The sequence below is a fragment of the Rousettus aegyptiacus genome, unplaced genomic scaffold, assembly GCF_014176215.1.
Source record: "Rousettus aegyptiacus isolate mRouAeg1 unplaced genomic scaffold, mRouAeg1.p scaffold_m13_p_9, whole genome shotgun sequence".
Lineage (NCBI taxonomy): Eukaryota > Metazoa > Chordata > Mammalia > Chiroptera > Pteropodidae > Rousettus > Rousettus aegyptiacus.
The window spans coordinates 102,549,013-102,837,370 of NW_023416312.1; the positions used below are offsets into that span (position 1 = coordinate 102,549,013).

General features: G+C 43.6%; 1 protein-coding gene, 2 non-coding genes and 3 pseudogenes across 4 annotated transcripts; 5 read left to right on the forward strand and 1 right to left on the reverse strand.

The window, feature by feature from the left end:
- Positions 1-573: 573 nt before the first annotated feature.
- Positions 574-692, reverse strand: LOC118608100. The gene has a single exon (XR_004952911.1). It is a non-coding gene; the product is annotated as a 5S ribosomal RNA (ribosomal RNA).
- Positions 693-12,658: 11,966 nt separating this feature from the next.
- On the forward strand, positions 12,659-12,776 carry LOC118608372 (annotated as a pseudogene).
- A 78,342-nt stretch (positions 12,777-91,118) lies between these two features.
- Positions 91,119-233,390, forward strand: AR (androgen receptor). 2 transcript variants are annotated; one of them, XM_016158199.2, is made up of 10 exons: positions 91,119-91,374; positions 91,731-92,014; positions 92,583-94,420; positions 181,543-181,694; positions 208,868-208,984; positions 224,079-224,366; positions 228,487-228,631; positions 231,623-231,753; positions 232,469-232,626; positions 233,150-233,390. In XM_016158199.2, the coding sequence occupies exons 3-10, from the start codon at positions 92,859-92,861 to the stop codon at positions 233,303-233,305; spliced, it is 2,709 nt and encodes a 902-aa protein (XP_016013685.2). In that variant the 5' UTR covers positions 91,119-91,374; positions 91,731-92,014; positions 92,583-92,858; the 3' UTR covers positions 233,306-233,390. The 2 variants fall into 2 exon arrangements, with proteins under 2 accessions (XP_016013685.2, XP_036082471.1); XM_036226578.1 differs by lacking the exons at positions 91,119-91,374; positions 91,731-92,014 and having other exon boundaries at positions 92,204-94,420.
- LOC107517464 lies at positions 138,134-165,372 on the forward strand (annotated as a pseudogene).
- Positions 233,391-269,099: 35,709 nt separating the features above from the next.
- Positions 269,100-269,218, forward strand: LOC118608329. The gene has a single exon (XR_004952988.1). It is a non-coding gene; the product is annotated as a 5S ribosomal RNA (ribosomal RNA).
- Positions 269,219-269,623: 405 nt separating this feature from the next.
- On the forward strand, positions 269,624-269,741 carry LOC118607985 (annotated as a pseudogene).
- Positions 269,742-288,358: the final 18,617 nt, after the last annotated feature.

A 288,358-nucleotide genomic window follows, 5' to 3' on the forward strand; every position in this document is an offset into this window, starting at 1 on the left:
TAGACCCCAAACCTTAAATTCAAGTCCCGCTCCTTCCATTTACTATTACCGAACACTCACAGTATGATTGCCCCACTTCCTAGCTGGGTGGGCTCATGCAGACTGTGTAATGCTCTGAGCCAGGTTTCTCACCTGCACTGTGAGGAATAATGGCGCAGGCCGTGTCTTACAGGAGGGTTTAAGATCCATAAGTTCCTTTTTACACTGTAATGTGCTTTAGACTCTCAAAACCTATTCATGATTGGAACTGCGTCAACCAGTCTGAAAATAATGTCTCGTGTTTGGTTCGTGCCGGCAATCTTGACAGAAATCCCATGAAATAAGCCGAAATGAATATTCCCATTTTATACATGAGAAGACTGAGGCTCATAGAGATAACTTACTTAGAATCATATGATTCCAGAGCTGGTAATGCCCACAAGAGCAATCTAGTCCTACATTTTTTATATTTTTTATATATTTTTTATTTTTATTTATTATTTTATTTTTTAGATGAAGCAACCCTTGGTTCACCTCGCAGATTGCAAGGACCTTGTCAGCTTACAATCCCTTAATTTTTTTTTTAATTTTTTATGCCTACAGCACCTGGTCTTCCTAGGTGGTCTCCCATCTAAGTACTAACCAGGCCCGACCCTGCTTAGATTCCAAGATCAGATGGGATCAGGCTTGTTCAGGATGGTGTGGCCGTAGACTCCTGCAGTTTTGAAATTGGGTTCCTGTTGCCCAGAGCTGCTTCCTCAAAATTTGGTTGACATTTGAAAATTATATTTCAAATACTTTGTGAAAAAAAATACGCAAACTCAAATGTGCTCTAGGCCAAGTTTTAACATATTTCAGATGCTAACACATGAGCCTGGGCTTATGGGTAACCAACCTCTTCTTTGTCCAGATCTCCTAAGAAAAGCTTCTATGTGTTTAAAACTCCTTGCAAGTATGGCATCGATTCGGAGAGCTGGAGCTCAACACTCGGCTCTTTCTGAATTCAGGCCTGTGCACGTCCACTCATATCAGATCCCAGCAAACAAGTCATCCACTACTTATCAGTGCAAATAAGGATTTTCATAAAATTGTGCAACCGAAGTTGGATGCCGAAACTGTTATCACGAAGCTTCTTTTTAAAATGTCTGTGCTTGTTCAAATGGCTTTATTGTTTACTTTGATTGACTTTATGCTAAGTAAATTATAGCCATTGAAACGGGATTCCTTTCAGACATGAGTCAGATTGTGTCAGTCCTCCATTCAAAACTGTCCAAAGACTTCCCATGTTCCTTGGAGCGATGGCAGTCTCGACTACGACCTGCACACTCGCCCCTCTGGTAACCTCGCCCACCTCCTCTCCTGCCTCTGTCCTCCTCCAGCCCTGGCAGCCTCCTCGAGATGAGATTCGTAGAGAACAGGAGACATGGTCCCTCCTCAGGGCCTCTGCACTGCATGCCCTTCCCCCGGGAATACTCTTTCTCTAGAACCCAGCATTTGACCTCTTTCAAGTTTTTGCTTAAAAAAAAATCTCATCAATTAGGCCTTCCTTGATGACCTGATTAAAAATTATACCACTCTCCAAGGACTCTCCATTCTTCTTCCCTTGTTAATTTTTTCCGTCGCATTTGTCACAATTTGAAAATTATACATTTTCCTGTTTCCCCCTACTTTAGTGTAATTTCCATCAGGGCATGGGATGTCTGTCTTCTTTATCTCTGTAAGCCCCAATACCTGGAACAATGTCAGGCACACAGCGGGAGCTCAATATGTATTTGTAAAATAAATGAATCAATAAATTTATAAAATCCATTTCAAACTAATAAAGTATTGCTTTTATCAATATATGGTAAGATTCCATGTAAAATTTCATGTAAACATAAAAAAATAGACCTGTTGAAAATAATTTTAAGGCTATTGATTAAGTCCAACATTTTCATATCACAGAGGGGGAGAAGAGGACCCAAAAGGGAGGCGTCACAAAGGACCTGTATTCAGTGAACAAGCTTCATCTTCTGTCTTTTCCAAGGTCAACTCGTTTTATTTATGCCAGGTTACTTCCAATATCCTCCCTTAAGAGGAAAGCAGGAGTCCAGGGCCTTTGGAAGACAAGGTGATGCAGAGCATGGACCACGAAGTCAGGTCAGATGCCCCAGAGAACTGGGCAGAATCAATAGCAGGGTCTCCAGGAAAGTTCTGGGTTTAAAGCTGTAGGGTGAGAAGTCAAGATTTCGGCGGAATAATGATGCAGTGAGTTGGTAGCCAATGGGAATCCAAGAGATACTGGGTAGATGCTCTAATTTGGTTCTCACAGCAGCAGCTATACATGGCCACCTTTGGGGCAGCTGCCACTGGGACTTGCCTCCAAATCTTTTCTGATAATGTGCTGGCTTCTGTGGTTTCTAGACCACTTCCAAACTGCCTTGATATAATCAATGAACCTCAGGCCTAAAGATCTGGAAAGGACCCACTAAGACAATCTAGCCTAGTAACCTAATTTTATGAAGGATGCACTGAGGCACAGCAAGGAAAAGGGGTTTGGCTCAAAGTCGTTCCACTAGAAAAATCAGTGCTGTGACTATAGTCATTGTGTCTGTTCCCCCACCTACCCAAATGCCCTTTCCCCGTAGGATCACAGAAAAACTCAGCGCCGGTAATCACATTCGGCCTCACCATGCTCATTTGCTATTTGAATCACCTTGAGGAGAGGGTCCCACCTCTCTGCGGCTGTCTCCCATAACCGATCCCATCGCAACCCAGTACAGCCTACCCTTCCCTGCACAGCCGGGAGAGTTAGAAGAGGTTCTTATCTTCCCTTATAATAAAATACGTCTGTTAGTTGTACCCAGTAGTGCCCTTTATATCCCTGGGGGGCACACAAACACCCCATTCGCTCCTTTTGACCTAGGAAGGCCCTTCAGGAATCTACGAACAGCACTCACACCCTACTGAGCCTTTTGCGCTTCAGGCTAAGCATGTGTAGCTTTCTAGCAATTTCCCTGAGCCGTGGGTTTGCCATCCCTCCCCAGTCTGCTCCATCGCCTCTGGACATAATCCTATATTTCTGTTGTCGCCCTGGAGATGGAGGGCAATCCTGAAGCTGGCCCAGTCTTCTGAGGGAGTTTGGCCAGGGCAGAGGACTTCCATCTGCATGTGGGTCCTGCTCATCCACCACTGCATTGTGAGAGCCCCTCGGCTTCGGAGGCAAGCACAGCTCACTGTCTGGACCTGACCAACTAGGTCCCCTATGTCTCCTTCACAAGGAGTTGTCTGGCTTCTGGTTTCCAGTCGGGCAAATCAGGAGCACAGAAGTTGTCACTCCCACTTGCACAAGAATTAAAAAGTTGGAAAACATCTTCTTTAAGTCACTGAGAAATTGCATTTACAGGGAAAGCCCTAATAATTGCAGGCATGGGCAGAGGGATACAGGGAATTGCAGCTTATCAGGGCAGAAGCCCAGGAGCAGAAATATCCATGGAACCAGTACCTGGGTGGGAAAACCCAGTCTGTAATTGACGAACTGCAGGAAGCTTAGGACACGCCTGAGCCTTACAACCTCCTGGAGGACCAAGTCTTATGGGGACTCCTACACTTGTATAAGTTTTTCCCCCAGGAGGCCTACCACGTTCTCACATTTAAGTTCAGAGGAAATCTTGTGCTTCCGGCAGGAGAGGGGAGAGTAGCCATTTGGAAAAGAATCCTAGAGCATTCTGTTCTTAAACAGGTCTGACCTTAGGGGAACGTATTTTACCAGAGCCTACCTGACCCAGAAGATGAAAAGTACCCAGCTTCAGCCCACTCTAGCCTGTGTTTTGGGAAAGAAAAAAACGCAAGCCCAGCCCTGTTTAGCTTTGCAAATGAATGAAAGGAAATGCCCCACTCCGGCCCTGTCCAGCCTTTCTGCCTCACCTAAGGGAGGAGGACCAGGAAGCTCTTTTGAAAGTCACAGCTCAGGGGACAGGTTCAATAAAATGCCGAAACCTAGTCATGGGACTAGAGTGTGTTTTCCTTCTCCCCACGCCACCCACCACATGGATAGGGCTCCCGTATAATAATTGACTTAAAACGAAAAGAGCGGCATTTCTTATACCTTATTTAAGAAGTCTCTAGGGAAATCTAAAGGCAACAGAGGAGACCAAAAACAAGGAAACCAGAGGAAATTTTAGCCTCTGACAATTATAGCAAAATAGTAAATATAGCCTCACTCCTATCCAGATAAACATAAAACCTGAAAAAAGGCCTATTTATCCCAGTTTCTTTTACTCAGTGTATCATGTCGGGCTTTTCAGCAAAAAAAAAATTACAGGACATATTAAAAGACAACACATTTGAAAAGACAAATCAAGCATCAGAAGCGGACTCAGATATGACAGAAACATTGGCATTATCCAACTTAAAATCCAAATTAACAATGATTAATATGCCAAAGGTTCTAGTAGGAAAAGTAGGCAACATGCAACAACAGTTGGGTTATGCAGGCAAAGAGATAAAAGTACTAAGAATAAATAGAAAATGTTAAGAATAAAAAAATCCTGTTACAAAACTGAGGATTGTCTTTAGTGGGCTCATTAATAAACTAGACACGGCTGAGGAATGAATCAGTGAGCCTGAAGAAATGTAAATAAAAATTCCCAAGGCTAAAATGCAAAGAGAAAAAAGAATAAAAGAGATAGAATACAATAGAAAAGAATTGTGCGACACTTATAAAAGATGTAAATATATGTAGTGGAAACGGCCGGAGGAGGAAAAAAATAAAGGAACAGAGGAGATGCTTGAGGTAATAATGGCTGAGAATCTTCCCAAGTTAATAGTAGGCACAAAACCATAGTTTCAAGAAGCTCAGAGAACTTCAGGTGAGATAATTAACAACGACAACAACAAAAATCTACACCAAAGCATATCATATTAAACCTGCAGAAAATCGAAGACAAAGTCTTCAGTGAAAAAGGGAAAACAATCACCTTACATATTAACATGAATGAGAATTAGATCAGACTTCTCAGAAACCGTACAAGTAAGAGGAGAGTAAACTGAAATATTTAAAGAGTTGAAAGACAAAATCCCTTAGGAATTTGTATGCAATGAAATTATCCTTCCAGAATAAAGGGTAAAAAAGATTTTTTAAGACCAAAAAAATGAGGACATTGTTGCCAGTAGACCTGCCTTTCAAGAAATGTTAAAAGAAGTTCTCGAATGAGAAGGAAAATGGTATAGTCAAAAATTCAAACATACATAAAGAAAGAGAATTTGAAAAGGAATAAATGAAGCTAAAATGAAATATTTTATTTTTCTACATTTAATCAATCTAACGGATAATGCTATGTTCAAAATGGCAATAGTGAAAGGTATCCAGTAATTACAGCCTATGAAAAAGTGAAATAAGTGACAGCACTATTATAAGGGACATGAGGGAGGAATTGGAAATACCTCGTTATAAGTTACTTGCAATACTTGTGAGACAGTATAGTTTTATTTGAAAGTGGCCTTGAATTAGTTGTAAATTTATAGTCCAAACACTAAGGCAACCACCCAAAAAAAAAAGCAAAAAAAAAAAAAAGAGAGAGAGAGAGAGAGAAGGTATTTAATATGCTAAGAGAGAAAATGAATGAAATCATATAAAATACTATGTTCATTGCAGCATTATTTGCAATAGCCAAGGCCTGGAACATGTAAGTGTCCTTTGATGGATGATTAGATAAAGAAGTTGTGGTACATACGTACAATGGAAAACTACTCAGCCATTAAAAAGATAAAATAGTGCCACTTGTGACAATACGGATGTATCTTGAGAATATTATGCTCAGTGAAATAAGTCAGATGGAAAAGGACAAGCACCATATGATTTTACTCACATGTGGGATATAAAACAAAGGCTACAAATGAACAAACAAAACAGCAATAATCAAAAACAAACTCATAGATATAGACAACAGAATGATGTAACCAGAGGGTAAGTGGGGGTGGGTTAGGATGAAGAGGGTAAAAGGTTCAAATACATCGGGACAGGAGGAGACTAGGATTCGGATGGTGAGCACACAATAGAGTATACGGATGTTGTATCATAAAGTTGTACATCTGAAATTTATAATGTTATTAACCAATGTTACCCCCACTAAATTTAATTTAAAAAATAAATAAAATGCTTAAGTACAATCAAAGAAAGTTGAAAAAGAGTGAAAGACAAAACAAGGAAAAGAGGATAGTAAATAGAAAAATAGCAATACTAAAGGTAGATATTAATCCAATAATCACAACAATCACTTTAAATGTCAGTTGCCTAAATTCACCAATTTAAAGACAAAGACTGTAAGAATGAGAAAAAACAAGACCCAACTATACGTTGCTAGGAGAAACCCACTTTAAATATAAAGACACAGTTATATTAATTAAAAAATAAAGGGATGCAGAAAGATATATTATATTCTAATACTAACCCAAAGAAAGCTGGAATAGCTATATTAATTTCAGATAAGCCAGACTTCAGAACAAGAGAAATTATCAGAGATAAGAAGAGGCACTACATGATGATTAAGGGGTCAATTCTCCAAGAAGTCATAAAATTCCTTAGTTTGTATGTGCCTAACCATAGAGCATCAAAATGCATGAGGCAAAAGCAGATAAAGCTACGAAGAAGATGAGTTTACTATTATAGCTGGATACTTTATTTATTTTTTAACATTTGTTTATTTATTTATTAGCATTTTCTTTATTTTTCCCCTCCCCACTGTAGCTGGATACTTTAAAAGCCCTCTGTAGACAGATCTGGCAGACAGAAATCAGTTAAGGACACAAGTGAACTGAATAGCACCATTAGTCAACTATATCTAATTGAAAGTTACAGACTACTTCATCCAACGACAGTAGAATATACATTATTCTCCAACTCACATGGAACATTCCCAGGATATACCATATCCCAGGCCTTAAAACATACCTTGACAATTTAAAAAGAATAAAAATCACACAAAGTCTGCTCTCAGATGACAATGGAGTTAAACTAGAAATCAGTAACAGATAGCTGGAAAACCCCAAAATACTTCAAAATTAAATAGCACACTTCTAAATAACATATGGATCAAAGAAAAGGTCTCAAGGGATATTTAAAAATATTTTTAACTAAATGAAAATTAAAATAGAACATATAAAAGTGTGTGGGATGAGGCAAAAGCAGTGTCTAGAAGGAAAGTTATGGCATAAATTCATATATAAAAGATGAGAAAAATAGTACGTGAGCTATTAAACAAAGCAACAAATGAACAAGACAAACAAAAACTCATAGATATTGACAGCACTTTAGCGGTTACCAGAGGAAGAGGGACGAGGAGGAAGGTAGATAAGGGTAAAGATAACCAATGTCACCCAAATAATTGTAACTTAAAAACCACTAACATCTTTTAACCTGACACATAGACAATCTCTGGATTTTGGCTATCTTGGTATAGGAAAAAATGAGAAAGATATATTACAAATAGCCTAAGTCTCCTCAAGAAACTAGGAAAAAGAGAGCAAATTAAATCCAAAGTAAGCAGAAAAAGATAAATAATAAATATTGGAACAAATTAAAGAAACTGAAAACTGAAATCAATATAGAAAATCAAGGAAATCAAAGCTGGTTCTTTGAAACAATCTATAAAATCCATAAAACTCTATCCAGGTTAACTAAGAAAAAAATGACATGAATTACTAATATCAGAAATTAAATTAGGGCCATCACTACTGATCTAATGGACATTAAAAACAGAAGTGAATAATATCAACAACACTATGCTCACAAATTTGATAACTTAGATGAAATGAAATGATTTTTTAAAAGATACAATCTACCGAAACTCACACAAGAAGAAATATATAACCCGAATAGACATAAAACTATTAAATAAATTGAATCGATTATTAATAACCATTCAGGGAGAAAGCAGTAACCCCAGATGGGTTCATTCATGAATTCTACTAAACATTTAAAAAAGAAATTATACCAATTCTCAACAATCTCTTCAAGAAAATAGAAGAGGAAGAAATACTTCCTAATATTCTATGAGGATGGCATTATCCTAATACCAAAAGCAAACAAAACATAACAAATGAAAACTATAGACCAGTATGTCTTGTAACATAAATACAAAAATCCTTAACAAAATATTAACTTTTTGAATTGAACGATATGTAGAAAGGCTCATACACAACAACCAAGCAGAGTTTAATAGCTATGGATGGTTCAGCATTCAATAATTGATTACTGTTATCTGTCACATAAATCGACTAAAGAAGAAAAATTAGAAGATCATATCAATAGATGCAGAAAAAGCATTTGGCAAAATTCGACTTTTTGTGATAAAACCTTTTAGCAGACTACGAATAGAGAGGGACTTCCTCATCTTGATAAAGAATAACTACAAAAAAACCCTACAGCTGACATCACGCTGGATGGGAAGAAACTAGCTGCTTTCCCACTAAGATCAGGAACAAATGAATAAAGGATGTCACCTCTCACCACCCCTAGTCCACATCATACCTGGAGTCCTAACTAATACAGTAAGACAAGAAAAGGAAATAAGAGGTGTACCGATTGGGAAAGAAGTACTAATCCTGTCTTTAATGGCAAATGACGTGATTTTCTATGTAAAAAATCCCAAAGGATCAACAACAACAACAACAATAAAAAACTGTCCTGGAATTAATAAGTGACAACAGCGAGATTGCAAAAGTAAAAGTCAATGTGCAAAAGAATATTCCTGTCTCATATACCAGCAATGAACAATTGAAATTTGAAAATAAAACTGAGAATCTGGCTGAGCCCTGCCTCTCTAGCTTTCAGAGTTTGGTTTTGAGTCCTGGCGGCAAGACTTTGCACTTGTTCCGGGTAAATGGTACATTGGTACTTTCAGTCCTCTGACATTGCGCCCCCACAATTCTCAGCCTTGCGCTTCACCACAGTAGTTCCAGGGTTAACACGAGGCCGAATCTCACAAGCCTAGTACAGGAAAATAGGCATCTGATCCGTTCCAGAATATCCCCCAAGAAACAGGGACCCCTCCCACTTCTCCGAAATGCCTGCTCGATTCATCGCTTTTTATAGCATGCGCCCTCAGGACACGGAGTGTGCTGGACCCCTCCTTAGCCCCCTCTGGCCAAGCTTCACAGGCAGTTCCTTATTCTCCCGTAAGTCTGAGCTTTGTGGCACAGTTCCGTGGTTTCAGGCCGGAAGTCTTTCTTAAGCACTTAGTATTTGCTGACTAGAAAGAGTCCCTCCTTTGGAGTCACACATGCTTAGGTAAGAATCCACACTTGACTACTTATTACTCGTGTGGCCTTGGGCACTTTATTTCACTTCTCCAACCTTCGATTTTCTTGTCTGTATAGTGGAGCCTATAACCTCTACCTCAGAGCAGAAATAAGGAGTCAGTGATATAACAGGGCCAACAGGTATGAAAATGGCCACCGTTTTGTACAACACATCTTGGTGTTCTTCTCACCGATTGAAACGTGTCTGGAAAACTGTGTGGAATGCCAAGAGCCCAGGCCACTTGGCGCCTGGCTGTTCTCCCCGTTTCATCACATCTCAGAAAGGCTAGAACCCGGGACAGCACCCCCAGGAACTATTACAATATGGGGTTGGCTGCAGGAGGCCCAGTCGGGCAGATGGATAAGTTACAAGACTGGGGGTCGGTACACAGCTGAAGGTGGAGCTGGGTAGAGATGCGCACACTCGGTTCTCGCTCTCACTGCCGTGGTAAGCTAGCTCTAGCATACTGAAAAGTGAGGCAAGGAATTTCGAGAAGCAGAATAGAGACAGGGACCTGACGTGAGGTCTTAGGCCACCATGGCACGGCTTGGCATTAACGTGCGGACTTAAGTCGGCATTGATGCTTGTTACTGGGGCCATGGCTGGCTCTGCCACTGGGGATTGAGGAGCTGTAGCTATGGTACAAAGAGACACCCCAGCTGAACACAGAGTCCTCTAACACAGTGGTTCTCAAAGCGCGGTCCCAGGTCACAGCATCGGCATCACCTGGGGAAGGTGTGAGACATGTAAACCCTTAGGTGGGGGGCCCAGACATTTATAGTTTAATAGCCCTCTGGATAATTCCGATCCCCACCCACGAAAGTTGGAGAACCAGTGCAATAAATGCAGGCCCATTTTTCCTGTGACCAAACCAGGCCAAGTCACGTCCTAGGCCTTTCTGGGAAATATCCCCAACATGCAAAAATGACCAGGGACTTTTGCTACAAGAGGCACTGGCTGCAGTTCTGGGGAGGGCAGGTGAGTAGCTGAGGACAGGGAGGTATAAGGACACAGAGAAACAGCTTCTTGCCATCTCCATTATTGTCATAGCCAAGTCGTTGGTTATGACAATGTTCAAGTTAATTATTTATCCAGGTTGTCTTTAAACAAGGCTATGGCATTTTTCAGAACTAGAAACTCAAGCCTCAGTTTTCAACTTGGCAGCTGGGTTCCTTTTCTCGAGCCCAACATATCACTCTGCCACCTTATGTATTCTGAAGGGATTAAAAAGAACATGTAATCTTAAGGTAGAACAATAGCCGCGAGCGGGAGGCACTGGGCCTTTCTCAAAGCCTCAGTTGGTTTTGTCATACAGTGAATGAATGTGGAGCCATGTTTCCCCAAACCTAAAGATTGCTGTACTTGAAATTCAATCAGCTTTCCAAATTTATAGAGCCTTTTTCAGTTTTCTAAGAACTTTGCTTATTGTTTTACTAGTGGTCAAAGACACATAACACCAGATTTACCACCTTAACCATTTTAAGTCTGAACTTCAATGTTATTAAGTATAATCACACTGTTGCGCAACCATCACCACTGTTCATCTCCAGAATTCTTTTCATCTAGCAAAACCAAAACCGTAGCCATAAGTGCTGCCTCCCTATTCCCTCCTCTCCAACTCCCGGTGACCTCTCTTCTACTTTCTGGCTCCGTGAGTTTGACAGCTCTAGGTATCTTCTATGAATGGAATCAAAGTATTTTTTTTTGTGACCGACTTATTTTACTGAGTGTAACGTCCTCAAGGTTCATGCATGCTGCAGCATGTGTCTGAATTTCCTTCCTTTTTAAGAATGAAGAACGTTTCATTGCGATTGTACGCCACATTTCGTCTGCACATTCATTCATTCCTCTATCTATGCACACTCGTTTCACTTCCACTTTTTGTCTGCTATAAATAACAGCATTATGAACACGGGTGTCCCAATATTTCTTTGACACCCTGCTTTTAATTCCTTAGGATATATATTCAGAAGCTGAATTGCTTTATCATGTGGGAATTCTATTTCTTATTTTTTGAGAAACTTCTATGCTGTTTTCTATAGCGGCTGCAACATTTTACAATTCCACCAACAGAGCACAAGGGTTCTAGTTTCTCCACATCCTCTCCAACCTCATTATTATCTGATTTTTTGAAAGTCTAGATGCGAGGCGGTATCTCACTATGGTTTCGATTGGCATTTTCCTAATGATTAATGATATTAAGCATCTTTTCATATGCATATTGGCCAATTACCTATCTTTGGAGAAATATCCACTCAAATCCTTTGCCTATCTTAATCAGTTGATTTGTCACTGGCTTGCAGGAGTACTTTATATTTTGGATATTAATCACTTATCAAATAGTCAAATAAATTTTGAGTGCTATACATCTGATCCTTGATATAAACATTGGAAGGGGGTTAGAGCATGGTTTCTAATTATTTGCAAGGCAATAGATGAGGAAAGTAAAGGCCAGAAATGAGTCATAGTGTCCCAACATCACATTGTGAGACTAGACATTTAGGCAAGACTGGGAGCAAGTCTGCTGTTTTGAGGATCCTAGAATTCGGATCTTGAGCTGCCCTTCAGAACTAGTGAATGTGAGAACCTGTTGATACAGACGAAACACTGAGCCCTAGAGAGAAGGAGGCATTTATCCAAGGTTACACAGTGAGTCACTTGGAGAACATGGTGAATGACCCAGCCTCCCTGGCTCCAAGATCGGTGGCCCGTCCATTCCGCCCTCTATAGAGAACAACTCCGCACAGTTTGAAAAGCTGTATCTGCTGCCTACTGCTTAGGGAGGTGCTAGTTTCCTTTAAGATCCCGATTTTCAAAAGATGATTCGATAGTGAGAATTGCAGGCCCATCTGCATTTCTCAGGCTCTGAGAATGACAGTAGCTTGCTTGTTGGAGGAATTGGATTCAAAGGTGCTAGTGCTAAGAACTTGGGGACTTGAATTTCAGCCAGTGTCAACAGGTGTTAATAAACACCTGCAGAGTCCAGGTTGGCTCTTCCATAGCCATGTGCAGATCGGCCCGCCTGCCATATTTTGCAACAAAACACCAGGCGCCCGAGGGATTTTAAAATGCCAACAGGGAGAGGCAATCCAGAAGAACTTCGCTACTCTTTTTAGAAATGTTTTTTCACCTCGTTAAGGCCTCCGTATAAACATTTAAGATTCTGTCATGCAAATACTAAGATCTACTTGTCTTATGACCCTCTATGGCATACCTCAGTTGTTAGTTCCCTTGCTTATTTAACCTGCCACCTACCGATTTGGAAAAAAAGTTTTTTTTTCCCCACTGATGCAAAGCCTTCCAGTCTACAAAGGGTTGTGGCATGTGTTGACTTATGTAAGCTTCACACATACCTATGAAGCTGCTTCAGCACCCCATTTTAAAAGTGAAGAAACTATGGTCTACGGCATGCCACCCTGAGCAAGCCCGATCCCGTCCGATCTCGGAAGCTAAGCAGGATCAGGCCTGGTTAGTACTTGGATGGGAGACCACTTAGGAAGACCAGGTGCTGTACACATACATAATACTAATAAAGAATTAAAAAATAAAATAAATAGAAATGACGAAACTGAGGCTCAGAGAGGCCAGTTGACTTTCTTGAGGTCACGTAGCTTGGAATCTGTACCCAATCAGTCTGACTCTGAGGTCCTTGCCATCGTCACGGGGAGGAGATGAAGGTAGTGTGTAGCGTCAGCCAACTTTCTCACTGACTACGCAGGGCCTCACGTATCCAGGTTTCTTGTAACTATTGCAGCCTAGTGGCCTGACATCTCCATGCCAGGAGCCAACACTTTGTTTATAACAGTTGGTTCTCAAAAGTGTGGCCTCGTGAACCAACAACATTTCCTGGGAACTTGTTGAAAAAGCAGATTTCCTACCCCCGCCCCAGACCCACGGCATGAATGTCTGGGAGTCCAGCCCAGCAGTGCGTGTTTACCAAGCCATCCGGGGGATTCCAGCGCGTCTTAGGCTAAATCTCCTGAAAGTGGGAACTTCGCCCGAATTTTCCTGAAGGAGTACTCAATTTTCTGCCTCAGTTTGTGAGTGCAGACTTAGTCGACGTGGCCTGTTATGCCCCAGTTTCTCCGTCTGCAACATGGGAAGTGGCGCACTTCATTGTACCTTCTCAGGTTTATCATGAGGAAAGCCAAAGCGTGAGTATAATGCTGAGCGTATGAAGCACAGAGGCTTGTTTTCTTACCTCACTTTTCTTCACCTGCAAAGGGAAGGATTCATTCCTCTCACAGAGCTGTTTGGAAGCAGAAAGAAGATAATGGAAGTGAATCGTCTTAAATGTTGTGAGTCATCATGCAGTGCATTCAGGAAATCGAATTCTATTACGCCGATCTTCTTTCTGTCATTATTGCCACTGGTTGAGCCCCAAAGCCCAGAGAATGTGTGATGATACCATGTACAGGAAATAGGTCATCTTTCTACTTCTGGTAGGATGGTTACTTACCCTGCCGTCCAAAGCAGAGGCGCCATGACATTGCCTAAACGATCTGTACACGTCCACTGCCATGTCCCTGCCAATCTCTGCTCAGTTGTTGAATCCCAGAGCACTGTCCCATGTTACAGCTTATGCCTAAACCATGTCTTCTTCCAAGATAAACTTCCTAAAGCATGGGCTGCCAAGTTTTCTACCAAATGACCCACCTTGGCCCAAGGGCAACCAACCTTTAATCTGGCCTGGAACCTATGACCTGTTGGGCCTGTCAGAAAAAAAAATGAACTAGGCCAGAGTCTCTCTGTGACTCTCCTACTTGAACTAGAAGACACGAAAAGGAAATGACCAAACGCGTAGTACGAGTAATAACTGAAAGTTACCAGGGTGAGTTGAAACAAGAAAGCTTGCCGCATGCTGTGCTCAAGCTGCAGCTGTGAGGGAGCCGGGTGGTGAGGGACCGGATGGATAGAGGCCGTAGCCAATCTCACGACTTAAGGTCCATTCATAAACTCCAGGTGATGAAGTCTCTAACTTTGTCGGTTCACTTTTTCTCTCGCGGTCCCTTGTAGCTTTGCAATAAACTCTCCTGAAAGGTCTACCCTTCTGACTAAAACAATCACAGAGCAGTTATTAAGCCGCTCCTTTATTTACAGCTCTCCCTGCTCTCACATAGCCCTGCTCACCACGCATAATGAGTTAAACGGGTAGAGCCCATGCCATCTAGGAGCTTACAAAGAGCCAGGCCAAAGATACAAACAAAAAATCATTTTGAGTGTCTACACCTGTGATGAACTATGTGGCTACATTTCCCACATTGTCTTCTTTTTTTTTTTCTTTTTCTATTTTTTAAGTTAAATTTACTTGGGTGCCAATTATACAGGTTTCAAGTGTACAAGTCAATAGTACATCATCTCTATATTGCACTGCGCGTTCACTTACCAAAGTCAGATGCCCGTTCATCATATATTTGACCCCCTTTACCTTTACCTACCTCCCCCCTTTCCCGCTGGTAACCGTTAAACTGTTGGCTATCTCTATGAGTCTCTGTCCTGTTCATGTGTTGCTTGAAGTTTTATATCCCACATATGAGTGAGATCATATGGTTCTCAACTTTTCTTATCTGACTTATTTTGCTTAGCATGACACTCTCAAGATCTATCCGCGTTGTCGCAAATGGCGGTATTTCACCTCTTCTTATGGCTGAGTCATATTCCATTGTATGTATGGACCACAGCTCCTTTAGCCAGTTGTCTGTTGCAGGACACTTAGGTTGTTTCCATGTCTTAGTCGCCATGAATAATAATGCTGCAGTGAACTATGGGGTGCATATATCTTTACAGATAAATGTTTTCAAATTTTGGAGGTGGATACCCAGAAGAGGAATTGCTGTATCATACAATAATTCTATTCTTAATTTTTTGAGGAACCTCCATGCTGTTTTCCATAGTGGCTGTGCCAATCTGCCCTCCCACCAGCAGAGTATGAGGGCTCTCTTTTCCCCACAACCTATCAACACTTGTTATTACTTATCCTGTTGTTAACAGCTATTCTAATAGGTGTGAGATGGTATCTCATTGTGATTTTGATTTGCATTTCCCTAATAGCTAGTGAAGTAGAGCATCTGCTCATGTCTGTTGGGTATTTGTATGTCTTCTTGGGAGAACTGTCTGTTTAGGTCCTCTGCCCATTTTTTAATCGGATTGTTTGTTTTGTTGTTGTTATTGTTGTTGTTTTTGTTGAGTTGTATAAGTTCTTTGTATATTTTGGAAATTAACCCCATACCAGAGGTGTCATTTGCAAATATATTTTCCCATTCAGAAGATTGTCTCTTTACCTTGTTGACGATTTCTTTTTTTGAGCAGAAGCTTTATAGTTTGATGCAGTCCCATTCATTTATTTTTGCTTTTACTTCCCTTGCCTTTGAGGTCATTTTCATAAAATCCTCTCTAAATCCAAAGTGCACGAGTATAGTATCTATGTTTTCTTCTTTGGAATTTTTTTATTTCAGGTCTTATATTTAGGTCTTTGATTCATTTTCAGTTGATTTTGGTGTATGGCGAAAGATAGAAGTTTAATTTCATTCTTTCGCACATGGCTTTCCAAGTTTCCCAGCACCATTTATTGAAGAGGCTTTCTCTTCTCCATTGTATGATTTTGGCTCCTTCGTTGAAAATTATTTGCCCCTATACACAGGGGTTTGTTTCTGGGCTCTCAGTTCTGTTTCACTGGTCTGTCTGTGTGTCTGTTTTTCTGCCAATAACATGCCTTTTTGATTATTGTCACCTTGTGGTATAATTTGAAGTCAGGCAGTGTGATACCTCCAGCCTCGTTCTTTCTCAGGATGGCTTTAGCTATTCAGAGCCTTTAATGATTCCATAGATGATTTTTAATTCTATTTCTTTTAAAAAATACCACTGGTATTGTGATGGGGATTGCATTAAGTCTGCATATTGCTTTGAGTGATATGGCCATTTTAACTATGTTGAATCTTTTGATCCATGAACATGAAATATCTTTCCATTTTTTCATGTCTTCAATTTCTTTTAATAATGTCTTGTAGTTTTCAGTGTACAGGTCCTTCATATCCTTTGTTAAATTTATTCCTAGGTATTTTATTCTTTTTATTGCAATTGAAAAAGCAATTGGCCTTTTTTTAATTTTCTTTTTCTGCAATTTCATTGTTAATATATAAAGATACAATAAATTTTTGTACATGGACTTTGTATCCTGCAGCTTTACTGTATTTGTTCATTGCATGTAATAGATTTTTTTGGTGGAATCTGTAGGGTTTTCTATATAAAGGAATGTGTCATCTGCCCAAAGTGACAATTTTACTTTCTTCTTAATTAGAAGCTTTTCATTTTTCTCTCTTGTCTGATTGCTCCAGGTAGGACTTCCAATACTATTCCTTTTCCCATTTGCCTCAAGATAACTCGTGGATCACAGTCCCAACCTTATCTTCAAAGTTTGCCATCAAATATCTCACTTTTGTTAATGTTGTCGCATCTCTCTAATACGTGGATAGTCTTTGGAAACAAATGACATCACTCTATTTATAGCATTCTCTTTTTAGTAGTTCACTCACTGAAAATGTCAAGTCCTAGAAAACATAGCATTCCTACATGAGCTGCATTTTTTTTTTCTAAACAGGAAAAGGGCTATATTGTATTAGAGTGGTGAGAGTGGGCATTTTTCCCTTGTTCCTGACCTTAGAAGAAAAGCTTTCAGGTTTGCACCATCGTGTATGATATTAGCTGAGGCTTAGTCGTATGTGGCCTTTATTATGTTGAAGTACTTTCCTTCTGTACCCATTTTATTAAGCTACATCACCTCCAAGTATCTTCAAAAGATAGATATCTCTATTATACAGATGAGAAAATGAAGGCTCTGAAAAGAAGTGATTTGTTCTAGGACAGTACTTGAAATTGGTCTGTCTGGAGCCAGAGTCTGGGCTTTATGTACCATACCTCACAGTCTTGATCAGTCTACTAGGTCAGTAGATTCTAAACTTGGTTGATTATAAGACTGTCTAGGATTCTTTTTTAAAAATACAAATTTTCTGCTTAATACTTCCCCCTCTCTTCAATGCTAGCTTCACATCCAAGGTGGAGTGCAAGCATCTGGATTTTCTTAAATATTTATACATATATGTGTGTGTGTGTGTGTGTGTGTATACACACACACACACACATATATGTAAATATATAAATATATATTTTTTATTTTTTAATTAGAGTTAACATATGATATATTAATTTCAAGTGTACAACATAGTGATTCGACATTTGTATACCTTACGAAGTGGTCACCCTGATAACTCTAGTACCACCTGGCACCATACATAGTTATTACAGCGTTATGGACTATATTCCCCATGCTGTACTTTACATCCCCGTGACTATTTTGTAACCACCAATCTGTACTTCTTGATCGCTTCGCCTCTTTCACTCATTCCCCTCAACACCCCTCCCATCTGGCAACCCTCAAGATGTTCTCTATATTATGAGTTTCTTTCTGTTTCGTTTGTTCATTTATTTTGTTCTTTAGATTCCAAGGTAAGTAAAATTATATGGCATTTGTCTTCATCTTTCTAACTTACTCCATTCAGCATGATATTCTCTAGGTTCATCCATGTTGTTGCAGATGGCAAGATTTGATTATTTTTATGGCTGAGTAGTATTCCATTGTGTATATATGTCACCTCTTCTTTAAACACTGATGAACATTTAGGTTGCTTCCATATCTTGGCTATTGTACATAATGGTGCAATGAACATAGGGTTGCATATATCTTTTCAAATTAGTGTTCTGGGTTTCTTTAGATAAATACCCACAAGTGGAATGCTGGGTCCTACTTTGTCTCTTGTTATAGCCTTTGTTTTCAAGTCTGTGTTGTCTGGTGTAAGTATCGCTACCCCACCTTTTTTGTTTGTTTATTTCCATTTTCATGAACTACCTTTTTCCATCCCTTTACTTTCAGTCTGTGTGTGATTTCTAATCTGAAGCGAGTCTCTTGTAGGAAGTATATGGGAGGACCTTGTTTTCTTATCCATTGAGTCATCACATCTTTTAATTCGAGCATTTAATCCTTTTACATCTAAAGTAATTATTGATAGATATGTAGCTACTGCCATTTTATTATTGATATTTTTGATCTTCTAAGAAATCCCTTTAACATTTTGTGTAATACAGGTTTGGTGGCGATGAGCTCCTCTAGTGTTTTGTCATCTGGGAGCATCTGGATTCAAAATAACACTTCTGTGATGCTTCTCATCAGCCAATCTGAAGAGCAGTGTGTTTGAAAACCAGGGCTTCAGACTACATTTAAGTTTACAGGAAGCCTACAGCCACTCTTTAACCATTTCACGCTTTCTTACATTTATCTGAATAAAAGCAGTAATACCTTCTATTGGAGTTCATTGATGCAAAGGATTGGAAAGAGCCAGGTGTCACAGAGAGCTTTTGTGTAATACTCTCATTTTCAGTTTTCACAGTTCCATTAAGATAGTTGAACCTGATCTAATTAGCCCCATTTTACAAGTAAGAAACCAAGGTCAGAGAGATCATGTGACTTGAGTAAGGATAATCTACAAAGACAAAGCCGAAGTTAGGAATGCGGGTCCTGGAAGTCCAGTGCTCTTCTTAAGTAAGTGCTCTGAAGTTCTTTTCTTATCTGTAATTACAATTCTTTTTGCCCCACAGTCTAGTTTCTACTCAGCCTACCCTCAGTTTTTCCCAGGTCAGGGCATTCGAGTCCTAGCTACTCTGCATAGTTTCGCTAACATGTACTTAGCCTATGGCCTCTGTTCCTACAGAACGCATGGGGGAGGATGCTGTGCAAACATGCGCCAGCACCCCTGGCTCAGCTTTGTAGGTCTGAGAAACGTGTTAAAGTTTCTGGCCCTTCCGCGGGAGCACGCTGGCAGCACGTGCTGGGCCTAAATGAAGCTCCAGCTTTCTGTCGATGCAGCGTTCACAAGTAGCCGAGGCCTGGTTTTTTCCCTGTCCACATGGTATTTCCAGTCCAGGGAAGTGCATCGTACAGCCATACAGCACTGGCGGGAGGAGTCCTCAGGAGGACTGATGAGCCCTGGAACACCAAGAAGTAGTGCGATATCATGTGGAGGGCACTATCCCGGAAATCCAGCACCTTCAACTCTTTGGGTGTCAGTTTATCTACCTATATGAGGAAGAGGTTGGGCTCTGTCACTTATAAAGTCCTTTTCCGCTTTGACCCTCTATCATTCCGTTCAGCCAGCTCTCTCCAGAATGCCTGGGGTGCCTGCAGGACATGGGCAGAGGGAGAGGAGACTCCAAGCACGGGTCGTTAGGCTTTGGGTGGCAGTGTGGGGAGTGCCATCTCTTTTGGCAGAATTTGAAGACTGGTTTGTTTCCGTGGGTATTTTCCTCCTGTTTAATGTTTTAGGAAAGAACGAAGTAGCAATTAAATTAGAAATGCTAGGACTTTTTGTTACCAGCAGGAAATTTGGACTTTGCAAATGATCAACTTCACTATCAAAATTTTTCTGAGTTGAACTGTACTGTAGCCCAGCTAAGTCTTCCTCCATCCCTATCCATGAGTCCTCTCTTCTTTGGGGTAAATGAGAAGGTTTTAGTACATGAGAGATTGAGGTGAAAGGTAGAAAGTTACTCTACGAAGATATTAGTATTTTGTCCTTGGCAGGGGCAGCACTGAGAAGTATTTAAGCATTTATTTACTCAATCAACATTTCTTGAGCACCTACTGTCTGCCAGGGACTGTTCTGGGTATACGGAATGCAGAGGTAAATGAGGCACATAATGATTCAGAGCGATCTTGTGAGCTTCCTGTTCTGCTGTCCTGGGTTACACGACTTAAACCTGGCATGGCCAAAATCCTGATGTTGCCCAGGATTCTGACCTTGAAGATGGGAAGAGAGATGTGGTGAGGACAGAATTTTTAGTCACTTATTGTGTGCCACTAACTGGCTCACAAAGCCTAGAGCCCAAGGAGACTAGCTGGGACGATCCACCAGTTTGGCATGAGGGACATCTTCTATCTCCATGACCTTAAATGCCTTAGTCTAAAAAGCCGAAGGCATGCATTCCCAGCTCTTGATAGCATTCACTGCTGCTACTTGTACTGGACTCATTTTCCCTGATAAAAAGAAAGCTATCTTTCTAAAGGATAAAAACCCGAGTGGCTCTCAGGTTTAAGCTGAGAAGAGGTCTGGGTAAATAACAAAAGAAAGAGCCATCTCCCCAGAAGGCAGTGTTTGAGATGCTCCCGTCCCTCCCCACCTAAAGACACCCCCTCCACCACCTTTCCTTCCTGCTCCTGAAGCTGTAGAGGCATGTCCATGGCCAGAAGCAAAGTGAACTGCCAAGAGAGAATCCCCTGGACCACTCCGAAGTATCCTAGGAAGTAGAAGGTGGGCTGTACAAAACTGAGATTGTACCAGAGAAAGCGTTTCCCAATGTGCCATTCTTCTTTTTGCCTGACCTGTTAGAGAAAGGACTCAGCTGATAGAGGGTGTCAAGCAGAGGGTGGGAGAAGGAAGATGTGACTTGTTCCTGCTCTGGTCTCTCCATCTACAAGATACAGAGAGGCTTCCTCTTTTCCTTGATCTGCCTAAGTACCACGATTGTGTGGAGACATCAGCCCAGCCCCCATAGTTTTTCTACGTCAGGACACCTGAGACTGCAGTATCAATACAATGCATTTTAGGAGAATGATAGAGAGCTGGATAAAATATGAGGTTGGTGAATGTACAGCTGGGGAATCAGTGGCTGAGAGAGGGGACGAGGCTTTCACTGTCCACAACCAAAGATATCAAACATTCATCAAGAATTTCTTCCAAGGTCAGGGGATCTGCTGTAGCCTCCCTGAGACTTGGCCTGTTTCAGAGCCTAGATCATCTAATAAGCAGAGCCGCATCCCACATCCCACACTTCTCTTGTCACCCCTAATCCCTCTCCCCTTCATAAAATAGAAATGAAAGGAAATAACATTTTTGGTTTGATTCGGGTCTAGACAGCAGAGTTCAAGCCTTCCTTGCTCCCAAGTCTAGACCAGGTTTCCGATTTCTCTCTTTCAAGGCCCACTCACCTGTACACGCACACGTTACCTGGCCCACCTGACAGGATAAAGGGCCAGAAAGAAGCCTTCGTTTATAGCTAGGGGACTGAGACACGGTCCTGCAGGGGACAGAACTCTAAACTGAAATAAGAAGATCTGAGTTTGAGTTACCTCTGCTCCTAACATGCTGTGCGACCTTGGCAAATAGCTCTACTTCTCTGAGCTTCAATTTTTGATTTGTAAAATAAGGGTACCTCGTTCTGACCAGGCCCAGTGCCCAGTTTTTCAAAGCCAGATGAGATAATGGAGATGAAAGGTATTTGTAAAGAGTGTAAGACTTGGAAATAGGAGTTAATGGGGGTTTAGACCTAATAGGTAGAGTGGGAACCCCACTTGTTGGATCTTCTCAAAATAAGACCATTGCAAAAATCATCTAGCCAAATACTAAGAAGAGCCTCTCCCACCCACATCAGCTGGGAGACGCATTGCCAGGGCGGAATCGTGGATGTGTGCCCTGGAGTATTTTTCAGGATAAATATCTTAGTACCAGGATTTAAAAGGCATGTGTTTGAGAATCAACTCTGTGGCCAAGTCACTAGTATACCCTTGGGCACAATATGAATCCAAAAAATAATAGCAGCTACCATTTCCGAAGCACCTCTGAAATGGCAGGCGTAAGCCGAGTGCTGTACTATGTGCGTTCTATCACGTCATCCTCACGACACCCTAGGAGAGGGACTGTTTGTATCCATATTTTATAAATGAGAAAAACAAAGCACAGAGAGGTCACACAGCACGTAGAACAGCTAGAATATGAACCGTGGACATTTTAACACAAAGTGCATTGTCTAAAGCTTACATAATACCACCTCTTCAGAACAAAGGAGATTCGAGGGGTCTTAAGGGCCCCTCCAGCTTCAGTCCCCCGAGGTTCTGTGCCTCTGTGTTTAAAGCAGAGGGGCAATCGAAGCAGAGTCATTGGAAAAGGGATTTCCCTCCAAACCCCTCCCCCATGGAAGCAGTAGTGAAAAGGCAAAATGTATTGATTTATCAGATATTTGCATAGCACGTCTTGTATGTCAGGCACTTTTCTAAACACCTTACAGATATTAAATAGCGTAATCTTCATGACAACCTTCAAAGCTGCGGTGCAGCAAGTGCCCAGGATTGTGTGAATAGGAAGTAGCAGAGCCAGGATTCAAAGCCAGACAGTTCAGCTTTGGGATCTGTGCTCTTAGCCGCTGCGCCGCACCACCTGTGTGCGCAGTAGCTGCCCAATGTGCCAAGCGCTCCGCTAGATGATTTCCATAAGTAAACGACGTCAGGCTTCCCACAGCCTGTGCGTTTATGGACTCTCCACGCCTCGCAGCATGTTCAGAGTGCTGGGGTTCCCCTGTCAGCTCCGCTTCACAGTAGCAATTCCCTGGCCCCTCTCTGGGCCGGATTTTTTTTTTCACCTGCCAAATGAAGAGGCTAGCCTGGACGGAGTCTGCCTTTCTAGGCTTTTTAGCCTGATGGCAGAGTTCATACTCACTCGGTTTGGAAATTCGAGTTCTCTTCCTCATGGCCTCTCTTAGGATTCCACCTTTCAGCTAAAGGTGTAATCCGATCGAAGAGACAGTTACAACCTGGGTGGCCCGCTGAAAATAACCATTCTCCTTACTCACCAGGTCACTTGGGCCTGGTCACTATCATCGAGAGTGAACTACGCCCACTCTCAGCTCAGCAATTCTGCTCCCACCATTTCTTCCAGTTATTTCCCCAAATCTCTAAACACTAACTCATCCTTCGAGACTCAGCTCAAAAACCACATCTGTTAGGAAGCCAGCCTTAGCCAGGAGCTGACTCTGTTACCTGTTTGCTGGTATGATCCCCCTGAGGGACACTCGCTTTTTCATCCTTAATTCCCCACCACAGTGATGAGCACAATGCCTGGCAGATGCCTAGTCCATCCAATAGGGATTTCTCAAACAGGACCTCAGACGGGCCTTCCAGATGCCATCACGCCCCTACCTCATGGCCTGGGAGGGTCTCACTGAGGCAGGCATCATCACCCCGCCCTCCAGCTAAAGAGCGCCTCAAGACCCCATTCTTCATTCCTCTGGTCCTCTGAGGCAAGAGACCTATCCCCATGACTTCCGCTGCTGAGAATATTTGCACGGTCCAGGCTCAAGCAGGTGAGCTCATTCATACATGCATTAGCCTCTTTTTCTGCAGGGGAAGTTGGTTTGGTCTGAGCTTGGAGTAAGGTTTGTGCCTAGAGCATCTGCCAGGCACTCTGGGCTGGTTTGGAAGCTTCATTCTAGCGGGGGCGATTTCCTGTGGCTCTGCACTCCATGTTCAGAGTGCCAAAGCTAGATACACAGTTTTTCTACAGCCATTATAGTGCAAGGTGCTAAGCCTTCAAAGGCACTGTACTACTGGTTCAATCAATTATGGTATGTCTGTAACAATAAAATACCATGCAGCCATGAAAACAAAGGAAATAATTTTGTATGCACTAATTTGGAACACTCTTCAAGGCACAGTAAGTAAAATAATAATCATCATCATATTGACGTAAGTAACATCCAAACCTGTAGAGAATTTTAATGAGTCTGTGTCAAACTTAGTTTGTTGGGAAGCAAAATCTCAACAGATTAAGAAAATGCTCTGGAGAATGGCAGTTTCACACTTTCTTTTATTCATTAGAATCAAAGGGGGAAACTGAAGGAAGATTCTTTGGTGGCAGGTTAAGGGGGCGGAGGAAGTAAAGCGGGGACATCTCTAGGATTGGATATAAAGTAAAATGGAGAGACACATGCTTTCGCATTGGTGGGTGCAGGACAGGTAACAATTAGCATTTACAGCACATAGAGATAGTTTGCTCCTCCACCACCACCACCACCACCACCACCACCACCACCACCATCATCATCATCATCATCATCATCATCATCATCATCATCTATATGATATAAGGTAGACTATACAACCATTTAGAAAAACAAGAAGCCAGAGAACAAAACCGTTAATCATATCTGAGTGCACAGCAAAGGGTAAGCAGCATCTATGAGTCAGGAACTTTGTGGCTTTCCTCTTGCCCTTGAGGTCTAGAAGGCGTGGCTTGAATCGCCAGCGGCTCCGTGTTCTGGGTATAATCCAATGCCCACCTCAAGGTTTCTGTGATTTTTCTGGGGAATTTAAATTCTCACGTTCGCTGCTGGTCCAGATTCGTGATTCTGCCGAATTTCTTTTCTCTATTCCACATCTTGCAGCATTCTCTTACCTTCCTTTAGGGCACTTGCCCTTCCTCTCGATTTTCACAAAACAGAAAATATGCAAAGTTTTTCATATGTGACACACTTTGATGAAGGTTTGGGGAAACGATAGGGGTTTATATCACAGAAAGTCACACTTTAAAGGAGATTTGAGTTTGGGTGGTGAGCACACAATACAATATATAGATGATGTATTATTGAACTGTATGCTTCAAACCTATGTAATTTTATTAACTAATGTCACTCCAGTAAATTTGATTTAAAAATAAGTAAAATAAATTGAATATTGATCATCGCTTTTCTTAAAAAGTCCCTAGGTTATTTCAACTAAGTCAGGAGTATCTTCCATCTAATTCATTCCCCTTTTCCTTTCCTTTCCCCTCCCACCGTGCCCAGCAGTTCAGTTCAAAATAATTCTTCCCATTTGTTTTGTCCAGCAATTCAACTCTTGTAGCAGGGACTCCCAACCTATGTTTAAATACTCTTTGCACATACAAAGACTCTTTAAAGTGATCTGCTTAACAGTGGGTCACCTACCCAGGATCTGCCCTTTCTTCCTCCCCCATGGCTGGATAGAAATTTAATTCCAAACCAATACGACTTATATCAACCAAGTCTCAAACCCAGTCTCACTCCAATCTCTATCGGTTAACCATGGCTGCGTAACAGATGAACACACAGCAGCTTAAAGCAACGAACATTTATTACCTCACACAGTTCCTAAAGGTCAGAAACCCAGGATCTTCTGAGGTCACAGTCCAGACGTCAGTGGGAGGCATCTAGAGCTGGGGCGAGTGCTTGTCAGCAGGCTTCGATTCTGTGCCCACGGCTGTTGGTGGGAGGCCTCAGTTCCTCCCCGCGTAGGCCTCTCCACAGGCTCTCGCGACATGGTAGCTGGCTCTCCCCAGGGCAAGTCACATGCAGGAGGGAGGGAGGTGGGTAAGCATAAAGGGCGTCAAATACATGATGATGAAAGAAAGTTTAACTTTGGGTGCTGAACACAGTGCAATATACAATGCAATGTGTTGTTGACTTGTACACTTGAAACCTATATAATTTTGTTAACCGATGTCACTCCAATATACTTAGTAAAAAAAAAAAACCAGAAGAAAATAAAATAGAGCAAGTCAGCAGGCTTTGGCATGTTTTACAGCCTAATCTTAGAAGTGACATAACATCACTTCTACCCACCATTGACTGTGTAGTTACATAATTTCATAGAATAAAAAGATGGGGGTCTCTCGTTCAAGAAGTAGGGGGAACGTTTTGGTGAAAATACTAAAATATAAATCGTGTTCATTTCTTCCATGATCTCTCTCTCTTGACTTCTCATGGTATTTATTTGCTATTTAATGTTCTAAATAAAAAACTGATTTTTAAAATATTAGCCTGAATTTTATTATTTGTCCTTATATTGTACAATACTAGTATTAAATGCGAATATCAGAGCATTTAACTCATGTGGGAGAGGAAGAAAATTTCCTGGGTCATTCTAGGTTGTTCTGCCTGGTGTAATAATTAAATCCAAATGAAGCAGATTAACAAGAGAAAAGAACCAAATTTAATTATATACATATATACATGCCAGACTCAGGGACCACACACCCATGAGAGGTTCAGACACAGAAAGGTAAAATGAGGTAGAGATGGCACCCTGAGCCAAGAAATGAGGTAAGATGCCGAGGGGCTTCAGATGAGAGGAAGCTCATTTACAGGATGGTGAGAACAGCAGACGTTTGGTGATTAGAGCTTCACTTTGCCCTACACACAGGTCCTAAAAAGTTATTTCCAGTAATAACTCTTCCTACGGGCAAGGCTCCCAATTAAGATCCTTCCAGGTAGTTAAGGGAGGGGCAGAGTTTCTACGTTCCTATTGCCAGCATCATACCTAGTACTGTGTGGAAGCTCAGTGAATGTTGTTGAATAGGTCACATCTAAAGCCAAAATTTTTCTCACCTTCATTGAGGTATGATTGACAGATTAAAAACGATCTATTTAAGGTGCACAATATATGTACACATTGCGAATATTGCCACCATTAAGCTGAAAACATATAACTAAAAGTTTGCATCCTTAAAAAGCGTCTCTCCCGCCCCCAGCCCCTGGTGACCACCATTCTCTTCTCTTCTACTATGAGTTTGAGTTTTCTAGATTCCAGGTCAGAGAAGATGACAGTGGCAGGTGTGGTTCAACATATGGAATCTTACATTGCATTTAGGTATCGAATGTTCTGGTCATTTTCCAAATATGAATAAACAGGTTCTTTCGTGACTTTCTAGATGCCAGGACATTATTTTTTATTTGGATGACATTTTATTTATTTTCTAGACAGAACCATTGTTTTTTCCCCTCAGCTTCTTTGAGATATAATCGATATGTAAGATTGTGTAGATTTGAAGTATATAGTCTGATGATTCGATAAATATATATATTGAGAAACGATTACCACAATAGTTAACAATATTTATCACCTCGCGTAAGCTACCTTTGTGTGTGTGTGTGCTGAAAAATTGAAGTTGCTATTATCTTAGCAACTTTCAAGTATATAATACATTGCTATTACCTATTGTTATGTCTCCAGAATTATTCATGTTATAAGTAAAAGTGTATACCTTTGAAAAACATCTCATTCCCCCCCACCCTGGCCTTGAACCCTGGTAACCACCATTCTAAACTGTTTCTATGAGTTCAGTTTTGTTTTTAGATTCCACATCTAAGTAAGATTATATATACAGTATTTTTCTTTCTGTGTCCGGCTTACTTAACATTCATTGTCTTCTAGATTCATCAATGTCAAAAAATGGCAGACTTTCCTTTTTCAGGCTAATTAATATTCCATTGAACACACATGCACACACACATCACATCACATTCATCAGAGGACAGTGTAGTTGTTTCCTTATCTTGGCCACTATGATGAATACTGCAGTAAACGTAAGGGTGCATATCTCTTTCATATAGGGATTTTATTTGAACATATATCCAGCAGAGGGGTATGGTAGTTTTATTTACAGTTTTTTGTGTAACATCCACACCGTTTTGCATAATGGCTGTGCCAATTTACAATCTCCCCAACAGTATACGAGGGTTCCCTTTTCTTCACATAATTGCCAACACTTGTCATTTGAATTTTTGATGATAACTATCCTAACAAGTGTGATTTAATATCTTATTATGGTTTTAATTTGCATATCCCTGACGGTTAGTGATGTTGAGCATCTTTTCATATACCTGCTGCCCATTCGTGTTTCTTGTTTGGGCAAATGTCTACTCAGGTCTTTTACCCATTTTTTAATTGGGTTATGTATTTTATTGGTATTGATTTGTGTGAGTTCCTCATATAATTTGGATACGATTGCCTCATCAGATATGCAGTTTGTAAATATTTTCTCCCTTCCAAAGGCTGCCTTTAATTTAGTTGATTTTTTTGTTTCCTGTGAAGAAACTTGTTAGTTTGATGTAGTTCCATCCCACTTGTTTATTTTAACTTTTGTTGCCCATGGTTTTGGTGTCAAATGCGAAAAGTATTGCCAAGATCAATACAAGAAGCTCTCCCCCTATGTTTTCTTCCAGGGCCTCTATGTTTTAAGAACTTATGCATAAAGCTTTAATCCATTTCGAGTTGATGTTCGTGAATATTGTAAGGTAAGGGTCCAGTTTCATTCTTCTGTATGTGGATATCCAGTTTTCCCGTCACCATTTATTGAAGAGACTATCCATTGATATTTTTGGCACCTCTGTTGAAGTTCAGTTGATCATATATGCACGGGTTTATTTCTGGGCTCTCTAGTTTGTTCCACGGGACATGTGTCAGTTTTTATGCTAATACCATACTGTTTTGACTACTATGGTCTTGTAATATAGTTTGAAATCAAGGAACATGATGCCTCCTGCTTTGTTATTCTTTCTTAAGGTTGCTTTGGCTATTCAGGGTTTTTTGTGGTTTCCTATAAATGTTAGGATTGCTTTTTTTTTAATTTATGTGACAAATTCCATTGGAATTTGGATAAGGATTGCATTGAATCTGCAGATCACTTTAATTAATATGGATATTTTAACAGTATTAATTCTTCCCATTTATGAAAAGGGGGTATCTTTCTAATACTGTATCTTCTTCAATTTATTTCACCTTTTTGCTTAAATTTATTTCACCTTTTTGCTTAAATTTATTTCTAAGTATTTTATCCTTTTTGATGCTTTTCTAAATGGGATTGTTTTATTTATTTATTTTTCAGGTACTTCATTTTCAGTAAGCAAAAATGCAACTGATTTTTGTATGTTGATTTTATATCCTGCAACTTTATTGAATTCGTTTATTAGTTTTAACAATTTTGTGGTGGAGTCTTCAGGATTTTCTGTGTAAAAGATCGTGTCATCTGTAAACATTTTTACTTCTTCATTTCTGATTTTGATGCCTTTTATAGCATTTTTTCCTTAATTACTCTAGCAAGAAATTTTAGTGTAATGTTGAATGAAAGTGTCAAGAGTGGGCATCCTTCTCTTGTTCCTTTTCTTAGAGGAAAAACTTTCAACTTTTCAGGATTGAATATGATGTTAGCTGAGAGCTCGTCATATATGGCCTTTTATATTGAAGTACATTCCTTTTGTAACTTATTTGTTGAAAGTTTTTATCATGAAAGGATGTTGAATTTTATGCAGTTCTCTTTCTGCATCTGTTAATATGGTATATCACATTTATTAATTTGCATATGTCAACCAATCCCTGGGATAAATCTCGCTTGATCATTGTATATAATCTTAATGTAATGTTGAAATTTGGTTTGTCAGTATTTGAGGGTTTTTGCCTCTGTGTATCAGGGATATTGGCCTGCAATTACCTTTACTATGAATGACTTCATATGACTTTGCTATGAGGGTAATGTTAGACTTGTAAAATGAGTTTGGAAAGTCTTTTCTTCAGTTTTTGAGAGGATTTGGGGAAGTATTGATATTCTTTAAATGTTCGGTAGAAGTCACTAGTGAAACCATCTGGTCCTGGGATTTTCTTTTGGGGAGCTTTTTGATTACTGACTTAATCTATTTGTTATTGCTCTGTTCAGATTTTCTATTTTTTTAAATGTTTTGTATATTGTACATTTCTAGGAATTTATATGTTTCTTCTAGGTTGTCCAGTTTGTGATTGTATGATTGTTCATAGTAGTCTCTTATAATCTTTTGTATTCCCATTGAGTCAGTTGTAATGTCTTATCTTATATTTCACAACTTTATTGAAGTTTTCTGTCCTTTTTCCTGAATTTAGCTAATGGTTTGTCAATTTAGTTTATCTTTGAAAAAGCCTACTCTCAGTTCAGGTTATATTTCCTATCCTTTTTTTTTCCTAGTCTCCATGTCATTTATTTCTGCTCTGATATTTTTTATTTAATTTCTTCTAATAACTTTAGGCTTAGTTCATTCTCCATTTTATGATTTCTTGAGGTATGTAAAGTAAGGTTATTTGAATATTTTTCTCAATAAACACATCCATCAGTATAAAATTCCCTATCAGAACTGATTTGGCTGCATTCCATCTCATAAGTTTTGGTATGTTATGTATCCAATTTTGTTTGTCTCAAAATATTTTTTATTTAATTTTTAAATTTTTTTCTTCGACCTACTGGTTGTTTAGGAGTGTGTTAAGTTTCAAATATTTGTGAATGTTTCCATTTTCCTTGCATTACTCATTTCTACTTTCATACTGCTGCAGTAAGAAAAAATTCTTGCGAAAATTTTAGTCTTATTAAATTAGCTAATATGTGTTTTGAAATCTAACGTATAATCTTTCCTGGAGAATATTCCATGTGCACTTGAGGAGAATGTGTATTCTGTTACTATTGGATGGAATGTTTTGTATATTTCTATATAACCCACTTGGTCTAAATTGCAGTTTAGGTTGAATGTTTCCTTATTGATCTTCTCTCTGAATAATCTACTATTATTTTGTTGTTATCCATTTTTTTCCTTCATTTCTGTTAATATTTGCTTTACATACTTAGGTGCTCTGATATTGAGTGCATCGATTATATCCTCTCGACAAAGGACATAATTATCCGTTTGTAATCACTTTTTTGGCTCTTGTGACAATTTCTGTCTTAAAGCTTGTTCGTTTATTTCGTATGATGTAAGTATTGCTACTCTTGCTCTCTTTTAGTTCCCTTTGCATTGAGCATCTTTTCCCATCCCTTCACTTTCAACCTGTGTGTGTCCTTACATCTGAACAGAGTCTCCTGTAAGCATCATATAGTTGGATCTTATTTTTTTTATCCATTCAGGTATTCTATGTCTTTTGATTAGATAATGTAATCCATATACTTTAAAATAATTTTTGATAGTAAGGACTTATTATTGCTGTTAATTTTTTTGGTTATATGACTTTTGTTCCTTTCTCTCTTATTGTCTTTTTTTTCTGATTTGATTTTTTTCCATAACAGTATGCTTTTGTTTCCTTCTCTTTATCTTTTGTGTATCTACTAAAGGTTTTTGCTTTGTGATCACCACAAAGCTTAAATAAAACACCTTATACTTACGACAGCCCAGTTTAAGTTGATATTGACTTAACTTTGACCGTATATAGAAACTACTTTTTTTTATTCACCTACGTTTTATTTTCGATGTCACAATTTCTATATTTTTATAATGTGTGTCCAATTAACAAATTATTGGAGCTAGTTATTTTAATACTTTTGTGTTTTAACCTTTATACTAGAATTAAAAGTGATTTTACACACCACCATTACAGTATGACAGTCCTCTGAATTTTACTAGATCCTTACCTTTATCAGTGAGTTTTCTACTGCTGTATGTTTTCGTGTAACTAACTAGAAAGTTTTCATTTCTCCTTCATTTCTGACAGGCAGTTTTCACAGTTAAAATATTGTTTTGCGTTTTTTTCTTTCAGCATTTAAATACATTATCCCACTCTCTCGGTCTGCAAGGTTTTCACTGAGAAATGCACATAGCCTCATGAGATTTTCCTTGTATATGAAAAGCCTCTTTTTTCTTGATAATTTAAAAATTATCTGGGAATTTTGACAATTTGATTATAATATGCCTCAGAGAAGTCATCTGGGTTAAACCTGTTTGGATATCATTGAGCTTTATATAACTAGACAACCATATTGCTCCTCAGATTTGGGAAGTTGTCAGCCATTATTTCTTTAAACAAGCTTTATGCTTTTTCTTTCTCTCTTCTCCTTCTGGGAGTCCCATAATGCCTATATTATTTATTTTGATGATTTCCCATAAATTCCATAAGCTTTCTTCATTCTTTTCAATTCTTTTTTTTTCTCTTACTAAATAATTTCAAATGAACTCTGCTAGACTTCAGATTTTTTGTTTTTCTTGGTCAGGTCTGCTATTGAGGGTGTCTATTGCTTTTTTAAAAAAATTCAGTCATTGTATTTTTCATGTCTAGAATTTCAATCTGGTTCTTTCTTATGATGTCTGTTTGCTGAATTTATCATATTGTTCATCCATTGTCTAACTGTCCTGTTTTAGCTTTACGAGCTTCCTTATTTTGAACTCCTTGTCAGGCAGTTTGTAGATCTCCATTTCTTTGGGGTTAATTACTGGAAATTTTTAATGTTCCTTTGGTGGAGTCTTGTTTCCTTGATATTTATGTTTCTTAAAGTCTCGCATTGTTCTCTTTGCATTTGTATAATCATTCACCTCCTCCAGTTTTTAATCACTGGTCTCAGGGAAGTAATAGCTTCACTAGTCTGTCTGGCTAGAGAATCTGAGATGTATTCTCTCAGAGACATATTCTATGGGTGTGCCTACTGCATACCTCTTGTTTCCTCTTGGGAAGGAATTCTTAAAATTATGTCCTGATTCTGTAAAGCCAGGCTGGAGACTGTGAGTCTCCTGTTTGTTTTCCCTAGGGCAATATTTTGAAATGTTCAAGTTTCTGTTCCTTATCTTAATCCCACAGAGTCAGGCTGGCTTTCCGTGCATGCTTGCAAGTTATCTGCAAAGGCTTGCACTTGATGTATGTAGGGTTGCACACAGGGAGCCAGCCATAGAGGGTAGATGAGATGAACAGAGCATTTATTGGGTCTTCCCATGAGCTAGCTGGAGGTATTCACAGGTGAGCTGTCTAAAACTGCTCATAGGTGGGCTTCCTAATGGAGTTCATGAAGCAGTTAGTAGGGTTTCCAGACCTTTGATGAGTCCTGAGCCCTGGTAGCTGTGCTTCTGTTATCTCTGAACCCCTTAGCCATGCCAGTCACCTCAGCATTCTGCATGAGATGAGAAAGAAGTGGTCTCTCTGGCAGCACTCCACATGGCAGGGGCAGACAAGCACTCACTCACCATGGTCTACTTGCCCCCGTGGGAGAAATTATGAGCCAAAGGGGTCTATCTTGGTGCTGAGCTGTGTCACCTTGAAGGAAGGGTAATGTGGGTAAAGGAAAACTGTTCTTCTGACCCTCTTCAATTAATTTCTTTTTGTATTTTTTGCTCCGATGGTGTGCTGGAATGTCTCCAGTGAACCCCCGGACTCCTACACAGGTACTCTCACCTGTGAAAGGTCATCGAAATCAGTGTTCTGTGGGTGGAGAATGGTAGAATACTATTCTGTCACTTGGATCCCTGCCTAATATTTTCATGGTAATGTAGTCTAAGGCACGAGATAATATACCAGGAGAATTCTGTGAAACTTGAGATCTGAAAAAGTTTTGACATTTAAACACGCATTTCAGACATATGTGGCTCTTATTCCTTATTTAAGAAGCTGAATTGAACTCCCAGCAATCGCCCCTTCTATTCAAACTGGCCTGAGACAAGGGCCCTTCTTAGGATCCATAGCAGAACGGGCTGATGTGCAGCTCAAGGACTTGTTAAGAGTACTGAGGCAGGAAACAAGAAGCAAACTGAACATAGTCAAAAAGCAGGAGATGACAGATGGGGCACCAAATTCACGATACAGTGAACCTATCACTTGACATTCAAAATACATTAATTCCACAAATATTTGTTGAGTGTCTACTATATGTATACATTACGGACACAGCAGTCAATAAGACAGACTTGATCTCTTTCCTGGTGGACAACATAACCTGGCCAGAGAAGAAAAACACTGAATAAGTCATTCCAAGTACAATCACTGTTAAGTGCAATCACATTAAGTGTCATATAACCAAATAACTGGAAGAATATGACTTTGTCTTGGAGGATGGGTCACAAGGAAACATTTCCAGAGGATTATTTTTCTGAAGGAATTGTACCTTGATATTGTGAAAACTTTTAATCATGCTGAGATGGTCATACTAGAAGAAAGGATTGCCATTAGCAAACCTTAGAAACAGTAATATATTTAGAAAGTTTCAAGGATAATATAAATTTAGTTTTGTTTTCGGAGACAATGGCCTCCGTAAGGCAGTAAAACCAAATAATGTAGTTAAAGTCCCTGTGACCTTGGCTAAGTTATGTAAGTCTGAGCCTCATTTCTTTTGTCTGTAAAATAGGAATCATTTGTGTATTGTGAAGGCTAAAATTAAATTGAATAATTCACATAAAGTAGCTAGCACAGGTATACACAGTAAACGTTAAAGATGCTCATGATGATAAAAATCATTATTATGATGGCTAACAGCATGAGATGATATTTGGGATTATAGTTCAGTCTGTGAAAGCTGAATTGAGAGTTTACGACACTGTCCTGTCAGCACTCGGGATCCACTGGGGAGTTTAAATCAGTGCAATCTGATGACAGTTTCTAAACTAGCAGTGCCTTTGAGAATAGGTTGGGGATAAGAAGAGTTTTCAGACTGCCAACCTGGAGTACAAAAAAAATCCTCTCTCCTCTCCTCTCCTCTCCTCTCCTCTCCTCTCTTCTCCTCTCCTCTCCCTCTCTCTCTCTCTCTCTCTCACGCACACACACACACACAACTGACTAGATCAAAGGGCCTGTAGCAAATGGGCTGGTAACCTTTCTAGCATCTTTTCTCTCCTTTCCACACCCCTGATTTTAAGTATGTATCTGTCCCCTCAAGCATTAACGTGCATCAGAGGAAGCCAACCCAACGACAGCTCCCACCCCAACCTCAACCTCAGAACCAGGGCTGGGATAGACTATTCCATGGATTGTTATCCCCCTTGGCATAGTAGGGGTCCAAGATGTCCAGCTGGTGCGGCGGGCAAGATGGGAAGACGTGGGAGCGGGCAGATTTGGGTGAGAGATGGTTAATAGAATTTGGAGTGTGTTGAATGTAAATCAGTAATCATGATCAAAATGAATTAATTTGTTTAACATCCGTACCTAAGAACGAATAAAGAACACTCTGGAGCCCACCCTAATGTCTGTCTACTTAAGTTGTGCAAGCCAATAGAGGCCCTTAACTTAGCCTCTGAGTCTGTTTTCGACTTCTTACAGCCAAAGCATCTTAACCGTTACATGGCCCCACAAGCCAGTTCATTTCTTTGGGTTCCTACTTGGCCCCCAGGCATTTAGGTGTCCAACAGCGTGTTGCATTGCTATCGTTGACAACTTGGCACAAACTGTAGTACCTAAAGAAGCCACCTAATATGGCGAGATGTTCTTTCTGTGTCTACTTCATGGGCCTTCCTTTCCACTCCGATAGCCCCGGAGCTGAAACTGGAGAGGAGAAATACCCTTTCTTACACGCTGAAAATTCGATATCTGGCCACAGAACCGTGATTTATGTTTTTTGCTCTTGTCAGTGTCTTCATTCCTGAGGGAACTAACCGGTGCTGGTTCAAAGAGAACAGTTTACCATAAAACAGTTCATAGGACCCCCTGACATTATATCGTCTTCCCATCCCCCAGCTTGTGCACTTGACTTTCTCAAAAAGGTAAATTAATTTCCTGCCCATGTCTCTGCTGATGGGCGATGGTAGGGACCATGGAGAAATGAAAGGAGTGACCCCTAAGCCTAATGTTGGAGATTTTTCAGTCATGGGGTTTGACTGTCAGCCCCAGAAGTATTCATCATTTTTTCCCTTTCCATAAAGCTCCCGGCTTTGTCATGGAATGAGACCCTTATAAGGCCACACCATCAGCACTCTGGATATGCCAAAATATATATGAATATGTTGAGTATGACCAGACAGTCTCTGGGTGTATAGATGTGTATTACATGGCTCTAGATCTCAGGAGGCTCCCAGTCAAGTGAGAGTGATATGAAATAAACAGGCAACGCCAGATGTATCTATTAAAATACTCTTGGCTTAAAGTGATGGGTCAGCCCAAAGAGAAGGCCAAGAACGAGATGGCCAAATATAAGATTCTACAGGTAGAAGGGAGAATGGCCAAGACTTAAAAACTGACCACATATATACAATGAAAGCCATGGATTCCCAAAGTCCTCAAAGATGCCCAGCCTAAACGACAGAGTGACTTGTGCCACTACTGGCAAAAATGAGGGGCATGGGAAGGGGGACAGATTGGGGAGAAAGCCGATGAATATGGTATGGAGAATGCTACATTGTAAGCAAATAACCAAAATGATCAACCTCAGAAGCAGAGAGTAGAATGGTGTTGGCCAGGGAGGCGGGAGGAGAAAATGGCGAAGCGAAGGTTAGAGGGTGCAGAGTTCCAGCTGCGGATAGTGGTGCTGTGTTGTGTACTTAAAATGTGCTAAGACAGTAGATCTTGTGTTAAGTGTTCCTAATACCGTAAATAAATAATAATAATAATAATAATAATAATAAAGAGAGCCGGAAGATACTTTGGGAGGCGATCGACATGTCTGTGATGCTGATGGTGGTAAAGGTTTCGCAGGCGCGTGTCTATCTCCGAACTGATGGAGATGTATGTTAAATATGTCTAGCTCTTTCCATGTCAATCATGCTTCAATAAAATAGTTTAAAACTAAAATTCACTATCATTGGCAAAAGAAGGAAATCCGCATATTCACGTTAGCTACCGTTTACTGAATATCTACAGCAGGCCAGGCAGTACCATTTAAGCACTGAGCCTCGTTCTAGCCCTCCTCCAGCCCACAAGGCCAGCAAGACGTGCTCGCCAAGGGCCTGCACCTCCTTTTCTACTGACGTTTGACTGACATACAACATCCTGTTAGCTTCAGGTGTACGTCATAGTGGTTTAATACTTACAAATATTTGCCATAACGCAGAACTTTGTTCCTCAATGCCAATTGTTAATATTAAGATTATATCAACTTTCATTTACTGAGTGTTTACTAAAGACATGTGTTCTAGTTCTGACTGACATTAGGGATATTCATAAGCCACCAGCGAGGTGACTGTGTAATTCCTTCCCTCTCTTTACGTCAGTTACCTCATGTCCAAAATAACCAAAGAGATTGTAGTCACTGATTTCAAAGGGCCTCGCCATGTCTGAAACCATGATTGTGTGTTCTCCATCTGCCCTCAGTTCACTTGCCAGCCTGGGTGAAATAGAATGGCAAGTTTTAGTGGCACCTCTTCTGTACACTCAACGTTTGACTTGGGCCACTCAGTTCAGCCATTCCTTCCTGCTGCGTGTGGGCATACGAGGCCTGGTATTGAGGACTGCCCCCAGAGGAGTCCCCAGGGCAAGGAGGGGCGAGTCCCCGAGTGTTTGTCACGCACCTACGACGTACAAAGTACTTCACATGTGCTCTCTTCATTGGAGACCCAAAGCCCGAATCCTAAAAAAGTAGGACTACCAGATGGCATGACACAAACTACACTCGCGCTGCGGAAGGTGTTCCTAGGTGCCTACTTTGTACCAAACACTCGCCTGGGCAGTACGGGCTAATGCAGAGAAAAACGACACACAAATCCTAATCTCGAAGGAGTTTAGAGTCTGCTCATCTCTTTCTTTTCCTATCCCTTCTCCCACTCCCTAGATTTTGCATACGCACCATTTTTTGCCCAGTCAGCCCCCCACTTTTCACTGGCCGACGCATCTTTAGAACGGGTCTTTGAATTCCAAAGTCTGAACAACCGGCCCCTAATCTGTTCCTCAGGCTCCTATCAGAACACTGATCACCCTTCATTCTGACCATCTTTGTACTTGTTCGTCTCTTCCAGTGCACAAACCACTCCTTGAGGGCAGGAATAACGACATTTTTGTCACTGTATCCTAATCCTTTGCATGGCACTTCATAGAATAGGTTCCACTTTTAAAACGAAGATCATATTTTATTTTAAAATGAAATAAACCTAGCCCTATATGTAGATATATCCCCAAGGAGGTCGGAAAAGGACTGACCCAGGGGAAGAAGGAAGGGATAATAGATTGCACAGTGGCCAAGGAAACTAACACGTGGCAGGACAAAATCTGTGCTGACAACGCTGTCAGTGGCAGACACCCTTGTTCACAGATTCCCAGTTCACCCCTATCTCCTTGGAAATATTTCCCATCATTCAAGGCCAATATGAAAGGAAGCCACGTCCATGAAGCATTTCCTAGGCGGCTTTGGTAGACAGACGCTTCAAGCTCTAGAATTGTACACAGACCTCTCTGTGATCACAGTCAGATTCCTGTACTTCTCAGAGCGCGTTTCCTCATCAGTCAAACAAGGACCATAATATCTACACAGAGGTTCATTGGAGAGACTCGATACATTCATGCATAGGAGAAACCAGGCACGATGTGCACTCCCCAAACAATAGTCAGGGCCCCCGAAATCATCATTTCCCGATCTCCAGCCCAGCACAAATTTCCCATTGGCAGTTTTCTCTTTTACCTTTGACTTCAAATAACACTGGGTCTTAGTAGGCTCTTTTCCAATTTCTTGATATCAAAGAACAATATATTCGTTCCATTGATTTTTATCTGTTTGCTTTCAAGTTCATTGATTTCTACTGTGATCTTTATTATTTCCTTTTTCTGCTGGCTTTTCCCCCTAGTTTCTTGAGATGGAAGCTCGGCTTATAGACTGAAACTTTTCTCTTTTCCAATGTAAGCATTTAGGACTATAAATTTCTCTCTTGGCTCTATTTTACATACATCCCACAAATTTTGGTAATTTTGTACTTTCATTTTCATTCAGGTCAGTATATATTTTAGATCCTTCGAGACTTTCTCTTTGACCCATGGATTGTTTAGAAGTGTGTGGTTCGGTTTCTAAATTTTTAAAGGTCTTCAAGTTGTCTTTCTGTTATTTTCTCTAGTTTGATTCCATTGCGCTCAAATAACATACTCTATATGATTTTTATTCTTTAAATTTTTTGAGGTTTGTTAGGGAGGCCAGACTGTCTCGGTAAATGGTCTATCTCTGGTGAATGTTCCATGAGTGCTTTAAAAGATTGCACATTCTGCTGTCGTTGGGAGGATGCTGGGTGGAGTTTTCTATAAAAATGAATTAGTTCCTTTTGGGCAGTGGTGTCATTAAGTCCTTCCACATCCTTTCTGATGTTCCCTTTTGTAGTTGTCAACTTTTGAAACTGTGCTGTTGAGATTTCCCATCAGTTTTGCGTCATTTATTTTTCAGCTCTGTTGTTTGTTGTACACATATCGAGGATTACTGTGTCCTCTTAGAAGACTGATCCTTTTATCATTATATAACATCCTTCTCTGTCCTTTGTAATTTTCTTTGCTCTGACGTCAACTTTAGCTGATATTAACATGCTTTCTTTTGATTACTGTTCACATGGCATATAGTTTTCTATATTTTTATTTTCAAACCATGTGCATCATGATATTTCAAGTAAGTTTCTTTTACAGAGCATGTACTTGAATCGAACCATGTTTTTAAACTTTTAATTAATGTATTAAGACTGTTTACATTTAATGTCATTATTGATCCACAAAGGCTTGAGTCTGGCTTTTTCTAAAACCATGGGTTCCATGATAGCAAGAAATGTGTATTTCTCATCTTCGAGATAGTAACTGACCGGTGGCAACTGGGAAACACTGTAAAAGCCATAAGGGGTGCGAGAGGGTGGGCGGGAGCAGGTGTGCTCTTGCATAGGGGAAAAACCTCGAGAACTATATGTAATTGATTTGAATGGAATATATTACAAGTATATAGGAGACTGCCAAATCGAGTACCTACTTATCTCTTTAGATCTCTTAACTCATCTTTTATCATAATCTCCCCTTCAGCTACACCTGCAGTTCCCCAAACCTGACACACTCCTTGCAGTTTTTAAACTACTGACAGCTCTATTCTATCACCATACCTTCATCCGCTGCTTGCTAAAGAATCCCCATTCCTTGCTAATAGAATCCCCATTTATTTCACATATCTGGGGAGCCATTAAGTTGGGGAATAAGGAGCCCTCTCTCTGGCTTGAAAGGATGAATTCCGATTAGTCTGGGACAATCAACGTAATACCATTACAGTAGCCAATGATTGGTCTAAGAATGGGTATTCATTGCAGTTTGGCGAGTGAGATGTGAGGGAGTCCACTATTGTGTTGGTGGAGGTGGAGGGATTCTGGGAAAACTTTTTCATTCTTAAGAATCAGGTGCAAAAAAAGGGATGTTTTTTCTTCTTGATTTTTGTTGTTGTCATGTGAGGACATGATGCTTGGATTTATTGCAGCCATCTTATTGTTATAGAGGGACAACCTTAAGGACAAAAAGAAACTCAAGATGGCAGAACAGAAAGCATCTTGGACATTTATGCCAAATTGTTCAATGATGCACTGTTTATGAAACAAAAAAAAACTGGAAAACTTTCTGAAAACCTAAATGCAGTAGAGGAATGGCAGAGTGAAGATGCCCCAAAGCTAATCCTCTATAAATGCAATGAGAACACTGGCAACATTTTTTTAAATTAAACTTTAATAAGGTAACCATGAGAAGCAGCAGCCTGGTAGTCATTGAATAGGGGAGATTAAGTTTGGAGCTTGTCAGAAAAATCCATCTCAACAAATCATCACTGTTTGACTTGTCTGGAAGCTTCCTAGAGAATCCCTTTTAGCAAGAATCATTATTTCACCTGACTTAAAACTTACTCAGTGGGAAAAGACCTACCCATGGAACTTGCTGAAAATGATTACTGGCAATTTAACATTGCAACTGCGTGAAGCGGTGAGGCCAGTTTGGGCAATGAACAGGGTGCCCAAAAAACTTATAATAAAGATATGGGGAATGAGATGTACACGGAGGGGTGTAGAAACACTCTTTGGGATCTAGAAGGTCATGCACATGTACAGAGCTGTGCATCTGCCCAAGAGAGACATTAACAAGCCTCAGTCTCCTAACTCCAGGTGAACCTGAGACTTTGCACAAGTAGTAAATTAAGTCTATGGCAAAGTTTTAAATTGTCATAGCATCGAAAAGAATGCCACAACATGCACACACGTGTGTACACACACACAGAGACACACAGCCCTTTAGCAGAGAGTCGAAGACTTATTGGTTTAGGGTGGGTGATAACATCTCTGTTCCATCTTTAGCTGACAACTAAGCTAGTAGAGCAGAGAGTTCAGTGGACCTACATGGTGGAAAACAAAGTTTAGAATTAGTTCAGGAAAGTCACTAACAAAATAAACAGCAATAACAACAGCAAACAGCAACAACAACAAAAAATGCTGAGGAAGGAGAATCTGATTTCCAGAGTTTCTATTTATATACTATTTAAAATGTCTTAGTGTTCGAGGATGAAAAATATATACAAAGAAAAAAAATCATGGCCCAAACACAGGGAGAAAAAGGCAGTCAATAAAAACTGTCTGGGAGAAAGCCTAGATGTAGAACTTAATATATAAGGACTTTATATCAAGTATTATAATTTTTAAAACTAAAGTCGTGTCTTTAAAAATTAAAAGAAATTATAAGAACGATGTTTACAAAATAGAGATTACCAAAAAAGATAAATAACAACAAAAAAGAAAGCCCGTAATTAAAATACATAATAACCTAAATGAAAAATTCACAAGGTGAGCCGAATAAGATTTTGAGTTGGAACAAGAATCAGAATATGTCAAGTGAGATTATCTAGCCTAAGAAACATTAAGAAAAGAATGAAGAAAACTGAGCAAGTCTTCAGAAACCTGTGGGATACCATTTATCTCATTAATACAAGCTTAAAGGAAGGCCCAGAAGAGAATATAAGACGGGTGCCCAGAAGATACTTGAAGAAATAAAGGCTAAAAACATTAATCTAGACATCTGAGAAACTCAATGATCTTCAACAGAAAAAAATCAAAGACATCCACACCTAGAAACATATTAGTAACTAAATGAAAGGACACTAAATGCTAAGAAAGCCACACAAATCCACAAGAAAAGATAAAGAGCATTGGTAAAGGTAACTACATTGGTAAATATAAAAAGCTGTATGAATGTGCTTTTGCTGGTTACTCTTTTCTTCTCTGATCTCATTTAAAAGAAACTGCAAAAAATCAATAATTATAATGCTGCAGTGAGAAAGTCTTAATATTGGCAATAATAGCATAAAGGAGGACTGAATCCATAGAACAAAGTTTCTTTATGTTATTTAAATTAATTTAGTATCAATCTGCACTAGAATCTTTTAACATGTTATTTATTACCACTAATAAATTAATTCAAAATAAAATAAACACATAAAAATAATAAAGTAAAATAATTTAAAAATAAGAAATAACAAGAGACTCTCTATTTATCACAAGGCAGTAATGGAAGAATAGAGGGGGAAAAACATAAGTCATGTTAAAATCAAATAGCAAACCGGCAAAGTAAATCCTGCCTTACCAGTAATAAATTAAATGTATATGAATTAAACACTCCAATTCAAAGGTAGAGAATGACAGAAGGAATTAAAAAGTACATACAGTTATATTCTAACATACACACACTTAAAACTCTAAGACACAAAGTTTGAAAGTAAATGTAAAAAAATATAAAATGAGTAACAAAGAGTGCTGGAGTGCCTATCATAGTACCAGACAAAATAGACATCAAAAAAATTGTTACTGGAGACATATAAGAATGAAACAGTCACTTGATCAGGAAGACATAACAGTTATAAACATATATGCATCTAATAACGGAACCTCAAAATATACGAGGCAAAACTGACAGAATTTAAGAGAGAAAGAAACAAGTAAACAATAATAATTGGAGATTTTAATACTGTTATTTGATAAAGGAAAGAACAATTAAGAAGATGATCGCAAAGAAAGAAGACCTGAACAATAATATAAACCAATTAGAGTTCAAAAAGGTTGCAGGATATTAATTAGGTCAATATACAAAAATACATATATACACACGCACATACATATACACATAAGCAATAAAAACTCAAAAGTGAAATTAAAATTACATTTACAAAACATCAAAACAAATAAAACAGGAATAAGTATTTTAAAGTGGTGTAAGACGTGTACACTGAAACTATAAGATAGTGTTGCAAGGATGAAAGAACTTATAAATGGAAAGACAATCCCATATTTATGTCTTGGAAGACAATATTTTAAGATGGCAATAAATCCCAAATGGATCTAAAGATTCAAAGTGATTTTCATTAAATCCCAGATTCTCATTCTGTAGAAATCAGAAAACAAACTGTAAAATTCATATGGCATTTAAAGGTAACTGTAACAACCAAATCTGTCTTTAAAAAGGAAAATGTCGAAGGACTCAAACTGCCCAATTTAAAAACTTGCTATAATAAGTACAGAACTGAGCTACAGTCTCAGTCAAAACACCAACAATTTATTTTGTAGATGTGAACAAATTGATACTAAAGGTAAAAGTTCAAGAATAATCAACACAGTACTGAAGGAGAAAAACACTACTCAATATCGAGTTTAACTATAAAGCTACAGTGATATAAGAATGGATATGTAAGGTCAATAGAATAGAGGTGAGTCCATACATAATAAACTCTAAAATTTTCGACAAACATACTAAAAGAATTTAGTAGGTATGAATAATCTATCCAATAAGACTGTGTAAAAAATAATGTAGTAAGACTCCTTGCTCTTATCATATTCAAAAATTAACTCAAAATGGTCCAGAGGCCTAATGAAAGAGCTAAAAATATTTTTTAAAAAATTATTAAAATATATAGGAGTAAATTTTAGTACATTTGCATTAGGCAGTAGTTTCTTACATATGAAAATAAATCACAAGTGACAAAAGAAAAAATAGATAATGGGACTTAGAAACTTTGTCTTTCAAAGAATACCAGCAAGAAAGTGAGAAAGACAGCCCACAGAATGGGGGGGAATACTTGCATATCATTTATGTGATAAAGAATTGATATTCAGTATACATGAAGAAGTCTTACAGCTCTATACAATACCCCATTCAATATTAGGCAAAGCTTCTGAATAAACATTTTGCCAATGTAGATATATACATGCCAAAAATCTTTCATTAGTAAAATGAAAATCATAACTACTTTTGAGAGTTCCACTTCTGAGATGACAGTCTGAGGCACTCCATGGACCCCAACAGAACAAGGAAAGGTAACGAAATTTTTTTTAAATGAAAAAAAATATTTAGTCTATGAAGATTGCCTTTTGGGCAAACAGCAAATGGGAAACGTCTATTCAAGAAAATCTAAAAGTAATAACAGGCAATGTCTCTAGCATTGGAGCCCCAACTTAACCACTCCCTCTTCTCAGCAGCTCATGTTTATGGAGCCTCCTCTGGGTAAGTGTGGCCAAGAAGACAATCCTTTCTCCCCTTAGCAACCAATCAGTGTTTACCATATTTCACCAAGAAGGACAGGCTGCCAGAATTTCTCATTCCCTCCAATCCAAGTGGAAGAAGTTAAATTGCTGGTGAGTGTGGCCAAAAGGTTGGAGGTTCCCTTTCTTCACCCAATACCTACCTATAGGATGGAGGCTCAATCAGAGGCATGGAAGACCAAGAATACTGGGGTCTAATTGCCCTCGCCCAAGCTTATTGGCTTATGGAAACTGAGATAATAAAAGACTACCAAGTCATCCAGCACTCAGAAAGTTTGCCCTGGGGAAGAAGTTCATAAGAAAAAAGATCTAAGCTCTCTCCAAAGGAACTGACTTTGTTTGAAACAGAATGTGAGGAACTTTAAGACTAAAGACGCTCTTGAAAAATGAAATAGCTCTCTTAATTTAGAACAACAAGCAAAACTGGCTAGCAAGTTCACCAGAAAAAAAAAAACATAAAGAGACAACAAAGAGCCAAGTATCAGAATAAATATCAAAGACTAGACCCTCAAAACTACCCTCACCTTAACATAATTGGATCAGACTGCTGAGTAATTATGCTTCAAGGCATTGTCAGAAACAATATAGCAATCAACTGGTTAATGAAAGGAGCCTAATGGGCAGAGTGTAATAGCAAATGAAAAAAATAGCTTAAAGGAGATATCCTGTAAAGAGAGACAGTCCAAGAAAAGCGTCTTAAAAATTACTGTCATTCCATAATATAAAAAGTCTTTACATTATGGTGAAAATAGATTTTACAAAAATATACTAGTAAAGTCATCAGAATAAATAAACAAGCAAAAAGCAACAGAATAAACCCCAGAGAAAGAGGAAAGAGAATTAGTATCAGGAGTTGCTATATTGCCTACTATGTCCAGGATTTTTTTTTAAATTATGAGACTAGCAAAGAAACAGGAACATGTGACCAATACAAAGGGAGAAAATGAGTCAATAGAAACTGACTTTAAGAAGAAACAGATGTCATATTTGACAGAGACTTGAAAGTAGTCATTTTAAGTATGTTTAAAAAAACAGGAAACAATATTTGAAACAAATGAAGGTATAAATACAGTGTCTCATAAAATAGAGAATTCAAATAAAGAAATAGAAATCGTGAAAAAAAAACAAATGGAAATTCTCGAGTTCTAAATTAGAGTAACTGAAATTAAAATTGTGTTAGACATGATTTTAACAGGCAGAGGAATGAGAAAACTTGACAATAGATCAGTAGAATTATGCAATCAAAATACTAGGGGGAAAACAGAATAAAAAATATAAATAGAGCCTTAGGGAAATGTGGGATATACTTCAGCGCACCACAGTACATGTAAGGGGAGCACAAGACAGTGAGGTGAAAGAGAAAGGGGCACAATAAATGTTTGAAGAAATAATGGTTACAAATTTCTCAAGTTTGCTGAAACATACTCTATTCGTTCAGTTCACTGAACTCCAATGATAATAAATACAAAGACTTCCATGCCAAGATGCATCAAAGTAAAAATCCTGAAAATCAAAGACAGAAGATCCTGAAAGCAGCAAGAGAAAAATATGTATAAAGAAACCCAAATTAGGAGACTAACAGCTAATTTATGAGAAATAATGGAGGCGTGAATGTATTCAGATGACATATTAAAAATGCTGAAACAAAATAGACTATCAACCAAGAATCTTATAGCCAGCAAAACTGCAACAGGTCCTTGGATACTGCTGGCTCGTTCAAAGTCATTTCATTGTAGCATTAATGAGATACTATAGAAACTTAACTCTTTTTATATTAATAAGCTTATGGTAAAATTGGTTTTGTTAAACATTCCACCACAGTTCCAATAACCTTTCAGTGATGTTAAATGAGGACTTTTTCAATGACAAAGTCAAAATAAAGACATTCCTGGATAAGTAAAAATTGACTGTATTTGTTGCTATCAGGCCCATCTTTTAAGAAATATAAAGAGTAGTTCTTTAGCCTGAAATCAATTAAACTCTGATGAAAATTCGAATCTACATTTAAAAAGTAGTACAACTAAAGGTAATAATACATTATAAAAGATAGTATAAATACATATTTTTCCTCTCAACTTATTTCAGAAGCAATTAATAAAACAATATGTATTTAATTGCATTTGTGGGCCTCTAGCATACAGAAATGCAATATATTAAATGAGAGCATCATGAAGAGGTGAGTGAGAACAGAGTTGTATTAGAGTAAGGAAATAACAGCAGATGGTAACTCAAACCCACAGAAACAAATAAAGAAAACCAAAAATAGTAAACAGGATGATAAATATACCAAAACCTATAAATGTATATTTGTCTTTTTATTTGCTTCTTTAATAGACATAAAATTATATAAAGTAATAATTATGATAATTTAAATGTAAATGGACTAAATGCTCCAGTGTAGATCCAAAAGGGGCTCTGTAAGAAATCTGACCGAATGTAACCCCACAGGGAAATCTGATCATAAATTCCTAACTGGGCAGGTCACAGTGGGTAGTCACGCCCCAGACCTATAAAAAGATTTATTTTTGCCTTAAACAAGCCCTATTCATTGTTCCTGTGCGTCTAGGCTAACACACCTTTGAAATGCCAGAGCAATCCTTTTTTTAGACCCCTCTGAGGTGCTACCACAAGAGAGTCCATAAGTATGTTAAGTCTCCTGTACCTGGTTTTCCCCTACCTTCACATCATCTGCATTACATTCCCTCCTTACTTCTAAATGGATAAAGAAACTGAAAACTGTCATTCTCAGGAGCATTCCAGAGCTTCCTTCCTAGCATGTTATCAGTTTGGCTCAGATACACTCATAAACATTCTTTACAAGTTTAGATGTTTCTTACATCAACACCGGTCAAAAGACAAAGAATAGATGAATAGTTAAAAGAACAAAACTCATCTATATGCTGCTTACAATAGACTCACCTCAGATGTAAATACACACGCAAACTAAGAGTTTAGGAATAGAACAAGGTGTTTCACTCAAATGGAAACCAAGAGAAAACTGCAGTAGCTATACTTTTATCAGATGAAATAGATCTTAAAAGAAAGACTAATAAAAAATAAAGATGGACACTACATAATGATGAAGTAGTCAATCCAATAAGAAGATATAAGATTTGTAAATATTTATGCACCAACATAGAAGTGTCAAAGCAATTATGAACGAGAGTCACACTGAGACACATTATAATCAAACTGACAAAAGGCAAAAAGAAAGAATATTGAAAGTATCAAAAGAACAATGATTCATTCTGTATAAGGGATCCTCAATAATATTATCATCCAGTTTCTCCTTAAAACATTGGCATTCAGAAGCCAGTAGAAAAAAAAAAACCCTTTCAACTAAGAAATTTGTGCACAAAACTACTTTTCTCCAGAAATGAGGGGAAAAATATGACAATTTCAAATAACAAGATCTGATGAAGTTCAATCCAATTAAACCTACCCTACGTGAAATGCTAAAGGGAATATTTTAGGTAAATGTAAATATATGGGCAAATATAAAAGACAGTATTAATGTAATTTTGCTTTGTAATTCCACTTTTTATTTTCTACATGGTTTTAAAGATAGAGGCATTAATTATAAATATGTTATTATTCATACAACCTAAAAGAAGGATAGAGATGTGTAGGAGTATATATTTTTTAAATAACCAAAGTTAAGTTAGTATCAATTCAAATTAAATTGTTGGAACTCCAGCAGGTTATATATAATCTCAGATGGAACCACAAAGAGCATATCTATATAATAAACACAAAATAAATGAGAAGGCGATCTATATGTGTCACTATAAAATCATCAAATAACAAAAGAAAACAATAATGGGAAAATCGGGGACATAAAAAGCTGTAAAACACAGAGAAACAATTTGTAAAATGGCAGTATTAGGCAGTATAGGATAGGTAGTATTTCTATCTTATCAGTAATTCCTTAAATGTAAATGAAATAAAATTTCAATTAAAAGCCATAGGTTGGCAGAAAGAATGAAAAAAAATATTTTACTATATGCTGTATATGGGGAATTTTTCAAGTTGAAATGAAAGAACATTAAATAGTAACATAAAACGCCTGTTAAGGTAAATATATAGACAGAATACTTCAATATTGTAATGGTGATGCACAAATCACTTTTAACTCTAACTTAAAAGGTAAAAGATAAAAATATTAAGAATAACCAGAACTACAATAATTAGTTAATAGATATACAATCTAAAAATACACAAAATATAACATCAATAACAAAGTGTGGGAAGAGTAAAAGTATAGTTTTTGTGTGTGAGCGATATTAAGCTGACATCATCTTAAACTAGAATATTTATAATTATCAGATGATTTTTTTTGCCCTATGTAATCAGAAAGAAAAAAAACTTATAGTAGATATATAAATACAAAGGGAAGGAAAGAAAAGAATATCACTACAAAAATAATCAAATTACAAAGGAAAACAGCAGGAGAGAAAGAACCAAAAGAACTACAAAACCAACAGAATAAAAGTCAACAATATGGCAACAGGAAGTGCTTTCCTATTAAAAATTACCTAAAACACTTTCTTGCATAAATTTTATTTTGCTTCCACAACATAAATGATCCACTTAAGAGAAACGCAATATTTGTTATTTTTTTTTCTAACCCGTTCTCCATTTGCCCGGAGAATGCTCGCTGGCAGCACGTGCACCTGCAGCAATTATCCTGCGATAACTTGCAGGTCAGAGTCTTAACCTGACCCCAAAGTTTGCCACAAAATATCTCGCTTTGACGATTTTTACATTACTCTAGCATGTGGATAGTCTTTGGAAACAGATGACATCATCCTATTTATAGCGCTCTGTTGTTATTAGTGACATTTCCATTTACAAATACAGTAATTCTCAATTGCTGAAAATGTCAGGTCCTAGAAAACATGGCGTTCCTACGTGTGTAATATAATTTTGCTTTGTAACACCATTCTCGAACAGTCATTAGCTGAAGATTCATCTGATGCACCTGATTTATGCATACATTTCTGGTACCATCAGATTAGAGATAAGTTCTGTTTAGAAATAACTCCAAGAACAGCTTTTCTATTTTATTTTCACATTGAAAACCAGTCAGGTTTGCTTCAGCTTCAAAGAACATGTTTATGGAAAATTAAGTGAATGCTGGCAGTGAGATACAATTTTTTTTTCTAAATGAGAAATGGATTAAAAAGAGTGGTTTGTGACAAATTATAAATGTGCCCTGATAAGGGACTTCTCGTATTCCATGCTCCTACAATTTGATTTTACTTAAGTGTGGTTTCAACCTTTTTCCGGTGGAAGAATAAATCAACAATTTTCCACTCTTAAAAGTGTTTTACTTATTTGTGTTTTTATTTGTTTGTTTTTGAGGTACCTTTGGTTTAGAACATGATAAAAGTTTCAGGTGTACAAAGTTATAATTTGACATAATTTTATGTAATTGTGCTTATTTTTGAGATTGGGCATTTGACTATTCTAATGTGGTAACAATGGAAACCAGTTTTTCATGCTTCCCCAGTGTTTCTTTTTTTCCAATTGTTAAAAGGTGTAGTGGTCCCCTTGTTTTAATATTTTTCCAAACAGTGTTTGCAAAGTTTACTCATGGAAACCAGTTTTTCGTGAAACCAATATTTGCTGTTTTTTTTAATTGTTAAAAGCAGTGTTAGTCAACTTTTTTTGACATTTTTCCAAACTATGTTTACCAGGATTATTCCTTGTCATGTGCGATGGCTGAAGTCTCTCTTCCTTTAGTTCATTCAGACACTATTTTAACAGCAATTTACTTGAAATCCAGAGAAATGAAACAAAAAGAAAATGGAGAACAACTACCTCTCCCAGACTTTACAGATTGGCTCTCTATAGGCATGCTTCTTCACCATGTAATGGGGCTTCCTCTAGGCCTCGATGGCAGCCCAAGGTGAAAGTTTGTGGTCTTCCAAGGTCATTTTTAAGCATGCAAGTTGTCTGCACATGTTTATGGTTTTCTAAATTACCCCACATATCCAGCTGCTTTGAAATATTGTAATGACCCAAAGAGTTTAATTCCAGCTTTTCCTTCAGGTTTTAAGTGGTCCATTGTATGTCTCCAATCATAATCTCTTGCCTGGAGAGCGCCTGTGAGTTTGCAGTCTGATTTGTGTCTTTTATGATCATTCCCTGCAATTTTTCCTAATAATTGTCTAAGTTATGCAAACAGAGATAAACACCCTGCATTATTCCTTTCATTATACAGATTAAAACAGATTAAAGTTGACTCTGTGCCCTCTGGTTTCACCTGCTCAAGACCAAGATCGCTGCATTGGAGAAGGAGTGCAGAAGGGGTAAGTATAGACATCACAAAGCCTTCCTGTCATATTGAATATGACTTTTTCTTAACTGCATGTTTGCTTGGTTGATTCAAACAGCTCTGGGGTTTTTTGTTGTTGTTGTTGTTTCAATTTTTATATGGGCAGACAAGAACTTAGAGCTTCCTTGTTTCCCATTTTGCCAACATCATTCTACAGACTCTCTCCTTAATGTTTTCCAGATATTAAGTCATTTAATCTGGACAAAGCTCTCAAGAAGAAGGATATTATCATTATTTCATTTAAAGATGATAGGTTGTGGCAATAAGAGGAAATGATATATGTAAAGTTGCAAGCATTTCATGCATGAAGTAAAGTTTGCCTCTTTCTTGGCTACCTACTTACCCTGCTTAAATCCATCAAGAGTAGACCTATGACGCAATGTAAAAAGCACCAGACCAGGATTCGAGACACTGAATTGTATTTCTAGCTCATTCTGTGATGTCAGACAAGTGATTTCTCTGTCTTTTCCTCACTCTCCCCACATGTAACATGAAGGGTAAAAACTAGATGTTTTTGGAGCGCCTGTAGGCACTGATGTTTTATGGTTCCCAGCAGAAAGAACACTATTTGTTTCCTATTTACCCTAGGCTGGGAACACTTTACTATTGGCTGGTCAAAGAACAAGGAGTTATTTGCAAAGCTGTATTATATTTGCCTAAAATGAAGCAGGAGATAGTAGACCCAAGATTTTTTTTCTCTGCCTGATTCCCACTGCCCCTGAGAAAAGAGAAGTGACTTGTCCCAGATCGCTCTTTGAACAAACACTCCACTTCTTCTGAATGGGTTCTACCCAGGAAGTCAGATTCAGAGTCTGTTGATTGCTAGTACTTTCCTGATCATCCCCACCCTTAGAATCCTAGGGCCCTGCTCCCCTCAAATTCTATTTATTCTCGAATATCAGCAACCCTTTATGAAATTTAGTGGACAGGCCTGGCTGATACAGCCAACGAGGTTTAGTGGGACTGAGGGAGGACTGAGTCAGGATGAGAATATAACCATCTTTTCATAAAATAGGCTAAACAGAAGTGTCCTTGGTACATAAATTGGATTTAATGCTGTTTTTCAAACCATGGCTATCACACCGGAAGATAAATGGAATGAACTAAAGGGAAATGTTTTGGCATGTTAAGGAGGATGCAGGCTTCTTCTTTAAATGAAAATCCAGAACCTTTAGTCTGACAGGTACCTTGTGTGTTGTTCTGTCCCCAACCTCTCCCTTTGCCAGCTGTCCTCTGTCCTGTATAGGATGCCATGCAGATTTTTTGACACTTTCTAATCCCTTGATTTTGTGTGAAACAGAGGCAGAGAGGCCTAGTGGAAAGAACACAGTATTTGAAACAAATGTCTGGCTTTGTGTTGAGACTTTGTCACTGCGTGACCCCCGGTGTGCTGCTTGACCTTTCCGAGCCTCATTATCCTCATCTGTCCAGCAAGTGAGGCTAATAAAACAATAGGGAAACAGGTTTAAAAATTCTACTACACTCTTTTGTTGAAATGTTCCTCAGATATTAATATATGGCTATGAAAACTAAGTATCAAAATGGAAAAATACAGTGTTGAATTTACTAAAAGTAGAACACAAAATATTATCTATGATTGAAACTATGTGAATACATTCAGAGATAAAAAGATTTGGAGAAAATATATCTCTAAGATAACAGTAGCCATAACAAGATGATGGAATTGGGGTGATTTGACTCCTGTTTTCTCTTCTTTCTGGGATGTTCTTTTCAAAGAATATTTGTTTTGAGAGAGGGTATTTTTTATCTTTTATTAAATTTATTGGGGGTCAGTTAATAAGATTATATAAATTTCAAGTGTATGATTCTATAATACATCATCTGTATATTGCATTGTGTGCTCAGTATCCAAAGCCTAGTCTCCTTCTATCACCACGTATTTGACGCCCTTTACCCTCTTCATCCTTTCCCCACCCACCTTCCCCTCTGCTAATCATCACTTCGTTGTCTGTGTCTGAGTCTGTTTGTTGCTTTCTGTTTTACACCCCACATATGAGTGAAATCATGTGGTTCTTGTCCTTTTCCATCTGACATATTTCACTTAGCATGGTACTCTCATGATCCATCCATGTTGTCTCAAATGGCAGTATTTCATCCTGTCTTATGGCTGAGTAATATTCCATTGTATATATGTGCTGCATCTTTATCCAGTCATCTATCGAAGGGCACTTTGGTTGTTTCCATGTTTTGGCCACCGTATGTAATGCTGCAATGAACATAGGGGTACATATGTCTTTACAAATTAAAGTTTTCAAATTTTGGTGGTAGATATCCCATAGATGGTCAAATGATTTTTGACAAGGATACCAAAACTGTCCAATGGGGAAAGGAAAGTATTTTCTGCAAATACAGTTGGACAAATTGGATTCTACATGCAAAAAAAAAAAGAAATTAAACTTATGCCTTACTTCCTATACAAAAGTCAACTCAAAGCAGATCAAAGATCTAAACATAAAACTACAGAACTCCTAGAAGAAATATAAAGGAGACGTCTCTATGACATTGGATTGTTCAATGATTTCATGGCTATGACACCAAAAGTAGAGGAAACAAAACTGAAAACATAAAATAAATTACATTTAAAAAATCCTGTGCATCAAAACACAGAATCAACAAATAAAAAGACAGCCTAAAAAATGAGAGAAAACATTTATAAATCATATATCTGACATGAGTTTAATGTCCAGTATATAAAAAAAAAACTTTACAACTCAAGGACAATATCACAAATAACCTGATTAACAGATATGCAAATGGTTTGAATAGACGTTTCTCCAAAGAAGATATAGAAATGACCATTAAATATATAAAAATACCTCAACATCACTAATTATTGGGGAAATGCAAATCTATGCCACAACGAGACATCACTTCATGCCTCTTAGGATGGCTCCTATCAAAAAGAACTCCCCACCCAAGAAAAGGACAGAAAACAAAGTGGTAGTGAGGATGAAGAGAGATTGGAACCCTTGTACACTGTTGGTGGAAATGTAAAATTGTGCAGCCATTATGGAAAATAGTATGGCAGTTCCTCAAAATGTATAAAAATATAGTTACCATATGAACCGAGAAACACTACTTCCGGGTATATAACCAAAAGTATTGATTGCAGAATCTCAAAGAGATATTTGATACACCCCTGTTCGTAACAGCATTATCCACAGTAGCCTGAAGGTCTAAGTAACTCAAAGTCCATTGACAGATAAATTGATAAACAAAATTTGATATTACAAACAATGTAGTGTTAAATTTAAAATATAAATTAAAAAGAGAGGACATTCTGACACGTGCTACAATACGAACATTGAAAACATTATCCTAAGTGACATAAGCCAGTCACCAAAATCCAAATTCTATGTGATTTCATTTGTATAAGTTATCAATTGTTAAACTCATAGAAACAGAAAGTAGAATGATTGTCGGGGGCTAAGAGAAGTGGGAACATGAGTGTTGATGCTTAATGGATATAGAGATTTGGTTTTGAAAGGTGAAAAAATGGATTGATTACACAACGGTATAAATTTACTTAACTCTTCTAAACAGTACACTTAAGAAATTGTTAAGATGGTAAATTTATACGTTATAAGTGTTTTCCTTCAATTAAAAAAAATTGTAGTAAAACAACAACCTAACTTTATGTAAATAGAAAAGGAAGAGCAAACAAAATGCAGATCTGCCAGAAATGAGAAATAACAAATATCACATTAGAAATGAAAAAGAAAATAGAAAAATAATAGAGAAAATCGATTAAACCAAAATTTAGTTTTCATAAAAGATCCACAAAATTGACAGATCTTTAGCTAAATTGACTATAAGATTCATAGTTCTGCTTTTAGTTAATTATGTCTTCTCTCTTTATTTCTTAGTCATTTTAGCTAAATGCTCATCAATTTTTTTGATCTTTTCAAGGAATTATTGTTTGGTTTCATCGGTTCTTTGCAACTCATATTATGAGACAGTATTACCTTGATACCAAAACCAGGCAAAGACAACACAAGTAAACTACAGATCAATATTCTATGAATATAGATATAGTAATCCTCAACAAAATGCTAACAAATTGAATCCAACAGAATATTAAAAGGATCATAAACCACGACTGAGAGGAATTTATCTCAGGATTGTTAGGGTGTTTGAAATTATTAAAATCAATCAATGTAATACATGACATTAATAAAAGGAAGGAAAAAACCCATTATCATCTCAATTGACACAGAAAACACATTTGAAAAAATCCAATACCCACTCCTGATAAAAACTCTCAGAAAACTGGGAATACAAAAGAACTTTCTCATCATGATAAAGAACATTTATGAAAAACACATAGTAACATCACATTCAGTGGTGAAAGACTAGAAGCTCTTTCCCCTAAAATCAGGAGCTATACAACAACCCCCACTTTTTCCACTGCCACTCAACATTGCACAGGAATTCTAACCAGAGAAGTTAGGCAAGAAAAAGAAATAAAATACATCCAAACTTGAAAGGAAGAAGTAACACTATCTCTATTCACAGCTGACATGGTTCTATATATAGAAAATCCTAATGAATCCACACACACACACACACACACACACACGCACACACGCACAAAACCTATTAGTGTTAATGAATGAATTAAGCAAAAGTTTCAGGGTACAAGATAAACATGCAAAAATCAATTGTATTTCCATAAACTGGCAATGAAAAATCTGAAAAAAAAAAGATTAAGAAAACAAATCTACTTAAAATAACATCAAAAAAGAATAAAATACTTAGGAATAAATTTAACAAATGAGGTGCAAGACTGAAAATTGTAAATCATTGCTGAAAGAATTTAAAGAAGGCCTACATAAATGAATTGAAAGACAATATTTTTAAGACATCAGTAGTCCCCCAAATCAATCTACCAATTCAATGTAATCCCTATCAAAATCCTAACAATATGTTTTGCAGAAATGAAAAGCTGATTCTAACATTTATATGGAATTGTAAATGATTCTAGGTAGTCAAAAATCTTGAAAAGGAAGAACAAAGTGGGGGACTCATACTTAAAGATTTCAAATGTTACTACAAAGCTACAATAATCAAAACAATGTGGTACTGGCATATAGATCTATGGATAGAATTGTGAGCCCAGAAATAAACTTATACATTGATGGTCAATTGGTTTCTGACAGTGGTGTTGAGACTATTCAATGGGGAAGGAATAGCCTCTTCATAAAATGGTGTTGGGTCAAATAGATATTCACATTGAAAAGAACGATGTTAGACCATCAACTTATACCACATAAAATTAAATCAAAGTAGATCAAATGTGTAATATAACATCTAAAAGCATAAAACTCTTAGAAGAATAATAGTATTGGGACAAATGGATGTTAACAAGCAAAACAATGATGTTTTACTCTGACCTTACATTTAATACAGAAAAAAAACCCTCAAAGCAGATTAAAGTTCTAAACATAAGACTGAAACTATCAAACTTTTAAAAGAAAACATAGGAGTATGTTTCACGAATTTGGATTTGGCAGTAGTTTCTTAGATATGACATTAAATGAACAAGCAACAAAGGAAAAAAATGTATAAATTGGGCTTACTCAAAATTAAAAAAAAAACTTTTGTACAATAGAAGGCACTACCAAGAAAGGTAGAAGACAAGTCATAAAATGGGAGAAAAAATATTTTCAAATTATGTATTTGAAGGTTGTAGTATACAGCTTATATAAACAACTCTTACGACTCAACAACAAAAAAGATCAATCCAATTTAAAAATAAGCAAAGGATTTGAACTGACATTTCTCTAATAAAGGATACAAATGGCCAACAAGCACATGATAAACTGTTCAACATCATTAGTCAAGAGGGAAATGTAAATAAAAACCACAGTGAGATATCACTTTGCATGTACTAGGGTGGCTGTAATTTTTTAGAATTGAAAATAGCAAGTGTTGGCAAGGATGGGAAGAAATTGGAACCCCATTCATTGCTGGTGGGAATAGAAAATGGGACAGCTGCTGTAGAAAACTGTTCGGTGGTTCTTCAAAGTGATATACTCAGCATATAACTTAGCAATTTTACTCTTATGAATGTATGCAAAAGAATCAAAACAGACATTCAAGCAGAAAGTTATCCACAAATGTTCATAGTAACATTATTCACAATCACCATAAGATATAAACAATCCAAATGTTTGCCATGGATGAATGGACAATCAAAATGTGCTATACCTACAGAATGTAATAATATTTGATAATAACAAGGAATGAAGTAATGATACATGCTCCAACATAAATATAGCTTGATAACATTATGCTAAGTGAAAGAGACCAGACACAAAAGGCCACATATCGTATGACTCCATTTATATGAAATATTCATAATGGGCAAATCCATAGAGATAGAAAGTACATTAATTGTTTTCAGAGGCCAGGCTGAGGGGAGAATGGGAAGAGAAAAGGAGACTCCTTTTGGGGTGATGGAAATGTTCTGGAGCTCGACAGTTATGATGGTTGCACGATATTTCCAATGAACTAAATGTCATTGAATTGTATACTTTAAAATGGTTAAAATGGTAAATTTTATGTTGCGAGTATACAGCCATAATAAAAATAAAAGGTAAGGGGTGCAAGAAGATACACCATGCTAACACTAATGAAAGGAAAGCTATGTTAGTTCCAGGCAAAGCTGACTTCAGAGCAAGGAAAATTATCAGGGATTGAGAAAAATATTATATAATGCTAAAGGGGTCAATTCTCCAAAAACAAAGCAGAACAACAACAACAGCAACAATAACAGTAAAACTGTAGCATTCCTTCAGGTGTGTACACCTCTCGAAAAAGCATCAAAATACTTGAGGCAAAAACTGATAGAACTGCAGGGAGCAATATACAAAGCCACTATTATAATTCAAGACTTCAACAATCCTTTTTCAGTAATTGATAAATCAAATGAGCAAAGAATTCAGTTAGAACATCATTAAGCTCAACAATCCCATCAATCAACTGGATCTCATTGACATACGTAAAGTACTTCATCCAACAACAGCAGAATACACATTTTTCTGAAACTCACATGGAACATTCACCAAAATAGATCATATTTTGAGCCATAAGATATACCTTTACAAATATTAAAGAATAGAAATCATATGAATTATGTTCTCAAACCGCAAAGGAATGAGGGATGAAGCTACAAATCAATAACAGAAAAAGAGCTGAAAAACCCCAAAATATTTGTAGGTGAAACAACATACTTCCAAATAATGTTTGGGTCAAAAAAGAAGTCCCCAAAGAATTTTAAAATATTTTAAACTAAATAAAGGTGGAAATACAACTTATGAAAATCCATGTGATGCTATCAGAAATAGTGTTTAGATGAAAATTTATAGTAGTAAAGTCATGTGTTAGGAAAGAAAAAAGATCTAAAATCAATAATCTAAGTTTTCACCTATGAAACTAGAGACAGAAGAGCAATTTAAGTATAACATAAGCAGAAGAAAAATGTGTAAGCAGGAAGGGGATCTCTGGTGTCCAGATAGTGTCAGGGTGATCACAAAGAAGAGAGCATTTAGGAAAGGGAGTCCATAAATTTGTTTATGTATTTGTGGGATTACCCTCAAGCTGCATATTTGAAGAATCAGACTCTAAAAAGCACAAGAAAAGCATTGAGAACTGAACTACTGAGCAGTCTACTACTTGGGTCTCAGACTGGCCTCTGGGCCTGGGCCTGAATGGAAATAGGTGGTGTATACATGGGACAGACCTGAGTAGCATTTCAAAGGCTTTGAGAATTGAATCGATATTCCAACCACAGTTCACAGGAGGTAGATTAGAATTTGAGAACTGAAGTCTTCTAAAACAAACAAAAAATATGAATATACTTGATAGAATGAGACATAGAGTCTCATACATAATATTTTAAATGTCCAGCCTACAATAAAAATCACTCAACATAGAAAGAACTAGGAACAGATCAGCATCTCCTAAGAGGAAGAAATCAATCAAAATATGCAAATCCTGAAATGGCCTACATGTTACAATTATCAGAAAGACACTTTAAAATAGTTATTAGAACCAAAGACTAGAGAATAACACCCTGAAAATGAATGGAAAGATAGAAAGTTTTAGCAGAGACATAGAAGCTATAAAAAAGAATGAAATGGAAATTTTAGAAATGAAAAAATAAAATAATTAAAATCATTCACTGAAAGCATTCAATTACGCATTTGAGATAAGAGAGGAAAGAGTTAGTGAACCTGAATACAAGGCAATACAAGTTATCTACTCTGAAAAAAAGGAGAGAGAAAAGAAAAAAGAGTTTAGGTATCAGAGTCCCAAAATGGAAAGAGAAATAGTGCTATGTAGGAAAAAATGTTTGAAGTAGTAATAGCTGAAAACATCCAAAAAATTGGTGAACGAAATAAACTTACAGATTCAAGACATTTAGCCAACTTTCAGATGGATTAAATTCAAATAAATCCACATCCAGATACATCATAATCAAAGTGCTGAAAACCAAAGGTAATGAAAAAACCTTGAAATCAGAGAAAACCGATGCATTTCAGATGGAGAAACAAAGATTCAGATGACTGCAGATGTCTCAACTTAAGTCATGAAGGCAAGAATAGTGCTCAAGGACTGCCAAACTGAATTCTATGTACAGTAAAAAAACCCCTCAAATAAAGACATTTTCAGCTAAACAAAAAATAAAAGCATTCATCATTAGCAGACATGCCCTAGAAGAAACAGTAAATGAAGTTCTTCAGATTTAAAAGAAACAATCCTAGGGACTAACTTGGAACATCAGGAATGACAAAAGAGCAACAAAAAGATAACTATCTGTATAAATAGACTATATTTTTATTTTTCTAAGTTATTGAAAGTATACACGGTGGTTGAAAGCAAAAATAATGACACTCTCTGGTGGAGTTTCCGAGGTATGTAGATGTAATATATTTGATAACTAAAACATAGGAAGAATGGGTAAAGGGAGCTAAAAGCTGGTAGGGTCTCTACATTACACTCCACATGATAAAACATTAATTCTGAACAGACCGGAGTAGTTTAGTATGCATATTGTCCTTCAGTGCATGAGAATATAAAAAACCGTACCACATCCATACAGTGGACTAACACACAGCAATGAAAAATAATGAACTATTGAGTCACACAAAACTTAGACGAGTCTCACAGTCATTATGCTCAGTGAAAGAAGGCTGTTTCACGTGGTTACTGTATTACCATTTATATAACATGTTGAAATAAGAAAACTGTAGGGATGGGGAAAAGATCAATGACCATCGAGGGTCAGGGACGATGAAGTGTGAGGGAAGGGCCAGGTATAACGACGAGGGAACAGCACAAAGGAGATCTCTGGGGTAATGAAATAGTTCTGTGTCCTGACTGCAGTGATGGTTCCACAAATCCACACATGCAATAAAATGGCACAGACCTACATACACAAGTCTACCAATGTAAAAACCTTGATCTCGATGTCAAGACTATAGTTATGTAATATGTAGGCATTTGAAGAAATCAAATGAAGGGCACCGTCTTTCCTGAAAGAAGCATACCTTAGAAAGCGAACATCTTTCATAGTTTAACCACTTTGAGGTAACGGCTATTAATGATACAGCATGCATTTCTCTAAATCGGGTGTCAGAAACTCTATTTCTATAAAGAATCAAATACTAAATACTTTAGGCTTTATGTACCATAGCGTGAAAGCTGTCACAGACAGCAAACAAATGGTCATGGCTGTGTACCGGGAAAACTTCATTAACAAAAACAGGTGCAGGGGCTAAATTTCGCTCAAGACTGTTATTTGATGAGTCATACTCTAGATTAAATATATATCATAATTATATGGACAAATAGCATAGGTTCTTATAATCTGTCTGTTATATGGGTGATATTTTATCTATAATATATATACCTACACATATTATTTTGTATATGTGATCACACATAATGTTTTACAATTTGCTTTTTGCACTTTATAATACATCTTGGATATCTTTCCTTGTCGACATATATAGATCGATCTTATTCTATTTCAGTAACTGCAGAATATCTCTTTGTGGAGAAATATGTATTTAATCCATCTCTTATGAATGAATATTTATGAGAATTTTAATTTTTCACACATATAATGAGTGGTACATTAAACACCTTTATATGTGTATATTTATTCATACATACATATATATAAGTTTTTCACTGGTAGAAATGTTTGTAGAGATTAATTCCTTTTAACTAATATTTTTAGAATGATATAATATTTTTAAACAAATGTTATGGTTTTTTGAGTCCTGATTGCACTTTTCTGTAAAAAAAATCTCATTTGAGCTTTACAGGAATGTTAGTAGCCAAAGAGAATAAAGTAGGCATTATTACTCCATTCTGGAGTCGAGAAAAATGAGGAACAGAGAAGTTAACTGACTTGTCCAAGGTTGCACAGCACGTTAGTGTCCAAAACCCAAGCTTTTTGATTCTCTTTCTGGGAGACTTTTCTGTCTCATTTTGGTCTTAGCATGTTTATCATCTATATAACAAATATGGTTGTTACTCTTAAAGGTAAATAGACACATTCTAAGGTATAAAAATGTGAAATCACTGTATTGTAAACCTGAAAGTAATATAACTAATGTAATATTGTATTCCAACTATACTTACTTTTTTGCACTTAAAAAATTTATTGAGATATAATTAAACCGAACCCACTTAAAATGTAAATTGGATGGGTTTTTCTTTAATATTTTTTTGTTTTTCAATTACAGTTGGCATACAATATTTAGTTTCATGTGTACAACATAGTGATTAAACGTTTATCTAACTTATGAAGTGATCACTCCGATAAATCTAGTACCCATATAACCCACACATAGTTAGAATATCCTTGACTATCTTTCCATCCCCATGATTATTTCGTAACTACCAATTTGTTCTTCTTAATCCTTTCCCCTATATCACCCAACTCCCCAACCCCCCTCCCGACTGGCAACTATCAAAATGTTCTCTGTATCTCAGTTCGTTTCTGCTTTGTTTGTTCATTCATTTTGCTCGTTAGATTCCACGTAAAAGTGAAATAATATAGCATTTGTCTTTCACTGTGTGACTTATTTGACTTAGCATTAATACCCTCTAGGTCCATCCACTTTGTTGCAAATGTCAGGATTTTATTCTTTTTTATGGCTGAATAATATCTCATTGTATACATGTACCACCTCTTCTTTATCTAATCATCTATTGACGGACACTTAGGTTGCCGCCGTATGTTGACTATTATAAATGATGCTGCAATGAACATATGTATGCATATGTCTTTTTGAATTAGTGTTTTGGATTTCTTCAGATAAATACCCAGAAATGGAATTACTGGGTCCTTCCTTGTCTCTTCTTATAGTCTTTGTTTTAATGTCTATTTTGTCTGATATAAATTTTGCTACCCCAGCTTTTTTTTCCATTTCTATTTTCATGAAATATCTTTTCCCATCCCTTTACTTTCAGTCTCTGTGTGTCTTTCAATCTGAAGTAAGTCTCTCATAGGCAGTATACATGAGGGTCTTGTTTTCTTATCCATTCAGCCACCCTATCTTATGATTGGAGCATTTAATCCATTTACCTATAAAGTAATATATATATATATATATATATATATATATATATATATATATATATGTATGTATTCTTAAAGAATTTCCGCCAACATTTCCTATATTACTGGCTTCATGGTGACAAACTCCTTTAGCTTTTTCTTGTCTAGGAAGCTCTTTATCTGTCCTTCGATTCTAAATGATAGCTTTGCTAATTCACTTGAAGTTGCAGCATGAACCAGCAGCTGCCTTGCCGATGAAGCATTATAGACAATTGTCAGAGCCCTTATAGCCTTGTCACACTGTGTCACCATTCAGGGCACTGCTCTCTTCTGAGAGACAGGTAGGTAATCTGAGGAATCGGCTGCTCCTACCAGTGAGTGTTAAGTCAAGTGACAAAGGAAATGGCTCTCAGGCCTAAACGCAGCGAATGGGACTTGGTTAGAAGTGCTGGAAATATAAATAACTTGAGGAGACTGTAAAAGAGGATGTATTTGCTTTAACTGAGTTCGAGGGTCCTGAATCAGTAAAACCACACACCAAGAAATTGTGAGTAAAGATCAGGTCACTGGGTGTTAAGGAGCCCTGGAGGATGGTAGAGAAGCTTGAGGCTGAAGATAGCTCAACAGAGTAAGCATTGGGCAGGAAGGGGAAGAGGGAGCTTTTGATAAACTACAAATGAACATCTTGATTTCAAGTGAGATTCAAAGAATGACTTGTTCAAGGAATGACCCTTGAGGATGCAGGGGAAAAAGTGTGTCCTCGAAGCCAACATGCATTCACTAAACTGGTGATGGCAAACCAACCAAGTTTGTTTTTGTTTGTGTTTTTAACCAGGTACCTATGCAGGAGACTAGAGTATGGGACTTTGGCAAGACATTTGGCAGGCTCTCTCATGCTAATCTTTTTAGATAGAGGCTACAGGGAAATACCGTTAGGGTTCACAGCTCACTGAAGGCCAAGCCTGAAAGATGATGAAAAATTAAATAACACACTGACATGAACCTGGCTAAAAAGACTCAGCCTTCTTCCACTCACTGGTTTATTAAATATCTGCCTGAATATTGAGAAGATATACTGGTTTAAGTTTTAGTTCATGGATCTGGGGAGGAAAAGCAAATGATCTGGATTTTTTTTAGGACAGCCATGATTTCGGATATTTTATCCTCAGACACCACCAACATGGTCAGAATGTCCCAGAAATTCCAAATTTTTGGGACCCAGAATATATCCACCAGACTTCCTTTTACAGCCGGACACAGCACGAAACCCCTTTGCCAGACTGTGCGTGTCGGTTTGGGATTAGGAAGAGAGCATCATTCGAGAGAAACCTGACTGCACCAGCAGGTGCATGGAAGGATGAAAACAGAAGAGCAGTGGCACCAGCGAGAATACTGACCCTGCTAACAGGGCCGGAGCAATGTCGGGGGCAAGGAATGCTATTTGTATTGAGTTCTCTGCTTAGAGAGGATATCGCTTTGGTTTCTCCAGTTTTCCAATCTTTCTACATTCTAAAATCAGAGCCGACTTCATAACCTTGGACAGTTTATTTACATCTAGGGTCTATCTTTTAGTCACTGAGGCAGATGTTGAAGAATGAGATGGGCAGAGGCCAGTCATCTTGTGCTGGTTGGAGTTAAGTAAGCTGATGCAAGTCATTCTCTGAGGCCGTGGGGAAGTGTGTAAAGAACATGAGCTTTGGGGTCAGACAGACTTCGGTTCACATCCCAATTCTGCCATTTGCTGAACTGTGTGATCTTGAGCAAGTTATTTATTCTCTCTAAACCTTGATCTCCTAATCCGAAAAACGTTAACGTCAAATGAAAATGCTCATTTCCCAGGGCTGCCAAATACTGAAAAAGATAATGTATGTCAAGTGTGTGACATGATATCTGGCTCATAATAAGAAGTCAACAAGCAGAACTCCTCCTTTCTTTTCCTTGTGAATTTGCTTCTCCATCATAGTTCTCTTTCCTCAGTAAACAGCCTCACCATTCGCCCAGTTATTCAAAGCAAAAAAAGACCTTGGACATGATCTTTAATTTCTTCTTCTCTCTTATCACTGCCTTGATCACTGGTAAACACTCACACGCACACAATTACTTAGTTCTTAAGTTATTTCCACCATTTCTACCTTGTAAATATCACTCAGATCTGTCCTCGTCGCTTTTTCCCTACTGGTATGTACTTAGTCCCACTCACCATCAGCTTTCAACTGGATCTTTCCACTGCCTCCTAACTGGGCTCTCTACCTCTAGTTTTCTCCTACTCTAATCTAGTTTTATTTCACACAGGGAAAGTGATTTTTCCAACACCTGAAGTTCATCATATCACTCAAAAACTGTCAATGGCTATCCATTTTCCTTATGACCAAGACCAGTGTTTTAAGTGAGCTCTCAAGGACCTATTCTTTTCCTTGTGTCAACCTTGATGTCACTTCTTCTGAGAAGCTTTCCCTGATCCAGTTCTCAGCTTAACTATCACTTCCTCAGGAAGCCTCTTCCTTTGTTACATGCTGCATGCTTCCAAGGTCTTCGGTATCGCTTTTCTGCTGTACTCTGTGCACTCATAATAATAATGACAGACATCTACATGGCAGCTGCTGTGTGCCAAGGACTATTCTGAGCACTTCAGGTTACTGTCCAGTGTAATCCTCATGACAATCTTATGAAGTGGGTCCTCTTTTTATTCCCATTTTTTCAGATGAGGAAACCGAAGCACAGAGATTAAGTTATGTACACAAGGGCATACATCTAGTAAGCAGTAGAGTCAGGAATTTGACCCCAGGCAGTCTGGCCCCAGAATCCATGTTTTTAAAGCACCGTAATGTGTTGCCCCTCACTGTTCATAAATTACTTCATAGCTTACAATTATGTAATTATACTAGATTATAAGCTCCGGGTCTGTGTGATTTTACCACTGTATCTCTCGACACCCGCAATGGTGCCGGCAGCATAGTTAATATTCGGTAATTGAATTATTAGATGATCTCAATAGTTATTGAATGAATATTAGATGAATAAATAGTACTTAGGATTATCATTCTCAAATCCCACTGCAAACATCATCAATTTTACGAAGACCCCTCTGAGGTCACTCTGGACAGATTTATTGGTTCCTACCTCTGTGCTCTCAAATTTATCTATCATGTATAAGGAGTCTTGCCCAAGAGCATGAAAAATCTTTGAGAGCAGTAGATGTTTAATTCACTTTCGGATCTCTAATGTCCATATCGAGAATGTCCGGCACATAGTAGGTGCTTGATTAATGTTCATGAAGGGGAAGAAGAAAGGAATATAGAGATCTGAGTAGATGGCAGGTAACAGACAGACGACTAGATAATAGAAAGATACTATATCACCAAAAGAGAATCCAAACATAAGCCTAATTCCAATGAGATACAGCTTAGTTTGAATAACTGTTTAGCTCTGTCGAGAATTCCAAATAACTGATCGCGTGAGACGGCAGGGAGCCCATGCCTTACTGTAACCTTGTTAAAAGACCTGGTGGTTTTAGTCGACAATGGTAAAATCCTAGTTAATCAATAACGTGCTGTTGTCAGCAAACATGACGTGATGTTAGGCCATTTCGACAGAAATGGCGTGTTCAGATGGAGGGAGCTGGCAGCCACACCTCGGCCTTAATCTGCTGATGGCACGCTGCGCTCAGCTCGGGGCCCCGCGCTCTGTGAAGGGAATTGGGAGATGGTGGGGGTGGTCATGGCTACGGTTCTTCATAAAGATAGGCTTATTTTGGGAAAGCAGATAGTCACTCCCTAATGTGTTACTTTGACAAGATCTTCATATTCCTTTTCTGTACCACAGCAACGCTGATGGCGCTCCCTCGTACAGTTGCTCTGAGTATTAAATGAAATAATACATGCCAAACACTTCCCCAGTGCCTTGCTCACTGTACAGTTATTCGCTACTACCCTGTGTAGTACACACACGTCATAGTACCTACTCGTCACCTCACATTCAGTTGTCACAGCACATCCATGGAATGCATCTTATCACTGTCATTTTACCTATGATAAAGCTTCAGATCAAAAAAGCACAAGGCCTCTCTGCTAAGTGACAGTAAGTGACAACTCCGGGATTCAACCCCAACTCCAGAGCCCATGGCCTTTCCACTAAACCACACTATCCCCCAGGAAGATATAAAAATAGTCATTTAGAAATCGGTAAATAATAAAGGGAGAGTAAACACATTCACCTGTCCTTCATCCTTGAAATGAAAAAAAAAAGTGACAGCACTCTCAAGAATCACCTTCTTTCATGAGTGAACAAAATGTCTGTTGAGCAACTAGGAAGTCTCTTGTCTTTTGAGCATGTGGAAAGTCTACCTTTTGGTCTCTAGCCACAGGTACTCACAGAGCACATTTTCAACTGTTGGACTGCTGCAAGCCTTGGCCGCGAGAACCATACACACGTGCACACGCACGTGCGCGCGCGCACACACACACATACACACACCACACTGTCACTTTCCCCTCGTTTGCTCTGCTGTTCCTCAACAGGCCACAGCTCAGGTTTTGGAAATATAAGTCAGTCTTGAGGAGCCCTTGGGCTAAAGGGTCTTTCTCATTGGTTAATTGAAATGTTATTCAAGTCCACACCCTTTAACATGTAACGAATCTCTACAGGGTTAAGTGCATAAGTATTAGAGACTTTGTTTAGCTCCCTTTAGTTACGTAACATGGATTAACGAGAGTAGCTGACACATATAGCATATATCATGTTCCAGGCACCAGTCTATGGATTTCACACATTAACTCATTCATTTCTTACAACAACCCTATACGCTTGGTGCTATTATCATCCCCCTTTTAAAGATAAGAAAACTTAAGCACACGGGAGGTGATATGACTTGTGTAAGGTCACGCAGCTAGGAAATGACAAAGTTGGCTTTCGTGTCTAACTACTGTCCACCTACCGCCTCTCTAAACTTCCCCGGCTATGTATCAGGCACTGGAACAGTTTGGGTGTTCAATAAACTCCGAAATAAACACTGAGCATCCACTATGTGCTTTGCACAGTTCTAATCACTGCGTTAAGGATAAGAAGCATCAGACACCATTTTTACCTTCCAAGATCCTGTTAGAGGAGAAGAGAAACTCATAGGAAACAACACATGAAGACAGTGTCACTAGGTTACTGGGATCAAGATCCTTATAGCAAATAGTCTGTCCCTGACACTTCTGTAAACCCTAGAAATGTGACAGAAATTCAAACATTTTGTCATCTCAGTCATATCTCCCAAACCACATATCAACTCACACAGAACTTTGGCGACACATATGTGCTGAAATATATTGATAGTCCTTTTTGACTACTTTTGAGATAAGTTCACAAGTCACTTCTTGGGTTGATGCAGGTGAGTCTTTAATCAGGAAATATAAAGTATTGCTATTTTTCCTGCATGGGCACCAGGAAATGTCAAGGGCTTTTTTTTAAAAAATGATTTTTTCTTCTACTTGCACTTTGCATTCTGTGTAACTCACGTGTGCCAGAGCCTGCAATAGCCGAAGATCACGATGCACCAAGCAAGACCAGGTATGGTATGGGTCTGCAAACTTTACTACGAATTATACCCTGTAGCCATTGGGAAACCATGTCAGCAGAGAACTTGAATACAATGTGGCATTGTCTACAAAAGTATACATTTAGAATATTTTCTCTTTTACACATTTAAAACTCAAAGATATTGATGGTATTTATCAATATTTAAAATTTTGCTAATTATTCTATATTTTTGGATTTTATTATCACCTATTTCAGGGATTAGCAACCCACAGTCACTGTCCATTTTGGTGCGTGAAGTTTCATTGGAACACCGCTGCTCTCGTTCCTTTACATATTGTCTCTGGCTGCCTTTGAGCTTCCTTGGCAGAATGGAATCATTGAAACAGAGGCTGAATAGCCCACAAAGCCTAAAATAATTATTGGTGAGCCCTTTACAGAAAAAAAGTTTGCCAACCACTGTACTGTTTTATTAAAAGTTTTGTTATAAATCTAACAGTAAAAGGGGCTCAAGGTAGAAAAGGCATTTAACATTATATTAATGTATTAACCAATGTTACCCTGATAAAGTTAATTAAATATATATATATAATGTAAATATTTTTTATATATAAAATATAAAATATATAGATAAACTTATCAAGGTAGCTGTACACTTGAAACTAATATAAAATAATATTGGATGTCAACTCCAATTGAAAAATTAAAATGTAACAACACTTATCACAAGATTTTCATACTGACAAGTTATTATTATGATGATGATTTTTGTTTTACCAAAGGAATATAAGATTAGGTCCTAGAATATCAGAACTGGGCAAACGTTTAGAAATTGTTCATGGATATTCAATTTTGTTATTTTGAAATATTGTACACTTAGTAGGAAAAGCATATTAAATATTTTTAATCCTTTAATTTAAATCAATCTGGGTTCTCTTCTGATTCTAGATAGTGCCCACACACACCTTTACAGAGTGATCAATGTACATACATTTTATAATCTGCTTTCTTCATGTGACATGATTGTACTAATTCATAGGCTGTCAGTGTTTAGAGGCACTTAGAGAATCTCTAGTTCAACCTCATCCCACCTCCACTCCAATATTACGATGGGGATAAGGAAGGGCACAGAGGGTAAGGGACTTGCCCAAGACTCAACAGACCCAACAATAACAGACTAAACTGATAATCCTCAGATCGAGATGTCTATGGAATGCCTTGCTTAACCATTCCCTCACCTTTATAACACTCTTGGTTTCCAAATGAGACAAAGAAAAGAGCTAAAAAGGTGAAGTACCCTGCGTAAGACCTCATGATGAATTAGAGGCAGAGACTCTAACTGTACAGTGCTAACATACAAAGAATGATGCCAAGAGAGTGCATCTGGTCCAGGCCTGCTGAGAAGAGACCAGTGGCTCTCTGGGACCCCTCATGTCTCTCTGGGACCCCTCATGTTTGCAAGCGAATGTCCGTTTTTCACTTGATGTTAACAAACTACAGATCTTACTACCCAACCTGTCTTCTTGCCTCCTTGGGTCTAGTAGCCAGAACAGGTGGTTCCCTGGCAGCTTCTCTAGCCAGGCCCGAGTACAACAGACAAGGGAATGCCTGGCGATGATAGGAATTATGGGATGCTACCAGATTACTGCTGCCTCATGTTTTCCCTAAAGCCAAGGATCTGGACAGCAGCACAGGAAAACACTGGGGTCTTGCACGGTCTCTGACATATTTGCTTTGGGGCTTTGAGCAGCTCTGACCCTTTACTTTCTGTTCTTTCTCATTTGCACATTCTCTCTCTCTCTCTCTCTCTCTCACACACACACACACACACACACACACACACACACACACACACACACACACGATCTGTGCTGTCCTGAAGGCTTTGCCTTTACTGATGCTAGGCTTGCTCTTCTCATAGTCCCCGCTTGTCCCCATCTCATCCTGGGTATATTTGAGCATATTTCAATGTCAGCTTACCTGCTCCTGCTCATAGCTCTTTGTATAATTCTTTAGCCTAAGCCACGTATTTCTACGCTAGTGTCTTGTCCAACCAGGTACAAATATTTATTGAAAAAAATTAATGGAAGTATTCGAGTTGCACAGCAACTGATGTGGACGGTAGAACAAAGACCATCATTCCCATTTGAGAAATAATAAAGTTGAGGTTTTAAGAGGTGAAGGGTCACATGTTCACTACGGGTTATTAATTTTGGTCTGAAGAGATCGTGGACTTTGTCAGGGAAAGTCAATGAGGGCCACAGAAATAGAATCCTTTGAAAAGTCTATTTCTCTGTCTTTAGGAAATTGTCACCGAAACCAGTGAAGTCTTAGCATCATTAGGAGACTTATTTTCTCTTCCTTTCTTTCTGCAGTCTTCCACAACGTAATCATCATGAAGGAGATTATACTTTAATCCTATCAGGTTTTCCATCAAGGGACAGAGCCCCTTCATTAGTAGGACCTGGGCTCGGTTTAATGATCTGCTATGCCCATCATGACATTTTAATAATTTTAACAAGGCGTCCCACGTTTTAGTTTTGTGCTGGGCTCTGCAAATGACATAGCCAGTCCTGGAAGCTTGACATCCTGCCTGACCCCTCGATCGTCTGCATTTCTGAAAATGTACAGTGCCAATTCTAAGGCCATCTAGCACGGGAAATACAGGAAGTGGTATTATGAAACTTCAAAGGCAGTGTCTGAGGACATTACAAAACTGCAACTGCTCTCCCAGATTGCAGGCTGCAGAGCGAACAGGTGGTGGGGATTTCAATTTAGATACAATGGAGGAAAGTTATGGCCATAATTGAGGATCTGTAAAAAAACCAAACCAAACAAAGAAACAAAAACCTACCTCAGTGCCTCGTAGCTAACCTCTAGCCTTTCCTGATGCGAATCTACTCAGGGTACAGTGTTGAAACAAGGAGAGGTCCCTAACTGCCAAGCTTCCGGGCTCTGTCAGGCTTGTGAAAAGCACACAAGGGACTGTTTTCTTTTTTGTACTTTCATTGATGGGAAAGGTTCTAGAAACTGGTGCTGGCAGAGCTTTGCAGTGGTACAAGGGGCAGAACCCAATCCAACTCACTTTTCCCAGCTGTCTTGGCTCCTGACAACTGCAAAAATGACTTTGTCAAGTATGCAGCTCCGACTCCAAACTAGCCTCAGAAGAGGCAGGGCCCTGGGAAGCCCAGTGCAGAGTGTTTAGTTCCCAACCACGAGGCTCCTTGCTGGTCCCCAGTTCTTCAGGGAATGTTCTCCTACAACTTGACAAGCAAAGCAATGCTGCTTCACTTGTTCCCACAGTCACGAAGCAGCGGCAGGAGAGAAGGGGCAGCGCGCATCGAGCTCCATGGGGTTTCGAAGGCGTTTCCGCCTTGGAGTGGACTGCACAGGCCGTGTGCAGGGGAGTGGAAGAAACTCAACCAGCACATTCCAAACTTTCCATTTTATCTGGCCCAATTTACAGCTTTTCTGTTTACAAACTTGGCCTGGATAACCTTGAAAGTCCTCTCTCGCCAGGCATCCTTGGTAGGAGATCTGCTGTGTGTTCAGGGCTTTGGGATAATCTTGACAACGGTTATTTTGAAGAGAGAAGCCTTATTTCTTTTCATCTTCCAGATAGAGTGAAAGGGAAAAACAGAAGACCGGCCTCGGGTTGGATCAAAGTCTAATCTCCTATGTGATGATTACATTGTGGAATGCTGTGGGAAGAGAAAATAAAAGTCTCCTAATGATACTAAAGAACCATTTGAAGAATTTCCTAGTTTAGACGACTTCCCAGAGACAGAGGAATTGATTTAATGAACTTTGATCTATCTCTTGAAAGGATACTCTTTCTGTCACCCTCATTCACCTTCCCGGACGAAGTCCAGGATCTCTTTGGACCAAAACTAACAACCCATCTTGGCTTCTTGCCACTTCACATGTATTCACTGGACCAGTGCACGACCGCGGCTTCTCAGCCCACACTGTTGTGTCAGAGCCTTCACTGGTTAATATTTATTAAAAATACTTTAAAGATGAAAACTCTGGTGGGTTTTCCTGGACTCGGATAAAACAGGCAGCTGTGGGGTCTGGGCCCCTCTCAGAACTGCCGCTGCCACACAGTGTGACAGATTTGTGGTAGCCGAGTGGCTGCACTTCCCTCTCGGTGATGTAGAAAAAGCCAAATAAAGAGGTTATAACATCTGAGAGATTTTGCCTGGCCCCAGCAGTAAGTGCCTGGGTTGTTTAGAAGACGAGGGTTCATGGTCTTACCTCCCTGGCCCTCAGCACCTTCTCCCTGCTTGCTATACACATATCACCCTGTGAAGATGGCTCTCAGCAGGGAAGGGCTTCCTATCAGCGAGGGAAGTACACTCAGTGATACCTCGTCTGTGGGCTGGCATTTAGACTTTGTCTGCACACCAAAACCGGTTTGAGTGAAATCTGGAAAGAAAAAAAAAACAGATGCAGGTGGAAAATAATGATCGTAGTGGTTTTATGCATACATTTCGTTTCTAGGGCTAAATAACCGATTTTACTGATTTTGTTGTCATTTTCTATCCTGTTACTCTGGTGCCGTGGAGGCCCTAGCTAGAATGGCTGGACTTGTGGCAAAATAAAGACGTTCACCCCAAGCTTATTTTCCCTGGGGCTTCTGAGGGGACTCCACCCCGTTCCCCAAAACAGAGTTGGAAGGGGTCTGTGCTTTAAACTCTGCATGAGTCATCACAGTGAACTGCTCCAAGCGTCCATCTCTGCAGCTGTCTTTGGAGTCACTTGGGGTTGGCTTGGGTGAACTGTAGGCCAGACTAAACCAGGCCGCCATGTCAGGGGGCAAAGGTGATGAAAGGAGGGTGTGTCTTCAGCTCCTGGACTTGATTTCACTTTTTTAAGTGGTAGAATTGGGACAGTTCCTGGCTCTTAACTATGTCTGACTGCCTGCACACTGTTAAAATTCAGCTGCCAGACTTACCTGACCCCAAACCAGTGGACTCTCTTAAAATACTCTGAATTCAGAGGCCTCTCGGGCATGGACTAATATTGATATTGGCCCTTGGCTTTGGAATATTGAGAACTAAATTGATTTTAAAGTCATGGAAACCTAGATAGGCTACCAGGGTTTTCTGATTAGCCAACTCTCAGTCCAGTTCAAAACGTACTCATGGAGCCAATGGCTCCATGATAGGCCAGTACCAGGAACTAGGGGTTACAAAGTGGACCAAGGCCTCATGCCTGCTCTTCAGTTCACAGCCTGTTTACAAAGCCAGGGGAGCAAACAGGTGATTTCCACGTAATGTGATTAATGATAGGCAAGAGATGAGAAGTCGATGTCTTGAAAATACTGAAGAGGGCCACCCAACCCAGGTTAGGGGCATCAGGGAAGACTTCCTGGATGAGGGGTCACTGGGTAGGGTGCAAAGGAATCTCTCAGGGGGGGAAAAACGGTGAGAAAAAAATGTCAAAGAATGAACAACAAGAGGAAAGGCAAAGGAATGTGCAATGGCACTCTTTCCTCAGCGAACTATAAAGAGTCAGAAAAAATCAATTTAGAGAACAGATGTCGAAGTGCTGAGAAATGAGAGTGGAAAAGGAGGTAGATTGGGAAGCCCTCATGGGACCTCGGATGTCACATAGACAAGCTTAGTTCATATCCTAAAGACAGTGGGGAGGCAGTTAAGAGTTTTCAGCAGGGAAGATTTGTCAATAGAAAGGCCACGTGGAGTGTGGTGAATGTTTGCATGAACAAACACATTTATGTCACACCTTTAAATTGCGCAATATTTTCCCAAGAGTTGCTTTAACCTAAATTTCTATTCTCAACTCACTCTGTCTTCCAACCACATAAAAGTCACCCCTCCGCTCATTTAAAGCCTGTGCTATGGCCTATTCCTAACTGGTTCCTTCCACCTTCTCTTCTTTGGGGAATTCATAAGAGTTCTCTGACAGCAAGGTCAATTATTATTTTCTCTCAGAAACCTTCCCCGACCTTTAGCTACTCTAGCCCTCCCTGGTCTTCCTGTGACACACGGCGTCGCAGCGCCTTGGTTCCCCTGCGTGTTTCTCACTTGGCATGAGCTGCTACTCGAAAGCAAACAAGATGCCTTATTTATTTCTACATTCCCAGCATTTCAGACAGTCGGAACTCAGTATATGTTGGTTGAAAGAACCTTGGAAGCAACTGGTTGGACTAAAACAGTCTTGTGGGCACTGGAAGAGTTTAATGGTAAAATGTAGCAAAAAGGGCAGCCGTCGAGGGAGAGTGAGACAGGGCTTGAGGTTCCAGTCCACGCCCTGCCATTTCCCGACCAGTCGCCTTATTCTATCTCTGTGCCTCGGTATCCCTAGCTCTGTATTAGTCCAACTGATCTCCTAAAACATTGTCTCCCTCCCTTCCCAGATCTGATTGTCTAGGAGTTTACTATTCATATAGCCCACATGTCTATCCCCTAGAGGTGTGCAGAGACTACTGCCAGGGGATAATAAAACACGTGGGTGTAGAAGGGAAAAAACGCTAAGGCCCTGTGATAGATGAATACTGGGAGTAGGACCTGAGACATACTTCTGAGCTCTTCACTCTGAATGAAAGCATCTCAAGCTCTCTCCCCCCACCCCTCTGTGTCTCCCCCTCTTTGTATCTCTCTACCCCTTTTCTATCTCTCCCCCTTTTTCTGTCTCTGTCTCTCTCTATCTCTCTGTCTCTGTCTCTGTGTCTCGCTGTCTCTATATCTCTGTCTCTGTCTCTCCTTCTGTCTCTCATTATCCTATCTAAAAAATGGCATTTAGAGTTGTAGTTGTTTGGCCTTAACTTTGCCTGGCCCCAGTAGCCCATGAAAAGCCATAGAAAAGATTCCACAAAGTGAACCTTGTAAGCCAAATTCCATGGGGCACATGCTCATTCATTTGCAGCTTTCACACCCCCAAGAGATCTGCAATCTGATATTCTCCAGTCTAAAAATAGTAGGTGTTTTCCTGGATCTTGCTGTGAAACCAAAGCCACCATAGTATAAGCCAGGTAGGGGCAAAACAAACAAACAAACAAACAAAAAAAAAAAACAAAAAAAAAACGGATTACACATATTAATAGGAAGTTTTCTGGCTGCCTGGCAGAAAAGGGGAATAGCTTAACAACATCTGCAAAATGATGGCCAGTAGACTATGGCAGCGAGTATTTAATTTGCCCGTTTTTCATTTAATGTGAAAACAGCACAGGATCCCTTCTGGCCCATTTACCACTGGGTTAGGTTGGGTTGGCTGAGCCCAGAGGCTTGAATGTCACGTTTCTAGGACAGACTGTGACATAAATAACAATGATAGTTTAAAATCATGGTATTTGCATAGTGCTTTACTGCTGAAATCCTCTTTTGTAGAAATCATCTCAATCGAGTCTTCTGATAATCATGCTTTAGTGAGCCCAGGGCCTTTGCACATGCTTTCCTTGCTGTTTGGACAGCAATGTTCCCAGCTATGTTTGCCTAGTTCTACTAATGCTTCAGGTCTCAGCTCGATGATCACTTTATCAATGTAACCTTCCCTGACTTCACTGCCCGTGCCACGTCTCTCGAAACACACTCATGGCACTCAGACCTTTCTTTGTTGTTCTTATCATAATCGCAATTTTACATGAGTGGGCATGAATACTTGATTAGGATAGCTCTGTAACATAAAGTTGTCCCTGACAAGTGGCTGTCCAGTTTTCTCATCTCCCCTAACATCGCAGGGAACGGAAAGGTAATAATACGACCACTTCTTACTAATGCAATATGAACAGAAGTAATGTGTTCGTCATCCTCTCTCTGTACTTCTGTCTGGGTGCAGAGGTTTCTGATGCCCTAGAGCAGTGGTTCTCATACTTGACTGGCTATAAGAATTAGCTGGGAACTTAAACAATTCAGATACATCTACTGCGTGCCCGGCCAATTAAATATCTACACGGACAGCCAGGCATCCGTATATTTTAAGCTCCTTAAGGGAGCCTAATGCGTAGCCAAAGTTGAGAACCACTGCCTAGGGATGGCTTCTGGATCTCTGAAATGCTGTGTGGAGAGATGCTGTGTTTTGGGCTGCACCCAGCACAGGGCCAGACACATATTAGGTGCATAAGTACTATTTATGGAAGAAAAATGCTATCATCTTCATCTTTATGTAGGAAATTCAAAGTAGTTAAATCATTTACCTAAGGTTGCACAGCTAGAAGGCAGAAGTCTGACTCTGAATCTGATTCTCCTTGATTACAAAGTGGTTATTCTGCCTACTGTACTATGATGTCCCATTCTGCCGCTCGGGGAACCACAGGACTTCAGAAACACAGGTACTCACTCTCACATTTCTTAGAGATGACAGTTAGCAGAGTGCAATGGCCTCCGTATTCTAGCAGCTGCTGGTGGGGCTATTAGCATCTAATTATTAGTAAATGAATGAATGAATGAATGAAAAGCCACTAATAGGAGTTGGTGGACGTCAGTGGGTGACAATGCACTTTATCTGGGTCTTAGGTCGCTTGTTTCAGGACCAAGCCCAATACCTCAAACTTTTGGCAACGAAGATCCTTTTCTCATGATGCTAGAAAGTTCACAATTAGGATATAGTGTTTTATGGTAGAAACACAAAGACTTTATTCCTGGACCAAATCGAAGTCTCTCTAAATGGTCTCATTGACTCTAGTTTTCCTGCATCCTCCGATGGTGTCTAACATATCACCCTGAAAATAGGTACCACTTTCCTGTCCTTTCCTGTATGGATTTCACTGACAGACCCTCCATACCCAGCCAGCTTCTTCTCTCAGCCTCCTTTACACACCTTTAACCAGGGCGCCCGCTTCACACTCGGTAACCCATCCACATTATCTTCGACACCTCTTCAAGCCTTTCTTTATACTGAGGCCTGCTCTCCACCCCACTCTGCTCATGTCACATAAAATCATCAATTATTGCCATACTCCTCCAACCCATCTAATGTTTTTCTAAGTGGTTTGCTCTTCCTGGAGAAGCCTGAAAGCAACTCAGTTGGCAGGCCCCCACATAAAGCCTTCTTTACTTGCATAATGGTCATCCCTGATTATTTTCTCTACAGAAGTAGTTGGCAAAGCACTCCTGAATACACGGTTCCACTGACACTCATGCTCACTGTGGGAAATAAATATTGATTCCTTGTTTCTCAAACTATTTATTAAGACTTGATACCGCCCAGGCACTGTGCAGGGAAGGTACTTCTAGCCTCTTTTTACAGATGAGGAAACTGAAAACATTTTGAGGTAAAGGGAATTATTCAAGTTCAAACAGGTGAAACAGACGGATCTAGAGCTCCAGCCTAGGGTTATCATCCTATATCCAAGGTTCTCTCTATTATATGCTATGTCTTTCTTCAAGGAAGCACTTGCTATTTCTTAATTGAAATAAAAATTTTTTTATACGTTCGGGAGAATTTATGATATGTTAATGAGAACATTAACAATAAGATCAAGAAACATTTATTGGGTGCCAACTGTTTGCTGAGTACACATGCAACATACATAATTTTGATGTATACACAAAAATCAGTAACATTAGACATGCCGTGTTAAGTGTCAACTGAAGGGCACAAGTGTCCCAGGCCTTCTGAGAAAGACAGGAGCACTGTGAGCTGGGGTGGACCTGGAAGGTTCGAAGGGAAGGTGAGCTTTGAGCTGAACCTTGGAACATAAGTACGATTTGGATAAAGAGGGAGAGGAAGAAGGACATTTTAAGGAGAGGAAGTAATATGAGCCAAAGCTTCCCAGGTGTTGCAAGACCAGGCTGGGCATCACTGGTTTGTTCCAACCATTAAGAAACAAACTGTTAAGCAAAATGTGGTAAGTGAAAACCCAGCTGGTTTCGAGGATTGAAAGAAGATGGTGAGGAGACATGAGAGCAGGAGACCAAAGCCCTGACACGAGTTACTGGAAGTGACAATTGTAAATTACGGTGCACATGGAAATGATTACAAGTATTGTCATTACTACTATTGTTATTTTACCACACAATAAGTGGTTTAATTACCACCGAGTTTCATCACTGAGAGGTGGCCATTTCCGTAGACCAGTCAAAGAAATAACCATTGCCAAGAAAGACAAGGAAAGAAAATATATACATTGGAAACTTTCTTCTCACTTTGTTATGAGCTTATTAGAAGTTCAGAAGGACCTGAGGTAGCAGGGAGGTGGCTTCAGGCACCCTCAGCCCTTCACACTTCAAGTGAGCTTCCTGGAGGAAATGAGTTTGGAGAAAGTGAATTTTTATTAGGGAAAAATACAGTTCGACAGAATGAGACAGCAACACTAATTACCATCTCTCACTTTGTCCACGCTTTGATCCCTTCCGTGACTTACATGGATTCATATTGCTCTCGTTCTGACTCTGAGAAATGAGGAGAACTGATATTATAATTCTATACAGAGGCAGTCTTGATGGCTGTGGTGCCAAGAGGCTTGGGTTAAAATCTCAGCTCTGTCGCTTCGTGGTTGTGACAATCTATACACGTCTGAAGGTCAGAAAGAAAGAGAAATCCCTACTTTGCAGAAGTCTCATGAAGATCAAATAAAATATACAGGCCCTGGAATGTTCTTCCAATACCAGTTCCTATTTGGGTCCCTGGCATTGTAGAGCGTAGGTTTGACAGTCAGAGAAGATATGGACCCAAGTGAAGGAAATTCATTTAACAAATTGCAGTTGAGTTCCTCTTAAGCATCGAGCTCAGAGGTAGGGGCCTGAGAAAGAACGGACAATGAAGCAAACAAGACCTTTGCTTTTGTGGAGTGTACAGGCCAGGGGTTTTAATGTGTATTGACTGTGTGCCTCAGTTTGCAAGACGAAGTGATCACCATCACCTGGCACACTTCTCAGGGAGTTGCGAGAATCAGGTTAGACGATGCACATGGAAACATTTTTGTCAACTGTAAATTATCGAACTGAGAAAATTATTAATAGTTGTGATTCTACTTGATAGCAAGAGAGGCTAAAAAGCATGAGTTGCTAACTTTAAGTCCCAGAGAGCATGTTGTCACAGATTCTGTTGACTATGAGAGTGTCATTCGCATCATGGCCCAGCTGCTGGAGGTACCCGGGTACTTTGCACAGGGAAGTCTGGCTCTCTAAGCAGTGAGGGAGAAATGCATTGTCTTTGGGCCTCTCTTCACTCCTTCCCCGCCCATCTTCCCTTTGTCTTCCCACCTTTTTTCCTTCTCCCTCCTCTAAGTGAATCTTCTCTGAGGAAATGATATGGTCCACTAATTCATATTGATGTGCCGATGACTGACAAGACATCATGAATAACCACTTCCAAGGAAGGGATGCTGAATTGCGGCTTAGCCTTAAGGCAAAAAAAAAAGGCCACGAATAGTAGAATTCCAGGGAATAGCAGTAAGACTCAAGCCCCTCTGAAGTCATACCAGGTGGTCGAAGACTGGTCAAGCTGCAGGAGACATGACAATAATAGAGCCATCAAATGTCAGAGCTAAAAGGCTTCTCAAAGTGTGTTCACCAGAACGCTAGTCAATCATCTGTTCTAGCATGGAAGAGGATGGCAAAGTGATGACTAATATCCCCGGAAGTTCTTTTAAGCAGTCTCAAAGCATAGATCTCTTATGAAGCATCACCAGGACTGCAGAAGGACGCGGATCCATTTGGATATGCAGAGAAACTCATCTCCAGCTCTCAATAGCAAGGCCCTTAGGTTGCACTGGTTCACAAACACATCTGCTCTTTGTCTCTGTAGAGGAAACTGAGTGATCCAGCTGTCTTTCCAGAAGTCCCTCAGAGGGGTACTGTTCTTCACTTTTTCCAGAAGAAATCCCCCCACCACATGGTTACTGAGCATCACTGTATTCCTGCAATGTGATCCCGCTCCCTGGTGCCAAAATATGGGCAGGTGACCCAAACTTGTACCTTGACAATTCTCATCTATGCTTTTGAACCAAGAGATTCCAGCCCTGTTTGGCTCCTAACGTGAACTGTAGAAGTGTTATTAGTGGCCATGTTCTCTTGTGGGGACTTAGAATGGAGAAAGTGGTCTGCAGAGAGAGGAGAAAAAGAAGATGTGCAAAGAGAAGCAGAGACGACAGAGAGAGGGTGTGTGTGTGTGTGTGTGTGTGTGTGTGTGTGTGTGTGTGAGTCCTGAGAGCACTGAGTCCCTTCTATTATTTCTGAGGCCCAGCAGAATTATTGTTGTGTGAGACACCCTTCCAGACTTAATATTATAAATAGCTCTGTAATAAATTACTCAATTTCCGTTTTTGCCTTAGTAAACTCCACTGAGTTCCAAGCTCAACTCGCAACCATAACTGACTACTAGTAAAGCCCAGTATTTATCAAAACCAAAGAGAAGTCATTGGTGAGCTTGTATATGCACAGAATCCTGCCATTGGACAAGTACTTTCTGCTTTTACTTACTTATCACTTGATCACATATGGTTTTTTAGTGACAGAACTTGTAGGCCAGGTGCTATTTGCACGATTAAGAGACCTGTAGAAATTTAGGCACAAAGCAAAGCAGAGACTCATCAAGGGTCCACATCACAGTCAGAACACATATCAAGCTATTACGATTTGGGATTAGAGTCAGAAGATGTTTGAGTCTTTGAATCTTGTGGCTGTAACTTTCAAACTGTGTGGCCTTGAGCAAGTGCCTTAAGCTCTGTGAGCTTCAGTTTTCTCATCTGTGAAATGACAATAAAAATACCTTCCTAGCTGAACTCATAGAGTAGTTGCTATTAGATAGGATGAAAAAAGGCTTTGGAAACTCTTAAATGCTCAACATATCCTAACTGTTCTGATTTTTTTTAACAAAATAAAAGTTCATTCTACTAACATTGAAAACAATGGGCTTGGTTCTTTCTTCTGCTTTGCACTAGCATGTTGCTGGGAAAAGGTCAGTTATTCCTTGAGACTTTCTGGCATTCTACCAATGAGAAAAGGACCATGCATGTGATATGCAAATATTATTTATTAATCAGGGTAGAAAAGCTATAGAGCCAGGATTCAGGAGTTCCAAACGTAGCTATCACTTACTTGCTGCATGACTTTGGACAAGTTGCTCTATTTTACTCCTTGTCTTTACTCCTCTGTAAAATGACAGTTGTAATAGTACTTTTCTCATAAGATTGCTGTGAGGATTATGTGAGTTAATTTACATAAAGCTGCTAGAAGAATAACTGCACACAGAGTATGTACTCTTACTATTAATAGAGTTAGTTCATGTAAAGGTCTTAAAAGGACGGCTAACACATCATAAGCGTGTAATAAATATTAGCTGTCATTGTAGTCCAGCGCGTAGACTCTGGTGATGAGAGACCCTCGAACAAGTTATTTCTGCATGGGACACTTTCATTTCTATCTGATTGCACTACCCAGATGCTCTTGCAATATCGTATTCCTTTTGTGTCCATGTCACCGTCCTGTTTTGCTCTCTGTGACAGGGGCAGCCTTCAGTAGCCTTGCAGACAAGGTTTCCGGACGCTGCCACGGCATGTGCACTTGCGTTTTGGCTGCGGTCGGAAAGCAGGTGAGTAAGGACTGGCGATGCCGGATGAAAGACAAAGGGGTGTTTGCCAATGAGCTGGCATTTGATCATTGTATTTGAATCCACTTTAGTCCCAGGTTTGCGTTGCTTCAGAAAGCAGAACAACCGGGACTGGCGGCCTTTGCGATTCTATGAGGATGTAATCAGTTTGGGTCTGATGGGAAATACCATTTGCTTTTCTCTATGGCTTTGATCATAATAATTCTTAATTCCAGTTTGCACAACCTGGAATCATCCATCTAAATGAAGTAACAGATTTTCAACTAATAAATATCAGAGCACTATTTGTGATTTATTAGTAAAGTATAAGAATTCCTACTAATAAATATCAGAGCACTATTTGTGATTTCTTAGTAAAGTATAAGAATTCCTACTACTGGCCTTCCTCTTTCAAAGGTATGAGAGAATGATTTCCCTTCTTTACACTGATTTTCATTTCAACTCAGCCAAAAATTAATTAACTTTTGATGTTCACAGATTGACTCATAATATTCTAAGGAGTTAGTTGTTCTGGGTAAGAATGAAACATAAGAAGTAGAGGCGTTTTCTCAGGGGCATGTGAGATAGGTCACACTTCTCAGGAAAGTGGGAGCAAGGAATTGTGGGACTGCACCTATAATACCTCGATACCCTTGTGACCTCACTATCACCCATGTCCAGAAGCTACTCCAGAGAATTCGTCCCAGTTTCAAGATAGAGTGAGTCCAAGCTTAACCAAAGATTTCAATTAGCTGCAAATAATGTGTGTCCCTGGGGACAGAGGATCACTTGTTGAGGGGGACTAATCACTGAAAATTCTGCTGTGCAAAAAAGAACTCTGACAGAGGAGAATTCTGGCCCCGTATTTCTCTGACCTGAATAGCTGAATGACCTTGAGCAAGTCACTTTAGCTTCAAAGGTCAGGTTCCTCTTTTGCATAACAGAGCTAATTGCATAACAACCTGAAGTTGCTAAGACAACTGACTGAAGTATTGTATGCAAATATTCTTTGTGAACCATGTTGTCATATGCAAAGGTCACTGTTTTCAGGGCCTAAAGTCACAGACAAACCAAGCAGATAGGGTGACGACACCCCCCTGTTTGTTAACCTGGAGAAATGACAGGGATGTCATGACAGTCAGTGGAACCACTAGCTTTGAACTCTACAGGGAGGCTCTGCTACTATGAAACATAGCCGTGATCTCAGGTGCATCTTTTGGCCGCACCGACTTCCCCAGAACACTCCATTCTTAAAGATCCATAGGTTACATATGTCCTCTGATTGATGGTCCTTTTCCATTTTGGCAGCTGTTGATTCCCTCCTCAGTACCTGGTACAGCGAAAAAAAAATATGAGCCAAGATTCCCTGTGTGTTTTCACCTAGAAACCTGTTTTTCAACAACAGATTTTGGTAAGGTCATTTCTAGAATCTCATGAGATAGGGCCATTTTGATGGGGAAGGGTGAGATGCAGGTCAGGAGAAAGAAAGAGAGATCTTGCTGAAATGCTTTCCAACTGTTGACCTCTGCTTCACATGTGTTGAAACCTTTTAAATGTGGAGTTTAAACTTTGAATCCCAAATGTTATCCCTGGCACTTGAACTTAGGGTCAAATATCCTTAGGTATTTTGTAAAGTAAATAGCACTATACCGATGATACCAGCAATTAACTGTTGCCTAATGCCTGAGAGGCAATACGACATTCTGTTTTGTTTCAAACAGAGCAGGCTTCAAGTTCTAGTTCTGCCTCAATACTGTCATCTTTGAAATGAAAATAATAATGATAATAACTCCCTTGGAGAGTTGTCGAAGCATTACAAATACATACTATACATTTTGGCACATAATGGACAAACTTTTATGATAATCTTTATGATGCAACATGGAGCAAATTCCCTGAGTGAGAAGCCCCACACCGAGAGAGAACAGGGTTCTTTGCTGAGCACAAGAAAGGGTTCAAACGCCGGCTAAAGTCAGAATCAAAAGGAAAACTTATTAGAGACGTGGTGATGCTCCCCAGACAGAGTGTGGTCTCCTCGCAGAGGCAGGGAGAGCGCCCGAGAGAGAGACTCAGGGACAGAGAAAGAGAGACACAGGGACAGTGAGAGAGACCCCAGGGTATTAAGTTTAAAGACTTCGTTTACTCATTTTCGAAGCATGGCATCGGCATAAAGTGAGGGAGGGGAAAGTATGTAGCTGACAAGGCAGGAATATATAGCGTGAAAGGCTGGCAGTTGCCAGCCGCGGATCCACAGGTTCCCCGTGGTCTCAGCCACAGGGAGTGGACGATCTTATTTTGTGCAGGGCGCCTCTTAACGACTGTTTCCCCTTCACTGTGGGAATGGGTTGTCAGCCGTCCCAGCAGAAACCTTCCTTTGTTTAGTTCTCTTGCCTCTTCCCTACATTACTTATTACACATTTTATTTGCATTTCTTTTATTTCACAACAAATTGTCAAGGAGGTAATTATTATCATCTCTAGTTTACAAAAAAGAAAAATAAATAAAAGGAGCCCTGATGCGACAGATTAGCTAGAGGTCACACAGCACATAAATAGAAGTAGGGAGTATTTTCTTTTATTTTTCATCAAATATAACAGCAGAACCTGTAACAAGATGCCGTGTTGTACCGTAGCTACAATATTGCCCCCACTCGTCTAATGTTTGATCTGCACAATATAGACAGGGCACCCCTCACCGGAGCACCAGCGAGGCAGCTGAGGTACAGGGATGAGTCAGCTGTTAAGGGATATAACATCTAGGTCCATAGTCCCGGCCCGGCCTTCTGTCATCTGTCTGACTTTGGATAAACTGATGAATAGTTCAGAGTTTCAGTTTCCTCCTTATAGAGCTAACCCCTACTCACCTGGTTTCTTGTAGAAAAGTAAGTAGTCATCACTGTCCCATAGTTCAAATACCAGAGCATCACAGTGGGGCCCCAGGGAGTCATTGTCATTGTTGGCAGTCAAAAAGCAGACATGGAGACAGTGCCCTATGTAGTTAGCTAGTGTTTAACATTGTATACCTGCATTTTGGTTAAAAGGAGCATTTAGAGCTCTCAGTCCAAGCACCTATCAGAGTGTCTGACAGGTAGTAGGAGTGCCACACTTTTGTTGAATAAAGAAATGAATGAATGGCTATGCATAAGTGGGGGGTTCTGCCTGGGGGAGGAGGACTTTATACGTTATATATCTACATGTGAATATATGGATATGTAATGAACATACATAGTATGTATATGTATATGTATATGTGTACGTATATATACTACATATACTATATACTATATATATATATATATATATATATATATATCAGGTTGTGATAAGTGTTTTAAAAGAGATAACAACAAGGGTTATATAATAATGATTAATAAATCCAGAAACACTTCTCAGATACTTCAGTATTTGACCTATGTTTGAAAGATAAGTTGAATTCAGTCATGAGGGGAGAGAGGGAATAACATTTCAGTAAAAGCAAACAGCATGACCAAAGGGTAGGCAGGCCTGAGAGTGTAGGGCAAGTTCAGAGGGGGCCCAGGAAGTCCGACAGAGCTAAAGGGCTGGGCGGTTGGCAGGAGAAAGAGATGGGAGAACGAGCTGCAGGGGGGCAGTAGGGCCTAATGGTGAGAGGCTTCGAAGGCCAGGCTATGGAGCACCGACTTGAACCTGAAGGTCAGAGGTGGCAGACTGGCATCGCACGAACTGATTCCTGTCCATAGACGTGTTTTGGTTTGGGTTTGAGTTTTTGTTTTTTGCCTGGAAAAAGTTGTCCTGCGTGATGTTTTCAAAGCAGTTGAATCTGTTGTCAACTTTTAAAAAAATGTAGGAGATTTCACATTAAAGTCTGGAATGCTCTTCTTAAAGATAACGGAACATCTGGAGTACTGAGTGTGCGTATCTGCCTGGCAACAGCCCGGTGGAGTTCGGTGGTGGCGCCTCCTTTAGATGGACCATCTGTTCTCTTCTTGGCCTCAGCCTCTACCGCACACCCTTTGTTTCTCTAACACCAGGACCTCTTCACTCATGTTTGTTACTTAGGAGGCATTTGGGTTTGAGACACCTGATGTAGGCAATTGAAAGTTATAGAGCAAAGGAGCGATGACGTTGGAGCCATCTTTTTAGAAACAACCCGATGAGTTTGATTCTGTCAATGATAGCCTGGAAGAGGGCGGTCGGGGGAGAAATTAGGGCTGGAGCTGTGGGAAAGGATAAGATGAGAGGGAGGCTCCAACATTAAGTGGCACGAGGAAAACATGAGATGAGAAAATAGTCCTTCATAATCCTCAAAGTGGAGGAAATAGCAAACAATCACAAATCGGCAGACGGAAGAACCCTGAGGATTGATTCATAAGCCTCACTCATCATTTCCAGCCCAACTGAGATGCAGTTATTTATAGGATTCCTCACTCTCCTTCCTAGACTGTGAATGAGCTCCTGAGAGATACAGACCTCGGTGTTCTGTACATCCGGGAATCCCCAGTGCCTAGCACAGAGCCTGGCCAATAGTCCATGCTTAATAAAAACTCATTCACTGCATAATCGGAGGGATTCTCTGTTTGTATGTGAAGAGAAGGTTTATTACATTTCTAACCATGCTGAAACCAAAGGAGTTTTTGCAAACTTCCAAAGCCAGTCTCCCAGATTGGAAATAGAATTTTAATTCTGTGAAAATGGAATGCATCTGTTTATTCAGCAGATATTTATTGAGCACTTGACCATGTGCCACACCAGTCTGAGTTCTAAGGGTTTGATAATGAACTAAACCAACATGGTCCCTGCTCTCAGAAAAAAAAAACTTATAGTCCTGTGAGGAAAATAGATATTAAACAACTAAATGAACAATTAATATTCATCATATTTGGGAGAAGTCCTCCAAAGGAAAAATATTGGGTACCGTTAAAACATAAAGGTAGGTTTGGAGGAGACCTGTAGCTAGCCTAGGGGGGCCGAGACGTCATTCTGGAAGTGCCAAATACATAGGTTAACTAAATTACCCAAGAGAAGGACAAACCAGCATTTCAGGTACAGGGAATAGCTTATCCAAAGGAAGGAAGGAGGGACTTTGGGCATTTGAGGAACTTTGAGTAAAGGCCAGTGTGAGCAGAGCTCAGGAGGCAGAAGGAAAAGCGGTATGAGATGAAATCAGAGAGGTGGACCGATGCCAGGTCATGCAGTGCCTGGTCAAAGGTTTGCACGTTTATATACCAAGAGTAGTGGGAAGCCAGCAATAAGACGGGATTCAACTTTAAAAAGAGCCTTCTATACAAGCGTATGCTGACAAGTGATTATTAACAAAGGTCTAAAGGCATGTAAGAGGAGAAAGGATTTTCTTTTCAACAAATGGTACTGAAACAAACCAACATCTGTATATGAAAGAACTGATATCCATATTCAAAAAGTAAAGTGGATCATAGACCTCAACATAAAACTGAAGCTGCACAACTTTTAGGAAAAAGACACAGGGTTTTAAAGCACAGTTTGCAATCTTGGGTTAGAAAAATATATATATATATTTATGTTTGACACCAAAAGCACACTACGTAAATGAACAAATTGCTAAGTTGGACTTCAATCAGAATTAAGATTTTCTGCTCTTAAAAAGATACCGGTAAGCAAAGTCTTTGTCAAAGGAAATATACAAATGACATATAATCACATGAGACATGTTCTACATTATTATTCATTGGATACATGTGAGTTAAATGAGAAATGCCTACACATCAAATCAGAATACTAAATTTCAGAAGACTGACCATACCCGTGTCATAGGGGATGTACAGAAACTGCCGATGGGAATGCAAATAGTACAGCCGCTTTGGAAGACAACTTTGCAGTTTCTTAAAAAGATAAATATACACTTACTCTGTGACCCACCCATTCTACTGCTAAATATACAGTCAAGAAAATAAAAGCACAGGCCTATATAAGGACATAAGCATAAACATTCATAGAAACTTTATTTGTAATAGTCCAAAATTGTAAACAACCCAAATGCCATCAACAAGCAAATGGATAAACAAATCGTGATACATCCACACAGTGGAATACTGCTTAGCATTAAAGAAGAGCAAACTACTGATAACACATAAGAGCTTACATGGATATCAACGGTATTATGCTGAGTGAAAGATGCCAGACAAACAAATGATGATGGTCTCATCGTCGATAAAAACTTTGGAAAACGAAAACTAATCTACAGTGACAAAGCATAGGTCATTGATGGCCAGAAGGGGAATATACGAGTGGTGGAGAGAGGAAGTAAAAGGGAGCACAAAAGAAATGTTGGGGTTCAGGGATATTTACACTATGTTGATTGGCTGATGGTTTTATGTAAAAAGTTATCAGTTTGTACTAAGAATATATATCTCAATAATACCTTAATCAGGTTGTTTTAAAAAAATCCCTCTGGAATAAAAGTCCAGAAATCAACCCACATCAATATACTCAACTGCAATGCAATGGAGCAAAGACAGTCTTTTCAACAAACGGTGGTACAACAATGGGACATCCATGTGCAAAAAAAAAGAAAAAAAAGAAAAAAATGGATCTAGGCACAGACTTTATACCCATCATGAAAATTAACTCAAAATGGATCACAGACCTAAATATAAAGTGCGAAGTATAAAACTGTTAGAAGTTAGAAGACAACACAGGAGAAAACCTAGATGGCCTTGGGTGTGGTGATGACTTTTTAGATATAACACCAAAGGCATGATCCATGAAAGAAAGAATGAATAAACTGGACTTCATTAAAATTAAAAACTTCTGCTCTGTGAAACACTATGCCAAGAGAATGAGAAGACAAGCCACAGATGGGGAGAAAATATTTGCAGAAGACATATCAATAAAGGACTGTTGTCCAAAATATTTTTTTAAAAAAGCTCTTAAAATTCACTCAACAATAAGAAAGCAAACAACCTGATTAAAACAACAGGCCAAACACCTTAACAGACGGTTCATCAGAGAAGACATACAGATGACGAATAAGTACATGGAAAGATGTTCCACATCATATGTCATCAGGGAAATGGAAATTCGAAAAAAATGAGATACCACTGCCAGAACGGCCAAAATCCGGAATGCTGACACCACCAAATGCTGGCAAAGATGTGGAGCGACAGGAACCCTCATTCATTGCTTGTGGGAAATCAAAGTGGCATAGTCACTTTGAAAGACAGTTGGTGGTTTCTTACAAAAATAAACATACTCTTACTATACAATCTAGCAATTGTGCTTCTTGGTATTTACCCAAAGGAGCTGAAAACTTATGTCCACACAAGAATGATGTTTATAGTAGCTTTATTCATAATTGCCAAAACCTGGAAGCAACCAAGAGGCCCTTCAGTAGATAATGGATAAATAAACTGTGGCACATCCAACAATGGAATATCATTCACTACTAAAAAGAAATGAGCTATCAAGTCATAAAAAGATGTGGAAGAAAGTTGAATGCATATTGCTAAGCAAAAAAAAAAGCCAGTCTGAAAGGCTACATATTGTATGATTCCAACCACATGACATTCTGGAAAAGGCAAAACAATGGAGACAGTAAACAGATTAATGGTTGCCAGGGGCTGGAGTGGGGGGTGAACATGCAGAGTTTAGAGAACTTTTGGAGCAGTGAAAATACTCTGCATGTGACCATAATGATAGATACATGTCTTATACATTTGTCCAAACAGTACATGGCCAAGAAGAATCTTAACCAATGGACTTAGCGGATTATAATGTATCAATATAGATTCTTCTGCTCTGGTGGGGGTGTTGAGGGAAGCCTGTGCTTGTGTGAGAACGAAGAGTACGTGGAAAATTGTTGTGCCTCCCTCTGTTTCATTGTGCACCTTAAGCTACTCTAAAACAAATAAGTCTCAGTTTAAAAAAAATCCCCCTGGCTTCTCAATGCAGAGCTGAAACATGAGTGGAAGAGGGAGACCATTTACGGCGGTGCAGGTAAGAAAAGCCAGTGCCTGCAACTAGCTTGGCAGCAGCAGAGATGAAGAGACATGGGCAGATTTGCGAGATATATAGGAGATAAAACTCACAGGACTTGGAGAAGGTCCACCATTCCCCAAAGGTCAGCTGATCTTGGCTTTACGGAGCCAGGAGCTAGGGAAAATTCCATGAGCAAAGTCCGCTTGAAATTGCAGAGGAAGTCCATGGCAAAAACCTATACCCCCTGAGAGGGAGGGAATCGCTGGTCCCTTCCTTGCTAAATAAATAAATAAATAACTGCAAAGAATAAGGAAGAGAAGAAGGAGGAGAATAAAGATGGTAAGAGCACATAATTTATAGAACATTCTTCAGCAGTGTCTCTCGAGCTTAAAAGCAATGGCAGCAAAATCGGATTTGAGGTGGGGAATCAGAGTTTAAAATTCAAAATAAAGTAATATGCCCCTATTACATTCACAGCAGTTAGCCTTTCCTGACGATGAGACAAATGTTGAGAATGCCACCTTTAAAAATAAAACATAACAAAGTGATCCCTCAGATTTGTAGAACGTTTTCTTGTTTACAAAATCGTTACATATACATGAGCTCCTTTAATTAGCACATATATCTTTTGAGAATAGATATCACTGGCCACAATTTTCTGATGACAAAACTGTGAAAACAATTTTTGATGCTGTGGAAGCAATATGAACTTTAGGGTAATTCAGACCTGGGTTTGAATGTCTGTTGGGCTACCATTTATTCGATAGAAAATTATTCAGAGAATCAGTTCTCATCTTAGTTTTCTTCAGGCTTCTTTGCTTATAACTACGTTCCTCACCCCACCCCCCATTGGTCATTTCACCACCATTAGCACCCCCTCCAGACATACCTCCGAATGGGTGTAAATGAGAAAACTCATTGTAAATTGTCAAAGTCAGAAAGACCATCTGGTCCGGCCTCTACCTCCTGGCTCTGAGACTATTATTTCCATTCTACTTTCCCCCCAGCTATGCTGACTCAATTCCTTCTGAGCAACCCTAGTTAAAAGCTTTAGTGGAACTAGAGGTCGTGATGACTATTCAAATAAGGTGTTCAAAGTGTCTCTGCACTTCAATTACATATTCCTGTTTTTCCATTACAATAGTGAATGGAGAATTTGCCTTGTTACGATTTGACATTTCTATGAATAGGCTGCTTCTCTACTATAAGGTGTGATCTGTGAGATTCCTCCCCAACAAAGGTACCCGGGTATGTTTGGGAAATATCCAGGGAAGGCCGAGGCCATTAAAATCCCTGGGGATAATTGTTCACCTTCTCAGATGAAAAGCTCCTCAGACCTTTGGGTTCTGTAAAGTTCATTTATAGCCCTTTTCTAAGTGCCCTCGACATCGATGAGTCTAGCTAAGATAGCAGTGAGATGGAAGACTAGCTGAAAAACGTAGGACGAATGATGTCCTTGCTTCAGTGTCTTCATGTGGAAAATAGAGCTGATAATGCTCAGTGTTCTCCACCTTTAGGATTGAGTTACCTCTTTTGGTCAAAGAAAGTAAAAGTTCACAAGGTTGGGGTATGGGCAAGGTAAGACTTTGTAGATGCCTGAGAAAAGCAGAAGAGGCCCAGATGAAGATCTCCAGAAGCCTTCTGGGATAGACGGACCCGGCTCAGATCCAAAGATCTAAAATTTTTAAAAGCTGAGGAGGCATAGAAAGCTGTTGACACCGAAAGAAATGTCCCTCCCTATGGGTCTGCCCTTCCATTTCTTCTACCACTTCATTGCTACCTGCTTCTCCATCTTTACACAGGGACTACGGGACCTCCTCTAGAGAAGAGCAATGGCAGTACCCCATGCCACCCTCCACTCCTGGCCGTCCACCAAGAGGAAGAGAAGCGATCCTATGTAAGTTCCAGTCCTCGAAAAGCGCAGTTCGCAAGCTTAAAGTATGCAAAGGCCACTTGGAAAAGGAAGTGCCTGTATGTCAACAAACGTCTGCAAAAATCCTGGACAAAATCGAGGTTCCCGTGTATTTCTGGTGTTCGCGTGTTTTGACTGGTTGTCTGGGTGATTTTGCCTTTGCACATACGGGCAGGTGAGAAGCGTGTGGTTAGAGGCAATGCCAGACAGGAAAAAGGAGGGTAGAGAAGACTTCTGGTTCCCGGGCGGAGGGTTCCTAGAGCAACTGGTACCATGCCACCAGGCCCAGTCTGCCCTCTGGAGAGATCTGAAAGCTTTCAACAAGTGTCTGCCGCCTCGGCCGCAGCTCGTCCCGAGTTTGAAGCAGAGCCTCGCGTCTGCACTTTTGCGTCTGCCCTGAGCGTAGCCCGTGGCCGAAGGGGCTGATACTGCGTTGGCCCCAGCCCACCCCGCACCCCGCCATCCCACGCGCGCACACCGCCTGTTCTGAGATTGGACTTCAGAACCCAACCGGTAAGCGCTGGCCTCCGGGAGCTCCGGCAGAACCGTCCTCAAAATAAAGCTCGGGGTTAAGGCTTCGGGCCCGGCGCCTACAGCCCGGGCCGGGGAGGCGGGGGCTGCTGGGGGAGCGGGGGGTCCCCCTGGGCTGCAGCGGCTGCCTCCCGCCCTCACCCACGCTGCGCCAGCACTTGCTTCTCAAAGCCACTGGGCGTATGCGCGCGGGGAGGGGAGGGGAGGGGAGGAGAGGGGAGCGGAGGGGAGGGGACGAGAGGGGAGGGAGGGAGGAAGGGGGTGGGAAGGCGCGGAGGCCGGCCCGGCGGGGGCGGGACCCGGCTCGCAAACTGTTGCATTCGCTCCGCACCTCCCAGCGCCCCCTCCGAGGTCCTGGGGAGCCAACGCGCTGGGAGAGCCAGAGGGTCCCGAGCCAGCCCGGAGGCGGAGGAGCAGTGGAGGCGAGGCTAGCAAGCTCGCCGCTCCAGTGCGGGGCAGGAGCCGAAGGGACGCACCGCGTCAACCCCAGCGGGGCTCTGGCGACAGCCTGCGCCTCTCGCAGCGCGGCGGCTTCGAAGCCGCCGCCCCGGAGCTACCCTTTCCCCTTCGGTGAAGTTTTTGAAAGCTGCTAGAGACTCGGAGGAAGCGAGGCAACTGCGGGGTAGGACTGACGGCTGCCTTTGTCTCCCTTCCCTGCACCCCGTCTCGCCCCCCACCCCGCGCCGGGTCTCCCCTCCCGCCGCTGCCGCCACCCGCTCCTCTCGCCCCCCCCCCCGCGTCCCGCCGGCCCGGCCCGGCCAGCCCAAGTTTGCAGAGCTAGAACTCCCTTCGGCTGCGAGCCGGCGAGCTAGCGGCGCGGCGCGAAGACGGCCGTGCGGAGCCGGGCGGTCGCGCACTCGCTTCCAGCCCCGCAGCCGGGACCCCGCCCCGGGTCCCCGCCACTCCCGCCCGCACCGCCCCCTGCGCGCACCCCACGCCGCTTTGCGGGACCAAAGAGCAAACGATGAGGAGGCAGTCAGGTCTCCAGTAGCTTAAAAAAAAAAAAAAAAAAAAAAAACAAGGAAAAAATAAAAAAGAGAAAGAAGAAAAAAATAAACACCAACCGAAACCGCACAAACAAAAGCAGAAAAGAAAAATAACGCGGCGCGGTCGTTGTCTGCACCTGCTTTAGTGGACGCTGGATCGGTAAGGTGGCGAGTTACACCCCCCCCCTTTTTTTTTTCTTCAAGATTTGAGCATCTTCCGAGTGTGCCCGGCGAGTGCCCAGCGACAGCCGGAGCCCGGCGGGGCAGACCGTGCCCGGCGCGCGGGTCCCACTGCACGGGACTCGGAGCCTGTCCCCGCGCGTCTGTATGTTGATTCCTGCAAGTTTCTTGCTCGGGAGCTTCCCGCAGGTGGCCAGCTCACTGCAGTGACCACCGCGTCGCCGCCTGTTGAACTCTTGTCAGCGCGAGGAGCGGAAGCGGGATCAAGGAATTAGCAGGAAAATTCAGCCGAGCTCAACGATGGAGGTGCAGTTAGGACTGGGGAGGCTCTACCCCCGGCCGCCGTCCAAGACCTACCGAGGAGCTTTCCAGAACCTGTTCCAGAGCGTCCGAGAAGTGATCCAGACCCCGGGGCCTCGGCACCCCGAGCCCGCGAGCGCAGCACCTCCCGGCGCCCGTTTGCAGCAGCAGCAGCAGCAGCAGCAGCAGCCGCGGCGGCGGCGGGAGAGCAGTTCCGGGCGGCAGCAGCAGCAGCAGGGCGACGATGGCTCCCCGCAAAGCCAGGGCAGATGCCCGGCGGGCTACCTGGCCCTGGAGCAGGAACCGCAGCCCGCCCAGCACCAGTCGGCCCCCGAGGGCCACGCAGACAGCGGCTGCCTTCCGGAGCCCGGAGCTGCCGCGGCCGCAGGCAAGGGGTTACCGCCGCCGCCGCCAGCACCTCCGGACGAGGATGACTCAGCTGCCCCATCCACGTTGTCCCTGCTGGGCCCCACTTTCCCGGGGTTAAGCGGCTGCTCGGCCAACCTTAAGGACATCCTGAGCGAGGCCGGCAGCATGCAACTCCTGCAGCCGCCACCGCAGCCGCCGCAGCCGCCGCAGCAGGAGGCGACATCGGAAGGCGGCAGCGGCGGGAGAGCGCGGGAGGCCGCGGGGGCTCCCACCTCGTCCAAGGACAGTTACCTAGCGGGCAGCTCGACCATCTCGGACAGCGCCAAGGAGCTGTGCAAGGCGGTGTCGGTGTCCATGGGCTTGGGTGTGGAGTCGTTGGAGCACCTGGGGCCCGGGGAGCAGCTTCGCGGGGACTGCATGTACGCCCCGCTCCTGGGCGGGCCGCCCGCCGTGCGCCCCGCTGCTTGCACCCAGCTGGCCGAATGCAAAGGCTCCCTGCTGGATGAGCGCCCGAGCAAGGGCGCCGAAGAGACTTCCGACTACCCGCCTTTCAAGGCAGGTTACGCCAAGGCGCTGGACGGCGACAGCCTGGGCTGCCCCGGCGGCGGCGAAGCGGAGGTCTCCGGGCCACTTGAGCTGCCATCCAGCCTGTCCCTCTACAAGTCCGGCGCCCTGGAAGAGGCCTCGGCGTATCAGAGTCGCGACTACTACAACTTTCCGCTCGCCCTGGCCGGGCCGCCGCCCCCGCCGCCGCCTCCCCACCCGCACGCCCGCATCAAGCTGGAGAACCCGCTGGACTACGGCAGCGCCTGGGCGGCCGCGGCCGCGGCGCAGTGCCGCTACGGGGACCTGGCGAGCCTGCACGGCGGGGGCGCCGCGGGACCCGGCTCGGGCTCACCCTCCGCTGCCGCCACCTCCTCCTGGCACACTCTCTTCACCGCCGAAGAGGGCCAGATGTACGGGCCCTGTGGCACTGGCGCCGGCGGCAGCGCGGGCGAGGCGGGCTCTGTGGCCCCCTACGGCTACACGCGGCCACCGCAGGGGCTGGCGGGTCAGGAAGGCGACTTTCCCCCGCCCGATGTGTGGTATCCCGGCGGCGTGGTGAGCAGAGTGCCCTACCCGAGTCCCAGTTGTGTCAAAAGCGAGATGGCCCCCTGGATGGAGGGCTACTCCGGGCCTTACGGGGACATGCGGTAAGTTTCCCTGTCCACAAATAAGTCTTTCTGGGCCGAGGCAGCCCGCGCTCCCAGTCGGATCGGCCCCTCCGCCCCTGGGGCTGCTCCGAGGGCTGCCAGGGACGGGGCCTCCCCGAGCCGCGAGCCTAACATGGACTGCGGGGCTGGCCGAGGCTTCCCTTTAGACTCCCGAGGCCACCGCTGCCCTCCCGGGTTCCTGACAGCTGTCCGCCCCCAGCCTCCTGAAGTCCTCACTGCCTCGTGGTGCCCCGTGTCTAAAGGGCTCCAAACTTCAGCCCCTTTGCAAGGGCCACCCCTCGCAAATAAAGGCCTTAAGCCCCCCATTTCTTTTCCACCTCCTCTCCCCTAAATCTGTGAACCCAGACCGGGGAGGTGAGCGTCACCTCCTCTTAGGATCTGTGACATGCCGCCCTCAGGCCCGTGCACCGGCTTGGCGGGTCAGAGGCGAACCGCCAGCCCAGGATTTTCCCAGCCCGCCTCCTTCAAAGACACCAAATGCAGTCTGAGATCGGGTAGGAAGGTGGTCTCTGAGCTGCACGGGGTGAAGGGCTGGAGAAGGGGTGTCAAGAAGGATCGAGGATCCTCCCCTGGCACCAGCCGAGTTCTTGCCCTAGGCTTGGAGGTCAGCACGGAGAATCCGACCCCTCAGGATCTGAGCAGGCAGAGGTGGAGTGAAACTAAAGGCCAAGTTTTTAACTTAACACTGGCAGAATTGGCCCTCACAGGTTGACTGTTTTGGAAGTAGCCGCTTGAGTGTTTTGTTTTTTTTTTTCTTGCGAAGTGTTTATTTTCTCTGGAGTTTAACAGAACCACAGTCCCCTACTTCAGGTTTGCATCAGATCTAGAAAGATGAGACTGTCCTCTTAATGAACAATTTAACCAGCCTCGAGTATGACTTAGACAACTGTTTGAGAATAAATTTTAAAAGATTTCCTGCAATTCCACTGTGCTCAGAAATCTGCTTTGGGGAGGGAGGGCTTAGGCTCCTCAGTATATTCCTTCATTTTAAGGACCATTGAAAACATGAACTGTTACCTCTGCCAAGCCCGTTAGGGGCATACGAGCCATGGTCTTGCCCAAACTTTTAATGAGATGATGAGAAAAGCGGTCATCACTTTCCTCTTGCTCGTTAAATACCCTTCCTTGTCACAGCTGTTGAGCTTCTTGGAGACCATATTTCCCAGCGAACTACGGTTTCGTTTATCTCAGTGACAGCGGGGAGGGTGACTGGGGAACCGACTCCTTGGGCCCCCTGGGTGCTGATGTCTCTATGGACTTGTGTGTCGTTCCATGTTTCCGTAGTTATTTTCTTTTTATCTGTAACTTTCCCCACATTTCTTTGTTAGCCTCAGCATCCTTGGCGACTGAAATCCAACAATTTGCCTCCTTTCACTGATACGTCTGTTCTTGGAATGTTGATAGCATAGGCTTAGGAAAGAAAGGGGAGGATAGGATTTCATAAAATATTTTCTTGGCTATTGAAGAATCAGCTTCCTACCAAGCTTTACATTCTATTCAGTTTTTGAGGTTTGGCCTACAGGATTGTCACAGGGTTCCTTTATAGTGTCAAAGATTTTTCCAGTTAAATTGGAGTGTTTTGGTTTGTTTGTTTTGGTTTTCTGTTCCCATTATTATCACGAGGTGGTCATACCATGAGATGAAAGGTATCTTTCAGTTTGTGAGAACTTGGTTAATTTTTTTTGTAGGACTGTCGCTAGTCAGCCAATCCCCTTTACCACTGTGAACTTTTCTGGGTGCGGGGTGGGAAGTATATTTAAGGTACTTCTAGATCTACCATTACACTAAGCGCAGTCACTGGAACCTTCTCCCTGCTGCATGTTTCCTTCATCTAACTCAGTTAACAGGGATTAAATGAATGATTCCACACGTTTGTTAAGGGTTGTCTGTCTTCAAAGACGTAAACTGAAAATTTCAGGAAGTGGCTATAAGAGAACAAAAAGGTTTTTTGTCGCACGTCTTAATGGAAAATCTCCTAGAAAGACCTGCTTAAATTAATGACCTGAAAGACTGAGGATTTTGTGGTGCCTGAAGAAAGTACAAGATTACTTCATCTTTCCTGGTTCGTGATTGCCGCACTGCTTATGGGGTTGATAAAAAATTTTCATTTCCAGGATATAGAAAATACTTGAGTCAGTTTTTTGAAACTTTCATTAGAATGCAACCGATTTCAATCTAAGAATAGACGTTTTCTTACTTTCTCTCTCTTTCCCTCGCTTTGTAGAGGCATAGTTTGGTGAAAGGCAAGGAAATTTTGTAAGCAAAACTCAGAGTTTCCACCATTTTCTGTATTGCATGTATTATGTGCCAACTTGGAGTTAAAAATCTCAAAATTCTACAGGTCTCCAATAACCTGTTGGATTGTTCCCTTTCTCCAACTGTGTGTATGTATGTACGTTCATACCCATTAGTCAATTACAGGCGTGGGAATTTTTTTAACTTTAGTAACTTCTGGAATAACTGTGTTCTTATATACATCTGCAGTGTTTCTGCCGAGAGAAGAGAGGCCGAAGGTGGTCTTTCATGTTTTTTAACATCTTTCACCATGCGGCCTGAACAGAAGGAATCGTAAAAAGCGATGGGGCTTGTGTGCAGAGCTGGAGATGTGTTATGGAGCTGTCTTTTTTCAGAGATCAAGCAAGACTATCACTTTCTTAACTGACCACTGTCCCAGTTGACAGAAGCAGGGCCCTTTACATCCCAGCAAATGCAAGAATATGGCAAATATTTATATTTATTCCTGGGAGTTAAGGCCCAGGGGAGCCTGTGCTGGAATTAGAGTTGGGGTTTAGATAAATTATCCAGAGGCAGAAAGAACGTTTTACTTTTTCTCTTGGTACTTCGTTCTGGTCTTCATAATAACTAGTCTTTCAGTAGTGCTTCGAGATTGGCAAACCCTGCCTTTCTCTTTTAGTTATTTCAAAACGAGTCATTTTATTAATTCCTCTTTCCATCTCCTTTCCCTCCCCAGTTATTAAACAGCTTTTCACGACGCTCTTTCACAGAGTAGTTCGTCTGTTCTGTGAAACCGAATTTTGCTTTGGGATCAAGATTAAACTGGCTCTCTCTGTCCATAGGCCTCGAGGGTCAGTCTATTGGGGGGAAGAAAAAAGAGCATCCATTCCCCATGGTCAGCAGATCGCTGGTGAGTTCTGTCTGGGTACCAAAGATCAGAACCCGAGGACCAAAGAGCCACCCTGACTGGTCTCCCATTTTGAAATATGTGCAAGATGTGGCCACAGACGGTCCCACTTGGTTGTCCGCGGAGTTTGTCTCTCAGCTCGGCCAAAGGTTAATATCAGTGAGAGATATTTTCAAAGAAGCCCGCAGCCTTCCAAGTGCAGGGTCACTTCGGGGTGCTTTCTTGCCAGTGCTAATTTTACCTCATCAGACTGCCATTCTTTGAGCTATAAACTTTCCTATAATATATTGAATTTGCCGGCACACTTCATTTTCTTTTTTAAGTGTTTTTCCTCTCTGTAGTTATTTTCTCATCTGGTGTACATATACACATTTAAAACGAAGAAATCTTTGGCTTCCTGACTCTTACTTGTGCTGTGGCTGCTCGCGGTGGAATTATGTGAGTTGGAGTGAAGGGTATGGTCATTTTATTACCATTATTATTATTGTTATTATTTTCATGGCGATATCAAGACCGCTGGTCTCAAGCAGGGAATGGAATGCCGGCTGGGGACGGCAATCAAAGGGCTTGTTTTATAACGAAACCTAAAATCGCGACTCTGAAGAATAGAAAGCAAACAGAAATCAAGTTTTGTGAGGTTGGTCATCAGAAAGGAAGAAGGCACCCTCTCTCCACCCCCGACCTCCACCATTTTCTCTTCGTCTGCAGCTTCAAGTGCTGCCCGTCCTGGATTGTCCTTCTCTCCACTCCTTTAATGCTTTGCCATCGAAATATAAATTCTCCTTCCTACTTTTCAGCATACTTTTCTCATTACACCTGCGGCATGCTCCTAAAGATTGTTTTTTTTTTCTTTTTTCATCTGGAGGGTAACAAATGAGATCAACTTCAGTACCCCTAAGACGAGCGACTTGAGGGAGAGATAGCAAAATGAAAAGCTGGACTTTTTTACCTCGAGCTTAGAACCTGAATCCACAGTTGCTGAGGGAGCCGACCCACATGGCTGGAGGACCTGTCATTGTAATGAACTATTTTGCAGGCTGCTTTCTCCGTCTCTCTCTCTCTCTCTCTCTCTCGCTCTGTGTCCCTCTGTCCCCGATCTCTGCGTCCCTCTGTCTACTGGTCATTTTGACAACCTTTTCTCAAAGCCTGAGAAAAACTGGACCCTCTCCCCTCCGAGACAGCTCTGTCAAGTTCTGTACAGTGAACAGTGTGCATTGGCATTCGCCTTAGTGGAGAGAATTATGACATCTCAGATTTATGTTACACTCTTTTCAGAGAAGAGACCCGGTGTCTTCCAGCTCATTCCCTTGCACTCAGGTAGGTTTGAGCAGGCCAGGAGGGTACTCACCGAACATCCGTTGGCTAGTGCAAGGAGTAGAAATAGTTGCATTTTCTTTAACATTTGTTTACCATGTGGGCAAAGCTCTCTAGAGCAGCACTTCCCAGCTTTTTTTCTCGAAGCTTCCCACATGACATAATGTTTTAGATTGTTGCTCAGTGAAGGCTACTTTCAGTGGCTGCTGCACAGAGACGAGAGACGGAATTATGCCACAGCGGGGCTGACAGTGGCTCATCTCCAGAAGCTTATAGCTCTAAAGTGCTAGTTACTTGAGAATGCTGCCAATTTCAATCACGCAGTACCTGAGTTTTATTTTTTTTTAATAATGGCTTGATTGGGACATAATTCCCGATATATATAATTCAGCCATTTGAACCGTACAGTTAATGGCTTTTAGTATATTCAGAGTTGGGTGACCATCAGCACAGGGAATTCTAGAACATTTTAATCACTTATAAGCCCCACCCCACAACGCCACCAACCTGGAGCCTACTTTCAGCCTCTATAGATTTGCGTATCCTAACATCTCAAGCAAATGGGATCACGCAACATGCTGTCTTTTGTGACAAGCTTCTTGCAGAATAATAATTTCAGTATTCATCCATGTCGAAGCACATACCAGTACTTCGTTCTTTTTTTTTAGAACCAAATAACGTTCTATTATATGGATGTATCACATCTGATGCACCATGACTGATAGACATTTGGGTGTTTTCCACCTTTTTTGGCTGTTATGAAAAATACTGCTATGAGCGTGCATGTGCAGGCATTTTTTCTGAACATAAGTCTTTAATTCTTTTGGGTACATACCTAGGAGCGGCGTTTATGACAACTCTGTCGAATCTTTTGAGGAACTCCCTAACTATTTCCAAAAGTGGCTGCACCATTTTAGGATCCCACCAGCAATATATGAGGGTTCCAAAGTCCTTGCATCCTGCCAGTACTTGCCGTTGTCTGTGCCTTTTTAATTATAGCCACCCTAGTGGGTGTGAAGTGGTATCTCGAAGTGGTTTTGATTTGCATTTCTCTAATCACGAAAATGTTCAACATCTTTTCATGTGCTTACTGGAAGTTTGTGTATTTTCTTTGGAGAAATGTCTTCTCACATCCTTTGTTCATTTTTAATAGGTTCATTTGCCTTTTTTGTTATTGAATGGTAAGTGTTTTTAATTATATTCTGGGTAGAAGAACTAATTATGGCTTATGAATATTTGTAAAAAATTATGACTTGCGTATATTTTATCACATTTTCTGAGTCGTTTTATGGCTTTCTCGATGGTAGCCATCGAAGCCCAAATGTTTTCATTGCGAAGTCCAATCTATTTTTTTTGCTTACGTGGCTTGTGATTTTGCTGTCATGTCTCAGAAGGCTGTGCCTAATCCAGGGTAGCAAGATTTACAGTTAGGTTTTGTTCTCAGAGTTTTATAGTTCCAGCTGTTAAAATGTGTTTTTTTGATCAACTTTGAGTTAATTTTTATATAACTCATTAAATGTGAGTAGGGGTCCGACTTCTTTTGCATGGAGATATCCAGAGATCACAACACCATTTGTTTACTCGTTCCCCATTTAACTGTCTGGGCACCCTTTGGGTACAATCCATTGACTGTAAATGTGAGAGTTATTCTGGACTCTAAATTATATTCCATAAATCTTACACCAATACACACTGTCCTAATTATTGTAACTTTTTAGTGTTTTGAAACGAGCAAGTTTGAGTCTTCCGATTATGTTCCTTTTTTTCCCAAGGGTTTTTTTTTTTTTTTGCTCTTAATTTTGTATGAATTTTAGGATCTGCTTGTAACTTTCTGCAGGGAAGCCAGTTGTGAACCTGATAGAGATTAAGTTGAATATGTAGATCAGTTTGGTGAGCGTTGTCATCTTCACAACATAAAGTCTCCTGCTCCGTGACCGTGTGATGCCTTTCCCCTTATTTAGGTCTTCTTCACTTTTTTCAATAGTATTTTGTAGTTTGAAGACTATAACTTTTACATTTCTTTTGTTAAATTAATTTCTGATTATTTTAAATTTTGATCTATTATGAATGGAATTGTTTTCTTAATATCCTTTTGAAAGTGTTCATTGCCGGTGTATAGAAACAGAATTGATTTTTGTGTATCTACCTTTTATCCTGCAACCTTGTGGAACGCCAGAGTTTTGAACACCTCAGGGACTTAAGAGACAGAAGGTTTTCGCTGCTCAGGGCGGCTGTTTCGAGTTTGCCTCAGCTGTGAGCTGGAATTGGTAATTCATCTCTCCTGGATGAATAGAAGAGTGCCTCTAAAATTTTCAGGTTTTCAGAGAAACCTGATAAGGTTTAAGTGGTTACTAGTGTTTTTTTTTTTTCTTCTAGTATTTGGATTTGGGAACTATTAGCAAGAGGGTGAAGAGTAATCATTTCCACAGAGAAAACTGACATAAAGAGATAAGAAATGCCAACTAGGCCAAAGGAATCACTAGCTGCATTTGGCTTATGTTTAGTTTTGTGTCAACAACTGGAGTCATAATGTTGTTTTTATATGTTGTCCTTTGGGTAAAGTAAATGCTACCCCTCCTGGTATGTCTTTGTAGATGAGAAAATGGTTTATTTACTCTCATATAATTTGAGCTTCTTTTTTGGGGGGGAGGGGGTGCACTCCATAACCACAAAGCAAAGATAAAATTTACCTGTGAAGGTCCTGAACACTGGCCGCACGACTACTCCAGGTGAAGGACAGGTCTAATCAGCTACAACTGTTGCTCCCAAGAATGCTAAGTGAACTGCAGGCGGCTGAACAGAAGGAACCCAAGCAATAGGTTATGGGCCTTGCTGGGCATTTCAAACACCAAGGGGTGGCGGTACCTCTGGAGAGACAATGAATGGTGAACTTGAGTAAGGGCTTGAGATCTATTTCCGCTTTTTCAACAGTGCCACTCAGCCAAGTCAGTTACTGGTTTCTTCCTCAGTTCCCTTGACTATGTCATTGCCCTTGCCAGGAACATGTTTTGACATCTTTGACTATAAAAATATGCAATTTATGAGGAATAAATTAAAATTGAGGGGATTAATGGCTCTAAGTTGGGCATGCAAGCCATCGAAGAAGGTGCCCAGTGTGGTGGTCAGATCAAGAATTATTGTTCCGCTCTCAAGGATTCCTTCGAATATGAGGTTTCGGGCTGTTGGTTAAATGAGGGAAACCAGAAGAACAAATCAATTACAGGAGTGAGGGGTGCATGAAAACTTTTTTTTTTAAAGAATGGTTTTGCAGAAGTAGATGGTGTGGCTTTTGAAAGTGGCTCACCCTTTCATCATGGCCTCTGTTTTGTCCAGGTTGAATTAAGTTCTTTGTTTATGCGAAATAAGCCAGACAGAAAAAGTTGAGAACCATATGATTTCACTCATACGTGGCATATAAAACCGAAAGCAACAAACAAACATGACAAAGAGAGATTCGTGGACACAGACAACAGTTTAGTGGTGACCAGAGGGAGGGGGGGAGGGGGGAGGTAGGCGGAGGTAAAAGGGGTCAAATATGTGGTGACGGAAGGAAATCTAACTTTGGGTGGCGAACACATGATGCAATATATACGACTTATTTGATTTTATTAATCAGTCACCCCAGTGATTTTAATTTTTTTTTTTAAAAGTGCTTTGCTTATGAAACTGTCTTCCCAGTCTCTGACCACTAGGGGGCCTGCACGTGTCCTGCAGCAGGCTCTCCCTGGGAATGGTTAGTCTTTCGTGGATTCAACACATCACAGGCTAACTTGAGCCAGAACCACCGAGTACCAGACAATAAATAAGCTACCGTGGTACTTAGCATTTTATCTGGGATGTTATTTCCCAAAGTACAAAACATTTTTACTGACATCGTTTGACCCCTTGATAACCTTTTGTGCATGAGGTGCAGGGAAGAGTAACAGTGGACAGATTCCAGTAGCACTTTACAGTTTACAGAGCGGTTTCGTATTCCATTATTGCATTTCATCCTTATTTCTACCTATACAAGTAGCCAGGTCTCATGGAATTATAATATTCGTCATACTGTTATAATACTGTTATTCCCATTGTAAATTTTATGTTCAGAGAAGTTAGGCCACATGTCTAAGGTCAAACAGCTTCGCAGAGCTGGGATTTCAGCCTCGCTATTTCTTCCTTAAATCTCACGTTCCTCTTTCTTTTATCACACATCTCTCTCACCTCATAAATAAAAAATAGGAGATTCAGAGAGGCAAAGAAACCTGCACTGGTATCAATAATGGAAACTGGTACATCTCTTAAAGCTTATCTGGGTCTTTTAACCACTCACACCGACCAATTGGGTTGTGCATGGTTCTGGGTACCAGTAACCTTGCCATGCTATTTCACAGACCATACTTATGCAACAGATACTTACTGAGCATTTACTACATGCCAAATTCTGTCCTAGGCACTAATGATTCAGCAGTGAACAAGGCATAGAAAAAGTCTTCCCTCCATGGGGTTTACAGTTGAGTGAGAGGAGACGTGTAGGTATATCGAAGGGTGATAAGTGTCATGAAGAATAACTTAGCACAGTGAGTGGGGGGGGTGCAGATTGATCGTGGGAGGAGCTGTTTCATAGACGTGGGTCAGAGAAGGAAAGCCTCACTGAGAAGATGATATAAGCAGAGACCCGAAGGAAAGGAGGATGTGAGCCATACGGACATCTGGGCTAAGACTATTCCAGACAGAGGCAACCACAGGTACCAAAGGCCCGAGGTAGGAGCAAACTTGGTGTGATGGATAAAAGACAACTGGGAAGCCTGTGATAGAGGATGAGTCGTAGGTCGCGAGGGCCAGGATTGCTCAAGACTTTGATTTTCACCTTGCTGTGGGGAGCCATTGGGAGGTTTCGAGGAGAGGGGCAGCGTGATCCGACTTATGTTTTAGCGAGATCCTCCTTCATAACATGTACCACTCGTTGATATTGTATACATTTGTGTGTTTACTTATTGTCTATGTCGAGAACAGACGGTGGGAGCAGGGAGAAGCAGGGAGATAAGGCCTAGAGAAGGGCAGTGTCTTGTCTAGGTTAAAACAACAATAAGCGACAGACCTAGAGTGCAGGCTCACTTCTGGATCCCGACTTGGGGGAGAGAGTGAGAGAGTGAGTCTCTCCTTCTTGCCCAAACCTTAAACCAGGTAATTAAAGTAAATAGTTAAAAAAAAGTGGAACGACACACAGATTGGCAGTTGCCTCTAATCCAACCGAAACATTATCATGTTTTTACTAAACTGCATGCCAAAATAATGTATTCATAGAAAACACAGTAAGCAGACTTTTAAAGGCCACTGAGCTTTGATCAAAGCTGGAAGCTACTGGGAATCTGAACAGAAATGGCTGGAGGTTGTAGGATATTTGAGTTCCCGGAACCCGGGAGACTGACCGCCTTGTCAGGTTAGCTGGTTTTAAGGATGCGTTGCCTGAGGCACAGAGATGGGGAGGAGCTGGACCAAAGTCACACAGAAAGCGCATGCCTTTCAGGCATGACCTGTTCTGGGGCTTAGCTGTGCGTTGCTTTTTGGAAAAAGTGTGTTGGAAAAGTGATTCCTCATTCAAAACAAAAAAAAAGTATAATAATAGTATTAATAATGATAGCACTTAGTGTGTGCCAAATTTTGGTGCCTTACATGGATTAACTGATTTAATTCTCACAATAGGTAACCCACAGCGGTTCAGTAACTCATGCAGAGGTCACACAGTTAGGAAGTAGCACAGCTCGTGTGCACACCCAGGAAGTCTGGCTTGTAACTAGGAGGTTTTAACCTCTGTATAATACAGCAGCTTTTCAGATTAGCCAGTGATTTGTGTGTACCATCTGCAAAGGCTGAGGACTATGGTAGCCTCATAATGCACTGACCCTGTTACAGTCTCCTGAGCCTCACCTCGCCAAATCGCTGAGTACCTGGGGGATTAGGGTAGAGGTGGAGGGACATAGGAAGGGGGTGGTGGAAAGAGTTGATCTTTTACAGTAGGGAGTGGAAAGCAGAACTTTAGACATTGAAAAAGGCCTAGAGATGCCAAGGTATTTGAAAATCTCAAAGGCCACTACACACTTGAGTAGTAGGAGAGCTGCCAAGCTAAGAAAAATACCATGGCTGCTTGTTTTGGAGTTAGGAACATTTTTATGTTCTTTATAGATGCTAATTCATCTAATCATCAACATAACTCGAGGTAGGTACTGTAATCGCTCCAGTTAGTGGTGAGGAAGCAAGCAGAGGACAGGCAGTCAGCATTCCCAAGGTTACAATTGCTTAGGCATTCCTTTTGAAAATTGGCAGTGTATAAGAAAGAGCATCTTTCTAAACTTGTCAGATTGGACCACCTCTCTGCAGCACTGCCCATCCTCTAATTGCATAAAGAGGTCACACATGAAGTGACAGTTGGGAGGAAAGATGGAAGCCCTGATTATGTTCAATGCTTAGGTGTTTAAAAACACAAAGGTTAGCAAGTGTGTAGCCTCTGGGAGTTTCCAACTGTTCATTTGCAAAACCTGTTTCATAACCCTTTCAAATCAAAAAGACTAAAATAGACTGAGATGTTTCAGTCACCAGCTACCTAATAATGGAGCAGAAATCTTAACGATGCTCATATTTTCAGATGGTGTGTCATTTGCTTTGAACGTTTGCTGGGCCTGGCTGAGGTGCTAGATCGACTCTACGCATAGCGGGTCAGATGTGGGATTCCTAGGCTCTTCTCTGGGTGTAGTTCAGCTACATCATTCTTAGTTCTCTCCTTTAAACAGTCCTTAGTCTACAAGCTCCTTGGGAGTTGGAACTCCATCTAATTTCTCTCTGTATCCTCAGTGCTTAGGACAGAGAAAACCTCACTGAGTAGTTCACGCGCCTGCTGGAAATTGCAACTCCTCCTTATTTGCTTATAGGTTAAAGTCCAAATTCTTTAAGTCTGGTATTCAGGGATTTTTATGATCTGGATGATTTTTTTTTTTTTGCCAGCCTTATTGCTTATAATTCCCTTACAAAATCTTAAACTCTAGCCAGGTGGATTTTGTCACCGTCATGTTAAACCATCTTCACTTCCTTATTTTTTGAACTTGTTGTTTTTCCTGTTACTCCTTTGGCTTTGAAGGCTATCCCATTTTTAATAATATTTATATTTTTCTAAGCCTAGCTCTAATGCAGTCTCCTACAGGATGAAATTTCTCATCCCCTAAGCCATTGAGAAGTGATCTCTGTGACATGATATGGTCTTTCTATGATGTTATATGGAGGAAAGAATGTACGCTTCACATTTTTCACATGTAAACTAGGACTAGAAATCTCTGTGTTGTAAGATTTTGGGGGAAGAGGATCAGATAACATGATGGATGTTAGTTTCAAGTCAAAAGTCAGTGCTTAATACCTCTTAGATTTATCCCATTTTTCCTTCTCCATCAATATGGTACTGAGTTCATTAAATTTTAAATATTCATGGGCACGTCTTATATGTCCCTCAAAATTATACCTTCTTTTAGGGCGAAGATTGTTTCATGAATATCTTGATGTAATATATACAAAACAACATAGTTTAGAGCTTGGCCCGTAGTAGATATTCCGTAAGTATTAGTTTATTAAGTGATTCTGAGTCAGTAGTATTAAGTGACTGCCGAAAACAACTGAGTTCCATTAATAGAAATTTGAGATTCAGAATAAAAGAAGCAAATACTCGCGCTCTGTTAAATCGTGGTTGGGCCTCAGCACTCACAGGGCAGCTCTTGTAAAGCCTGAAGAAGCTAAGATGCTGCACTGGGTTGGGGAAGGAAGGCAGGGAGCAGTGATATAAACATTGTCTCATTATATCCGAAGGACCATCATTGAATAAAAGAGTTCGATATTTTCTGTAGAACCCCAAGGGGCAAAACGAATGAGAATAGGTCGTAGTTTAGTAAGAGTAAAATGTCTTCTCGGAGTGATGTTGCCTACATCAGATGTTGCCAGTATGAGCCGTGTGTGTGTGTGTGTGTGTGTGTGTGTGTGTGTGTGTGTCAGATTAGTTGCTAACATTTTATATAAACATTTGGATTTCCAGCTTTGGGAATGAAGACGTGGCACTAGCAGGCCTACATTCCTGCATGGCGATAAGCAGCTGAAGGTGACAAACAGCTGCTACTCTAGATATGGGGTGTGTGCTTTCCAGGTTGCCTAGATACCAGCTTCCTGCTTTATTCACTTAAGATACTTGCTCGACTCTTCCAGGCATTCGAATTGGCCATCCTTGTTGGGTCAGGGACCTGAGCAGATCTCGAGAGCCTTCCTTACCCCGTGGGCTTTGGGACGTCATGTAGGAGGGACTACAGGAAAATACAAGGGACCGCACACTCAGATCCAACCTGACTTGCAGTTCCGGCACAGCCATTGAGCACCTGTATGACCTCGGCCGAGTGGCTTGACCTCCGTGAGCCTCAACCTCATCTGTAGAATGCTCTCCTCATGGTGTCGTCGTGAGGACCAAATAGAATGACTTAGATAAAGGGCACGCCACTGTAGTGGATGCTGAAATAGTAGTTACTATTAACCTTAATAATAGTGAGTTGCTTTCTTGTTCGTCACACCCTTTCTGTCCATTGGCAGTGTCACAAAGGTAATAAATTCCCCCTTCGTGAAGGCATTCAAGCAGAAATTGGACTTCTTGGGAAACATGTATTTAGGGCAGAGGTTCAGACTCGCAGTAGGGGATCTCCGCAGTTGCTTTATAACAACTTAAAAGCATATAAATCAGCGGTCCCCAGCCTTTTTGGCCCTAGGGACCGGCGCTCCTATGGGAATCCAATGCCTGATGATCTGAGGCGGAGCTGAGGCGGTGATTCCAGCACTAGGGAGCGGCTGCAAATGCAGATGAAGCTTCCCTCACTCACCTGCCACTCACCTCCTGCTGTGTGGCCTGGTTCACAGCTTCGTAACAGGCCACAGACTAGTACCAGTCTGCAGCCTGGGGGTTGGGGACCCCTGCTATAAATGACTCCAAAATGTCCATCTGAATGACTTTAGGCATGCCTTGCAAAGTTAGGGATTTCTAAGAAAACAGAGAGGCTGAGGGTTCTTGGGAAAGGAGTCAGGGTCAGGGCCGAAGTACAATGTGTTGAGGTTCACGCACGGACTTTGACAACTGACAGATCTCGGTCTAAGTCCTCGCTGACAATTCCTCTCGGCACGTTCTGGGCCACTTAATGTTTCCTGGCTTCGGAGTCCTCATTTTAAACGTGAAGACACTACTCCTTCCCTTGTCGCGTTCTGGTGAGGCTGTGCGACCAGCATCTTGCCCAGAATAAATGCTCGATGAGCAGTTCTTCTTCTTGTTCTCTTTCTTCTTTCTTGTTGTTGTTGCTGTCGTCGCTGCTATTTTTAGAAGAGACGGGCAGAGCAGGGAACAGCACCCTAGACTCTGACTGGAGTATGTGAGTTTTCCCACAGGCCACTGCTGCCTGCCCCTCTCCTCCACAAAGCCCTAATTCTCCAAAATGCTTTGGCTGGAATGTGAGTGCGAGGTCGTTGCAGATAACAGGGAGTGTGATTTGCTTTGGTAATGCAAGTTATTATGTTACTTTCCTCAGCCCAGTTGAAATCTTTTACTAGTTGATGCTTGTTTCAAAGTGCAAGACTGAGCTGGTTTGAGAAGACAGGGTGACAAGACACCTCCTGTCAGCCAGAGGTCATGGTCCTCCACACGGAACAAGATGGTCCAGTCCAAAGTCTGGTCCCTTGGTAAGGTTGGAGTCCCTACGCTTCGTCTAGTCACTGCTCCGCGCACGTCGGTCCCCTTCCCCCACGGGCTCACTGGGCAGGAGGTTCCCTCACCCCTTCCATCCCCCTTCCCATGTCACGCTCCACACAGCTGGCAGGTGGCAGGCAGAACAAAAGCGGGTCACTTAGCTAGAGAGAGAATTTCACCCGCAGTGCCGTGCAAATTTGCTTGGGAACCTCATGTTGACGAGGGACTTTACTGACCGTCTCTCAACGTGCCACACAGACTGAAACTTTTCCCCCCTTGTGTCAGGGCAGCTCCTTGCCTGGGTGTATTTAAAGCTCTGCTGACTCATCGAAGAGCAGGCTGGCAGGTCTTGAGAGGTGGGGATCGTGCCCCAGTCTATGGGGGAGCGAGTGGAAAGGCGTAATTCGGCTTCCTCCCATGGGGACGCAGAGGCGACCCGCTTCTTCCCCCAGGACTCCAGGAGCACCTCCAAAGACTTCTTATTGCACCCCCTTTGGGTGACAGGAGGGCGCACGCCTCCCAGCGGGTCAGCTGGCTGGCACCGTAGGGCTCCTGCTGCCGGTCGCTGACAGCAGCGAGAAAGCATCCGCCCGACGTGTTCCTTTCCCCCTTTGCTTTTCAGTTCGTGGTCATGTGCGTTGTCACCATGGTGCGTGCCAGTTGCTGCAAAGTGATCTATATTTCTTTCTCTTTTATTCTCCGCTGCACTTCTGAATTTATTCGTGGAGGAACGAGCCGTCAGCAAGTGTTCATCGTAGGTTCGGACTGGTGCTTCCTTGGAGCCGGTTGTCCGTCCCCCACCCCCGGCTGTCACCCTTGTCACTGTGTAAACCTGCAGTTTCGCAGGGTCCTGAACTTGTCCGTCCTGCTCCGCAGGCCCCAAGTCCCTTCCTCTCTCACTGCAGCTGCTCCCCTCTTTGTCGGTCGCTGCCTCCTTCACTGACATTCGCCACCTCTGGTTCCTCGGTCTGTCCCCCATAACTGGCGCCACATCCACCGTGCCAACTCCCGCCATGGAGACCTTCCTCATAGACCCTCCGCTTGCTGAAACCACCTCTGCACAGGGGAGCCAGAGTGGATCCCAAAAGGCTGCTTCTTGGGTAACTTTAAAAGGTTGGTGGTAAGATATTTTATCAGGGGCAGCAGTGACTCGTTTGGACAGCCACAGCCAGGACCTAGAAGCCCTCAGGTAAGCCAGAAATTTCTTGTACCTGGCAGGACACCTAGTCCTTTGCCTTCCTCCTCCCCTTTTATTGAGGTATTATTAACATATAACAGTAGTTTCAGGTCTATGACGTAATGATTCGCTCTTTGCACATCCTTTCCCTTTTGCGTTCAGTGTTTAGATGCTGTGCAGAGAATGTGGTGGCTGGCTTTGCTCTAGCCGGTTCACTAAGTCCTTTCAGGCACATTACTGCCCGTGCCTCTCAAAGTGATGCGGAGGTAGGTGCCGGCTCCATCAACAGCCCCATTTCATAAATGAGGAAACTGAGACAGTGAGCAATTAGAGGATGTTCCATGGTAATTTAGACCATAAGTGGACCATGAATTTTCACCGTAGGACTATTTTTTTTCCAAGTTCACCATACAGACTCATTAATGAATGAATGAATGAATGAACGAGTATATATTTGATTTGGAAACATTTCAAACATCTCCAAGTTAAGAATTTACTGAATCCTTTGGAGATCATCATTTTAATTCCCAATACTAGCAATCTGGTAAAGTCATTAACAGTTATTAATTCAGTAATTCATTCTTTTATTCATTTGGACATTTCCTGAGTGCTGACTCTGTGCCAGACCTTGTGCTGCATTCTGAGGCTACAAAGAGAAGTAAGACACCATCTCAGGGCTCCGAGATCCCGCAGACCAGGGACCGACAGCTCAGTAGTGAGCATAGGAGCAGTTGCTTATGAAATGCCTACTCCAAACAGGGAAGTCTTTTATTTGGAGTACATGAACGTGAAGCCTTACGAATAATTGCCTTCTAATCTAATCCTTTCTTTTGAAGAACAGAAATGAAATGTTTCAGCCTATGTGTGTGTGAGAGTGTGTGTATGTGTGGGGGGGAGACAGAGAGGGAGTTGGGTGCGTGAGGGCAGATGAGAGCTGGGGGACTGCCAAGTGGGAGACGTGGGGGACTTCGGTTGTCCCAGTGAGTTCCGACCCTAGATGTATATATATTATATAGTGGATCGGGAGGACAAGGACTGCTGTATAAGAGCTCATCTTGGGTTTTTCCCTAGGGAAATGGTCAGCAGCCCTAGAACATCACTATTCCACGTGCTTTAGACACCTGACACTCAAGGCTCTTTTCTAGCTTGGGAAACTGATTCTGATCAAATATTACATTTTTGGAGCATCTGCCTCTCAGTTCTAAGTGCTATGTTAGCTGTCGTCAAGGTGTTTTGTTGTTTAATCTTTAACGTGTTGCTAGGTAGTTCTTATTAGTTCCACTCTATAGATGAGGAACTGCTCTTCAGAGAGGCAGACTCGCTCAAGGTCATCCACTGAGTAACTTGGTGGACTTGGAAATGGAAGTCAGATTTTTGACTTTTTGTCTGCTGGCTTCACTGCTATTTTCATCGTTTTACACCACTTCAGCTTTCTTTTTCATAGAAGCCATGAAATCTACCCTCCATTAGCCATGTTCTTTAGTAATACTCAGGAGAGCTTTAAACTTTCGTGGGTACTGTGGCCCAGAGCCTTAATCCAGGTTCTTAAGTGCCTTGGTTAACTGTAAAATGGAAAATCAAAGTCACAACTAAATCAGGAAAAATGGGTTTGGGATGTGAACTTCCTGGGCAACTTGTCATCTGCTTTACTTCCTCACCTTCGTAAATGTAGCCACAATGTTCCCTGAGAACTGGAAGTAATGAGTATGATGGAGAAAGGCTGATCACTTCCCTTTAGGCAAATGCCACGCCCACTCCTGCTTCCTTGTTTTCCCTGCAGATGTGGAGGTGGGAGCTGGACGTGAGTTCCTTTCAGCCCTGAGTCTGTGCCAGGCTTCTTTCCCTCCAGCTGTGCCAGAGTGAGTGGAGAACACTGGAGTCCATGAAGGAGCGGTGGAAGTATGCTTACAGTACCAGGGCTTGTGTCCAGGGTATTGGTTACTATCTGTGTAACCTTGGACAAGTTAACAGTTGTGAGTCAGAATCTTCTCATCTGTAAATTAGGACATAAATTCTAATTTTATAGATGAAAGGATAAGTCCAAAAGTGTTTCGTAAACTCAGAAAGGGCTTATAGATTTACAGTTTTGCTTTTTTTATGATCACAAAATAAATGCTGTGCTTCAGTGATGAAACTTTGTCCCCTTTTTTTTCCTAAAAGCCCAAACACGTGTGGCTTAGGGGTGAGTCTTTGTGTCCCTGTACCAGCTGTATTACAATTTAGTAACTGTGGGCTGAGGGAAGTGGACTGCTTATTATGCGTTGAGCCTGTCTGAAAAGAGGGTTACACATTCAGGGTTCAGCAGATGGCAGGCAGAGCCGACCATCCAAGTCCCCTCTCAGCCCTCCAGAGCCCCTCTTATTTATTCAAACAACATTTGAGGCTTGGTTCAAGTAGGCATGCCTGCATCCAGCTGGGCTTTTCCCCTTTCCTTTGTATATAACGAGGACTTGTTGACTTGGTGAAAAGCGTTTCTCTCCTTTCCATTTCCGAGGACTAATTGTGCGTCTCCAGTAGACATGAATTCAAAATAGGGAGTCGAAAGGGGGTAGGCTTACAGCAGAGCATTGGAGGTATACAGATTTGAGAGGGGATCCTGGAGGTCGCTTCCCTTCTGTACAGATTGGGCAACTGAAACCCGGGCAGGAAAAGGAACGAGGCCAAGTGTACAAAGCTGGCCGAGGCATATTCGGCCGGGATATCAAAGGCTTCTACTGCCGGGTGGGCACTGGAGGCTCTCTGAGGCCCCTTGTAGCTCAGATATTCGATGATCGCCTGGAGTTTGGCCCTTTCTACTGTACATTGGGGACAGTGGCATCTGAGATCCCAGCTCCGACTAAAGTGGGAATACATGCTCTGCCCTCTGCTTTGCGTCTTTCGGGGGTCTGGCAGACAGTGGGTGCGATGCGATTACCCTGTGCGATTACCCCACTGGCCTCTTTAAAACCGCATTTGTGAGTTCTTCTAATTAACAAAGAAATGATTAGCATGGGGAGGGCATTTGGGCTTCTCCGCCCTCTCGCCCTTTCTCCACTGCATAGCAAAAGGTTTAGAGCGATTTCTCGATTTCTCTCGGAGGTCATGGGCTCACCTTCCTGCCTGCGCAGAGGTTGACCTGCCTCCGAGGTTCTGGGGGCTCCTCACATCCCTGGTCGCTTCCCACCCGCCACCCCCCCCCCGCCCCCGATACTCAGGCCTCACAGGTGGAAGGTTCTTTGGTTGAAAAATTGGAACTCAGTAGTGAGTTTTGTGAGAGTTGGACTGTGACTTACAGGATACAGCCATAGCATTGTCTATTAGGCGCGTAGGTCAGCTTGCTTGTGAAAGCTATTTTAGTGTCCAGTAGTTTGGAGCAGACTGCAGTGTGGGCGGGGGGCTTATGTTGGGAGCCTTGAGCAATGTATTATTATCGGCCTGAGAAAACACTTAAACCCCTAATCCAAGGCTGCTTCTCTCATCCATAACCTCGAATGATATAGAAGGACAGTTTCCAGTTTTCACCCTTTTCGCACAGGACAGTTGTGGCTTTCTACACGCGTGTCCTGGCCTGACGTTTGTATATGATTGTGTACCAGACTATGTATGTCTGTCTGCGTGAACCCATTTCTGCACAGTTGTGACACACAGACCTAGAAACAGTATCTCACTCTGCGCTTAGCTACTAGGACCAAATCCCTTTTTTTTGTACCTGTGTCTTTGTGTAACCGTGTATCTTACTAAGTTAGTGTATCCCTTTCTCTTCCAATTCTTCTGTCCTTCTGTCTGTGCGCCTTCCTGTGTTTTGCCCCTGGATTGGGGCTTCTTTATATCTTTGTGGACATTTCTCACTCCAAGCCCATGTGTCACTGGGTCGGTGTGGACAGCTCTTTGTTTCTGTGGGTGTACAGACTTCTATGTCCGCTCAGGGCTTTATTTGTGTGCTCATGCAAACCTGTGTGGTGATGGCCATTTCTGTCCATGTATTTGCTGTTGTTCGCATATCTGCTGCTCTGTGCATCTTTTTCTTTGCGCAAAGTGTCATCATCTCCACGGGTCTCAGTGCATACGTTTCGATGCATCGGCTTACTTTAGTTCAGGTTTCTCTGACCATGTATCCCTGTATCTTGCTTTTCTGGGCTCTTATAATTTTTGTCTTCTTTATGTTTCTGTATGCATCCTTTAGAATTTGACCTCCTCATCTTTTTTTTTGTGCACAACTTTTCCTTTTAGTGTATGTCTATCAGCTTTGAGAAGAACTTTCTATGTTTGTAATCAGTTGTGTTGGCTGTCTCTTTGTATGTCTATGTGTCTGTATCTGACTGTATTTATCTTTCTGTTCCTCTGTGACCAGATATTTCTACATAGCTGTCTCTTTGTGTTGGCTTCTGTCTGTTTCTGTGTTGTTGGCTCTTTGTGCACATGTGCCCATTAATCTTATAATAAGCCCACCCGCTTTCTGAGGAACCCACTGGATTCTTGTTTGAGATACCTAAGATGTATCTCAAAATTCCTGCTTATTTTTCGGCTTGCTGGCCACCACGGTACTTACTTTTCTATTGGTGCTTAGGCGTGCATAATTGTTCATGTTGTGATGTCAAGAGTCAGTTAAGAATTATACATGTTGTGTCTATAATAACAGGATGGTTGTATGTAGAGAATTGTTAGGGAATGAGTGGTTTTAAACAGAAAACCTTTGCATGTTGATTTCATGTGAGCTAAATTTGAGTGAACTGGCTGCATGACCTATGCTCTCAGAGACTGCATATTAATGGTAGAGAAGGTATCTATATGTACTGAAAAGTTTTATTTGAGATTTTTATTACTGACTTAGAAGGTATTACTTTTCTGGTTTCATTTGGCATTTTGTTTTGAGGAGTTATTACAGATGGCTCTAAGGTCGAGTAACAACACAAGGAATACAGACAAAATGGAGAAGGAAACATGACAGGAATGGACATGTATAGAGTCAACTGAGGGTCAAGGTGCAGTTCATGGGAAATGGAGAGATAGTCATGGAGAGAAGCTTAGCAGGATCCCATCTTTCCTTGTTCCGGACTACGCGTTTATTCAAAGAAGGCAATGGGAGGGATGAGGAAGAGTCCAGTTCTTTTTTTAAAAAAATTATTTTTCAATTATAATTAGCATACAAAATTATATGAGTTTCAGATACACACACAGACATATGCAGAGACAACCAACACAATTGATTACAACATAGTGATTAGACATTTCTATACCTTACAAAGTAATGCCCCCATAAGTCTAGTACCCATGTAACACCATACATAGTTATTATAATATTATCGACTATATTCCCTATGCCATACTTCACATCCCTGTGACTATTTTGTAAGTACCAATTTGTACTTCTTGACCCTTTCCTCTTTTTCAGCCGACCCGCCTCCCATCTCGCAACTCTCAGAATGTTCTCTGTATCTATAAATTTGTTTCTATTTGTTTATTTTCTTCAGAATTCCACATGTAAGTGAAATAATATAGCATTTCTATTCCCCTATCTGGCCTGCTTCACTCAGCACAATACCCTCTAGGTCCCTTAATATCGTAGCAGACAACAAGATTTCTTATTTATTTATTTATTTATGTATCTATTTTTATGACTGAGTAATATGCCATTGTATATGTGTACTAACTCTTCTTTATCTCTTCATCCACTGATGGACCCAGGATGCCTCCATATCTGGGCTTCTGTAAATAATGCTGCAATGAACATATGGATGCACATGTCCCTTCAAAGTAGCGTTTTGGATTTCTTCGGATAAATACCCAGAAATGAGATGACCGGGTCCTTCCATGTCCACTGTTATAGCCTTTCCTTTAAAGTCTGTTTGGTCTGGTAAAGTATTGCTACGCCAGATTGTTTTTTCATTTCCGTTTGCATAAAATATCTCTTTCCATCCCTTTCCTTTCAGTCTGTTTGTCTTTTGATCTGAAGTGAATCTCTTATAGGCAGCATATATAAAAGGGTCTTGTTTCCTTATCCATTCGGCAACCCTATCTTTTGATTGGAGCATTGAATTCTTTTTCATTTGAAGTAATTGATAGATTATGTACTTATTGCCATTTTATTATTCACATTTTAGATGAGTGTGTGTGTGTGTGTGTGTGTGTGTATTTTTTTAAACAAGTCCCTCAAACATTTTCTCTAATACTAGCTTCATGATGATGAACTCCTTTAGGTTTTTCTTATCTGGGAAGCTCTTTATCTGTCCTTCGATTCTAAATGATAGCTTTGCTGGGTAGAGTCATCTTGGTTGTAAATCCTTGCTTTTATCGTTTTGATTATTTTGTGCCAGTCCCTTCTGTCCTGCAAAATTTCTCTTGAGAAATTGCCTGACAGTCTTATGAGAGCTCCCGTGTAGGTAACTAACTGCCTTTTTCTTGCTGCTTTTAAGATTCCCTTTTTGTCTTTAGCCTTTGGCATTTTAATTATGACATGTCTTAGTGTGGGACTCTATGGGTTCATCTTGTTTGACACTCCCTGAGCTTCCTGGGCTTGTATGTCTAATTCCTTTATCAAGTAAGGGGGGTTTTCTGTCATTATTTCTTCAAATATTTTCTAATCTTTTGCTCTCTTTCTTCTTCTAGTGCCACTATGATGTTGTACGTTTGATGTTGCCCCAGAGGCCCCTTAAACTATCCTCATTTTTTTGCATTCTTTTTCTTGTTCTAATATGATATCTTCTGCTACCTTATCTTCTAAATCTCTGATTCAAGTCTCTGCTTCATTTAAACTAGTGGTCCTCAACCTTTTTGGCACCAGAGACTGTTGCTCCTTGAAAATCTAAGGCCTGATGATCTGAGGCGGAGCTGAGGCGGTGATGCCGGTGCTGGGGAGCAGCTGCAGATGCAGATGCAGCTTCCCTCGCTCACCTGCTGCTCACCTCCTGCTGTGCGGTCCGGTTCCTGACAGGCCACCGACCGGTACCGGTTCATGGCCCAGGGATTGGGGACCCCTGACCTGAATGTTTGATTCCATCTAATGTATTCTTCATTTCAGTTCTTGTAGTCTTCATTTCTGACTGGTTCTTTTTTTGTTTTCCATCTCTATTGTTATGCTTTTGATCTCTTTAAAGTTCTCCCTGAGTTCGTCTCCTCTTCCCGTAAGTCCACCGAGCATGCTTACAACCAGTGCTCTGAACTCTGCATCTGGTAGATCGCTTGTCTCCATTTTCTTCCGTTTTTCCTCTGGAGCTTTGCTCCGCTCTTTCCCTTGGGACATGTTTCTGGGTCTCCCCGTTGAGGCTGCCTCCCCGTGTCTGTTTCTGCGTGTTGGGTCGGGCTGGTACCTACGTCTCCCGGTCTCAGTGGAGTGGCCTTATGGAGTCGGTGTCCTCCGGGGCCCAGTGGCAGTCTCCCTGGTCTCCTGAGCCAGGTGCTCCAGGTGTGTCCCTCGTGTGGGTCGTGTGTGCCCTGTCGTAGTTGAGCCTTGAATGCTGTTTTCCCAGCGGTGGGAGGGATTGAGCCTCGGGCCGATTGGTCGCGAGGACTGGCCGGTGCGGGGCTGACCCCAAGAGCAGGGTTCACTCAGCCGGGCTCTGCCGCCCGCCCGGTCTGCCCTTCGGTGCGTCTTTCTCAGATATGGCCCAGTGGCGCTTCCGTTTGCTCCAAAGCTGGCCACTGGGCGTGCAGGCCGCGGCCTTGCGGGCGAGGCCCCGCCCCACACCAAGTTCCGCCGCAGCCTGTGCCCTGCCCGGGACCACCAGGTGTGAGCGCGCGTGATCCGCAGATGGCCGCCACCTGGCGTCGGGCTTGGAGCTGCGTCAGGAGGCCAAGCTGCAACCCGAGGCAGCTATAGCTAGTGCCGGGCTTGGGGCTGCTCAGCAGGAGGTACCGGGCGCCCTGCGGCCAGATGCTGCTTGTTGGGGTTGTGAGCCTTTGAGAGGTTTTAGGAAAGGCCACGGCATCGTGTGCGGGAAAAGCGCTGGGGGCAGCTGCGGGGGCAGCTGCGGGGCCGCACGTTGGGGGCGGGGCGCACGTGTCAGCCACGTGCCGGGCCTCGGCGATGGGGCGCACCTGCGTCTGCAGGCGGCGTGGGCGGGCTCGCGGGGGCCCGGCGGGCTCTGCCGGCACTTTTACGTGCGTCGGTCTGAGGGAGCCGCCCCGCAGCCCCCGCCTGAAGCCAGGCCGCCCGGGCCCTGCCCGCCTCCCTGGGACCCTCGAGCAGCCGCCCCGGCGATGGAGCCCGCGAGGCCATGAGCGGTGAGTCCGCGCGGGCCCTGAAGAGGAGCGTGTGCGACCCCCGCAGCCCCCCAGCCCACGGTGTCCGCTGGTCTCACTGCCAGCGGTGGTGGCGACCTGTCCCCGCGGCCCTGGAGCCCTGGGCTGGGGGGCCCGGGGTGGGGCTGGGACCCCTCGCTCCTCTGGGGGGGGCTGGCAGCGGGGACGTCCCTCCCCCCCCATTCTCAACCGCCGCACACGAGCGCGGGACCGGTCCGTCCCGTGTCGCCATCCCTGCTACAGTATCGAGGTGGCCTCTTCTGTGTGTCCCTAGTTGTAGGACTTCTGTTCAGCAGACCTCGGGTGATCCTTAGTGATGGTTGTTTGGTAGTTGTAGTTTTGATGTGGTTGTGAGAGGTGAGCACAGCGTGTACCGCGTCTGCCATCTTGAACAGAAGTCTCGGCCAGCTCTTTTTGGTGAAAAGTCACCTCCTGTATTTAACACGTGAGTTGTTTACTTTCACTTTTTTGGCTAGATATACTCTTTTTGGTTCTTGTTCTGCCACTGCAAGAAGGAAATATTTAAATGACGCTCACATTTCTTCATGTGTGTTGTGTGCTGTTGAGGTGGCCGCAACTCCTGGTGATCCTGTGAACGAGTGACGTCCGCCGCGTCCCGTCCTCGGCAGCCCTGCTCAGCTCCCGTAGACTCAGGCTTGTGCCTTCTTATGTGGAGTCGATGCATCTCATATTTGTCTCCTCCTGCTGTCTTCTGCTTTCCCCAGCATTATCATCCTTCCAGAGAGCCCTGCTTTCTCATGGCGCGCCTGAAATCGGACAGCTACAGTTTTTTTTCGTTTTTGCCTCCAGTGATGCTGCAGCCTTGATCTGTTCTAGGGCCCACTTGTTAGTCCCTCCGGAGGTCCAGGGTGTTCGTAGGGCTCTCCTCCAATACCATAGCTCATATTTTTTTCTGATGTTACCCTTTCTTCATTTGTCTAGCGTGTATGCAGAATCCCAAAGAGTATAGCTCCTCCATTATGGTAAGGCCTGAGAAAGAAGTGGTCACTAATAGAGGACTAGGCTCAGTGAAAATGTCAGAGTTAATCTAGGTGCAGGAAACTGCTTTGTTATTATGCTAAGGGAGGATCTGTTAGAGGTCAACTTCTTTGTGATCAGTAGTTATATGAGTATTTTAATCTAATCTTTTGTAAGATTATGGGAGAGATATCGAAAATAGTTTTTAAAAAATTAAAAATTCTCACCCTAGACATACTATTTATATAAAATCGACCTGGTGGTTCAATAATTACATGTTTTATAATAGCACACTCTTAGCTTCAATTAGTGAATGCAAAAATAATGCAAATAACAAAACCAAGGGGTAAAATCTATCATTCTGATAGTTGAGTTGAATTTTTCTTCATATGTTGATTTGAATACAGAGCCATCTGTAGTGCTAGATTCCAGTCAGAAGATGGAAGTTTGGAAGTTGAGTCCACATCCTTGCCAACCAAGATCATTTCAGACCTTCATTTCCTCATCTGTATAATGGTCATAATAAAAGCTGTCTCAGAAGCTACCACAGAATTGCATAAGACGACTTTCACTTAGGAAAAAAAATGAGAAATAAGGACAATGGGTGGATTTTCATAAAAACAGTTTATTCAGTTAAAGTAATAGTCTGAGATCGTCTTTTACAGCAAACCCAGGGCATCCTGTTTTGTTTGGGAAAATGTTGATCAGATTTGATCCTGCCTTTGTAGAGGAGGGGGGATGAGTATTGAGCAAGGGTCATGACTTTTGTGATATAATACATCAGTGGTAAAAATTGTATTTTATACATGTGTCAAAATGTCCAAGTTTGTTAATCAACAAATATTTGTGTGGCAGCTGTTGTGGCATTGGGTATGTAGAGACTTCCTTATTTTCCTTTTAATCTTTTTAAAAAATTCACATCAGAATATCAGATAAAATCTCATACCAACAAATATTATAAAGATTCCTTTTATAGCCTCTAAAAACAATGGAGGTCTTAGATGTTGGCCAATTTATTGCTAGAATGTTAGATTTAAAAATTCTAGTACTTAAAAGAAAAAAGGATATCACTAGCGTGATAGAAGCTGGATTTCAAGATGATCATTAGACTCCAAGGTAAGCCTTGAGTCTTGAGGAACAAACCAGCCTATCAAATCAATTTTCAGATAGGAAACTCTGCCGTGTATTTGGCTAGTTCAGTGTATCATGGGTAGTAAAAAATAGTTTATATGCCCAAATCAGCTCTGTGAAATTTATTCCATTGTACTTAAATGTTTTCCACAAGCAAACTACCTTATTTATTGCAAAGTTGTTATGTATGTGTAAAGTACTCTGACATTTTAATACAGCAGCCCACTGAGGTAGGTGGGAACCTTAATGCCATTTTATAAAAGAGATGGAGACTCGAAGACGTAAATTAACTGGGCATAGTCATCTTCCTATAAATATTTGTTTTATAATCATATGGAGGTGTGCTCACCAGCCATGGTCTCTGCTCTCTGAGGTTAACCATTCTACAAAGCGGAGGCTGGAAGGCCGTTCAGACGAAGTGTGTCTGCTTTCTGGGCCTTTAGCAATCCCAAGTTTGGGAAAAGCAAGCAGATAAACTGAAATACTGACACCTTCAGGAAGTACTTGGGTAACATTTAACCTTAGATAATTTGGATTTGAGTAAGATGGAGGAACCAGTTCTTCCCTGCATCAGTATTTATTTTTCTTGCTCTCGTGAGGTCTGGGCCAACAGTCCTATTTGGTCTGAATAGCCCTGAGGACAGCAGGTTTGGCACAAACGGATTGATTTTCTGAGATTTCACATAGAGGGCTATACCGACTGACTTGTAAAAGTCCCTCTCAACCCTTCAAATCTGACAGTTTCTCAGGATCATCTGATCCCAAGCCTTTGTGACTAACAGAATAAAGCTGCGCACTGACCCATTGGGTGTGTGGACCGAGGCTCCTGGCCTGCCACCCTTTGACCTACATTTCCGGGGCGTTATTAATAGCCTCTCGTTGTATGTAGGGGGGAATTGAATCTCAGAGGCGAAGGGACTTTCCCATGGTCACACAGCTAGTTATTGCCAGAGTAAATACCAATTTCAAATTTGTGGTAAAGGTGGTTTCACTCTTGGCATTCTGGTTTATTGTGAAAGCTTTAGAAAGGATAGCTAGGAGTAGCACTTTTAGTTAATTTAATATTTGCTCCAATTACTGACTGATGATCCAGTTTAAGTTCGTTATTGTCATCTAGGCGCAGTTTGAGGAGAACTTGTCTCTAGCACTTGTCAGTAGCACTTTCCTGTTTCATCATTCCCTTGGGACTGTTGGTCTGGGACAGTGTTTCCTGAACTCTGCTCATTCTCCGTAACCTTCACCTTCGCATTTGTTGATTCTCTGCATGCCACCTCTACTGGTCTGTTCTTAATAGTTTATATTGACTTCCTTTTGCAGTTAACGCATTTCCTTTCTAGAAAAACTTTCATATCAGTATTGTACACGAGAAAGCAGGATTTCTTCCCCTATTAAAATAACAATTAAAAATTTCAAGCCCACACAAAATTAGAACATAATGCGGCACTGCGCACCCATCCTTAGCTTCAACAGTTATCAGCATTTCGCAGTTCGTGTTTTATCTACTCCCCACTCACTTTTTTTCTTATGGTGGTTTAAAGCTGATTCCATACATATTTCACCTGTAAATGCTTCAGCGCATGTCTCTAAGAGGTACAGACTTTCTCTTTTTAACAGGACCATAAAATCCTCATCACTCAAAAGATGATAAGCTCGAAATATCATCTAATAGTCTGTGAAAACCAGCACTTTTCAACTGCTGATGAAAATAAATGCATAACTACTAAAAACTAGCTTATCAGCAGTGCCAACCTTATCTTATCTCCTCCCCAGTAGTACATATGTCACATTCTCTGCGTCCTATTTTCCTCATCCATGAAATGTGATGGAAAGGTAAGAGTGGATGTTCTCTAAGGCTCTAGCCAGTATGTAAACACGTATGGTTCTTCAAAGCTATGAAACGGCATCACCGTGGACGGTAGTTCGGGAAATACGAATGATTACTAGAATTAACATGGTGGTCACATTGTAATGTATATAAATGCATATTATACACATGAAATTAATATAATATGGCCTGCCAGCAATACTTAAAATTTAAAAATGAGATGTAAAAAAGAGAAAAATGCTAGTAAGTTTGTTCCTTCCTGATATGTCTTCTAGAAGATGAGTTCCAGCTCTTTCTCACAGTTGGATTTGAGTTGTGTTCCATTCTCCACACACCCTGTCACAGGCAGCCCCCATTTATTTTTTTATATATATACACATACACACACATATATATGTGTATATATACACACACATATATGTATATATGTGTGTGTGTATACTTTCCCATAAGACTGTATTCCTGAAAATCAGCTTCTGTGAAAAAGGAAATATATTCAAGGGCCCCGATGACCCGCTGGGCTAGTTTGGACGTGTATGTGCTGTGTGGTCTCAGTTTGTGCTTAGGCCCACTCTGTATCCTGCTGAGGCCTTTTATGTCACCCAGCCCTGAGACCTAGGGAAATGGCTGCCACTATAACTCACTCTGTTGCCTCTCAGCTTTCCCGCACTGGCTTTGCAGCAGAGGCCCTCGTCTCCTGGAACCTCGGCACTAGTGTCGTGTTTAAAAAGCTGGAATCAAATGTGGTGGTTTTAGATGTCTCCCAATTGTTTCTCAGTCTGTAGAAGATAAACTCTCAGAGAAGGGCTGCAGTTAGCACAAATAAAGGGAGCAGCAACTCTGGAGGTGGGGATGGAAACAGCCTAAGACTGTGTGATTACTAACAAAATTTAGAACTGAATTTTTTACTTCCCAGTGTGAGGTACAGACGATAAGGTTAAGTTTCTGACTTTCTGGTGGCACCAAACAATATTAAGCAAAGTAAGGAAGCTGATTTTTTTCCCTTTCTTTGGGGAAGGTTTCTGACTCCTGACTAGTGGGAAAGGTAAGGGAAAGTTTCTTTGTCATCCAAAATATGTGGGCACCACAAGTGGTGTCCCTGCTAATTACGCTCGCGGGGTCTCGTACGTACAAGAGAAAGACAGGTCTCTGCCGAGGTTACGAAAATTATGCCAAGAATTAGCGCATTTTCAAAGCTCCATAAAATAAGCTACTGGATAGTGGAGGGCGCAGGATGAGGATAGTGAGGAAGTATTTGAAATTCGTTTTGAAAAGGAGAGGGAGGGAGAAAGGGGAAAACCGAGCCGTCCATCCATTGAAAATAAACCTTGAAAGAGATCCAGAAATTCTTAGAAATCCTTGACTTCTTATAAATGATAAGTGTTCCCCCCCCGCCCCACCCCGACAATTGTAGAGGTCAGAGAGTTTTCTCTTCTATTGCAAAACATCGAGAGGATGTAGAAATAATTGTAGGTAGCTTACTTCTGGCTGTGGTCAGAACTTCTGCACTGTGCCTTTAGGATCTGTTGGGAGTTACATAATATGCAGCTATACCAAATACTCTGTGGATTATCAAAATGGAATAGCATGACAAGTTATCATGCTTGTGTTTAAAAGAAATGAAATGCTTGTGGTCAGGTACTTAGAAGAAGGCAATAAGGACTTTCAGGGATTCAAACGTCAAGCGTTATGCTCAGATACTGAGAAGGGCTTATGGCTTTGGCGAAACAGTATGGGAGATCCTCCATCTGTCCCCTCCCTACAGGTCGGCCCACACAGAGTACGAGAATGCCATTAGCGTCTCAGAAATGTCATGTCACCATCGTAGCTTGCTCGTGACCTCAGCTATAAGTTATGTCATCTCCTTTACCCCTTCCATGCAGGCTGTCTCTGGGGCGGACTGTAGTACTCACCATTCTGTGTATGCGGTTTGCTTTTGTGTGCATAGGAAACTGGTGGGTTTCTGTAGGTTTTTTGTTCGCTTGGTTTGGTTTTAAATATCGGCTCAGTTTTCGACTAAAACTTTATTTAAGTTTCACATGAAGAGGCAAAGTAAGAGAAAAAACACCTTGTCAAAAACAGAAGGAAGAAAAGAATCAACATTTGGTATTTCTAAGACACCTGTGGGTTTTTATGGACGTTACACAGAACTGTTGTCTGTCATCTGGTTGCCAGACCTTAGAGGCCAGGAGACTTGGAATGTATATCAAAAAGTGCTCTTCCTTCAGAAAGAGAAATGGTTGTACTCCCATGTCAACAACATGACTGTGGATTGTGATGTCCTCGTGATGAGCTGAAATATGGGTATTTTGGACTCTGGTTAGAGCAGGCTTTTAATATATGTCCTTGGTGGTGCTCCCCTAAATTTTATTTTCTTTTTTTTTTTTTATTTTCGGCACTAAGACCAGTGACAACCGTGCCCCATTTGGTTCTATTGTGTAGCTGACAAGTTGAATTTGCTGTTAATGGAACCCCTCCCTGCCTTCCTAAAGATGACATTATACCCATCTCCTCCTGTGCTTGCGAATGAGCTACCATGTTGAATCTGTACTTGAACAACAAGGCCAGGGAACTGTGTTCATAAACAAAATAATGAGCTGGCACCTGGAGAGCTACAGTTTAAAAACACTTGCTATTTCCCTCCTTTAATGAAACGTCAGTAGACACATGGATACAGAAAAGGTGGTACACATATACAGTAGAATGTACGCAGCAGTCAAAAAGCATGAAATCCTACCATTTGCAACAACGTGGATGGACCTGGGGGTATCACGCTAAGTGAGATAAGGCAGGCAGAGAAGGACAAGCGCCATATGATTTCACTTATACGTGGAATCTAAAACAAAACAACAAACAAAACAAAAATGGACTCCTAAAACAGAGACCAAAGGGATGCTTATCAGAAGGGAGGGATGGGGAAGGAAATGTGTCAGAAGGGGAAGGGGAATGAAAATGAATATATTGTGATAAGTTTGCACGGCGGCAGGTGGTCCACTAGAATTATTGAGGTGATCGCACTGTAAGGTATGAAAATGTCGAATCACTGTATCGTACACCTGACATATAACCAATATAAGAGTGTATACCAACCTATACGTAAATAAAAAATTTTGAATAAAAAGAAACACGTTTGAAAATAAAAATACGGAAAGGTAGAAATACAAGCTAGCAAGCACCCTCCTCCTGATACTTATCCAGGTAGGCATAAATTGGTCTCAGTTTCAGAGGTCATGTTTTCAACAAAACAGCCCCCTGCCATGGAGGATTTTAACAATGTGCTTTTAGGAGCTGTAGGCAGGCTCCTCGCAGGCACACAGCCTAGAGGGGAAGAATGGGCAATGGCAGCGTCCTCCTCCTGTAGATCTCTCCGTACAGTGCCTGGCTGCCTAACCCTTCTAGGTTTATTCTCTGCGGAAAATTGATGACTTTTCATGTGACGCATATAACCTTTTTAAAAAGCTTTATCAATATAAAATTGAGATACCATCAAGTTCACTTGTTTAAAGTGTGCAGTTCACTGGGGTGTTTTGGTGCATTTGGTGCAAACATTACCAAAATTGTTGTTTGCACATTTTCATCACCCTGGGAAGAGACTTAGTACCCGTTGCAGTCACACTCTATTTCCCTCCAGCCCTTCGAGCCCCAGTAACCTCTATCAGTTGTTTATTCTGCAAATTTTATATGCCTTTAATCATGCAACATATGGCCTTTCGCAGTCTTTCTTCTTTGGCGTAACATACTGTTTTCAAGGTTTATCCACATCGTAGCGTGTGACAGACATATCTCAGGACTGGATAGTAGCCTATCCTGTGAATGCTCCACATTTGTTCATTCATCAGTTGGTGAGGATTTGGGTGGCTCCTACTTCTTTTGCTCTTGTAAATGATGCTGTCGTGAGCACATGTCCACACAAGAACCGGTTCTTCTCTCAGGTAGACACCTAGGAGGGGAACTCCTGGGCCCGTGGAAGCGCGCTGTTTACTCTTTTGAGGAGTGGCCCAACTTTTCCAAAGCAGCTGCATCATTTTACGGTGCCACCAGCAGCATGTGAGGTTCAGTTTCTCCACATCCTAAAAAAAAAAAAACAAAAAAAAAAACGCTTTTTATTGTCCTTTTTAGGTTTTTTTTTTAATGATACCTGTCCTGCTGAGTGTGAAGTGGTATCTCATTGTGCTGTTCGTTTGCGTTTCCCTTGATGGCTAATGATATTGAGCATCTTGTCATGTACTTATTGGCTGTTTTATATCTTCTTTGAAGAGATGTCTTTTTAGAGTCTCTGCTTGTTTTTCAGCGCATTGTCTTTATTATTGAGCTCTAAATTTTTGAAGTGTATTTTGGAGACTTCTATCTTTTTAGCAATGATACTTTTATGTTTAGCAATGATACAGTTATGTTTCTTAGCAAGTATTTGTGTAGTTCTACTGGCGTTAGCTACATTAGCTGCTTCGCCAGCCTATCAATGCCAGCAGAATCTGAGTGACCTTGGCTTCCTGCTGAGAATGCAGGCCAAGAACAGAAATTTATCAGAAATGTATCAGAAATTTACCATTAAGCCCCCACCTCCACCCTTATCTTGGCCAAGGAGAATCTGCATTTAAAGGTTTGTGGTTTTTTATTTTTATTTTTTTACTTTAGCTCTGTTGGATTTGGGGCCTTTTTATTTTGCCTCATGCAAACTTGAGCAGGAACAAGGGAGAGAGCGCAACATGAAATTGAGATAGAAAAGTAAGTTTTATTTAAATCAACATACTCAGAGGTGTGACGGGTCAGTTGGCTAACGAAATCTTTCATTTTAAGCTCTGGGATACTTAGAAGTACCAGTAACACGTACACAAAAGTACATTGGCTGTCTGTGTGGGCTCCGAGTACTGCGTTTGAAACAACAGACACGAAGAAAAGCTCCTGCCTTTGTCTCAGCAATTTACATTGGTGATTTACTAATAACTCAAAGTAGAAAATCATGGAATTCCATGTAAGAACAAGTTTTAAAATCCCACAGACCTGACTTTCAAATAGTTTTTTCTCCCCTCTATTTCTTAACTGTGCCCTTGTGCAAGTTACTTGCCTCTGTTTCTATTTCTTTACCGGTGAGGTATGTAAAATGCCATCTTCTCAAATTGTCATGTGGACTGAAGGAGACGATGTACATAAAGTGTCTGGCCTCTGAGTCCTCCGTAAGCTAGCTGCTATTTGGGTATTCGAGGACAGGGACAAGTGGATTTATTAATCGGAAACTGTACATTAATGGTGTAGTTTAATCTGGGATGGTAGGGGGAGTCTGTTGTCAGGATGGGCTGGGAGGATGAAAGGACTTTGAGTATTTAATATCCTTTAAGTAGGCCTAAGTGCTCGGTAGCTATTGATAATTTCTGATTATCTGACTTTTTGAATAGACTATTACTTAGCAGAAATTTCTTATAATAATAATCGTACACTTTGCAGACTGTTTTGTGTCTTTACCATTATTCGTTGCCCTTTATGTCACTGTCTGTGCGTGAAGAGCCTGTGACTCGGGTATGCAGTCAGCTTCGGTTCCGGTTTTCAGATGAGACAACTGAGGCCCAGAGACAGTTAGTGACTCATCTAAATTCACATGCCAGTTCAGTGGTGGAGTGAAAACCAGAGCTGAGGTCCCACCATCCCAACATATCTCTTTTTCTCCCCATCATGCCACACATGGTGGACATGGATTCTCTTGCCAGCTTGTCATCTCGAAGGTTCTTTCAGTGGATCACGCTGGACCAGAGTTTCCATGGTTCCATGTCTGTGTTGGTGTGCCTATAGCATTGTGATCGCAAAGCTTAAATACCCCCGGCGGTCCTGGTGAATAACTTTGCCTTCAGAAGGACACAAGTCTGTGGAAAGCACCACAGAAGGTTGGGCGCGCAGATACCACTTTTAGGGCTGATAAGACTTTCTGTTAAGGCTGTTTGCAAGGCTTCTTTGAATTGCCTAAAAGCACGACCTTAGAAGAGTGTTGCGAGATCAAAATAGACACTTTGGGTGAAGCAAATTGTAAGCATAGGTAAAAAGAATGTGGTGGATGATTATCTTTCATTACTTTCTTTAATATCCAGCAAGCAGTCCTTGGAATGCTATTTCAACAAATGTTGTATAATGTAAAAGATACAGTTACAGATTTCCAACATGAAGCTCATAAATCTGCAACTCTCTGTAGTCCTAGGCACATGGAGGAAAATTTATGAGCTTCAGGTTTCTCCGTAGCTATTAAACAAAACATATTTATTCTGGTTAGAGCGCTCATTTGGTCTTGCTTGCAAATCTCTATCACTCTCACCCTCTTGCTTTTTCGTTAAAAGCAACAAATAGGTTTGCTTTTATCCAGATGCCAACAGTGCAGACATTTGTAATTTTTCATGTTAGTTCAGCCATTTGCAAAAAAACAAAGCGACAGCGCCCAGGAAATTGGAAAAGTTGGATTCGTTCCTTCTGCGAGTGGTGCCATAGGTCATCAGTTCGCTCCTATTTCTTCCAGTTGGCACTTGACCCTGACACTAAAGTGAGCATTACCATTTTTTTTTTGTCTTTTTTGGCCTTTTCTCAGCCATCACTCAGCAGTCCTCACGCATATTTGTCTGTCTTTTTCCTAATGATCCTCAAGAGGATGAAAAAAAAAATGTGTCTCCAGGGAAATTTTTGTGCCTCACAGCCCTGGCAGATTTTTTTTTTCCTAAATGCTAACCAAAAAGCTCTCCCCTATTCACCTTTCATTATGTTTGCAAGGGAGATGTGTAACGTAATGATTATATTGCACACAATAACGACTTCAACAAGTAGTGGTGTCTTTTGTCAAAAATACGCAGAGCTATGGATTTCTTTATTATCAAGTACTCAACTGTGGTTTTAGAACAGCTATGAATATTAATTTTGTCATAATTTTACCCCATAATTTTGAAATTTATAAAATCACCTTGGAAATGCAATTTTATACTCTTATCATTCTGGCCAAGGGATGGAGGCGTCTACCAATGGTCGATGGCACCAATTCAGTACCAACAGGAATCCCTAGTTTTGGGTGTGGTGAAGGGGGAGACTTTATTCAGTGCAAATAGCTGAGCTGTCATACTGCAGGGCTGTGGCACTGCCCAGCTATGAGGCGGTGCCCTGAGGGGAGGCAGCCCTTCCTCTCCAGGAAGACCAGCCTACACCAGTCCAGTCCACTGACACAACTCCACTCTGGTCCGATAAGACAGCTTTGGTGGTACAACTCCAGCTGGGGACACACAGTCCTTGGTAGAAAGCGAGAGTGCACTCATCGGGCCAGAGGGGAGCTGACTTTTATACAGAGAAGTCCCCATCCCTAGTCACTGATTGGTCCATTCTCATGCAGATGAGGACTCCAAATCCCTATAGTTTGATTGGTCCAAAAAGCACTGTCCTAATTGGGCATTACAGAACTGCTAACTGGTTTGGTCAGTGAAGATGCTAATGAGGATATAGCTGCACAGCTCTAATTGGATGGGGAAAGTCTCTGTCCTGTTGATTTTAAATATGGTTCCTGGAACTCTTTTAGAAAGGTTGGCTCACATCACAGGAAAACCTACCAGGTAAGCAGTTCATTGCAGGCTCCTCCCTGAAGCTCAGCTTGAGTGAGAGGTCCCTGTTTGGCCATGACTGCTAGGCTCTGTTTGTAAATTTGAGCCCAGTCAGCCACCAGGAACCCTTCTTAGTGGATGCCTTCATTCTCAAGGTCAACAGAGGTTTGTCCCCTAATTGCTGACCTATAACCCAAATGTACACTGTGGTTACTCTTTCTGACTCTAGGACTCAGCTTAAAGGCTGACCACCCTACACCAAGCTAGCTGTCTCATCGATCCCTAGCATCCTCTTTGTTTCCTTTGAAGCAACTATTCCAATTTCTCATAATTGTTTTCATTACTTATCTATCGTCCCCATTGGACTGTCAACTGTGAGGGCAGAACCACGAGCTTTTGTTCACTGCCATGTATATCCCCAGCATGCTCAGAGTGCTCGGCACATACGGAAAGCTCAGTAAATACTTGTTGAATGAGGACATCACAAGGAAAAAAGTTCATATGCTAACTTAATTGAATAAGTCTAAGCCAGGAATTCTCTAGCTTGGTTGCAAGTGAGAATCATTCGTGGAACTTTAAAACAATGCCAAGGCTATCCCAATCTACTCGTTCGTAATCCCCAGGTCTAAACTTGAGCATGTATATTTTGTAAAAGTGAGCATGTATATTTTGTAAAAGGACCATAAATAACTAACTCATAGCCAGGGCTAAGAACCACTAATTAAACAGTGGAAAATCAACTTAGTGGCTGGCTGATTTTAGACAAGTCATTTTATTTCTCACTGCCTCCCGTTTCCTCACCCGTTTAGTGGAAACAGTAGCTCACAATGTTTGTTTATTTTCAGTTAGGCACATACAGTGACTCAGTCAATCAAAATCAATACCTCTCCCTCCCAAAATCTTCAAGAGAGTTCCTGTTATCTTATTCCCATTTTATAAACGAGGAAGCTGATCCCAGATAAGTTTGCATAGCCAGTACGTCCTCGATTCGTCATGGGGAGTGGGGGATGGGGTGGGGATGTGAGGACAAAAGTCCCCGTGAAGTTTTCCCTTTCCCCCCCCCTGTGTAGTAGAGGTAATAGAAACGATTTTAAAGACACGGTCCAATTTTACAAGACTCCTGGGAGGAGAATGTGAAGGGTACAGTTCACAGCTACAGAGTGAGTGCCGGGGTACTCGTATCTGGCTTGCCTTCGGGTTCAGACTACTCGTCTTAACCCTTTCACTATGCCAAATCTTGATCTCATTTGTTTGAAAGATCCTCCTCCCTAACATGGGAGTGCACTCCCAATTGTGTAATTTAAGAGAAGATCAGATTCAGTTAAAATTTCTTTCTTTCTGCCTGCCCACCTTCTTTCCTCCCTCCCCAGGTCACAACACTGTAGTGATAAATGGATGCACATTTATAAACATTGTGTTTATTTTCGTCTTCCCGACGTTTCACGGCTGTGCAAATGTGAAGGATTCTTTGAGTAAAGATACAATATATTTGCCAGTCCAAGGACTACATTTTCTCACTTTTGTCCCCGGCTCTCTTGAATGTCCCTGGTTTGAGGGCTTTTTCCTGGTTATTTGAAAGACGCAGGTAGCATTTTCTCCATAGGAAGAGCGTTATTGATTATGTGCTGGCTTTTGCAAAGGAAAGCTGGTGAACTCACTGCTAAGTAGACAGTGACCTTCGACCTTGTCTGCTTCTGTTATTGTCAAGCCCAGGTTCTCATGAAGGGAATGGACACTTTGGGCCTTTCCATCCACTTTGTGGTCACTCAAAAGTGAAGATGCCAGTTCTGTCATGACTGGTTCAAAGTCTCTGAGGGGAAAAAAGTAATTATTCCAGTTCCTGTCCCTGGAAATTCTGGTTCATTCAGTCTGGCATGAAGGCCAGGAACCTGTATTTTAAAAATTTACTCAGTTGCGTTGATAGACAGCTATAATTGAACACCTGTGGTTAAGCTGGTTCGCTCCCCACCTCCAGCAGTGATTTCCTAAGGTGGCATTTAAGCCTGGCCTTGAAGAAGAGATGAAGATTTGAATAGGTAAAAATGAGTAGAAAGTGAGGACTTTTCTCACGGAGGAGATTTAGAAGAAAAACTTGCAAAAATGTGTAAGCAGCCAAAACGTGACCTTTTTTCTTCCCAAGGAAAGAAGTGGAAGTTTTATCTTTGGCAGAAAATAGCCGTGCCCATAGTTGGGTAAGGAAAAAGATAGTGCTCATCAACTTTGAATTCCTTTGTAAGGAACCTTTGATACACCTCTTGGGAATCTCTGTCCCCAGCCGGAGGCCTTGAAGGGTAAGAGAATTACTTGTTTCTTCAGTAGAGCCACTTATTAATTTCTTTTTTCTATCGCAGATATATCCAGAAGAATCACATTCTTCTTAAATACTCCATTCCAGTGTGATTTATGTAAAAAATAAAAAAAACCCTCAACTCCTCAAGTGCTGTACCTTTATAAGGCAGTGATCTCCAGTTCTTTTGCAAAGGTCAGGAGCGAATGAAAATGGTACAACATTTTCTACAACAAAGAGCCGCGGCAGGTCTCTGATGGCTGTACACCTATTACATTGCCAGGGGGGCGACTCAGCACTGTGGATGCTTGGTCATCTGCTCGTGGATGTATTATTCTGTTTATGCTGGTGGAGCAATTTGGGAGAGGGTTCCCGCCATGAGTCAAGAGGTTGGTTTTGAGCGGTGCTTGCCAGTGGGCACTTTGCTAACCACTCAGCTTCTCCTTTAGTTCAATACCTGCTCAGATTCAAATCTTTACACAGTTTGTGGCATAATTGTGGTACGCACCAGATATATTGAACAACCACAGTGAAAACAATTGCAGCTCAAGTGCTTTGTCAGAGCACAGTTATTGGTGGAATCCAACTCTCTGATACCAAGGAAGAGCGGGGAATGGCATGTTGTTCAGTAGCTGCATCCGGCAGGTAACTGAATTTATATGTGACTGTACATTTTGAGGTGTTGCCTGACACCTAGGCAATCCTGCTGGAGTTTTCCTAGTGTTTGTCTTAATGTTTAGAACATGCCAACACGTTACTGCTGGTTTCTGCCTATTTGTATAGCAACTACAAAACATAGGATTAGTTTGTCTCCAGGATCCAGGAGAAATGAATTAACAGATCTAAAAGAGAGAGAAAAGAAACCAATTCTCTTGCTCGGTTGCTCCATGAATATTTGCTGGGTGTTCAATATCTTTCTAGAAGAAAGTTACAACCGTCTACTTCTCAGCGATCCTGGAGAATAAATAGTGTCTCTGTCCACTATTGTTCATCCAGGCCTCTTCCCAACTCAGACTCCTGTCTTCATCACTTTACACATTCCTAGACCTGGGGACAGTTTACGGATGAGAGAGGGCTTGAGCTACAGCTTGAGGGAAGGAGTTGGATTTCAAGGCGAGAGGTGTACGAGGTCAAGGCAAGTCTGGTCATGGTCTTTATAGAGGAAAGTGAATTGGATAGACTCTGGAGGAGATTGTGAGTAAGGATTCTGGAAGGAACATTACAGAAATGTAGGTGCGAATCTTCTTCCAGAGGGAACTCCTGTGGAGTCTTTTGAAAGAGTACCTGACTTGGATTCACACATATCTGCATTTGACTCCCAGCTTTGCTACTTAAAAGAACTTGGGTAAGGGTTGTGTTTAAATCAGGTCATTTAGGGAGCCAACACTCAATAAATGCTTGGCTCTAAGGAAATTAACTGTCAGATGGCTCCCCTTCATGGAATAACTTAGGAATCGTTGATAACGTTTTCTCAGGTTGGGGCAAATGGAAGAAAGCAAGAGGCATCTTGTTTTCCCTCATTATCTTCCGCATGTCCTAGGCTCCTCTGCTGGCTTATGGAACTATTTGGCGGTAGAATAGGTCCTTTCCCAGTGGCTGTACTCCTTTCTGAGTTAGAACATGAGCAGCGATATTTTCTAGTTATCAGCCGACTTTGGAGGGTTTGAACTCATAGTAGTCACATTGGGGTTGCTTCAGCAGAGAGAAATCATCTCCCCTGTGAAAAAGTACAAGAGTCGACAGCAAAATACTCACATCAGGGACCTCGAAATTCTTTATCTTTTGCCATCAGCATTGTTAGCAATAACAGTAAGCAAAGCGGATTGAGTTTCTGTGGGGTGGAACAGTGAAACGGATCGCGTGATAATGGAAGCAGCCATAATATCCCTGGAGTGAGAGGTCTGAGGTTGCTTAGCACTGAGGGTCCAGTACAGTGGTTAACGAAGCCAGTGTCATGGCTCCTCCTCTGCTCCGTGACCATGGTCCATTCCTGCCGCTAGTAAGCAGCGTTAGAAAATGCCGTTAGCATCTTCAAGGGTTTAGACATAGGGAGAGGGTGAGAATGGACCAAGGCAACCTGTGGCCAGTGATGAGCCCACGGGATGCACAGCCTGTTGTGCATCTCTGAAACCACATGAATCACCACCTACACTGTATCGATGACAACAGACGCTGTCCTTGTATGTCAGCTGGTCTTCTGTGGGAAACTGGGAATGGTAGCGAAGGATGTCTTCTGCATCTCACGCATTCCCATCAGCTCTGCACCCCTTCCTTTGGCACTTTCTTGCAAAGTCCTCCTTGTCCTCAGCTGACTATCTGCTCTTCCTAATGTGGCTCCTGGTGGCTTCATTCAAGGGTGCTTGTATTTTAATAGGGGACCTTTTGAATTTCAAATGAGAGACAGAGCTTAAGACCCAAAAGATAAATTACTGAAGGTGGAATTTTAGGCATTAGCAGGTGCGTGATGGTAGATATTTGGGGAGAGGAGACTCGTCCATGTATCACTCCGATCATGGCCGAGATGGTAGCCTCTTTGCCTCCACATGAGAGCATCTTATGTCCTGCCACACAGAACTTCTGTTTCCTTTTTCTTCTCAGTGGCCTTTGCATGTTTTGTTCCTGCTGCCTGGAAGCCTCTTTTTTTCACGTGGCAAAATCCGAATTCAGGGTCACTTTACTTAGCCCGTCTTTGTCCATACTTCCTTTATGATACCTCCTCTTGTCTTAAGTCTGTTCACTCATCTGTTACACTTGTCTGAGATGAGAAATTGCCCTCTCTCCCCGTGAGTCTCATGACCCTGATGTAGAGTAGGCACTTTGTAAATGTTTGAATGAGTTAATGACCTTCACCCTCTCAGGCTCCCAATTTTCCCTCTGAAAAGGAGGAACAAATGAAAACTCCCAATTTGGGGGTATGCAGATGGTTTATAGATGTATGCGCAGACCATTTATCATTAAGTTCTTGGATGTCGAGTGCAGTGTAAGATCGGCCCCGTATGTAGTAAGTTAAAGATTGACCCCAGCTGCATTGCTTCTCCTTAAGGCTGGACTAAGAAATGGGACTGCCCTATTTCATGCCTCCTTAAGAGGGTGAGCATTCGCCACTGTCAATTTTGGTTCATTTGTTGATTTCCTTGGCTTGCATGGTGATTATACAGTGATCCCCCTTATCCGCAGGAAATGTTTCAAGACCCCGAGTGGATGCCTAAAACGGTAGATAGTACCTACATGTACTGTGTTATTTTTCCCTATCCATAAATACCCATGATAAAGTTTAACTTATAAATCAGGCACAGTAAGAGATTAACAACAGTGATTAAGAATAAGATAGAACAATTATAACAATATACTGTAATCAAAGTCATGTGAATGGCTTTTGGTCCATTAGTAAGTAAAATAAACGTGACTTGAACACAAGCACTGCACTACCACCACGGTTGATCTGCTAACCGAGGTGGCTCCTAAGCGCCTTGGGGGCAGGTACCATAGACGACGTGGAGATGCTGGATTAAGGGATGACTCAGGACCCGTGTGGGACAGAGCTAGATGGTATGAGATTTCATCATGCTACTTAGAAAACATGCAATTTAAAACTTATGAATTATTTGTTTCTGGAACTTTCCACTTAATATGTTGGAATGCACTTGACCGCAAGTAACTAAAACCATGGAAAGGATAATGGTGGATAAGGGAGGGCTGCTGTCTTAACACCCGTGCACTTCTCTGAAGCTCTGTCACTTACAGGATTCTCCCTCACCAATTATCCAACTTAACACACAGAACAAGCCATAAACTAGGGATTCCTCATTTTCCAGACGAGGAAACTGAGCTTCGGTGAGGTGAGGTTCCTTAAGATAATGCGGATAGGGAGAGGAGTAGGCAGGGGCATAATCCAGGTCTTTCTGGCTCCCAGTGCATTACTCTTTCTACTGGACCACACTGGATCAGCCACTAGGTGGTAAAGTTGGGTGGGAAATGGAGTGGCGTATGCAATATTCCCCTAAATCTGTATGTCCTTGCTAGAAGGTAGTCGTGATTTATGCTGCGGAAGCATTAATGTTGCTTTCATTGATTTGGCTACCCATATGCTTCCCAGGGAGGAGGCAAGCTAGGGCAAGTAGAGACAAACAGCCATCAAGTTTGGATGCTTTCCTTCAACGTGGGACTGCCTGTTTGAAAAACACACTGCTTGGTCGTAAAAGATGGCTTTAGTATAGATTTTATTCATTACTGCACCTACATGGATGGGCATTTTCCAAAACTGCTCAGAAAATCTTTGTGGGTCTTAGGACATTTTCTGATTTAGACATACACTTGAGCCTCATCAGCATATTTGGCATAATAGGGGATTCTAGAATGTGTCTGGGAAGGCTGCCTGGTATAATGGGGAAAATATGAACTATGAAACTGGTTAGATTTGAGTTCTAGCCACTCCTAGCGTGACCCTAGGCAAATTATGTAACTTCCCTGAACTTCACTTTTCTTATCCTTTGAACTGGAATTTAACAGTCCCGTCTTGCCTGAGAGTGAAAGTGAGGCCCAGCACCAGGCTCATGGAAGCCACTCCGAAAGCGTTACCCACAGGTGGGCATTGAGAATTCTGCCTACTGTTCCATGCTACAGTTCACAGCTTGCAAGGACTAAATATCTTTTTCTTCCTATTTTAAGGCCCCCTGTTCTATGCTCCTCCCCCCATGCTGGGGGCTCCCAAAATGGACAAGTACAGGCTGTTCTGTAGAGTATCAGAGGCTGTTACTCAATCTCCTGGCCTCTACTCCCAGTCGCTCTTTACACACTCCATACGAAGGCATTCTCCAGGTCCTGGAGCCCATGTCTGCGTCATGCATCACACTGCCTGCACCCAAATCCATCTCAAGAGTGAAAAGACCAGGCTCAGACTTGTTCGGGGAGATTTCCCAAGCTGCCCTTGTCCCTATACCATTTGATTAAAAGGGGCCACAATAAAGTCAGTTGGGCTTGATTTATATAAGCTGGAATCAGAGTGATCGGTGGTGCCTTTTGTCCTCAAGGTATCCCAAAGCACTTTGCAAGGTAATGTGACAAGCACCGAGGCCACACAGGCCAGTGCAGCAGCCGCCACCCAACACATCACAATTAGTCATGCCTGGCCTGGGCTCACCAAGGCTGTTTTTATTGGAAGAGCAGAGAGGGAGAGAATGTTATCTGGCAGGTTCCCTATGTACCCTTTGTGACAGTGTCTTTGGCTCTTCACATTTCACCTGAATAACCAGCTCGGCCGAATTTTGCCTCAATCAGAAAGCAGCAAGTGATGATGCCAAGGCGATGCTTCAGGATGTTGGTCAGATGGGCAAAGCCTCGCACTTGGTGCCTGTCCTCCGCCCCCTTCCCCCACTTCTGTGCTTTTTCCAACTTTTTTTTTCCCTCCCCTCTTCCAGATTTCTAGCATGTCCTCAGGAAGAGGTCAGCCAACGGGTGGATACTGTGTCACTTTCGGGTGATCCCTATCCCGTCCACTTTTCTCATTCTCCACCATCACACCATTGCTGCCGCAGCAAGGAAAGCTGCAGACGAGAAACCGCAGTCATCCCCGGGGCTGCTTTGCCTTGAGCGTGGCACCCAGCGCGCTGGTAACCGCTCGTTCGCATTTCCTCCTCCCTCCGAGGTTCACGGAGGCGAGGGCTACATCTGCCTTGCTCACCTCTCTGTCTTTCGTGCTTGACGGGCACCTGTAGCAAACCCCCCAAAAGTGTTAACCGTAAGCTAGTGCATTGCTGATGCCTGATCTCAGGCCTTGGTGGTAAACAGCCAGCCACTGCCCCATGCGTAGCTTCCCTTGTTCGTCTCCATATCCCCCAGAGCTAATTTTAGTTCAGAGCCTTGTGGAAAGGCGTGCATGTTAAAATGAAATGACCTCTTTTCCCCTCGGCCTTCCAGTGGGTTTGGCTTCGAGACTGGCCTTGCGTTGACTTTTCTTCTGACTGCCAGTAGAGTCCTCCTGTCCTGTCATAGTCAATTCTACATCTCTTGGAAATCCCATCAAGAAAAGTTTGTCATTGATACACATTTTAAAGGAGGCCAAGCCTTTTCCGTCTACGTTCCAGAGGTCACTGCCTGCGCCTTGCTTAGTACAGAGTTGTAGCGCTGCTCTCAAGGCGGAGGCTGAAAATCAGACATGGCAGCTGTGTTTCCGCTGGGCAGGTGGGTGGGATGCAGGCAGCCAGTTTCTCTCTTCCTCGCTTGCTGGTGGGGCTGGAGACTGGAACATTCCTGCCAGCTCCTGGCCGGGCAAGGGGCTTCGAACACATTCCGGTTGCCAGCCTCATTCAAAGCTTCTTTTTTTAAAAAAAAAAAAAGTTGAGGCCTGAAGGAACCCCTCTCAAGTTGATTTCTGAGTTGTTAAAAGCTGCAGCTTCTGAACTACCAGCACTCTTATTCTTTTCTCTTTCCTTCTTGTTTGCTTCCTCTTCCCGGGTGTTTAATGATGAGCAACAGCCTCATAATTGCTGCCACTGGCCAGTATGGAGCCAGGCATTTGAATTGTGTCACTAAAGAATATGGAGACTCCAGGACGAGGTTGGGGTGGGGGAGCTGAAGGCTTCTTTCCTTTTAGGGTTAAGCAGAAAGAACTTAGAACTCCAAGTGAAAGCCTTGAACTGTCACATGTGTCACGGGCAAAGGCTAATTCTTAGCTGTACTATAATTGGTGAGATTTTCTGATCTGAAGATTTGGGTTCAGCACCTGCCTTACAGCATTTAATGATCTCAGGCATGTATTTAGCCTCTTCGAGTTTTGCTTTTCTTCATCTGAGCAATGGAAATGATGACAATTACTACCTCTCAGGGTTGATGATAATAACTCCGTGAGGAGAGAATGAAGTCACGTGAAGAATGGGGAGGCATTTCGTAAATGGTAAAATGATACGATGTTCTTATTTTTCCTTCAGACTCTGTTCTCTCAACACTTCCAGTTTCTTGTGTTTTTGTGCAGCATGGATGATTTAAAGTGATCACTCTTAAAGTGATTCTGGATAAAGAGGTGGATCAGGTGACTTCTTAAGCTCTCTTTTAGTTGGACTTTATAAACTCTGGTGTTCCCCACCATTCCAGATGATCCCAAGTAGGAAAACCACCGTTTAAGACAGTAGAAATCTGGAATCCCTCAGTCCTGATAATGTCTCTCAAAGAGTAATCGGAGCTGGTGCTCCTCCATTAAGTTCTGGTGCCTGAACACTGTTCCAATAAATAGGAAAATGCAAACGACAGGAAGTTGGCTGGGTCCTGAATCCTGTTTTTGCTTGGGGAAACGGTAAGCCTGTCATGGTCCCAGTGACTTGATTTGCTGTTTTTGTGGTCTCACACTTACACCAGAATTCTCCTCCTGCTTCTGCATCTTATACTGGAGTTTCTTCAAGGTATCAGATTCAACTTTAATCCAGTGTGCGTATCAGCCTGGGCCGCAGGCCCGAAATAAATTAGTCAGAGGGGGAAACGTCCAAGCTGTGGGCAAGAAGCTAGTGTGCTGCTACAGACAATTTGGGACCACATCTGTGGCCTGGAAAAGCGACCTGTCTGTCAGCTTGTCTCAGTTGACATGAATATGTGTAGGCCGCATTGGTGGAAATTTTTGCTGGCTGGCCGCATGGTAGAGAATAGAGACGATAGGGTCAGAATACACGTCTGTGTAAAGCCGAAGGGAAAAAAATGTGAAAAAGAAAACAAAGAAAAATGAGATAAGAAGGAACAGGATTATCACATGCTAGAGTGTGGGAATTTTTGGTTCCCTTCTCTAGCTCCCGTGGCAGATGACAGTTAAATCATCAAGGTCGGCTTGGCTGGGTAGGTGGTGCCCCTTGGTGAGCGCTGCGCATGCTCTGCAAGCCCAGTGAGCTTTCACAGGATTCTTGGAGGAGGCAAGCTCCTGAGCACACGTGTCTGTTACATGGAGGTGCATAGGGAAAACCAGCCCTCAGAATCGATTAATCAAGTATGAACTCCCCCCAGGGGCAGTGGCGCTCCCCGGCTTCCCCGTGACTTGGCATTGCCTTGCTCCTTTGTTGCCACTGCTGACACCACTTGTAAAATGATGTCTTCTCTTAAATAAGCAAAACATAGGATCCTTTCAAGCAGCCGTCTCCAGCCTTCCTGGCACTAGGGACCGGGGCTCCTTTGAGAATCAAATGCTTGACGACCTGAGGCGGAGCTGAGGCGGTGATGCCGGCGCTGGGGAGCGGCTGCAGGTGCAGGTGAAGCTTCAACAGCCCACCCCGCATTCACCTCCTGCTGTGCGGCCCGGTTCCTCACAGGTCATGGACCGGTACCATGCTCTAAATGACCCCTTTTTGGGGATGGGAACCCCTGCTCTAAGTGACCAAAGAAGAGCTCTCTAGGAAAACCCTCAAAAGGAATATTTTCTTCACTTAAGGGGTGATTTTGTTTACAGACATAGAGGATTGGGAAGAGGCTTAATTAGGCTAGGAGATGCATGCTGAATTCAAAGAGACAATAATATATATAAATATATAAATAGAGCTGACAGAGATATGGTCTCAACAATAGGTAAGACTGTAAAGTCTACAGATATTTCTCATACTAGGCAACCAAAATATCGGAATAAATCCCGAGTTACACAAAGCATTATGGCACCATTATCCTCATTTTCATTTTCTTGAAAGATTTTGAATACAATTCATTTCACATAAAAAGCTCCCTGAATACAGTTCAAACGTGGTTGGATTTATATACATTGATCTCTACAAATTGTATAATAAACACATACTTCTGGAATTTACGGAGGAAATGTGTTTCCCTTCACACATTCGACATTCTTGGGAGATCATAAAATGAATTGATTGCATATCACATCATGTTTCTTGTTGATTTCTTATTTTAGCAATATTTCTAGAGATAACTTTTTTTAATCTGCATGGTATTATGAGTAAGACTGAAGATGCATCTATTTAAATTAGCCTAGTGTCAACCGCTTATAAAGGTTTTTGTGATATTCTTATCACTGTAGAGCTTGAATATATCTTAAATAGTTACCTCTGCCAACTATTTTATTTAGTCATTACTAGCAACTAATTTTTAGTACCTCTTGTTTTGATAGCGTTGCGGTTTGAATAGATGGCAAAGAAAGCCCAAAGAAATGCCACTTTAGCATTTCTATTTTTAAAAAAAGTACCAAGGGAAAATAATCTTAACTACTGCAAAAGTCTACAATATGACTCTTTTACTTTGATGTTATTTTAATTCTATCTTCTCCAGGCCATTCCCAGCCGATTTAAAGATCAAAGTTTCAATGTTTTATCAGTGTTAAGACTATTGTTTTCCTTCTCACTTTAGTTCTTAAAAGCCACAGTATTTTTAATTCCCTTAGTTAGACTCCTTTGTATTTGATTTCTTTTTAGCCTTTATACTTTTTTATTGAAGGCCCAGGTCATCATTTCTGAAATAGACCTTTTTCTTTAGCTTTTTCTCCGGAATCTTTCCCTTACTCGACTTTCCAAACTTCTTCAACTAGTGGCTTTGGGTGTTCTAGAATTGGTCCCCTTAGTTTAAGCGATTTCTTAGTAATTTGGTTTTTGTTTTAAAATTCAGACTCTTTTGTTAGACAGGCAACAGAATGTTAAACCACTACATATGACAATGGGAAACACACATGGATATTTTTCCTCAGGTATAAATGTTTTTTCTCAAAAAGTAAACTAATATCTTTATAACATTTTTGCAGCTCATACTTAGGTGATTTTAATTTTAGAAGGCACATAACACATTTAAGTCAGTACTTAATGATTTCATATTTCTAAGAAAAGTGACTGTTTCTGCATATTCATTTAACTCTAGGAATCAAAAGTATTTAATCAGAGAAAACTGAAGAATGATTTGGTTATTTTAGATGTTTGTTAAACTTTGGGAAAAGAACCATTTCCAATGTAATGGAGAAATTATGGATAATTGGAGCCATTTTTACCATAATATATGTGCTAAACAACAGATCCCCTGAATAAGCAGGTCTTTATAATACTATTACTTAATGAAAGTGAAAAACGTTATCTCAACAACAAACATAAACAATTCAACCAGATAAGTATTTGTAGCTTAGCATTAACCAAGTCAAAGAAATAAATAAAACTTAAAAATAACCTTTTTTTTGCCATAGTTTAAAATAAAATATTTTTATTTAAATTGGTGTGAGCAACTTAAATGCCTTACGGGACCAAAGCAGTCTTCAGTCTCTTCCTCTTATCTACTGATAATTAGGAAATTAAAAAATAATTTCCCAGTGTAGAATTCAATGGATTCCGAAGGAAGACAGTTGCCATTTCAGATCTACATGAAGTTGTGGCTCTGATTTGGGCTGGAGGTCTGTTAAATCAAAACAAGCCTCGCTAGTGCTTAAATCTGACTCTTAAAACATTCTGAGGAGATTACTTAGAAAGGTTATAGGATGATATTATCTATGAATACTGTACAATGTAAGGGATAATCTTACTTTTGTAAAGCTATGTTCATACTTCAGTCAAGCTCAAATGAAGATTATTTTAAATCAAAATGATCTCTTAATTAATTTTTTAATTAAAGAAATAATTAATTTTTCCCCTGTTTACCTCCCCTTCCCCCCTACTCTCTGGTAACCACTAGTCCATTGTCCATGTCCATGAGTCTCTGTCCTGTTCATTTTTGCTATTAGGTTTATATCCTGCATATAATTGATGTCATGTATAAATAAATGATCATTTTTTCTCTCATCATTATCGTAAGTTTCCTATGGAATTCAAAATAGTCGTGGAAGGACTGTTGACTTCATTGGTCATGAAATTTTAGATTTGGTGATGGATTTCAGAGAAGTGGCTGACTAGTCCATCTATTCACTTAAATTCAAACAGTGAAAGACTTTATTCTTATTACTGTGTAAAATCTTATATTTTCTATTGTATTACTAATCCTAGGAGTCTGGGTTACCTTCACTCTTATCCCCCCGTTTTTCTTTGCGTACTCTGGTTTTTAAAAATGTCTTTCATTTTTCTTCAAAACATAAAGAAGGCGAATAAAAAACTATTACATTACTACCAGGATAAGTGACATGTCAGACAAAAATAGGCAAATACTGTGTAACATCACTTACATGTGGAATCTAAAATGAATTTGTAGAAACAGAAGGGTGGTTGCCAGGGGCTGAGAGGTGGGGATGGGGGGTGATGGCAGCCAGATGGTACAAGCTTTCAGTTATAAGCTGCATAAATCCTGGGGACCTAACGTACAGCGTGATGACTGTGGTTAACAATACTGTATTACTCCAAAGTCGACAAGAGATTAGATCTTAAATGTTCTCATTACAAAAAAAAGTAGTAATTTTGTGAGGTGATGGAGTTGTTAGCTAACCCTATTGTAGTAATCATTTTACAATATATACATATACCAAATCATTGCGTTGTATACTTAAACATGCACGATGTTATACGTCAGTTATATCTCGGTAAAGCTGCCGTGGTGGGGTGATGACTAGCCTAACGTAGCTCAGTGGTTCTCATTGAGGTCAAGTTCACCCGGCTCCTTCTAGGATGCTTGGCTATGTCTGGGGATACTTTTGTTACATCTGGGGTACGTCAGTGCTCTGGTAGTGAGTGTAGAGGCCAAAGCTGTTGCTAAGCACCCTTGTGATGCACAGAGAAGTCCCCCACGACCAAAAATGATGTAGCCCCAAATGTCAATCATGTGGAGATTGAGAAACCCTGGTGCAGCAGAATCTAAGAAGCTCAGACTCCATTCTCTCCTCGACCACTAACCACCAAGTCATTGAACGTTTCTGGGCCTCAGTCTTCTCATTACAAAAGGATATATCAGATCACACAGTCTTTAAAGAATTTTCCAGCACAAAAAGCTTATAAACCTACGACACCGCATGATGGCCTCTTTCCAATGAGGGAGACGATTTCTTTGACTTCACTCTTTTAGTTTATTCGTGTAGCCTTCCAGATGATCGATTTCTTTTTCAATTTATTTCTCTTTTTCAATGAATATAGATAAAGCCTTTAAAAATCTACTTTATACAGATCTATGTTATTTTAAATATCCGGTTTTAAAAGTCTTAAAATCTGCCTTGGCCTCCTTAAGTAATTTCTCACACACACACACACACACACACACACACACAACACTTTAAACATGTTATCTGCTTAAGGGGTCATGCTTGTGTTCAGGCTGTGTGCATTCAGTTTGCCCACACAACCCTGGAAGAGGCTAGCCAGATGGATAATTAGATCATCATGCCATACCATCTTCACACACTCATTTTAAGCATCGATAGGTTAGTGAGCACCAGATAGTACGTGCCATTTCTCTGGAGAAACTAGTTGTGTCATTTCTCCAGAAATCTCACTCGAACAGTCACACGTGGGGATCTTAGTTCAAGCAAAAGAAGTGGCCCCTAATTGGCACAGAAAAGTAACGATTGCTTTGAGAGCAGTCGTTCTGGTGCTTTCTCTAGGTACTGTGTCTCAGGCATCATTTTGCACACTGCAGTGTGGCTCAGTTTTATACTGGACTGCACATCCACATCACACCCATTTTACAGGGGAAAAATAGGTCAATGACTTGCCCCAAATTACATAGCTAGGAAGTAGTTCGATCAAGCATGGCAACTTCTTCCAAAAGTCATTTTATTGGCATGGAGGAAAAGCTTCCGGCACCCTCTCTCGAACAGAGCTCAGCAAACTTTTTCCACAGTGACCCCGATGGCATTTTAGGCTTTGTGGGCCATGCGATATCTGTCACAACTGCTCAACTTTGCTATTGTATCACAAAAGCAGCTATAGACAGTACATAAACAGATAGGTCTGGCTGTGTCCCAATACAGCTTTCTAGAAAAGAAAAAAAAAGGTAGCAAGCTGCATCTGGCATGCATTTCATAGTTTGCCCGTTCCTAGTCTGGAGCGTTCCCTAAGGTCCCATGACCTTGCTTTGTATCCGTGTTTGCTCTTTTCAACCTTTGGGAGCAGAGCTAAGTATTTAAAAAAAGTCATATTAGGTGCTTGTAGTAAGAACAGACTTGTAACACTGGGAGCCTCGGATGAGCAGTCGTGAGCCACGGGAGCTCCGTCAGCATGGCCCAGCCCTGCTCTCATTTGCTTGCTAGCCCCACCATTGGCTCCTTCACAGAAGCCAACACACAGGCTCTCCAGAGAGGTTCTGGATGCCCACTGCAGAACAGGCAGCTCACAGTGGCCCACGGCTCTCTGCTCCCTGGCCTAGTAACCACTTTCCAGGTGAGCGCCCACCCCTCCTACGCAAGAGCACTTTGCTAGTCACGCCATAGAAAGTACATATCCCTTGCTTTTTGGATAGATAAGCTCTAGCAGGGCCGGTTGGAAGAGGAAAAATAGAATTATCCATCCACCACATTGTTAACGGCACATGCGTTCTTTCTGGATAAAAATCATCTTGGCAGACCAAATACACTTTTGATCAAAAGCACAGAACACTTGTATAAGTTCTCAGTGTCCCAGATGCCTTGACTACCAACGTAACCACAGTGTTTATGGCCTTGGGCAAGTCACTTCTTCCTCATGAGCCTTAGGTTGTTCATCTTTGAGATGGGGGTAGTAATCTTAATTATTCCTCAGGGTTCTTCTGAGAAGAAAGGGGAAAATGGGTGTGAGATTGCCCAGCACTACCACATGCAGAGATGGGCAAAGAAGTGTCACAGGGACAGCAGTCCAAAAAGTGCTGAAAATCCACTGCGTAAATGAGCACTCATTGTATTTTTTTTTTCTTGCAGCACTTTGAAGCTATTTGTTTTTATTCTGATTTGAAAAGTAGTCTTTGGTCTTTTGCCTAGTTTACCTATAATAAGGAACAACATGACTTCCTATATTATTTTAGTAATATGGAATTATTTGGCTTAAACTAGAGTCACAACGTTTTTCTTAGTCTCTCCTTATTCCCTCCCTCACCTCAATTTTTCCACCTTTTTTCTACTCAAGGCAAAGTTCGAGGCAAAGTATGTTCTCTTGTGATGCCCACCCAAGCGGGATGGTCATTTCCATATCAACCATTTCCCTCACTGCCTGTGTAATGAACAGAGGAGAATCCTCGGGCCCACAGGGCTCAGTCTAGGTCCATGCTGTCCAACGTGTAGCTGCTGGCCACCTGTGACAACGGAGCTCATTGAAATATCACTCGTTCATAGATAAGTGAAGGAGGAAGTGGAATATGAAAGGAATTATTCAGAGGAAGTACCTAAATAGATCAAATGGGTATTAATTAGAGAAAAGGGCTATTTATAGTTAAGGAAGTGGGTTGTATGCATGTCATTACTTGTTCCTTTGTACTCGGCTTTTTACCTATTTGTGGCATTAGTGAATGTTGTGTCAGCTCTACGTTATCTAGGTAATGGTGCTGTGTAGATACTGTATTTTAGCAGTGTAGACTATGTAATTAGTCTATACTTCGTAAGAGCATAGGACAGTGGGAAATAATATGGTTCTTTCATTACATGGGAAGTGGAGTTTCATGGCATAGTGATTTTACCACTAAAACTAGACTCCGACAGTGGGTTTGATTTAAGAGGCTGGTTAGGGAACTAGATTCAGGTCACTTAGTTCAGAAAGCCCACTTTGAGCAATTTATAAATCGTTAACATTTTTTTTTTGAATGTTAGAGCCTCTGGTCTGTCTGCTAGTTACTAGAGTATAAGACCCTTGAAGAGAAATACAAGTATTTTTTAACTTCTGAACCTGTACTTGTCTCTCTCCTCTTGTGCCTAGTCCCGTGCCTGGCACCAGAAAGGTGCTCGATATGTATTTATTCTATAGTAAAAACAACCAAAGGCCATGCAGTTTACTACTTGACAAGTGAATAAATTTTAAAGGCATTTTTTTTTGCTGCTTAGAAACTATAAGTAAATTTTAAAGTTAGAGATTTTGTGATACTGATTAATTTATTTCAAAAGAAGTGACGTGACACTTCTAAATGACAAATCTGAATGATGAACTGGTTCTATTTACTTATTTTATTTGTATGAAACATGATTTTTTCATGTCATTGCCTGGAGAAATTGCTAAATTATGGTATGTTCATAATATGGAATACTGTGCAGCCATTATATCAAGCAGATCTGCATACACTGATGTACTATATTGTCGAGTGACGAAAGCAGATTCAGATCAGTATGTTTAGTATCTGGCTTTTATAAAGAGAAATCACTGCATTCGCATGTACATGTACACATATGTTTTTATGTGTATAGAAAACCCGTGGCAGAATTCACTTTAAGTTGTTCAAAGTGGGTCCTGGAGAGAAACGGGAGGAGAGTTGGGCCTCAGTTTTTTTTTTTCCCCCATAACAGTATATACGATATTTTTTGGTACAAATATGTAATTTTATATTTTTAGTAATTGAGGTTTTGGGTGTAAGTCATTGTGCTTTTAAAGCGAACTAAGTGGATTTCAGCCAGATGTCTGTCAAGCACATGGGCTAAGGGGTTATGCAGCAGCTAATCATCTGTACTTTTTCTTGTCATTTGTTCATAAAGCAGGGAACAGAAACACATTTTTGGCCCTTTTATTTCATGGATAATTTCCTGTTTCTCCACTACAGTTGTAAGCTGATTGGTAGTCAAAGCTACGGATCGCGGATCTTGTATCTATATCTTAGGATTTCAGGTTTGAAGGAAATCTAAAATGCCACCGACTCAGTCCAACCTGTCTTGTGACACTTGAAACCCACTTGCAGTAGGAAATACTAAGTGTATAGAGTGGGCTGTCAACAATGTAGTTATTTAATTTTTCAGAAAGACTTTTTAAAGTCTCACTGTATGGTAGGTCCTTTCAGATTTATTCTACTGTTTACAGACCTGCAGAAAACTATAAAAAAAGAAATCTCCTTTAGATCGAGATGTTTCTGTGAATGACTGCTGCATTGGTTTTGCTTTCTCAGCTCCTCTCCTCAAATACAGATTTTTGGAAAGTTCGCCTTTAACCCGGAATAATAGTACAGCGTAATGAATGAGAAGTAGAACCGTCAACTGTTTCAAATGAATGGCAGCTCATAAACGATTCAGTCCAACCTAATTTTATAGATGGGTGAACTGAGTCTACAGACTCAAGTTGGTGCCAGGGCCAGGATCTCTTTAAACTTTTCTCTAGACCTTTTACATGACCATGAATAAAGGATGAGCCTTATTTCATATTTCTTTCCGTTTTATAATAAGCTAAACCATCTCTACCCACTCCATTTTAATAGAAATGTATTTTACCCAGATCAAATTCTTATATTTTTAAAGTATGTCCCACCTAGTTAAAAGCCTCGCTTCACTGATCACTTTCCGTGGTAAGCAGAATTCTAAAATTACCCCAGCAATCCTGTCCTTGTGTGATCCCCTCCTCTTCGAGTGTGTATAAAACCTGTAACTTATCATCCCCATGCTTAGATTATGTTATGTGGCACGCTTAATTTTTAAAAGGGGTCTGATCACACAAGCCCTTTGAAAGCAGAGACTTTTATTTACCTGGTACCAGATAGATTTGAAGGGGGATTTGATGTGCCAGTGGCTTGAAGGTGGGGGCAGCCACATGGACAGTGGACTATAGAAATGATCCCCTGCTGACAGCCAGCAAGAACATGAGGACCTCAGAAATGAATTTGGTCAATAACCAGTCACCTTGGAAGTGAGTTCCCCATTAACTGCATGTAAAAGATCAGTCAGCTTGACACCTTGATTTTGGCCTTGTGAGACCCTGAGCACAGAACGCAGCTCAACCCACCAGGACTTCTGACCTACAGAACCGTGAGATGATAAATGGCTGTTATTTTAAGTGCTACGTTTGTGATCATTTATGCAGCAATAAAAAGTACATTCAATATGTGATCTAAGACAAGCCATTTATCAGATCTCATGTGCCTCAGTTTCCGTTTGCCTTTCATAATGGAAATAACCTACGCGGCTTTGAAACCGTGCTTGTGAAGTGAGGCTCAGGGTGCCGCCTCTGCGGCTGCAGCTCCCTCTGGGCCTGCACTCGCCACTGCCCTCCCGCCCCTCCTGCTTGCCCCAGCGCCACTGAGCCCGAGCCCCCAGCACAGCCACAGCTGCAGGCACTATGGCTGCTGGAGTTACAGCGAATGATGATGCCATCGAAGTTTTTAATGACATGAAATTAAGGAAACCTATGCAAGAAGAGATCGGAAAAAGAACAAAGCAGTTCTCTTCTGTATAAGCAATGACGAGAGACAGGTAAGTGTAGAAGAAGCAAAGTGCATCTTGGTGGTACCGTAGAGGACCGCTGCCCATCTTCTGTGAAGTTGCTCCCTCCGAACGATTGCCGGTATGCTCTGTACAGTGCCAAGTGCGAAACAAAGGAGTTCAAGAAAGAAGTCCCGGTATTTACATTCCGTGCTTCTGGAAGTGCGCCTTTAAAAAGCAAGATCATTCATGCCTGCTCTAACGATGCCAGTAACAGGAAATTTACAGGTAGTCAACGTGAGTGGCGAGTAAATGGTTGGGACAACATTAAGGACCGTTCGACACTGGGAGAGAAGTTGGGAGGAAATGTGGTAGTTCCGCGTGGAGGGAAACCCTTGGAAAATGGCAGTCAAGTTGCTGTCTGGATCTTTAGGATCTTCTGTTTTGCCAGCTCAGTCCACTACAATAGTATTAGGATTTGGTTTTTGGTTTTTTCCTTTTCCTACTGGGTCCTTCCAACAAAACGAATGAAGGAAATGTGACTCATGTAAGCAGCAGCCTATTGGTGATTGACATTAGACTGTTCGGTCCCATTACTTTGATGTGAACCTAAGGAATGTCTTCCCATCATACTTTACCCACAATAACTACTTATATGCCTCCCTTGCAGCAAGCAAAGGGTAAGCCGATTTAACACCTTGAAAGTATTATCCACTGGCCAGGTGGTAAACTTCAATATTATTTATAGTTGGACTTGATTGCAGGTCTTTGAGGCTGCAGCATTCATACACCTCACCCGCCTCAGCAAGCCTATCATTGCGACATTGCAGCACGGATGTCCACTATGCATTGAAAGCACTTCTGCGGTAACGAGTTTAGCTCCCCACCCCCCGAAAAGAATGACAATTAAGTTGTGCGAATTGTGTCATCGGCTTATCCTAGTTAGCCTCGTGTCTTAAAAGAAGTAGCTGTTGCTAACGCTGTTTTGTTTTCCTTGGAGTGCACACTGCCGATCAGGTGTAGGAGTTCTGTGCGTACCAAGTAAGTCTCGCTGCAGTAAAGATATTCTGAATATCAGCCATGATGGCAACTTCTGTATACAAGAGCCTCAAATGGAGTGTTTTTGAGATGAAACTCCCCCTCCTGTAGAAATGGCTGTGTTGCACTAAAAATTGTGGCATTAAAATATGTGTGTGTGTGTGTGTGTGTGTGTGGCTTCTGCAGTAATAGGAGGCATGTATTATTAATTTCAGTGCTGTTGCTAGTAACAATTGTGATTCTTCTTGGCATATAAAAGTCAGTTTCACAAAAACTAAAAACATATAAAGGAATACAATTTTGCCTTACGTAGGTAGACCTTCCTATAATGTGATCTTAGGAGACCCAGGTCCTATGCCTGCCATTCTACTGTAGCAGAGGGAACACAAAGTCTGGAGAACTGTCCATTTGCACCACATACTTATTGAGAACTCGCTCTGTACCTAGCACTGTCATAAGCTCTGTAGATGCTACAAAGGGAAAGGGAATCAGACATGGCCTCTGCCTTCAAGTAATACATGATGTAGAAGAAAGAAGATATGGGTCACGCTAGCCGTACTCTGAGACAGGAAGTGCTCGATGCCTTGAGATGAGCAGATAATGTTTTGTAAGAGTTCAAGAGGAGGCTGCCTGTGAACTGCGCCTTCCTTGAAAAGGATAGTTAGGATTTGATTAGCAGGAGACAGAAAAGCAACAGCATTCCAGCTAGAGGGAAAAGCACAAGCAAAGACAAGCAAGTGGTTCCATATAACTGAAATGTTGGAGGCATACTGTAATAGGAAATCGGTTCGAAAGAATAAATTGGGACCATTTCATAAAAGACGGTGATTTCTAAGTTAAGGAGTTTGGCCATTGTCATGTGTTTTTGAACAGAAGGATAAACTGATCGGATGTGCAATTTAGAAAGAAAATTGTGGCGGCGATGTGGACAAGGTTTGGCGGTGGAGTTTGAAGGCCGACAAGGCAGGGAATGGAGACAGGGAGGCCTATCAGGAGGGAAAGAGATTGAGACACAGTGAAGGCACGACTTGGGAGAGTGGTTTTGGGAAAGGAGAAGAACAAGGTTTAGGGGAGTCACAAAGATGGAAAGGAAATAGCATGGGGAGGAAACGAAATTCAAGAGATTTTAAGGTCTTTAAGGAGAGACAGCTAGGAAGGATGAGAGTCAGGACTAACATCCGGACAGTCTGGCTGTAGAGCACTTGATTCACTCCTGAGAGGGTGGATACGGAGGTAATCGGGGAGAAGAGCCCTTATATGCAATGCGACAGGGGCAGCACGCCAAGCCACCTCGCAGCTGCTCTTTGAAGTCTGAGTTGCGCTTGTATGTCTGTGTGTGTGCATGTGCGCATGCGTGCGGGCACGCAGATGTGCTGCTGCTTCTAGGGATGAAAATGAGGAGCATATTAAGAAAGCCACTGCAGTGGGGTCTCTGAGCCACTAGTTCTCGCCTGCTCCAGGGAGAGGCCTTACAGGTTTGGATCGATTTGCCGGGCACAGGCATGTTCTACATACTCATCATCCTCCGAGAGGACGTGGTGACTCATTTCACAACGCATGACAGTTACTTTTGGAATCCACATGTCTTTGTTCTGAGTCTGCTCTCAAGTTTGCTGACTCCCCTGGTCACTCCCTCTGACCCCTGGCGTGTGCAGCCGAATCCATTAGGAAATGCGGAGTGATTAAGGATAGGCACGATTATTAACATGCGATCCCAGGATCACCTGGAGTCCCGTGAGGCTCCTGTTGGGAATGCAGATTCCTGGGCCTCATTTAAAACTTATTGAGGCTCAAGAGTCGACATTAGTAATAAGCGTGGGTCTTTTTCCCATCGATGTAAAAATTATTTGTTTTATAGATTTTTCTTTGCCGTTTGAAATCCCCAGATAAATCAGTTGCCAGAATCCCCTTGCATCCACTGTGTTCGGGCATGTGCTGTCTAGACCACTTAGAGAATGAGAGTAGGCTTCCCTGCCGTGGTTGGAAATCCTCTCTTTCAACCCATGACAACTTCTGTGGAACTGTCACAAGATTCCACCAAGTCAATGTTAATATTAGTATAGTCATCCACTGCCTGAACAAATGTGGTCCTGACCCTCAAGGAAATTGAAACAATTATTTATGTTTCTCTTTCTTCTGTGAATTTTCTGTACTGCTAGTTAGATAGTTTTCACCACTGGCACCATCATTGGCCTGCAGAACGGTGGGCTTGACCTGGGGACGCTCACTGAAGAATGTTTTCTGAACCTTCTTTGCAAGGTGAATTGTCATGGCCCCTTCGAAACTGTCTCCTTCCACATAGTCCCTCCGTGACCAGTGTGGGAAAGGGAATTATATCCTTAGGAGCTGGTTAAGTGAAATCCAGAAATAATTAGGATAGCGCCTTCTTTGCTGAGAACCAATCTGGTAGGGATCTCCATGCACCAGAAAGTACCAGAATCACAGGCTCAGGTGTTCCCAGAGGGTTCTCCCAGGAGCCTGTGTTACGGAGGACAACATTGCAATTACCTGTCAGTGGTGAGAAAAGGTGTGTGCCTGCTTCTGGGATGCCCTGCCTTTTTGCCTAGATGGTTCCACTCCTATCATGGACAGACTCTCGGGAGGCCCAGTGTGGCGTGTATGGGTGACCATTCCACCCCACAGCATCTTACCCGAAAACGTTTGTTGAGTGGTCCACCATTTTGTTCCACAGCCATCCTACAGGCTCAGATATAGTCACCTGGCATCTGTATCTGTCTTTGCAAAGTGGTTTTCACCTTCTTATCTTCATGGCTGCAGAGCAGCAGAGGGGTGGGTAACTCAGGAAGAGCACATGAGCTTCCATCTCTCCAGAGACTGTTCATGAACTGGACAGAAGCATCAGATCTGAGGTTTACTGCTTCACATTTGCCCAAAGCTGGACATGTGACACTCTGTTGTGTTGTTAACATAACGGACAGATCATTGGTGCCCTGTGCCTGGCACCGTGCCGGGCATTCTGCTAACAGAGCTCAGACACATTCCTGTGTTCTGGGTGTTTTCAGTCTAACGGGGAACATGGATATTGAAACAAATTGCTGTTTTTTTTTAATGTCATACTTTATGTGAATATAAAGTACTGGAAATGTGATTAATTCTGAGGGAAAAAGGGTGATAATGGAACGTTCTCAGAGGAGGTCAAGTTGAGGGAAGACAGTACTCCAGAGAGAGGAGATAGTACGGGGCACGGCAGGCCACCAAGTCTAGGGAAACGGCAAACAGCCCAGCGGCGCTTTAGCAGGATACAGGTAGTCAGTGATATTCTCCTTAGGTTACAAAGGACCTTGAATGTCGCCCTGAAGGCTTTCACTTTGTCTGGTGAATGGCGTCTTAAAAGGATTTTAAAAGTTACTACAGATGGAGCGCTTCTTTTATAGACTGGGCATTGTGCGTGGAATGACTTTTCTTCCCTGGCATCACGTTTCTCCATTGAAGCTTGGCGTTGTAAGTCATTAGAAGACTTTTAAGCAAAGATGTGACCTGGATGACTTGGAGTTTAGAATGATGACTTTGGAAGTGAAATGCAAAGTGGTGAAACTTGAGGTACCGAGGCCATTCGGGGGGAGCTGTTGCTGAAACTGGGCAGTAAGTAGCTGAGCAGGGAAGGATGGACAGCGTGGTGCTCAATAGGTCTAGGGATTGCAAATAAGTAAAACGTGAATGGAAGAGTCTAGAGCTTCTGCCTCCTCGTGCATATCATTAACATATATGAATGCAAAGAGAACACATGATGTTTTCGAAAGAACTAGAAGCTTGGAATTAGAGCATTAGGATTCGGGGCCTGGCACTACTGCCTAACTAGTTGTGAATCCATAGGGATCTTGCTGCTCTTTGAGCCTCAGTTTCTTTATAAAATGGGAGTTGAAAACTCCAGCTACTTCCCAGAGTTATGGGGAGCAATTGAGATACACGTGAAAGGCAGAGTGCTCGGCAGAGGTCGGTTCTCGAGGCAGCTGCTGTTAATGTACTGAGCGCTGTGCCTATTTCAGAGTTTATGAGCATCAAATGGAATCATGGATTTGAAAGCATTTTGTTAGCTTTAAAGTGTGATCCAAATGTTAAGAATTAGTCAAAATAATAAAAGAACAATTTATTCTACATCCAGATGTGCTGTCTCCACTGTGACTCATGGACCCATTCAGAACTATGCATAAGAACTTCCATTTCATTTTCACAGGCCGGACTCCCACACGCAACGGAATCAAATGGGACTAAAAGGTTCTTTGCACTGGCTTCTCAACCCTGTCAAATTTTTGCCCATGGGACTGACAGAACCTGAACACTCATTTTATGTGAGCTGTCACTAGCCTTGTGCTCACATCCAGTTACTTTGCCCGAGCGCATGCCGAATTTGGCTGCAGGACCCCAGACCCGACAGGAAGCCAACTTTCCTTCCATTGAAATTGGCCAGACACACCAGTCTTCAGGTTCCATGCCCAGCAGGGCCACAGGCTTTTCACAGGCCAGGAATCACCAGGGAAGCAGGCCTGGTCTGTAAATCCGGGTTCACGTTGCTTGTGCTCAGTGGAAATACCCTCCCAGGCAAACCCTCACCACAGCCGGCTGTTCCCAGTGGGCTTAGCAGGGACCTGCAAGTTCTGCTCCCACCCCCACCCTTGAAGTTCTAAGATGAAGAGGCCTTCGAACCCTTCTATCCATTGTTTATTTCATCAACAGAGGTGCCCTCCTAGCTCCACCAGCATTTCCTCTCTGTTCTCTTTCCTTGTAATTTCAGTGGAAGTAGTTTAAGATACTCTGGCTTTTGGTTTTTGTGGGCCACGTCATCTTTTCCAACTTACTTTTGAGGACAAGGAGCTTGGGAAGAGTCTGATTCCTTATCTCTCTTCTCATGGCAAAGGTTAGAATCATTTAATGACACGCTCCATTGGCTGACTCCGTAAATCAGTATTAGTGAATGTAATGCGTATTCAAGAAGTTTGTACCATAAGAGTTGAAATTCCAACCTGTTAAAGACTCTTTTAAGATGTTTTAACATTGCAAAAATAATAAAAGATGATTTAAAACAAGTAAAATATATCGCTAGTTATCACGCTATCAAAAATAATTACACGTTCCATACTTAACCATTTTTATTTTCTATATCCATGCAGCTATGTTTTTGTATCTCATTTATGTAAAACATAGTTTTATATCACGGTTTATTTCTTTTATGTTTTGCCTTTTTATTATAATTTTCCTTTTGTTTTTCAATATACAGTACAGCTGCACTGTCCAATGCATGTGGCTATTTTGATCGAAGTTTAAACTAATTAAAATTAAAAGTAAAAAGTAAATTCCTCAATCTCAGTCACAAGTCAAGGCCACAGTAGCCACATGTGCATCTAGTGGCTACTGTTTTGGATGATGCATATATGGAACATTTCTGTCAACGCAGAAAATCTATTGGAAAAACACAACCGTAGAGTAAAGGTGCCATGATGTGCTAAACCATTTTTCTGTTGTTGGAAATCTAATTACTTTTCATTTCTAGATATTATGGATAACTTGACAGTGAATGTGTGTGTGTGCGTGTCTATGTAGCTACTTGCTTTAGTTGAATTATTTCTTAGCATCAATTGCAATACCTGAGTTTCTGCATCAAAAAGTATGAATAGATTTCTTTTGGAACCTGTAGAGTATTGCCGTAGTCGTTTCAAAAAGGTTTGTAGCTACTTAAAGTCCTTTGAGCAGTATGTAATTATGCTGGGTTTACTGTAATCTAAACAGCGCTGAATGTTATCAATTTAAAATTTTTACTCTACCATGTTTTTCATTAAAAGATAGCTTATATTTGATTGAATTTGCTAGGCTTCCTACCTAGCTTGACTTTCTTGCATGAAATTGTATATATCTTAATTTATATTTTGATTCTTAGTGTTTTCCTTATCAAATTTAATGATACGGAAGTTGATATATAACATACATCAAATTTTCCACCAATATAATCTTTAAAAATTTGTTTTTTACGCAACATAATCTTAATATATCTTCCAAAATTCTAGAAAATTTAAAAAGGCACCAAAGTGTCTGAAAATCATAAATCGACATTTAAAAGTAGTCTAAAAGCAATCTTAAGGGTCATAAAAAGAGATGAAAATTAAATCATTTTAATCAAAGAGCATCGAACTCGTGGGGAATACAGGAGACATGTAGATTTTTCCAGACCAGAAAAGGAGGAATTCATCATTTCATTAGTTCTGCCAAGTCCTTCACCTCCAATGAGACTTAGCAGCTTCAGGCTCTTAGTAAATATTTTTAGGCTTACCTGGGTCCTCCCTCTACCTCAGGCACAGCTGAACACTCTGAGGCAACCACCCAAAAGGACACGTTCGTGCTCATTTGGAGGAGCCAGTCCCGAGAGCATCCAGAATCTTTTGAGGTCCCGGACCTGATGTCCGGAAGGCCAAAAAGAGAAGCCAGTGGAATTACAGCTGAGTGTCAGAGCATTTCATACATCACACTAATTAGTTTCTCAAAGGTATCTCTTCTGATGGGAGGAAAAACAGCAAATAGGAACTTTTGGTAGAATTCTTAAAATTGGCTTGATGTTTTTAAATATGTTTTAAATGAATAAAAGTAATACATTCTTATGGTGACCAGTTTCTCGTCTACGATTTCAGAGATGTTCTGTGTATATAAAACATTTATATAATTACGTGCATATTTTTCACAAATGCTATCATATGACAATTACCGTTCTGCAAATTGATTTCTTTACGTAACAGATCTTATACAGTTTTTCCTATCTACCTATATGGTAATTTTTTGGAAGCCTTCGCAATATCACTTGGAGTCTCATGCTGGTGCCGCCATCGCCATTATTGTATGATCTTGAGCAAGCTCCTTACTTTCTATACGCCTTGGTGTCTTCCTGTGAAAAAATTGAAAAATGTCTCTATTCCGAAGCACTGTTATGAGGATTTAATGACTGAACAATGCGTGTTAAAAACTTTAGTGTTTATACATTAAATACCAGGCACGTAGAAAATATAACAATTGTTAGTTAAAATTATTGTATTTTTTATTAGCCTGTTTTTGCAAATATAAATTCTTACTCGTTAAGTAGTTGAATGAAAAAAAAATGTATGGATTTTGACTGCCAATAGGTATTGCCCCTTTTCCTGCCCGCCCCGAAAGACCCTGCAAATATTAGATATTAAACTTTTTAATCTTTGCAAGTATGGTAGTTAAAAAATAGTTTATCATTAAGTTTCCTCTCTTTAATTATGAGTGAGCATGAGCATCTTTTCACATTTTTATTGACCATTTATAGTTCTTTCCATGTGAACTGCCTGTTCTTGGCTTTTGTTCGTTTGTTGTTGTTTGGCTTTCCATCTGTTTCTTATTGATTTATGGAGCTCTTTGTATATGAAGGAATTTGGCTCTGTGTTATGTGTGTTACAAATTGTTTTCACAGTTTATCTTTCAGCTTTGTTTATATGATTCTCTGTCCAGCAGTCTCGAATTATGTAGTTAATCACCCTTTTCCTTAATGGCTTCTGAGTTTGGAGGTCATGCTTCGAAAGTCTTTCTAGGTGGGTTTGATTGAAATTACGTACTGGGAGTATTTTTGCCAAAAGGCTTGGTCGTGGATATAAGCGCTAAAAAGGATCTTAGGTGTTGCATAGTTCAATACTTCTCTCCTCATATCTTTTGAGTTTTTCTCTGCGAAGGAAAAGAAATTCAGTCCCAACAAGGAATGGATGCTAAAGTTCCTGTAGAAAGTTAATGGTAAAACATAGACTTGAACTCTGGGCTCCTGATGCCTATTCTAGCGATCATTCTGTTTAACCAGATTGTTTCATAAAAAGAGCGTTTTTACTTAAAATAAAAAAGCATCTTTAAGCAAAGTACACAACAGGTTTTAAAACAAAGATTCATTTTTACTTTTCAGGTTAATTTGTGCTTAGAGAAATATCAGCATTATGTTCTGTTAAACATAAATCATACACGTTTCAGATATTTAGTTGAACCAATGTATGACTATTCTAACCAAAGGAGCTTTCTGCTTGTTCGTTTGTTTGTTCGTTTTACTTTCTTAATGATTTTAGTTAGGAGTGTGAAACGTGGATTTATTTCCATAGAAATTAAGTAGACTTGTCCTGATAGAGATGAGAACTGAAAAGCATTGGCTTGGCTGCTAAGTGCATTCTCACCTTCCTTTCCCTGGCTTTGGCAAAGCCTGGGATTAAATCTAATTCCTTTGAAGTTGTTTGGGACCTTAGCCAGTGTGGCCCGTCTTGAATGCAGATCTGCCCAGATCATCTCCTTCTAAAGGCCTCTTGTGGTTCCTCATGGCCTGTAGGATCAGGTCCAAGCTGCTTTCTTTGGCTTACTTGCTGCAGCCACTTGACCTCTAGCATCTATGCGGAGTCTTCCAGCCTTATTCACACTTCCCTCTGTACATGCTGTTTCCCTCTCGGGGGCCACTTTCTTCTCGCTCATATGGCTGCCTGACTGAACCAATATTAAATAAGCATTATTTCTGTCACTTCTGTGAAGCCTTTTCCAATCTTTCTGCTCCAAGACTAAGCATTGCTATAGGTAGGAAGTTGTCCTAAGGGCATACAGCAAAGAGAGAAACATTAATTCAAGAAACTCTATTAAATCTCAGTAAGAAGAACAGGAGTCCGTGGCGTGTGAGCCCTGACTTACTGTCATCTCCCTGTCCCCAGCTCCATGTGATTGCAGCCGTTCTTCCGGCAGGTGTGGCCGAGGAGGCAAGGGATCCCTGTGGCCCCACTCCTGCTCCAGGGTGGTAGTTTCACACCCAAAGGGGCAGGCACAGCCGAGAGGAGTCAAGATCCCTTCTGCCACCCAGTTTCTACTCACGGGGGCTCTGCTCCGGTGGTTTTAGGCCGAGAATACTTGGGCACCGATTGTGCCCACCCCAGCTCATACGCAGGGTGAAGGTTCCATACTGGGAAAGGACTAGGGGCTGCCGTAACTCTACAGGGTCCCCTTGTAGAGCAGAAGAGCTGCTCCGGGAGAAGCAGGTCACTCTCCGAGCCCCCAGATGCACTGCACTGATTTGGAGGCTTCGCCACATGGGAAAAGCAGGCCATTAGGATGGAGAACTTCGCAGGACTGACGTTATTGGAGCAGAGCATGGAAAAGTCTATACCTAAAAGCATTGTCAAAACCAGTGGAGATCTCGGAGGTTGGCAGTGAAGAGGGGACCATGCTATGCTGCACACGCTAAGGAGAAGGGAGAGCAGGGAGGGGGGCAGGCTGAGGCATCAGTAAAATGCAGAAGGCGTAAGGCCGAGGATGCTCCAGCACGATCTCTGGCCCGACGTCCTAGGAAGCCAGGCTCACCTTCCGTGCAGTGGAGAATTGTGCCCAAAGCTGCACCATCTGAAGAGCGACCGGACGGAACCTCTGACATACTTGTCCGTGGCAGAATGTGGGGCAAGATCCAAAATCCATGTAATGCGTATTACTCATCCGTAGAAAGGAATAAAGTACTAATGCTTGCTGTAACATGGTTGGACCTCGCAAATTGTATGCTAAGTGAAGGAAGCCAGTCATGAAAGGCCACATAGTGTATGATTCCATTTATACGAAATGTCCAGAGTAGGCCAGTCCATCCAGACGGTAGATAAGGTTCACAGGACCTTGGGGACTGACTGCTGATGGGTACGGGGTTTTATTTGGGGGCGATGAAGATGTTCTAAAATTATATAATGGCGATACTTGCACAACTCTATAAATATGTTAAAAAGAACATTGACTCGTACTTTAACTGGGTGAACTTCATGGTGTGCAAAATACCTTTCAATACAGCCGTTAAAACAACTATGCCATCTCCCACGGTTTTACCACTCGATGTCCTCTATTATTTTTCTTTCAAATGCCATTTTAATAACCGTTTGCCTTTGACGGCCTCCCTGCGCCTCTGGCCCATAGAAGGATTGAGTTGCCACCTCGTGAATGAGTGTGAAGACTTTGATAAATACAATAACCTGTAGCAAATACAGAACATGGCAGTTTGGTCATCTGTCTGCACATCTCAATGAGACCTGCAGCATGGTCAAGGGGCTCATTGTAGAGACTGTGCTTATCCATTAGCATAAATGAGCATCAGCATATCTTATGTTGAAACTCTCCATTTTGATTTATGCTTTGATAGAAGTAGGCTTTTTCTTCCCCTGTCAAATCCCAAATAGTATCTTTAATGGTTTTTGTATGTTTGCTTATTTAGCTTTTAGCCTCCACCCCTAGCTTATTAAGGAAAAAAAATGGAGTTTCAAGATACAACTGCATTTGCTTCCAGCACCAGGGTGAAGATGGAATTAGTGTAAATCTATCAGGATTTCCGAATATCTGTGGCTAGTCGTTAGTTTGCCAGGCTTTATTTTGGCCTTGCGTGATACAACGAATGGATCTGGCTGCTCGTTGTTACTATGTATGCTTCGGTTTCCTCATCCGTCAGCTCTACCATGCAATGTTGTGGGAACAGTAAATCGTGAAAGTTTATATGAAAGCACCTGAAACACACACACACTGGAGAGAAGTGACAGTGATCATCACGATGATGGCGGCGGTAATGACTTATGTTATTATTCAGTGCATATTACACGCCAGGCAGTGCAGAACGCCTGACATGGATTAGCTCACTTAATTCACAAAACAGCCAGGTAAATAGAAATTGTGAATATCCTCATTTCATAGATGTGAAACTATAGTTGCTCAGTAAGCGTGGCCATCGGTATCACAGTGCTGGCATGTGGTAAGTGTTAAATATTTTATCTTCCTTCCTTCCCTCCCTCTTATCTTTGTCCTCTCTCCATGTAAGTCACTTGTAGGTGTTCAGAGAGCACTCTGCTTTTATATGCATGTAGCACAAACATCTAGGCAAATTGTGACTAGAACATTGAATGCAACGGAAGCACAGAGCCCGAGGCAGCCCAGTATTACTTAGCCCCCATAAAAGGTCTCCAGACTCTAAACCTCATTGGATAGAATGTAGTCCAGTTCAACCTTGAAATCGTACAGAAAGCTAGCTACCAGCACATTTCAGACCACTATTTCTTCATTGCATAACAAGTGCAAAGAATAGCTTTCCAGGGCTGAGAGGAGAAAAAACTCACGTGCAGTCCTCTCCTACCTACTTCTCAGAAGGGGCATTTTATTTTGCACTGGCCCGGTTATGCTTCTTGTAGTGTGATATTTCTCCCATCCTCCCCCTCAGAAGCCAGCTCCCACCTGTCTCTTCTCCATGCCTGTTTGTTCCTAGGAGCAAGCAACCTAAGTTTGCTTTTGGGGGAGAGTTGAGGGTAGTTTAGCTCCCTTTGCCAGGAACACACCGCCCCAGCTTTCTGCAAGCTGTGTTCATTTGTTTTCTCATTGATTCATTCATTTGTCCATTCACTAATTCATCTGTAGATGCAATACATTTTTAACAAACACTAATTAGCCCAACCATGCCCTAGGGACTGGGGATATAGAACAGTGAACAAAACAGATTTCCTGCTACTTTCAAGGAAAGGCTAGAGATAAGTGGACGAAAACACCCATGTCTTATTTTGAAGGCTAAGTGGGGTGAATGCAAATCTCTATATGGCAGGGGCGTTGGGGAGCTTAAATGAGATATTGCTCAGTCACTCGGTATTCCCTTCCCTTGCTGTACTTATCAGCATCTAAAATCATTTTTTGACTTTTTACGTTTGCTTCATACACCTCCCTCAAAATAGAAGCCTCCATAAGGCAATCAGCATCTTCATCTGACTCGTTAATCATTCATTGTATCTGCAGTCTAGTGGTGCCTGGTTATGGTACTTACTGATTACATTTTTATTGACAGAATGGATAACAATGAATGCGAAGGTATTTTTAAACTGATGAAATTATCTACATAACAATAGTTAAAGATCCCTAAGGCAACCCCCTTGGTTTATACATACCAGAAGACAGCTTGGTATATCAGAGTGCTGGATTAGGAATTAAAATGACAGTGCGTATTACAGCTTTGCTACTTCCTGACTGTTCTACTTTAGACAAATTAGTTAACCTCCCCAAACCTCCTTGGAAACCCCCTGTTTGCCTCACAGAATGGTTATGTAGATCCCAAGAGATAAACGCATGCAAATGTGCTTTATGTGCTCAAAGTGCTGTGCAATAAAAGTTTTATAACGATGAGGAAACTGAAGGTCAGAGAAAAAGCCGGAGGCAGGGGGTCGTGTCCCTGCAGGTCACGCTGCTAATTAGTGTCAGAAGTGATCATGGAACCTCAGGCTTCCGACTCACGGTCTAGTACAGCGAGGCAGATTCCAGCGCTGGGACAGCGAGGTCAAGTCGACAGTAGCCAAGACTAAGGGAAAGCAGGCTCTGGCTGGCTGCAGCTCGTCTCTGCACTACAGTGGCAGAGGGGACCTAGGAAGGACAGTGCCACAGACGCAACACTCACTTTGCGCGATGGGAAGAGCTTGCTCATCGGGTGGAACGATTAATATTTAGCTAACGCTGATAGCGCACCAGCTCCTCGCCACCCGACTTTTACCTAGTTCAGAAGGTGCTAAGTATGCCGTTTTCCTTCTCGGGTTTTATCCTAGATTACATTTTCTTCAACGCTATATAGGGCAAGGTAAGAGTATGTCAAGCAGTTCTTTGTTTCCACCGAGGACAAGGAGAAAAGAATCTGAGGGATGTGGGTTAAGTAGGGGGAAGAATGCACGGGCCAGATGTGAGAGGGACTGAGGCCAAATGAGTATGGGAGAATCTGTGGCATATTTTTAAGGGAGGTTTTCATTTCTCTGATGTAGTTCAGTGTCCTGATTAGGACTTGAAAGTTGCTTAGGGCTCATCTTGGCCTTCAAATTAAGATGCTGTTTGAAAGGCAACATGGCCACTTTCTAACTTTGTTCTATGGCTCAAAGGTAAGCAGAGGAGGAAAGAAAGAATTGAGTGCAGAACGCTCACGCAGTGTGTTAGCTGGGCACTAGGAATTCATCAGTGAAGGCCGCGCGAGGGGCGGGAAACAGACACATACGTGGGTTATTCATAATATAAACCATTACGGGTGCTCAGAAAGAAGTGTTCACTTTGGGGGCCACGATCGTATTCTGCCTGGTGGCGCAGAGTCAAGAAGGGCCTCACGGGGTAGGTGATGGCCCATTGGGCCGAGAACTGAATTATGAGATGCGGCAGGGGAGACGGATGGTTGGAGACAAGGTGAGGTCATTCCAGTTGGAGGGACCGGCAGCGCGAGCAAAGACACGGGGGCGTGAAACAGCAGGGTTAGCCTGCAGAAGTGAAACGGGATGGGCCAGCTGGAAGGTCACATCAGAAGGGTTGTGGAAGCGCTGAGATAAGAAGCCAGACATTGACCTTGAATGCCGAGCTAGTGTTTGGAATTTGTATCCAGTAGACCAAGGGATTTCAGCGCCTGCCTAAGAAGATCACATAGGCGTTGAATGAAACTACAGCTCCTTTGGGCTCACCTGTTGCTCAGATTCGGAGAAGTCTGGGCTACGTGCGGTGGGATCACATCTCAGTGTTGCTAATTAGTTCCTCGAGGGATTCCGCTGTGTCAGCGAGCAGGCCACTGCGGTGAACCATGGGGAGTTATTGAAAGCTCTTAAGGAGAGAGGTTACAGAAGCAGGTGTTTCAGACCAGACTCCTCCAGCGGTAAGCACCGCAGATGTAACTCACTGTTTGACAGGTGGCATACATTGAGGAAGTGTATTAAGTCCATGAGGACACATGGCTTTGTGGTTTCAGTCACTGGGAACTGCCATCCACTGAGAAAGCATCATCTAATAGTTGATCTTCGATTCAGACACAGGTTCAAATCTGGCAGGCATCACTTACTGTCTAGGGATCTTGGGCAGAATGCTTAAGGTTTCTGGACCTCAGTGCTCTCAGCTGTAAAATGGGGATCACAGTACATAGTTCATTCACATGTTGAAAAGTCTAAATGAGTTTGGGAGAGCAGCTAGGACAACAACACTGCCAGGAAATGTTAGCTGCGATCATTGTGCTATCTGTGGTGACGTGTACTGGAAGGAGATGGGGCAGGGAACTTCTATTCTCTGCCAGTGACCCCGCTCCCCACAATCAGGTATCAAGTCGATGCGTGCCCTTCTTTGGCCTTGCCATTTGTGCGTTTGAGAAAGCAGGGCAACCCTATCGCCGATGGCTATCTCAGTGACGCTGTTTTCTTAGCTGCTGTGAGTTCGTCAGGCCAGTGTGAACCGTGCAGCCTTGAGCATCCTGCTTGTGCCCCGAGCTGGGAACCGCAGCAGCATTTCATTACTATGCAAGTGGTGTCTGTTCTCACGCTGCTATCTCTGCTCCTCGGTTTTCTGAAATCCTCAGACACTTAGCTGAACATATTTCACATTTCTTAAGCTATGTTGTGTTTTTCTGGTCTCAAAGTTACACAAAAAGACTGTAAAGATAGGGTTGCTGCTGTTTTCAGTGCCTTCACGAGTTTCCCGTAAGGTATGGCAACGGCTGCTGCTTTTCTCTCTCAGCCAGTGGTGTGTGACAAGAGGCAACTTGGTGTAGGGCAGAGCTCAGTGAGCTGGGAGCCAGATGCCCTGGGTTCTTGTCCCAAGGGGAAGTGGCCGTGAATGAGGAAAATGGGGATGAAAGACCATTTATTTTGAGTCTGCCTGGCCCTTTTCCACGGATCATCCAATGCATTTGTCACAAAACCCTTCAAGCTGGTATATTGTCTCCCCCATTTTGTAGATACGAAAACTGATGGTAAGGAGGTTAGTTTCATCTTGTGCCCCAAATTACATGGTTAGTGATCAGTGCTAGTGGGATTCAAACCAAATCTCTCTACTTCCAAAGTCTTGGAGGTTTTTGCCCATTTGTGATACTGCAACTTACTACAAAATTCCTGTAACTTGAAACTTCATTTGTCTCATCTGTAAAATGGGGCTCCATAACCATTCCTCTGTATGACAGTAAATCTCCTTAGACCAGACAGCACAGGGGATAGTGCTATTTGTAACTTTGGGTCCCCAATGTATTTGAAGTGCCTCTCAGCGTCCACCACATATTAGGGTGCTCGAAAAATATTTGCTGATTTCTTTCCAACAAGAGGGTAGTTCCATAATGGATGAGATCAATTTTGGAGGCCGCTATACTGTTTAATGATGTTACTATCTTTCGTTCTTTTCGATTACATCCAACATCATTTTATACTAGTTTCAGCTGTACCTCACAGTGATCAGACACCCACGGAATTTACGAAGTGACCCTCCATCAGTCCAGTCCCCACCTGACGCCATGCACAGTTATTACGCCATTACCGACTATATTCCCTGTGCTGTAGTTCACGTCCCCATGACTATTTTGTAACTGCCAAAATGTACTTCTTAATCCCTTCCCCGTTTTCACCCAGCCCCCAACCCCCCTCCCATCTGGCGACCATGAGTTTGTTCTCTGTATCTGAGTTTATTTCTGTTTTAGTCATTCGTTCATTTCATTTTTTAGATTCCACGTATAAGTGAAATCAAATGGTATTTGTCTTTTTCTGTCTTAGTTCACTTAGCATAATACCCACTGGGTCCGTCCATGTCGCAAATAGTTAAGATTTTATTTTTTCTGACTCAGTTATATTCTGTTGTATGTATACGCCACCCCTTCTTTCTCCAGTTGTCTATCGATGGGCACTTAGGTTGCTTCATATCTTGGCTACTGTAAATAACACTGCAGTGAACGTGGGGGGTGCATGATGCATTTATCTTTTTCAATTACTGTTTTGGATTTCTTTGCATAAATACCCAGAAGTGATATTGCCGGGTCATAAGGTAGTTCTATTCCTAATTTTTTTGAGGAATTTCCAAACCGTTTTCTGTAGCGGCTGCACCCGTTTGCAATCCCACCGACAGTGCACGAGGAGTCCGTTTTCTCCACGTCCTCCCCAACACTCGTTTTCTGATTTATTGATTCTGACAGGTGTGAGGTGATAGCTCATTGTGGTTTTAATTTGCATTGCTCTGATGATTAGTGACCTTGAGCATCTTTTCATGTCTATTGGCCACCCATGTGTCCTCTTTGGAGAAATGGTTCTCTGTCCATTTTTAAATTGGATTTTTTGTTAGTGGCGAGTTGTGTGAGTTCTTTATAAATTTTGGATAGTATCCCTTTATCGGATGTATCATTAGCAAATATCTTCCTCGATTCAGTAGGTTGTCTTTTCATTTTGTTGATGGTTTCCTTTGCCGAGGAGCTATATCAGAAAAAAAAAATACTAAAAGCAGTGTCAGAGACTTTACTGCCTATGTTTTCTTCTAGCAGTTTTATCTTTTTGGGTCTTGCATTGAAGTCTTTAATCCATTTTGACTTTATTCTTGTAAATGGTGTAAGAAGGTTGAGCAGTTTTATTTTTCGCATGTATTTTCAGTTTCCTGAACACCATTTATTGAAGAGACTGTCTTTAACACTTCGAATATTTTGGCTTTTGTCATAGATTAATTGACCATAAAGGTGTGGGGTTTTTTTTCTGGGCTCTCTATTCTGTTCCACTGAACTATGTGTCCGTTTTTATGCCGTCACCATGCTGTTATGATTACTGTAGCTTTGTAGTAGAGTTTGATGTCAGGTAGTGTGATACCCCCAGCTTTGTTCTTTCCCAAGATTGTTGTAGCTATTCAGGGTCTTTTGTGGTTCCATGTAAATTTTCGGATTATTTGTTCTAGTTCTGTAGAAAATGCCATCACTATTTTGATAGGGGTCGCATCAAATCTATAGATCGCTTTGGGTAGTATGGGCATTTTAACAATGCTAATTCTTCCTATCCATGAACACGGGATATGCTTCCATTTATTTGTATCTTCTTCAGTGTCTTTCTCCAGTCTCTTTCTGAGTACAGGCCTTTAGTACAGGTCTTTCATCTCCTCAGTTGAACTCATTACTAGGCATTTTATTTTTTATTTGTCTTGATGCAATTGTAAATAGGATTGTTTTCTTAATTTCTCTCTGATAGATTTATTGGGATATAAAAATGCAACTAAGTTTTGAATATTAATTTTTTAGCTGACTTTACTGAATTGATCAGTTCCAATAGTTGTTTTGGTGGAATATTTACAATTCTCTGTAATGATATCATCATCTTTTCAAAGGGTCCTGGAGCATAGCTGAGTGGCTTGACTGTTCCAGATTCTAGGCTCTGGGCGAACTTAGTAAACAGAACGTGACTAGAAATATTCTACAGCAGATCTGTGGCCTAGGAATCATAACACCTGGGCGCTGGTCTCAGGTATATCTCTGAAAGACTGTTTCTCCTGGTCAATTTTCTGTTTTTCCTGGGCCCAAAAATTTCTCCCCGAAAAATAAGGAAGTTAGACCAGGTCAGTGGGCTTCAATTCTTAAGTGGATATTTACATCATTTAGGGTAGTTTGAAAAGAGTGGATGCCTGGATCCTACCCTATTTCAGTTAAATCAGAATTGGGAGGGTGGGGAGAGACATTGGTATTTTAAGAGAGCCCCCTAGTGATTTTACTGTGCACCCAAGGGCAGGAGACACTGGATTAGCTGATCTCTGAAGGCCATCCAGCCCTGACATTCAGTGAGAAGCAGTGCCATATAGCATGGAGGACAAATCATAAATTTTAGAGTTAGCCAGACATGCATTCATATCCTCCTGGCTCCACTACTTTCCTAGCTGTGTGATCTTGAAGAAATCGTTCCATGCCTCCGCACCTCTGGCTCTTCGTTGTAAACTGGAGATAGTCTGCATACCCCGCAGTAGCAGTTATGGGATTAATCATCTTCGACTGTGCTAAAACACATCACAAGTCCTCAGTAAAAAATCTTTTTGGTATCAGAAGTTTAAAGAAAGTGAGAAAAATATTGGCCCCGTAAGATTTACCAGGTAAATTAAAATCAAGTTGTTTTCTCATTTCCTGTTTTCTTGGCAATGGATTCTAGAAACAAAGAATGTGGAAACAGTTCTCAGTCCTCAAGTTTGATGACATTGCAGAAAGGAATCTGGCTCGTTCACCCGTGGCCAATTGGCTGTGATGGCTAACAAGCCATTGGAAAGATTTTGGCGCACAGAATACAGCAGATGTGGCTTCGGAGATGCAAGAACATGACTGTAATAAGGGTTCATCTGTTCATCCTCATTTCTGAGAGCAATTCCAGGAGAAAAGGGTAGCTTTGTCATTTCGGTGGGGCATGCTGATAAAAAGTCTTGCTACCACCTCTCCAGCTGTGTTAGCACGTTCGTCAGTAATATAAACTATAGGAGAATGGAAATCACCTATAGGTCTATAGTTGCCTGATGCATAGTAACATGTAATTTTTCATCTTTGTGTATTATGCAAAGTAGTCTCTGCATGCTGGGTTTGAGTGCTGAGTATGCGTTAGAGCCATGGGCATCTCCATCTGACATATTTCAGAGTAAATGTTTGACAGGTAAAACACCTCGCCTGGTTAATAATCGGTTTTAGTACTGGGGAGCCTTACTCCCTAGTCTCCCAGGCAAAACACTCAACTTTTTCTTCGTATTGTAATCACCATCATGGCCCCTTTTACAGCATTTCTCTTGCTACACCTTGCAATGACCCTGTGTGTGCTTGTCTTAGCCCAAAATGAGCCCCCTTTCCAAATACATGCACATTAATCCTCACCATGCATCACACTGTGTCATTCATGATGTTCATCAATTCTGAAGGGGAAGCTCTGACAAGTGATGGAATGTAAAGATGAGAAGGAAAGCAGGCAGGAAAATTAATAAAGATTGACTAAGAGCAAAAGAGAGAAGACTCATAAAATCGGCCATGAAAGTGGGGTGTATGCCATAATGTAGATAAAATAAAATCATATAACCTAGATAAAAAAAAAAACCAGGAAGACACAAACTGATTCAAGAAATAGAGAATCTGAATAGTCTTATAGCAAGTAGAGGGAATTAAAAATAAAGAAACTTCTCATAGAGAGAAGCCTAGATCCAGATGGCTTCTCTGGTGAATCCTATCAAACATTTAAAAAAGAATTAATAAGTCTACGGCCATGCTACTCTGAAAGTGCCCGAGCCCGAAGCTGAGCAGGGTTGGGCCTGGTTAGTACTTGGATGGGAGACCACCTAGGAAGACCAGGTGCTGTAGGTATGAAAAATTTAAAAAAACAAGGGATTGTAAGCTGACAAGGTCCTTGCAATCTGTGAGGTCAACCAAGGGTTGCCTCGTCTAAAAAGTAAGTAAATAAAAATAAAGAATATCAATCCTTCACAAATTCTTCCAAAAAATAAGAGGTGGGAATGTTCCCACACTAATTCTGTGAGACCAGTGGTGCCTGACACTGAAACCAGAGACATCACACCGGAAGAAAACTGCACACCAATATCACTTTTGAATATAGATTTTTTTAAAGTCCTCACCAAAATACTGGCACACCACATCTAGTAATAAAAAGGATTATAATGACCAAGTAAGATTTATATTAAGAATGTAAAACTGGAATTTCAGGGAAGTAAGATTGGTTTAACATCCGAAAATCAATTAATGTAATTTACCACATTTAATAAGAGAACAGAGGACCCACGGTAATCTCAGTAGATTCATACTTAAGAGAGATGGCTATGCTCCCAATAGATTCAAGGCAATCCCTCTCAAAATCCCAGCTGGATTCTTAGCAAACAAATAAATGTGGACCATTTATTTATTCTGTACACAAAAATTATCCTAAGATGTATCATGAACCTAAATGCTAGAGCTAAGAAAATAAAATTCGTAGAAGAAATTACAGGACTAAATCTTTGTAACCTTGGGATGGATGGATGGTTGGAGATTATACACACACACATGCATACACACACACACACATATACATACATACACACACGTATATATATGTACGTGACAAGCAACCACAGGGAAAAAAACGATAAATTGGACTTCATCAAATTTGAAATTTTGCTGCAATACCATGAAGAAAGTGAAAATCCAGCCCATAGAATGAGAGGAAATATTTGAAAATTAAAGATTTGATAAGGCTGTCAATTCTAGAATGTATAAAGAACTCTTACAGTTCAATGTTAGAAAAGCAAATAACCCAATTTTAAAACAAGCCAAAGGTTTGACTAGACATTCCTCCAAAAAAGAGATACAAATGAAAAATTGTTCAACACCATTATTCAAAAGAGAAATGAAAATCAAGACCAAAATGGAATACCACTTCATACCCACCAAGATGACTGCACTAAAAAAGACAAAAAATATATATATTTGTTTGGATGTGGAAGAATCGTAGCCATTATAGATTGCTACTGAAAATATAAAGGGTGCAGTCACTTTGGAAGATAGCCTAGAAGTTTCTTAAAGTGTTACCATTTGACCTAGCAATACAAAGATATATAAAAACATGTATCCACAGAAAAACTTGCACACAAATGTTGAACGCAGCATCAATCATAATAGCCAACGAGTGGAAGTAACTTAAATGTCCACCAGTACACAAATGCATAAACAATATGTGCTGTATCCATGGTTTGAAACATCACACAGCAATAACAAGAAATGAATTCATTATACATGCACCAACGTGGATGAATCTTTTTAAAAATATGCTAAGTGAAAACAGCAAGTCAAAAGATTTTATAATTTGATATTAAATGTTCATAAAAGTCAAATCTTATTTTTGCAATTTAACTGAAAAAAAAAGTTTACCCATTTCACACAACCCACCCCACCCCTGCCTCTGGCAACCACCAATCCATTCTTTATCTATGAGCGCGCGCGCGTGTGTGTGTGTGTGTGTGTATACACATACATATTTAGAGTCCACATATCATAATGTGCTAGAGGTCCATTCATGTTGTTGCAAATGCCAAGGTTTTATTTTTCATGGCTGAATTTTTATCCATCCATCGATGGACGCTTTCATGGTTTCCACATCTTGGGGAATTGTCAGTAAAGCTGCAATGAATGTGGGAGTTGGTATACTCTGCCAAATTCCTGTTTTCATTTTCCTCAGATAAGTATCCAGAAGTGGAATCACTAGATCATATGAAGTTTCTATTTTTAATTTTTTGAAGAACCTCTGTACTGGTTTTCATTGTGGCTGTGCCGTTTTACCTCCCCATCAACAATACATAAGGCTTTTTAATATTAGCCATTCTGACGGGTGTGAGGTTTTGATTCACATTTCCCTGATTAATGATGTAGAGCATCTTTTCGTGTACTTGTTGGCTGGCCATCTGTATGTCTTCTCTGGTAAAATATCTATTCAGACCTTTTGCTCACTTTTTTAAATTGGATTGTTTATTTTCTTATTGAATTGTATGAGTTCTTAATGCGCTTTGGATATTAGCCTCCTATCAGATACATGATTTGTCAGTATTTTCTCCCATTCAGTAGGTTGCTTTTCATTTTGTACATGGTTTCCTTTGCCATGCAGTAGCTTTTTAGTTTGATAGGGTTCCATTTGTTTATTTTCATTTTTGTGGCTTTTGCTTTTGGTGTCAGATTCAAAATATTATTGCTAAAACCTATAGCGGGGGTTTACTGTCATTGTTCTAGGTGTTTTATGGTTTCATATCTTACATTCAGGTCTTTATTTTGAGTTAATTTTTGTGTGTGGTAGAAGAGAGTGGTCCAGTTTCATTCTTCTGCAAGTGGCTGTCCAATTTTTGCATTCCCTTTTATTGAAGAGACAGCTCTTTCCCTATTGTATATCCTTGTCATGAATTACTCGAACACATATGTGTGCGTTGATCTCTGGGATCTCCTGTTCCATTGACCTGTGTTCTGTTTTTATGCCAATGCCATGCTGTTTAAATTACTATAGCTTTGTAATAGAGTTTGCAATCAAGGAGCGCAATGCCTTCCACTTCGTTGCTTTGTTCTTATTTCTCAAAGTTGCTTTGACTATTTGAAGTCTTTTACAGTTACGTACAAATTTTAGGACTGTTCGTTCTATTTCTATTGAAAAATGCCATTTAGATTTTGATAGGGATTGCACTGAATCTCTATATTGCTTTGGATGGTATGAATATTTTAATAATATTAATTCTTCTAAGTCATGCACATGGAATCACTTTCCATTTCTTTATGTTTTCTTTTTTTAAATTAATATCTTGAGGTTTTTCAATATATGACTGTCACTTCCTTGGTTAATTTTATTCCCAAATATTTTGTTATGATTCAGTTGTAAATGAGATTGTTTTCTTAATTTACCTTTCTAATAGTTCACTATTAGTGTATAAAAACACAATAGCTTTTGCCTATTGATTTTGTACCCTGCGACCTTACTGAATTCGTTTATCAGTTTTAACAGTTTTTCAGTGGACTCTGTAGGGTTTCTAATATACCATGTCATCTGCAAATAGTGACAGTTTTATTCCTTCCTTTTCAATGGAAATGCCTTTTAGTTCTTTGTCATGCCTAATTACTTTGCCAAGGATTTCCAATACTATGTTGCATTTAAGTGGTGAGAGAGGGCATCCTATCTTGTTCCGCATCTTAGTGGAAAAGCTTTCGGCTTTCCACCATTGGTCATGATGTTAGCTGTGGGCTTGTCATCTGTGGCCTTTATCAGTGCTGAGGTAGGTTCCCTCTATACCCTCTTTGTTGAGAGTTTTTATCATAAATGGATGTTGAATTTTGTCCAATGTTTCTTCTGCTTCTATTGAGACCATTATGTTTTTTATCCTTCATTTTGTTAATGTGCTGTATCACATTCATTGATTTGTGGTTGCTGAACCATCCTTACATTCCTGGAATGAATCCCCATGGATCATGGTGTATGAGCCTTTTATATTTATTGTTTAATTCGGTTTGCTAATATTTTGTCGAGGATTTTTGCATCTATGTTTATCAGGGATATTGGCTTGTAATCTTGTGGCAACTTTCTCTGATTTTGATATCAGGGTAATGCTGGCTTCATAAAATGAGTTTGTAAGAGTTTCTCCTCTGTTCTTTGGAAAAATTTTAAAACGATTGGTGTTAACCCTTCTTTGAGTGTTTGGTAGAATTCGTAAGTGAAGCCGTGTGGTCCTGGAGTTCGTTGGAGGTTTTTGATTGCTGTTTGACTCTCCTTGTAGTAATTGATCTATTCAGATTTTCCGTTTGTCATGGTTCTGTCTTAGTAGGTTGTACATTTCTAGATATTATTAATTTCTTCTAGGTTGTCTAATTTGTTAGCATGCAAGGGTTTGTGTTGGTATCTTACGATCCTTTGTGTCTCTGTGGTATCAGTTGTAACATTTCCTTTTTCTGACTTTATTTCAGTCCTCTGTCTTTTTTCTTGGTGACTCTAGCTAAAGGTTTGTGAATTTCATTTATCTTTTCAAAGAACCAGATCTCAGGTTCACTGATCATTTCTGTTGTCTTTTTAGTCTCCATTTCTGCCCTAAGCTTTGTTATTTCACTTGTACTGATTTTTGGCTTGTTGTGTTCTTCTTTTCTCATTCCTTGAAGTGAAAAGTAAGGCCACTTATTTGAAACTTTTTTTTTTTTTGAGGTAGGCATTTATCACTATGAAATTTACTTTTAGAACTGCTTTTGCTGCATCTCATAAATTTTGGTACATTTTCACTTTCATTTGCCTAAAAGTATTTTTTTGATTTCTCTGTTTACTTTTTTCTTTGACCTCTTGATTGTTCAGTAGCACCTTGTTTAATCTCTACATATTAGTGAATTCTCTAGGTTCTTCTTTTACTTTCTGCTTTTTATACCATTGTGGTCAGAAAAGATGCTTGAACATGATTTCTGTCCACTTAAATTTGTCGAGACTTGTTTTGTGGTCTAATATATGACCTATTTTGGAAAATATTTCATGTGAACTTGAGAATGCATATTTTGCTTTTGGATAGAATGTTCTGTAAATATCTAAGTCCATCTGGTCTCATGTGTCATTAAGGATAATGTTCTTTTTTTTAAATTTTCTGTCTGGATGATCTATCCATTGATGTAAGTGGGGTGTTAAAGGCCCCTGATATTATTGTATTGTTGTATATTCCTCCCATTAAGTCCATTCATGTTTGTGTTATATATTTAGGTGCTCCTACATTGAGTGTATAAATATTTACGAACGTTATATCTTGTTTGGTTGACCCCTTTATCATCATGTAACACCCTTCTTGTCTCTTATTACAGTCTTCGTTTAAAGCCTCTTTCTCTGATACAAGTATAGCTACTCCAGGTTCATTTTGGTTTTCATTGGCATGGATATCTTATTCCAGTCCTTCTCTTTCAGGCTGTGTGTGCCCTTCTATCTAAAGTGAATCTCTTGTGGGTAGTATATAGATTGGTTTTGTTTGTTTTAATTCCTCGGGCCACTCCATGCCTTTTGGAGAATTTGGTTCATTCAAATTTAAAGTAATTATTGCTAAATGTGTGCTTATTGCCATTATAACTATTTTCTGGCTTTTTAAAATAGTTCATCTCTGTTCCTTTTTTTCTCGTTCATTTCCTTTGTGGTTTGATGGCTTTCTTTAGTGGTATGCTTATATATTTTATTTTTATTTGTTTGTACATGCTATAGGTTTTTGCTTTGTGGTTACCATAAAGCTTACATACAACAACTTATATTTATAACAGTATATTTTAAGTTTTTAAAGCCATAAGTTTAATCTCGGGGGTAGAGCTCTGTATTATTGCTCTCCCCGCCCCCACATTTCATGTTTTCGATGTCTCATTTTATATTGTTTTTCTTAACTAATTATAGTCATAGTTATTTTTACTACCTTTGTCTTTTAACCTTCATACTATCTTTATAAGTGATTCATCCATTGCCTTAACTAGCATTTACGTTTCTGGTGAGATTTATTTTTCATATGTATTTTTGTCACTATTTAGGGCCCTTTCTTTTTGGCTTAAAGGAGTCCCTTTAACATTTGTTATAGGGCTGGTGTAGTGGGGATGAAATTCTTTAGCTTTTACTTGTTTGGAAAACTCTCTCTCTCCTTTTCTGAATGACCGCTTTGCTGAGTAGAGTATTCTTGGTTGGAAGTTTGTATTTTCTTTTGTTTTGTTTTTCCTTTCATCACTTTGAATATATCGTGCTAATCCCTTCTGGCCTGCAAAGTTTCTGCTGAAAAATCTGATAGTTTTCTGTGGGTTCCCTTTTAATAACAGGTGGGGTTTTTTTTCGTGATGCCTTTCATATACTCTCCTTGTTTTTAAATTTTAACATTTTAATTATGTGTCTCGATGTGGGTTTCTTTGGGTTCCTGTTATTTGGAACTCTCAGTTCCTCAATCTGTTTCCCTCCCCAGGTTAGAGAAATTTTCAGCCATTGTTTCTTGACATATGATTTCTACCCCTTTCTCCTCTCTTTTTCTGGTAGCCCTATTATTCAAATGTTAATCTGTTTGATGCTGTCCCGTAAATTACCTAATCTATCTATCTTCACTTTGTTCATTCTTTTTTTTTCTTTTCGCTGCTCTGATTAGGTGAGTTCCACTGCTTTGCCCTCAAGTTGACTCATTTTTTTATTCTTCATCTAGTCCCCTGTTAAACCCTTCAAGTGTATTTTTAGTGCAGTTATTGTATTCTTCAGCATTGTGACTTATATTTGGTGCTTATATTTTCTGTCTCTTTGTTGAGGTTTTACCATGTTCATTCATTCATCTCCCCTGTTTGATGAGCAACTTTATGGCCATTACTATGAACTCTTTATCAGGTCAGTTACATGTCTTACGTCTTGTTCTTTCATTTTGAACACACAGTGTTTTTTTCCTAGACATTAGATGAAAGAACTTACCTCTTCCAGTCTTGAAAGAATGGCCTCATGTAGGAGACGAAACTTATCATTCAACCCCACCTCAACTCTTGGTTGTCTCTCAAATATTTATGCTTGTTTAAATAGCCTATTATAAATTTTATAGCTGCCAGTAATTGAGTGTGTGCCAAGACCCGTCAGTGTCCCAAAGGGAAGGAGCTCAGTCAGCACCTAGATTCAATATGATTGGAGGCCAGACCCTCAGACGTCAGCTTTTAAAAGTATGCAAATATATACAGCTCTGCGGGACCACGGGCAGAAGCCCTGCTGGCCACCAGAGCCAGGTGATCTGGAAGTATCCCTTGAGCATGAGTCACAGAAACCGGGATTCTAGATGAGTGTATAGCTCTTTTCCAGGTGATACCAACAGGGTGAAGAAAGTCAGAAAGACAAAATGGCATCCGCAGCCTATGTTCCTTGAGAGCTGCCTCGCTGATTGCCACAGTCCCATGGGACTCAGAAGTGGAAGCCCCAAAACCCCCAGCCCCCAGAGCCTGATGATTAAGGGCTGTCCCCTGGGTACCAGCCACAAAAAGCAGGTGCCTGGCATAAAAACCAGGGCAACAGATTCATGTAGAGCCCCCCTCCTGGGGACACTGGCTCCCTGGAGCATGGCAAAGGGTGAAAACAAAGATAGTGCTGCCTTCAAGGCCTCTGGAAAGGATTACAGTCAGTCCCTAGATGTGTGCTTAATTGGACGCCTGCCCCACCACAGTCAAGATCATTAGCTAATAGGCCTCCTCTGCAGAAAGACTGAGCTCCCGGATCTGCCTCTTGCTGTGCCCTGGGTGTGAGAGCTGTTGAGCTTTTTCTCCATTTATTACAGAACTGCGGGACCCGTGAGCGTAAGCCCGCTGGTCAAACTGGGCAAATGCAGAGGTGGCCCCAGGCAGCAGTCACAAAAACGAAGGTGCCAGACAGGGCTATGAGCTTCCCTCTGGATGACACCAATTATGGCAGTCCCGTCGGACCAAGAACACAAGCTCCTCCGGCCTCCAGAGCCAGGCGGTCAGGAAGCATCCCCTAGGCTGTAGCTGCACAATTAGGGGTACAAGACACGTGTGAAAGCTTCCAGGAGATACTGACGCTTTGAGGCACAGTGAAGGCAGAGCACGAAGATGGCACCCCTAATTCCGCATCCCCAGAAAGTATTCCCACAGGCTTAGATGTGCACACGAAATCAGGTGCCTGCCCCTCAGGCCGCTGCTCTAATATAAGCTGGCGAGTCTCCTTCGTGTTAAGTCTGGGTGCAGTTGGCTGCCTCCGAGTGGGGCCGTGGGCTGGGTAAGTCCAGACATGCGGGCCCTTTAAGAGCAGTGCCTTAGATTGCTCGGGTCCAGCGGTCTTCTCATTGGTCAAACGTGTAGTCATCACTCAGCCAGCCTTAGCTGTCGACTCAGTGTGTCTGTGGGAGGACGTGAGCTCAAGATCTTTAGAGACAGAAAGTAAATGAGTCGAGAGGAGGAGGGAATGGAGGACAACTGCTGCTGGGTGCAGGGCTTCTTTTAGGGACAATAAAAATGTTCGACTAGTTTGTGGCACTAAAAACAAATATGCCCAAATAGGTGAATTTTATGGTATGTGAATTATATATCAATAAACCTGTTAAAATCACCTAAGTAAATTAAAACCATGCTGTAGCAACTATTATATTGGCAATTTAGAATAGTGGGAAAATACTGATTTAGGGGGTAACAGTCCCAGTTATGAATTCTGGCTTTGTCACTAACTGTATGAACTCAGAAAAGCCATTTACCTTAAGTAAGTCTGAGTTTCCATATCTTAAAAGTAGGAGTAAGGATACCTACCTCAGACGTGGGTTTTTAGAATCCAGTTCTCCCATCTCTCCTTCCTCCCATTCTCTCAGATTATTATTTTAATGTCCAGTTATTAAGCACTGTGCCAGCAACATTCTGGGCTGCTTTACCTTGTACGTTCTATATCTTTTTACCTGTTTTACACATGAAGAAATTGAAACCAAATGATTTCTTCAAGGTCATTCTTTTAGAAAGTGGCACAGATGGGCATGAAAAGCAGTTCTTCCTCCTATCTTTCCATTTCAACAAAAGGCGCTGTTATACAGAATCGGAGAGCTATGAAGTAAAGTCAGGCACTGCCTTTAAGCAGAAACATGTCCTCTTGGACAGACCGTCATCAAATTTCAAACCCCAGCAGCAGCAGGAAGAGATGGTACCCGTCTTATGCCATTACTTCTCCAGTTTCTCCGCCGAAGCATCGCTCGTACCCACAGAGAAGTAGGCACAAGGGATCTCTGAGTAGAGATTAACTTTAAACTCTCTTATTTTGATCTTAAAAATTCATGGAGAGTTGTGACTGTAGTCTTTAATGTGATTAATGAAAATGGAGCTCAGGGTTCAGTGCTAGAGGGCTGTCAATTCTGCAGAGCAAACGACGGAAACTGCTCTGTGACTTCTGCATTTCACCCTGGTTTCATAACCATTGGCAGACTTACTTAAATTAGACCCTTTAAGATATCTCAGAGTAAGAGGGCAGGAGGGAGGGATGGTTTGATTAATTGATTGATTGATCGATCGATCGATCGATCGAGTGATTAAGGTTACAGCTGGGTGCTGAGCATTTCTGAGCCCAATTTTCCCAAGATTGCAATGGCATTCGTACTATACTTTAATTAACAGTGAACATGTTGGAGAATAGGGAGTGGTGTTCTGGTCTGGAAAAGTCCCGTTCTATGTCGTAGCGCTTTTGCTTCAGACTCATAAGCCAAGTGCCCTGTGTTGGGGTAGTAAGTGAGCATGTGACTCGGGGGAGGCAGAAGGAAACCCAGCGTCTCATGCAGATTCTGTAACTCATTCTCAAAGCAAACTTTGGCCGTTCTTGCAGGTAGGGTGTTCTTCAGGAGGATGTCAGAAACTTCTTGATATTCCTTTTATTGTGTGCTGTTATGCAAAAGAGTACACAATAATAAAATAATAAAATGAACACACATGAGCCCTAATTAAAATATATATATATATATATATATATATATATATATTAATGCCATCTCATCTCTTTTTGCTGTTGTCATTCTCTGCTCCAACCCCAGGACACAGAATGGTGCCTGGTATGTAGTAGGTGCTTAATAAGTGGTTTTTAAATGAACGCATAGATTAACTCAATTCCTCCTTTCTTATGTCATTATCCCCAGCCTCCCCTCGGAGGTAATAGACTGGGTTTATTCCCTGGCACTTTTTTTTCCACACGTACATTTACATATAGTCTCCTTTTGCTTCTTTTTGAGCATTGTGTAATGGAATCATATTGTATGTATGCTATTATGAGTTATGCCTTTTATGCAACATCAGCTTGTGAGATTCACCTATGCGTGCCTGTATTCTGTTCCTTGTCCTTGCCGATTGGTGTTTGAGTTAATGAGTGTGCCGTAATTTCCTCCTATTTCCTGTCTGCGGATGGTGATCATTTTTGCTTTAACGAGCAAGGCCGTCATGACCATTCCCACACACGCCTCCCCATGGGAATATGCGCAGGTTTCTCTAGGATGTAGACGTGGGAGAGGCACCATAATTGGGATTTGTATTTCCAGTGCCCAAAGGTCAGCTCATGACTCAAAACTGCATTGCGCCCTTTGTCAGCGCTAGGCCAGGGTGGATGGGACAGCTGGCTGCAATATTTTGTCAGGAGAGGTAAGTGGAAAATGACCTGGTGACATCAGGAGATCCCGCAGGCCTCCAGTCTGGGCGGCTTGTAGTTAGGACAAGTTCAGGTACTGAAATCGTCTTCATTGTTTCTCCTCTTTCTCCTTCTTTACAGTTATTTTTGTGTGAGATGTATTTTACTGAACTCATATCTAATGAAAAATGTTGATGACTTCTGTTTTTAGGCATTGGTTATACATTCGATCAAGTAGATTATTCTGAAAGATTGGAACTGTATTTTAAATTTTAGTACGGATGGAAATTTCTCTTCAAGGCTCCTTCTAAAAAGACCTCTTATTTACTTTACATTGGTTTCCATTTTGTTGAATTTTTATTGTGCAGTTATATACTAATGATTATTGTTGCTGTCATCATGATCTCATTTACCCATGTATACTGTCCTGCCTTTCAGAAAACCTCCTGTCTTTGGGGTGCTTTCTAATCTGTGACAATTCGCACTCTATTATATCACCTACTGTGTTCTAGAGTTGCCTTGTTTCCTGTTTTCTCTACTAGACAGTAAGTTACGGGAGGCTAGATTAATATCTTCATCAGCACTCTATCTGCTCCCCACAACCCCTCCCCCACAAAATACCCAGTATACCCCAGCACCGAGACCATGGGGCTAGGTTCTAGAAGTCGAGTTGAATCAAGCTATCCAGTCTCAACCTCCAGTCTTATAACATGGTTAGTCATTGGTTACAGATCCATACTTTGGAGTCAGACTTACCTAGGATGGAATTCAGGCTTTTCCACTTACTAGAAGAGTGATCTGGAACAAGTTTGCTTAATTTTCTTCAGCATGAGTTCCTTCTCATCCGACACAGGGACGATACAGAGCTACCTGACAGGGTTGTCAGGAAGATTAAATGAGATTACGTACGTGAAAAGGGCAGGCAAACAGGCTGCTTACATGCGTGCCCTCTGATTCTGTTTGAATGGTTTGTATTACTTACAGAACTCCAAAAAAGGGAATAGGATAAAGACACGTGCAAAAACAAAAAACAAAAACAACAAAGGGGAAAAAAAGCAAAAAAAAACCCAGCTGCTGGGTTTGCATATCAGCAGACCTTTCTCCGTGCTTTCTGTTGAACTTGGGACTTGAAGAAAGGCCGACGTTTGTGTCTTAGAGGTGAAGTGCTTGTCAAGCGTAGCCTGAGAAAGTTTTCCCTTCTCTCACTCTGCCAGGGCTGCTCACTGGTAGATGGAAGGGAGGGTACCCTTTCATCCTTTTTTGTTTCATTTCGATTCTGAAGACTGTGCCGAGTGCGATTACCAAAGAGCCACATGTTGACAGTGAAGGGGAGTAGCGAGAAAATAATAGGGTAATGAAAACTGTGCCGGACTTGGAGTCAGATAGTCCCGGGCAGCTCCTCTCCGAGTCCGACTTTGTTTTATGTGAAATCAAGAGAAAAGAAAATCGTCTCACACAGTTGTTCTTGGCTGTCGAAATCGCCTCACGCAGCATAAACACAGTAGCCGCATTCCTGTGGGTGAGAACCCGGGCAGGTATCATCTATCTGAGGCACATTAACCCCAGGGGTCACTTAAGTTTTGTTTAATGCTTAGATATAGGACATAGGACAGAAAAAAAAAAACCCTGATCTTTGGGTAGTAAAAACCATGCTTCATTTGTTTAAATTGTAATTAATTACTGTGGGAGACTGAGAATTACCCATTCCATCAAGGCTTTGCGACTGACTTTCTGGCCCTGTCTTTCACAGACACCTAGAAGGACTCAGACACGGGTCTTCTTGGAGACAGGCTGTTAGACTAGGTGACCTCAGAAGCTCAGTCCCAGCACAGGGAACCTATGAGGATTTTAGTGGCCAGGGGCCAAGATGGCAGCCTAAGAGATTTGTAGCATCACTGACCATCATTTCTCAGCCACAGCTTCAGATACTTGACGTTGTGGGGGGCAGGGCACATCCACACGATGTAGAGGGACTTCCGTGGAAAGCGAGACAGTGGAGAGAAAAAAAGACCAATGAACACCGGTGCGATGATACTAATCACAGTCCTCCCCTTGTGTGTTCATTTCGAGGGCTTTTTGTCCTTTTGTTTACTTTCTGTTATCGCCGCCAGCAGTAGCTCCGCAGTGTGGGTGACTCTCAAAGATCTCTGATGTGTGTCGCATTCTCTTCCTTGTGTCTTCCCAGGTTGGAGACCACCAGGGACCATGTTCTGCCCATTGACTACTACTTTCCACCGCAGAAGACGTGCCTGATCTGTGGGGACGAAGCCTCTGGCTGTCACTATGGAGCTCTCACTTGTGGAAGCTGCAAAGTCTTCTTTAAAAGAGCGGCTGAAGGTAAAGGTTCTCGCACACTCACTCCTGTTTCCCTTTCTCCTTTATCTTCTAGAGAGAGACACCAGTTCTCCAGGGCCTGGAATTTTATCATCTCAGGGACAAGGCCACTGGCAGGGCCCTCAAAGAACCTAAGAGTGCAAATAAGCAAGTTTTCCTGCTTTCTGGTCACCTGGCTTCGGCAGCCTTGGTAGTACAGGCGATGCAGGCGACGAAGGTGGTCTCAGCTGGTGCTTGCATCTTGGTGAGGCCTAGGAATGGAAGAAAAATTAATGATTTGAAAAGATTTCATTTCCTCCCTGCTTGTTTAATTTCCTCCCTCCACTCTGCTCCTAGTGAGGGAAAAACTTGTTCTTATTAGAGAGGTTAGAAGTGGAGAAACCGCAACTGAGTCCCCAGCCCATTCTTTGTGGTGAAAAGGAGACTGTTCCTTAGCGAAGGCTTCCTGGCCTCAGCCCCAGAAAGGAAGGGTTCTCACTGTTCAGACCATCAGTCTCTGCACCTGCTCCCTCCTGCTCCTGCCTCCTTGAGGCCTCTTTGCATTAATAGCTCCCAGGTAGATAAGGACCCAGAGTGATGAAACAATTTTATCTGTCCTTTGGTACAGAGCCCCGAGCTAAATTGCATCTTACATTGGGTGTGGCCTCAAGCCTGGGCTCTTTAGTCTTACTTAGCTTAGAACAGTTCATGTCTTCTCAGCCCCCAGAGGCGCTAGGTGTACATCCTAGAGCAATGGTCCCCAACCTTTCTGGCACCAGGGACCGGTGCTCCTATGAGAATCTAAGGCCTGATGATCTGAGGCGGAGCTGAGGTGGTGATGCTGGCGCTGGGGAGCGGCTGCAGATACAGATGGAGCTGCACTCGCTGGCCCGCCACTCGCCTCCTGCTGTGCAGCCCCATTCCTAACAGGCCACGGACCAGTACAGTCTGCAGTTTGGGGAACCCTGACCTAGAGAAAAGGTAGAAACTGAGCGTCCTTTAACTGGTATCCCTGCATGTTCTACCCTTAGCCCTGAGCTCATCCTGGGCCAGTATGAGGTCTAGGGCCCCAAGGCACAGGCCTGGGCAGTTGAGAAATAGACACAGAGGGCAGTGCCCTTTTTTATTTAGAATACTTACAGAGGATGGCCATCAGAAAGATAGGGAGAAACACCTCCAGACACTTCTGGTCACCCCACCTCCCCCTGCTTATTCCCTGGTCTCCGTCATCCAGGGGGTGCAGAGAATGAAACACAGGGAACCCGTCTGGCATGTGAGCAGGTGCAGGCGAGACAGTAATAGCCGTCATATCAGACAGCAAAGTAGGCAAGCGAACAAGCAAATGTTGTAGATAGATTATATTGAATGCAATGTGGCCTCTGGGTTTTACAAATCTGGGTCATGATATTGCTGTTTTGGGGAAACATGAATAGTCATCAACCAGATTGTGAAAGGGAAGATTTTGCTGTCGTAACATATTCCACATGGGAGCATTCGGCAGAGGCTGGGGCTGCACGAGGGAGGCAGGCAGGATCTCCGCCATGACTCGGACCTTGGGCCATTTGAGAACTAGGAAGGGAGGAGGGCAGTCGCTCGACTTACAGAACGCTTACAAATCCTGCAAGGTCTCAGAGCACTCCAGACCCCTAGAATCATTTAAATAAGAGAACCCTGGTGATATTTTCCTTGAGAAAATGAGCCTCTGTGAGCTTCTGGGGCCAAACATCCTTGCCTGCTTAAAATATGAAAACTCAGCAGTGGATTCCTTGCAAAGCTGCGAGGCCTCTTGGCTCCTTTGGAATATGCACTCCAGAGTCCGGTTCTGAGCCCTTTGAGGGACAGGATAAGGTGGCTTAAAAAAAACCCAAAACAAAAAAAAATGATTGGTGTTTTCATTGTCCTCCCATCTGTAAAGCTTGGTGGCTGGAGTTTACTGCCATCATTATCTTTATTTGAAGGTAGGGGACTGTCTTATTACCCTCAGAGAACATTTATTGATTTGTTTTTTTCTCCATTTTTTACAATGTGTCTTTATTGCCAAAATGGCCTTTCCGAAGGTGCTTCTGAACCCGCCTTGCTGAAACCTGGAGTTCCACCTGTCTTGGAGAGAGTGGGAGCGCAAATCTTTCTCTTCCTCATTCGTTTGTTGTCGGTTAACTCAGTCTGAGTACTCAGAGTGTTAATTACCACTTAGCTCATGGTTTCAGGAATCTCTGCACTGGGCACAGGTACAAGACTTAAAAGCCTGGCACATTAGACAGAAACCCATTTCTCACTCTGGCAGTTCATAAAGCATGAGGCTCTACTGCTGTCATGGGTACAAGGCTCAGCACACAGTCCACTGTGATATGGCCAGGTTTTCTCGTCGACGAGAAAGGAGAGAGCGCCACATATTTTCGTTGTTGGTAATGCTGGGCGTTTCGGGTGAGGCCGAGGCTACTCAGGGAAGGATCTGCGCATTTTGAAATAAAAAAATAATGGCACCAGGCGATGGGGCTGAAATCACTACAGTCTAGTTGACGGAAAGGGCGAAAGAATGTGTGTGTGTGTGTGTGTGTGTGTCTGCGTGCGTGAGCGTGCCTGTGTGCGCACGCAGTCGTGGTTGGATGGATGGTTCGAGGGTTAGAAACAGGCATGAGGAGACTCAGCTAGCTGGTGGGGTAGGTGGGATGAACAGAGGTGAGAGGCCAGGAAGTTCAAAGACAGTTATGCCGCTCCGCAGAGGTAGGGACTCAGTGGGGTTTGGCTTTCGTGCCCTCGGATAAGGAATTCTCCCCACCGTGGACCTCAGTTTACCCTGTCCATAAAATAAATGCGTTAAACTGGGTATTTTTAAATGTTCTTCCATCTTCACCTTTGACAATTCTGCAAATTGCGAACATCATTGCTATTTGAGGAGACATGTGTGCCCATGCACATTCTTGGATTTATTTGTCTTCCTAGTGGATGGCACGTCCTCACCCCCATTCTCTCAAAATCAGCTGGGACAGCGCACTGGCTGGACCAGGTCACAGCTCAGGCATCTGAGGCTCCCTCTCGCTGGCGTCACTGTGGCTGGGTGACTTCCCTTCTTTTCCATTTTCTCATCTGGAAAATCAGGATATGAGTCCCCATCTCTACCTCATCGTGTTTCAAAGAGAGTTAATTAATTCATCGTGTGCATGATGCGCACAAGAATTTACTATTTTTCAGACATTTTCTAGTAAAACATCGGAGATTGGACATCCATTTGTTCTGTACACATGGAGCGCCGTTTGGTACACATCATAAAACCGAAACTGGAGTTTACATTCTGAACTCAAAGAATTACTCTAGCCTCAGTGATGTTTACAATACGTCCCAATTTAGCATCCTCAGCAAATTTTATATAAAGCATGGCTTTGAATCCGTCTCGCGCTCCAGGTTTTTGTGAGGGAAGAAATGTGAGCGAACGCTCATTGAAACTCTTGTGTCCTTTAAACCCACTCTCTCCCACCCCAGCTCATGTGGAAACCTGCAGAGGTCTTTTGGCGCACACAGGTGGCCTCTTCACTCCCTGACTTTTTGGGTAACATTTCCCAGAGGCCAGGTACCTATTCTGGGTCGATCGACTTGCGGTTTCTTCAACGGAGCCCCAATCGGGTGTCTTCGGCCAAGGAGTTGACGCTTCACAAAGCTGCTCTTATCTTTTATTCTTATCCTTCTCTGATTTTCTTAAATGCCATAGCCAGACTTCAGATCAGGGGTTGGCAAACTTTCTGTCAAGGCCCAGGTAGTAAATAAACCAGTAGGTGTGGCCGCGTTCCAAGCAAACTTTATGGGCACTGAAATGGGAATTTCACTTATTTTTCACATGCCACTAAATACTATTCTTTTGATTTTTTCCAACCATCGAAAGTCCAAAAATCATGCTCAGCTCTTGAACAAATGGCGCCTGGGTCTGGCTCACAGACCCTAGCTCATCGACCCCTTTACGCGGCTGCCCCTGCGCTTGCAAATCTGCGACGCAAGTGTTGCTCTATCTTGTCTCCTGGTAGTTAGCAACTTTCTAAATTACCTACTTTTAAACATTTATCTCACTTGACCAAAGTTGACATGTCTTGCTTTCCCAGAATGCTTTACTTGGCAGCCTCTATGTCCCACGTTATTTTTTTTAAGTAAACAGGAGAAAAAACAAACACACCTATGAATGCTAGCAGAGGATACGTTCCCCCCCCCGATGATCTAATAGATCACTCCCCACTTACAGTACCCAGAGGACAAGTTGAAAATATTTCACACCTTTTCTAGACTTTTGTACTGTAAGCATGTGGACGACTGTGAATTACATATGAATGAGTTTCGCTGGATGTTACGTGTGCTCCAGATGTTAAAGCGAAAGGGATTTGAGGACTCTGATACCGTTACAGAAGAACTCTGTCTCATAGAAAGTAGGGCCCAGGGGACCAGCTGACTTACACACCTGCGGTATATTCCCCGTGATTCTTCGTGTTTACATACTTGCCAGCTTAGTTCTGGTCCTCCGCATGGCAAGACTAGGCCACAGGCGCATAGAATCATTAATCTAGCTCTGTAACTCATTGCAGTTGATGCCTCCCCCACCCCAAGTCTCTTGTTAGTGCCCGGTTTGGGAGCCATGTCAGAGATTCGCCATTGCTGCTCTATAGAGCCCTGTGCCTGCTTATGTATAGCATGAGAATTCTTGCGAAGCAATGATTAGTAAGTTGCTGTGTCACTTGCAAGATCTGCAGAGTCCATCGAAGCGCTCCTATACGCTGCATCCAGAAGCTTTTCAGTGTCTCACAGAATCACTTGGTAATTGTGAGACTTCAGGTGGTAGGTTTCTGCGGTTGAGTTGGCTGCTATTGCAAGGGTAAGCGTTGGACCCAATTTTTCTTCAGAGGTAGGAGTGATTTCTTACTTCTCTGGTCTCTAGTCCCATGGCAAGAAACACACTGTCCCTCAAAATAACTGAAGTCTGCAAGATGCCATCATTTCAAAAAAATAATCTTTGCAGTGCTAATAGCCATGTGCGCATGCTTCTAGAACCCATTTTTCAGTGTTCACGCTCCTCAGTGCAGCTAGGCAGCGGGCCCTGGTGACTGTGGTCTCCCACGGGCCCCTACATTAGACGAGCACATTTCTTCACCCCCGCTCATCGGTCCTTTCACTTTCTGGACAGTCGATTCTGTCAGGAGTTGTGTAATGAAAAGATAAAAGATTCATAGCGCTTGGAATCACAGGATCTTTAAATGTAAACCTGTTAAGATGTAAAGGAAGGGAACTTAGAAATCTAAGAATCTGGCCAAGCCGTTTTGTGGACTAGGAAACTGAGGCCCAGAGCAAGGAAGTAGCTTTACCAGGTTCACGGAACAAAGGAATGGTGGATCAGAGCCGCGACAATTGTTCCCTTGGAACCCCACGATCATGTGAAACAGAATAATCAACACATCGCGCTCCTTGGCTCGCTGATGGGCTCCATCCCGGTTAGTCCCTGCTGCCTCCGCTGCTGTGTGACAGCGCCCTCTGCAACCACGTCCTGCGTGCTTCAAGGGGAAGGAGGGATAATAGAGGTGTGCGGCAGGAGGGCTCTGCCAGACGTTTTTTGATGTGAATATCCTTGCAAGGTCTTGTTTGTAGTGCATGCATGTATTTGTGTTTATGGAGAGTTTTCATAGCTTCCGTGTCATTTCCAGAAGTCACGTAACCCACAGAAGATTGCACACCACTAGTGTAGCCTTTGACGAGGAATTTCCAGGCACATCAGGGCATACCCGTGCCACGGGGATGGTCACAACGGCTGAACCGTGACCTCCACTTGCTCACGTCGCATCCCTCTGTTCAACTAAGAGTCGCCGCTCACTGACTGTGCGCCGCCCCTACGCCACGTGCCGGGATAGGAGATAACAAATTACTTCTGAAGCACTCCATGTGCATTAGTTGCTTCATAGATGTTTTCTCATTCAGTCCTCGCTACAACCCCGAGAAGTAGGTTTTATTATCACCCCCAATTGGCAGATGGGGGGCACTGAGGCACAGAAGAGTTAATGACGTTTCCAAAGCCCGTTGACTAGTTAGTGGTCATGAAGCGCATGACACAGAGTCTCCAACATAACAGGGAGTAAGTAGAAGTCCCCTGCACAGAGAGACCGAGAATAAGGTGTTTTACCTGCAAGGTTTGTTACGGCCTCCAAGAGGACTTAAGGGTTGATCTAGGTCTTGAGAGATACGTGATAGTTTGCCAGGTACAAAGCGAGAAGCTTCTTTGGGGAACAGTGTGGAGTTCCGGGGCAGTTAGGGGGCTCTTCATCAGATGACCTGCCTTCAGCCAGCTTTTTATGTCTGTTCCCCCGACACCGTGCTTTCTGGAAGCAGGCCAGGCATGTGTCGTTCCCCGTTTGCACCTCAAAATCTCCATCTGAATAATAAAGTGCTTGGGCTAAATAATCTCGAAGATTTCAGCAATAAATCTATAACAACCTAAATCTTGAACAATAAATCTGTAAAATTTTATAGATGTTCCAGATGTGCCCATTGACCAGTGGCTCCTTTATACGTACCTGCCTTGGGAAATGGGCAGACTGAGTTCGCTCCTTGGCTCTCGGACTTAATAGATATGTGACCTTGAGCAAATCACTTAACTGCTCCGTGCCTCTGTGATGACAGTAACAGCTCGCAGGACTATTGTGAGAACTAAATGAGGTGTAACACAGCTCCTGGTGCCCAGTAACTTTGGGTTCCTTCTCCCATACTGAAGCCTTGCTCATTGACACACATACGCATGTGGTATCCTACGAGTAGGCTGAAAGATGGCAGATGACATTTGCTAAAGTCCCCTGGTTACACAAGGTTTTGATTCAGTATGAAATTGTCAGACAACCCCTTCTCTTCAGTGTTACTTAATTAACCTGCGAGTACGGGTTCGTTGCATCTGCTGCCTTCCAAGCTGTGGCATTGAAGGCGCCAGAGCTCTCCCTGCATGTTCAAGCCCAACAACAGTTGTCTGACCGCCCTGGTAAATTGGAGTCCACAGCCACAGGCCAGGAGAAAAGCTAAGGAAGGCCATAAATTATCCTCCCCATTCTTCAGCCATTGGCTTCCCTTGCCCAGCCGGAGGTGCGCCTTAAAGTACGCCGAGGCCAGATTCAATAGAAACCCGAGCCAGCACCTGTGTAAATAAATTCTTGAGGCTTCTTTTCCTGAAGCCGGATGGCTATTTTCTGAAACCAGGCCAGATTATTTTTTATCTAGAGTGCTGTCTCTTACGTGTTTCGTGCTTTGCACCCCTTGGAGGAGTGTCACTTGGTTGTAGCATTATAGTTTTTTTTTGGAGGAGGGGCATTTCTTTCACAAAGAGAATAATGCCTCGCGGTGGCCTGTGACTTGACTGTGTTTCAAACAAAACCCTAGGCATATACCAGAATTCACTCTGCTTCCCACAGGTTGGCTTTATGCTCCTCCACCCCCACCAGCTCTTCCATTTTGAATGTTTTAGAAACCAGCCAACCAAAACTAGCATGTAGCATAATACTTATCTCCACTGGCTACCCGAGCCACCTGCAGATCTTGCCCAGAACCCTATGCGAGGAGGTGGTTAGTGCCCTGCCTAGGGCCCCAGGACCCAACACTAGGGGGGTATCCAGTCCGTGGGGTCCTTTAGACCTTCTCGGCTTCAGACCAGAGGCTTGGCTGCCACCACCTGAGCTGTGAGCCTCTGTGCTGCCTCCAAAACTCCTCCGTGGCCTGTATCACTTGGAAAGTATTTTCTTTGTCTTTTTTGCAACTCGCTGAGGACCAGCCAGTAAGTTTAGTTCCATTTACGATCCCGTGGGAGCAGAGAGAAGTGGGGAACAAAGAGGTGTGAGCATGTGGGATGATTTTTCAACAACCTACCGAGTCCTACAAAGATAATAAAGTTGCTCTCCAGCCAGAAGCCCTGTTGGTATAGAGGTAAAAAGCTTGATTTGAGCCCAGCATTCGTTAACTGTGTGTCCTTAAGAAAATGACATCTCCTCCCCGAGCCTTAGTTTTCTCTCCTATAAAATGGAGATGATAAAGACCACAACCCAGGAAAGTTATAAGGATTCCATGACATAGGGTGACTAGATGTTTCCTTGCATAGTGTCAGACTTGTGAAAATAAAGCAAGTCAGTCACTGTTGGCAGCAGCTCCTAGTACACAAATGGAAAGGCAGGCCCATGGCAAATCCGAGCATGTGTCCACGGTCCTGTGTTGTCACTACGGCGGTGCTAGTGTGAATGAAATCTACCTGTTGCTATGTACGTGGACAATTTGATAGTAATTATTTTCAGACAGATGACCTCTTTCAGAACATGCCAGTTTTTCAGCTTCACCAATGTGCTCATTCCCAAGTACAAAGTAACAGTACTCAGAGGGATGACGGGCAGCCCAGAGCGCCCCAGACCCTGTCTCCTGGTTAGAGTCGGAGGGGCCTGTCACCGTCAGCAGCCCTGGAGGCCTTAACAGCAGCAACAAACAATAACGACGACGTTAATCATAACCGCGAGTATTTGCTGAACATTCTCTCTGCATTAGGCACCAAATACTTGCTTAATGTTCAGCACAACCCCATGCGGCAGTAGATACTCTTAGTGCCCTTGCTTTGCAAATGGGAAACGGAGGCACGGAAGACTAAGCAGGAAGGGAACTAATTCGTGTCAGTCGACCAGACAGCTAAGTGGTAAGGAGACGGAGACGAGTGAAACACGGTCTCAATCGAGCAGGAGGGCCGAACGTGCTCACCTCACTGCGATGTCGCAAATCGATCTCCCCAATTAGTACCCACGTGGCACCGTACGCAGTTATCACAATGTAACTGGCTATATTCCCTGTGCTGTGTTTCACACCCCCTGACCACTGTGCTATGTACCTGAATCTTTTGGCCCACGGCTCCATCTCCTAAAGGCCTCCTTCACGAGGCCTGCACTCCATCACCCCATCGCTCCATCAAAGGGCACCCCACCTTCTCCTGTACTCGAAAAGCACTTTCTGGGTGCGTCTCTCGTGCTTCTTCCCACTTCCTGCTTTACCTTTCCGTAATGTGCTTACCCAGCTTTTCCTTCTGCCGGCCTGAGCTTCTAAGTAGAAGGTTCACTTTGCTGAAAAGCATGATTTTCTTTTAAATGCGTTGGAAACCTCTCCTGGCTTATACTGTGCCTGGTGGGCTTTACCCTTTAATCTTAAATATGTCCGAAATGACATCACCTGGCTGGAGATGTGTACTCTCTACTAATGGCTTTCCTAAAAGCCCACCAGCTTAACACAGCGGCCGACTAGAATGTATCCTTCTTTGTGGTCTTGCCCTCCTGCATCCATCATTCGTACAGTTGTAGTTTTTTTCTTCATACTTCGGTTGTTGTTGGCTACTTACATTGTTCACATGTACTTAGGTTGCATTTACGTACATTGCCCTTTTTTTCCTCTCTTTCAAATGTCCCTGGGACTCATCTCCACCAGTGGAAATACTGGGTCAAAAGCAGGGGCTGGCGAAGGGAGCGCGTGATGGGCAGACCTTGACGGTCGGTAGGTGCATTCGTGGGGTTTCGGGTAGGCACGTGGCTTTACAGACAGCCCAAATCATGTGTCAGGAGTTCAGGACTTTATGAAAGGCCCCTCTGCTTGAAAGTGTCTTTCCACGCGTGATCCGTCACAGGGTCTGAAACTCCCACACATGTAGAACTGTTTGGAAGACTTCTCTTCCTGGAACAAGTTCAGCCATTGTCAGGAAATACTATTGGAAATTAGGTTGTCAGTATGTTCCTTGGCAGGGCTCTGGAGGAATAGAACATGAGTTTCATAAATTTTGAAAGGGTAGGGGATTCGGGACAGGTTCTGAACACCAAGTACTTATCCAGAAGACGAAGGCTCAGACGAGCTTCAGAGCGGCAAGCTGCAAGGAGCCAGGGGTCAAATTAAGGTATCGAGCATTTGGAAGGACGAAAGAACAGAAGGGGAAGGGGGCAGCGCAGGGAGGCGGGGAGGGTTGCGGCAGGAGGTGAACGGACTGCAGCTACTTACCAGGGATGGGAATTGCTGCGGCGGAAGCACGGAGATCACTTTATACTAGGCGGAGAGGCGTGAGTTCTGGGCAGCCGGTTGTCGGCTTTAGATAGAGCCATAGGGACAAGGAAGTTCGCACCTGTCATCACACAGTATTACAGCTGCTGTCGGAGGAGGGCGGCCGGCCGCCACTGCCCTGTTCGCTGGCTGGATCTTCAAGAATGGCAGGTGCACTCGAGGAACTGCAGGGAGGAAGGTGGCTATATCTACCTGTTGGTTGGCTTCAGTGACATGGTTTTGGGGTTGTGCCTTCCAGACACTCGGGCGTCCCTGTTCAGGTGGAGATGGCAACATCTATTGTGGAACTGCCAGTTCCAGATGGAAAAGAAATAGATTCTTCCTTCGATTCCTTTGGCTCCCACCCACTGCCCGTTGTCCCCTCTCGGCCCCGGGCATAAACATAGATCACGGACCCCGGGTTCGCAGAACATATTAGAGATGGGCTCTCACGAATCAAAGTGCACACTAGTCGATACTGAGGGGGAGCAAGCTGGAAATCAGTATAGAAGATACAAGTAGGATTCTTGGGATCCCAGAGGAAACAATGAAGAACTTTCTTTGGGTGGCGGATGTCTTCCCATGAAGTGGCTCCCTGTCGGCCATGTCAACTCAGCCCAGTCTTCACTCGGTAACTGCTCTTCCACGTTTGTCAACCCATCCACTCTGCTTCTCTAAGGCCCCAGGGAAATGGCAAAAGTTTACATACGTATTCCGTAAGGTCATTCTCTAAGTACAACCCCCTTTTATGGCGCTGTGAGCATTTGACAGCCGTGTTGCTCAGATCTCCAGTGAGTGACCCGATCCCGCTTTGGAGCGAACTGTAATGTACACAGCAGCGAGGGTGTGGTAGGTTGGGCCTTAGGAGATGCATCGGGCCTGCCTAAGCCTCAGTTACTTCATCTTAAAATGGGGATAATATAGTGGTTAAAAAGGCCAAAGGAATCGATGCGCACCAAAACGCTGTGAGCACTGCAAACTGGCACGTGAGGGTTAGTTTCTGGTTTCCCGGGGGTCTCCTCGCCATCACTCTGGACAGTCGTGGCTACTGTTAAATAAGTACCTGCCCCTGACCATGCTGGAACCCTTTACAAAGACTCGCCTGCATGGAAAACGGCTTTACTTGCAGATCACGCCATGTTTTACGTGGTTTACACGTATACCGCTTATTCACACATGAGGCGCATCTCCCTCGATCCACAGTCACAGTCCCCTCTTTGAGGTACATCTCAGGGCTCCTCAAAGTGAACTCCCGCCACCAAACCCCAAGAGAGCCTATTGCAAAGATAACGACCCAATGAACTAACAACATGTCTGACAACTTTTCATGATACAGGGGCAGGCAGAGATCTAATTTTATTTATAGAGGGAATTATTGTCTCCAAGCAAGTGAGCAGTAGCCAGCAAATGGCCTAGAGAGGCCATGAGGGGCACCTTCTCATCACAGCCCAGCTTTGGCCCCTGGCCGCGAGGTTATGAAAAGTCTGTGCAGATGAGTTGCAGTGTTTACATTGAAGGCGAAACTTGCTCCGAGAACAAGCCATTGTTCTATGGCCTAGTGTGTGTGGTCTCTGGCTTTTGGTAAAAGGGCAGTTTTCTGAGCTGCTATATATACAAGGCGAAGGAGAGAAGTAATATTATTGGGATGAGTTTATATGTTGCGAGTGATAAATGTATATATTTTTCAATTTTATCACCCTCAAAACTATATCTGTGTTCCCCAATGGAGCCGTCGCCCTGCCTTTCATGTGCGTGCTTGGAGCCCCCGGGCGTTCCTGCCTGGCTAACACACGAACCTTGTGAAATCATTTCCAAGGTCCTTTTCTTTGTTTTCTCTTGATGCCCAAACTGCCAGGGTCAGTAGCGGTTGTGGTGGACTGACGGCGAGGTGACAGCAGGCTGAGCTTTGTTCTCCAGCCTGCCTTGACCCATTCCATCCATCATCCCATAGGCTCCAAGCCCACATTCCACAGAGCAGCCTCAGCAAAGTCACAGAGACCAAAGGGGAACCAGGATTTCAGACAGCCACTCAGGACGGAAGGCATGAGGCTTAGGGTCTCTAAACTGTGGTGCACTCTTAGTTGATCCTTTTCTCTCCGCAGAAGTATTACTCTTCTTTAAACTGTCAAAACCTCACGATTTCCCATGATCTGAGCTGATTCCTTCAGAAGCACTTTACAGAGCAATTTCTTGGCCAACAAAATACTAAAAGATCATTCATTCGCTTACGCGCTCAACTAATGTATATTGAAAATTTTCTGTGTTCCAGACATTGGAACGACAAAGAGGAATAAGCTTTATCTTTGTCTCCTTCACAGCTAATGAGGAAGATAGTTGTTCTTTCATGCTATAATGATCTGTTACATTTCGTACACCTCTGGGTATATTCACATGATAGTGACACAAAGGAATGATCGCAAAGTGGACAGAGGACAAGGCAGGAAGAACTCATTGCAGATATAGACACTCTCAAGGCTCCATTTTGAAATCGTGGAATTGCAATTTCTAAGGGCTATTTTGAAATCTCACCCCATGGCATTTCAGATAACACAATCTCGCTGTCACTGGAAGCAAGAAAATGGCTTACAGAATGAAATGAGTGAGATGAGAAATGGAGAAGGGTTAGAGTTCATTTCCTTTTAGGAAAGAGTCTGCTTTATGCATGCATCACGTCAGAGTAACACCGCCACTAGAAAAAAGAAAGCTAGCATGTGACCCCAGGCACCAAAATGTACACTAGGATTTTATTTTATTTTATTATTTTATTGAGCTATAAAGCACTTACCACAATATTCATCATTTTAAAGTGTATAGTTTCATGTTTTTTTTTTTAGTGCGTTCAAGTATAGTGCCAGGTGGGGACTAGACTAATCAGGGGGATCACTTCATAAGTTATATAAACGTCTCAGCAGCATGCTGCACACCTGAAGCTCATATAAAATAATATTGACTGTGAACTCTAACTGAAAAATAATTTTAAAAAGTGGTGCAAACATCACCTATCTAATTCCAGAACATTTTCATTATCTGGAAAAAATACCCTGTACCCATTAGCTCTTACACCCAATTTCCCCCCTGTCAGACCCTGGCAACCACTGCTACATCTCTGTCTCCACGGGTTTGTCAATCCTGGACACTTTATATAAATTGGAACAGTACAATATGTGGTCTTTGGCGTCTGCATCACTTAGCATAATGTTTTCAAGGTTAATCCATGTTTTAGTATGTATCAGTACTCTGTTCCATTTTCTGGCTCAATAATAATTGCTGGGTTATCTGGTGACAACACATTGAACTTTTTGAGAGATGGACAGTGTTTCTTACGGAGACCGCACCATTTTGCATTCCCATCAGCAGCATAGGAGGGCTCAAATTTCTCCACGTCTTCGCCAAAATATTAACTGTTTATTATTATTATTATTATTAATTGTTATTTCTACTGGGTGCAAAATGGTGTTTCATTGTCGTTTTGATTATATTTCACTAATGGCTAATGACGTGCATCTCTTCATGCGGTTGTTGGGGATTTGTACATCTTCTATAGATACATGGCTATTCCTATCCATTGCCCATGTTTTAATTGCAGTATTTCTATTACTGACATATGTGTTCTTTATGCCTTCTGGATACAAGTTTCTTACGAGATAACATAATTTGCAAACATTTTCACCCATTCTGTAAGTCGTCTTTTGATTTTTGATAGCATCCATTAAAGGAAGAAAGTTTTAATTTCAATGAAGTCCAATTTATCTGTTTTTCCTTCTTATTGCTTGTGTTTTACTATCGTCTCTAAAAATCCGTTGCCCAATCCAAGATCACAAAGATGTATACCTATGCTTTCTTCTAAGAATGTTGTAGTTTTAGCTGTCACTTTGGGGTCTGTGATTCCTCCTGACATGAGGCAGAAGTGCAGCTTTATTACTTTACATGTAGATATCTCGCAGTCCCAGCACCATTTATTGAAAAGAGTATTCTTCCTCCATAGGCTTGTCTTGTTGGAAAACTGTTAATTATAGAACTTCGTGTCTATCCTTATGCAGCTTTCACACTATCTCGCTTACGGTAGCTTTGTAGTAAGGTATGAAATTGGGAAGTGTGGGTCCTCCAAATTTGTCCTTCATTTTCAAGATGGTTTTGGCTATTTGAGAACACTTGCATTTCCATTCCAAATGTTGGACTACCTTGTCAGTTTCAGGAATAGTGACAGCTGGGTTTTTGATAGAGATTACACTGAATCTACAGATTAACGTGGACAGTATTGTCATGTTAATGGTAATTAACGATGTTAACGATGTTAAGTCTTCAAATTCATGCAAGCAAGGTATCTTTCCATCTATTTAATTGTTGTTTCATTTCTTTCGATTATGTTATATAGTCTTTGGTGCTCAAGTCTTCCAGTCTTTTGTTAAATTTATTATTAAGAATTTCATTTTTGATGCTTTTGTTTATTCTTAAGTATTTTTATTTTTCGATGGAATTGTTCTCTTAACTTCATTTTGGATTATTCATTCCTAGTCTGTAAAATTAATATTCGTATACTGATGTATTATACTGCATCATTGCTGAATTCATTTAGTAGCTCTCATAGTTATTTTGCATATTTTTTAGAATTATTTTCATGTAAAATGATGTCATCTGTGAAAAAAAGGTAGTTTTACATCTTTCTTTCCAATCTGCATGTCTTTTATTTCTTTTTTCTTGTCTAATCGCCCTGGCTAGAACATCCAGTACAATGTTGCATGTTTATAATCACATGCTTCCCAATGGATTCAACTTGTTACCATTATAACATGCCCGTCTTTGTCTCTAGTCACAATTTTTATCTTAAAACCCACTTTGTCTGATAGCATGACCATCTCACTTCTCCTTTGGTTGCTGTTCCCATGGAATATCTTTTTCCATCCATTTACTTTCATCCTGTTTTTGTCTCGGAATCTAAAGTGTGTCTTGCAGACAGCATGTAGCTGTATCTTGTTCTTGTCGTTGTTTTTTTTTAATGTGTTCTGCAAACCTCTGGCTTTAATAGCAGCGATTAATCCAATTACACTTAATGTAACGTCTCATACAGTAAGTTTTACTCCTGCCAAATCTCACGGTTTGTCGCTGCTGCTTTTCACCGTTGTTTTCGTTGTTTGATTGTTTGGTGAATTTTCTGAAATAATTCTAGATGTCCGGGAAGACGTCATAGCTTTTCAAAGTGGCCTGTGGACATCTCGTCTCCCCACGTCTTTTTTAATCTTTTTGATTCTGTCATTGCTTGCCACTGTCCCTATCCACCAGCTCAGCGAGGCTTGGTGTTCAACATTTGCCTTTGCTAATTTTCTACAAACTCCCCCGGGGTGAAGGGGAGACTGTTTACTAAGGGAAAGCTCTGAGTCAGGTCACACAAACACAGCCTTGAGAGCGGAGTCTGTTAGGTAACTTCCAGCAGGTCACACACAGTGAAAGTTCTCTGAGAAAGAAGTTTCGAAGGAGTTCCAACCCCACTCTGCCTACCGCGGAGCCAGGGAGGGGATGTAGGGCAATAGGGCAAGTTTAAACATCGTGAAGCTCGGAATAAATGCTCCCCAGATGGCCACGAGCACTTGGTTAATTTTTAGAGTTCTGAAAACGTTTATTCTGACCTTTCGGTTTGTTTGTGTGTTTGCCAATCTCTAAGTTCTTTTATGGACTGCAGAACTTAAGAGATTCCTCACTCTGCCGTTTTCTCTGACAGTACTGCACTCTGAGATGTGTGAGCGCTCCCCAACCTTTAAAAAAAAAGTGAAGATCCAGAGTGTCCAGGGAATAATTATCCTGAAAGTTCATTGACTTTGCAGGATTCTTCCTCAATTCCTAAGGTCAATCACCCAATGTCGTTTTCTGTTTGTTTGACAAACAAGAAGAAAGATGTTTTCTGCATATCATTCATATAAAAATGTGTTCCTGTGCATGCCCCTCCTTGCGCCCCCCCCTCCCCTCCACAATCCTCCAGCGTTTCCAGGATGGGCTTTCTCCCACATCCGGGCATTTACATCCTTTACGTGGGCTGTGCCCTCTGCCGCAAATGCTCTTCCCTGAAATATCCACGCGGCCCACTCCCTCACTTCACATTTATGCCGAACTATGTGAGGCCTCAGTGAAGCCTGCCTCACCCTTCAATTGTAAAGACTCTCTCCCCGCACTTCCATTCTCTTGACCATACCTTTCATCCATGGCACTTGTTGCTTTCTGACCTACTATTTAATTTTCTAATTTACCAGGCTTATTGTTTACCATCTGCTTCCTTGTCTCCTCTCCACATACATTAAAATGGATGTTAGTCAAGATAGGGAGTTTTAATTATTTCTTCATTAGTATATCCTAAGCGTCTAGAACACTGCTTAGCGTAGAGTAGGTATTTAATACATCATCAATTAATTAATTCTGCGCAGATTTCTATTACTGTTTTATGGGCATAGAAAGCAGTGTCTGGTATAGATTCTGGTACCGATCAGGTGTTTATTAATATTTCATTGAGTGGCATAATGAATATTATGCCCCATTTCCAGCCCTTTACTTATACAGCAGTCTCATTATAAATGCGATGTTTCACTTAAATAAACTTTCTTAGGTAACCGAACTCCAGAAAGTTTAGGTTTAATATTTTTATATATCTTTTAATGGAATCAGTAAACTAGTTTGCGTGCATCGCAGAACCCAGCAGAGTGACTGTAATTTAACATTGTTATTGGTATTTGAAAAATTCCGGAGGAAAGTACAGGAATCAGAGTAAAAATACCTGGTTGTGGCAGTGGTTGCATCTCTTAAACCACGCGAGCTTAGAGAATTCTGTTAACCATTCTGAGCCAGAGTTTCATTACTTGCAAAGTGATGGTAATAGCTGCCCTGAATAACGCATATATTTTCGTAAGAGTCAAAAGAAGACAATGCATGAGAACACGACCTGTCAGATGTAAGGCGACCTACAAATGCAAAGTGATGGTAATACAAATGTTTATGATTTGGAAAGATAATTCTTATTAGTCAGTGTTTAGGGGGCAGAGAAGGGCCACCCTCGATATGAGACTGGCTAAGCCTGAGTAATGTTGAAGATGATTTTATGTTCCTGATGTCGCAGAGTGGGCCTCTTTCAAAACGGGCTTTGCAACTCTCCTCGCCCTGAATGATTAACAATTATTGATGATTTACATGTTTTGGAGCCAAAGATGACTTGCGTTTGCCAGGAAAATCTCAGGTGCCCTGGGTGCTGAAAATGTCCTACCCAAGGCGTAGACCCTCAAATACCTAACAACCACTGAGACAGTGAAAAAAGCAACAGGTGAAGTTAGACCTATTTTTCCCCCCTTTTTATTAGCTGATGTTTCTCAAGTTGGCCAGAGCGGGGGTTTGTTTGTTTGTTTGTTTGTTTATGTGTTCTGTTTTGAGTTCTCCGAATTTTTCAAATCACGAATAGAAACAACTAATTTATTTTCCTTGCGTCCCACAATATAGACAAATTTGAAGATTAATGAGAGACTTCTCATATTGTCAGTGTCCATTATTTTGGTCCTTAATTCAGTTGATCTCAACATTTTGGGTGAGAATTCTTTTGGGGAACTCGAGCGTACAGCAGGAAAATTCATTATCTTTATGGAAATGAGTGTAGGTGTGGACCTTTCCTGATGGATACAGTCTCCCCGACTTCTTATTCTCTGATGGTTGGAAGGTAAAGCCCAGGTGTGCTTTAACTAAGCAGTCCTCATGGCAACCGTTCCTTCTACTGCCACACTAGACTCCAGGTGTCATTTTCCTGGCCACGCCTATTGGTCAGTTCCAGCAACTGTTCTTTCAGATAGCGATCACCAAAATTTCAAGCCAAAGTCGAGGTTGTGGGGAGGAACAGTCAAACCTGTTTGGCTGTCTTAGATAGTTGTAAAAAGAGAACCTTTGTATTTCACAGAAGAGAAAAGGAAACACGGATGGAATCAATGTGTATGTAGTCAAGACTTGCTGAATATTTTAGAGGTTTCGATGACCAACAGATTATTAATTTCACAGCCTATTTCATCAGCCAGTCGGCACTCTTTCCAAATACTATATCCCTTCTGCCTGAAATGGTCTGCCTGTGCTTTGTTCACTTTGTCAAATTCTGCGTTTTCCTGAAAATCACCTCTTCTGTGAAATGCATCTTCTCCTAACTCTGATTTTAGGAGTTTAACTTAGCATGTGCAGGCTGTGAGCATTTCTGTTACTATACAGATTATGATCACCCTGTTATTTTCTCTTCTCATGACATTGCATAACAACTGTTACTGTCTTTTGCCCAATTCTTTGTACATCTCCTAGGTCCTATTTATTTTTAAAAACATGATCATTAACTCCCCTCTACTTCTTTCTCTTTCAGTATTTGGTGAGTGATTATTGAGGGACTGACATTGTGTTGTTTTACATGTTTCCTTTAAATGTCCCAGCGGACCTGTAAGTTATTATTTATATTTCATAATGAGCTAAATCGAGGTCCAGAAAAGTCAAGTCACTTGCTCCAAGTTTCAGCTAGTAAGATGTAAGGCAGAGAGTTGAGCACAAAACATGGAACTACAGTGCCCCATTTTTTCCCTGCTCTACTATATTGGCCCCTAACTCTGTAGCTTCCAGATTCTTCTATGCGTGTCCCCTCTCAATCTTTTGGCCCCTTTGTGGGGCTTTCCTAGAGTCAGAAAGGAAATTAGACTTTTTACTGCCCTGGGTCCACCACAGTGTGACTCCCTGGGAGGAAATCATTCGGGAGTGCCGGAGAAGGACTTGGAGGAGGCGGCTATGAAATAATGGGGATGCAGGCTCACCTCTCTCCTCCGCAGGTTAGGAATGTCTCGCCCCCAGCACGGATGACAGTGACGCTACAGGCAATGCCCAGCCCAGCTTTCCTGGCAGCTGTCACAGATCCCATCCAGTCCCGAGCGGGGCCCAGGCTTGGTTTCTCTTTCTATGTACCTTTTTTCCCTCATCTTTTTCTCCTCTTCCTCTTCTCTTGCTGCTTTCTCCCTTCCTTCTCTTCTTTTTTCTACGCATCTCTCCCTCTCCCTTGCCTTCTCCCTCCTCCTCCCCCTCCTGCCCCACGTACTCTCTCTCTTTCTCTCTCTGTCTTTAATCCTGTCAAGAAGCATGTAAGAGTTGGGTAAGGCCTTCAGTAAAATCATCTTGATAAGCAGCATTCAAATTTTCAGGAAATCAAATCAGAACAACACCCACAAGAGCACAGCGAGGTGTGCGCCTGAGGTGCAGATTAAATTTCAGTTTTCAAATTAGATCTCAGGCGCCCTAGTGTAGAACTGTTTAGGAAGGAAAATCTGACTAATTTGATTAAAGCTCTTTATTTAAATAGAGCACTTGATAAATAAGTAACATTAAGTACAGTTCTTAAATGCTACCCAATAATGTCCCCAGCAGTAACTTCAGCCTTAATCAGCTCTTCCCACGTGCCATGTGATCCAGGAAGATGCACACGTTTCAAACAGCTCTTGTTTACCAAGCACCTAAAATTTACCGGATGCTTCACATACGTTATCTTGAATTCTCATGTTTCCGCAAAGGAGGAGGCTATGATCCCCATTTTACACAGGAGGAAGCAGAGCCAGAGAGGTTCTACTCTGCCACAACTATTATGTCGCAGTGCTCTCGCCACTAGAGCTGGGGTTTGACACTTGCTCTCTCGAGTGCCAGCCCAGTGATCTCTAGGTTTTTTATTTTATGGAGCTTAGGCTGGATTATGGAAGGTGCTGAAAACCAAGAAGAGGAGCGAGGAGTTGCTTCTTGCCTCCTCTCAGTAGAGCTAATCTTAAGGTCACAAGGAACACAAACCATCGTGGCTTTATAACCAGGCCCAAGAAGCCAGCCTATATATAGCTCATTAGCTGGAGACCCTGGCCGCATCCATGCTCCTGGGTAACCTATCCCTGCTTTTCCGGGTGGGGGGGACGCTAATGGGGGAGTGGTCATGCTTTTGGAATCACAGGTACTCTATCATGTTCTACATCCTCTTCCCAGGATACCTGTCTTTTGTCCGGGGACAGATTGTGTGCCTATTGCTATCTAGCCTGAGTCTGTTCGATAGGCCTAAGGATGGTTTCCTGGGAGAGAAAATGTACTGGGAATCAATAGTACTTGACATTGCTTTTCAAAGGAAGGCGCCCTTAGGCAGTGAGGCCAGCCGTTCTAGGCTGCCCTGAGCTCAGGGAAAGTTATGTCCACAGGGCACATGACTGTGAATAGGCCTTGGGCTTGTTCCCGTCTCCGCAGGTCACTAGGAAGACAGCCCCTTAGCTTCTCCTTTGTGTCACATAGTGTGTTGGCTTTCGAGGGGAGCCCTCAGAGTCCAGGGGGCTGCGATCTGAAGGCAGCGTAGTGGAGACACCCTGTGAGGGCCGCCGAACCCACCGTTCTGTCCGTGCCCGCCACGCTCCCTTCCACGCATGGGGCCGGGGAGCCAAGACAGAAGTAGAAGCGGGTTCCAGGCCACGGAGGGCGCGCTGGGACAGCAGGCCTGGCCCTCCGGCCTGCCTCCCTGCTGCTCCGCGCTGCTCTGTCCTCGAGGCATAGCGTCAGGGCCCGCAGCGGGAGAGACGCCACATTGACAAGGGCCAGCATCAGACCAACGTGCCAGTCATCCGGACCTGTCTCCTGGCCCTGCCTCTGCCACTTACTAGCTGGTGACTGTAGGTGAGTCAGTCAGCCTCTCTGAGCCTTGTTTTCCTCAACTCTAATTTAGGAATAATAGCTTCCTAGAAGAGTTCTGACAAGAATTAAATGAGGTCATAGCTTTGAAGACACCTTGAATAGCACCCAGTCAAAGCACAGTGGGTTACCCCTCTCTCCGTTGCTCTCCCCAGGGGTCAAGTGTCACTCGTCCCTGACACTTTGAAGAGGCAGTAGGTAGATATACAACACACAGGGCGGGTAAGGCAGGAGAGGGGCAAATACAATATCCACTCGGCCAGCGGTTAAGTACAAACCACGCGGCAGCCTGGCCTGAAGGCGGGCTGCATTATTTGCCGGCCGTACGCACTCTGTGTCAGGTGTGCTCATATATACATTGAGGGTAGTGGTCCACGGCCTCCCTGCTTTGAAGAAAGGCCCAGTGACATGATATGAAGATGGTTTGGAAATAATAAAGCAGATGCGCAGAGACTGGTGGGCAAGGAGACCCCCTACTTTTAATACCATCGCTTCCGTCGACATGGCTTATCCTTGGTCAGGTCCATTTCAGTTTCCCCCATCTGTAAAATGAGAACATTGGACTAGATGATCATTGTGGACATCCTTGCCTCTTGCCATTCAAGGAATTTATTATTTGAACAATAACAATAGATAAGATCTATGTACTGTTTTATGCTTTATATGTTACTGTCACATTTGTCTTCTCTTGTAAAAATAGCACTGAACTAACTGCCAGACTAGGAATAAGGAGTCTTGTGTTCTTGTCCCTATTTTACCATCGACTAATGGTGTTGCCTTAAGCAAGTTTCTTCCATCTCTGAGTCTCAGATTCTTAATGGGTAAAATAGGAGCTATGAGGGTCGGCCTAAGTGTGCAGTCTCTGAATTCTCCCACCGACCCTGGGGAGTCCTGGGGTTTCTCTGAGGCGTGACACATGCCAAGGCTGCGGAGAAGGGGCAGAAAGCAGAGGTCTAGCAGGTGACCTGCGTTTCCTGTGCATTCTTCAGGCTCATCGTGTTTAATTTGATCTGTTTTCATATGTGCGGGGCCTCTGTAATGTGGAAGGCAAAAAAAAAGTCCACTGCAAGAGAAGAGAAAAACCATAAATAGGAGTCCTTGAAAGCCTTACGTAGTAAAAGTGGGACTCAATAAAATATGTTGTTTAGTAACTTCTTTTTTGTGGCCATTAACAAAAATATATTGTGAACATCCTTCCAAGTTCAAAAAAAAAAACCAGATATTGACTGCACAGTTTTCCCTTGCATAAATATGAGATAACTTATTTAATCATTCCACTAATGCGAGACAGTGAAAATGTTTCCAATATTCTCTGTTTAAATTATGCTATGTTACACTTTTTTTATGCTTAACTTATTATTTTCTTATAAAACATTTCAAGAAGTAGAAATACTCCTTAAAGGTTATGCATATCCTAATTTTTTCAATATGTTGCAAATCGCTCTCCAAAACAGTTTATGCTTCCAGCCAGCTACACCTCTTCAGCAATGCTTACAATTTAATCTTTACCAGTCTAACTTTTGAGAATGATGTTTTCTTTAATTTGTATTTAGATGATTTCTAGTGAAATTGAACGGCTTCCATATATATCTATTGATCAATTGTATTTCTTCTTTTAACTGCCAATTCCTGTCTGTTTCCCATTTTTCTATTGTACTGTTGATGTTCACATGTCCCAGAAATCGACCACAGGTTTTACATACTTCATGCCAGTATGGTTTTCCTTCATCCGTGTTTGTATTTAAATTTTATTATTATGTGTATTTCATGTGAGAAAGTTTAAATGTTTTCTAGTGGACTCTATCAAGATGTTCACTTACGTTTTCTTCATTGCCTTGCTTTAAAAAGCCCTTTTCTACCTTCGAAAAAATTTTAATTCTCTCTATGTTTTTCATTAATACTTCAGTGACTTTTGTTTTTTGTTTTTTCATTGACAGCTCTAATCCATCTGGAATATATTTTGGTTTCAACTAGTAATTTAACTTTATTGTCTTTTCCAAATGATTAATCATTTGTTCTGACACCATTTAGTGAATAAATTATCGTTTCTTCATGGTGCTTACTGATACCAAATTTAGAATGATGTATTCCATATATGGCATTTGCGGTCTCTTCTGATCAGTCTAGTCTATACTGGAGTCAGTACCAAATGGTTAGAATTATTATGCTGTTAAAATACTTAAATGTCTGGTAGGAAAAGTGTTATTACTCTTTTTCAAAAATATCTCCGCGATACCTCATATTTGATTCCTTCAGGTGAACTTGGGATTATTTTGTCCAGATTTTGTTTGGGTCATTTTAAATTTATAGATTTAATTGGGGGGGGGGAAACTGACATCCTTGGCAATAGTACACCTTCCCATCCAGGAACACTTACATCCTTCCATTTAATTAGAGTCTTCTTTATATACGTCAATACCGCTTTTGAGTTTTGTTCATGTAACTCCTGCATTAATAATCTATTTATAAAGTATGAGAAGTCCTACAATCTTTAGTCTTCTGTGTAGGTTCAGAAAAAAAGACGGTTCAACACACTCCAAATAGGATTTTTCAGAGTGAACCAATTGAAAGAAGCCTAATCAGACATTGAGCTCAACTCACAATGCATGGTACCCCCAACGGGACTGACCAAAAAAAAATAGGAATGGGGAGTGTGTGGAGACAATAATGGAAGTCTGTCTCATGGCCTCTGTCTCTAAGAAAGCTTTGATTTATACTTAAGGTTTATGATAGAAGGATGGGACCATGAAGACGAAGAACCTCATGCCAGCCCATCGTGTGGCCATTCATGGCAGTCGAGGGTTTGGGGCTGTCCCAGAAGGCGTGATAGCAAACATTTAAACATGCAATGTTTACAGCTCCAGAGTGTAGACTTATCTCCTTCAACATGAGGAAGGATATTTGTACTTTGCCAGAGGTTTCACAGTAACGTTATTTTGTGAGACTTATTGTAGGTCATGGATGCAATTTTGCTGCTGGACGTCAACAGTGGCAAAGAGCTGAGTGTAATGTTTGCAGAATTTGAGGAGGAGATGGATAGGAGTTTGTGTTCTCTGTGTTATTCAGTCGCCTGAGCTGTAGCGTACGAACAAAGGACTCCCTTGGAGCAGGCCCAGGTGTCCCTTACGCACTTCTGCTGTCAACCGAACACCAAAAAGACATCCACATGGCCATATACTCACTAGACAATGAACAAAGATGCCTGATACCCTCAGAATGCGCCGTCTCGGGACTGCAGCCACCCACGGCACATCTCCACCAGGTGCGCTTGCCAGATTCCGTGCCGGCTCTACCGCCAACTTCGTGTGCCTTGTGGCATGTCATTCGAAGAATTTGTGTCCATTTTAATAACTGAGGAGTCAAGCATCACATTGGCACATTTTATTAAGAGGCATTAAGGTCATTTAGAACCCGAAGATCATACATTTCTAATCATACCCAGTGCATCACAGCTACAAGGAGACAGACACTGAGTTTCTTGGAAGGAAGAACCTGATAACAGGGTCCAGAAATGGAATGAGCTGCCATTCAAGAACAGATGGGGCGATCACTTTGCAGAGATGCTACAGGGGGGAATCGAGCCTTGCGTGGAGGAGTGGGGGTGGTGCGACCAAATACTGTATTTTGTTTTCATTCGTTGTTATCATTAAGAACCACGAAATCTTCAGCCATATTGGAGTAGAATAAATAGGAAAGAAATACTAGTAACGCAGTGATTGCACATTGGCCAAGCCTCATTTGGGGAAGTTGATAATTAGGCGGGAGAAGTGGGTCGAAAGCAACCTTGAGGCTGTTCGTTCCATCCCCTGTCTCAGTTCCCAGTCCAAACGGTATAGATGAGTCACCGCCATGTTTTTAAGAGATATCTTCCATGTCGATCTTGGGAAACCTCAACCACTTCCATCACTATTATGTATCATTTAAAAATTTAAGGTTGTTGTTCTGCTTCAAAAGAAACGTGTCGTATGTACGTATTTGTATGTTTTACTATCTTAAATGCTTTATGTGATTGTGACATGTATACAAAGATAATTCAGAAACCCCGTGTGCACGCACATATACACCTATGCATTTATGCGTACGTAAACATAAACGCGTATAAGCATGTTGTTAATGCATGTTGCACATGGCTTGCAGAAACAGTGGCTCTCTAGAGTTGTGGTTTTTTGAAGCACTTTAGAAAAGAGAGGAAACCAAATGATTCTAGGTATAAGAGATGGTAGTCAGTTACTATCTTAAAGGAGTAGAAGGAAGAGAGATCATTAATTTGGGTAAGTTCTTGCTTAGTAATAATACCTTTCCCTTTGTATGAGAGATTCTGCAGATATATTATGGATGAAATCCAGATGTCTTTCAAGACTCCTAGAGATGAAAGCGATTTTAATGATTTTATGGTTTCACCTTTTTCATGTTATCAAGAGAGGGAAAAAGACCTGTTCAAAGTCCTATAGTCAATCAGTGATAAGAACGAGGAAGGGTTCAAACTGTGTCATCTTCCAGCCCAGTGACCCCTCTGTTATCCAAGACCTGAATATTGTTTGTGCAAGCAGAGATTTCTCTCTCAACCTCACACTGAGTACAGCGCCCGGTGCGTAACGGAGGCCGAGTAAATGGCGAATGGCCGTGCAGCGACATCGACTGTACTGCACCTTGCACTTATTTCTGGACAAACTGTAAAGTGCATCTTCGTTCTAGGTGACCTCGTTTTAGGCCAAGAGAGTCTCTGGGACAAGGTATGAACTATAGCTATGGAAATGACCTGAGTTCCTAATTGGGAAAAAAAAAAAAAAAACAATTTCACGTTTTTTCACTGTCACTCACCGGGCTACCTGTTTTCAGAAGCAGGATTTAGGAAGCCACCAGGGAGCCGCGTTCCATTGGCCACGTAACCATTCCTTAGCAAACCGGGGTCCAGAAGCTAACGTTTTGCTGTGGAAGCAGAGATTCCTCAAAGAAGTCGTGTAGTTCCGATTGGACCTCACTTCGCTAATCGGTGCGCCTGGCCTTGAGGGTCGCAGCAGCACCGATACCGTGAGGGCTTCCCAGTTCCAGAACTGGGAATGAACTCACCGGAACCGGAAGCAGGGCCTCCCCCTGGGAGTTGACACCCATAAGCTGAGCAGCACTCATGGCGCCATTGCCATTGTCTCTGTGGACATTGCACTGTCCTCAGTTCACAGCAAGAAAAAAAAAACACTGTTAGCAAAGCACGTGTTCTGTTTACACAAATAGCACCCTGCGGTGCGGGGACAAAGCATTCTGGCCCAGAGACTTAGTTTTCCTCATCTGTTCAGTACGAGTGGCGATGGCTTCCGTGTCACATCCATATGTCATGGGCTAAGTGAAGGGAGAGGAAAGCCAAGCTGTAACTAAATTTCTGGAGAGTTTTTTTTCCTGCTGTCAAATACCAATTGCCCTTCAATTTCTCTCCCTTCTCCTCCCACAAACATTCCTCCTCTGCCTAAAGAATCGACCCTAAAATCCCAGTGTATCTTGTAAAGCGAAGCACAGCAGTAAATGAGAGGAAACACAGCGGGGACTCGGGGAGAGAAGGGGTGGCCGAGGCTTTTCAAGCCACCGGGTGTATCTTCTGTTGCATTCCGCCGGCGACCCTGGATGCTTATGGATCTCCCTGTTCCACTCGTGTATGAATTCAGTCCATTTTCATTGAGAACCTACTGTGTGCCTAGTCTGTGCTAGGAGCAAGGAGGCGAAGTATTGAGTAAAAGAATCTGTTCCGGAGCGGCACTCCATGTCTGACAGAGCGGCCGCGACCCGAGGACCTCTGGGTCTGAGCGTGCTTGTGTGCGTGTGCGCATGCGCCTGTCATGTATGTTTCTTCGTACCTGATGACTCCAAGTGTGCATGACAACGATGATTTTTCTTCTGAGAGGACTTCCTTTCCCTTGCTGTGACTCACCCCACAAAGAGGGGACCCGACCACCGGTTGAGTTCTATCACCCACAGGGTTGGGGGGGGGTATGATCACTAGCAATTTAAAAACAAGTGGAAACCTCATGCAGTTCTCTTTTATAGATGTGTAACCTGTGTATCCCCAAAAATAAGCATCTTATTAGCTCGAGTATGAGCCTCTGCATGAATATGGGAATCAGGAGGAGGAAACAGGACCCTTGCCCAAGTCTCTACTGCGCCGTGCTAAAGGATCGACAATTTCTGCCATCGATCATTTCTCTCATGGGCATTTTCGGCTTTTAGTAAACGTAGAGCATCTTATTTTTAAAGCCAGTGACCAGCCCGAAATAAAGGAAGCATCGCCAAGAGCTGAATTGTTCATCCCTATGAAAACCAAAGGATACAGCATCAAATTAAACCGGCCTGGTTTCATAGTTAGATTCTGTGTGATCGAATAGTTCAGGGCCCTTCTCTGTCCATTTCTGCCTAAAAATACTCATTAACACGGCTCTCTACTCTTATGTTTGTTCTTCCAGGAAAACAGAAGTACCTGTGCGCCAGCAGGAATGATTGCACCATCGATAAATTCCGAAGGAAAAATTGTCCATCTTGTCGCCTCCGGAAATGCTACGAAGCAGGGATGACTCTGGGAGGTATGCTGCTTTTATTACTCTTTCTCTTTCTCCCTCTCCCTCCCCCTCCCTCGTTCTCTCGTTCTCTCTTTAAACCAGATTTTCCTCTCTGACACTTCCAAGGCGGCCAGCCTTGCGCTAGATCCGGGCTGAGCCCTTCGTATTCAACCTGGCTTCAGCCAGCTGCTGTCTGTCTTTATCCTTAGCCGTGCCACACCCTGCTCTGGGGCTTGGCATGGCAGCAGGAGGTGTGCAGCAGGGTTCAGGACCCCTCAGAGGGTGAGTGAGTGCTGACCGGACTCTGAAGGGTTCCCCAGGGGACATGATGCTGCTGGCCTTGGGGCGATGAATGCTGGCTGGCAGCAGAGAACCAAGGAAGAAACACGGGTGCAGGATGACCCAAGCACAGCCCGGCCTGGAACAGCCCAGAGTATCCCTTAGTTAACCGGCGCCTGTACTGTGGGGCTGGCCACCTGGAATGGGAAGCTGCTTCCCTTTGAGCCCGTGGCTAGGCTGCCAGGCGGAGCCAGTTTCCTACCCCACATCTCCCAGAGACAAGCAGGTCTTTTAATCATGTCCTTTTCTCTGCAAATCTATTGATCATTTCCAAAATTTTTTTTTTGGTAGCACAGTAGCTTGACAGAGGTGAGCTATAGTTCTTTCAAGGATGACCCTCCCTCCCCCCGTCATAAGGCTCTCTGTTCCCTAGTCGATGTCCACCATGAGCACTGTCACCATTCCAGAAAGGCTTGGCTGGCACTTAGATTCTCCGCTCCCCCCGCATTCCTCATTTCTTCATGTTTACATCTGGTCAGTGCCAGGGTCCTCTCTGCTGCCTTCCACTTCCAAAAAGATGTACCTTTCATGACAAAAGCAAGCTCATTAGTCCACTTCGATTTGGAAATGGACCTTGAGAAAAGACAAGCCTATTTTCGAATGCCTACAACTGTGGCCTCATACCTGATTACCCATTACCAGCCTGAAAACCCCAAGCAGCCAGAATCCTGCCCTCTCCCCTCCCCCTCTCAAGGTTAATTTAGACCACTTGTCCGTCTCTGGGTTTCTGCAAGGTGACGAACACCTAGTCTGCCTATGTGCATGTTTTCTCGCAGAAGACATGTGGGTCTTCATGTGGATATGTATACCCTCCCCTCCTCCCAGGCCAGTAATAGTCTTTAAACAGACCAAAGCACTACAAGTAAATTGACCCAGGCTCAATTTGAGATGATTTCAACAGAAGCATCTCAAGTAGCGTCTAGTATTCGCAGACATCTCAGGCAGATGCTCCGTGAGTGGTTTTCCAGGCGGCCGCATGAAATGAAACTCAGATATCTGAAAGAAATCAATCTCTTTCATGTTTGTCTGGCATCCTGCAGAGGAGTCCTACAGCCGTGGTCCACCATTGTAGTGGGGGGGACGAAATAGCCTGGGGTCGGGGAGTGCGGGACAGCCCAGGGGATGGACGGGAGGGCCCCGTGAATGGCGCGCCCCATGGTGAGGCTTCCGACAGCTGGGCTGTCCATCAGTCCACTCTCTGTGAATTATGTGTCAGGGATAGGTGTGGGGGCGCTCACGGGTAGACAACCCCTGGGTTTGCCATCGGCCGGTAGGAATCGCGTGCCCACTTTGATGCAGGTAAAGCTTAATGGTGATAAAAGTCTTCATAGCGTGCGGGTCCAAATCTTAAGATTAGTTCGAAGCATCAGCCACCATCCTTCATTATAAAGCAGCCAGCGACGCGATTCCAGTGAACGCCTTTGAAAAGGAGGCCACGTCCAGCAGATCGTTTCGCTCCAGAGAGCGGACGGGCACACATCCGCCCATCAGTTTCTCATCGAGGAGGGTGTGGTAAGATTTCAGCTTGATTTCTTGGCTGCAGATGGGTGTTGTTTCGGTTCCAGTCCTGTGATGTTTACCGTGTGTCTGCTGCGTACAAGGCGCCGTGTGTGCAGGCGATAGGGCTTCAGGCTGGCGAACTTCAACGAATGTCCACAAGATACAAGGATCCCCGTTGTCACATACATGCTCTTGCCTTTGGAGTCAGGCAGACTTCGGTTAAAGGCTCAGCTCTGTTACTTACTGCACCCCGTCCAAGCCTCCATTTCTTCCTGTGTCATTTGACAGTTGTCATGCTCACAGAGCTGTACTGGGGAACAGATGATGTGGTACTGTGAACATCCTCGGTAAATGACAAAGCACTAGACAAATGGGACAGTTTCTTGTCACAGTGCGTTTACTAGTAATTTAGCTGGTAAGGCTGTTCACAACACTTCCCAGTTAGCTTGTACTCTGAGGGTTCCAACAGGCAGGCGTCACCGAAAATCACTCTCCATCTCCTCTGGCCAAAAGTACCATCGAGATCCTTTTGGAAGATGCTTCCAGTAATAAAGGGAATCACATGTCACATTCGAGGGCCATGTCAGTGAGAACCCCAGCGTTTACCTTCGAGCCCGTGCTTTGGAAAACCTTTCCATTTTGCTAAACTTACATCTACATTCCTTGCTTTCCTACTAAATGCTCATTAAGTTTATTAACTTTCACATCTGAAACAATGGAAAAGGGAAAGAAGACATCAACGCAGAGCTGCTTTTCATAAGATTTGGGTTTGACCTAGACATTTTGATCACTTCGAAGGAGAATTCATGTAATTCGGTTTTATTCTTCTTGTCACTCAACTCACAGTTGTATAATATATTCCAAATGGCAGCTGAGACTGTGGCCTTGAGCAAGTCCCTTCTCCCCTCTGAGGCTCAGTTTTCCATCATAAAAGTGGGTTGGCAGGCTCCACCGAAGAAAATCTTACTGGTACTGCCATTTTGTGATTTTATGTCTAAAGTCACAGAAAGGGCTGTAAGTTTATCCGCTCTTTTTTTGGATTGTCTGTCTGCCGCTTTCGAAACTATAGATAGTCTAGACTTGGGTGTCTTGACCTGCATAGTAATTTTAGCTGCCTCAGGTCACACCTAAAGAAGATACACCGTGTGTCTGAAAGGGGACCGGGTCGAGAGGTTTGTGCGGGCGTGCAGGGCAGGAGGCTGGCCTTCGTATCTTAGAGAAGCTGGTGCTCTGCAGCTGACGGCTGCTTGCTCGTCAGGCCTCAAGATCTGTAATCTGGTGTGCCCTGTAGTGTCTGTCCCCTGTACTGTTGGCTGATGAGGTCTCCTCAGCACAGAGGGACTTAAAACACACGGCCTTCTCCTTCCTGCTTCTAGGGCTGTCTGCCTGTCCGTTGCTTCTGTTCTTAGTGGCGCTTGGTGCTTCCGAAAGAATCCTGGAGGTGGTCAGATGCCCAGGGTGGTCCCTTTAAACACGGCCTTTCTTTGTGCGTGGTTCATTTCTGGCTACCGTTGAAAAATTGTATATTGCTAATCACTTCAGAAGTCTAACCCCCTTGCCTACTTTTCATTTTAGAAGATAGTTATAAATATAACTGTCCAGAGAAAGACCTTCTCTCGGGTGAATTAGCCGTGGATTTTCTCTCTCAGCCTGTAATTAGGAATAAACACACAGCCATCTGTCACTTTTCTCTGCACTTCCCAAGGATGGGCCCTCAGTTTTCAAGATGGAATGAGAAAGAATTGCCCTTTCCTGCCATCTTCTCCCTGACCAGTCCTTCTTCCTCATTTCCCCTCCTCTCCATCCCCAAATATTATTTCTTTCCGAGTCTTGCAAGTCCCGAGTCACTCTCTGCTCCCCTGGCCCATGGATGGCAGTAGACCATTCAAGAATTTCGGGCGGCAGCCAAACCGCTGAGTACGTCAGACTTGGAGGCGCGCACCATCGCCTTCAGCGGTTCCTCTCATACTTCAGACGTGTCTCTTCTCGGAGACCGAACTCCACGTGCGAGACGACAAACTGTCAGCAGACCTGCCGGTCTTGACAGCCTCCGTGATTCTCTGGTCGGGAGGGTGCTTCAGGGAGCCCCAGCCGTGGTCCGATGTTGTCACGGACACTGTGAAAACCCTCGTGGTCCCCAGCATTGAAGACGGTCTTGACGCCAGCTCTTTCATCGTTCTCGGTCCTCAAGTCACAAGCCGCGCAGGCCGGAGGGCGGCCCCAGGGCCGAGGCAGCGTCCGTGGAATGGTTCTTCGGGAGGCGTTCCGCAGCGCCCGTTCATCCGTCTGTCTGGCCGTTCGAACCAGCCAACTGCCTGGTCCTTCCAGCTCTGTACCTCTTCAGTCCTCTTCCCACTTAACAAATCCTTAAGTGGGCTCCAGCTACGTGCCAGACACTGTATTAGGCGTTTGGGGGGAGCACAGATGAATAACTTATGATCTCTGCCCTCAAAAAATTACACAAGGGGAGGCGGACAGTGATAATGAACACCCCTGATCTAACACCCCTGATCTCCCTCTGCTGATGACCGCGCTCTGCTTCTGTGGGCTCCGAATCACCCTCGAATCCAACCCTTAAAATCTCCTCTCCATGGCCTAGATCATCATCTTCCTGTTGGTGACATACATATTAGATGACACATTATAGGGGAAAAGGTCGATTTCTCTCTAACCGTAATCCTCAAGTGAACTTATATATGGCGAGAACAGCGACTGTCTCTCTTAATTCCTCCAAACCACATCGTCGGAGACAGCACATATATGTTGTAGTCTGTCTCGGAGAGTAATTTTTTCTCATCATCAAAATTGATGACATCCCATATCGTGTACTCGAATGAGTATCTCACTTGTAAAATTTCCACTTAAAATCCTTGAGTTTTTTTAAAAATGTAATAGCAGACTTTACTGTTGTTTACTCTTGCTCTGAGTGCTCCGAAATCTCTCAGTTGCTCTTGAAAGAGTAAAATGATGTCATAGGCAATATTTTTCGAAGGTAGTAGGCAGAAAGCTAAGAGTACACAGCACACAATAGGTCATATACACAAAGGCAAGTATTTTTCAAGGACCACAATTCAGGCAAAAAAGTTTCCTTTGGACTTTTAACATAACCGCTTGTTCGAAAACATTTTTCTTTTGATTTAAGAAGAGTGCCACCTGTTGTTACAAGTTGTAGGATGTCTTCCTTAAGATCACAAAAGTGTTTAAAACTCTTTCTTATTATAGTGAAACTATACACGAGCAATGTACCCGAGCAAGATACTTCTATAGAGACTTTTGCACAGTCTTTGTGATTGTTTTTATGTGGTACAACTGCAGTGTGTGCAAAATACACAGCCGCCCAGAAAGCAGTAGAGACTTCAGATTGACTATTATTGATCCTATTTCTAGGACAAAATAGGGAAACGACGTGGCTAGCCCGGAGCACCTCTGATGGAATCAGGTTCCATTCTCCACAGTCCAGTGAATCCTCACGATACTTTTTAGATCTCTTAGGCCAGGCATAGAAATTTTTCTTTCTCCTGTTTAATACCCCCATTGGGCCAGTAGCTCTGTGGCCAAGGTATGAAAATTGATTGTTGAGGGACAATTTCAGCCTTCTAGCAGTCAGCAATTAAAAAAAAGTGTAAGCACTAATCCTGAAGAAATCACCTGCAGAAAACTCGTAATGGCATTTGGCACTAAGAAGAAAATCTGGATCCAGGTCACTGGCCCAGGCCTACACAGTGCGTGATGTCATGCCTGCCACAGCAAAACTGAAAGGGACTGAGGACTCTCCCTGGGGTGCAAAATGAGGCATGGAAGCTTCGATTGGCAAGCTGTTAGGCACACACACGTTAATTTTGAAGCATTCCCATCTCCAGGCTGAGTAATAATGCTTGTAATATTATGGGATTGTTTGGCTGCCGCAAGAAATTCAGAAGAGCGAATAGGGCGCCTTTGTTGGGCTCTGAGTGGCTGTAATGAGACCGTTGAATTCTACCTCCCTTCTCTTCCTCCACACCCTCCCTTCCCCCACCCCCGCCTCATCCCGACCCACTGTGTACAAAGAGGCACACACTATCTGGTGTATTTGTCAAAGCAGAAAAGGGAAAACAACGGCCGCAAGGAAAGAATTTTTCATACCCCGTCTCACCTATCTTACAGATAGGTAGGAAAAGAGAAAAAGAAACCCCTCCCCAGGCCAAAATGGCAGCCACCGTCGCCGTCCAGTTTTGCATGCAGCCTCCTGTGTCAGGAGACGTGACTCAGGTATCTGATTGTCGGACCTGCTAGGTGCAAACCCATCTTTAAGTTGTTACATTCCACAGTGTCTCTTTTTCATGTTAGGAAAATTCCGGCTTGGCAACTGCAAGCATCTCAGAATGACCAGACCCTGCAGAGAGGCTGATCTGCCTCACTCAGAACGAGGGTTCCGTGGGGCCGGGGGACGGCCCGGAAACGCCTGGCCTTTGCACCTTGGGGGCCCAAGGCCTTGCTCCTGGACACAGGCGCCGACGTTGGGGCTGGGGGCTGCTCCTTAGGCGGTGACCGTACCCCACGGGACTGGCGGTGTCCACTGCCAGATGCGCCGTAGTCACCGTTTCCTGGGACATCACGCAGTATTAGCGGAGAGCTTGTGACAGGTGTCTCGGTCATCTGTGGTGGCAGCCAGAGACTGACTCGGGCTCTCGGCGAACCGCGCCTCCGTCGCTCACTTTGCACAGTGGGCAGCTGGGAAGGACCTTTGCCGAGGGGACTCAATGTGCCACCTGGAACGGGAAGCTGTTGTGCCTGTGAGGCTCCCATGACCACCGTGACTTGGGCACCTCCATTCTGCTGGACCGGTGCCAAGGACCGAGATCTTCAGCTCAGGCCCCAGCACTGAGCTGAAGGTCGTAGCTGGTCCACAGAGTGTCAGTAAACAGTGACCTGATGTCCGCCTGGCCGGGGGAGCTGCCGCTCTCCAGACAGAGCCCACGGGCTGTTTTCTCCCTCGCCCCAGTGGAGGCGCCGTTCCTGGGGACTCGCGGACGCCTGAACCTTTCATAAGCGGGGAGGAAGGCGCAGTCTAAGAGCCAGTGCCTGCGCCTGCCACTCATTTCCTGTCGAAGCAAGGGTGGTGGCGGGCAGTGGGTGACACTTCCTCTCACTTCTGGCGTGGGGGCACCCACCCGCCCCGCCGCTCGCCCACGTCGCCCGCTCGCCTCTTGATCAGGTGCCAGGCCTTGTTCTTCTGCCAAGGCAGCCTCGACCTCTGCATCGGTGCCACGGGAGAGGCACTCAGAGTGCGTAATGTCTTGCTATGCTGTCTCTGCCCCTGAGCCTCCATATTGAAACCAATTTCCCTCTGGTGGATGTGGGGTCTTTCAGGCCGAGGGTGCAAATTGGAGAGTCGGAAGCATCATCTGCTTTGCCTGGGCTCCTCCAGTCTCCACCTACACACACACACTCTGTCTCTCCCCCCCCCCCCGCCTCCCTCTCCCCCCCCCCCCCCCGTATCACCCCTTCCTTCCATTGACTCAGCAACATTCTGGAGAAAAGCCAAGGCAGGACTTCGGGTGGGGGGAGTTCCCCACTCCTGGGGGCACAGTTTTAATCTCCAGGCCAACAAGAGGTTTCCTAATGTGGATTGAAAGGCTAATGTAGTTTCTTTTTAACTGCTTTTTATTTGTTTGAATGTCGCATATTTCTGCTGGTGAATTTTCCTTTAATAAAACCATTAATACACCAATGATATTTTTTTTATTTACAACAGACTGACAGAATTAATGCTGTTAACATTGGCCCTTTTTCTCCTTTTTCCTTTTTCTTTTTTTTTTTTTCCCCTCTCGTTTGCTTTCCAGGTCATCCTGACCTGTTCAGCTTAGACTGTTTCACATTTGTTTTTAATGTCAGTTTAAATGTAATTGTAAAAGCATGTATGCTCTCAACTCACGTAGGTTTTTTGGGTGTTTAGTTTTGTGTTGTGTGTGTGTGTGTGTGTGTGTGTGTGTTTGCCAGTGGAAAAGCCCAGTATGTGAAAGCATTTCCAAGGTTTTGGCGATGACCTTGCGCCCCTCACCCAGGCTGGTCTGGAGACAGTGAGCCCCTTTCTTCGGGCTCGGCGGTCGGAGGAGACTTGGAAATGGTTTGTGCCGGATCCTGGGCTTTGGCACCACGATGCGGCATTGCATATCATTCCATTATTAATTACATTTACTCCTCCGTGAACTAAAAACCATTAGACTAAATAGTCCAGCATAAACCTTGAAAGATAAAATTTGATATTCTTCTCCCCGGCTGTTTCTCTGACTCAGAACCGGGGTGGGGGGTGAGTAGGGCTGGGGAGCCTTCCTGCTGAAGGACGGGCTCCGTTCCCAGACTCGTCCCTGCCCTAGTTCTTTACCGCTTGTCTCCAGCTAATCTTTCTCCCCATTAGCGTGCTACTCGACCTGGTGGACTGGACAGAGCAGCACCCTGCAAGTCAGGGTGCCTGGTTCCAGTTAGTTCCTGCTCTGCTGCTGTCTAGTGCGTGACCTTGGGCTAGACTTAGCTTTGGCCTTCGGCCTCCTCATCCTTCAAATAAGGATCGGTTTGGAAGGGAGAGCAGGATGCACAGGATTTGGGGTCTTCGAACACTTTCCCTTGAACAGTGCACAGTGCGACGTCGCAAATGTCGATGCAGAGCACAGCACAGCGGCACCAGCGCAAAGGCAGGCAGGGTCATTGGGGCCACATGCCGAGGCCACTGTGTCTGCGCTCAGGAGCCCTTAAAGGAACTGCGACGGCACTGCTTTGATGAACTCTGACTATCCCCCGTAGTTGTTTTCAGTCCCTTTGGAAACGATACGTGTCATCAGTTAGTTAGCTTTTCCAGAAAGAAGTTTGCCTGCTCGACATAAAGGGGACAAAGCAGAGCCATGTGGGGTCAGCAACCAGCAGGAGGAGGAGGCATCACTCGACCTACAGAGTTCACTCTGCGCCGAGCGCCTTACCTGGAGTCTCGTAGGGAAATTACAACTCTGCGAGGTACACCCTAATGTGGCCTCCGGGTTCCGAAACCCATCACTTGGGTCCTCAGCCTGTGGCTCGAAAACAGTCGCCTGAGATAGAAGGCAATGCTTCCCATAGCTCGCCAGCCCGAGCGGGTTCCCAGAATGTTTTCTAGCTGGAGGCCTGTCGTCGGGCAGGATTCAGCAGGATTCAGACCCCAAGTCTGGCCCAGAGCCCCACAGCTAGCGCGCAGTGGAGCCAGGCTTACAACGGACACAGTTGGACTCGAATCTGTGCTTTTAACTTCTCCCCTTTGCACGCACATGGGGCCACTGGGACTAAAAGAAGGAAGGGGTGTTGCTCCCCTGGGCCCGAACACAGTGTTCCTCTGGCCCTCTAAGCCTGAAGCGGGGTGGCGACAGCTCCTGGCTCCAGTCGTAGCGGATGGAAAGATGCCTGGCACGAGTTTCCCCAGAACCACAGACCGGCTTTCCCCCGGCCAAAGGCCACTGCAGACTTCCGTCGTCCGGCATAGTCTTTGCCTAGAGACCTGACATAGACCCTGCCAGGAAGGGCATCAGTCTCTTTCAATGTCCCCAGCCCACCCTGTTGCTTTTACTCACTCACATATCTGCCTGACTAATGAAGGCATTTGTGTTCACGGTCTCCATATTTAATGATTACAATGCCTAAGCACCTGCGGGCACATGCACACGTGCACACACACACACAAAGGCTTTGCAGCCCTGCAGCAAACATACCTTTATGTCTACTTAGCATTTAAAATTACACCTCAGATGAGGAAACCGAATCACAGAAAAGCTGAGCAAAGAGCTCAAAGTTAGTAAGTTTGTAATTGACAAAACTGGGCTTCAAACTGAAGGCCGTCTGACTCCAAAGTCTCTCATCTTGCCCAAGACCACACCTCTGTAAAGAAAATGTAATGGTTTTCTACCGCTGCAATATCAAATTGCCTCAGATTTAGCATCTTCGAACGGTACCCATTTTGCAGCTCAGTTATATAAGTCAGAAATCTGACACAGCACGACTGGATTGTCAGCTCAGTTTCTCAGGGATGGAATCACTTGTTGGCCAGGCTGCAGTCTAATCTGGAGCTCAGTGTCCTCTTCCAAGTTCATGTGGTTACGGCTGGGTTGGGTTCCCTGCGTCGGTAGGGTTAAGGCTCGCGCTTCCCTTGTGGCTGTCCGCCAGAGGCTGCTCTCAGCCACCAGAGGCTGCCCTCACTTCTTGCCATGTGGACCACTCCACCTTCAAAGCCAGAAACAGAGAATCTTCTTGATGTTAAATCTCCCTGACTCCAGAAGCGTCTTTTCAGAAAGCACCCCGTTCCTTTTAGGGGCTCGTCTCATTAGGTCAGGCCCAACAGGATAACCACCCTTAAAATTCAACGGAATTTTGGCCTTAATCACATCTGCCCAACTCTCTCACAGTGGCACTTAGAATAGTGTCTGACTAAACAGTGGAAGAAGGTGTGCGTCCACCACGGCTGGGGAATCTCGGGGGCCATCTTAGAAGTCTGCCCATCACAGAAAGTGACTCTTTTGGGATCTAAATTCCATGGTGATATATGACGAAGAAAAACATCCCTGAGCTCAGGGAGGAGGGTTCAAACTTTTCAAGATTTTGGAAACTGCACCTCACCTCGCCTCTCCCCTGCCCGTAGAGGAGAAAGCCTCCGGTCTCTGCCTAGAATGGCTGCACAAGCAGCCGAATTGCACCTACCTCTCCTTAGGGGCACACCGTGAAACCTGGTTTGCAAAATGTTCCCCTGGCACTGTAGGGACAGCCGTCACAGGAGTGTTATGCCACCAGTCTGAAGAGTGAGTTCCCCAAGGGGTCCAGGCATCAACTCATGTGCCCCACGCCCCTAAAGTAGGGGTCCCCAACCCCCTGTAAGGAACTGGGCCGCACAGCAGGGGGTGAGCGGCAGGCAGGCGGGCGAAGCTTCGTCTGCACCTGCAGCCGCTCCCCAGCGCCGGCATCACCGCCTCAGCTCCGCCTCGGATCATCACGCATTAGATTCTCATAGGAGCCTCGGTCCCTGCTGCCACAAAGGCTGGGGACCACTTTCGTGCCAGTGGCCCTTTCTTAGCACTGCTCCGATCTAAGTTTGAAAGAGAAGAGATGCCAAGCGGCTCACAGGCCGTCACACCTAACCATCTTCCCTACCTCCTCTCTCTGGATGTCACTCAACGACAGCATAGTGATGGGTCCCCACCACAATACGGCGTGCAGGCCTGACCTCGCATGCAAGAGTAAGGTCCGACTCGGGCTCAGGTGCGGGAGGCAGGCGGGGGGTGGGAGTGGCCTTCATGGAAGCAAACAGGGCCTTGGACATTGAGTACCAGCTGAGGCCAGCGAGCCTCACTGTCCAGTGTTCCAAGTCATGGAGCAACGTGCCGCCGTTTGCTGCGGAGAGAACAGCGGATCCCCCAGCAGAATGAATGGAATTCGATTTCATTTACGTTGAGGACAGTCACCCTCTTCAGACCAGAACGCCTGGTGCAGCTCGAGCCACTGTGGCCCCAGGGACAGCACGGCACCCAGCACCCGGGGGGCCAGTGGGAATGCGGCTTCCCTTCCTCACGCGCATGCCACATGGGTCGACAGGAGGAGGATGTGGAAATACCAGCCAAGTTCTCCTCGGGACTTCTCAGAGAACGGGAATTACTTCACGGCGACGGGTTCTCCCCACAGCCTCCCACATATCGCTCTTGCTTGTAATGAGTTTGCTTAGGTCCGCGAGTCATCCCCGCCCCCCCCCCGAGATCTGAGTCAACAGTGCACCTCACTCGCGGCCCCTCCATTTTTTAGAAAAACCCGTGGATTCATCTGTGTAAAATTCTTTGGATTCTTTTCTGTTTATGAAAAGCATGAACAGGGCATGACAAATTGGACAGCTGCCCTCGGAGAACAGTTTAGATTCCAAGTGCTATTCCATAGGACTTTCTGGATGATGGAATGCTGTCCAGTGTAGCCATATGTGGCTTTTGAGCGCTTGAAATGTGGCCAGTGAGACCAAGGAAGGATATTTTTAATCTTCTCTAATCTTGATTAATGTAAATGTAAGTAGCCACGCATGGCTAGCGGCTACTGTGTTGGACTGTGCAAATATAGAAGGAGCTCGGAGAGGCAGGGGCTGAGACAACCAGAACCAGTTAGTCAAAGAAAGCCGATGTGACATGGTGACCTCGCGCTCTAGCCTCAGCCCCCAGCCCCCATCTTCGACTCAAAAGCTTGGATTAATGTCAGAAGTCCCAAAATTGGCTAAGGACCAAATTCCATTTTGGAATACAGAAAAGTTTCAGGAAAAAATTTTAAATATGAAACGAATGCCTTCGGGGGCGTGTGTACGTGTCTATGCACGCACGAGTACATGGCACGGGCAGGAAGGAATTCACTCCAGTTCACACACATTCACACCACCGTATGACCTGTGCAGACTCTGGACACGCACTGCATCTGAGACCCCCACCCCGGAGGAGATGAGCTTTAAGGACCCTTCATGTTGCGTTATGCTGTGAGCATTTAGGCCACTCCTCGCTCCCCAGACCTGTTTCTGTTGCAGACTCGTGAGGAGAGTATTGCCATAGCCTCCCGCCTCCACCCTTCTGGATTCGGTGCTAGCGACGGAAGTTGGGAGTAAAGGCCGAGGACAGGAGGCAGGAAAGGTCTGACCGCAGGAGCACGGGTCAGGGCTTCGGGCTCCTCGGGTTGGCAGCGGCATCCCGTAGAGAGGACATCGCAGCTTGGTGGTCAGCAGGCCACTAGGTGCCCTTTCTCGCTAGCTGTGTTAGCCTCAGTTTACTCACTTGCTAGAAATGGCAGGCGGCGGGGGAAGGATATTCCTAACCCCCTGAGATCTCCGTGGCATAAACGATGCAGTGTGCTCCAGAAGTGAGGTACACAGAAGGCCCCAAAATAGTTATCGTCATTTCTCTCCACTCCGTTGGGCACAGGGCTCCTGACATCGCCATCCGCTCCCGGGCTTCAAGGGGGACTGTATGGTCTGGTAGCTTGTAATTTCGAAGCCAGAAAGTGCCCGTGATAGGGAACAGGGACTCTGCCTCTAAAAATGGCCCCAGGAGAGCAGCTCCCCTAGGCGCCGCCAATCTACAGAGCTGCCTCTAAGAGCCCGTGTTAGCAGCAGGTTCACCAGATGACAGCATATCGTGGGGGACCAGGCCTCCAGCCGCGGGAGAAGAGGAGCTTCCCCTGGACCCCGCCCTCTAGCCTGCTCTCCGGTCGGGGCGTGGGAGTTGGCAGCGGCTGCACACATCTCCTCGTTACTGCCTGTGCGCGCGCCCCGCGGCAATGTTTGCGGACGAACTCATGATCCACTCTTGCATTGACGGGCGTTTGCACTGCAGGACTCACTTCTCTAATAAGACCCAAAAGTTTCAGAGGGGACCGGGGACCGTCTTCTGCATGAGCCAGAAACAGCAGCAGCAGCAGCTTGTGTTGTATTTGTCCATTTAAATAGAGTGACCCACCTCAGCCTTTGTTTTATACCTTTTTGAATTTATTATTACTATTTTAAAGGGATTACAGACAAAGTGGTTTATGGTCTGCCTGGGGCATCTGCTTAGACTGGCCCTCAGAGTTATGACTTTTTCAATTATTTATATTTCTGCCAACGTAAACGCTAGGGAAGTAAACATCAGGACCTCTCAATCGTGTGTGTGAGCAGGGGGGGTTGGTTCCTAAGGTCTGAGTTTTGGATCATTGTCATTTTAGATAATGTTATTTCTATCATCCTTGCCGGTGGCTGCCTGCTAGCGTGCTTTCTTTTTTACAGACAGATTAGAAGCAAGGACATTCTATTATATCTTTGATGCTGTTGGGGATTTCAGCCCGTCAGCTTCCCTCCCCCGTCCACCCTTTGCCAAAAAGGAAAATCAACATGTGTGTTACAGCGCACACGCGCTATGGGTGCGGAGCCGGACAGGACAGCGTCGGACGGCGTCACGGCGCTCGGTGGGAGACGGCGCGGCGCCGACCAGTTTCCATTTCTTTAGCACAAAGTGCGATGATGGAATTTGGTAGCTTGAGAATGGGACGGGACATTCAAAGCCGTTTAAAAACCCTCATTGCCATCCGGTGCTCGGTGCTCGAGTTCTTACCCAGCATGCATCTCGTGTCTGCTTGGTCATCTGCAATGACATACTTCAGAGAGCGTGAACTATCGGGGTGTGTGGGTGTGTAGAGAGAGGGAGATGGGAGACAGAGGGAGGAAGAAGGATGGGGGCAGGGAGAGAACACTAAATCCCAAGTCACCATACTGGTTGGTCACCTGGGGACCCGAAAGCTAAGTCTAGCTCTCCAACAGGCGTGCTTTCGGGTGTCTTTCCCTAGCAGTGTGCTAGACGGTCCAGACACAGGCACAAGTGTGTCACTATCTTGATTTAAAACATTCCGTATTTGCTTATCTGCTGTAGGATGAAGCCCGAACTGCTTCATCCATCTCTCTCTCTCTCTCTCTCTCTCCCTCTCCCTCTCTCCTTCCCTCCCTCCCTCCCTCCCCCTCTCTCTCTCTCTCTCTCTCTCTCTCTCTCTCTCTCTCTCTCTCTCACACACACACACACACACCACCCCACCCCCACCCACCCAGTTACCGGCCGGTCCGTGTTTGTTTTCAGCCTCCTAAGTGGCCATTCTCCCCGGCCGGGCAGCGCCCGCCGCAGCCACCCGGTCGACGCCCACAGGTGCTCCTCAGCGCATTTACGCCCTGTCCACCTCCTCTGCTGGAGGAAGTCCTCACTTTCTTCAAGGTCCAATTCCAATGCTGGCAGAAATTGTTTCCTGACCCCATCTGTGCAGAGATGATCATCTTACGCTTTTGTTAATACCACCGCTGAAATATTTACTGCTCTGACACTTTCTAGAGCTGTCTGTGGGGATTGACTTCTCCTCTGCCGGGCGGGGTGAGGGCCTACGCCTTTTTTATCGCCCAGAAGAAAAGGCTTAACAGTGACACCGTTGAGTGAATGAATGACTCCTGAATATATTAATGGCTGAGGTCATTGGAGGTTTGAGGTATGGCTACCGAAGGAGGCTGTACCAGCTCTGTGTGACAAGGGGATGGGACAGAAAGCCAAAAGCAGGCGTCTCGGATTAGCAGAGATTTGGAGTGTGAAAGCATTGGTCCCACCACTGTGATGCTGAGCGTTCCTCCTCAAGCAGTGGAGTCTGAATGAGGAGAATGAGCGCGCTCACTTTCTTAGCGCAGACCACCTTCTCACGGGGCAGCCGCGCTGTGGGTTTCTGGCCACCGATAATCCACCCAACTTCCCCTTGTCCCCAACAGCCCGGAAGCTGAAGAAACTCGGCAATCTGAAGCTGCAGGAGGAAGGGGAGCCTTCCAGCACCACGAGCCCCACCGAGGAGCCAACCCAGAAGCTGACACTGTCGCACATTGAAGGCTATGAGTGTCAGCCCATCTTCCTGAATGTCCTGGAGGCCATCGAGCCCGGCGTGGTGTGTGCCGGGCATGACAACAACCAGCCCGACTCCTTCGCGGCCCTGCTCTCCAGCCTCAACGAACTGGGCGAAAGGCAGCTCGTGCACGTGGTCAAGTGGGCCAAGGCCCTGCCCGGTAGGTGAAAGGGAAGCGCCTCGCCATCGCCGCAGTGGGGGAGGGAATGTTCCCTGTTCGACTCACAGGGTGAGAACGTTTCCCCGTAATCGCAGCTCACATGGACGTACGCTTTGCACACCTCGAGCTGCACTTGCACGTGTGCGCACACGGGCCGCCCCGAGGACCAAGGAGCCTGGCTGGCTTCAGTCCGAGCTTTGGCAGCCAGGCTGTGGGACCCTCACGGGGTCGCGGGTCTGGAGCGCGGGCTCTCATCTTAGTCGCTCATTCTCTGTGTGGTCCCTTCCCATTCTGCATAATGCGTGAACAGAGGTTTGGGCTCAATCGGCAATTTTCAAATTGTGCTTCAATGAACTCTTTGTGCTCTTTAATTGTAGTGGGAGGAAATATTTGATAATGGTAAAAGAAACAAAGTTTTTGCTTAGCTTCTGCCTAGATACTTCCAGTGACGGGCAGCTCACTCCTCCCCCACCCAGGCCATCTGTTGTTTGAACACGCGTGGTTATTAAAATATCAGAACCCAGAGATCCCCCCTGCTCAAGGATTCACAAACTTCCTTTAGCAGACAAACTTTTTATTTCTCAGACCTGTCACACTCAGGTCCAAACGGAACTGGCTGCTTCCAAGCCAGTGCCTTTCCCTCACTCCCCCTGAAGAAGCCACGAGTCCCTTGCAGAATCTCAGGCCTCTGGGGAGCACGGTTTGGAAACCGGTGAAGCACAGGCTCTTTAAGAGTTCGCCAGATCCCCAAATCCTGCGAATCAAAGATTCGTTTGAAGCACCAGCAACCATTGGAGTCAAAGTTTCTAGTGAATGGAGCAGTTTCATATGTATGACCTGCTTTGAGCCTCATAATACCCTACGAAGTAGGGTTTCGTCCCCTGTCGTAGAGATAAACGGCACCGAACCTTTGCGAAGTGGCATGCTCGGCCCCCAGGCCCACTGTTGGAGGAGCAGAGCCGGCCCTCGCGGCCGGGTTCCCCCCTGATTTCAGATCCCTGCCTCATCACACTCCACCCATGGTTCGCGCAGGACTCCTGGGGCTCCGCAGCCCTGGGCTCATGGGGAAAGGCCAAGGCCTCATCCAAGGCCACTTGGATCACGATGCGAGCTAGCTGCCTCTGAGGACATTGCATAATAGCCGTCAAGACCATTTTCTCGTTTCAACTCATGAGGCCCGGCCGCAGCCACCAGCCCATCCCTAACACCTTCCCGGAGGCTGCCTCACTGGTCAGATTACTGGGAAGGAGGCCCAAGGCCTCGCTGTGTGTGCGCTGTGCCAAAACAGGATTCACACGGGTGGGGGGGGCACAGAAAGAAAGAGCAGAAGGTTGTTTGAATGCTAATCGCCTGCTCAGCTGGATGTCTCGTAGCAGAGATTCAGCTGCATCTTTCCAGCCGTTTGCCAAACACCTAGACTGCCCCATGTTACAGGGTGCAGAGACTTGTCATATATATCATTGCACTTAACCCTCACGGTGACCCCATGAATCATGCAGACAAGAATTTCCATTTCCAATGACAAGGCTCAGAACGGTTGCCTGACTTAACAAATGGAGCCAGAACGTGGCTTCGCACATCTTGATTTCTCACTTGGTGGCCGAACTATCACCCAGTGCAGATCATTTCGGCAGAAATTGTACAACTGGGGTGGGGGGGGTGGTCACTGCCTTTCCTCAGCCCAGCACCTTGCACAGACAAGTCTGCAGGCCGACAGCAATTCACCCAAGAAAATAACCTCTGACCTGAAGTCACTTAAAAGGGGAGGTTCCAAAAAGCCAGTTACCATGTTTGTAAGAACTGTTGTTTATATGATCAACAGTCACTTGCTAGGTCAATTTATTTGCTCATTTAACAGATTGAGTTCCCCTTCTGTGCGAGGCACTACGCCAGGCACCCGCTCAGATACATTCTGGCGTGAACTTTGGGCGATGGTGAGGATGTGTGTAAATTGCCTAGTGCAGAACCTTAAAGTGCTAAGTGTTTCCTCCTTTGTGAAGCTGTTATGACAGTCTGTCCCTTGCGAATCGTTGTCAGCATCGAGCACGTATCACAGGAGGTGCTCGGTGCGTGGCGGGTCGGCCACCACTTCCACCGAAATCAGTTGCAGCCGCCGCCAGACCCGCATAGAAGCCCCTGCATGAGTGCGGATGGTGGGCCGCCTTCGGGGGTGCAGGCACACTTCCTGGCTGCCCTTTCTGCGGCTCACCCACCAGAGATTCAGGTTGTCAGATCCCAGGCCCTTGCCCCAAGAGGTCCTTGGGCGTGCCGTGCTTGGCCCCTGCACTTTGTCCCCTACTGACAAGAGTCGGTCCCAGGCTTATTCTGTCCAAGGGCTTCGGGCGGGAGACCCTGTGGGCGCAGCCGTGGTGGTGACACGGGGGGCATTACAGTCCCTGGTAGGCTTAGGGCGCGCAAAAACAGGGAAGGGGGCTGTGCGGGCGGTCGCGGACTCGCTGGGCCGGACAGCGTCTAAACAGTGCAGACTTCTGGCCTGAACCCGTGGTTGATGGCCTCGGCCGTTCTCGAGTGGTGTCCTTCTGCTGTAAAGTGGGAAACACACTGGAGAAGAGAATTGGAACATCTGTGTGCCACAGAGAGAGACTTATGAATTCGGGGATGTCAGTTAATGTCTCTGGCACTCATGTTCCTTGTGGGTAAAATAAGTGTCCCATTGCCTACCCTCTAGGGTCAGGCGAGGTCAACAGGAAGGTGCGTGGCTTTGTCTGGATTCATGGAAGCTTTCCTAGTGAGGGACAGCGAGGCACAATTCCAGATGATTCTGTACCCATTGGGGAGAAGAGACATGGCCTGCTGGTAGGGGACGAGCTCTGAGGTGATGCTCTGGAAACATCCAGAACATAGCTGTACCTCTTCTGAGTGCGTGACATCTGGGAAACTATTCTCTGAGTTCACGGGAAATAATTTGGAAATCATCCTATTTTATAAAAGGGGAAAAAAAGCTGAGGGTCTTTAGTCTATTGAATTACTATTTCTCATTTCCCTACTCGGATGCTTGCACTGTGCTGTGTGCTGGGGAGGAACAGATTACTAAGAAGGGATGCTCTGTATAAGACGCTGCAAGCCTCCTTGGGGACACAGGTATGGACGTAGGTGACGCCCTTCACTGTGTAGGCCGCGGTGTAATCAGATGAGGCCACGCGAGTCTCAGAATGCAAAGGAGTCATTAACTCTTTTGCTTGAGGAACAGAAAGAGGCTTGAAGAGGAGGCGGCCTGTCACTGAAGACTGGGACGGTGGGGAGGCGTCTAGCAGCTGGAAGTCCTGAGGAGGGACAGAGGGAGGCATTCTGGGCAAAGGCAGCGGAGACACTGAGGCACGAGAGGGCATGGTGTGTCCAGCAAACTGAGGTTTTCAGAATAGCTAGAACCTAGGTCACGAGCAGACAGATGGCAAGAAGGTAGTCAAAAGAGGCAAGTGATGAAGGGCCTATTTGTATACAGTAGCGGCAGTAGGGCTGGAAGGAACTTGTTCATGCGACAATGACAATGATGGAGAGGAAAGAGGGAGTGCGAAGGTAGTGTGCAGAAGGCGGTGGCTGTCAGCAGCATTTCGCTACGTGCCGGTGTGTGATAACACCCCATTGCCAGGATTGCTACAAGGGACAAATAAGGTAAGAGCTGGAAAAGAGCTGTGCGGCGTGAAAGGCGCCGTGTCTGTGGGAGCGATGGTCGCTGTGCCCACGGAAAGGCCGCGTGGCTTAGGGACTTGGTCTGCAGTGACTACTGTATGCTCTTGGGAAAGTTCCTCAGCCTTTCTGTGACTTACTCTGATTCGCGGAATGGGAATGATAATCGTACCTACGTCCTTGGATTATGGTGATGATTAAATGAGTTACTGTGAGTAGCTTGCTTAGAAAAGAGTTTATTTGTCATAAGAGCATTAGGGTATTACTGTCTTCCAAATGACAGTGCTCCTTTTTCGCCTCCATCTCATTTGAGCAGCTCCGTGAGGTCGGGACGCACAGAACATCTCCACGTGCTTGGTTCTCCCCCTGATCCCCAGCACTGACAGTTCCGGGGGCCACCCGAGGACCAGAGGGACGCAGCCACGCAGCGCGGCATCGCTCAGTCCAACCCCTTTCTCTTCCCTGGCTGCAGGCTTCCGCAACTTGCACGTGGATGACCAGATGGCAGTCATTCAGTACTCCTGGATGGGCCTGATGGTGTTCGCCATGGGCTGGCGCTCCTTCACCAATGTCAACTCCAGGATGCTCTACTTTGCCCCTGACCTGGTTTTCAATGAGTAAGTGCTCATGGGCCCAGAACTCACACAAAGGTAGCATCCTGGCCAGACCAGGGTGGTGCTGATGATGGTGACGGCAGCGGTGAGCCCATTGGACCCCTAGGTGGCCAACTGGTAGGCGTGAGGAGGGTTGGCTGGAAGTCATCTTACCCCCCCAAGGCCAAAGCCGGGTATTTGGACCTTACAGAAGCTTATTAGATTAGCTTCATAGCTTATCTAAGAGCCCATCATCAAGGTCCCTCCCTTTCACTCTGGACACGTGGGGACCGGGCGTAGAGACGTTGTGACAGCTCAAGTTCCTTTGGTCCCTTTGCTACACCAAGGGCTCCTGCCAGTCACCATTTGTTGAGCATCACTGTACTAGATACTTTCTAAACCCTTTGTGCTTGAGCCCTCACGATACCTGATTTCCCCTTTGAATCGTCTTTTCTAACATGAGGAAAATGAGGTTCAACAAAAATGAAGTGACTCACTCAAGATCACACAGCTAGTGCATGCTGGCGACAGAATTCGCAGTATGTCTGCAACTCCCAGCCCTTACAGCGCCTCCTGGTGCTTAGTGTTGGGAGCGGCACCTCGGCGGGTATCTGCCCAGCTGACCTTGGCCCAGCCGCCTCCCCAAAGAGCAGGTCTCAGTAATGCTTGCCCTGCCCTCGGCTCTTCATCCTGCGTGAATTTGGCCAAGGGCTCAGATTTTGAAATTAGACTTTTCTCAACTAAAATCTGGGCAAGACCCTTAATTTCCAAGACCCTCAGTTTCCTCATCTGTGAATAAAACAGAAGTTCCTTAAATGATTTGTTATGATGACTAAATCGGGAGCTAAAGGTTGTGAAATGTCTGGCCCATAACGGGCAAGAAATGAAAGAGAGGTCCCTTTCTGATACGCTCTGTCCCTAGTAGCGGTAATCTTCTCTGTATCTGCTGCCGTGGTCCCCTGATGGCATTGTGAATGGAGCTGCCCAAAACATCTTCCTGAGGACCTCGAGCCATCCTCGGCCCAGAGAATCCCTTCGCTCAGGGCAGGAATCGACCTTCTCTGCCCCCTGGCCTTCTAACCAAGAAGAACCTTAAAATAAATTCTCCAGGCCAGTAGTTCCAGTGCGACAGTGCCATGCAGGGTAAAATAAGTGTCCCCAGCTGCTCTCTCCCAGCCGGCCAGCCCCGATAGCCAGGAGCTAAGAATAACCTTCAGGCTTCTGGCACAACCCGCTCTGTGGCTTCCAGATCTCCCAGGCTGCCATCTTCTGGGGCAGGCCTGAAAAAGACCACTTCCTGTTCCTGTCACCCCCACCTCCGGTGATGGGGTCGCCTCCCTGGGCACCTCCAGGATCCTCCCCACCCAGAGCCCCGAGACCTTTGAACGGAACAGGGAGGTCGGTTTCTGCCAGGAAGCTGGTGACAGCTGATTCTGTAACCCTCGCTTCCTTCGCTGCCTCAGGGTCTCTAGAAATATCAAAAGCAGTGTTTCTCGACAGGCATGCTGTTGACATTTTCAGAGGAATCATTTTCCAGTGTGCAGGAACATTCCTGTTGGACTCTGTTTTGATGTCCCTGGTGCCTGCCCACTGAGTACCACGTGGGGTTCCGGTCCCCAAGACATTTCTAGCTCCCATGAGGAGGGCAGGGCTTGCCCACTTAAAAGCAGCTAATGGACACGAGCCTCCTCAGGGTCTCAGGCTTCTTTCCTCTCCCCCGTCCCCGCGGAGAACTCGGGGACCCTGGCTGCAGGACCGGGTGAGCCATCTGTGGCGCAGGGCATCACAAGAGCGCCTTCCCCCCGGCACTCGGAGCGCCCCAGCTCCCCTCACCTCTGACCCGCTCGCCTCTCCCCACCATTTGTCTTTCCTTCATTTGAACCTTCTCCCCCTTCTTCTGGTTTTTTCTCCCTGCTTCCTGTTCTTTTTCAACTCCCAAATTCGTTCCCTGGCCTTTTGCCCCTTTCTCCCCATCTTTCCCCCACTTTCTCCATCCCTGCGGCCCACAGCCATCCTGGACGTCGGGACCACGACGTCAATGGGCAAAGGACCACAGTGCTGTCACCCACAGCCTGTTCACTTCTACACTAGGCCGTGTCTTTCCTCACCACTTCAGTAGGTGTTGAATTCCTTTTCCTTTTTCTAAAGAGATACTATGATTTTCTTTCCCTCCCCTCCCTGCCCCCACCGCCCCATCCTGAAAGCCAGGAAGGCCTCCCAACAGAAGGGTGCTGTACATACTCTTAGCGGCTCTCCGTGGCCTGTCATGGAACAGGAAGGTTGCTGTCCCCCATGAAGCTGAGCCTTGGCCACTTACCTATATAATTTCTAGGTGATAACGTGATGCTCCGTTCACAAGTCACTGTAATGGCAGCGGTTCACACGTGTCTAACTCCCTGGCTGTGAGGCAGTCGGCTCTCCCTCAGCAGGGGGCGTGTAGCTTGGACATGCAGAGACACTTCCTCAACCTCCTGGATGATCAGATAAGCATCAGAACTCACTTCAAAGTGACAACGGGGAATCTCCTCCCAGGGAGTCTTTAAAGAAATATTGAATTTCTTGTATGGAAAACAGCATTCAAGGCCAGAGGCAGGGGGAAGCGGCACGATGCCATCCTGTAGTCCCCCGGGAGTGGGTCCCGAGGGCCTGTCTCCCAGCAGGCCTCCAGGTCGCGGTGCCCTGAAGGCAGGATCCAGCTCCGGCTGTGGCGGGACGTTAGGGCTGGTCAGGGAGGCCGCGCACCGGTCCCACTGCGTCATGGGCTCAGGCCTTCCTGTCCCTTTCTCAGAGAAGAGGGGTACGGGGACCTGGCCACTCCATGCGCTGACCTGTGTCCTGGCCAGGGGAGACGAGGCATCATCAGGATGCCAACATTCTGGAAAAAGGACAATTTGGTTCCTCGTCCCTGACGTGCCACTGAGAGAAAGAGCAAGTTCTTCCTGGCCAGCCTGGGGGCGACAACCGGAGGCCGCGTAGAAGTGCCTCACGCCTCTCGCTCCTTCCGTGTCTCCCCAGGTACCGCATGCACAAGTCCCGGATGTACAGCCAGTGCGTCCGAATGAGGCACCTCTCTCAAGAGTTCGGGTGGCTGCAGATCACGCCACAGGAGTTCCTGTGCATGAAGGCGCTGCTGCTGTTCAGCATCAGTGAGTGCGGGCCGGGGGCCGGGGACCGGGGGCCAGGGGCCGTCTTCAGGGAGAAGCAGGCTCCTGACATGATGTTCATGGCTAGAAACCAGTATCCTTGCTAAAGGCCACCTCCGTGAGGTTCCCACCCATGTCCCAGTCTCTCAGTGGCCGGTCTCAGAATTTTCCAAGGCTACTAGCATGGAAACCGGCAGAGAGACCACACAGTTTCCTGGTTTCCTGTAGGGCACAGTGGGAGGCCTCTCGGGAGGAGCTTCCTCTCCTGCCAGCAGGAGGAAGAGGACGAAGCAGCCCAGACCCGGTCCCCTTGGCCACCGAGGAACCATGCCTTAATGCCCCCTGTAAGCACAGGGCTGCCTCGGTCTCCGTGCACGAAAGGCGAGGTGGACCCTCATGCTCAGAGCCATGCGCTTTGTCCAAATCAGCTGGACTGCGCAGAGCCTGAAACAGCGCGTAGGCCCTGAGGGCTGTGCTGGCGAGCAGGGAGAGAGGAAAGCCTCGGCAGTGGCTCTTAGTGCCCTTCCAATCTGGGCCAGCCAGCCTTCTCCCCCTGAGGCCTTCCCCGCAGACACAATGAATCGCAGGGAAGGAACTCCACGCTCCCTCCCTGGGGGCTGGGGGTCAACTTTGTGATTGATCAGAGAAGGTGGTGCTGTGTCTAATGCGCCTTCAAGGGCCCGCCTCCCTTCCCCCTTCTGTCTTCATCCCACGTCAGTTCCAGTGGATGGGCTGAAAAACCAGAAGTTCTTTGATGAACTTCGAATGAACTACATCAAGGAACTCGACCGCATCATCGCATGCAAGAGAAAAAACCCCACGTCCTGCTCGAGGCGCTTCTACCAGCTGACCAAGCTCCTGGACTCCGTGCAGCCTGTAAGCAGATGGCGCAGGGCGCTTTGGCGGGGACAGCGGGCCTGACAGAGCCACACGCTAGCGTGTTCTCCTAGGGTCTGGCACCACCTCTCGGGTGCCGCGCCCCTTCCCAGCTGGCTCTGAGTGTGGTCCAGGAAGAAAACGCAGTGGAGAGGAGCACAGGTCACAGTGTCCCAGCTGGATGTTGAAAAGAGGTGGAGGAGTTGGGCGCAGAGCGGAGAGTTCTCCGGGCAGACAAAACAGACCTGGGTGTTTGTCCCCTCTCCCCGAGTCATGTGCGCGTGTTTGCACAAGGGGTGGAGAGGCCGAGGGAGAGACAGAGCAAGGCCAGCCACCCTGGGGAAGGGGCCCGTAGAGGTCCTGAGTCACAGCCCACAGCGGTGCAGAGCAGTTGGGGACCATCTAGTGCGCGCGCACACACAGTGAGAGGACCGAGGGCAGGGAAGGGGGAGGAAAGCAAAGGCGGGTGCAGAGCCCCTCGGGAGCCCCGGGCCCCATTCTCTCCCGCCTGTCGCCCCTACAGATTGCACGAGAGCTGCACCAGTTCACCTTTGACCTGCTGATCAAGTCCCACATGGTGAGCGTCGACTTTCCGGAAATGATGGCAGAGATCATCTCCGTGCAAGTGCCCAAGATCCTGTCGGGCAAGGTCAAGCCCATCTATTTCCACACGCAGTGAAGCCTCAGAAGCCGCCCCAGCCCCCTTCTCGGCTCCCTCCTGCCTGTCCCAACTCTGCAGTGCCTTGGGGAATTCCCTCTACTGAGATGTGCCCGCGTCCTCGTCCCCCACGCTGGGCTCTCTGCTCCCCTCCCCCTCCCCCCGCCATGCCACTTTCAGGCTCTGCTCCCTGCCATGGCTCTCATCTGTGTTTTCAATGGTGTTGTATTTCTTTCAATCTGTGATGATCCCCCTGTGGCCCGGTGTCAAGTTGTGCTTGTTTATAGCACTGCGCTGTGTGCCAGCCACACAAACGTTTACTTACCTATTGCCACGGGAAGTTTAGACAACTAAGAGTATCTAGGAAAGCAAAAAGAAAAAAAAAAACCAAACACCCTTGGTAGGATACTCTTCCTCCTAAGAAAAGCCAAACCAAGTCCCCGGAGAGGCTAACAGTGACTGGGATAAGGTGACCGCTACAAGCCCGCGGGGGAGTCGCTGCTTTTTCCCCAGCCCTCTGTCCCTGGGAGGCTTCCCTTTATGCCACTGGCTATTGCCATTACAGGGCAGGGTGACCCAAGAGCTGAGTTGGTGGCGGAGACAGGTTTAAGACAGGACAGAGAGAACAGATACGTCACCAGTAGCTGCCCACGGCCGGGCCCCTGAGGGCGAGACCGCGCCGCTGCGGCCCATTTCAGAACGTGCTTCTCTGAGAACTTGAGCGCATGTTCTCCCCCTCCTGACCTGCGTCCTCTCCGACTTCTGCCCCTTCCCTGGACTTTCGATAATAGCTTTTCTAAGAACTTTGAACTGAGTGTTCCCTTTAGCCGAAGCTTGGCCACTTCCACTGAAGAGTCGGACCCGAGCAGGAGAGGAGAGTCCCCACCCTCTGGATCCAGCTCTGCTTTCCCATTGCGGACCAGGGCGGGGCCTGGGACTGGAGTCAGAGGGGAAGGGGAGGGGAAGGCCATGGTAGCTCGGCCGGCCTGCTTAGGACAGTGAGGAAGTGGTCCTCCTCTGCCCCCTCGCGTTCGGTGGGTCGGGGCTCCGCCAGGCGGGGGCGAAGCTCCTCCCGTGGGCACGTCGGCAGGCTCTCTGCGAACAGCCCCAGCCCCGCCAAGAAGGCTAGTGAGCCAACAGACGTAACATCTTTCTCTAGCTGCCACTAGGCCCGCAGACCTCTTGCCAAATGTCTCTCGTCAACCCCCAGACCTCTGGAGCCCTCAGTCAAATGAAGGCAGGCATTGACATTGGACAAGTTGGGCGTCTTGCCCTTGCCCCCCAGAGATGGTCCCTTCCCAGCAACTGGGGACGTGCCAGCTTCTTCCTTCAGAGCAACTAACGGGGCTGCCCAGGCTTGGGTTGAGGAGAAAACTCAGCTACCAGGGTGGGAAGAAATGCAGGCGCTGGAGCCACCCAGCCCTTCCACCTGCAGCGTCATAGGCACAAGAGACAAACCAAGAGGAGACCGACCACTGCATTGAAGTTTTCAGAGGCAAAGTTAGAGGCCAAGTGGATGCCAGCTGGTGTTTGCTCCAGCCACACTCAGACGGCCCACCTCTGCGGCCGCCCCTCAGGCCCAGGGGAGCCAAAACACTACTGCAGAACCGTGGCCTCTGCAAAGGTCTGGATGCTGTGGCTCCAGTGGACTCCCCGGACTCGGGGTGTGTCCTTGGGCACGCCTCCGTTCTGTTGACTCTGTCCCTGACCCCAAGTGCAGGGGGAACGTCCACCTACTTTCTCGTCTTGGCCCGTGCCTCCAAGCTTAGCCTTTAAATTCATCAGCTAAACTCAAGAAATCAGGAGCCAGTCACCGAACTGCCCATTTGCATCGGTCCATTTGTTGGGAAGACAGTCTCTGAGTGACGTGACTCAATCTGCATGGGTTTCCCGCCCCGACTTCTGTGTTGATATTAATACCCAGATGCAGTTGCAAGACAGCTTCTTTAAACAAGGGAGAGGGGAACTAAAGCCCACGGGTCCTCTCGCGGGGGTAAGCTAGGCCGATTCGGGTTTTCTTTGTTATGACACTATTTGGCTCATATAAGCTCACAGGATCACTTTTAGCTGTTTTAAACAAAACAAAAAACCCGCCACTCTTTTCAGTTACACTAGGTTACATTTTACTAGCTCCTTTACATCTCTTTTGAAATCATTTTCATCTTTTGTGGTTCACGGATTCCACGCTGGCACCCTAATTCCTCTCCTTGTAAGGACTGCGCGCTCGCCCCGCCCGCCCTCCGGCTAGCACGTCGCTCATCTTTATGGATTTTCCAATGGGGACTCTTGTCTTGATGACTATACGTGTTTTTCATTTGTGAAAGCCAAAAATCTGCAATCGAAAGTGGCAACGACTGGATGACTCCGAATTTCCGGATGGCAAACGTCGGGAGAAACAGCCCGAACGAGGCTTAGGGCCTAACTGGTTTGCAGTGGGGAGTCGATAAGCAAAAGACGTTTCGCTTGCCCACAAGTAAAAGGGGGATTTGTTTTTTTTCTTTTGGCCACTGATGTTCCAGCCCATGTCATTGGCAGAAGTCTCATTTTGCATGCGCCCCGCTCTATAAAGTTGACGTGATTGGTACGCTGCGGCCACCCATGAACGATCGGCCACCCAGGTGGGCTGGAAGAGGAGGCGCACACACACAGACAAGTCACGGGGACTGTCCCCAAACAGGTTGGCAGTGTCCGACAGAGTCAGAGTGAGGAAGAGAAAGGAACAGCGCAGAGAAGGCCCTGTCTGCGGGGGCAGCAGAGAGCTGCCAGAACCACCAACTGTGGTCCAAGAGCAGAGTTGGTGGCGGCTCCAGCTGGCCCCCGCCTGGCCTCCACGCCCACCTGGAGACTGGGTTCTTTCATCGACGGCTTTCCTGTGCCACGGATGGTATCATGGCCCTTGGAGGTTTCATTTTTTTTTTTTTATAATAAGGGGTTTTTTGAAGGACTCTGTCATACCTTTGAAAATCAGTACATATATTTTCTATATATGTTCACCGGCACTAAAAAAAATAACTTCTGTCCCTCTCTCCTTTGGGTAGTTGCTGAGGGTTGAGAAATAATGTACTGATTCTACAGTCCCTCCCTGTCCATACTTTATTTCCAGATGCATATCTACACACACAGCATGAAGAATGATGTCTGTATGAGACAGTCGATCCACCGTCACGATACCAACATTACTCAAATGGCCTAACTTGAGCATCAGGGAGCTTGTTTGTTAGATTCATTAAGGCACAGCCAGGGAGCAAAAGCCGGAGCCACTCCCTCTCCCCCTCCCCGACCCCGCGTCGGGGCCGCCCTTCATGACACTCCCTGGACAGCTCAGTATCGGTCCCTACATTGTCCCGGGAAAACAAGATGCTGACTACTCATTACTCTGCTAGTCGCCCAGATGCGAGGACCCTGAGCCAAGGGAGTGGCCTTCATGCCCGACCCCCCATAGGGAGTCATGGGAATCAGGAATGCTAAAGCACAGGATGAAGTCCCAAACTTACTCAAAATAAGCCATTTAGCATGTGCAATTTCTTGTTAAAGGAAATTTCTACCCCCGCTGCCTTTTATAGGCTGTTCTATTCTCATCAGAGATCTCTTTGAAAATCTTTGAAAGATGTTGAAAAAAGAACAAAGAGATGAAAGCATCGCATCATGTAACCAAAGATTACACTGTATCTGCTAAGATACCAAATGTTTTAAGGGCAGGGAGGGACTGAACTTTAGTGCCTCTTTGGTGAGTTAATCCAAAGACAAAACGACTTTCCCTGGTGATGGACTGAGCAGTTTTGTTTAGAAACTCCTTTAGAAGAGTGGACCTTTGAAGAAAGATGGGATTATGGGTCCTTCACTAAATGATTTTGTAAGCAGAACCAGCATCCGTTGTCTTAGTAGTTGAGCAAATTGTGAAAGCTCCATCATTGCATGGTTGGAAGTGGAGCCGTCTCGGCCACTGCTCGCTAGTGCCCATGGCGGCTTAGCTGAGGGTGTGAAGCCCTCGCTCGCAAAGGGAACATTTCAAGGAGATTTTGCACTAGAGGGACAGCGGGCAGAAACCCTCACTTCTGCCCACTTTGGAAGGCACAGAAAGTTCTCTGCGGTTCAAGGCAGAAAGCTGAAATATGTTGTAAATGAGTATTTGTGTCCATGTTCAAAATTTATGTATGTATCTATCTAGATTCCTAGGTAGAGAGATCAGTATGATGTGTGTTGATAGCTTTGCCTTTCTCTGCACCTTTACATTTGGTTCCAGGTCATAACTGACATCATGTACTTGAGAGAGGCCAGTTACGTGCCGGAAGCTCTCTCAGAATGTGAGACGCCTGCTCGCGGCCCCTGCAGAGGAGCAGAGGGAGGAAGGCGGAAGGGTACATGATGCATTGCACTTTACTAGCCCGAGACTGATGACGCTTGGGAACCGGGAGCAAGCGCTCCATCTTTCACGTAACTAGCTCACCTGCGACCGAGGTGCTCTTGCCACTGGGCGCCTGTGCGCTTCAAGTCTGGTTTTGGATATGCTCTGTAAAGATTTCCACAATGAAAATGTGTTTTTCTCTGTTCTAAATTTGTCAATGTACTAGAAGTAGCATCTGTGTAGGTAAAGGTCCATCTCTGCCCACGGGTAGGGGTGTTTCTCTTCAATTACGAGATTGATTGACACTGGGGTCTGTTGCCCAGAGCCTCCCAACTCAACCATTTCTAGGTGAAAGCAGAAAAGTTATCCGTAGTCACCACCCCCCAGACACTTCAACTGAGGCGCCAAAACATTTGGAACATTCCCACCCCGGAAAGTGAGCGCTAAGTGTTTGAATTTAGCCAGCAGAGTCTTAAGGAAAAAACAGCCCTGGGCTCAGCTTGGATTTCTCCCCATTTGACTCCCCATTTGACCTGGCCAGAAAGTGAGCGGTGGGTGTCCACTGGCTTCCAAGCGCAACCCAGCACAGCGCTCGTCTCGCAGCCTCATGGAATTAAATGAGAGGCTCCGAACCGAGGCGCCCTTGGGGCCTAAACAGTACCCACACGCGCTACTTACTGAGGCTGTCCTATAGCTGCAGGCTCTATCAGCCACCAATCACCAGAACACACACACACACACACCCCCCAAAGGAAAGAAAATTCTGAAATGTCGCAGCTTCTCTGGTACTCGCCCCCGCCGCCCCTGGCTGAGGCTTCACGTTTGGGGAACTGTTTCCTGCACAGCAGTGAAGTGCCTGTGGGGTTGTCCCATCCCCTAAACCACTCGAGTGCTGACAGTGGTCACCCCTGGGGTGGCCCCCTCCCCACTCGGTGACACCTTTCTGCTTCCCCCTAGACCGGAGCGTTGAGCAGGGAGTACCTCGGACACCGCATTCTTGGGCTGTCCTTGAGACTAACTTGGCAGCAGCAGAGAGCAGACTGTGTAACCATATCTAAGCGTTTGTTTTGATGTTGAGAGAAAAATAAAGAGAAAGCAGCATATAAAGATTTTTGTTTTTAAAGAAATGTTGATTTTGCTGGAAACTCCTCTCGATGGGGCTTCAGTTCTCACTGGGCAGCAGGACCAGCCCCAAGCGCTAGTGTTCTCTTCTCTTTTTGTAATCTTCAAATCTTTTGTTGCTCTAAATATAATTAAAAATGGCAGAAACTCGTTTGTTGGAGTACATGTGTGACTCTGGGTTTGTCTGCGTCTCTGCTTTCAGAAATGTCATCCATTGTGTAAAATGCTGGCTCTCTGGTCCGCCAGCTAAAACTTGGCCACAGCCCCTGTTGTGGCTGCGGGCCCCAGTTATTGTCAGCAGAGAGACCCGAGGAAAGCTGCTAATGTCCTCTTATCGCTGTTGTTAATTTGCTAAAACATAAAACAATCTGAAATTTCAGATGCATGTCATCAGTCCTTTTAATTAGCTGTTTTTATTGGCTGTCTTTACTGAAGTCGAGAGTTGGTATCGTGCCCAGTGGCCTTTCGTGCGACTTTGATTTTTATATATTCTTAAACCTTTGTGCAGGGGTTAGAAATGTGACCCGTGTTGGCCTTAGCACAGGTTGACCTGGGACAAGCAGAATATCAAAGGGTCTGTGTAGGAGGCACAGGTGGACACCAGAAGTGCCTTACGGCCTCTCATCAAAAGCCCTGAGCTCGCTGAGCGGGAGGAGGCCACACGCAGCCAGCTGTTCACCCTCATCCCGGGGGAGGAGCGCGCGGCCCGGCTCCCACCGAAACGCGGGGAGTGAAAGGGCACGTCAGTGTCCTCGCCGGCTTTCGGGGGTGGGTCTCCCCGACCACCCAGGGAGCGCACAGGCCAGTCTGCCTCTGGGTTTCAAAGGGTCCAGCGAGGTCCCCTCCTGTCTCCTCTCTCTCTGAATGCTTAGGAGATCCTGACGTGGCTTTGTGGGGTACAGGCCCTCGATGTGTGTCAAGGAGGAACATGAGTGCTCTCTACCTCAGGGCCCTCACCTGCAGTAGGGGTTGTCACAGTGTCACTACTCCACTAGCTTGGGGATTTGGGAAGAATGCGTGTGACCTAACTAGTGGGATCCCGCACTGACTCCCGTTTGCCATCGACCCCTTTAGAGCACCTGGGTCTCCAAAGTTTCCTGAGATCGGTGCTTGAAGGACAGAAGAAACGCCATGCTGGGGATGTGTGTGTGCCCGAGAGAGGGGGATGTGTGTAGGGCAGGGCCACCACCGTGGGCTCTCCTCTCGGACCTACAGAGAGCCAGCCTAACAGCCATCGCACGTGGCTTCATTTCCTAACTCGGCTCCTGCCTGAAGTGACAAGGGACTTAGCCCGCACCATAGATTGTCTAAGGAGCAACAAAGCACACAAGACAGGGCGACAAGGACGCCTAGTGGATCAGGAGGGGCCTGGAGGCAGGAGTCTGCCACGTGACCAGCACGTGGATGGCCTGGCCGCAGGACACCAGGCCACCTCTCCCCTTTTCTGGGCCATACTTTCCTCGTGCCTGAGTGTCTGAAGATGTGGGCACCAGAGTGGCTGCAAACAGCGGCACTTTTGTTAATCCTGACATGAAGGGAAAGAAGGGGACCTTCCTTATCCCTAGAACATCTAGTTTTGAAACTAGAATCGCCATGTTTGTACTCAACAAAAATTTACTGGACACCTGGGGGGCAGGGGGTCAAACGACAATTGGGCCCCACGTAATAGATGCTGTCAGCTCCTTGATGAATGGGGCGAAGCCTCAAAAGTGAAATAATGTGTTTACCATTTAGAAGACCTCGTTAATAGAAGAGATAAATAGGAGTTTAACAAGTCACAGTCCATGCTTGCGCAGAGTTTACGGTCCGGTAAGTGCCGTAGGCCAGGCCCGCCTGCAGTTCGCTCTGACAGCCGCGCCAGCCCCGCACGCAGCATCACTTTACAATGTGCCTTGAGAGCTGGAAGGAATCTTAGCCTCCGGCCCAAACACCAGCTCGCAGCCCCTCTTCGTGCCCACTACAGTGCAGAGCATGAGGACCTGTCCCGTCCCCTTGCGTAGTCTCGGAACCCCGCTGAGAGCCCCCATTTGTCATCCGGTTCTCATGCGGCACAACAATCTCCAGTCAAAACACGGCACGCACTGCACCCACCACCACTGGCAGAGGCCTTGTTTTCACTGCGGGGACAGTGACAGAATCACTGGGGCAGATGAAGTGGGAACTGCAGAAGCAATGAGCAGCATTTAGAAGACACTGAGGTATAGAAACCCAAGTCAATGGGCAGGTACAGATGACTCACATCCCCGGGGTCTCCAGCGCCCAGGCTGCCACTTCCCAGGGTCCCCTGACTCCTTCTCAGGGTACCTGAAGCAAGGCAGCTGTTCAGGAATTCTGTCTGCTGCCCGCGAGACTATAGCGAATGAGCTGACATAAGCTGACCCCGTGCGGACATTCCCCCTCAGTCCCCACGAGCTCATTTCACATCTCAGACCAGAAGAGAGGCCGGCAGAGCAGGCAGAGGCTCTGAGAGGCACATTGCCTGTCACCTGGGCAGTGACACTTGTCCCCAAAGGAAACAGGCCCTTTTGATGCTTATACGCTGTGCCGAAAGTGGATAATGTCCCGGTTGGATAACCTTGTGGCAGGGACCGTCCGCATGGGCCCGGCGTCCAACCATGTGTTCATTCACTTATTCAACAACCGTCTATTCCTGTGAGCCCCGTGCATCCCACGTGGGATCACGACAGACATGGTCTCTTTCCTCATGGCGCTTTAAGTCTAGTGGGAAAGACACAGACAGACGATTGTCATGTGATGGGTGCTGTGCTAAAGGAAGTTCAGGACTTCGTCAGGGAGCAGGAGGAGGATGCCTTGTCCAGGGGGAAGGTCAAGGACAGCTTCTGAGAGAAGTCCAGCCGTGACCCACGGCGGATGAAGATGGCGGTGGGCTGGGGACGCGGACGTTCCCAGGCAAGAGATAGCAGCCTGGTAGAAATGCCAAATAATTTAGCCTGACGGAAGCGTCTGAAGAAGGGTGTGGCTGAGGGAGAGGAAGGCAGAGGAGGAGGGACAAGCAGAACGCTGCACCAGCACGTTCGGCCTCTCCCCCAGCGTTGAAGGGGACCCACAGAAATCCTCGCCGGCACTTCCATTCCCAGAACACATGACCTCAGCCGAACCTCACAACACCCTGAAGCGGCAGGCAGGTGAGGGACGGAGCCGAGTTTGCAGTTAGGAAAATGAGGCCCAGCACGGTGACACGATCGGCCCGAAGGCTGCTCCTGAATAACGAGTGGTCCTCAGTCTACACCAGAAGCCCGGGAGCTCCTGATGTCCAGTCTCCGGCTTGTCACATTACACCAGCCCATCGAAGACCTCACAATTGGGTGCAAATCTTAGAATGTGTTCAAGGGTCTCTGGTGACAACACGTATTGTCCACTATCCCACCTGAACCTGCCGAGACCTTGAGGTGACTCCCTAGCATGGGGTTCCCGGATGGCAAACAGGGCATCCCAGGGGGGAGCGGTCGTGCCACCGTAAGGGGGACCGCGGTGTGGGAAGCCGGCCACACTGGTGAACTGTGGGGATGGCGCCTCGTTCACTCATGCGAGCGGGGAGTCCAGGAAAGTGCTGGAGACAACGGCCCACCTTTCCGGAGAGGACCTCAGACTCAGAACCATGAGAGGAAAGTCAACAGGGGTGAGAGGTAGCTGAGCAGACAACCAGGGCCAAGGGGGCATCCTGAATAAAAGCCCAAGAGGCAGGAAAGAGTCCGAAGCAAATAGGAACCAGGAGGGAGGGAGAGCGGGCCATATGGCTGCGCTGGGGCCCATAGTGACAAGCCCGTGTGTCCTACTAAGAAGTTCTTGTGTTGGCCAGTCATCCCCACTTGGCACATGTGAAAGATAATGGCCACATGCGACATAATTTCTCACGTGAGCCTTCTGGGTTCCACGCAAGTCCTGACACACAGCTAGCACTTTGCCCATTTATCACCCGCCTAAGAAAACGAATACAAGTGCCAGAGAGACCGACGTGCTGGAACGGACATCTGAGCCTCCTACAGCATAACTTTAAACAAATATCCGCCAGCTTCAGTGTTCAAGATATTGACGAATCACTTGCCACGGCTTGCCAATTACAGCGCACCCGCTGACGTAATTAAGGATTTTTGAACAAAGCTGTCGCAGACTAGTTGGGAGGTGGAGGGTGCGCGACAGCGCCCTCCAGCACGGCCGCCGCCGCAAGCGCCATGCTCGCCTCCTCCCCCCACCACGTGGAAACTACACAACGACCACCGATGGCAACCACCTGGGCCTGCGGAGCGGCAGTGCTGTAACTAGGGACACGCACGAGAGGCCGCCTCGATACTAGGGGGGACGGCGACACGGGACGGACCGGTCCCACGCTCGTGTGCGGCGGTTGAGAATGGGGGAGGGACGTCCCCGCTGCCAGCCCCCCCCAGAGGAGCGAGGGGTCCCAGCCCCACCCCGGGCCCCCCAGCCCAGGGCTCCAGGGCCGCGGGGACAAGTCGCCACCACCGCTGGCAGTGCGACCAGCAGACACCGTGGGCTGGGGGCTGCGGGGGTCGCACACGCTCCTCTTCAGGGCCCGCGCGGACTCACCGCTCACGGCCTCGCGGGCTCCGGCGCCGGGGCGGCTGCTCGAGGGTCCCAGGGAGGCGGGCAGGGCCCGGGCGGCCTGGCTTCAGGCGGGGGCTGCGGGGCGGCTCCCTCGGACCGACGCACGTAAAAGTGCCGGCAGAGCCCGCCGGGCCCCCGCGAGCCCGCCCACGCCGCCTGCAGACGCAGGTGCGCCCCATCGCCGAGGCCCGGCACGTGGCTGACACGTGCGCCCCGCCCCCAACGTGCGGCCCCGCAGCTGCCCCCGCAGCTGCCCCCAGCGGCTTTTCCCGCACACGATGCCGTGGCCTTTCCTAAAACCTCTCAAAGGCTCACGAACCCCAACAAGCAGCATCTGGCCGCAGGGCGCCCGGTACCTCCTGCTGAGCAGCCCCAAGCCCGGCACTAGCTACAGCTGCCTCGGGTTGCAGCTTGGCCTCCTGACGCAGCTCCAAGCCCGACGCCAGGTGGCGGCCATCTGCGGATCACGCACGCTCACACCTGGTGGTCCCGGGCAGGGCACAGGCTGCGGCTGAACTTGGTGTGGGGCGGGGCCTCGCCCGCAAGGCCGCGGCCTGCACGCCCAGTGGCCAGCTTTGGAGCAAACGGAAGCGCCACTGGGCCGCATCTGAGAAAGACGCACCGAAGGGCAGACCGGGCGGGCGGCAGAGCCCGGCTGAGCGAACCCTGCTCTCGGGGTCAGCCCCGCACCGGCCAGTCCTCGCGACCAATCGGCCCAGGGTCAATCCCTCCCACCGCTGGGAAAACAGCATTCAAGGCTCAACTACGACAGGGCACACACGACCCACACGAGGGACACACCTGGAGCACCTGGCTCAGGAGACCAGGGAGACTGCCACTGGGCCCCGGAGGACACCGACTCCATAAGGCCACTCCACTGAGACCCGGAGACGTAGGTACCAGCCCGACCCAACACGCAGAAACAGACACGGGGAGGCAGCCTCAACGGGGAGACCCAGAAACACGTCCCAAGGAAAGAGCGGAGCAAAGCTCCAGAGGAAAAACGGAAGAAAATGGAGACAAGCGATCTACCAGATGCAGAGTTCAGAGCACTGGTTGTAAGCATGCTCGGTGGACTTACGGGAAGAGGAGACGAACTCAGCGAGAACTTTAAAGAGATCAAAAGCATAACAATAGAGATGGAAAACAAAAAAAGAACCAGTCAGAAATGAAGACTACAAGAACTGAAATGAAGAATACATTAGATGGAATCAAACATTCAGGTCAGGGGTCCCCAATCCCTGGGCCATGAACCGGTACCGGTCGGTGGCCTGTCAGGAACCGGACCGCACAGCAGGAGGTGAGCAGCAGGTGAGCGAGGGAAGCTGCATCTGCATCTGCAGCTGCTCCCCAGCACCGGCATCACCGCCTCAGCTCCGCCTCAGATCCTCAGGCCTTAGATTTGCATAGGAGCAAAGTGCAGAGTTCAGAGCACTGGTTGTAAGCATGCTCAATGAACTTTTGGGAAGAGGAGACGAACTCAGTGAGAACTTTAAAAAAGAGATAAAAAACATAAAATAAAATGGAAAACATAAAAGGGAATCAGTCACAAATGAAGAATACAATAATGGACATGAAAAATATATTAGAGGGAATCAACAGTAGAGTACATGAAGCAGAGGATCAAATCAGCAATTTAGAAGATAAGGTAGCAGAAAACAATTAGAACAGCAACGAGAAAAATAGAATAGAAATAAAATAGGATGGTTTAAGGGGCCTCTGGGACAACATCAAGCGTACCAACATTTGCATCATACGGGCACCAGAAGGAAGAGAGAGCAAGGAATTGAAAACCTATTTATTTCAAGTAATAATGACAAAAACTTTCCTAACCTGGCCAAGGAAATAGACAAACAAGCCCAGGAAGCAGAGTCTCAAGATGAACTGAAAAAGGCCCACACCAGAACACATCGTAATTAAAATACCAAAGGGTAAAGATAAACAATATTAAAAGCAGTAAAGAAAGGCAGCTAGTTACCTACAAGGGAGCTCCGATAAGACTGTCGGCTGATTTCTCAACAGAAACTCTGCAGGCCAGAGAGACCGGCATGAAATATTGAAAGTGATGAAAAGCAAGGACCTACAACCAAGCTGACTCTACCCGGCACGACTGTCATTTAAAATTGAAGAAGAAATAGAGAGCTTCCCAGATAAGAAGCTAAGGGAGTTCATCACCAACAAACCAGTATTACAATAAATGTTAAAGGGACTTCTTTAAGACGAAGAAGGGGGTGGGAGAACATAAATATGAATAATAACATGGCAATAACTGTGTACCAATCAATAATCACTTTAAACGGATTAAATGCTCCAATTAAAAGGCATAGTGTGGCTAAATGGATCAGAAAACAATGGCCACTTGTATGCTGCCTACAAGAGGTCCACTTCAGGTCAAAAGACAGATACAGACTGAAAGGAAAGGGACGGGAAAGATATTTCATGAAAACGGAAATGAAAGAAAAGCTGGGTAGCAATACTTACACCAGATAAAACGTATTTCAAAACAAAAACTATAACAAGAGACAAAGAAGAACTCAGTGATCCCACTTCTACATATTTATCCAAAGAAACCCTAAACACTACTTCGAAGGGACATGTGAATCCATAGGTTCATTGCAGCATTAGTTACAGTAGCCAAGATATGGAGGCAGCCTGGCTGGCCATCAATGGGGGAAATGGATAAAGTAGAGGTGCTGCATATATACAAAAGCATATTGCTTAGCCATAAACTTATTTTTTTAAAAAAATGAAATATTGTCACAATGACATGGATGGGCCTAGAGGGCATTGTGCTGAGTGCAGTAAGTCAGAGAAAGACAAATTCCATTCAATTTACTTAACGTGTAGAAGCTAAAGAACAAAATACAAAAACAAACTCGTAGATACCAAGAGCGTTTTGATGGTCACCAGATGGGAGGGGGTTGGGGGCTGGATGAAAAGCGGGAAGGGATTAAGAAGTACGAATTGTGGTTATAAAATAGTCACGGGGATGTGAAGTACAGCACGGGGAACTGTATTCAATAATATTGTAGCAACTACACATGGTGTCAGATGGGGGCTAGGCGAGTCAGGGGGATCACCTTGTGGACTATATAAATGTGTAAACACTCTGTCGAGCTTCTCGGTCTTTGCAAAGAGGCCCAAGGAACTCAAAGAGAGGCAGCCTTATAAGTAGGAATTATCCTCACCAGCATCTGCTCCAGCAATGACAGTGATGTCTGCTTTGCCTGAGGCCATGATTTCCACAGAGCGGCCTCCTGCTCCCCAAACTTCAGATGAGTCTTGTTGGGGAAAAAGAAAATGTCTCCCTAGCATCTCACCCTTCCTGTCTCTGGTTCGAAGTACTTGGGGTAAAGCAGTTCAGCAGGTGTGCATAGAACTTATGAGCACAATCGTCTGTAAAGGCATTGGGTCGGGAATTGGGGTGCCAGCTTCCGCCACCAACTAGCAGGTAAGCGTTACCGGGTGCATGCTCTTTTCTGGGCCTCAGTCTCCCCAACTATTGAGCGAGGGAGATCAGGACTAGGCTAGTGTCTTTCAGCTCCGACATGTCTTCTAAGACTCTGTAAAACTTTTTGCTAAAACCAGAATTTTGTCAGTCTGAGACCTTCCAGCTTGATCTCTGCCTATAAATCTTAGTCGTACGTTTTAGAATCTGTGTCATAAAAAAAAAGATTAATGACAGTTTGCTCTACTTGCAAGTATTTGGTCGTCATCCTCCTGGACAACACGCTCAGTATGACAGCCCCATCCTACAACACGCCCTTACCCACCATTCACACGCACCTATCAATCTTGCTGTGAGCAGATTCCTACTGATGTTTCTTGGGCCGTTCTGTGCCTGGATGATTTTGACATGGGTCCAAGACCCTGCCAGGTACATCTCCTATCCAGAATAAGTGTGGGCAACTGCGGCTGCTTGGAGAGTCCCTGAGGTGGGGGCGTCATGGACTTTATTATTGGTGCAAATGAACAGGAGACCAAAGGCTTCCCTTCAGAAATACGGTGATTCACCCTAAGCGCCTTCGTTCACATGTTGACCTTCATATGACACGCCCACCTCCATTTCAGCCTAGGCAAACCCTTCCTACCTATGAAGGCCCAGCTCAAAAGCCAATGCCAAGATGTTTCCCCTGATTGCCTCAGCTGGAAGGGAGCTCTCCCTCCTTTAAATGGTGAATTTCCTTCCCCTAAGCCCAAACCACTAGCTTGGCTTGCAGCTACTTTTAGTAGCAACCACAGCCATTTAACCATTTAAATGGTGCTTTACACCTTACAGCAGTACATCTTACTAGATCCCCTGAATGACCCTCCCGATAAAAGCAATGATGCAATGTACAGCAAAACATTAAAAATAATGTTTTTAAAAGTTATTGCTGAACTAATATGATAGTAAAGAATTCACATCCAAAAAAGAAATGAAAGCAAGAATTCTGCAAGTTATTGTATCACCAAGTCACATCCTGCTCTGTGGACTTTACCAGACCCTAGGAGACTGGATTTCTACACTGATCATCATAATAGATGAGGAAAGAAGGAGATAAAGACTAGGGCTGACCGAAGATGAGGAGTCTTCTAGGAGACTTCCACGTAAGACCGGACCCTGAAGGGCTACACGCTCCATGTGAGGCTGAAGAAGAATTAGATCCATCTCACAAAAGGAGAGAACAAGGACACCTGCCCGACGCGACCTTGGCACTAGGCGGAGTGGGAATTTATAACCACAGGTGGTCTTCATAAAGCTTTGCGGTCCTAAAGATACTTATTGTCTGAAAAGCTAAAGGCTGAGGATCCCACATCCCCAGTTCCCACATTCCTATATATAAAGGCCCAAGAAAATGAGCATCTCACAGTGAAAAGTTACAAAACATACAAAGGAACAAGACACCCCGAGTAAAATTCCATGGAAACAGTAAACATCAGAATCAGACCTGAAGATTATAGGATGTAGAACCATCAGACATCGAATACAAAGCTAACTGTAGCAATTAGCAAAAGTGCTTAAAGAGAATTATAAAATATTTGAAATATTAGCAAGGAACGAGACGATCAAAAAGAGTAAAATAGAATCTCTGACACTAAAAAGTAGAATACTATAATTAAGTATATTTATAAATTAAAGAACACAAAATACACCACTGAAGAGAGCATCAGGGAAATGGAAGGTAGATATGAATTATTCATAATATAGCACAGAAAGACAAGAAAATGAAAAATATTAAATGCTCATAGGCACGAAGTTGAACAGATAGATCTCATATACACCTACCTAGACGTCTAGAACACAGTCATGGAGCAGGAAAGAGGTGACATGCAAAATACAAAATACCGGAGAATTTTTCAACATCATCGAAAGAGATTCATTCGACTTTAAGACACAGAATCCTGACACATCCCAAGCTAGACTAATAAAATAAATCCACACTGAACACATCATAGTGATTTTACAGGACGCCAGAAAAGAAAAATATTATAAAAGTTGTCACTGAAGAGGGGGAAACGACAGCAAAACAGATCATCTACAAAGAAATAGCCACTACGCTTAAGATGAACTTAATCGATGCCAATAATGGCAGCAGAATACTCTGCCCATCCCCACTCCCGCATTATCTTTCAGGTTAAAATAAAGATATTTTTAACATGATCGCCAATACAGGAAATTCTAACTGATATACTTCAGATAGATGGGAAAAGATCTTGGATGGAAGGTTGAGATGCAAGAGGTATACTGTAGGTAAATCTAAACAAACATTGACTGTATGCAAAACAAATAGCAATGTCTAATATGCGAGAAAATAGACCGAATCAAAGAATTTACAACAACTTATATACCGCTAGGGGTCATTAGAGTTCAAAAAATTTAAAGTCGTTAAGTCCAGGAAGAAATACATAGATATTCATTAACTTTGTTCTTTGTCCAGTTGTTTTAATTTCACCAGTTTTATTGAGATATATTGATCGACACATAGCACCGTGTAAGTTTAGTCTACAGCATAATGACTTGACTTCATATATTGTGAACTGATTATCACTGTAAATTTAGGTAACATTCATCATCTCAGGTAAATAACAAAAGAAGAACAAGCTTTTTCCTTATGATGAGGTCTGCTCCCTTACCCACACCCAAGGCTTGTCTTTTTATTATTGTGCTATAATATTCTGTATACATTCCAGATATAAGGCCCTTATTGAATATAGAGTTCGCAAAATTGCCGCCCCCCCCCATTCTGTAGGATATCTTTCCACTTTCTTGATGATGTCCCCTGAAGTGCGAAGGTCTTCATTTTGATGCTGTTCACTTTGTCAGTTACTTCTTTTGCTGCTTTTGCCTTTGGAGTCATATCTAAGAAACCACTGCCTAGTCCAAAGTCACAAAGATTTATGCCTCTATTGTCTTCTAAGAATTTTACAGTTCTTGCAGTTACATGTAAGTCTTTGGTCCATTTTGCGTTAACTTTTATATACGGCGTGAGACAGAGGTCCAACTTCCTGATTTTGCATGTGGGTAACTGATTGTCCCAGGACCATTTTCTGCAAAGATCATTTTCCTCATTAGATTTTCTGAGCAGCTTTGTCAAAATCAATTGCCACTCCGCATAAAGCTTTATTTCTGGACTGTAGATTCTAGCACATTGCTCTATATGTCTGTCCTTATGCCAGCGTCACACTGTCTTGATTGCCACCATCCCGTGAGAGTGCCAGATGGACGAGTACCCTCAATACACCTGCTGTCAAAGTCCCCTTTATGCTCTTTTTCGTGGCGCCTCAGGACGAAGCCGAACGTCTCTTTCCCAGCCACTGGCGCCAGAAGCTCATTGAAGAGGATAATGAATGTAAACTACATACCTTTTGTGAGAAGCGGACGGTCGCAGTCACTGCTGCTGATGCTCTGGGTGAAGGGTGGAAGGGTTATGTGGTTCAAATCAGTGGTGGGGATGACAAACAAGGTCTCCCCATGAAGCGGGTGTCTTGACCCATGGCCGTGTCACCTGCTATTGAGTAAGAGGCATTGCTGTTATAGACACATTGTGGATGCTGATCTGAGTGTTCTCAATGTGGTCACTGGGAAAAAAAAAAGAAAGATATTCTTGGTCTCACTGACACTACTGTGCCTCATCGCCTGCAGCCCAAAAGAGCAAGTGGAATCCACAAACTTTCCAATCTCTCTAAAGAAGACGATGTCCACCCATGCTGTGAGCAAGCTCCTAAACACAGAAGGTAAGAAACGGAGGATCAAAGCCCCCAAGAGTCAGCGTCTTGTGACTCCACGCATCCTGCTACATCAACATCGGCGCATTGCTCTGAAGAAACAGAGTACTGAGAAAAATAAGGAAGAGGCTGCAGAATGTGCTGAGCTTTCGGCCAAGAGAAAGACGGAGGCCAAAGAGAAATGCCAGGAATGGATTGCCAAGAGATGCAGACTTTCTTCTGCGGGCGTCTACCTCTGAGTCCAGTCAAAAATGAGATTTTGTAAGAGTAACAAATAAATAAGAGCAAATATCAAAAAAAAAATCCCCTTTATGACTCACTTTCTACCCAGCGCTTCTCCAGGTCTCAGGGTAAGATGTCCAAGTGGCAACCGAATTTGATTAATTTCAAGCTTTCATTGTTTTTTCTTTCTCTTCTTTTTCCTCTCATTCTGTCTTTGTCACGCCTTCCTATTTGCTCTTCCTGTCTTTGTCATCTTGTTTCTTTGTTCTCCTTTCATTCTTGCTCTATGTCTCATTGCTTTCCCTTCTCTTGAGGCCCTTGTTCTTTCTTTCTACTGCTCCATTTTCTCTCCCAGTTCAGTTTCCTTCACTTCTCCGAATAAATATCTCTCTCTGTCACTCTGTCTCTGTCTCTGTCTCTGTCTCTAGTCTTCAGCTCGGAGCTCTCATAGGTCCTCTGATTTAGCACTGGTTAATTTGTGCTTGGTGCCTGTATAAAACCATCTAAAGAATGCAGCTGGCCTTGAATTTTGCTAGAGCCAATATTTATCTCATATAAATCCCAAAGTTTGCCTCAAATATTCTAATTTAACACATATTTATAGAACCACATGTATCAAACATTATGTTTGCTTTTATTACACATAATTTCATTGACTCTTCACAACAACCTTCCAAAAAAAAAAACAGGAAGGAAGGAGCTATTATTCCTATTTTACAGACAAAGAAACTGAACTGAGAGTTGAGGCTCAGGAAGGAAAAAGGGCATGACGAAAAGTGCACAATCGGGGAGTCTGGAATTAAGACGTGACTAGTTCCAAAGTCCATGCTATTCTTCCTCTCCCAGGCTGGGAATGATTAATGCCCACTCCTAGAGCTGAAACGGAACTAAGCGAAGGGTGGCTCTGTGAGGACAGGCCAGACGGGCAAGGACTGGCCAGGTGCTGCACCCCCAGCCCAATGATCCAACCCGAATTTGCCATGTTGACTTCATTCCCAAACCTCCTCCTGCCCCGGGTCCTGAGTCAGTCTGGATCAAGACAGAGGGAATTTTAGATTTGGATCCCCTCCAGTCAAGGCAGCCTGGAAAGAAGTTACGTTCCTCAGAGCTGAGACCCAACATAGGTCCGCCCAGGTATAGCACGTCTACCACATGGCATCTACCATTTCTCTGACACCTGGTGGTGTCGGACACTGAGAGACAGGCAACCACGCAGCCCTGGCGTTTTGGTGTTTTGTCCTCTCGCCACATGCCTGCCGCTGTGTAAACTTGGCCTCCTGCTCGGTTATCCGGCCTCTTGCAGCTGTAGGCCTGGGGCTGTGAACACGTGCTCATAGGCACCTTCCTTGTCAGCCTTCCACTTCCGAGGACAGGTTCTAGCCCTGCACCTCCCACTCCCCCGGCCTGCCAGCCACGGCGGATCCTGCATCCCCGTCCCTGCAGGTGGCACAGTAGCCCCCAGGTCCTCCCTGCCTTGTCTCTCCCTGACGGGGCCGCCTGCATCTACCAGGTCCTAACGGTGCAGCCGAGACAGTCTCCCACACGCTGTCTTCTCCCTGCCAGGCTCATATCACAAGGTTCCGGGGAGCTGGAGTGCTTATAACTGAGTTATGAGGAAACCAGAGTCTATCCTTAAATGAAGACCTGAGACTGGTCCGCTCCGCCACCACGCTCGCTTGTTCCCACGGCCTCGGAGCAGACTGTAATTAATTAGTGCAGTTTCCAGGTACAGCATAACCTTTCCGCGTCGAGCTGTGACTGACAGATTCTAATTTATAAATTTTATTCCAGTGCATAGACAAACACTGCCATGCTCAGACTGTATCTTTTGAAGGTTATAGCATTTAGACCCCAAAGCTCTTAATTTTATTGGAAATCGGACAAAAATGTCATACAAATATTGCATTTTGAAGCATGATGATTCCAACACACACCTCTTACTGTAGTCAGTAATTGCCGCCCACCCACCCTCAGCACCGCGAGCTGAGAGTCGCTCACAGGGGAGCCCGGCTCCCTGCTCTGCTCTCAGTGTCCCGTGGCGGTGAAGGTGCTCGTCCTCTTCTTCCCCGGTGGTTTGAGGAATATCATCTTCCCTGCGCACGCACAGACGGGAGGGGGCTTTTGCGGAGGTAAGTTAGCATTTCAGTGTATTCTCTGTCAACACAGGGGTGTCCTTGCACATATAATGGAGACATTGAGCCTTGAGTTTCCTGGAAGAAGCGCCCTGATCACTGCAGCCTCGATGATATAAACGTCACTCAGGAGGAAGAGAAATCAACAAGCAGGGGACACGCACACAGCTTGGTACCCAGAGGGCTGAGGGGAGGGAACGGGCCACGGGGGCCACTGGGTGGAGCCTGATGACAAAGGCTGAACGGCGAGGGGGAAGGACGGCCGGTTACAGCAAGAGCGAGACAAGGACAGAAGGGGAACTAGCGGGCGGTCGTCTTAGAAGGACAGGAGTTGGAAGAAGTGCCGGGCGAGGGGACCAGCAAGGACAGTATACAAATCAGAGCTGGAAGAGCTGCCTCAGGGGCAATTGGAGCCAGAACCTCCCGAAAGAACCACACTTCTCTGAAGATGGAAGGGCGAGAGTCAGCTGACCCCAGGCGTGGACTGGACACAGGGGGAATGACAAAGCGACTTGCTTCTGAGTCTTTATGGCCAGAAGCTCATTCGAACTGTCTATCAGAGTTCGTGTGTGCGAGTCACTGTGAGGAAAGCTTGTTATTCTCAGTGCGAGAGGCCTGGCTCTGCACCCAAACTCCGGCCCGATGGAAAGCGATCGACAGGTGTGGAAGAGAACAGGGGTCGAAAGGCCTTTTCCGCCTTTTAATCCATGCGGAGCCTTTTCTCTGGGGACTCCCCCAGGAGTCTTGGTCATAGTCAGGTATATGTGAGTTGCAATCCTGCTTCCACTGCCAGAAGACTGTGGATCAGTCGTTTTATCTCCGAGTCTCAGTGATCCCTTATAAAAACTGAAGATAAGATCGAAGCGTTGTCCTTTGAAGTGAATTCAACGAAGTTCAAACTCTCCTGCTGTCCACAAGAGGGCTGATGCGGTAAGTCCCACAACCGTCGCACCACTGGCCCTTTGCTGTCGGGTCGTCTGGGCCTCGGGCCAGCTGACGGCTGTCCTAGACGAGTGGAGGAAGAGTCTGGTCAGCCCTGCCGGGTTGAGGAGGACGGGATGAAGGTCGGGGCAATGGAAAAACCAGCCTAGTAAAGGCCATTCTCGAATTAAGGTGGAGAGGAGATAGCAGGACAGGGACGGTCGCCGCAGCTGAGAGGCCGCCGAGCACATGCTGACCTCCATCAGGTGGGAGCTGTCCGTCTGTGGGCCATCTAGGTTTCCTGACACTTGGCTCAAAGGCCCTCACTGTTCCTGTGTCCCTCCCCCTTCCCTGCCTCTGCTCCCACTCATCGGAAAAGCTATGGGAACCATCCGCTGTGGGTCTGCCGGGCCTCCCATTTTTCATTCTCTGCAGCATTATTTATGGCTGTGCTCGGGAGGATGCATGGCTTCAAACCTCCGCACTTGTCCTTTTAGCCTTGACTCTAGTAAAGGCACAGAGTGGCGGGGGGTGCGGAGGGACGCTGGAATTCGTTGAGTACTGAGCATATATGGGACACACAGCCAAACATATTACATTTGGCATCTCACTGAATCAATGCCAAGGGCCTATAACCATTTTACAGATGAGAAAATTAAGGTTGAGGGGAAGGTGATGTACTCATGCGAAGTCACATGGCTAAGAAGCAGCAGAGTCAGGACTTTGGCCTTATGGTTCCAGATCTGATGCCCTGGCCACTATGAGCCGCCCTGGTGAGGCCTGGCCCTCTGCCTCCACCTCGAGCAGGGCAGTGTGGCAAGGACGAGCCGCTGGGTCCACACGCACGCAGAGTGAGGAGACGTTCACAGTTGAGTTGTACTCACGTTCACACTTGGCATTCTTTCAGTTATCGCGTCGCACCCCAGGTAATCAAGGAGCAGGTACTGGTGACTCCTGTCGTCACTGACATACTATGGGTGTCCCAGGCTCTCAGCATCTACATAAATAAGGTGCCATCCAGGCCCAAACTGGGGACCAGTGACCGGACCCCCGTCTTCCTTATCCCCGTCCTGATGCTGCCAGCCCCTGGCAAGGCCAGATGTCAACATTTTTAGACTAGAGTCCCCTGCTCGGAAGACTGGAAGAAGCACCCTGATCGTTTCAGCCTGGATGCTGGAAATGAAACCTAAAAGAGCATCTCCAGGGCCCTCATTGTTCTCCTTGAGAAGCGCATCAGTGTGTCTAACAACGTAGGCCACCAAAGTCGACTTACTTCGGCCATTGGGCTGTGGCCTGGCCCCAACCCGCACCTTGGAAGGCTCGTGAGCCAGGCCGGCCTCAGAGCTCGGCCACAGCTGCTCTGGGAACCCACAGTCTGTGCCTGGCCCAATCCCGAACCCTGCAGTTTTATTAGCTTCATTTTTATGTGCCTTTTAACTCCCCGACTGTGGCCAAAACCAACATCAAATAACATCAAGGAACACAAGGTCATGATCCCTCCAACCCCCAGTGCTCGGCCCCCAACTTGCTCAGAGGCGGGGAGGGTGGACTACGCCAGTTCCCGATCCCCTCCCCCCACCCCCGCCCCGCCTGTCTTGTCAAAGCAGGGAGGGGGAGAGCCGCTGCTGCTGTGAGCTATTCTCAGATGCTGCTGCTTCAGAATTCACTGTGAGAGATGTTTCAGGTCATCATAACCCAAGGAGCAGAAGGAGGGGAAAAGGGAGGGAAGACAGAAAACCCAGCCAGCAAGCAATTCTCAGATCCCTGCCTCCACGAGGCCGCAAGAACTGGGCCTCGTGGTCCTGGCCAGCAGCTGCTGGGAGGGACGGTGGGAGAAGCCGGCCCCCTACCTCTGTTTTCTTCCTCTTTCCTTTCTTAATTTTTTTGCAGGGCAAATTAGGAACAAGCGTTCCAACAGGCCTCCCATATGGGCTGCAAATCCCAGCCACCCCGAGGGATTCACTTGTCCTTTCCCTTGAATGCTTAGGCAGGGGAGCCAGCAGCCTCGGCCAGGCCTGGGACATTGCCCAGTGCCGCAAGTTCAGCGCTGTGCCCGAAGCAGATGGGGGGGGCAAACAGCCTGAGCAAAAGGAATTCCCCGGCCTTGAGAAGTGCAGAAAAGCAGTCCAGGCTTCCAGCTCTCCCGGCCCCAGTGCTGTCGAGGTGGGGCGGGGCCGGGGGGGGCGGGCAGAGCCAGGACTTAGTGGTCAGAGCCCAGGCATTTTGGTTGGGAGCCGTGGCATACTGTCCCAAAGTGGAACCTCCCTAAGATTTTAAAACAGATAATATGCTGGCATTTTGCTTGCTAAGACTTAGATGGACAGATATGAGAGGTAGTGATATAAAGCAAGACCATGTGTCAAAGAGAAGTAAATTCTAGAATTTTTGTTATGTGCTTATTCCCTTAGCAAACAAGGGCTCAGGCCCTGCTGTCGCCCACTGCCCACCCGTTAAAGACTAAGTCTGGTGTCCCCATGTGTAACGTGGCCAGATGGTGTCTGGAAGCCTTACCATCCTAACACTCTGTTATTAGCTAGCCTCTGAGTTTCCTCTCCTGCCCTTCTTATTGACAATATTTAAAAGTTTAATATGTTCCTCTGTGGATATTTATGAATATATATGTGTATATATCACATCTATCTCTACCTGTGTACCTATCTATATATGCACTTATCTACCTACCTACCTGTGCTAAGCATAGCATTTAGAACATGAGTTCCTTATTCCAATAGAAAATAAGATAATTAAATAGATGGCGATTCCTCGTCTCATTGTAATCTCTTTTTTTGTAGGGCTTTTTATTTCATAAAATGAGCTCAAAAATGTAAGCTAATGAGTTCATTTTGTCCACTGGAAATGGGAACGTATAAATAACATCTCTCTCCTTCAAATGAGGAACTACTATTAATGGAGAGTAGATAAAGCTATCTTATTATGGCTTATGAAAAAAAAACACTCCCAATTCAGAAACTATAATGCATATTCAGAGATCCAGTCAAAGGCAGCATTAACTCTGCAGACAGGTCAGGTATAGCAAAGCCCCCCCCCCTGCCATCCCCAAGTAGTGAGGAGTTAGAGACAGGGAAGGAAGAAGGAGAAGGATGCTTCGGGCAGCCTCGGGGCCTTTATCTCAGAACAGGAAGATGGGCAAGAGAGGAAGCATTTAGGTCACCTTTCTAACTATTTGCCTGATTTATCACGTTATATCAGAAGTTCCCAGATGTTCTTGGTTGCCAATGCCCTTAGCATACCATTAATTTTTTTTTACAGCATCTCTAAGCCAGAAGGAACATCCAACAGTTCCATTTATTAGGTAGCTACGATCAAATGGCTCCATAAGTATTTACGCCCTAATAACTTAGTAGCTGCTTAAAAATTAATGCATATAACCTGAAAGAAAAATAAAAATACACATTAATATACATAAAATAGCATTTTCTTTCTTCTCAAATAGCCACATTTCAGGCAATGCAAAAGTTCTCAATTTTTTTAATCACCCTCATTTCCTGTTAAGTATGGATTTTCACACAGTAACTGATTTTTATCATGGAAGCCACCGAAAGGAATATAGCACAATCTAATGTTGAAACTGAACTACTTCACTCTGGTCTCTTACAAGATGTCAATAGATGTCAAGTACTACTCTGTTTCTCTCCAAAAAATTAAAATATGCCACAATGTGCCTGTGAGTTCACCATGGTACCCTGAAGAACCTCGGCTCGCAATTTAGAAACCCCGCAGTTACAAATTCCTGAACATTCTTGCTCATAAATTCCTCCCTTTTCCCTCCATTGGCTGAAATATCTTCCCTTACTTCTGTTATTCCCAACACAGGTTTTTTTGCCACAGTAGAGAAGATGTCTACATCACCCATAAAAACGCTACCGAGGAAGAGTTCCACTCACCCCTTCCAGTGTGTGCTTTGCATTGCAGCCGGGACGACCTTTTGAAGAGTTCACACCCGATGTGCCATTGGATTGGAAAAAGTTTAGAAGCCTGACGATGGCAAGTGGTGGTGAACATGTGGATTAATGGGAGCTCTCATGTATTGCTGCTATCAGTGTAAATTGGTACAACCACTTTGTAAAGAAGTTTTAAATTATTGCCTAAAGACGGACATATGCATACCCTATGACCCGGAATGTCCACAACAACTGGTAGAACCTGAAAACTCATGTACCTGTGCACCACAGTACATATACCAAAATGGCCATAATAGTATTGTTCATAATAGCACCAATTTTGAAGCAATGTAAATGTTGATGCAGAGCATAGCGCATAGATCGTAGTGTATTTGTATGACACAGTACTAAATGGTAATGAAGACAAACTATAGTTACATGCAACAGTATATATTGATCTCACAAGCATTATGTTGAGCAAAAGAAACCAAAGAAAAATGTATGCTATATGATTCCATTAATATAATTAGTCAAAAAGCAAACCTAGCTCTCATTTAATGATTGTATATATAGCTGGTCAAATTATTTTTTAAAAAGATATACTTCTGCTTCTGCCAAGGTAAGAATGGCCCCAGTGGGTCGGAGGCTGAGCCTCCAAGCACACCTAGCAGCAATGATTGCATAAAGGTCAGTGCAAAGCAGAGGCAGATGAAACTCCTGCCCCTTCCTCCCACCTCGTCCTGTGTCCCCAGGTTCCAGTGGAAGCTGCGCTCCCTTCCACCTCCACTGCCCAGCAACACGGCGCTTTAAATCAGCACTGAGGTCAGTGGAACCAGCAATGTGCTGACCTTACACTTCACTTGGAGGCAACAATAGGATGCCCTTCTTTCACGTAGTAGAGGCGTGAGGGAGGAGCTAGAGTCCTACCGCATCCACCTGCAATGAAGCAGTTTGAGTCAGGACAACACTTCCACAGAGGTGGGGTTGCAAGGGCCCAGTGAGAAGTTGAACACACTCACCCACCTGGTCCTTGCATTACACCTCAGTAGGATGGCCATCTATCTTAAAAAAAAAGATACAATAAAACCAAATATTGAAATAGGGCTCGGAATATCATCATATAATGTCCAAAACACCCAGAATCGGATTTAGAAAATCGCATATCACACCAACCAAGAAAATCACAACTTGAATGAAAAAAAAAAAAATCAGAGACACCAACATTGACTCAGATGTTGAGATTATCTCACAAGAATTTTAAAGCAGCCATCGAAAAGTGCATCGACGATCAATTAAAATTGTTGTTGAATCAAAAGAAAAAAATTATAAAATCTCAGCAAATGAAAGAAAGTTATAAAGAGCACTACTTAGAAATTATAGAATTAAAGAAATATAAGACTGGGGAAAGAAACCCCACAAAATCTCACTAGTTGAACTCAACAGTAGTAGGAGATGGCAGAGGATAGAATCAGTAAACCTGAAGACAGAACGATTAAATTCACATGATATAAATAAAACAGAGAAATCAGACTAAAAATGGACAGAACATTTTTATTGACCTGCGGGACAATAACGAAAGACTAACATTTGTATCACTGGAGTCCAAGAAATGGAGAACAGAAAGTGATACCTTTTTCAACTACTGAAAGGAAAAAAAACTGTCAAGCTAGATTTCTATATTCAGCTAAATTATGCTTTATGAGGTAGAGAAAGTAAAGACATTCTCACATAAAGGAAAATTAAGAGAATTTATCATCGGCAGACGTATGTGAAAAGAATGGCTGTAAGTTCTCTAAATAGAAAGTAAATGATGACAGCAGAAAGCTTAAAGTCATAGCAAGGAACAAAGAACACCGGAATGTGTAAACATAGAGGCGACTATAATAGACAATCTTCTCATGAGTTTCTTAAGTCAACATTCGATAAGTGAACCAAAAACTATAAAATCTAACAGTGCCAAATGTGTGTAGAAGAAACACTTAACAAATTACATTTTAAAAGTTGGGAGTGTAAGGAGACCTAAAGAAAGTAAGGTTTTTGCACTTAAATCAAAACAATAAAATGACACTACAAGAAAACCATGGTAAGTTATGTAGGTATTTTGTGATATCTAGAACAACCACTAGGATTATGATACAAAGTTATATACTAAAAAACATTATAAATAAATTGAGATGTAATCCTAAAAAAATGTTCAACAGAGAACTGCAGCACAGAACACGACAAAAAGGAACTACTGATAAACTCGAAGCGGATGCCGAGATGCCTAACATAATGCTGAAGCATAGGAAGCATGCAGTAAACCTTTTCCTGCATAAAGTCCCTTTCCATTTAATCCAGGGGAAACTTTGCTTCTCCTAAACAACTCATTTTCCTCTCTCGGATATAGAAATTATATAGTCCACCGTCTTTCCCTTTTTCCTCTAGCATCTCGGAAACTCCTGCACTAAACTCCACAATTCAAGCAGTATATGCTCCTCAGTTACACTAGATGATACTTAAGGACCCTTTCAAGGCCGTCTTTTTTGGTTCTTTTCAAGATAGTTCTCAGTATAGATAAGAGAGCATATGCTGAATAAACCTCGATCGACTGAATGCAGCTTTCAACCACAGGATTTTGCATATGGAGAGCGGACAGTTGTCTACTTAGGATGATCTGATAGGCAGGGTTGCAAACAGATATAATATGTATTTTTTATCCCACTGCTTATCCATTGGCACAGGATGATTCTGTGACAGTATCTACGTTCTGTAGAAGAAAGCGAGATAATCAATCCGTGATCTGTACAAAGGCCCAAATACACACACACACACACACACACACACACACACACACACACACACACCTCGCATTTTCTTTATTCACTCATCCATCAATGGACACTTTGGTTGTTTCTACATCTTGGTTATTGTAAATAATGCAATAATGCTACAGTGAACATAGGGGCACATCTATCTTTATGAATTAATGTCTTCATTTTCCTCAGATAAATACGTAGAAATGGAAATGCTGAATCAGATGGTAGTACTAGTTTTCATTTTTTGAGAAAACTCCACACTATTTTTGATAGTGGCTGCTCCAATTTACAATCCTACCAACAGTGCACGAGAGTTCCCTTTTTTCCACATTCTCATCAGCACTTCTTATTAGCCATTCTAAGTGTGAGGGGATATCTCATTATGGTTTTGATTTGCATTTTCCTAATGATTAGTGATGTTGAGTACCTTTTCACGTATCTGTTAGCTGACAGTATGCTGTCTTTGAATAAATAAATAACTATTCAGATTGTTTGGTTTTCTTGCTATTGAGTTGTATGAATTCTTTATATATGTCGAATAATAACCCCTTATCAGATACATAATTTGAAACTATTTTCTCCCATGTACTAGGCTGACATTTCATTTTGTTCATAATGTCTTTTGCTGAGCAGAAGCCTTTTAGTTTGATGGAGTCACACTTGTTTATTTTTGCTTATGCTGCATTTGCTTTTGGAGTCAGATCCAAAAAATCACCAAGATTGATGTCAAGGGGCTTACTAATGCCTGTGTTTTCTTCTAGGAGTTTTGTGGTTTCAGGTCTTACATTCAAGTCTTTAATCCATTTCGAGTTAATTTTTGTGTATGGTGTAGAGAGTGGTCCAGTTTCATTCTTTTACAGGGGGCTGCCTAACTTTTTCAACACTATTCACTGAAAAGACTGTTTTTCCCCCACTGTATATTCTTGTCTTCTCTGTTGTAAATTAACTGACCATATAGGAATTGATTTGTTTCTGGACTCTGAATTCTGTTCCACAGATCTATATGTCTTTTCATGCCAATACCATGCTGTTTTAATTACTATAACTTTGTAATATGGTTTAAAATCAGGGAGCGTGATACCTCCAGCTTTGTTCTTCTTTTTCCAGATTGCTTTGACTGTTTAAGGACTTTTGTGGTTCCATACAAACATTTTAGAATTGTTTTTCTATTTTTGTGAAAAATGCCATTGGAATTTTGATGAATTTCATTGAGCCTATAGATTGCTATGGATAGTGTGGACATTTGTTTATGGACATTCTTCCAATTCATGAGCACAAAATGTATATTTCATTTATTTGTGTCTTCTTCAATTTCTTTCATCAATGTCTTATAGTTCTCAGTCTAAAGGTCCTTAATGAATTATTTTTTTGGACAGGAAGAGGGGATCTTACAGTCCTAGGGAAAGATAAAGCATCAACTCTTTTCCCAGGATTACATGCAATGGGGTTGTGATCAACTCCTCTGCAGGTTGAGGAGTGCCAGGGATGGTTAGAAAGCAGAATAAAGGATATTCTGGCATGTGGGGCTATCCTGAGTGGGGTGAGTGAAGTGGCCAGCCACTAGCTGCAGTTCCTGATCCTTGCAAGACGTCTTTCACTGGCAGCCGCATCCTCTCTTTGACTCTTCATGTAGGGAACATATTGGCCACTGTTAGGAGGACAGAGCCTTTCTGGCACCGAGCCTGCCATCATCCTCGCTATTTACCAAGATGGAGCCCCGAAGAGAATAATCAAATCCCAGATGCCTGAGCTGTAAGGTAGGCCAGTGAAAGACAATGGCCGAGAAGCTCTCATTCCTGTCGGGCTCTAAATGACCTTACTTGTTTCTCATCACACTAGAGAAGTATAAGCAATGTATGCAGTAAGAATCATGGGACATTCATTTAAGGAATCTTAATGTCTAGATACATTCATTCCCTGCCTCCAGGGTTCCAACCTTTTGTCTCAGTCTACCATGTGTTTAAATCCTTCAAGACCCACCTACATGCTACCTCTTTTGATAAAAATTTCTTCCATCCTCCTAAAGTGACATCACCATTCTCTGTGATGCCATAATATACTTTCTCTACCCCCTTATGATTCTCGTCACTTTCTGACTCATACATTAGCTATATGTGTCCATGTTCTAGTCATCGGGTCAGACATAGCTGAGTTCAAATCCAAGGTCCACCACTTACTGGATGATCTTGGGTAGATTTTTAACATCTCAAAGCCTCAGTTTCTTCATCTGGAAAATTGGCATGGCAATAATATCCATGTCATAAGGCTGTTGTATATATAGTCTTAAAAAATACTTAAAGTGCTTTCCCTGACCTCTGGCTTTAGAACCAACATCACTGCCATCCTATGAGCAAGAAAAAAGCTGAACAGACTCAATACCAATGACATTTCTTGGACCCATCGCAGCACTGCAGGGCAAACCACTACAGCAAAATCTGGAGAAACAGGCAATCCGCAGAATGCCAGCCTAGATCTAGGACAGAAGTCACTGGAGCCATAAACTAGGAAGACACTCAAATGGTAATTTTGACACATTGCCGGAGACCAAGTGTACTGTAGTCTGAGTTGAGGCCTCGGTTCAACTTCATGGAATTTACTTCCAGCAACCTGCCATTTTCCCATGGTAAAGAGTCAGTAAAAATCCCCTCATAGCTCTGGCCAGGTAGAGAAAAAAAGAACCATTTTTAAATGCACCTAAAGTATTTTCTATAACAAAAGCCTATGGTCTTGGAGACAAGACCCCACCAGAGCCTTACCCCACTGACAGAGAAGGGCATTCCCTCACCAGCAGTCCTCCCCCGCCACGAGCCTTCTTATTTCACATGAGGGGGCGGAAAAGCTAAAGAAGCATGTGTGAAGGTCATAGCCCAATACCCCAGGCCCACTAAAAGATGCAAATCTAAGCACGAGACTGCAGAACCCTCCCCATCGTGCACATCATGCCACTGCCCGGGCAGGGTTCCCGTATAACAGTGATTGCAGCAGAAGGGGCTGCAAAGCACAGGAACTATTACATAAACCTAAAGACAGCAGGGGAGGCGCGAACGAGGGCTAAAGGACATCGAGGTCTCTGGCACCTGGTACCACAACACACATTGAACAGACCCCAATTCGCAACCAGACCAGTGAACCTTCATACCAACCATCTGTCCACCCCAGTGGCTACTACATGATACAGCTTTCAACCAATTACAAGGTGTGCTAATAAAAAGTAGGGGAAAAAACATGGCATGATTAACATGCAAAAGACTCTAACGGAAAAAGTAGACAAAAATCCAACACAAATCACTGTTGGAGGTTGAGTAATAAAAACTCTAAGAAACAATCAAAAGGAAATCCTAGAAATCAAAAACACTGTAACAGGAATCGAGAAGCAGTAGAATGGTCACAGCCAAGGGAGGACATCAGCAAGCTTGAAAATATTTCAACAGCAACTTCTCAGATTGAAAAGAGAAAAAGGAAAACAGTATGCAAAAACTATGAGATGATTTCAATAGGTGTATTGTATGCTTACTTAGAGTACCAGAAGGAGAAGCAAGCAAGCACAGGGCAGAAGAAATATTTGAAATATTAATTGCTAAGAACTTTCTCAAATTAATATCAAAGACCAAACCACAGATCCAGGAGGCGCAGACATCTTATCAAACTGGGATGAGTAAACCCCAAAAGGCACACCCATACATATTATATTCAAAATGTAGAAAACCAAAGACAGAGAGAAATCTCGAGAGAAGCCAGGTTGAGGGTGGGGGAATGAGATAGGGAGGGCGCATGACATACAGCAGACCAGGGATAAGAATTACGGCAGACTTCTCATTGGAAAATGGAAGCAAGAAGACAATGGAGTCAATAATTCAGTGTTCGAAAGGAAAAATCTGTGAACCTAGATTTCTATATCCAGCACAATTATCCTTTGAAAGTAAAGGAGGAATAAAGACTTTCTCAGACAAATGAGAACCGAGGGAATTCATTGCCAGCAGACCTGCTCTGCAAGAAATTTTGAAATGTTATTCAGAGAGAAGTAATATAATATAGGTCAGAAACGTAGATGTACATAAAGAAAGGAAGGCCATTGTAGAAAGAATAATTGAAGGTTAAAAAATATATTTTATTACCCTCAATTGATTTAAAACTGTTAGTTTAGGGTGAACCAATAATGTCTCCTGCAATTATAGCCTATAGATAAATGAAATAAATGACAGTGATGTTTAAGGGATGGGAGGGAGGAATCGGGAATAAGCAAAGGTATCTTGTACTACATGTGACAGTGGTTGAGTGCTATTTGAAAGGGGACTTAAACTAGTTGTAAATTAGTCATAAAAGCCACCTCAGCTCTAGACTAAGATTAGTTGTAAATTAATTCAATTTAGATCAGTTGAAAGTGGACTTGAGTCAGTTGTTCGAGCTCCAAACCAATAATTTTTTTAAATAGTGTGATTGTATTGAGAGGAAAAAAAAAATAAATCATAAAATGTTCAATGTAAAATGCTCAGTTACAAATAGACATTAGGAAAAAAGGGGGAATAAAAAAAAGCAATAAAGAACAAATGCAACAAATAGAAAACAGGTTCAAACATTGTAAATATTAATTCAATTATATCAACAATCACTTTCAACGTGAATGGTCTAAATATACCAATTAAAAGACAGAGATGGTCAAAATGGATAATAATAATAATAAACACCTTAAAAATAAAGACTCATGTTACAAGTAACAGGATGGAGTAAAAAGTAAAGAGATGGATGAAGAAAGAGATATGTGAATATAATGATAAAATGTTTTCACATAGTAAGAGCTCAATAAATGGTAGCTGTGGTTTTTTTCCTGTTCTTCATGTTACTGAACATGGAGTCCCTTGGAGCTGTGGCCCAATCTGCTTCATCTCTGCCTCCCCAGTACCCAGCACAGAGCTAGTGGGGAGGGAGAGAGGTCAAATCACTCACAGGAAGTGGATAAACGCCTCCTCTGTACCAGGCCTTGTTTGGGGAAGAGATGACTGATTTGGATCTGGATTCAGCCCTTCGGTAGCTCACAGTCGAACGCAGGTGGACTTGCACTCTTTCAATGAATATTTATCTGGAAATCCATAATGAAAAGAACACTGTGTTTTTTTACATTTTGACAGCTTTGCAAGTGGACGGCATCTTGAGTCTACGGTATCTTAGCGGTATCTTAGCTTAACTACAGTATGTTTTTTTTTTCCACAGAGTTACATGAAATGATGGTGTGATTTCAATCGGCATCATCTTAGATTTAATGACTTTAACAATAGATTACGTCCAGGGCCTTCAACCACCTTAAGCTGTGGGGTCTTATTTATGAGAAAACTGGGGATTGGCGAGGTTTGGTAATTCCCTCAAACTCACACAGCTAGCAAGTAGCAGGTCACTGCAACTCGAAGACTCATGCTCATTTGTTGTGTTCACCGTAACTCAAAACTGGTATAGAGACTCCATATCATTTTGAGCATTGGAATAAATGAACGAATGAATAAATGAGTAACAGTAAATATCAGCCTTTTAAATAAAGTGTTCATTGATATTTTATTGTTCTCCAATAGAAATGTGTGAGCTTCATATCATTTTAAATTTTCTAGTGACCCCAATTTTGAAGTTAAAAAAAAGTACAATTAATTTTCAGAGATTTATCTCATCTACTTTATGCAAAATTGTATTCTTTCAACATATAGTCAATTTCGAAATGAAATTAATAAGTGAGATCATTTATTTCTCTTTTTCATACTGAGTCCTTGGAAATGCAGTATGTATTTTATGCTTCTGGCGCCTCTGCATTTAGAGCAGCCACGTTGCAAGTGCTCGGTAGCCCCTTGTGGCCAGTGGCTGGACATCGATGGACAGTAGGGCACCCCGAGGCCTTCTTGCCCTCCGCCCTCGCTGTCAGGCGCCAGCAAGGCTGCCTCCTGCGCTCGCTTCACCGGGCTTGTTAAAATGACTCTCCTGTCTCCCCACAAGTACATACCTCGGTGTTAAGGGACTTTGCGGTTTATTTTTCCTTTTATTTTGAACTTGTTATTATGGAAACTGTCTAACATATAGAAAGAGAAAATGATAAAAAGCTGCCGTGGACGAGTCAGTGCTCTTCTCAGCTTGTTTCGTCTTCCACGCCCTGCACGCTGCCCGCTCTACGAGCATTTACACCCAGGAGTATTTGAAAGAAAACCTGAGACATCCGGTCATTTAATCTGTAAATATTTCAGAATGCATTTCTAACAACGACAAAAAAATCTGTGAGTTAAACAGAACCCCCGCGTGGTCATCTTCAGTCGTTTTGCATTATTACCCAACCACTCACGGCTCTGGCCGGCAGGATGGGACATGAAAAAGCTGCAGTGATCATGGCATGTCACTAACCTCTGTGAGCTTCAGCTTCTCCCTCTGGGAAATGGAAGTGGGACAGCTTCCCCACTGCACTGTCGTGAGGATTCGATGAGATGACCCCAGGCGGAGCTCTAAGCATAGAGCCTGGAACGCAGTGGGCGCGGTCCGACGCCTTCACTGCTCCAGGCATCGGGCTTTCGTTAGCGCAGCCAGTGCCACCTTAGCTTCTGTGGCCATCACGTGCCATCACTGAGCCAGCGAACTCACCGCCAACTAAAGCCCCCGTGTTATTTTCACGAGCACAGCCCCTCAGTCCCAACTTGACGTCTGGTGATTTTTCCTGTGCTTTTATCTTTGCTTGCTCGAGTCTTCATCATCTCGCACTGTGGCGATGGCATAGTTCCCTAACGGGTCTCCAGGCCGCCATCCCAGACCTCCCTCCACATGGCTGGCCTGGAGGTTTCCAGACTCCGAGAAGGGCCAACTACGCTCCAGCTCTCTCCGGGATCCGAAATAGGCAGGAATGACAGTGATGGGCCGAGCTGAGAGAGGATCGCTCCTCCAGCCTGCACATCTTACAGAAAAGGGACAGGTTCTCCTAACAGGCTTTCCTGCTTCTGGCAGCATCCAGAGATCTGCAGGTCACTCTCATTCTAAACACTCCTGAGAGGCTCCCCTTAGCCTACAGAATAAAGTCTAACTCGTGAATCCATCATTCAAGTCCCTCTAGGATCTAGTCACATCCTCTAGTGGCATCCCCTGTCCTCAGCATGAGAGCCACGTGGCCTGTAGGATGGCACCTGCTCTGCCCTCCCCTGCCCCGCGGCCCCAACCTCTCCGACCCCATGCTCAATGCTTTGCCCACCCTCATTCGGCTTCAGGCCTACTGGTCTCCCCATTGTTTCCTTGAACATAGTAAGTATGTCCCCACCTGACTCCCTCTGCCTGCAACTCCCTGCCCAATTCTCTCCCTTACTAACTTTTTTCAGGTCTTTATCCAGATATCACCTTCTCGGTGATTACACCCGATTTAAAATGACACTCCCATCCGTGCAGACTCTTTCTTTTCCATGCTCTGTTGTACACTGTGACGCCTAATATATGCTATGTTGTGTGTAATATCTGTCTCCCTCTGCTGGAGCGTAAGCTACATAAAGGCAGTGATTTCTGTCTCGTTCACTGTCATATCCCTAACACGCCTTTGGTCTTCGCCACATCTCAACATAGTGCCCTGCATTTATCCCTGTGGTGACGACATAGTCATCTCTCTACTTGCTTGTGTCCACACACTGCCACATTGGACTGAGGATACCCTCCTGGGCTCTCGTCCCTTGATCCCATTCTTTCCCTGCTTCTTGGCATTTGTGATTTTGATAGTTCCTCCCCAAGGCAACTAGTAACATTATTGGACAGGATATCGAGTAGGGCTGGGGCGGGAATGAGCGGTGGCAAACGACGAAGCACATTAGCTGGGAGTACTCCACTGTGTCCCCAAATGCCACACGAATGTGCTCATTGGGTGGCTCCAGACACACCTGCCTGAGTTGTTCTTAACATTGGCCTTTGACCTTTTCTTGGATTGTCCACAAGGAGGTAAAGAGTCTTGAACCATCCCGCCAAACACATCTTCCGGGCTTCAACGCTGCTGTCCCAATCCCTGAGGAGCTGAGACGGCAAGGAACTGAAGTTCATCATATGGTGTCAGAGACTGACCATGTCCCGAGACCCATGAAAAGTGGTCTGGATGCTTTTGAGAAGAAGTACCTTATCTTATCCATTTCTGAATCCCCGAAACCCGGCATAGGCTTGGCCCCGAATAGGCACTTATCAAGTGATGACTGAGGAATTGGTAAATAAATGAATGAACCAAAAAACAAAGGTGCTCCTGGTCTAGAACACAGAGGGGAAAAGAGACTATTTGTTAGGATCATCTAGCAAAACACACCAGAAGCCAGAAGCCAAGGACCTAAACTAGGAAATCATGGTAAGATTCTAGGGACTATGTGCCTTCCCCGCTCTTGTTTTCTTGGATACCTACTTCACTGTCCTGACAAAATAACCAAGAGACCACTTAGACCTCGAAAGTGAACCCAGTGTTGGAGAGAAAATGGGAAAATGAGCACATTCGGATTCCACTGGGAAGAGTGTAAATTGGTACATTCTTTCTCAAAAGTGGTCTTGACTCAGCAAGTTCTATCTTCAGAAACTGAACCTAAAAAGGCAGACTATCCAACTACAAGTGTCTACGGCCATGCCATCCTGAACGTGCCTGATCCCATCTGATCTCGGAAGCCAAGCAGGGTCAGGCCTGGTTAGTACTTAGATGGGAAACCACCTAGGAAGACCAGGTGCTGTAGGCTACAAGCTAAGGATGGTAGGAACTAAATCTGTTTTGTCTATCATATTTCCCTAGAGCTTAGCATGACAAGTACCTGTAAGCTTTCAACTATATGTACTGAATGAATTAAAGTTTAATAATATGTATTTTATATAAAGTATATTCATTATGGTGCTTATACTATTGAAAAATTAGGAGCAACCTAAATACCCTCCAAGAATGGTACCTATGAAATACTATGCAGTCGTTAACAATGGCACTTTAAGTCTATGTGTTTATATAGATATAGATATACAGTTATATAGATATAGATATATACACACACACACATACATACATACACACACACAGAACATATAGTGTGAATATAGAGAAATACTTAATTATGTAATATTTCTGGAAAAGAGTAGACTAAAGAAAAGCATGCATCTACAGCCACGACACTCTGAACAAGCCTGATCTCGTCTGATCTCCAAAGCTAAGCAGGGTCAGGCCTGGTTAGTACTTGGATGGGAGACCACCTAGAAGTCCAGGTGCTGTAGGTGTAAAAAATAAAAAAATAAGGGATTGTAAGCTGACGAGGTCCTTGCAATCTGTGAGGTTAACCAAGGGCTGCCTCGCCTAAAAATAAGTAAATAAATAAACAAATAAATAAATGAGCATACATACTGTGATACATTTTATGTAAAATTGTGTGTTTGTGTGTGTGTCTGTCTGAAGAGATTTTCAACAAACTGTGAAATAATGAGTTATATCTGGATGGTGAAACTCTAAGAACTTTGAATACTCTTTTGAAATGTTTCTATATGTATTTTTTAAAAAATAAGATATTAACCCACAGCTGACATTATACTCAATGGTGAAAAATTAAAAGCTTTTCCTCTAAGATATGGATATTTACTCTCACTACTCTTATTCAATAAAGTACTGCAAGTCCTAACTATAGCAGTTAGACAAGAAAGAGACATAAAAGGCATCAAAATCAGAAAGTAAGAAATAAAATTGTCACTAGTTACTGATATAATTTTGTGTACATAAAATCCCAAAGACTAAACCAAAAATCTTTTGGAACTAATCAACGAGTTCCAATAAAGTTGCAGGATACAAAATCACAAAGAAAAATCTGTTGTATTTCTATATATTAATAATGAAACATTTAGGGGAAAAATTTTAATAACTATCCCTTTCGCAATAGCATCAGAAACAATAATATATTTAGGAATAAATTTAACTAAGGCAGTAAAGGATCCGTGCAGCAAAACAGCAAGACTGTTGAAAACAATCAAGGAAGGTACAAACAAATGGAAAGACATCCCATATTCATGGATTGAAAGAACTAAAATTCTTCAATGTCCATACTACCCCAATTCATCTAGAGATTCAATGCATTCCTCATCAAAATACCAACATTGTTCTTCACAGAAATAGAAGAAAAAAGTGCTAAAATTTGTATGGAAACACAAAAGACCACAAAGAGCCAAAGTGATTCTAAAGAAAATGAACAAAACCAGAGGTATCTCATTTCCTGATTTCAAAGTATACTACTAAGCTATAGTAAGAAAAACAGTATGGCATTGGTATAAAAATAGACACATAGACCAATGAAACAGAAGAGAGAGCCTGGAATTAAACCCCTGTAGGTAAGGTCAACTGATATTTGACAAGGGAGCCAGGAACACCCAGTCAGGAAAAGATAGCCTCTTCAACAAATAGTGCTGGGAAAACTGGGTTAACATGTACTGAACTAAGTAATTGGACCGTTATCTTACGCCACTCACAAAAATTAACTCAAAATGGATTGAGGACTTAAATATAAGACCTAAAATGATAAAACACCTAGAAGAATATGTAGGGAAGAAGCTCACTGACATTGGTCTTGGCAAAAATTTTCTGGATGTGACACTCAAAATCAACAAGTAGGACTAAAGCCAAGTAAAAGCTTCTGTGCTGCCATGGAAACAATTATCAAAATGAAAAGGTAATATACAGAATGGGAGAAAATTTTTTCAAACCACATATTGGATAAGGAGTAAATATCCAAAATAAATAAAGAACTCATATAACTCGATAACATAAAAGCAGATAACTTGACTAAAAAAATGGGCAGAGGAACCAAATAGACATTTTTTTCCCAAGAAAGCATTCGAGGGGTCAATAGGTACATTAAATGATGCTCAACATCACTAAGCATCAGGGAAATGCAAATCAAAACCACAAGGAGATATCACCTCACACCTGTAGGAATGGCTACCATCGAGAAGACAAGAGATAACACGTGTTCACAAGGATATGGCGAGAAGGGAGCCTTGTGCACTGTTGGTGGGAATATAAACTGGTGCAGTTGTTATGGAAAACAGCATGGCGCTTCCTCAAAAAAGTAAAAATAGATCTGCCATATGATCCAGCAATCTCACTTTTGGCCATATAGCAAAGGAAATAAAAACAGGATATCAAAGAGACAGCCGCCCTCCCGTGTTGACTATAGCATCATTCATAATAGCCAAGATATGGAAACAACCTAATTGCCCATTGATGGATGAGTTGATAAAGAAGATGCATATATCTATATACATAAGTATATAGATATCATTCAGCCACAAAAAAGACATCTTGCCATTTGAAACAACATGGATGGACCATGAACACATGATTCTAAGTGAAATGAGTCAGAAAGAGAAAGGCAAGTACTGTATAATATCACTTATATGTGTAATCCAAAAAGGCCGAACTCATAAAGACAGTAAAATGATGGTTACCAGGGGATGAGGGGGCAGTCAGGAGATAGGACAGATGTTGTCATGTAATGTGATAGTGGTACAATCATATCTTAATATGCAAATGTATTAAATTAAAATGTTGTATACATTAGATGTACACAATGATTTATTTCAAATATATTTCAAAAAACGTCAAAGTAAAACCAGGTAGTAGTAAAATAAAATAAGCTGTTTAGGGAGCTGATAAGAAGGCAGTGGTAATACCACACTCCCTGCTGCAATCAGGCTGTGTTCAATGATGTCATAGATGGCGCTGGTTTAAAAGAGAAATAAAATGAGCTGAGTGCTTGGGGCCATGACCGAAGCCGGGCCAGCCCTTCTCAGGTAGAGAAGGGGCCCTAGATGTAGCTGACTGGAGGCGTCTGGACCTGACAACCCCTGAGCCATCGGAAGAGTCATGTTGGTGCGCTGGTCTTCCCTGGCCTTCCCTGACATCCCAGGGCCGGATCCCTGACAGCCAAATGGAAATCTTACTCTACCCACTGCTGAATGAGCCAGCAAATGCATAGGGTTCTCCCCGACAGAGACCCGGCTCCACTGAGGGAGAGACTGTCATTGGAGCTGCTGTCTCGACTGTGGTTGTACTGGTGCTCACTGATCAAGGGCATTCCCACATCGCGGGGCTTGGGAACTGTCTCCTGGAGCAGCTGGAAAAGGCTGACCTCGCCCTGTTGAAAGGGGGAATGAAGTATGGGATGTCTCGACAAAATAGCAAAACAGGCTTAAGTAGAGAGAGCAGAGGAGATTACTGCAGCATACTCCACACTAGATGTTCACGGGCTGAAAGCAGTGATGGAGCCTGACCGTGTGACTGACAGTTACAAATAGAGAGCCCTGCACCTGGGTGCAGAAAAGCAACTGGCTATACACAGGATGGAAGAGATACCTGTACACAGTTTACAGGAAAGAGACTTGAGACTTTGCCTAACAGGCATCACCAAGGGGATATAAGACCAAAAAATCTAATGGGAATTTAGGCTGCATTACGCTAAGTATAGTGTCCAGATAGAAGGAAGTACCCCCATCCCTTTCCACCCAGAAGATGGTCCACAGTCTTTCCTTTGGGAATTCGTAAGCTTACATGCTGACTCGCCGACTGGAAAAGCTGCTCTGCCATTCCCAACTACCAAAAGTATCTTCTACAAACTGTTTAAGATGAGAGCTTAGAACCAGAGAAACAGAAAAATATAGACAGATGTTATGATCAGGTCACCCAGAAAGGGCAGGCTCAGAGGAGACATACGGGGTAGTCTGGGAGACAGGCAGACAGAAAGACAAGAAACGCACAACTTGCAAGGAGGGTGAGGCAGAAGAGGACAGGGTGGGGGTGAACAGAAGAAGCCAAGCTGCTTCAACTGTACATTCATGGGTCTCCCATTACAAGGACTAGGCTCTCACCATCCTGTGCTGGTAGCTAACCTCTGCATTTCTAAGACCTTCGTAAGTACCAATTACTTCTGAATTCATCCTACCAAAGGGGGTTTGATTTCCAGGAAACATGCCATGAATACTTATTGGAGATCAAGTCTTTGCTTTACACAAGGACAGAGAAGAGCATACTTCACTTCTACCTATGAAAGGATCTCACCATCCAGGGGAGCCAGACACAGGTCTAGACTGATACAACCTCATGAACACAGATGTGACAATCCCCAACAAAATATTAGCCAACCAAATTCAGTAATACCTTAAAAAGATCATATGCCATGATCAAGAGGGATTTATTCCTGGGATGCAAGGATGATTTAGTATCTGTAAATCATTAATGTGATATACCACACAAACAAAATAAAGGATATAAATCATATTATATCAATAGATGCAGAAAAACCATGTGACAAAATTCAACATTCGTTTATGATAAAAACTCTCAGCAAAGGGAGGGTAGAGGGAACATACCTCAAAATAATAAAGGACATCTATGATAAACTCGCAGATAACATCATACTCAAAGGTGAAAAGCCGAAAGCTTTTTAAGATGAGGAATAACACAGAGATGTGCATTCTTATCTCTTCTATTCAACTTACTGTTAGAAGTCTGAACACAGCAATCAGACAAGAAAAAGAAATAAAAGGCATCCAGATTTGAAAGGGAGAAGTAAAACTGTCGTTATTTGCAGATGACATAATACTATATGTAGATAACCCTAAAGTTCCAACAGAAAACTATCAGAACTAGTCAATGAATTCAGTAAAGTAGTGGGATACAAAATTAATGTTCGGAAATTGGTTGCATTTTTAAACACCAGTAATGCACAAGCAGGAGTATAAATTAAGAAAACAATCCCATTTACGAAGGCATTAAAATGAATAAAATACCTAGGAATGATTTTAACCAAAGAGGTAAGGTAACTAACTGTGCTCGGAAAACTACAAGACATTGAAGAACACACAAATAAATGAAAGGATATTCTGAGCTCATGGACAGGAAGAATTAACACTGTTAAAATGCCCATGCTACTGAAAGTAATTTCCAGATTTAATGGAATCCCTGTCAAAATACTGATTTTCACAGAACTAGGACTAATAATCCTAAAATTTATATTGAGCCACAAAAGACTTCAAATAGGCAATAGGAAAAAGAACAAAGTTGGAGCTATCACACTAGCTGATATCAAACTATACTACAAGGCCATATTAATCATAACAATACAGTTTTAAAAAAGATACAGGTTAATAGAACAGAATAGAGAGCCCGGAAATAAGCCTACATCTATGTGGTCATTTAATCTATGACAAAGGAATCAAGAATATACAATGGATTAAAGACAATCTATTAAATAAATGGTGCTGGGAAAACTGTACATATATGTGCAAAAAAATGAAACTGAACCACCTTCTTATCCCATATTCCATAATAAACTCAAAACGGATTAAAGACTTAAATGTAAGACCCCCAGTCCATAAAAGTCTTAGAAGAAAAATGGGCAGTAAACTCTCGGACATTGCTCTTAGTAATCTTTTTTCTGACATATCTCCTTGGGCAAAGGAAACAAACAAAAAAATAAACAAATGACACTACGTTAAACTAACAAGTTTTTGCACAGCAAATGAAACCATCAACAAACAAAACGAAAAGACAACCTATCGAATGGGAGAAGACCTTCACCAATCATACGTCTGATAAGGGGTTAATATCCAAATTTTATAAAGAACTCATATGACTCAACAACAACAGAAATAAACAATCCAACTAAAAAATGGACCTGAATAGGCGTTTCTCCAAAGAGGACATACAGATGGCCAACAGACATAAGAAAAGATGCTCAACATCGCTAATCATCAGGGAAATGCAAATGAAAACCACTATGAGCTATCACCTCACACCTGTCAGAATGGCCACCATCAATAAATCAAGAAAAGATAAGTGTTGGTGAGATTGCAAATGGGTGCAACCACTGTGGAAAACAGTCTGGAGGTTCCTCAAAAAATCAAAAGTAGAACTACCTCATGATCCTGAAATCCCATTTCTGGGTATTTATTTCAAGAAATTCAAAACACTAATTCAAAAAGATATATGCACCCCTATGTCCGACGCAGCACTATTAGCAGCAGCCGAGATATGAAAGCGACCTAAGTGACCATCAGTAGATGACTGGATAAAGAAGAATTGATACACATGTAGAATCGAATATTACTCAGCACTAACAAATAATAAAATCTTGGCATTCGTGACAACATGGATGGACCTAGAGGGTGTTATGCTGAGTGAACTAAGTCAGATAGAAAAAGAGAAATACTATATTATTTATTTTATGTGTGGTATCTAAAAAACAAAATGAAGAAACAAATGAAACAGAAACATAACTCATAGATACAGGGAAGAAATTGCTGGTCGGCAGATGGGAAGGGGATGGGGGTTGGGTCAAAAAGGTGAAAGGGATTAAGAAGCACAGATTGCCAGTCACAAAGTCACAGGGGTGTGAAGCGCCGCACAGGGGATACAGTCAATAATATCGTAATAACCACGTAAGACCTACTGGGGTGAGCGCCGTGTAAGGTTTACAGCTGTCTAATCGCCATGTCGTACACCCGAAACTAATATAATTTTATGTCCACTGTCATTTAAAAATGATTTTAAGAAACAGAGCACCCAGTGAAGTACTGCCTCCATTTTACACATAAAACACCTGAGTGAACTGCCGAGGGTCACCAATCTGGCATCTGTTGCATCTGTTTCAGAAACCCAGCCTGTGGGACTCTGTCCCTTGCGTCACGCTGCCTCCAAGGGCACGGAACCAAGGCACTGAGTGGCAGCGTTGTCCCCGGTGGCGGAGCAGGGAGTGGCCTGCATTCCGCACAAGGTTAGGGAGAAAAGCCCTGGGGCTGGGGCCTCGGAACCCCAGCAGGCTGACGGCTGTGCCTGCCACCCTGGGCTGCGCAGTGAGACCCCCAGTGCCAACCCGGAGAGGCCAAAACGCAGTCAAGAAGCACATGGCACGCCACCCAGAGCAGAGATTCACGTGTGCCCAGGACGGCTTCTCGCTCCCTTCACCCTTGTGATGGCGAGCCCATCTCTTTCGCTCTCTGGGCCGCGGCGCCCCGTTTGTGTAATCAAGGAGTTGGACTGGAACTTTCTAAGATCTCTTTGACCTCTGACACTCTACAGGTCACTGAGGTTAATGACAGAACTGAGACAGTTCCTCAGAAAACACTGTGACATTCCTCACTTAGTTACTGTGGATCTCCCGCGGCCCTGAAGTAGCGGCACCAGTGCCCAGAGTTCCTGGACACTCGCTTTTGGGGAGGGGAAAAGAGGAAGAAGCTAAGAAGACTGAGTTCAAATCCACAGCTAACCTCCAACTGGGTGTGTGGGAGTAGAGTCCAAGGAAACTGAGTCAGCGAGGCTGTCGGAGAAGTGAGCGCAGTCCATCCTGGAGCCGGAGGGAAGGACGGGGCGGGGGGCTCGGCTGGACATGGATAATGTGCTGTTGTAACTTCTCCAGCAGAGGCCTGGCTTCTCTGAGCATACTGTCCCCGTGCCGTCCCCGCCAGCCCATCCTATGACCTACAAATGCGGTCCTGGCCGCAGCTGCTGTCCCGCTCCTGCTCACCACTGCCATCGCCCGTGGAGCCACAGCTTGAAGGGAGAGCTTTCACAGAAGGTTGCATGGTGCCAACGGCACCTGCTTTGGTGTCCAGAGGCCTGAGTTCCAGTCCCAGCTCAGCTCCCGAAGAACTCTGGGGCTGGGAAGCTCCCGCCCCTCTTCTGAGACTCATCTGTAACTTCAAGGATTTGGAATGCTTCTTAACATTTTGTGGAATGGCAGACTTCTGAGAATCTGATGACACTGGAAATGCGGAGGCCACGACTTTGCATATACTTTCAGGTGACTCATGGACCCGTAGGCTAAGCATTTCTGCCTAATGGCCAAGAGCTCTTTCAGCTCTGCATCCGTGGTGCTGTGGTTTTGGAATCCAGGCAGGAAGCCAAGGTGTGCTTGCCGCTTCCGGAGGAAGTGGAGGAGGAATCCACCTTCCAAATATACCCCTTTGCCTACGCTTCCAGCCGCTTTTGGCTCTAATGCATGATATTCTGGGCTCTGGGGAGTTCTTGCTTCCTCTGCAAGGCCTGAAACAGAGTAAAAAAGACAAAGGCTAGACAGCAGAGCTGCCTTCAAAACCCAGTGCCTCTGAGCTTCCTTCCTGGGGCCTCTTGGGCCATGGCTTAAAATTGAAGGCAGCAGTAGGATGACCTCTGGCCCAGGCAATAAGCGACTTCAGGAAGACAGGCGTGCATTGCTGGCTGGCAAGGCTTGTCTGGACTGTGCCGTCCTCTGGTGGCTGTGAATATGCATAGGGCTTGAGCTGGAAGCCTTGAGCGTTAATGGCAGTGTAGAGACAGGGACCAGCCGTTAGCAAATCCAAGGGCAGTCCCACGAGGAGCTCGGATTTTGGTCCAGAGCTACTGCTATGACGCAAGCTCAGAATGCGAGCTGTGGGGAGTGAGCATTGGGAACCGGACTGCCAGCGTGTGCCAAGGTCAGCTTGGGCAAGTAGCAACTTTCAGCCTTGAAGGCGCCATCACAGATTCCGGTGAGCCCCATGTATTGTGGCTCCTCGCTAGTCTTTCCCTGGGGCCCTGGAGAGCTCCACTGTGATAATCCCGCCAGTGTATTAGGCACGAGAAAGGACAGGGTGGTCACTTAGACAGCCAGGCTCCCTCCCCAGAATCGAGGCCAACCTCATGCCTTCTTTTGGGCTCAAAGCTAGATAGCCAACCACTTATCAGGTATCATGAACCTAGATGTGTCACAGATTTTTTTCCCCAAACTCGACATCTGACAACTTAACCCATCACTTTCCTTTCCTAAGCTATTTGTATCACGTTGGAGGCTTTTGGGTACAACTAACAAAAACTTAAGTAAAATGGACTGAATTACAATCTAACATAGGAGCATTTATGAACTGTAGTGAATATGGTGGAATTGGCCGTGGTGATGTCAGCCGACTCAGGGCTCAGTAACCGAGGCTCTGGGGCATCTCCACCTGTCTGAGCCGTTTTGCTCGGCACGTCAGCTACGCCTCTTGATGGCTAAGGTGGCGCACACTATCCAGTTTTCCTACGAGAATGCGCAGGCTGAACTGCGGGCCACCCCTCCTTTGGACCCGTTTTAAGAGAGAACATCTTTCCTAGATGCTGCAAAACAGACCCTCACGCGGCATGGTAAGAGCCGCACCATATGCTTCATACTTTACAAGTCGGGACTGGATCCAGCAGCAACACAGCAGAAATACAGACAAACCTAACAAAGCGGATGACCTCGACACGAGAATATTTTATTTCAGGATGGAAGAGCAGAGGCTGGTATTCCAGGGCTGGTATGGCAGCTTCACGAAGTCGCCGAGGCCCAGGACACTTTCAGCCTCTGTTCTGCCACCCTTAGGGAATTCCCTATGTCTACATAGTCCTGGATGGCTGTTGGAGGTCTAGTCACCACGTGTGTTCAGGAAGGAAGGTGGAAGAACTAAATGAGAAGATACACCCTCTCCATTTTAAAGACTATCTGTCTCCAGAAGTACCATATGACACTGCCACTTAAATAACATTGGCCAAGAGTTAATGTCATTGTTATATCCGGCCACGAGAAAATCTGGCGGCGATGTGCCCGGCTAAAAATTGACAGTGCACTGCTAACGAGGAAGCAGAGAATGGGTATCTGGGGTGCGCCAGCCCTCTGAGAAGCATGCCACTTTCTACTCCATCGCTGACGAAGGAAATGAAACCACCAGGGTGAGTTTAGACCAGCGGTTCCCAACCAGCAGCACTTGTCTCCAGGCAACATCCGACGATGTCTGGAGACATCGTGAGCTTCTGACAACTTGGGGAAGTGTCCTTACTAACACCTGGTGGCCGTTAGTATTTGAGTGGTATTTGAGTGTCAGTTGGAATGCCGGAAAAGGCCCGGGATGATGCTAAACACCCTACAGCACACGAGACGGGCCACACAGAATGGTCCAGCCTGACATGTGAACAAAGCTAGAGGTTGAGGAACCCTGGTTTAGAATGATCAAGACCTGCCACATGCCTACCTCTGGCCCTTGGGCTGGAGGATGGCCCAGACTCCCCCAGACCTCCCTACGTAACTGGATGCTGCCGTAATCTAGCCCGCTGCGCAGACCAAACTTCTGGGCACTGTCCTCTAACGAACACTCTACAGTGGCTTCTCCTTGTCCTCCAGATAATGAGGAAAATCTTAATGAGACCTGAGTGAACCACCGGCTCCATATCACACCCTCTCCCTCCTGTCTGTGCTGCAGCCTTTTGTTTTAGTTTCTCGAATGTGCTACAGTCTCCCATCCACTCTCACTCTAGGCCGAAGTGATTTGCTTCAGCCAATGAAAGGTTAGCGTAAGTGACAGTGGCCCAGTTCTGAAGCTGAACATTAAGTATTGTGTGCATCTTCTCACCCTTGTAGCCAATCCAAGACAGGCCCAGACTAGATGAACTGAACGCAGATGACCTGCGGACACCGGAGTAAGAAATAAATCCGTGTTGTTTACAGCATGGCGATTCTGTGATCGTCCTGCAGCGTTATTAGTGTCGATCCAATGTTACCTGGATGCTGCTCGTTCTGCCTAAATAGCTTTCCTTTCTGTTCCGCCGACTAAGTTCTGACCTTAAAAACGTTCTAACTGGTCTCCTTGTTTCTAGGCCTCTCTTCCTCCAGCCCGCCATCCACACCGCTTCCACAATTACCATCCCAAACCAAACAAAGCCAAACCTAACCAAACCTAACCAGTGATGGTATTTCTTCTTGGCTTCACATTCACTGATGACTCTCGCTGCCTCTAGGACAGGAGCCGGGCCACTTTCACCTTTAAACCTTCGGCCACCCTGTCTGCCTTGGCAAACTCGGATCGCAGTGCTCAAACATGCTCCATACTTTCGAGCCTCGAGAGCTGGACTCTCCTCCTTGCTCCCTTTCCTCCCATCGTCCGGGTAAAATCCTTTTCCGGCATTCCAACTGGCACTCGAATACCAGCTCTTCTGCACGGCTTTCCTTGAGTCCCCTCACTGCCCCCTGGACTGAAGACATCACGTCCTTCTTCCCAAAGAGCTGCTGAGCTCGCACTGCCTTTCGCCGCATGTCATCATCATTTACTTAAGCAGTCACCTGTCCCGCCCTAGGAGCCTCCTTGTGTTATTTTTTGCAGCCCCCTTTCTCCCTCCCACTCCCAACACGAAACCAGGAACAAAGTCAATGCCCAGTAATGTGCGCCGCAGAGAAAGAATTCTCTAATCTTAAATTCTTAATGGCGTATCTATAAGGTGTTATATTAGAGGCGGTTATATCCCCCAAATCGTCCTCCCTTCCCTGCCTTCGCATTTGCAACCACAGTCGCTTCTCGGTAGGAAAGTCATCGAGAATAATGAGTTCTGCCATTGAGAGTCACATAACGCCAGCGAACAGGAAGCCTCATTGACGTGTAGTCTAAGTCTCTGCTCCCGCATATGTACCTGAGATACGGTATTAGGCATTTTGATGTGGATAACGGCAGAGCGAGGATGCTGCACAGAGAGGTAGGGCATGAAGGGGAGGTGGAGGCTAGGGATAGTGACTGATACCAACGGAGCAGGAGAGGGAAACCGGGGAGCACTGCGGAGGCCAAGAGAGGAGAGGAGAAGTGAAGGCAGATGAGAAGAGAGAAGAGATCGAAACCCAGGGCCGGAGACCGTAGCGGTTCTTCCATGTGGCTCTAGTCTGGGAGCCTTTATTCTGCAACAGTCTTAGGACATGAAGGCCGCGCATCAGGACAGGATGGCCTCAGAGGGCAAGCACATACTCTGTGGGTGGTCTGCGTGCTAAGTCCTGATGCCAAGTATCCCGAGCCTTTGCTTCAGCCCCAGCTTTCCGCTTCGAGGAGTTTCCAGACACCTCGTGCTCTGGTCTCCGTCCCCTCTCACACCGCCGATTCCCCGTGTGGCCTTGCATTGATATTTTCTCTACTACAGGCCTCCAGATCCCCATTCAGAGCACGAGGTGGGGCGCTGAGAGATGTTTCATCAGAGCTTGGCTTGAGGACACTGTGTATCTGCGATTCGCTGAGTGTAAGGTGCATCTGTGAGTGTGAGCGTGTGTGTGTACGCGCAGGAATTGGAGCACGTCCCTGTCCCTTTGGGCTCCAGATAATGTATGAAATGGGGATAGCTGATCCAGATGATCTCTTAAGGCCCTACTTGTTTTTAAATGTCACGATCACACGATTCTGCAGTCCAGACGACCTTTTCCTTAAGCCAGAATCTAGGGCTCCTTCTCATATCTTTCACTGGTGTGTGTATCTGTATTATTCGCTTATCCATTTTCCCTGTGGCCCAAGGATGCTTCTTCTCTTGCAAATCCCAAAAAAGGAACGTAAAGATTTCCAGGCCCTGCCCCATAGCTAAGGAGCCAATTTCCTTTCTGGTCACACTACTGATAGCTCCAGAGAACTATAAAAATGCCAGCTGCTTGGGGTCATGGCTCCCACTGCTAATAGGTTTTTTGTTCCCAGTTGTCTTAAGAAACTAAATTATTCTCCAAATAAACTCCACTTAGGCTTATAATAAATGTGGTTTAAGTGAGAAAATTATCGCCTCTTCATGCTGAGTAAACCACTTCGGTCTCTCTAGGGAAGACATGCCTTCATTAACCAGGGCTTCTCCCAGGCTTCATAAGGCGATGACCGAGCCCTGGGGTGGAACTCGGAGAAATACAGCAGAGCGAGTTCACAATTAGCTCCAGGCCGCCTGGGGGACACAGACATTCAGGGACCAGCCTAGACAGCTCCCTGCCACCACTCCAAGCAGAGGCTCTGACAAGTCTGACACATGAGATATCTCGTGTTCGTAAAGGTCTTTGAATATCTCATTCCGCTATTTATGCCAGAATTTAAACATCTGTAAGGGTACTTAAAGGTCATCAGTCTTGTTGAAGGCATGAGAAGACTGAGGCCAAGAAAAAGGACTTACTCAAGGTCACACGGTGAGTCAGCGGCAAAGCCAGAGTGTCCCCAGCCTGCGAAAGATCAACAACCACACCACAGGTGAATTCTGCAAGTTCTCCCTACCTCATTCTTTGCCCTCTAGAACCCGGAGCTCGAGGCTAAGCCATTTGTGTCAGATTTGGGGGTTTTGTGTGAGTGTCCCAGTTTTGGATATGAGGGGAACTATCAGAGAGGGACCTACCCCTTCCTTCAGTCTGGTTCAGAGCACCAGCCCCACGCCACTCTGCTTGAAGGCTTGGTGATCTGTCAGCTTAACCCTAATACAAGCCCCCAGCAATTTTTGGAATGATCACTCGAAGTTCCCAGCTTCCTCCTTCACAGTTAGGGACAGCAGCCCATCTTTTCCTCAGAAGGGGGCTACCGTAGTTCCTGAAAGCTCCACACCCCCTCCTCCCGAGAAACACATCCAAGAGCATGCCCCATGGAAAGGAAGGGGATGGAATGTGTCCTCCCTGGAGACCTTGCTGACATAGCCGTCTTCCACCTCAGCTTCTGTCCTTCCCCTCAGCCATCCTCACTACCATTCCATCTGCTGATAGCTAGCGCAGTGAACTCCAGCGCCATCCACTGTCATAAGCAAAACAAGCCTGGAAATACATTTTAGGATGATGTGGAAGAGAGACTTATAGACTCTGTCATTGCGAAGGCCAAGGTACAGTGAACGTGATTCCTACTGCTACATTCCTTACTCATTCATTTCCCACTTATTCATTCATTCTTCTCTAAACAGTCGCCAAGTGTGTATTTTGGGTGGGGCTGTGTGCAAGATGCTAGAGATAAAGAAATAAGGCACAGACCAGCCTCCGAGTTCACAGATGAGTGGGAGCAGGTGTGACCGTGATCGGTGTCAGCTCAGGGTTACATACAAAGTGTTGAGTAAACATATGTGATTCCCTAGTTTTGCTTGCAGGACTCAAGCACCACTTCATGAAAGAGGTGCTATTGGAGTGATTTCGGAAGGCCAATGAATGTGCCCGCAGAAGTGGGGAAGGGGGCTCCATGCAGAGGACCTACTACGTGCTATGCCCTTTATGCAGTAACTCGTTTAATCCTGACAATAACCCTATGAAGTAGGTAATGTTATCATCCCATTTACGGAAGGGTAACTGGGGAGCAGAGGTAAAACCACTTGCCCAAGGCCATTTCAGATGCTGGTGGGAAATATCTTGACTGGCACGTAAGGCTGGAGGGGTGGGGACGAAGGGGGTGAAAACGGTGAGGAGCAGGTTGGAGGGATCATGATCAAAGGGCCGCGTGAAGAAGCAATGAGCGGCCACTCGCATTAGGAAGGACTCTGGCACAGATCCAGGTCTACGCAGACCCCGCATTTGCTCATCTCTATGGAAAACCTTATCGTCAGCTCTCAGGTGGCACCAGGATCCAGAAGGCTCAGGTGGCATCCAGAAAAAAATGGGAGAAAGGCCTGTAATGTCCAGTTCCTCAGGGCCGCCGCTGATGCTCTCCTATCCAAGCATAGCCAATGGGCTCTGATGGAGGCAGCTGGAAACTGGCTGAGGAGGCTGAGCCCCAGGTAACTTGTCTCTGGCCTTGATTTGGAAAGAGCTTGCAGCGTCCAGGAGAGGTGGCATCTGAGAGCTGGAGAGAAGCTGGGGGAGGAGAGGTGGCACCAGTGAGGCGCCAGTAAGTCGCCTCAGTGAGGAGATCTGTCTTCTGGCCTCAAAACCGTGTTTGGGAAATTTACGCACATTACTAAGGCCTCCTTTTCTCATCAGCCTTTCTGTCTTCAATCTATTTCAGCAGTTACTGCTTTTTCGTGTGTGAGACGGCAGCCACTGACAGTTGTGCTGCAAACGTGTGTGACAGACACCACTCATCCTTCCCCAGTATCACTGTCCTCGTCTTCCTATCTGACAGAACTCTGATTTTGTTTGGGGCTGAAGTGAGCCCAGCCTGAAAATATCTCTCCACTTGTCAGCTTCCCTCGCCTCTCAGCGGGCTGACCACATGACTTAGTTGCATGTGGAGATTCTAGAAAAAATTTTTTAAAGGGGGTAGACTCAGTGGACACATAATTTTGGCCTTTTCCAGTCCTTTCTGCCCATAGTGCAGACATGGTGTCTGGTGCTCCAGCTGCCACCTATCTTGTGGCTGGACTCTTGCACCCTGGGGACAACAGTATAGGACACAAGGACACAGGGAAGGGATGTCCAGTGCATCCTGTACTCTAACTCTTGTTTTTTTCTTATACAAAGTGTAAACACCTTATCTGTTGAAACCTCTGGGTCTGTTTGCATGTTTGCTTGCGTTGATGATTTATGGTCAGATGCAATCCCAAAGGGATGTAGTTTACATACCTTCTTGAGCTGGAATTTGAAGAGTGGTAGGACACAAAGGACAAGATGTTTCTGAGGGGTGAGCTGTGGGCAGCCACTCCTTGGCTCTTGCAGGCCTTTCTTCCCAAGCTTCTCTGTCCAAACCTGGAAATTTCTCTGTTCCGATTATATCAGGAAGGCTGTTCCCTTACAAGGGATAACAGTGTGAACCAGGGCCTTCAAGGGAAAGCAAAAGCAAGGAGATAAAATATGGGCATCTGATACAAACTGTACCTTCCCACCTACATCGTTGTCTTTTAGAACTCTTTTCTGGCAAATTCTAGAATGTTCTCTGTTCTGTTTTTTTAAACATGCATGTATAATAATTTAGATTATAAGCAAGATGAAGTGATACAACCCTGCTTCTTTTACACTGATGACAATGAGATGCTTAGCTACAATTTTCCCATACCAACTTGAAACACTATTCACATCGAATAAACGACCTGACAAATAACTCACGGGTGATGAACACACACAAAGTTTGACCAAAGCAAAATGAAAATTAGAAATTGTTGGAATTATTAATATTTTAAATTCAACATGTTTGCTGTATTTAAAAATTAATACCTGTAGAAAATCACAATAAATCGTTTATGTTTTCAGACGGTACAGAAAAGGTATAGATCATTGTTTATAACCATTAAAATAACTCTTAAATTAGAAAATACTGCTATGCTGCATATTAAAATAAAAAAAACTTGATTTATTTTAAAATTTCAACAGTTTAAAAATTACTTTAGAATACTAGTTATTGATGTGCATTTTAAAAGTGCCTTAATTTCATCATAACCAGTAGACAAATTTTGGGAAAATGAAATATCATTCCCATATCTCTCAGTTAAATTTTTCCTTTATTATAGGAATTAAATTAAAAAGTAAAAATGACTTACTGGAAAAATATCAAGATTATAATAATTTGCTTTTTGTTCCCAATGGAAAAGAATTTACAATTATATATCCACAGTAGAAATATTATGTGATGATAAGGAAGGCTCGAGCACAAGCTATCCACAAAAGATCAAACTAATTTAGAGAACTTTAACAACCATTTCCAACTACGTGAAACTATATATATATATATATATATATATATATATATATATATATATCAATCATACAGTGCTGTTTTCAGTACTAATACAACATGTACAACCAGCAGAATGCCATCTAAATCTCACAAAGTCTCATGTAAACAAATCAGTAAAATAAAGAGTATTAAACATTTTTAGGCATGCAAATTGCAAAATTACAGTTTACTTTCTTATGATAGGTTCTGTGCAAATAAATATTAAAGAAATCAAAATGGATAGATACGCAAGAAATAGGCACTCACAGTTAAATGGTGACATTCAATGCATATTCTATATATCACTCTATGCATATTGTTTTCTTTTTTTTTGACTTTCAAAATAAAAAGCACTTCTTTTCGACAGGCTCGTAAAATGGCATAATAATAAGCACAGTCCAAGAGAATATAATACAGGTGTTAGCTGAAGTTAACAAACTCAGGTCCAGCATTTATAACCACTGTGAAAAAATTCCAAATCCAAATGATGCTTATAGAAACAATTTCACACAGAAAAAATACTGCTCCCCTCTGCAGAAACCAGTTCTTTATAGAAACAATCTTTCTTCTCAAAGAACATACTTATGACTGTCACACCTAGTCCATCGTTTATAGTCAAATTTAATGTCACTACAAAGAAAGGCAATTTGGACCCTTAGTCACATATTAACATTTCTAAAGGTATCTATATAAATCAAAGGTTTAACATTTTTTTGCCCTTAACCGTTTTAGGTGTCAGCCAGTTGAAGTTGCTGATAACCCATTCACTAACGATTTTTGAGGTATGTTGACAAAAAAAGGTTGGTAATTACCACTAGGACTGTTCCCAGTTCCACTCATAGTCCTGGCAAGGTGAGGAAAATGAGGATGAGGAGACTGGACTGGATGACTGGGACGAGGCGAACAAGAAGAAATGCAAGAAATGACTCCTGCAGGGCCATTTGTCTTGTCACTCCCGGAGTCACTATCCAGTTCTCCAACCTTTGTCAGTCCATCTCCTTCATGACTAATCTGTACAAAATGCCATTGGAATTCTGAGAAGGATTGCGTTGACTCTATTGATGGCTATGGATACTATGGACATTTTAAGCATATTAATTCTTCCTATCCATGAACATAGGATACTTTTCTATTTTTTTGTATCTTCTTCGATTTATTTCACCAAGGTCTTATGTTTTTTAGTGTAGAGATCTTTCACCTCGTTGGTTAAATGTATTCCTAACATATATTTTTGTTTTCGTTTTTGATGCTATTGTAAATGGGATCATTTTCTCTAGTTCTCTGAAATATAATTTTGTTAGTGTTTAGAAATATCATTTTTATAGAAATAGAGAAAACAATTCTAAAGTTTATATGAAAAATACCGAATAGCTAAAGCAATCCTGAGAAAGAAGAACAAAATGGAAGGCATCACCGTTTCTGATTTCCAGATGCATTATAAAGCTATAGTAAATAAAACAGTATGGCACTGGGCTAAAGACAGACACATAGACAAATGAAACAGACTCAAGAGCCTAGAAGTAAACCCACACAAACATGGTCAGCTAACATTTGAAAGCGAGCTAAGAATACTCAAAGGAAAAAAGACAGTTTCTTCAATAAATGGTGCTGGGAAAGTTGGATATTCACATGTAAAAGGAAACTAGTCCCATATCTTACACCGTTCACAAAAAAAAATTAACTTAAATGAATTAAAGGTTTAAATGTAAAATCTGAAACAATTAAACTTCTAGTAGAAAATATAGGAAAAAGCTCCCCAACATGTGACTTGGCAATGATTTTTAGGGGGTATGACACCTAAAGCACAAGCAAAACAAAAAACAAAAATAAACAAGTGGAAGTATATCAAACTAAAACATTTCTGCACAGCAAAAGAAATGATCGAAAAAAGAAAAGGCAACCTAAAGAATGGTAAAATCATTTGAAATCATATATCTGATGAGGGAATAATACCCAAAATGTATAAAAATTCATACAACTCAATAGCAAAAGTAACCAAGTAATCCAATTAAATGATGGACAAAGGACCAAAATAGACATTTTTCCAAAGAAGATATACAAGTGGCAAATAGGTATATGAAAAGGTGCTCAATGTCACTAATCATCAAGGAAATGCAAATCAAAACCACAGCGACATATCACCTTAGACCTATTAGAATAGCTATCTACAAAAATATAAGAGATAAATACTGGCGAGGATGTAGCGAAAAGGGAACCCTTGTTGACTACTGGCAGGAATGTAAATTGGTACAGGTACTATGGAAAACAGTATGAAGGTTCCTCAAAAAATTAAAAATAAAACTAACATATGATAATAATTCTCCTTCTGGGTATACATCTGAACGAAAACACTAACTCAAAGTTATATCTGCACCCCATGTTCATTGCAGCGTAACCTGCAAGAGCTAAGACACGGAAACAAACTAAGTGTCCATCGATAGAGAAATGGATCAAAAGTTGTGGTATCTATATGAAATAAAATATTATTCAAGCAT

What these genes read in the sequence shown, in the direction of transcription:
- AR (XM_016158199.2), top strand. Translation starts at nt 92,859, where the DNA reads ATGGAGGTGCAGTTAGGACTGGGGAGGCTCTACCCCCGGCCGCCGTCC. An exon ending in CCTGACCTGGTTTTCAATGA is followed by an intron (nt 228,632 to 231,622) that starts GTAAGTGCTCAT and finishes GTGTCTCCCCAG; the next exon opens with GTACCGCATGCACAAGTCCC. An exon ending in GCTGCTGCTGTTCAGCATCA is followed by an intron (nt 231,754 to 232,468) that starts GTGAGTGCGGGC and finishes ATCCCACGTCAG; the next exon opens with TTCCAGTGGATGGGCTGAAA.